Source organism: Lytechinus variegatus, chromosome 13 (assembly GCF_018143015.1).
Source record: "Lytechinus variegatus isolate NC3 chromosome 13, Lvar_3.0, whole genome shotgun sequence".
Taxonomy (NCBI): Eukaryota; Metazoa; Echinodermata; class Echinoidea; order Temnopleuroida; family Toxopneustidae; genus Lytechinus; species Lytechinus variegatus.
The window spans coordinates 10,738,654-11,027,011 of record NC_054752.1 but is presented as its reverse complement, the minus strand read 5'-3'; the positions used below and the strand labels follow the sequence as shown (position 1 = coordinate 11,027,011).

Sequence of the window (288,358 nt, the reverse complement as noted above, 5' to 3'; positions counted from 1 at the left end):
ATTGTGTCTATTTTAACCATAATTGTTCGGCTATCCAAATGTGAATGTGCAACCAATTTGAATTTTTATCAATGTAAACTTCATGTAATTCAAGCCTTTGGGTTGCCATATATTGTTGCTGTTGTAATACATACCATTTTACTTCTATCAATACTTTATAGTTTGGGATGTGTTCATCAAATCATAACTATAAAGAAATAAGCGATCCACATTCTAAGGTAGATACTTCAGAGATTTCATTGATATAAATGTACATCTTTATGCTATTCTTTCGTTCGTTATTTGGTTTCCATGATTTCACTATTAATATTAATTCATTGAATGCTTGAGCGTCTACACTGTTGAAAAACCCGTGATTTTACAGAAAATAAACAAAAGATTTTGCAGAAAGCAATAACAGAATCATTCTGTAAATTCATAAAACAGGAATTTTTCTGCAATTTAACATAACAGGTCTGTTAAAAAAAAGGGGAAAAGGGTGTTTTATTCAAGGAAATTTGTAAGATTCCATACACCAAATACCAAATTCCTGTAAGATTACGCAATTCAATAAGATTACAGATGATCTCGAGACTCTGCTGCAGGAACTTCTTTTATTTTAAGGATAAATTTTCTAACAGTGTAGGCAGCCCAGTTAAAGCCGTGGTAATAATAGCAGGGCCCGCTGAAAGAACACTTTTCGGAACTGAAGTGGCTACCCTTGGTAAATATACCGCTATTACTATTATCATTACTATCTATATAGTCATGTCCCGATGAACATATCCCCACACAACACTACACGGCACTGCACTACAAATCGGACGCATCCGAGAATGAATCAACAATTGCACGCCAGGCTTCGCGATCTGACATGAGATTTGGTAAATCATGTAACAAATTATTTGTGTCCCTACATATGCAATCAACAAAATTGAAAGGTCTCCGTCCTCTCGTTTTCTGTGAGAGGCGCATCAACAAAAGTACATTCCTTTTCGCCACGGAAACAGTGACCAGCAAATCTCATACTAGTTTAATTACCGCGGCGGAGATAGAAGGTGGATGCGGAAGATCTTCATGAATTTCATCCTATGTTATGTGTTCTCCCAACTAATATTTTGTACCTCATTAAATTCATAACTCATAGAACTGCACCTCGTACATGTAACCTAGATCATGATCCGTCACATGCTTTTTAAATGTCTTCTCTGAAATTCATCCGTCAATACTTCTCTAATTGACTACAAATGAACACAAATCTGCATCCTAATTGCCATAATCGGGACTTCTCTCTCCGCAACGCGCAACGAATTCAGAAACACAGTAAATGTATTGAAAACGCCTGTCAACAAAAATGAGAGATCATTGTCGAAAATGAATAGAAACAGCAGTTTCGTAATAAGTTTTGGAACTGGCAAAAAAATGGAAGATATGTCGTTTGCAGGGCAAACCTGCACTTTTCATTCACCAATTATGGACGAAGACGTCTCGGTTGTTCCATGTCATAAAGCGCGTTTGACATAGAATGATCTAGAATTCGTCGCGCGTTGTGGAGCAAAAACGCCCTAGTAGCAACACGCAGCACCGTGCATCCCTCATGAAAAGTGCGCTTATGCATTTTTTTTTCATTGTTTCCACCTGTTTCACCTCAATTGTGCAATTTGTATCTTTCCTGAACTTTAACCTTTTAACCTAAATGTAGTATGAAGCTTTTTCGAGCAACACCTTCAACCACTCTCTTGAGTAAATATCTTGATTTGTTTAATCTGGACATAATTATATTGTTATTTCCACTCAATTTCAATTCGTCGGGTATTTCGGCAGATTTCTATCTTTTCAACAATGTACACACAGAAAAAAAGTGCAATTTTGCACCCTTCAAATACAAGACTGGGACCTCTTTTAAGGTTCAACTTCGCGCCCTAAGACGCTCTTAGCACCCTTTCGCGGTGCAGATGTGTACCCATTGGGGAAAGTGCAAATTTCTTTTTGCCGCAAAGATGCACCTCAAAAGGAGTAAAGTCGGTACCGTTATCATTTAAGGTGCAAGAACAACATTCGAGACGTTACTAAACTTATATTTCAGCACCAATAAACGATGGTTCTTTTCTTTATTACTTTCTGTTACATAATATCCTTCTATTCGACAGTTCCAAATTTTATCATTTGGGTGAGTATACAGCCTACATGTTAATACACACGATAAACCGTATACACACACAGATCTAATCACACGCACACAGACACACTTTACGCATTTGACACACGCACACGTGTATTTTCCATACGAGGGCATAAATATGCATGGGATAAACCTGTCCCTTGTGAAACATTCCGTGCCAAAATCTGGTTACCATTCAACATACAGACGGATGGGGAACAGGAAAGTGAGAAGATAGCGAACAAACTCAACATCATGAGAAGATAGGGGCTAACGGCCTACTTCAGGAATGACAGGCGACGTGAGCTTTGGGTGGTAATAAGTACAACTGACAATGCCAAGATTAGATCTGTTATACATAGAATTTTCAATAAACTCCCTATTCCCTCTCGCGTATTTCTCACCCTCTCTATCTCTCTCTTTATGTTGTTGATATACATGTATATATATATATATATATATATATAGTACGTGCGCGGGTAATTGCAGTGTTCATGAGGGAGTGTGTGTGCGTATTTATCTTACCATCCTCTATCTCCCCCTCATCAATGTGTCTTCTCAATGTTGTTGTTTCTTAATAAATACACATACCTATATGGCATCCACTTGCTCAAACCCTCTCTCTCTCTCTCTCACACACACACACACACAAAGGCAGCATACGTACACACACTCGCACGCACAAACACACGTGTTTTGGGGGGTCCTTTCATAACCACTTCTTCTTGTTCCGCATTGATACGCTCACGCTGCGTTTCTCAAGAGCTTTCACTTTTCCCGCTTATTTTTTTTTCAAGGCATTCTTGCCATTCGTCCTTCGTCGTTCCCGTTTTGTTAAGAATTCTGAAAGCCTACTAGTTGATCTTCACATCACAACTGATAAAGTCAACAAACAGACTGCCAGTCCCTTGAGAAATCAACTACTAACCAAATACAACTGAAATTGGACGGACCTCGAGATGAATAAACAAATATGTTTGTTTATCATCAGGTTTGGGGTTTTTTTTAAAAACAAATCAGCCTATAAATGTTTGACATAAGGCGCATTGAAGCAATTTCGATTTCACTGTTCGTGTGATAATGCATGCTATGAGCTTTGCTGACGCTAGCTAAAACCATGACAAGGGGCAAAGAGATAATAAAGCAACGATTGCGATGAACTAATAATTTTAGAGAAAATACAAGTCGATTTTCGTGAAAAAATCTCATTTACGTTATATTGAACATAATATTGACGCATAAATCTAAAACAGCGTCATAAAACATTTTCCTCGTTTCTGGATAGGCAAACTTTTTTCACGCTTATACATGTATGAACTATCTAATGCATTTGTATCCTAACGAGTTTATTCAGATGAGGTAAATATTAATTCCAAAGAATGAGACATATCTCAACACCGGGATATGCATTTAAGTGTTTTCAAAGGTTAATTACAATCATCGTAAGATCTAGAACAACAGCGAACAAATTCATTCATAATGAAACACTAAAACAAAACATACAATCCCTTTGACGTGTTTGAAAGGGGGCAAGTATAGATGGAAACTTGAAGAAACCTTCCAATTTAGGAATCAGTCCGTGACGTCATCAGCGCATATTGAGATGCGTGGAGGATCGCCTTTCTAAGACGTGATGCGTTTGAATTGGGCAGGCAAATACTGATTTTGGTTTAACATTACGTAAAATAAACAGCGTCTTCAATAAGTCACGCAAAACCTGCTAGCATTTCCACTTAACTTTTTTAAGAGCGTGTTTAGTAAAGGGGAATGGGTGAGGAGAGGCGAGGGATTGCTAGCTATATCGGCAGCACTGCAGCTTTTTGCACGCTACACCATTGCTTAAACCAGATCAAGCTATGCAAAGATGAACTTCATACAATATTTGTGCATGCAAAAGAATTCCGATTTGCGATGAACTATGATAAGAGTTTGCTTAATTCTACACAAGATATGGGCATGAAATCGCATCTAGGTTTAAGAGCAGAACAGTAGAGTAAAGTAAATATCTAATTTCTTGTTTCTGCTTTTTAATTCAATCATTAATGGGACCCAAAATTTGGGAAGATTGGTAAACATTGATTGCACATTTGAGGTTTATTTTAAAATGAGCTAAATCCACTACCGGGTAATTAAAAAATGGCCGATTTTACTACTTTACATAAAGTTATGCATTTAGATGTTTAGGTACATGTTGTGGATACAAGTTCACACCATCTGTGCAAAAAAATTTTGATGAAGACAACATAATTTTACTATATTTTATGATCCTTCAATATTGAAAAGTTACCGTCCTTACAATAAATGATTTGTTTTATAATATCAATGGATAGAGTATTTAGACATCCTAGACATAGTGAAACTCCCTAATGCCTTAAGACCTAATGACATTGAGAGAAAAGCAAGAAAATCAACTAATCTATCAACTCGAGTCCAATCAAATGGGATTTACTGCAACAGATAGCTGCAAATATCAACATACATCATCTTACCCTAAGTCAATAATCTCTCGCTCTTCCTTTCCCGATATCACTCCTATACTATGTCTTTCACTCCTCTCCCCTCTCCCCCCCCCCCCTCATTCTCTCTCTCTCTCTTCAATCTTCCTTTCCTCTCTTTACCACCCTCTCCCAATGTGATCCTCTCTCTCTTCGGCTCTCTCACTCTCTCTCTCTCCCTGTATCTTTATCCTACTTTATGCACATATTTCTGCATCTATAGGTAAATTCATAAATTTCCCCGACGCTTTGAATAAAGGAATATAAAACAATAAAAATGAAAGCGAAGGGCAACCGTTGACGCCAAAATATAACATTACGCTCAAACGTGAGGCCTTCTTGAAACTGAAAATTATCCCTCGTTGCGGTAAGAAAAAAGTTTGAGAAAGGAACATATTCCTGAAGATGTATGGAGCTCTGAGTTTAATCAGCTTTTGTTTTGTTTCTTTACCGCGGTTGGATGGAAGACGATAACTTCTTTTGACAAGCTCAACTTTCATTTCGGCGACTTGGTATCAAGTATCAGATTAGAATTATACCTGAGGCGAAAAGAAATAATCTTTTTGCCTCGCAATATATTTCGTGCCGTCAACTGTCATAAAAGGTAATAAGGAAAATGTTCTCCTGGATGAAAAAATGCTGACATGGAGTGTCTGGAGAAAGGTCAGGGAAGGAAACATTGAATTGTTCTATTTCAAGGTCATGGTTATATCATATAGCATCGTGCCCATTTCGTCTAGGATATGATTAATATACGAGTAAACACCCCAAAAAAATCAATAGAAAAACGCAGCCGATCTTAGTGAGAGAGACAATAGTTTTGTTAAGAATTAACATTAACTATGTTTAAAAGAGAAGTTCATCCTGAAAAAAAGCATTGCGAAAATAGCAGAAAAAAAGCATGAGTAAAATATTGCTATGCGAGTTCATTGCATAAGAACATTCCAAAATGTCTTGGTATTTGTTAGATGTACAAAGATAGCCAATAGAGACTGTTACACAATAGAGACTGCTAGCAGCAGTGGAAAAAAGGAGAATAGGATTAGCTATTTTGTTTACATTGTTAATTTCACTGAGGTTTTATATATATATATATATATATATATATATATATATATATATATATATATAATATATATATATATATAGTATTAAACTGCTCCAGAAAAAGGGAATGTTCTTTTTAAAGATAATCATAGAAGCTTTCAGAATAGTGGAAATATATATATTTATAAACTCCTCAAGAAAAGTTTGGAAATCTGTGTTTGTCCATTAATTTCTCCCAACTCCCAATTTTACACAATGAATATTTTACATCATTTAAAAGATCATTTAATTTACTTTAAAATGATACCATGCTTGTTATGATCATGCCATCACGAAAAGAGCAGGATTCAAAAGTGTTGGATGAGGTCTGAATTGAAAAGCTGCAAAACGAGCAGAAATAGTCATGATGGGTCAATACAGAACATGATTCTTTTGTCCATGTTTGTCTGTGTCAATAGAGATGAATATCCATTCAAATCAAGCCCCTGCTTCTGTAGTGATGGTACTGTGAGATAACATGGTTTGAGTCGTGGTTTGAAATACCCATGCATGTTTGTTTGTTATGTTTTGCTTGTGCAGAGGTGTGTTTGATTCCATGTTCATGTTGATGTTAAGGTGCAAGAAAACAATTAAAAGAAACCGCTGAGAAACTCACTCATCACAACTGAATAAAGAGCAGTGACTTTCAATATTGTGTCATTTTGCAACTTTTGAATTTTGACCTTGCCCCCACATTTCAAGGCACTGCACCTCCGTGTGAACCATAATCATATCATGTAGGGTATCATTTTTAAGAGAATTAAATGTTCTATTCATTGCTATTAATTACACAATGATATTTACTAAAACCGAGGAGGGATTATCGATCAAAGTCAGATTCCAAATTATTTTGAGGAGTTTATATAAGCTGGCAGTTTCTTAATCATCAGATCAGACCTCAGAGTTTCACACAAGACTTTATGTCAGAGCATAGTTTGTTTCCAACTGGTATACAACATTTGTCTTCTGCGGAATTATTTGTACGCCATCAATGAACTGTTTGTAGTAGGAATTGTAGGAATTCTCAGTTCTCATCTAGATCATCAAGCTGTTTGAATGAACGCTTTTCAGCCCATGGGTTGCTGAAATTGACTGTTAATTATCAACTTCGTCTTCACGGACATTTCAACTCGTTGCAGTGACTCAAGATTATTATCCATCGTGTTTCAACATCACATTTGTGTACTAATCAGTACTGACACTTCAAGAGATGTAAGATGTTTGATTTTGTTTAGTTTATTTTGTGTAAATATTTAAAAAAAAAAATGGTTTTTACTGTACCCTCAGAATATTAATAGACAAAGCATTTCACACCCGTTCCTAAAACAAAATATATATATATAAATCATCACGAACCAAAAGCATATGGGGCAGCTGCTCGTTTATGACGTCACAAATCCAAAACTTTAAATCCTAATAACTTTCTTAATGTTTAATGGATTTTCCCCAAACGTTCACCAATATATTTCATTTTTTCTGCTATTTGTACAGGAAACTTTTATTCAGTGTGAGCTTCCCCTTAAAGGTTTACTTTTTAGGGTTGGTCTTATTACCAATTACCCCTAACACCCCACCACACACACACAAACACACACATACCCAACAAACTATGACTTGATAGAAATAAATCAAACATGGATTTTGATTTCTGATCTTTTGTACCTGACTAAATATATTCTTATAAAATAACTAGTAAAATTAGAATATTTCATTGACGATTTTACATTAAATTTGATTTTGATCCAGTGATATTTACATTAATAACCCTTTAAAAAAGCTTTATGATTATTTAGAAAAAATTCTCATAGAAAAAAAATTAAGTTCCTGCAGAGGTGTAACAGGTGTAATCTTACATGTATTTTGTAAAATTGGTATTTGGTATTGTGAAATATTACAATTTTCCTGTTACAATCTTATTTGAAAGGTTTGTTCTAACAATTTAAGTGATGATAATATTGTTTTATTTTCCTCTTTTTTGTAAAACCTGTCTTTTATCATTATATTATAATACATTTTCTGTTTTTTCTCTAAAAGTAAAGCAGCTTAAGGTCGACTGTATTGTAACATCGTTCAAACCGTTTTTAAAATCTGGAATTGGGGGTAACATCTTTCTTCCCCTGGGTCTGGATATGTCCATGCACGCATTCCCGCCATGCTTTCCCATCTTTCTTTGTTTCGTAATTTTTTCCATGATTTAATACACGAAATGACGTTTTTAAAACATTTTCTATATGTAGCCCTTATGTTTCTGATAAAAAAGGAATATTTTATTTTTCATGTATCTTTACCGCACAATATTAACTTGATAATTCATAACTATTTATTATAAAATGAGTGATATAAATATAATTTTTGTCTTCAAGGATAATTTTGTTTTCCTTAACGACTCATTGAATAGCGAATTTAATGAATTCCTGGAGTCGAAATTATTCAATTACATATAGCACATAGTCATGATAGTAGTCGACCATGAAAAGTATATGGCTTTGTATTGAGAAGTGTATGATATGTTAGGATGTTTCCTTGACAATTCAGTGACATTACGTCCTCCTCTTTTCCCTACTCTTTGAAAGTTATATTTAGACAGGCTGGTTCATTCATTAGAGAACCAAAGTTATTCTTTACCTAAAAGAGAATAAATCATAAAGTACATAGCTTTCATTTGCAAATCGCTCTGGCAGTATGGTAAGATCATTGCGTAAGTGTATTAGAATTCAGCGAATTCCTTTTTGATTGATGTTCATTTGATCTTATGTTCATTAATTGATTTCAATACAAAACTAATTCAGCAAAAAAAATGGTTTACTTCAGTAAGATTGCACTCTCCCTATCTTCTCCCTTTTAAGTGTGTACCTACGATGTTATTTAAGGGACTATGTACTTCAAACATATTTTGTATATGCTTAGTTCCTACTATATATTATTATCGATATAGCATAATATTCTGTCATTTTTTTTTGTTATGCTAAAACAAGCAAACACACAAACATCATCTGCCGATATTAACTCAACAAATACACGTTTCCTTCTAACTCGATATTGTGCAGTATACCACTTTTGTGAGTACGATTAACAGCAATGACGTGACAACCTCGGAATGATGTTATTAATTTAAAAATTTAAGATGAGCAACTGTCACAAGGATAACTTGACAAACACATAAGTTTGCTATATATCAAGGTCAGAAAAGCAGGTTAAATTCTCAAGATGAATTAAAATTACAAGGTGGCAATCAGGCATGCACAGGCTCTGCTCATTAGCACACCATCCTTGAAGCTCATTATGAACTATTCTCTTCAAACCAAGTATCATTGAAAACCTATGTTATAATTCAATTGATAGTGTACCAAGGATGAACCAGGATTTTGTTGATTGACAGCTTAAAACAAATCAACGGTCATTTAGATATCAGAAGCACAATGAGAATGGAGAGTGTCTATAAATTATTTATCCGCAAAAGTTGGCAAAATCAAATTATATGATGATCATGAAATATTGCTAAGAGATTGAACATTGTAAGCATATGTAAATTTATACGATATATTAGCTAGATAGATAGCTAGATAGATAGATAGATAGATATGTACGTAGATAGATAGAGATAGATAGATAGATATGTACGTAGATAGATAGATAGATAGATAGATAAATAGATACCTACATGCATACATACACACACATACACACCCTCACACATACACCCATACATACACACATGCACACATAAATACATAAATAGTTTTAAAATTAAAAAAAAAAGTGTAGGGAGATGCAAACGATAGATAATAAAGGGGAATTGATACTGGTATTCAAACGCTAGTATAAGGCTAGACGAAGAAAAAAGTGCATAGGAGTGGGAGAGAAGGGGGTCAAACTGGGAATATCCAACGGTGTGACTGACAAATTCAATTTGAAAATTAAATGTAGCAACGAAAGCCATTCGAACCATTGATAATCAGAGTGGTCCGAAGGAAAATACAATAACAATCACGTCTAGTCCTCTGGCGTGATTACTCCGGTCCCAACAAGGAGCTTCAAGCTCCTTGTCCCAATGAAGACTTGTTAGAATAATATATCTAAGAGTAACATAATGTCCCCAAATCAAAGGGGGTATTATTTCCTAGTTATATATAGATTTCTATAATAGCAATGCCTGAAACGAAATGTAATTTCAAGAGATTAATCACTTCTCCGTACACTTTGAAATATTTTACAGGTTGAAATTATTTTTTTTAATAAGAGGATTTAGAGTTCATTAGGCTCGACGCTATTTGGTCCACTTTCTCTCACAACGAGGATACGGGGTGTTAAGTAGAGGCTCTTTTGGTTGCGTATAGTACAGAGATTTCTTTTAATACAGAGTAGGGGTTAGACCTAATTTTCATATGGGGTGACGAGGGGGAACACCCGTTTCACTTATTGCCTATATCCCCAACCAAAAAAAATAAGCCGTTGTAACTGTAAAACCTTACTTGCCTTATATTTTGCTGTCCCATTTACAAAATCAGTAACAGATTACACAATTTAATATGACATAATTATGTGAAGCAGCTTCGCCCTACATTCAGAGCTGATGGAAATGCTGTTGTTGCTGTTATTGTTGTCTTAGCTTATACGGCGCGTGTCATTCAGTAGTGAATATTTGCGCCAAAATTTTGAGATTTACCGTATTCTATACTCAAGGACTCAACTGCTATTTTTTTAACATTTGGGGGCCAAAGACTTCTTTGCTGTTCAAGGGCACGAAGGGCATTTGGCAATACATTTACTCTGTTCTTGAATCAGTCATACGTCAAGGAGCAAAGACTCCTTACCTACAGACAACCAAAAACAATCGGCATGGATAGTGCAGCGTATGCATCGTAGGGCCGATGACGGAAGGGTCCTCAGTCAACGGTTCAGCAAAGCGGCGACACGTCTTCAGTGAGTGCCTACTTCGTATACACGCAGATGCATGAAATGCATGGTTAGATCAAGTCGAAAGTGACAGCATCAGCTCATTCCAAGACACATTGAACTCTAAGCACTTGCTAATGCACTTCCTCCTCTCCAAAGTTCAGTAAGGAAAACAAAGTTGCCACATACCCACGAACAAAAAGTCACGTGAACGAAACGATTTGATAGACATTGAAACAAGGTGAGGAAGGTCACTGAACCTTGAATGAATGAATGACAGATTATTCGAAGAAAATAAAGGACAAAGTACACACCCTTACCTAATTTTGATCGTTCGCTATTAAAAAAAAATAATGGGTCAACATATCTGATGTAGTGGTGAGTATGTCTTCGACAACGTTTTCAAAATTACCCATATCATTAGACTAGTAGAATCTGAGGCTCAGAATCTACCAAGCATTTTGATTGATTCCGACCATTACTTTTTGTCGGACACATTTTACATTACTGATTGGTCATTTAAGACCAATATGAGCTGAATAACACGAATAAATAAGCAAGATTAATCCAATAAATATCATCCATATTGATATAAATCACCGAGGCAGTGTAATGATTATCAGTTCTTCTTGTGAAAACAGCGGGTAATTTGTCATCGAAAATGATAACCGTTCCCTTTTCCTTGTCTTCTTCTTTTCACAAGGTTCACCGGGTATAATCACAGGGTAAAAGAAAGGACTATTGAAGCACAACGACCTACTCCCTGGAGCTAAATGAGCACAATTATGATTAATAACCATATTTATCGCACATTACTTTCGTCTCGAAAGACAGGTAAAGGTGTTAATTTTATCTTTGTGTAAAATCGTTACCTCTTGATAATGGATGTACGATTACAAATGCCGATTACCAATTAAAACGAGTGCTTAAAATTTTCAACATTTCATTTTAATTTTCAATGTTTAATCTTCTATGAATTAAAGGGATAATCCACGCTGATAATAATATGACCAAACAAATATAGAGAGAGAAAAAAAGTCACACGACAGATGAAACTTTGATTAATATCGTACAAGCAATAACAAAGTTATGTTATTTTTAATGATTTGCATTTTCGCAGAAACAATTTTATCAATGTCTTCATGAACATTTAATGACCAAACTGACGATTTCATATCCCCACTTTTCTTATGTATTTTAAAACAATGATGAAATAAAGTGTATCTTTTGGAAATATAATTGCGATTGTTCCAATTTGCCCTTCAAGAAGTAAATCAACTTGATTGACAACTGATTCAATGCTTTAGATATTCAGTACTGCAATTTATTTGATTATGAGGGAGACATATCATACAGACATATATGAAAATATGAAATACTTTGATTTCATGTTATACCGCATGAAAGGGAAGAGGGGATCTGACATCATCACCCAAACCAATGAACATATAAGACGATGTGCATATAACTGTTTTCCCAAAATATTACTTAGCTTTAGAATTTAATGACTTTCTTATTTATCATCAAATTTCGTTGACATGATAGCATTTTGCCTGGTGAATTTTACCCTACTGGTATTTATTTAGATGTGATTATTTTCAGTCCGAAGTACCCTCTTAAAGCATTGTTGGTTTTTTTTATGTACTGCAAAGTACATTGTAAACAGCATTGTATAAAAAAAGTGTAGAACAGCGTTTTTACTGCATTAGATTTTTATTCTGACAATTGATTACATCCTATTCTGTCTTTATTCTGCTGTTATATATAAGAATTGTAGAAGCAATTACATTAATTTATTTAGTCATTTCCTCTTTAAGAATATTCATAGCATATAATGATTAAGAATATTCCAGAATGTCTCAGTAAAGATTTAATATGCATGCTTTTTAATGAGATAGAATAATATTTATATCTAGAAAGTACTAAGATAGACAATAGACTGCTAGTGGCAGTTAAAAGAACAAGAGGATTAGCTATGTTGTTTGAAATTGTTAAATTCACTGAGGCCATTCAAAAGTCTTCTAAAATTAGCCTGCTCTAGAAATTTGCAGAACGTTCTTTATAAAGACAATACTTGAAGCTTCCAGAATAGCTAATAATTTGTATATAAGATTGCAGTTTCTTCAAGGACATCATCATAACAGATCAGAACTCAGAGTTTCAAGCCAGACTTTATGTCAGAGCATAGTTTATTTCCAACTGGAATGCAACATTATCTTCTGTGGAATTATTTGCACGCCATCAGTGAACTGTTTGCAGTTACTTTGAGAGAGAAATTCTCAGTTCTCATCGAGATCATCAAGCTGTTTTAATCAACGCTTTTCAACCCAAGGATTGCTGAAATTGACTGTAAATCATCATCATCAACATCGTCTTCACAGTCATTTCAACTCGTTACAGTGACTCTTGTTATTAATCGTGTTTCAACATGAAGTTCATCATCACCATCATTGTGAACTTTAATTAATGGAATCTTCACAAACTTATTTTGATTTTATTGGGATTTATATCATAACATTAAATTGCACATCCAAATTTTTCAAGACATGTAAGATCATTGTTAATTTTTTGTTTTGTTGAATTATCTATTTCCTGTAATCAAAGGAAAGGAAATCAAATTTAAAACTAAATTTTCATTGTTATTTCGTTTCTTGTAACAGAATTTGAAACAGCATTGGTGATCTGACTACATTTTTACACAGAATTCAATAATATATTTACTTTATCTGATCATGCTGATCTATGATAAAAGAGAAAATAGGGAGATGTACATTATCAGTTCGCGTATTGAATATCATGACATGAATAAAGCCGGTTCTGAGGAACAATAAATAACACAAGAATAATTCTCGTTATTATCCATAAAATTTTTCCCGTTTGCTTGTTTGTTTCATTCAAACTCTATCATTTTCAACTCTGATTAATCCTTAAAGATTCTGCCATGACTTTTCTATTTTGCCAGGTATTCATGAAGTACAGAATGAAACAAGTTTATTATCAAGATTCAAAAGAATCAGTTCCGATATACATACACTCTTAAAATTTAGAGCAACATACTGTCCACACAACAATTGGTTGAAAATTTTATCCAGCTCTGGGTAGCTTTTAACCAAAACAGCGTAGTTTTTACCCAAATCACACATTTTTGCTTTTAAAGTATCCAAAATTGGAAAACGTTTAAACCAATTCTTGTGTGGACAGTATGTTGCCCAAATTTTTAAGAGTGTACGATAGGTTAGGTGTACGATGATTATCGTGTTTTATAATAAATTTATCCTTCGTACGATTAAGATCAATAATTACGAAGAAAAATGCATAGGAAACATATTCTATCATAATGAAAATTAATATGTGGTCAAAATAACTCAAAACAAAACCTGACGATAAAACCACAAGACGCCCTACAAGGAAGTTCTAATTTTAAATATTTTAGAATGTGTCGTGTAGTAATATTCCCAGGTACAACAAGAACGTAGATTCGTATTAAAAAAGGAAATCTGGTAAATTGCTGAGGCCCGTTCTAATGTTGTTTTTGGCGGGGGGGGGTTATTGAGGCCGGACCGATGTTCCCCATAAATTCTAGCCCTAAAGATTCTTTGCAAACTGCAATAGAATCTTGCATGTACGACAATTGCCTTAAAAAATCGATACATTTTTAGTGTTTGGTACGATAATTAAACCTTGGCAAAGCTGATTTATTTCTTCATGTTTGCGAGTTCAAAAAGTTCACAATGAAGTACATTATGTATAATACTTACGTGGTTTGAGCCATATCTGTTGGGAAGGAAGAAAAACTTGCTCCCACGAAATCATCCAGTGAGTTGCGAGCTAGAACATGTAGAACTAAAGGATATTTCTCGAGGTGTGAGGCTTGGTACCCAGGCCTTAGGTTCCCAAAGTGATTTTAGAGGTCACTATTGGATGATTTCCTTCGCATTATCTGGGAACAGTGTCGATATGAGTACAAAATTAATTTTTGTTGATTCCGATATTTCTACTCAGTCTACTATTCAAATATCGACAACACTGCCTTTTACGGCTACACGAAGAACTGCAAAACTTGACGAAAGCAACGAATCTGAAATGATTTCGCCTCCAGCCCAACAAATTGTCATTATTTACGAGTGAGAGCTGTATTGATCGTCGAGGCAGCTAGCAGAAATTATATTGTTGCCCGCGGAGGACGAAAGCTTTCCTACCGGTACAAATTTCATTTTACTCTTCTCACCTTGGAAGAAATACATTTTGACTGTCTTGGGAAAAGCTGAGGGGAGCGGCATGGTAATGAATTGCCCCCTAAGCTTCCCCTGGTACGTTTCGGTTAGGAGGAGATTTTCTTCATTTTCAATAATTTCATGTTCTTGAAAGCAGTGGAATTAGATTGATGCAAAGAAAGATCCGCCTCGTTTACTTTCCTCAACCAAGGAACGGGATTACAATCCAAGACCACTGAGAATGGTGGTTTGGGGAGCGGTTAGGGGTGGGGATCATTTTAGCCGTGAGCACAATCCAAAAACAAGGGAATCTGGTTTGTGTCAGCCCGGCATCCTTTGCTCTTGGTTCGCACTCCAAAGTGAAACTCGACCCCTCGTCCTATGAAGGATTCGGTGTTATGTTATTCGCCACCAGGCGCTCTCACTTAAAGACGAGATGCTCTCCAAAGTACCCGTATCCATCCGCCGAAGTCATGAATTTTCATGCATACACAGCTCAGTGTTCGGAATGTAAAATGACAGGATTTCATTTCAACGGGAGTGCTGACATCAGAAAATGCTTAATGTGCTCAAGCAAATAAACTGAATAGGGTGAAAGCTTTTTTTTTTGCATTTTTGGACCCCCGTGTTTGCCTTGGAACGTTCACTCCTTATAATCATTTTGGAATAGAAAAGCTACTATAAATAGATCGAATGAAATGAAGTTGTGTTTTTGTGGTTGCTTTTTTAATAGAATAAAAAGCCGACTGGAAATGTTCATTCCCTAAAATCATTTTGGTAAAGTCAGAATCTACTAAAAGATAAATTATACTTTTAAGTTACCTTCTTTTGATGGACCTGATGGAATGAATAGATTTCAATTCCTATTTTAAGACACAAAATCTATGAAAAGAATACACAATTTTATTCATTGGGGACAGATTTTACTAACTTTTCATGCCCTTCCCCCTTAAAATATAGGTGTTTCAGACCAAATTTAGGCCGACTTATCCATGTTGCCAATTTCAACCCCTCAATAGGTATTTCAAAGACGAAAGATAAAAATTGACAGGTCGGTTATTATTTTTGTATTTGGTGGAATAACACCGAAATCGTTATCTTTTTGATGCGAGAAATCATGACCCAGATACAACATAGAATCAATAACATCGACCGTTTTAATCCTTACTTGACAAAAAGGCGGAAAGAATATTCGTTTAGAAAGCGCAAGCATCGTTCTAAAAGAAACATTTTGGCTTTGCACGATAAACATATTTTCTTTCAACAGTCAAAGCAACATGGAGATTGTAATATTGCTGAAACGCCAGAAATGTGAAGAAAATGATATATATTATTTATTTTTTATTGATCATTCATCAATCCGAAAATTAAATAAAGTACAAATTGTCAAAATTATTCCTGGCATTGACAGAGCAATACAAAAACGATAGGATGATGTTCGAAAAAAGTATTCATAATTATATAATTTCATTCGATCGAGTTTATATGTGGTGCGTGTGTGGTTTGCGTATGTGTGTGTGTGTGTGTGTGAGTGTGAGGGTGCGCGCATGTGAGTGTGAACTTGATTATGATCTAGTTCGCGAGGGTACGTGTATTTGATTCAAAATAAATATTTAAGAAAGAAGAGGGTGGGTGTGAGTGTGGGGGCATGTAAGGGGTGTGGGTGGGTGGGTGGGTGCGTTTTCAGTGTTGGATTGTCAGTTTGAAAAATTGGATGTGACCAGAACAGAATTACTAATGCACGTCTTAATAAAGAATCTTTCCCCGGTTTCATTAAGTATTTCCTTAGAGCTCAAACCCTGCGTAGATTTATCATTAGATTTGGCGCTTAAAAAGTAGAATGATGTATCGATACTGTGCACTGAATACGTCATGGAAAGTGAAACAAAGGAGACATCCCCTCGAATCTACCATATCAGGTTTTTTTTTTTTTCAATTTTATCGAACATTATTGCAATCAAACAAATGCAATCATCATTTGAATAAGGCAATTACACTTGATGTCCCAATTATTTTCCAAACAATAACTCATGTCACGAAAAGAAATTGGAAGACGAACGGATATGAACATGTCAGATGTAATGGATATAAAGGTCTAAAGATTAGTCCGAGCACTCACTGGGTCGGTATTATAATTAAACACAGAAAGATCGATCTCTTATTAAGAAAAAAAACAAACAGTTCAATGTATCATTCAATTAGTGATTTAACCTCTTGTCATGATAAAAATGATTTACTGACGCAAGGCATGTATTTCATTCAGAATGTTCCTTTTCACCATGTTCATCTCCTCCCCCCCCCCCCCCCCTCTTTCTCTCTCTCTATCTCTGTCTTTCTCTTTCATTCTGTTTTCTCTCTCTCTGTCTCTTTTTGTCTTTCTTTTTCCCATCTCTCTTTATCTTTCCCTCTCTATATATTTACTAGGACTAAAGTCCTCATGTGATTGTATATCAATCCTTAGACGAAGGTCTATACATGCTTATGTGGAGGAAAATTGCATGGGCCAGTCTTTTCTTTCCTATCTAATTGATTGTCAATCGCCCAATCAGACAAGTAGGTCAAAAAAGATTGTTTGCCATAGCAACTGATATTAAAATTGGAATTAAATTGAGCGTCCATTTTCTACTACTTCCCTTCGATATTTAGGAATAGAAAATGAAAACGATGGCAGAATTATACGGGATCTATTCGAGTGTTAAAACATACCGTGATCAGTGGCTGTGATAAATCTAAATTGATGATAATCTACAAAACGCTATCGAAACGATCATAATTATTTCGAATTGTTATACTACACTGGTGATTATTTCACTAGCATAAGATTCGTTTACCAAGCATGGGGTTGTCTGACATTTATTTTATACGCACTTAATGTATATTCTACCGTATAGTTTTTTTTTAATATTGGTCAATGCAATGTGTAGTGTTTTATTCAAGGGAAAATGAACTCCATGCATCTCTAGCTGAAGTGCGTATTTTGGAACAGGCGCATGAGTGTTTCGATAGTCTGGATACACATGCACTTCCTTAAAAAAAATCTGTGTTTTGAAGTTTGGGTGAAAAAGGGGTATTGATTACAATTCCATCTTCATTCAAAACATGAAATTTTTAAGACAGTAAATTAAGTTTTTAGGTAGATATTGCGTGATGACGTTTATAAAAAAAAAATAGCAATAAAATCATGTATCATAATATTGAAAATATTTTGAGAAAAAAAGGCTTTTTCGTCAAACTGATAAGCCTTGGGTAAGAAGTAGTTCGAGTAATTATTAGAGAGCTTTCTCTCCGTGACACACGACGGATTCAAGAACACGGTCAATGTACTAAAAATGCCCGTCAAAAGACATATAACATTTGGAAGGACTTTGACGAAAATTGGTGAACCAGAACAGCAGTTTCTTCTCAGTTTCGAAACTGCCAAAAGTGCGAGTGTATGTTGTTTATTCAGAGTACAGAACAAAGCTGGTGCTTTGATTCATCCTATTTTTGACAGACTTCTTGGTTGTTCTTTGTCATTAAAGGTAAAATTGCAATAGATTTTCTGTGTTCTTGATTTCTTGAGTTTCGAACGCACATCCTAATCTTACAAATAAGATATACCCTATTGAAATATAATAATAATTACCGAAACAAGTACAAATTCAGTCCAATCCAATCAAAATTCATTTTGATTTAGCGCCTTTTTCATTAGTTTACAAAGCGCTGCGCACACACTGTCCATGTTTTTGGCCAATAAAACAAATAAACACCTCAGAATGGTTAGCTTAGTCCATGCCATTCATTGTCCTTTTTAGCGAAATAGATGGGATTGAATGACTTTCTTGAACAAGTCAACAGAGGATGCTGGGAGAGCTTTAAAGTAACGGGAAAATAAGGTTTAAAGTTCGTAGTTCACCCATTCATTAGATGTTCGTACTTTGCAATCTCGATGAAACTTTCCAGCAGTCGGAAAAATAGTCAGATATGTCAATTTCTTTTCATTTTTATTTGTTGATGGTCAAATTATCATTACCTAGAACTTGCTCTGACTACTTAATGCTGGTGTGAGGCAGGTAACCGATGATATCTGTACGGACCCAGAAGGAATAGCCTATAGATGGATGAGTACTCGTTCGAAGAGAGGGGATATAAGCAGAAAAGCTGCAGACGCCACAGAACGGTTTTGTTAGTGGGGGCTGACCATGTAAAAAAAATACGATCTTATGGTCATTTTTACTTTTTTGTACAGGTTTTGGAAAAAGCATGGGGATGAAGCGCCCCCCCCCCCCGGTTTCAAGGCCCCTGAGCTGGGTGAATTGGCAATCTCTTTGCTGATCCGATGTTTTCCTAATATAGGTCTACATAGTATGGAAGCTTAAAAGTGCCACCGAGATGTTGAGATAATTATCTCGGGAAGTCGACATCTTGATAGCAAAATATAAGATGACGAGATCCTGGATCTCATCATGTTGACATCTTTTAGAAGAGATGATGAGATGATGAGATCCTGGATCTCATCATGTCAACATCTTTTAGAAGAGATGTTGAGATGACGAGATCCTGGATCTCATCATGTCGACATCTTTTAGAAGAGATGATGAGATGACAAGATCCTGGATCTCATCATGTCAACATCTTTTAGAACAGATGATGAGATGACAAGATCCCGGATCTCATCATGTCAACATCTTTTAGAAGAGATGTTGAGATGACAAGATCCCGGATCTCATTATGTTGACATCTTGTAGAAAAGATGATGAGATGATGAGATGATCTTGTCATCTCAACATCTCTTCTTAAGATGTTGACATGATGAGATCCAGGATCTTGTCATCTCATCATCTCTTCTACAAGATGTCAACATGATGAGATCCAGGATCTTGTCATCTCATCATCTCTTCTACAAGATGTCAACATGATGAGATCCGGGATCTTGTCATCTCATCATCTCTTCCAAAAGATGTCAACATGATGAGATCCAGGATCTTGTCATCTCATCATCTCTTCTAAAAGATGTCAACATGATGAGATCCGGGATCTTGTCATCTCAACATCTCTTCTAAAAGATGTTGACATGATGAGATCCGGGATCTTGTCATCTCATCATCTCTTCTAAAAGATGTCGACATGATGAGATCCAGGATCTCGTCATCTTATCTTTTGCTATCAAGATGTCGACTTCCCGAGATAATTATCTCAACATCTCGGTGGCACTTTTAAGCTTCCATAACATAGTATGCGAAGAGTAATTAATATGAGAACGGAAAACGAGCCTGAAAACACAGAAACTGGTTTGCATTTTAATCAAAAGGTGAAGTTCCAAATAAGTATAGAACTTAACCTTGCTGCGCTGTCAGTCAGCGAGGTACAAAATTAAATCTAGCCCCTGTGGACTTAAATTGTAGTTCCCTTCAGTTTGTACCGTCAAAGCAATGGCAATTGCCCTCGAGCTAGAAGGCACTTGGCTTCTGGTCCTGATGGTGATAAAGATGATTGCAGTGTAAAAAAAACTGAAGTGCTAATTTAGCACTTACAGTGCTTGTATAATGACTGCACAACGAGTGCTGGTTCTCTAGTTTAAATTTAAACTAGAAAATCAGCACTCGTAGTGCAGTCACTACACAAGCACTGTACTGTGAGTGCCAGATTAGCACATCACTTTTTACAGTGTGGGGCACTGGGCGACTACCGTATTATGGACTAGCTGATGAGATCAATAGCATCAATGATGATGGCAAATTTCCGATTGACCCGCACAAATCAATGCCAATTGCGCAAAGAAACCTGGCGCAGTGAAATGCCGCCATAGAAACCTCATCCTCACCTGCAATATGCAGACCAACTTCACAATCTTGCGAGTTCTACTTCATCAAAGGAAGAAGGCGTATTTTTTTATAATGATGATATTACATGAAATTTGTATGGCGCACTTTCCATCTTGATTAGATAATCAAGGCGTTTCAGAGCAGAACAACAAAATATTTTTACAAATAGAACATGTCTGAACAATAAGTCAATGTCTATCAAAAAGCACTCTTAAAAGACAAGTCCACCCCAACAAAAATTTTATTTGAATAAAAAGAGAAAAATCCAACAAACATAATACAAACATAAGAAAAAGTTGTGACATTTTAAAGTTAGTTCCCCTTAATTTCACAAAACAGTTATATGCACATCCTGGTCGGTATGCAAATGAAGAGACTGATGACGTCATCCACTTACTATTTCTTTTGTATTTTATTATGTGAAATATTCTAATTTTCTCCTTATTGGCAAGTGAAACAACGATCAATCCCCCCCTGAACATGTGGATTAACATCGTTAAATACTATATGGTTCGGTCAGCTGGGTCCTTATTGTCAAATCTGTTGAAAAAATGAAATGTTGTATAATTCAAACAATAAAAAAATCAAAATGCCATAACTTTCTTATTTTACATCCGAATTTGAAGAAATTTTCAGCGTTATGCTGGTTTGATTGTTTCTTTATTTATTCAAATCAACATTTTTCTTGGATGGGCTTGACCTTTAAACAGGTATGTTTTCAGGTTTCCCTTGAAGGTAGTCGCTGAAGTCTAGTTTTTCAAACACTGTGAAAGAGAAATTCACAGGTTAGGCGCTGCATGAGGAAAGGCCCGTTTCCCACATGATTTCTAGCATCTGGAATTTTTAAGATTAGATGATGAGGATTGTTAGGTTCTTAAAACTTGGCAATTATGCATCAAAGAATTATTGTAACTGGGTAAGTACCATTAACTTTATATAAAAAAGAAGGATTTTAAAGACTATGCGTTCCTTCAGGAGCAACCAGTGAAGAGTTTTCAATATAGGGGTGATGTGGCTGAACTTGCTTAGGTAGAGTTACAATACGCACGGCTGCATTTTGCAACCTATGCAATTTCCCAAGTTGAGAATCTGGTAAGTTGTAAAAGAGGCAATTAACAAAATCGAAGTGTGAAGAAATGAGTGTACCAATTTCACTGTTGCTGAGCGAGTGAGATATTTTCTTATGAAGCCAATATTGCGCAATTGATAACAAACTGATCTGCAAATGCTTGTTGTCTGGTTGGACATGGACATGTGAGAATCAAAAATAACTCCAAGATTGCGACATGACTTTAAAAAGGGTATGTCATTTCCTGAGATAGAAATGAAATCAATGATGAATTTGTTAAGTTGAAACTTTTGAGCCAAAAACTCACATTCACTATGGTTTAAAAGTAACGAGTTTGACTTCGGCCAAGTATCAATGTCCATTGTGCATCTTTCAAGATTACATCCAGGGCTTGTGTTGCACTAGTTTGATCGGGTAAAAATTAAACAAAAATCTGAATATCGTCTGCAGATAAATGATAGTGAACAGAGTGACGTTTATAAATAATCTATGATCTTCTGATTACTATATCAGAAATTACTGGAGCGAAAGTAGAGGCACAATCCTTTAGAAAAAAATTGAAGGGATCGGATCTAATGGGCAAGATTTTGGAATCGAGGCAGTTTACGAAGAAGATGAAGGACGTCATCTGCAGAGATATGTTAAAAAAAATATCCAGCTTTGAAGTGGTGACAGGTTCAAGTTTCGGATAAAGAATACTAGGACACAAGCTATGACGAATATTCTGAACTTTCATACCCAAATAATCAATAAATGATTCAGCCATTGTTATACGCTTAGGTAGAGGAGAGGATTAATTGCGGTTCAAAAGTCTGTTGGCAACATTGAAGAGTTTCTTGTTGTCTATTCCAGTCTTCGACGAGATTGGTGTGATAAGACCGTTTAGCCCTGGAAACAAGATAGTTCACTTGATCTCGTTAACGCAAAACTGCTTGCGATCCACCTAAAGGTTTCCATTCTTTAATACGTAATCTCCTCTCAAGTCTCCGTCGCTCTTTCTTTGCAGCAGGTATTGCAGAGTTGTTCCAGGGACTGGACTGATGGGATTTTACTACTCCGCCTTGCTGGTGCATGTGAATCTAGCAGCTTGATGAGTGCCGAGTTATATTGGCTGACAGCATCATCGATATTGTCAGTAGCTGAAGATATGTTGATACCAGGATCACTATTGGCAAAATTAGTCCTGTCGATGCCCTTGGTGTTCCAGGATGATAGAGCTGTATCAGTATGTTTGGGTTTCCTGAACCGGAGCAGAAAGGTGACAGCATAATGACACGTACACGAGATCAAAACCGTCGTTCAGAGTTCCGAACAAGAACCGGGTCTAGAATGTGGCCCTGATCGTGCGTAGATGTAGTCTTCAAGTGACAGTCCATGGCCGTTGACAAGATTATTTGACCTTTGAGTGTATTGTGACAAGATATTATCTAAATGTATTCAGATCTCCAACAATTACAGGAGGAGATGCTTTATACAATTTATCATCTAACAAATCAGAATATTCATTAATGAACATCGAAAAAGAACGATAACCTGGCGGTCTATAAAAACCAACAATTCAAAGCTAGTGATATTAGAAACAATTGCTGACAAAGATTCGAAACTTGCAAAGCAATCTGACTTATCAATGACCTTCGACAGATTGTTCCTATACAAACACTCTACACCACCTCCACGTCTGGATATTCTGGGAATGTGTATAAACTTGAAACCTGGGGGACTGAGATCTGAAACTACATAGTTGACTTATTTCGAAGTCAGCGCGCATTCATTGAAATACATCTAAGATAACTGTTAGGTTTATCACAGCTTCTGGTACCCCTATGTGTCTTCGGCTTCCGCCCGATCCCTAGGGACGAAATCCTCATCCAAGCATTGGTATTTTCCTCATGCCATTTCTCAGAACACTTCATAGTATTACATGAGTGAAGAAATTCGTTTTTATATCGAAAATTAACTTCTGACGTGGAAGAGGAAAAGGCAACAGAAGGGTCTGCATTCGGATTTATTTCCCCACAAATAAGCAACTTGACATGGTGAGTTGATATATACACAACAAAAAAAGTAAGTCCCCCCTAAATCAAATTGCTGTAACTTTTGAACCGAATTAGTTTGAGATATGATATTTCATAGGTGGTTTTCTGCACTCATTAAGCAAACCCTGAGGAAAAATGAAATCGATCGGTTGAGTCATGCATGAGTAATTAAAGATTGAATTAAAAATGACCATTTTTAAAAGTCACAAGAGTCGTTTTTCAGTTTGTTCAAATACAAAGTTGGGCAAAAGTTGTTTTCAGGTGAATTTTATTGTGTTATGCTGTTTTACTATCCATCATTCAACCACTTCAGACCAGATTTTGAAATGGTATGTTCATGGTTGAGTGAACACAATGTATTGCAGGGGCTGCGGAAGCGGGGGGGGGGCTTCAGCCCCAACTTTTTTCCAAAAGCATGTACAAAAATGTAAAAACGACCACACGATTTTGATTTTTTGCATGATCAGCCCCCCCCCCCCCTCACTTTTGGCCCAGTCTCCCCCCCACTTTGAAAACCGTTCAGCGGCCCCTGAATTGTGACGTATCATCATAGGGGTTTATGGTAGTATCCTCTACAACTTGTTAAATCATGTTAAAATTTGAAAATGTTGGTGGCTTCCCCGATTATAGGCCCCTTCCCCTATTTTAAAATTCTGGATCTACCACTGATTTGTCCATACATTCAACTGATCCTGAGAAATTGTTAGGAAAAGAATACATTTATGCAGTATAAAGAGTATTAATTTCTAAGTTTTCGATTGTGCTCGCTCAACCATGAAAATGTTTAAAATTCGGAATGTATTTGGTGATAGAAATGATGGATGATAAAACAGCAGTCACATTTGAAACCGAATTTGACCCCCAATAATCACTATATTATCCTTTAAAATGCGTCTGTGATATTGAAAATACCAATTTTCCCACTTTGATGCGTGCTCACTCATCCATAAATAAACGAATCGATTTAATTTTTGCACAGAATTTTGCCCATAGGTTGATAAACATTACTGCCAAACGACATTGCTAAAGACAGCCTTGAAAAAAAGTTCCACCATATTGAATAAGGGGTTACTTATTCGTAAACATATGCACCCATAATGTACACAAGTCTATGAGAGAGGAAGTCCAAATTTTGAAATGAGGGTTTGTTTCATGGACGGTTTTTGTTACTTTTGCCAACAGTTATTTCATGAAACTTCGCACATTGCTTCAGAGTAACACTATCCAAAAGGTGCGCACACCAAAATAAACATTCGATGCAGCACAGAGTGGGGCCAAGGCCTTGAACTTTCTTCTCATTTGCATAATTTTCGAGTATTGTGTGCTCACTGATGCGTTAAACATCGGGATTTTCACAAAAATTAAATCAAATGAACTATGCAAGGAGGTTTGTGACAGATATCCATAGTTACAAATTGCATTTTTTCCAATAACGTAAAAAAGAGCTAATCACATTCCACATGTTCATTCAAGCGTGAATGTTTAGTTAAACGCCTTTGAATCATTGAAGCATGTTAATTGATCATGAACACAACGAAAAAGTTCAGAAAAGATCATTTTCAGTTACCAAAATGAAACAATACTTGCCTATGATATTTGAAAATCGTATTTTTTGTTTTCAATAAATGTTCATTGAACCGTGAAACGATGAATACTGTTGAAGAAACTCTTCCCCAAAATAACTGTCATCATATTCAATCATTTTATTGATAGAAACCTGTAAAATATCCAATTATAGCAAATTCGGACTGGTGTTTATTCAACCGTGAAATTTAGCCAAAAAAGTTGTATCGTCTTTTAGAAAGTACCTTTTATAAGCCTTCTGACTATTTTTCATGATGAGAATGTGGAATTAGTTCCAACAAAATGGAATGAAAGTCATGATATTTTGCTTGTGACTTTTGAAAAGTGACATTTTTGCCTTCTGACGGTGCTCACTGAAGCATGACGTAAAATACGTCCATAACATTTACTCAGAGGGTAGCTTATAAAATTACCTACACGCTCATGTAAAAAAATATATTAAAAACTCCAATTGGTTTGGAAATTATTGATGTTTGTTTAAGGGGGGACTTACTTTTTTTGTTGTGTATAGAATGGGACTACCGATATACTCTCCCTTTGATTGTACACACACATAGCTGCTTTGCTGCTGAGCCAAGTAGCTGACTCCTGTGCAACAATGAGAGTGTGATACTGACAGCCGAGTGCTATTAGTACACAAAAGAAACACAACAAATAAAATGTAATTCAGCTTCAATGTCAACATTTTGACAGCTAGCTAGTGAGAGTGAACTACACACACAATGTGTTTATACAAAAGACAACTTTGAATGCGAGGGTAAACTACACATACACACAGTATCAATGGCAACTTTGAATGTGAGAGTGAAGTACACACATAGAGTCTATACAAAAGAAACGCAATAAATTCAATATCATTCACTATCAATAGCAACTTTGAGAGTGAACAACACACACAACTTATACATGGTTAAGGCAAAGCAAAAATCAGAAGAATTAGAAATAGCGATTGTGTCCTGTAGCCAGCTGTATGTGCAGAATTGCTTATGGGAAAGCAGTAAGACATTTTGTGTGTGGCATTTGATAAAGTAGGACAACCAGTAGTTACAGACTGATTAGACTGGAAAGAATTTAATGTTATCGGTATAATCTACATTCTGCTACAAACAGAGTTGGGTGATTACATCTTTTTAAAGGGAGTCCCACAAGGATGCCCCATGTCCCTCTCTCTTTTTAAATCTTGATGAACGATTATACTCCACGTGAGAGGATCAAGGAGCTGGGCATCATCCATCCGTCATGCCTCCTCGTGCTCCAAAGTGCGCCCAGTTCTGTAAGTATTTGAAGGCTGTAGCCCCTAAATTCATGATTTTAGACTATGAATTAGGAAGACTGGAATGTTGTGTAGTTTTAATTTTGGAAAGGATGCTAAGAGTTACTATAAGTTAAAGCCCATCCCCTCACCGTATAGAGGACAGGAAGATAGGAAACTGCTACTTATTTTATCTTGTATTAGAAATGGAGAATAGCGCTATCTGGAAAATCGAAGGAAAGAAAGGTAAGTACAATGATGTATAGAGGGTTAGCTTAAAGCTTCTCTTAAGTTGTTCGTTATTCAGAGATTAGTTGTTTTCAAAAAGTAAGAATTCATTGTAGAAAAAATGAATTATTATCGTCGGCAGTGTTCATTTTTAAGTTAAAAGTTTAAAAGAAAACATTTTCAGGCGATGAACACTGGATGAAAATATCTGTAGGTCGCGAGCAATCTTGGTTTTAAGCTTCTGTTATGCTAAATTTTCAAGATGGGTTCAAACAAAATGATGGCATAATTCAAAGAAGTTTATTGACATCATTAACCGTCAAATTCGAAGTAAATAACAGAAACGAAAAAACGAAATGACCAACTCTCAATAAAGTTAGAATCTTGATATTCACCATGTTCATAGTGTTAGAATGTTTGTCAAATACATTTCAAATTGTTGAACTTAAGCTGTTGATTTTAAAAAGTCACCAATGTCGCAAGACAATCGACAGAGAGAATACATCTCGTTAGATTTGCTTAGAAACTTAAAACAGCTTATTCTTACATCTGCATAAAATGACACATAATGAAGACAATTATGTTCACTTCTATGGAAACACAACCTACTTCTTCAATAATATATGTTCAATCTATTTTTCCTTTTTAATGAAAACTAGAGCGTTTAATTTCAAACGTGTTCCGGTCTTTTTTCGAAGAATATTACCTAGAAATAGATCAATTTTCTAACCTAGTAACCTAGTTTATGAAACCATTTCCCCCTCTCCTTCATCTGCTAGTGCAGGTTGATTCTACTCTTTGATCAATATTTTAGCGTTCAAGATCCAACAAAAGAATATATCAAAAAGAGATTTCTAATGCCGAAAATGATTTGTTTTTCTCCAACACCACTGCAAGTCAACAATATGCCTTATTTCTTTCATAAAAAAGAATTTAGGTCTATTTCAAGATTTTACAAACAACACCTATAGCAATGCATAGCTATTTGTGTAATATGTATGTACATTTTATGTGTGTATATATATATATATATATATATATATATATATATATATATATATATATATATATATATATATATATATTCCACAAGCCATTGCTTTGATACAGTACACGTATGGGAGAAAGTATGCAAATGTGTGAAGTTATAAACGTACAGCTTTGGTAACTCTTTTTATTTAAATACTGTGTGACAGAAATGGATGAAGAGAACAAAGGTAGGCGTAGCTTAAATTAAGGTTCCCCAGAGCTATCCACCCTTTTGGAAAAATTGGTGATGCCGAAAATATGTCTCTGCCGGGAATCGAACCCGGGCCCCCAGCTTTGAATTAAGCTACGCCCACCTTTGTTCTCTTCATCCATTTCTGTCACACAATATTTAAATAAAAAGAGTTGCCAAAGCTGTAGTACGTGTATAACTTCACACATTTGCATACTTTCTCCCATACGTGTACTTTATCAAAGCAACGGCTTTGATTCAGCTGAGGCATGGCGGCTTGTCATTGTTCAAAACTCAACTTCACCCGACAAAAGGAAATTATAATTGGTATGGTGTCGAAAATCTTTCTATCTGACGGTCAATCGGATCGGGGTCGCCTTAGATACTAACCCGTTTCTGTGGTCTAGTGGTTAAGGCACCGGCGTTCAAAGCAGGGCCCCGGGTTCGATTCCCGGCAGAGACATTTTTTCGGCATCACCAATTTTTCCAAAAGGGTAGAGAGCTCTGGGGAACCTTGATTTAAGCTACGCCTATCTTTGTTCTCTTCATCCATTTCTTTCACACAATATATATATAATTATACATTTTATCTTTTGTTATAATGATGGCCTTCGTTTTTGTTTTTCCCCTTCATTCTATTTTTTTATTTATTGTCTTGGTGACGTGCCCCACAAAATTTGATTTCGTACATTCTTTGTCTACATGCTCAATGAATAAAGCAGTAATGAGTTAATCTCTGGCTCTTAAACCAGATTAAGATCCTAAATATAGAGTTCAGCCCTGGCAGATGGATTATGATCAAAGACATACCATGTTCTCTGCAAATGAACGATTAATGTTCAAAGCGAACTGCATGCTTCTATCTTTGTTCAAAGTTTTCTCCCGATTGAATCCGAAAATATCATCTTATTTTTATGAATAGATGTGAAAGTGGAAGGAGAAATAACGGTTAATTAAAAGTTTTGGATATATCACACGTTTCATTGAATCTCTCGCAGAGAGCGTAGAAGTATTCTTATCGTTCTCTATATATTTTTATTATTATTTGGTATTATCTATATTAATATGTTATAATGCAAAGCTAAATGAATTTGGTATGAGACGGCTTTAAGAAAATATCGTGTTGACTGAAGATTGATCTAAATACCAACCGAGATCAAGGGAGTAACAAAAACCGTCGACGATTCCAATCTCATTTCTAGAAAACCACGACACTTATCAAATTGCGGTCCCTATTGTTCGATTAGTGTCAGACGAACTTCATAGAATTAATGTCTGGATTTGAAAAGAGATACCGCTTTTCCGAGATGAGGGGAGTGATGCTGACAATCTGAACTAGAAAAGCGAAGATGTTAAATTAGCGTTTTTAAGCAGAAATGTCTACGACAAAGATTAAACAGATAGAGGAGACCCAAGGACAATTAGAGAAAAAGTTAAACTTCATATTGGCGACGGAAATTCAAAATACAAATGGAAGACAAGGTTTTAAAAAAGCAAATGAAACAAACATCTGTATATTTGACATTGACTGTCACTGTAATGCAGTTTGCAGTAATGCAGTTCCGCTATACATCCTTTGAAAATCATTTAGTGATTTAGCTTTCATTGGCTTTTAGCTGCTGATATCAAGCTATTAGACACAATCAGTCAAAAATGAGGAGTAGCTTTGTGAATTAAAATGTAGCGCTGAAGAAGCTCTCTGAGTTTTAGTGAAATTGTAAAGTATATCTGTCACAATTTATCCTATAACATGTCCGTTAGTTTGTTACCACATAAAGCTTTGTCGATTATTACAGATGCTTTCTTTTTATATGATCAAAACTAAAGCTTAAATTCACATATATTAATATATTTCATGTTTAACTACAATATAATCCCAATGTATTCTAAATTTGGGTACTAGGCCCTGTTAAATACATGATATTTAAGAAAATTGGGATCTGAAATTCGCCTTGAATGTAAATTATCATTTTATGTGCTGCACTTTAATAAGCTGCTCGTTTAGAAGTTAAATACCACGGTGACTTCTAAATGACTTCATAAAACATTTCTTGATCATTATAGTTAAGAATAGGCCCAGTATTCCCTTGCAGATAGAGTTGCGCTTAAACGATATAGACATACAGATAAACAACACAATAATAACCGCCAGTGTTAGATGTTAGAACCACGCTATCCATCGGTTTGGAAAGCGGGTTATTCGTTTTCCCAACATTCGAATATTCCGGATGTCCGTATAGTCTCATAAGTCCGAAGACACGTTTATTCGAAGATTGGTTAGGTCAAACATTCTATTCCGAAAGTTCGTTTACAGAAAACCAAAGATTTGATAGTCTGAATATAAAATAACTTCCATATTAGCTAGCGTTCATGGGATTGAAGTACAGAGTAAACGTACTGTAAAATACCCGTCATGACAAAGGCCAAAAAGAAGTCCTTGTCGAAAATTGGCAAATTAAAACGGCAGTTTAGTCATCTTTTCTGGACAAACGACATTTTGTATATTTTTCCACAGCTTTGAAACTTAGGACGAAATTGCTCTCCCGGTCCGCCAATGTCCGACAAAGACTTTTCGGTAGTTCTTCGTCAGTTGACAGGCATTTTACAACATATTAACTATCGCTGTTCAAAATTCCATATTTATTATATTTGCATCTACGAACATCATTCATTTTTGGGGACCGACAAACATTCGGAATAAGGCTTTTTATTTTTATTTTAATTGTCAGATTAAAGAACTTTCCGGATAACGCAAGAAATGATCGAATTATCGAACTCTTGGCCCATTTTCGGACGAACACTGCCAAAATAAACCCATTGCTAGAAGTTGCAATTTGCGTGATTCGGAATTTCAAGCGTATACCGGCGCACAGTGGGCCAGGAGAGAGCAAAAGTGCGCCAAAACTGGTTTTTGGTCATGTAACAAATTTTGTTTTTTTCATGTTCTAAGCAAAGATAAGAACCTGTAGGATGTCTCCATACAATATTTCTCCATGAAATTGATTATTAGTTGCCCATTTTATTCAATATTACCGGAAAAATGACCCTTTACGGCTACCGCATGTAAAAAAATGACACGTTTTAGATATTTCACTGTTTCAACAAAACGGATAGCTTAATTTATTTCTAATTCACGGTTCTTTGTGATGAATGATTGCTTTAAGTGATCAAAAATTTTCAAGATAAAATGATGATCCCTTCAGAGGTAATTTTGGACGAAACCATTTGACAATGGGGGGTTTTAGCAATTTTTTTTTTTCAGAGCATTTCTTTTACAAATTGCTGCCGATTGCTGCGCTATAAATACCATGACGGTCTTTGTTATAGTTCATGCTTTACAATGATACCAAATTTAGCTGCAGATACGTGCATTTTCTGGAGATATATCCAATTTTCCAACCACATGTTCGCCGTATTTATCACAAAAAGTCGTTCCAAGTTAGTGTCCCATTATGCGCGTGCCAAACGTTGCGGCCGTGTCCAAACTCCCCGCTCCCTTCGGGACCGTATAAGACCGTATCTCTGTGAAACTCACCGTCGCGTGGTGGGAGAGAGAGAGAGAGAGAGGGGGGGGGTGTCTGGCTCAGGTGTCTGGTTCTTTAGACTGGTATCTTCCTAGAATATTTTCGTTAAACATACGTTAAGACAAGCTGTCATTTCCACTTCCACTAACTATATAGTAATACATGTAAAACAACTTCATTTTGATGTCAAACTGTTCCATCCCGTGTTGCATATATGCTGTCATTCTGAGAAGATTAATTCTTAAGGTAAGATTCCCGGGTAAGATTATTAATTTGTTTTGTTGTTCATAAACCAAGTCCTACTGTATATCGCTATCATAAAGCAAGTCCTACTGTATATCGCTATAACACACATGACTAGGGATGTGATTGGTTTCACTCAGTTTTCTGCCAAAAAATGAAAATGACAGATACGTGGGATCATTACATGTATTTATCCCCCCCCCCAAAAAAAAAAAAAAAAAAAATGAAGGGTTTGTAACTTCACATACACGTATGAATTCGTTTATCTCTTGGCTCATTCTAAATTTGCTATAAATTATTGTTAAAATCAATCAAGAAGGAAGTGCATATTATCATTTCAAGGATTGATTGGTCTATGACTCTTATTGACTTTATATGTATTCCACAGACTAATGGTAACAAGTGACATTGTGATTAGTAGCAAATTTTTAAGAGTACAACAAGCACAGCCTCTTCCTCCTGATGTTCAAAGTACATGTATGCTAAAAGATCCTCTCACCAAAGACATAATGGTTGTTGAGATAACAGAGAGAGACTCTGTTTCGGAATAACTTTGTATACGCTGTTCTTGGTGAAATATATAGGTAGGCCTTGTACCGATCAACCTGCAGAGGACCCGGCCTCTATTATTTATCATTGGGATAATTATTTTAAAGATTTCACTGTCCAATACTGGCATCAATCCATTTTAATTCATGTAGGTGTGGTTAATCATTGTACCCATTGAATAAAAATACCCCTTTGCATTTTTTTACAATTTCACTTTGAATTTTACAATTCCGGATTCATGGTAGGGCGCCCTCTTTAACCCTAAATAGACTGGGCTATTTCGACGCCTAAGAAGACGGGGGGGCTGATTCAGCCCCCCCCCCCTTATTTTTTTTTTTTTTTTTTTTTTTTTTTTTTAAACAAGTGCACACCTAGTTACCAATAATGCATACAGCATTTCCATTTATTTGAAAGCAGGATAAAAGCGCATACATTCGTAATTCCGAAGCTTCGTAATTCCGAAGGTTCGGTTATTCCGAAGGTTCGTATTTCCGAAGGTTCGTAATTCCGAAGGTTCGTAATTCCGAAGGTTCGTCAATCCGAAAACGAAATAAGGTTCGTAATTCCGAAGGTTCGTTAATCCGAAAACGAAATAAGGTTCGTAATTCCGAAGGTTCGTTAATCCGAAAACGAAATAAGGTTCGTAATTCCGAAGGTTCGTTAATCCGAAAACAAAATAAGGTTCGTAATTCCGAAGGTTCGTTAATCCGAAAACGAAATAAGGTTCGTAATTCCGAAGGTTCGTTAATTCGAAAACGAAATAAGGTTCGTTAATCCGAAAACGAAATAAGGTTCGTTAATCCGAAAATTAAATAAGGTTCGTATTTCCGAAAATGAAAATAATTCATTTTGGTAACAAAAACGATGTTGTCATTACAAGATTACACGATATTATGCAATGATAGTAATAACGGTCGATGATGTGTGTTGGGGCCAAATCATGTATTTCATTAAGAATGGCGCCCTGATCAAGCATAGGCTAATTTTGATTTTATCTGAGCAATTGCTGCCTATAAGCAAATGGTTTAATTAAAGATGCAGGGGATCAAGTGTGTTGGAAGCGTGCCAGCAACCTCTAGATAATAGGATTTGTATTGGAGGGGATGTCATTTTTAATAACAGCTTCTGCTGGTAATAAACATAAAAATGATGCTAATAATGATCCTTGTGAGATGTTGAAAGCGCGAATCGCAAGCTGAAACTAGTAGACATTTCATGTAACAAGACGTGAAGTGAGCATTCGGAGCATTTTTTGTAATCGTGAGATGTGTATCTTTCTAAAGAATTAATGCGAGGGCGAGTTGTAATTTGTTTATATACTGACCTGGGGCCCGTTGCATGAAACTTTTTACCTGAGAAAACTCAGGTTGTTTTTACAGGAGTTTTTGCCCTGTGCTAAAGTAATTGGCGGAAATCAGACTAACCTTACTTTTCAGTTTTTACCAGAGTTTTCTCAGGTAAAAAGTTTTATGCAACAGGCTTCAGAAAGTAATCTTTTAAGGACTGCATTTAGTGACTCATGAATAGAATATATATCTCACGAACTAAATAATGAGAGCGCGAACCGCAAGCTTAAAATTTGTGATATTCCAACCTGAAAACTGGACATTTCATACTTCTTTTTTGTAACCAGGAATATAATGAGTTCCTCAATAAACAATACTTGATGCGAGCGAGAAACGTGAGCCAATTTTTTTCCGATTTTCCAACCTGAAAACTGGACATTCTATAGCATTCTTGGAAAAAAAAATAATAGCTGGGAGAATAGTTTTCAGAACTGAAGTGGCTTCCCTGGGTTAATGATAGCTACAGTTGAGGCCGAAAGTTTGCATACACCCAGGAAATTCAAAGAAAAGTTGACACTTGCCAAACATCATAAAATGTACTGTATCTTATGAAATATTTGTGCTATCATGACGAATTTGATATCGAACAAATGAGTATGTCATACCCCTTCATCACATTGCTTTGTAATCAGGAGCTGAAAAATATTTGAGTGTAATTCCCCCCCCCCCCAAATCTTCATATTTTAGACAAATCAAAAATCAAAACTTAACAAAAACATTTCACATTTGTGCTAGTTACTTCTCAACACAAACATTTCAGATTACATTTTTTGTTCAGTGGTGACATATCATGATAGAAAAAGTAATATAAATCATAGATTTGACATTGATGCATTTCTATGAAACGATATTCGAAAATATAAAAACAAACAATAGAATATACATTTGGCACAAATATTACTTTCTTTCTTCATGAAATTCTACCTGAAATTGACTTAAATGCCAGCAGCATCTCAATCATGTAAAAGAGCTTAATATGCTCTTTTATTTAAAACCAAATTTGGCATGGTAGTATTTATATTTCTGAAGATATAGTAATTTTAAGATGTTTGGCAAGCGAACAGATTTCACTGAATTCCATGGGTGTATGCAAACTTTCGGCCTCAACTGTATATCAATATCATCATTCTAGGCCCACATGAAATTTCCAAAAGTTTGAGCACGTGATTCGCTAGCAACATCTCACAAGGATGCCCTTTTAACAGTATTGACCAAAAAGGTGAATTTTACATCTTCAGATTTGACTTTTTCCCCCAAACCGCTTGCTCTCTACGCTCGCAGAAATGAAACGTAAATATATAACTTTAGCATGTTTAGTGATCACTTAAAAAATTGTGCTCAATTTAGTTACTACAAAAACACACAACCTCTTTACACAGATGATAATCTAATGGTGAAAATATCCGTTTGCACCAAATTGCCCCTATTGGCCCCCTTTTTTTTACTTTGCCCCCCCCCCAAAAAAAAAATACGTTCCGCCGCCATTGGCTAAAACACGCATCGTCTTCATGGCTAACTGCAAAAAGTTCTTAAAATGTCCCCTTTAGATCAGGTCAGAGCTTATATAATTATTTAAAAATTCTGTTCGCGCTTCTTGCTAGCAGTTATTATCTAAATTTAGTTACATAGGCATCTCGCTTTGAAGATCACAAACATATTGCCCATCATATTAACAAAAATATAGCTCGCGCTCGCATTATTTAAAAAGGGTTTATCATGTTATTACATATTTACTTTATTTTATAAGGATAAAGCTAATTATTGACTGTTAGGACTACCCTTTCAAAGAAACAAACAAAAATCAACTTTAAACTGCCGATCAAGGAAAATATGGCTAAAAAAAATTCCCCCACCCCCTCTATTTGACGAAAGTTGGATCCGCCGGGAGGGAGGCAAGGGGCATCAAAAATGGAATAAAAAACAGGGGAATTAATATTTTCCAAAATGGGAAAGTTCCTTTTTCAAAAATAAATATGCCGTTTTTCATGTTTTTTTCGAAATAAAATACTCTTTTTAAAGTATACAAGTTAAGTTAAGTTTTCAGGCTGGAATATTGAAAAATTTCAGCTTGCGCTTCGCACTCTCATTCGATTGGTGAAATATGCATCCTAAAGAGGTCACTAAATGCTTTCTTTAACAGGTTCCTTTTCTGGTCAGTATGTTTAAGCTCGCGTTTTGCGCTCGTGTTAATTCTTTAGTTAGATGCACATCTTTTTAATGACAGCAGAAATCTGCTCGGATTTTTAAAAACTAATTTTCATTTTTTATTGAAATAACCTAAAGTTTAGCTTGTGATTCATGCTCGCAACACCTCGCAATAATGCCATTTTAAGAATAACTGACCACAAAAAACGTTATACAACTTCACCTTTGAATTTGTTTTACCAAGCCGCTCGCTCATTATACTCTCTCCCGAAAAATAAAACCTAAATATACATTTTGCCATAATAAGAAGTCACTTCAAAAAAGTTATTCTCTACTTAATCACTATCAAACAGACAATGACTTCAAGCAGATGATAATCTTAAGGTGAAAATATCACCACAGTCCCAATTTTGACGTATGAGTTTCATTTTTTGGCTTTACCCCCAACGAAAATTCGTTCGGCCGCCCTTGCCTTCCCATCCTCATATGATAATTGAACGGCAACAGTGTCCCCCGCCCCCCTCCCCTTGCCTCTGCCTCTGCTTTCCCGGTTTTCATTTTTCGGATTAACGAACCTTATTTTGTTTTCGGATTAACGAACCTCATATGTTTTCGGATTAACGAACCTTATTTCGTTTTCGGATTAACGAACCTTCGGAAAAACGAACCTTATTTTGTTTTCGGATTAACGAACCTTATTTCGTTTTCGGATTAACGAACCTTCGGAAAAACGAACCTTATTTCGTTTTCGGATCAACGAACCTTCGGAATAACGAACCTTATTTCGTTTTCGGATTAACGAACCTTCGGAACAACGAACCCTATTTTGTTTTCGGATTAACGAACCTTCGGAACAACGAACCTTATTTCGTTTTCGGATTAACGAACCTTCGGAACAACGAACCTTATTTCGTTTTCGGATTATCGAACCTTCGGAATAACGAATCGTCGGAATTACGCCACAAATGTTCGGATTAACGAACCCTTTTTCGTTTTCGGATTAACGAACATCGAGGTATAGGCAATTTACGTGTTTCGGAATTACGAACCTTCGGAATAAAGAACCTTCGGAATTACGAAGCTTCGGAATTACGAAGTGTAACCGATAAAAGAGCATTGTAGATCAACTGCCTTGCTCACGGGAATAGGTGCCGCGGCCGGGGATCGAACCCCGGTCTTTCTATGTATATAATAAGGCGCCTTAGACCACTCGGCCACGGCACCTCCACATGATCTCTCCACATGATCTCGGCCGTCGATCGCGTGATCGCGACGAAAATTGGCACACGCATTACCCTTGGCATTACCTACAAAACTATAACATCAAATTCTTCAAAAAATCTCATGTCTCATTAATGATGCTAATGCGTAAAACCATAAGTTTGCTCTAATTAATAAAATAATGCCCCTGAATTGCTTATTTTTGTTTCACATACTTCAGATAGGCACCTGATCAAATTTATTTTTAAAAAATTTCAACATCACATTTATTTTCTTATGTTTTCTATTGTTGTCTTAATTTCTTATGTATTTCTTTGTTTTTCGATTTTTTGTTTTTTTATTTTTTTTTCAATGTAAATTGTCAGGGGCTTAATTAATTGATTTTAAGCAGTAAAAGGAAAAATAATGATACATTCATGAATTTTGGCTGAAAACACTATTTGCATTGGATTTGTACACAAATTCACGTTTTTGAGTAATTTGGGGTCTGCATGCACTTACAAAATGTTGCGTAATTTCGGAATCGAGTACCCGGGGGTCACAATTTTGGTCTCAAAAGTTGCCCGAGACTTGAAAGTAAAAAGTCAGTGAGCGACGCGGTCAAAAAATTTTGCGCGGCGGATTTATCGCGAAAAATGTCGAGGGGGGGCTGAATCAGCCCCCAGTCTTTTTAGGGTTAAGCGATACTCAAGTCACAAATTGAATTGTTTGTACCCCGAGCACAGACTTTTTTTGTTTGTTTGCCTGTTTATGTGTTTGCTGTTTGCTAATATGCTTCCTTATTGCTGAAATTTCTCTAAAACTAGTTTCTGAAAATTTGAAAATTATTGTAGAATTAGAAACATGTAATTTCTTCTCAAATGTTAACAGCCAATCAGAAAACAGTATTTTAATGACGTCATCAATATTTGAAAATACTTTTATTGAATTCTACGGGTGAAATTACCCCTATCTACCAAATTTAATCGTATAAATATGTGAAGAGGGGTTTTGTCGCACTTTGGGTTCATTCTGGCCAACTGTATAGCGGCGTTGCTCTGAAAGTCACCTTATACCCTCACAGGCCGCTAGAAAAATATTTTTGAACATCAACTTCACCTGGAAAGTAAATACACAGTGAGAGCAACTTCCGTTTTGTAGCCCCTTTTGTCCTTATAATTATAGCCGTTTATAGCCATTTTATGGCCCTTTTTGAACAAAAAACGGCTATAAAACTGTGCGTTTTCATTCACTTCGCACAGCTTTGCGCATGCCGGTAGGTTTCCAACGAACCAAAAAAAATGAAATTGATGCGCTTGCCCTATAATGATGATCGAAAGCATAGAGTGATAACCGTACATCACGTTTTCGTTGCATCAATGCCCCATGACATCTTCACATAAAACATTCACAGCATGACACCTCGTTCTAACACGATTAAGTGTATTGTGTCGAAAAGACTTGCCTTCGTTGACACCACTGATGCTAAAAACCAAACGGGTAATGGCACTGCTCGTAATTCTGAGGGGTCATTGATAATGCATGCATCATGGTAAGGAAATAAAGCAATTCATCTTCGGGAATGGATCCCGGGGGTAGAATAGGGCAATATGCCCCTCCCTACACCTCACATACGCACACATAAGTCCCAATGTGCCAACCCTGTGCTCCCATATGTCCTAGCTCCCACAGAGAAGCATTAGATCCAAGTGTTGACTTCGCGAAACCTATGTTAGACCATCATTTAAAAGGGCAAATGCATTCATGGGTGACATCGTTTCCAAAGTTGATTAATAGCTGTCTGTGACCGAGAGTGCATTTCATGAAAGGACATGTCAGACGTTTTATCCCACAGGTCCCATTTTATCCGAAATTTACCATGGATACAGTGCTTCCCAGCCAATCAAAATCAAGGTAAGATGTCAGATCTGACAACTTGTCGGACAAAAATGTTGATGAAACGCCCCCCTGATGTTATGTCCAGTATCATGGTCTGACATCCATGATTTTCTTTTGAACTTTTTGGGGGGATTTACATAACGAAACAAAAGGATGAGGATTTTAGATAAGACTTTCAGAATTTCTGGGTTCGTTATCTCTTGTTGCATTTGTCGTTTCGTGCAAACTACAACTACAAACTACTACTTCCGTGCTGCATAAATACTTATATGCATGGTACTAATGAAACTCGAATAGAATGTAGTAATGGAATATCATGACTCAGAATACATCCATTTGCCTTAATATCATAATTTGCAGGAAAAAAATCATCTTCAAATGATTATGCATTTCATATCATGCACTGAGGTTGAACACTAAAAGTGCGAAGAATTTTGAGATAATTATCAGGAAATCTTTACGGAGCCTTCCTAATTAACATGGCTCTGGGAAGCTGGGAGTGCTGAAGCACCCAGAAGGTTTTTTTCTGTGGGTGTTGCCAATATCATAAACCATAGGCAGCAACCCCTGGGAAATAGGTTGGTGTGCTCAAATTACTGAAAGAATTTTGACCGAAATCACCTTAATTTGGGAGCCAAAACTTTTTTTTTTTGCTTTTTTTTCTAGAGCAGCACCCCTTCCCCATAAATCTTTCCCAGGTCCCTGCTAAAATGAAGATGACTGCACCTCTATCATAACGCCAGTAAAACCATCTCACCGCTGCCTCTTACTAAGTATGGAGACACTTACACAGAGTAAAGCATACAGTATCCATTTCATGTAAAACATCAGAGAATACTTCATTCAATTGTATTTGAACACTCCCTTGTGTCACGTCAAAATCTAATAAGAATAGAAACTATTTACACCATCATCTTATCAAATAATACATCTTTGGCAGAGCCAAATCAGACTCCTGCACAGACTTTTTGTTCTGCTAATAAAACAACCATTTCTTTAAAATAATGGTGGAAAAGGCGATTCAATATCGCGTACGAATGTTTGAGCTTACCATATGTTGTCAATTAAAGGTATACTGTATATCAACATACAAGGTGCTATGTCAATTTTTTCTTGAATGTCTACATAAATAACTGTTTTCACAATTCATAATTCAAATCGAGCATTCCATGGTTGAATAAGCATTTCTATTATGCGGGGGGATGACGAATACCACAATTTATTCATCACGAAAGATACATCCCCCGATTTAATATCCTATTTATAACTACTCCGTCCTTTTTTTATAGAATTCTGAGACTTTAATTCAGGAACATTTCAAGTAATATCGAGTCAGAGGAAGGTTAGCCAGACAGCGGGGAAGATTGTCTGCCCCGAGGGAAGGAGTAACGTCATGGGTAGGAGAGGCGTAGAGGTGGATATGTTATATAAAATATCTAATATTTTGTATCTATTACAGTTAAACATCTCCCACTACGGGAAACGGGAGATGCATAGGTGGGACTAATTTCAAGTCTGCCGTTCTCTCTACCTCTCTCTCGTTCTCTTCTTTCTCCCTCAATTTCTACTTCTCCGTCGCTCTCCGACTCTCTCTTTCGACCCTGTCACACCTGATGAAGGTATCCAGAACGAACAAATATTCGCTTTGCAGTCGGTTTATTTTTAACATTGTTTCTGCTACTTTGTTATCAATTATGGGCACTGGCGCATAGGCTTGGACAGTGCCCAAGTTATGTCCAAGTTTTATGAACTAGACCAACATACTTTGAAAGTTATGATGGTAATTCAACAAATACCCCCAATTCGGCCAAAGTTCATTGACACTAAATGACCTTTGAACTTGATCATGTGACCTGAAACTTGCACAGGATGTTAAAGTGATACTTGATTAACCTTATGTCTAAGTTTCATGAACTAGGTCCATATAGTTTTTAAGTTATGATGACATTTCAAAAACTTAACCTTAGGTTAAGATTACTGACCATAAATGACCTTTGACCTTGGTCATGTGACATGAAACTCGGGCAGGATGTTCAGTAATTCTTGATTAACCTTTTGATTAAGTTTAATGAAATAATACTTTTTAAGTTATGCTGTCATTTCAAAAACTTAACCTTCGGTTAAGATTTGGTATTGACGCCGCCGCCGTCGGAAAATGCAGGTGAGACAAAAATGAAAAGGGGATGCTCAATTAAAATCGATCACCAGAGTGAACGAAGGAAAAAAATAGCTTATCAGATAAAAGTATAGTTTCACCTGACAATTAAGATGAAAGTATAATTTTGGACATAATGATACACTATGGCGAACATTGAACATTTCTGTAAAGCTTTCAAAAAGCGGTTAGCGCAAAAATTGTGATTTTTAGCCATTGTCGACGGTGACAAACAAAAACTGATTTTGCTATACATTTCTCATATGCATGATATTGGAGGCATATTGGGTCAAAAAAACAAAGCAGATACCTTGTTACCTTGTATCAACAACTTTGCTCCCCGAATGAACAATTTAGGTTTTTGTGTCAACTGGATCTGATGACATGAAATGGAACCATTTAATATAAAAGAAATTTCAGACATCTCCACACCATTTTTGTTTATTTATTAAAGGGGGTTTACATGAATACTTTATTTCATACTAGTTGTTTCTCCAAACTTTTCCTAGTCATGACAACGAAAAGCATGAAAAATCAAGCCTAAGTAATTTCATTCACTCTAAAAACACATAGTAAAATTTGAGCAATTGTTGGGTAAAAAGGGAACAAGCATATTGAGCAATATGCATGTTTAAAAGGGTAAAACCTACAAAATAATTATCATCTTTTTTACTCAACCAACATGCATGTTCCCATTTTATCCAATATTGTGTAAACGTTTGTTAGAGTGTGCGAATCACTGCTACATTTAAAGCAGATATAATCACAGTGGTCTGTGTAAGAGGACAATGACACTCCAGAGAATGTTTTCGAACAAGGAAAGAAAAATGAATCTCTTCAAATCAATATGAGCTAGGTCCAAAAGCTGTTTATGATAAACGTCTATTTTTTTTTTAATATGACTATTTCCAATTTTATCGCAAATCATTTTCACTATAAACTGTATCGATTAAAAGTAATAACTGTTCACTCTAGCGGAAGAGTTTTCTACAATTATATATCATCAATCGCTTCGAGAGACCCTTAGCAATGTATAAATGTGGAAAAGCTTCGGATATTGCAAGATACATCGTTTATTAATTTTATTTCGAAGGGTAAACTCCTGATACACACTGTATATTCAAACATATTCAAGGAGAAGCGTGGCGTACAAGGAATTGTAGTCATTGTTTCTATTTACAAACGAAGGTGTTTGTGACAATGAACGACAAACAGCTGCCGTAAATGGTTAGAAATTGTGTGACTTCACCCTGGCGTGGATTCAGCAGGATTAGACACAATAGATTCGAGAAGCTTGCTATTGTGAAAGAAAACATTGGCCCCCGGGATAGTGTTGCGTAATTCAACCTGACCAGATCCACCGGTTGCAAACCATTGACCGTTCGATTTCCAGGGGTCCGTAACACAAAGTTTAGCGATTAAATGTACTTTTGATTTTCATTATCAATTGTACATTGTAGTGAATGTAATCAATTGTTTAAAAAAAATAAATAATTTCCATGATGACTAAATGGACCTCTCGGAAGAACATATCAATAATAATTAATAATTATACTTGCTTATATAGCGCTTAATGCTTACTTTGTCAGAAGTCTCTAAGCGCTCTACAGTATATGCAGCATAATTATATCAACATATAAATGGCTTTGAATAGAATGATCCATCCGTATCTTTTCTAGTATTTAGTCTTATATCTTGTAAACGTATTTTGTTGTGATTTTTACACGGCAAACAAAGCCCAAAAAAACCATTGCCAAGTTTTGTGTTACGGGCCGGCCCCTGGTCTTCGTGATTCATCTGCTGGATTATGTTTTCAAACTATTGGGCAAAGATTCTAATCCGGTATTAATTTGGGTTTTTTTTCTTCACAAATAAGTGCTAGTTCATAATACCTAAAATTAAAGTACCCAGGATCTTGATAAAAAGGCATGTTATTAGCCATCACTTTGCAGACGCTTTCTATAACGCTGATAAACTTTTGTCAAATGCACTTCATAACATTGAAGTGATTGCTTAACATTGGTTTGACTTTTAAAAAATCTGAGCTAGAAGGTCACACTTGTCACCTGTGTCTGTGATATGTTACAAAAATGAAGCCCAGACAAAATTGCGTTCAAAAATAATTATTTAGTGCTTCAAAAATTGAAATATAAGGTGACCGGAAACACCATCTTAATTTCATCCCATACACTTATGTGTACTATTTAGGTGTCTATAAGACGCCTATTTACAAAATCGGGGTTTGCCTTGCATGTAGTTTTAGCTTTTCATTCTCAATAATGGTTGTTTTCAGGGTTTATTAGTTCTAATACATGCACTTGTACACATGTTTCATCTTGGTTTGAGAATCTTTTAAATCGGCTGCTCACAAAGTTAAACAATACCTTTAACAAAGCAGCTTTTGTCAAAAATCGGTCAATCAAAATAGCAATGTCGTCCTCGACTGCGGACAAAAGACCATTTTCCGGCTCTCACTGTCCATCAACTTTCAACAATGACCTCTAATCTGTCCATTGTGATTTATTGGACATTTTCAATAGATTCTCGTTGTTCCAAAAGCGAGTGCGAAGAGAATGCTAAAATACGTTGTTATATAGGCTCTACAGACGACCATGAGGATTTTGCTACCAGACGAAATTATAATGTAGTTTGTGAATCGCAATGGGTGAATAGTAACAAAGTACTTACCCGATTCGAAGAACAGCTCCTTTTTGGTGAACGAATGGGTTTCTGAAACAGCTAATTGATGGCAAATTCCTCCAGCTCAAAAGATAACATCAACTTGCTTATTCTTAATCTGTGTGTCGTTAGTGTAAATGGATGAACGTTGCTCAACCAACACGTTAACCCGCAAAAAAATGTCTGGGTTTTTAGGTTCGACATTAATGACCAGTGGTAAAAGAAGAATCGAGAATAAAATATATTTTCATTTTAATATCTTTGATAGTCACATGACATCTCTATTGGTTGAAGTCGCTGTGATTGGTTATCCGTAGCAAGGCAAATGACTCCGATGCTTACTGGATTAAACGTCAGCCTCGAACCCTCCTCCCTCTCCTCCCTCTCGCCCTCTCCTCGTCATTGTCTGACCACAAACTTAAGCTTGATTGTTATCCCGCTCAAAAGGTATCATCTCAGCTAGCATCCTCCTTTGCACATTATCGAGAAGGGTAAAAAAGGTCTGAAAAAAATTAGTCATAATATCTTGAATATACGGCACGAGATTATGTAGAAAAGGCGGATTGAATATACCGGAGGTGGCGTGAGAAAAAGGATTTCTCTTCTCTCCTCAGTTTGGCGCGCTTTCTTGCAAGAGTGGTGAGTGGTGATAATGAGAGGGCGGGAAAACCTGGTTGACGGGAGGGAAACGAGTTCGCCCAAAATGACTAATTTAAATGCTGTCCTCTTGAGACGAAACTCGTTACATGTTAAAGGTCCCTCGTGGAACTGAATATTTCGCTTGATTTATGAAAGGAACTTCATTGTCATCTGTATGTACATGTAGATAGTCAAGAAGCTCGAAAAAAGAAATGCATCAGCTTATACCTTTCACCATTCTGTGTTTGTCAAAATGTAAAAAAAATCTATTCCATATTTGTAAACATCGCTTTTGTGCTCTGTAAATAGAAATGCTAAAAACAACACATCGACAACCAGCGTCTATAGCTCCCCCAATAGTTGTAAGGTTACTAGATCATACCCTTGTTTACTTGAACTGATAGCGTATTTAAAGAGCTCCCGAAATGTGTTTATTTTAGATATTAAATTCAATTTCAATTTATTTGGCAAAGCACAAACAATAAGTTACAAAGTATAAAGACAGATACATGAATTATGATTTAGCCAGGACCACTTGAAAGCAGCATACATTTGCTCATATTTGAGGCCCTTAAATGACAATTAAGAAATGCAATGAAATACAAAAAACCATATTAACATTACTTTTTTAAGGATTAGCTAAAGGCCTACACATAATACCTTTGAAAAAGGCACATACACCCTTACACCAGCAATCACACATTGCAACAAAAGGAAAGTGAGAAAGAGAGATAGAAAAAAGAATACAGAACGGAATGTAGGAATCATAGTGAGAAAAAAGAAGATTAGATGAAGAAAAGGGAAAGAAAAGAAAGGAAAGAATGAAAGAGGAGTCTACTCAGCCAAGGAAGACAGTTTGTCGAAAATTAATCTTTTCAGGAATATTCTGAGAATTTCGTCTCGTACAACTGTATAATACATGTATCCCACAGCGTCATAATTGCCCCCCCCCCTTAAAAAATAATAATAACTAGATAGATATATATATATATATATATAAATAGATGAATAAATAATGATAATACAATAATAATGATAATAATAGCAACAATAAAAATAATGATAACAATAGCAAAATAAAGAAAGAAAATACCCTGGCGCCGCTTGGTGTGCATTTGTATTCTAATAAAGGCATATGATTTCTCTTCTCGACAATAGCAGACATTTAACTCCAAAATACAGAGTCTTTCAATTCAATATAAAATTTACTACTTTAAAGAGCTTAGAAAAAGTACAAGGAAAATATTGGTGAATATTTGATGAATTTCCCTCGAAGAAAGTTTGAATTTTTAGATGTGTGATGATATATGCAAACGGTTCCCCTATCTAATTTGATTGTCCACAATGTTGGAATTTGTTTTGCTCTCATGAAATATAAATAGATTTCACGAATTCCATATTTTTTTCAATTAAACATTTTTTTATTATTTTCCTCATTTAGAGGTACTTTATGTACTTTATTCTTCATATTCCTTTCTCATTTTAACAATTTCTTTCGAGGCACAGTGCATCTACAGTTACAAAACAAGTTACATACAGTATAAACATGCAGTAGACATGAACTATTTAATTTAAAATGTAATAAAGATGAAATTTCTCTATCGGGTTAAATCTCTTTGAACTAAAAACATGATCAATAAAATTATTTTCCCTATACAGAAGGGGTATTAAATAATATGTCTGGTGAAATATACCCCTCATAAATAAGATCAAATTCATTTAATAGAAAATTACATTTTGGGGGGAATTCATATCATACGACATATGGAGGAGCTCCACGTCTGTGACGTCACAAAATCAAAATTTGAAGGATCCATAACTCAGTTAATCTTTCTTGACGGATTGTGACGGTATCATGATGGATGCGAATATGACGTCTTCGTAAGCACTAAGACTGGAAGTTGGTTTGTGTTTATGCGAGAGTAGTCAACTCACATAGAAGGAACCAGTGACCCACAAGGAGTTTGTTACTCTACAATTACAACTATAAACATCCAACCCGGGGTGGTAAAAAAAACGATTTTTAAAGAAATTGTGGTTTTGAAAACTTGGTCGATGGTCAATCGCAGGGGCAAACGTATTTAGGGTATTTTTTCCGGCTTTCTTTTTTAAGACGAGCCAAACATGATTGGGGTATGTTTTTCCCCGAGGCTTTCTCTCGGGGCTTTGTTCGAGTTCTTTCGATTGAACGGGCCTGGGAAACGGGAAATCGCTCGTGAAATTTGTCACCTCTCTTTCCACGCGCGTGATAGGCGTGGAAATTGGTCACCAGTGCAGTCGCTGCAAACAATCTTGCACATGTATACATGTAGTCCAGGATAGAAGAGGCGTAACCTTGTTTTTTTATATATACAATATTTTTTGATGGTTTCTTGTCAATTCGAGGGTAGTGATTACGAATCTGAATGATGCCACTCGTGTAACCTTGAGCATTTTCCGTAAATTGGCAAAATCCAATATGGCCGCCAAAATATGCAAATTACCCATACAAATCCTAAAATTGTCCTCACATTAGCTATGAAATGCATGGAATTGTGTGGCAGGAGTGAGATACTCCCTGAAAAAAAATTTTGACAAAATATTTATTTTCCTCATATTTAAAATGGCCGCCATAGTCCATTGTATACTATATTATGTACAATATAAATAGGGAAAACTAGCTTTCACAAAAGTGAGCACTAAACCGCAAAGAAATCGCGATGTATGAACGAAGTGATATATGCAAATCATTATTACTAAAGAGATATATCATTTATTATATCATAAATGGGAAGATTTCTGTATTTTTATATCTAAAATGGCCGCCACTGGCCCAAACAGTATTACGTACAATGGCAATGGGGGCCAAAAAATTCACAAGAGTGATCACTAAAATGCATATTATTAAGATTAAACGAGTGGAATACTGACTAAAAACATAATTGTTAACGAAATATATTATTAATATGCCATGTATGTGATGAATGTTGTATTTAGATATTCAAAATGGCTGCCAAAGGCCCTAAAAGCATTATGCACAATGAGAAAGAGGGGCAAAAAAATCACAAGAGTGATCACAAAAATGCATGTATATGTGATAAATTAATGGGATACTGTTTATTTCCCAAAAGTCATACAAATTATAAATTAAGGAGCCTTACCTTTAGCATGTTTAGGGGATCAAAACTGTGGAACTCACTTCCAGAAAATATAAAAAATATAGATAACATAAATATATTTAAGAAAAGCATAATTGCACATTTCAGATCATCCCTTTTCTTTTTAAGTATCCTGGATCTCGGGGGGGGGGGAGGTTTCCGTAGGTTCGTAACCCCGGTTATTATTATTTTTTTTCATATATATAATTTCGTTATTACTTTACCTCTATGTGATTTATTTTCATTGCAAAATTTCGTTTATCGTACTTCTTCGATTTAAGTCATTTGCCTTATTTTTGTGCTATTCATATTGTAACTGAATCTTCATTGTTATTGTTGTTTTTTTATTGTTATGTTATTTTTATGCATTTTCTCTACCTTTGTTTATCATCAAATAATTTGTTTATATATGTTGTTTCATATGATTTTTACCTTTGCACGGACTCACAGAAGAACAGCCAGTAGGCTGAAGTGGGTATGCCGTGATTAAATAAATAAATGAATGAATAAAACACATATTTTCTAACGAAATATATCATTCAGGTTTAAAGTTTGTGTTAAATACTGTATTTTTATTTTCAAAATGGCCGCCAGAGACATTAACAGTGTTATGCACAATGCAAAGTGGGAAACCAATAATAGCACCATAAATGCAATTATTAGTGATCTATGAGTAAAATATTGTCTGAAAGCATGATTTCTATTTAGAGATATCATTTATTCTGCCAGTTAGGTGATAAATACTGTTATTGGAAAATCAAAATGGCCGCTACAGGCACAATGCACAATGTGAATGGGAACAAATTATTTCATCAGAATTTGGCTTTGCTTGGCCAAATGGTGATGAATGAGTGAAATATCGTCTGAAAACATGATTTATAACAAAATATATCATCTCTTATGTAATTTATGTGATAAATACTGCATTTCAACATACAAAATGGCTGCCATATGCCCTTTTTGTGAACATTATTTGTCTACACTCAAATTGTATATTATACGATAAGGGCTTATGTTGGCCATTTTCATTTTAAAAATGCAGTGTTTATCACCTTAAATACACAACATTATGATATATCTCGTTAGAAACCATGGTGTTAGACAATATTTCACACTTGCATCAGAATTCACAATTATAGGCAATATTTAGAGTCAAACAAAGCCAAATTCTGTCAAAATTATATGTATAATGTTACAATGTACATAATACTTTTAGGACCTATGGCAGCCATTTTGGATTTCAAAGTACAGCATTCTTAACCTCCACAATCAATATGTGATGTATTTAGTTAGAAATCATGTTTAAGACAATATCTTTGCTCGTATATCACAGTCATATGCATTTCATGATTCTCACTCTTGTGAAAATTAGTTTCTCCATTCGCATTGTACATGATAAATATAGGGATTATGGCGGCCATTTTGAATGTCAAAATACAGCATTTATCACATAAATTACACAAAATATCATATATTTTGTTATAAATCATGTTTTCAGTCGATATTTCACTCATACATCCCCAATTGGAGAAGCATAGCCAAATTATGCTGAAATAATTTGTTCCCATTCACATTGTGCATAATATCGTAGGGCCTGTAGCGGCCATTTTGACTTTCCAATAACAGTATCTATCACCTATCTGGCATAATAAATGATATCTCTTAATAGAAATTATGCTTTCAGACAATATTTTACTCATAGATCACTAATACCTGCATTTATGGTGCTCACTCCTGTGAATATTCGTTTCCCACTTTGCATTGTGCATAACACTGTTAATGTCTCTGGCGGCCATTTTGAAAGTAAAAATACAGTATTTAACACAAACTTTAAACCTGAATGATATATTTCGTTAGAAAATACGTTTTTAAACAGTTTCCCATGAATTTATCACATATATAATATGCATTTTAGTGATCACTTTTGTGATTTTTTTGCCCCTCTTTCTCATTGTGCATAATGCTTTTAGGGCCTTTGGCAGCCATTTGGAATATCTAAATACAACATTCATAACATACATGGTATATTAATAATATATTTCGTTAACAATTATGTTTTTAGTCAGTATTCCACTCGTTTAATCTTAATAATATGCATTTTAGTGATCACTCTTGTGATTTTTTTGCCCCTCTTTCTCATTGTGCATAATGCTTTTAGGGCCTTTGGCAGCCATTTTGAATATTTAAATACAACATTCATAACATACATGGCATATTAATAATATATTTCGTTAACAATTATGTTTTTAGTCAGTATTCCACTCGTTTAATCTTAATAATATGCATTTTAGTGATCACTCTTGTGAATTTTTTGGCCCCCATTGCCATTGTACGTAATACTGTTTGGGCCAGTGGCGGCCATTTTAGACATCAAATACAGAAATGTTTCCATTTATGACATAATAAATGATATATATCTCGTTAGTAATGATGATTTGCATATATTACTTCGTTCATATATCGCGATTTTTTGCGGTTTAGTGCTCATTTTTGTAAAAATTTGTTTTCCCTATTCATATTGTACATAATAGAGTATACAATGGACTATGGCGGCCATTTTGAATATCAGGAAAATAAATATTTTGTCAAAAATTATTTTCTCAGAGTGTATTTTACTCCTGCCACACGCTTCCATGCATTTCATAGCCAATGTGCGGACAATTTTAGGATTTTTATGGGTAATTTGCATATTTTGGCGGCCATATTGGATTTTGCCAATTTGCGGAAAATGCTCAAGGTTACACGAGTGGCATCATCCAGATTCGTAATCAGCACCCTCGAATTGAGAAGAAACCATCAAAAAATATTGTATATATAAAAAAACAAGGTTTGGTCAAGTTTCTATGGGGCCTATCCTGGACTAATGGTCCTGGTTTGATTTTGATGCAGCCAGATATTCGCCAATTGATAGGATTTGTGTCGAGATTGCAGAGGAAAAGTACCGACTAATATACAGATATTGACTGAGTGGGGTGTGTAATAAAAACATTCTTTGGTCCGCCGGATTTATATTTTCCGAGGGCAAATATGATCATGAGGGAAAATGTTAAGCCTTCAGGCGCCGGGTCCAAAGTGTTTTTTTTACATATCCCATCATTCAATATATGTTATATTAGATAGCCGTTAATGATGAAGATAAAGTTGGGACGAGATCTAGGTCTAAGATGCGCGCAGGATGTTGTTTATGATATGCAGTGATTGATGGAACTGGTTTAGATTTAAGTAACGTTAGTCTAACGCAGTGAATGACCCATTGACTCTTTTCTAATCATTTCAAGTTTGTTTGGGCTTAGATCTAACTTAGATCTAAGTTAGAGTCCGGTCCAGGTGCAGGACCTAAGGCAGACTGAGAATGCATGTTAGACCATGATCAGGTGGAAATTCCGATCAACTTAATTGGGGATGATATAAAACATGACTAGGTCTACAGGTCTAGATCTAGAGTTCTATGTCAGACTAACTTAGGTTGCGGCTGTAGATCTAGATTTACTGTTGGTGTTTCAGGACCAATTCTAACTAATGACTCGTTAGCGCTACATCTAAATTTAACTCACGTTGTCGAACGACGTTATCAAGACTTAACGTTGTCGTTAGATTTCTCTACCTTTTAGACTCTCGCCCTATAGTCTGGATCTACGATTAAATCTAGGCCTAGATCAAGGCTTAACACGTTAAAAAGTTAGATCTTGATCTATACCTAACAAATATAGATATTATAATGTTAGGCCTAGATCGAGACCTAAATGTAGATCTACGTACCCGATTTTATCGTCCAAAGGCTGATCTTATTCATTGCTCATCAGACATCACCACAAATCTCTGACGTTAGGCCAAATTCAAAACTAAAAGTTTTAAACTTAGCTATAAACATTAGCTGTGCTAAAAAAAAAAGTTGGCTCCACTCACCAATACACAGGCTGAGACCTATCTAGAAATCGTTGAATATATCCCGAAAATTTCAGAAATGACGGTTAATCCTGTCAAATGTAGGCTCCATTTTAGTAATGAAGAAGGCCTAACGTTAGATCTAACGTTAAACCTAACTTGAAGTACGCTCCAAGCTCCTAGGTCGACGTCGCGACCTCACATAAATTCCGCGATCCGGTTCGAAAATTAATTGATGCAAATTGATATTGAGTGTCGATCGATTGCAAACAATCTCTACTTTAGTCCCACATATTTTATTTCCATGTTGTTAGTAACGTCTAATCCACAAGAGGGCCTCATACACGTAAAAAATGTATTCATGGACCGGTTGGTCAATATATATTCCTTGAAGGTGGACAAGCTGGGAAAATACATTGATTTCGATCACATCACGTAACGTGCTATGGACCAATCGCACTTGGCTATCTGTCTTGGCTATAGAACAAACATTTCCTTAATTGATCCTCAGCAGGCGTTGATTCGAGTTGCTCGGATTGTGGAACTAGGCCGTGGGCCGAACGATCAAGAGTGTTTTAGTTTGTTTCTTTTGCTTCGGTTGACCTTGAGGTATTTTTGATATATTGAAAAAAAAATACATTGATTAGAAAATGGCTTGTTCCCGGAGTAAACTCGCTGCAGTTAGCAAAATATGTAAATTAGTACTCCGGTCAATCGTCATGCTGCCTAGTTATTGTACGAGCCGCACATTTAGACATGCATGCGCACAAAGATGCGCACTGCAATTGTACAGCGGGGAAATGCAAGCGCTATGTACAGCTGAACTTCGAGTCGATTTGGTCATTATTAAACATTATTACCTGGGGTGCATTTCATGAAAGGACTTGTCGGACGTTTTATCCGACAAGTCCCATTTTATCCGACAGTTACCATAGGAACAGTGCCTCTCAGCCAATCAAAATCATGGAAAGATGTCAGATCTGACAACTTGTCGGATGAAAATATTGATGAAACGCTCCCCTGAATGAGGCATTTTGGAGACATGATATAAACGCGTATTTTGTCTGTCTAACTGATTAACTCAACATAAACTACGTCACAATGGCTCGGTCAGCGATCACCTGGGGGGCGTTTCATGAAAGGACTTGTCAGACAGTTTATCCGACAAGTACCAGTTTATCCGACAGTTACCATAGGAACAGTGCCTCTCAGCCAATCAGAATTAAGGATAGATGTCAGATCTGACAACTTGTCGGATGAAAATATTGATGAAACGCTCCCCAGAATGACGAGTGAGAATAATATTCGTACACCCCTCCTACCCGAAAAGAGTTATTTTCCTACTGCACCTACGTACAATAATTAGCGGTCCATAATATCCGTATTCCGAGCTCATCAATCCCCAGCGCATTTGTGGATGCGTATAAAGAGATACGCTTCATAACGATCCGCGCACCAACAATATACGTCATAATAAAGACGACGCTGGATCCGAGCGATTGTAAGTACGTCACAATGGTAAAGTGCAGAATTGACACTAGAGGCTTGACCAAGGTAAGTCCAACAATTTGGTTATATAATCTATCAATATGTTAATTTAATGTACCAGAAAGAGGTTACAGGTAATAATAATAATATTGACTGGCGTTACTTTCGGGAGATTCCAAAAATATTTCACTCACTAGACCCATATTGCCCTCGTCTTCGACTCGGGGCAAAATGAGACTAGTTTGGGAAATATATTTGGTATCTCCCTCAAGGCCAGTCAGTATTATATAAGTATTATTATTTCTAATCTCATAACGTATCCCTGGAAATCTCTTTGGACGCCAATCACCTACCTTTAGCTGTAAATCATTGCAATATATGAATATTCAATAATAACATCCTCTAATTTACCGAAACAGTCGAGAAAATTGTAGATTCGCGTGTCGGACTGAAACTGAATATACAAGCAAAAAAAAATAGCGTTACCAATCGAGCTGTAGGCCTATACACATATCGTTCATAGTCCGCTGTGCTGCGGGTCTGTATTTATATGCATCATGATGAAAATATGTATTTATGAACTTTTTTAACCACAACAAACACCAAAAACTGACATATAGACTAGTCTTTATAGAATTCTGGTATGGTAGCATAACATATCGCCGTGGACTAATTTTGAGAAATATATGTACAAAAAAAGATATAAAAGATTGAAATGAATCAGATGAGTATTTTGTAAGTCAAAGAAGCATGAAAAAAAAAACGGAATATGTGCAAATTTCAAAATGGTAATTTGATATATCGATTGTGATCAAAGGCTAAAGGACAATTCCACCCCAACAAAAACTTGATTTGAATCAAAAGAGAAAATTCAACAAGCATAACGCTGAAAATTTTATCAAAATCGGATGTAAAATAAGAAATTTATGACATTTTAAATTTTCGCTTCATTTCACAAAACAGTGATATGCACATCTCGGTCGGTATGCGAATGAGGGAACTGATGACATTACTCACTATTTCTTTTGTATTTTATTATGTGAAATATGAAATATTTCTATTTTCTTGTCATTGTCATGGGAAATGAAGTTTCATTCCTCCCTGAACACATGGAATTCCATTATTTTAACATGTTGTGCTTCAGGCAAGGAGGTCCTAATCATCAAATTCGTAAAAATTGAAATATTGTATAATTCAAACAATAAAAAACAAAAGAAATAGTGAGTGAGTGACGTCATCAACTCCCTCATTTGGATGTAACTGGCTCGTTCATATAACTATTTTGTTAAAAATAAGCGAAAGTTTGAAATGTCATAACTTTCTTATTTTACATCCGATTTTGATGAAATTTTCAGCATTGTGCTTGTCTGATTTTTTGCTATTGATTCAAATCAACATTTTTCTGAGGTGGACTTGACCTTTAAGCAGGGCCGTCACCAGCTTTTTTCTAGGGGGGGGTGCTTTTTATGAAAAAAAACCACAAAAACACAAAAAACAACGTATTAACTCAATTTCATGCAGTTATATAGCCCGCCGGCCAGAATGGATATAGAAAGTACATACTGGTCAACATGCCTATTGTTCCTCAATGCAGTTTCGGTGTCTGTGTGTCTTTTTTTTTTTTTTTTTTATTATTATTTTTGTTCTGAAGGGGGGTGCGTTCGCACCCTCCGCACCCCCCCCCCCCTGGCGACGGCCCTGCCTTTAAGTAACATTGATTTGTGGTTTTCTTTGAGGCTATTTTTTTTTTGACCAAATTTTCAAAGAGAAGAAAGAAAATAAATCTAATTACAATATTTTTTAAGGACATTGTTGTTTTGGGATGAATATGGGAGTTTCGTTTCAATAATGCTGCTGTCCCTTCGAAAAAATATGGAATTGCAGTGATTACCACACAAGAAGTTTAAAAATGCAGATTTGTCTGATTCAATTTCGCTTGAAATGACTATAATCCGTTTTAAATTATTTGGTAGTTTTTCGTCAAAACAACATTTTAATGTGATGGGATTCCCTTCTAATTTTCATTGAGAAAACAATGGACAGTTTAACGAATTTATTGTGTTTGTGATATTTGAAAGAATTAAATGATTACAGTTTTGAAGTCTTTCAAAAAAGAAGATAAGATAAGCCAATTCAAACAGTCTTGTAAATCTTCACTTGATATTGTTTATGGGGAAAATCTTTTCTAGGTCATGGGAATATAATACCTGAAATTAGAACGATAACAAACTAATCAGTCATTATTCATAATCCTGTTTGCTAAAATAAGAGGAGAATTCATAAATATTAAGTCTCCCTTCGGGGCGATCGGCAGGGGGAAAGTAAAGGAAATGGTTATCAAGATTTAAAGGGTTTTAACATCTTCGTATCAATGGCGTGTTTATGGTGCCGTCTCGAAAGAAATGCCTGTAGAAATTCAAATATCTAATTAAAAATACCCGTAGATAAATATTCTCGCACCGTGAATAAGTCTCCCTAAAAGGCTACATGCACATTTGCTCTGCGTTTCTTAAATAACGTGATATTGTGTCATAAATCTGGGTCGTTTACTGAATTCGAACGAGTATTATTGTAAAATGAACTTCCATGCAATAGAATATCCGCGTTTTCTTTTCTTTTTCATCGAAAGCATCATAGTATACTCATACAAGTCCAAATGAAAAAAAGAGATTTGGAAAACATGGCCCGAACATTTCAGGATACATTATGACCCCAAGCCAAGCGATTAGAAAAAAGAATCAGTGCTAATCAAAATAACCTTAACGAATGATAGCCTTGTAAACCGAATCAATCGAAAATAACGCGAACTCGTTTTCCCGGCTCGTTTTCGTTCGATAAGCAATGATGTATCGATCCCTGGTTCGAAACGAGAACAAAATGGTAGAGGGGTGGTTTGGCGTCGTGGTGGGTTTTTTTTTCCTTATAAAGCGACAACCGCTTGGTACAAACATTACTGACAACTGCATTGATATCAAAAGTCTCTGAAACCTGATCAAACTCTTTCATTTAACCAAGTTTTGCCCTCTTATATGAGAATCGAAGGTCATTTTCATTTCATATTGCACGCGAAATCTCCATTATACCAAGGATCTGATAAATAAGTGGAATTAAAGTAACAATCAATGTTGAATAATGATTGATTCTAATTTTCATCCACAAGCAAATTTGAAGGATTGAAATTGCTTTAATAACAGGGGCTTATACCAATACCGGTATTTTTTATCTTCAGTTTAACTTAAATCATGGTCTAAAATCTAGGCTATTATGGAAGACTATGTGTCAGACATTTTGTTTCAAACTGTTTGCCTCTGGTGAGTGTGTGATTTATTGTATGGTTTAATTGTGAAGAAGACAAAATTGTATTCATTGGCTCAAGATAATTTGCAATGCTTTGATTGCCAGCAACTTTGGTGGATTAACATATAGAATACGGTTGAAGCTAAACCAGAGTTTAGAATATTTATCTCGACAATTATTTCAGAAGCAAATCAGTGGTGCAATCAACGGTTGGCAGGTTGGCATTCAGTGAAAAAAAATCGACTGAATAATCCGCATCATAAATTACAATCATTGTGTTTAGCCAAACGCTTTGGTAAAGAGTGTCTGATTTGATTGTAATTTTAACAAATTATTTCTTAAAACTTATTAAAATTTGAATTTAATTTGAAGGGGTTTTTTTTAGTAGTACTTATTTTATAACGAAGCAGTGCCCGCGGAACGGTTTTGGAAGTGGGGAGGGGGCTAGCTATGCAGATAAACCCAATCAAATGGTACTTTGCTTTTTCTACTTTTTGTTTCTCGGACAAGGGAACTTAGGGAGCCAGTATCCCCCCCCCCCTTCCTCCTCCTCCCAAACCCGCTCTCTCTAGCAAGACTTTGCACCGTTTACATTCCCTTTCCATGATAGTGTTCCGATTCGTCGTAAAATTATTCTGTTCTCGTATCATTGAAATTGTGGATATAAACTTGCATATGCAGGTGACAAAGTTGTCTGCGATGCTTTGCTTTACATCGATCACCTTTTCGTCAACGGCCTTCAAGTGTTTTACTATTTGCTCTGTAGAAGTACAGTCCTGGGAATTCAAGTTGGCTGTTGTGAGCAATGAATCGAAATTCCACGTTCATAAAGATCATGATAATCTAGGCTAATAGAATGATATCAGATTTTCCCCTGCTGTCCTGTTTTTGCCATATTCTCGAATCCAATATTATGACAGGCGGATTATTCAGATTATTGCTTGCTTTTAACAACTTTGTAAATGCCATAATTTCATAATTCAATTCGCTCGCTGAATATATTAGCTCTGTGGGATAAAGAATCTGTAAAAAAAAAATACTAAACGAGGTCTGTAAAGTTAAAGACGCCACTTTTCAGTATAAAATTGTACAAAATTCATCAAAGATTACATAGGGCAGTCAGCAGGGGCGTAGTAGCGGGGGGGGATGGGGGATGCATCCCCCCAGAATTTTAGGTGGGGGATGGTGTGTACAATCACCCCCCCCCCCCAGGTTTCTGTGGGGGAAGAAGCAAAACTATACGGTAATAAAGCAATGAATGCTAGTTAAAATCAATCAATAATAATAGCAGTAATAATCATAACGAACAGCTATGACCGTAAAATTAATTTCTTGATATAAAATAAATGCTTTCGGAACAGGGGCGTAGATAGCGGGGGGATGGGGGATGCATCCCCCCCCCAGAATTTTAGGTGGGGGGATGGTGTGTACAATCATCCCCCCAGGTTTCTGTGGGGGAAGAAGCAAAACTATACAGTAATAAAGCAATGAATGCTAGTTAAAATCAATCAATAATAATAGCATGTACTGATTATTGAATCGTTCAAGAGAATAGGAACTTAGCAAGTATGTTCCTTTCGAGCGTGTTACCTGATACTGCCATATGAAGCATTAGTATGCCTGTTTTTCCTTCATGTTGGGCATTATAATCCTTTACTGTTAAGGACTGTTTTGCATAACTATATTGGGTGAAAATAAACGTCTTCCAGTTTCAAGAAGAAGTAAGTCGAGGCGCAATGTATTTTGGAATTACTTATACCAGTGATTTCTGTACGTGCACAGTCTTCTAGGTTTGAAGGTTATAAACTGTTACATTTCCTTACCTATGTTTTTATCATAATCATCATAACAAGGTACATAATAAGAAATGAATCGAAATTATAACAAGTTACTATCTATACAGTTTACTTCCGACAACCCGGTGAGGTTTATTTCATTTCCATACTTAATTCAATCAAGCCTTTGTAATCATGGTAATTTTAAACAGAGTGTGCTTATCATTTTAGTGTCCGCATATCTGCACGTGGATAAGAAATATAATGTTGAGCTTTTTTTATTTTACCCCTATTACTATAATTGTAATTGATATTTTTTTAGTTATTTGGCTGTTTATTTGTTTATTCCTTTAGTTGTTGATTCATTCGTTTGATCATTAACAATATCGCTACTTTTAAAAGAGTATACTACTATACTAGTAAAATAAGGAATACTAGTTATTCTAGATCATGTTTAGCAGGACTGTCATGACCAAGATGATAACTAGACATCCGACAAATGACATTTCTCTTATGATCATCTTTACTCATTGTAATTAATCAAACAAAAGATTACTGCCATGGAAACTGTGCAAGGAAGTTTGTTTATTACTGGATGCCCTGTTTATTGCTGAAAGCAAAGTGATTAAAAAACACACGAGATAATCCATGAGGCAGATCGTGTTATTTTGTTATCTTTAACTCGTCTGCTTTGGCCCATGATATTTTGTTTTTATCGAGTACGTTATCTCCTCCATTCTTTACATTTATATATTAATTATACATATATATATATATATATATATATATATATATATATATATATATATAAAAAGTATGACCCAGCTAGGGATCATCCCCCCCCCCCCCCCCCAGGTCTAAGGACCTGTCTACGCCACTGGCAGTCAGATTAAAAGGTCAGTGTTCTCGAGACTCTGCTGCCGAGATTTTTGTTATTTCAAGGAAATTTTTCATAACAGTGTTGAAGCATAATCTAAAAGTGATATATTATTACCCTTTGAATGTAGGAGTAGCATATCACAGAAACAGTGATGTGTGATTCGAGTCCGTTTATGCCGGATTCGGTCTCGGACTCGAAGGTTCATGACTCGGTCTCGAACTCAGGGCCCGTGACTCGATGACTCGGCGACGAGATCGCGTTATTTTGGCGCTAAAGCACGCAGTTTCCATACTCCGAAATTTCCCCAAAATTTCACAAAATATAATTATAAGCTTATTTTCAAACACCACTCACACGAATTTCAACCAACGGAGTCAGTCATGTCAGTACAGACGTTTAGTAGTCCAATGCCGATGCCAATGCTCATGCGCAGTTTATGTTACGCGTGATATAATAACAGGAAATATTCAGGGGGAATTGTCTTTTTGTCCCGGGAGGAAATTTTATAGTCCATTACCATGATTACTTGTTTATCTCTTGACTGCAAAAATATGACTTAGGATTCATGATCTACGACACATTCAGGATACATTTGAATTAGTGCTATATGAAGGTCATGCGAGGTCATGCCCACTGCCTTTGATATGCTATAATATTGAACATATCTGATGAATATCAAATTTAGTAAGCACCTTAAAGGATGGTAACATATTTCAGTATTTTGTTAATGTGTCAAGACTCTGTTACAAAAAATGTATTATTTAGTTTCTTTGAAGACAAGCTGGTACTCTGGTACTGATTGTGGTAACTCAAGGAGCAATTTCTTTGAAACCTAAATCTCTGGTACATTTCATGTGATATGTGTATCTGAATTTCATTTTAATTACTATTATTATCATTATTATTATTGTTAGTAGTAGTAGTAGTAGTAGTAGTAGTAGTAGTAGTAGTAGTAGTAGTAGTAGTAGTAGTAGTAGTAGTAGTAGTAGTAGTAGTAGTAGTAGTAGTAGTAGTAGTAGTAGTAGTAGTAGTAGTAGTAGTAGTAGTAGTAGTAGTATTGTTGTTGTTGTTGTTATTTATTATCATTTATTTGGTCATAAAAACATTAGAATGTAATTACAAAAATACAATTGGAAATTGAAAGATTAAATATAGATAAGTAGAAATGAAAGAAAGAAGAAAAGAGTAAGAAAATGATTTTCCATGGGCAAGGGCTCGCAAAAGTAAAATTCAGTACTATTGCCCAGATGCATGCGAGCCCTCATAGAAAAACCATTGAGAGAGTATTGCACATTCCGGTATATAAAATTACGCATTATCAAAATTCAAATAGACACATTCAATAGACATTATTGACAAGTATGTATGCCAGGCAAGATAAAAGAAATAAAGAGGGGTTTGGGGAAAAATTTGAACACCCATGCCGGACTGACTAAAGAATGTGTAATGCTTGATATAACATTTTACGAAAATAACTTAAATTTGTGTAAGGTACTAGAGCCTGAAAAACAACAGGAGGAATGCACTAGACAACAGCAAGAGCATGTCTCTACATTCCTATTAATGACATTCTAAAATACCTTCAGTGAAGATTTGGAGAATTTCGTTTACGGAAAAGGGGGTGCTGAGAAATAAGTGGAAACTTAATCTTGGCATGTTTCTCAGGACTTTCTTAATAAACGATAGACATGTAGTCATATATTTTCGTCTAATGATTTTTTTTTATATAATATATACATAATTAAGTACAGATATTTTGAATGAGAAACTTTTGTTTCTGATTCATGACCGTCCTCCCCCCCACCCATTCCGAAATTTTGAAGAATAGAAGTACTGAAAATTTTCACAAATTACACCAGAAGTGTGCATGAAATCCTTTAATTTCACATTACAAAATGCAAAATCACCCCAATGGCAAGCCCGGTCGCTTCGTTTCCTCGTTATTTGTTGTTGTCTGTTTTTTTCCGAAAAAAGTTAACGCGTCTTGCCCCCCCCCCCAGCAAAAATTTTAAACATTTTGCGTATGAGCGTGTTCTGATTGATTATTAATACTTTTAAACATGTGCCGGACTCGGTCTCGTACACATCACCGCCCAGAAAGGGTGGAAAGGGGAGAAAGAAAAAGGAGAGTCCATGATTGTTTCAACAATCATAGATTTTAATATACCAAACAATAGTAAACACGAGAGGGGGTGTTAGGGGAAGATGTGGATAGGTAGAAATCATGGTAGTAGTAGTGCATAGTAGTAGTAGTAGTGGTAGTAGTAGTAGAAGTAGTAGAAGTAGTAGTAGTAGTAGTAGTAGTAGTAGTAGTAGTAGTAGTAGTAGTAGTAGTAGTGTATAGTAGTAGTAGTAGTAGTAGTAGTAGTATTAGTAGTAGTAGTAGTAGTAGTAGTAGTAGTAGAAGTAGTAGTAGTAGTAGTAGTAGTAGTAGTAGTAGTAGTAGTAGTAGTAGAAGTATAGTAGTAGTAGTAGTAGTAGTAGTAGTAGTAGTAGTAGTAGTATAGTAGTAGTAGTAGTAGTAGTAGTAGTAGTAGTAGTAGTAGTAGTAGTAGTAGTAGTAGTAGTAGTAGTAGTAGTAGTAGTAGTAGTAGTAGTAGTAGTAGTAGTAGTAGTAGTAGTAGTAGTAGAAGTAGTAGTAGTAGAAGTATAGTAGTAGTAGTAGTAGTAGTAGTAGTAGTAGTAATAGTAGTAGTAGTAGTAGTAGTAGTAGTAGTAGTAGTAGTAGTAGTAATAATAGTAGTAGTAGTAGTAGTAGTAGTAGTAGTAGTAGTAGTAGTAGTAGTAGTAGTAGTAGAAGTATAGTAGTAGTAGTAGTAGTAGTAGTAGTAGTAGTAGTAGTAGTAGTAGTAGTAGTAGTAGTAGTAGTAGTAGTAGTAGTAGTAGTAGTAGTAGTAGTAGTAGTAGTAGTAGTAGTAGTAGTAGTAGTAGTAGTAGAAGTAGTAGTAGTAGAAGTATAGTAGTAGTAGTAGTAGTAGTAGTAGTAGTAGTAGTAGTAGTAGTAGTAGTAGTAGTAATAGTAGTAGTAGTAGTAGTAGTAGTAGTAGTAGTAATAATAGTAGTAGTAGTAGTAGTAGTAGTAGTAGTAGTAGTAGTAGTAGTAGTAGAAGTAGTAGTAGTAGTAGTAGTAGTAGTAGTAGTAGTAGTAGTAGAAGTAGTAGTAGTAGTAGTAGTAGTAGAAGTAGTAGTAGTAGTAGTAGTAGTAGTAGTAGTAGTAGTAGTAGTAGTAGTAGTAGTAGAAGTAGTAGTAGTAGTAGTAGTAGGAGTAGTAGTAGTAGTAGTAGTAGTAGTAGTAGTAGTAGTAGTAATAGTAGTAGTAGTAGTAGTTGAATACGATGGCGCTCTTCAATGGTGTCGTTTTCATCGCAGATTCGATATTCTTCTAAATACATAATCTCTCAGGCAAAATTACTGCGCCATGCACGTGCTAGAAATCAATTCTGCATTCGAAATTTAAATGCATCGCCCTGTTTGCATAAATTGCAGAGAATTATACAGAGGGCATTATGCATGTCTGTATAGCGACACGTCATCTAAGTTACCAACCAACTGAAATACATGTAGATGGAGACTTCATAGTTATTTCTTTGTAGGATTATCCGAAAGATTTTTTTCGACACCCATCCCCAATCAACATGAAGAAGGATTATCCGGATAGTTCTTGAGGCTGTGATTGCTTGGGTTAGGCAAAATGCTAATGATAATAATCTCCAATTTTCAACATCACTCATTCCTGAAGAGTAAGGCTAGATATTCAATGTGCTTTTATTCTAATAAGGATGATATAGCATATAGTTGCAATTTTTTATATTAGTATTCGTATGATTTAGAACCTTGCACAGTAAGCTGCTCCTTGTCTATATTTTTGCATCAAATTTTATGACGTTATTTTTTTTCCAAAATGAAGTCTCAGAACTTTTCGCATTTACTTGGAGGAAACTCTTTATAACACACCTGTTTCTTTGACAATGCAAGTCAAATTACAATGGAGAGCTGAGAGGCTTTTATCGAAAATTGATGGACCGGGACAGCATCGAATCTCTTGACTCTGGACAACGACATATTTCTATTTATTCTTCCTCGGAAAATATTCGGATGATCTCCTGTTTCCGGTCCACCAACTTTCGACGAAAGCCTCTCAGCTCTCCATTGTGATTTAATTGCATTTTCAAAGGAATCGATGAGTTGGAGAGAGTTTCCCGTAGTAAAAACGAAAACGCCCAATTGATAGAGTTACAAGACCTGAACGTCTCCTTTTATGATTTTCTCCCTTCCCCTTTCTCCATCCCACCCCATCCCCCTCCTCTTTTTCATCATTGTTTTCACAACTTGAAGGGGGCCGTTGCCCCCGCCCTACACCGTCATGTATCACCGCCTTTGACCTTGTCAGGTTTAATGCGTAGTTTCAAGAGATGATAGGTCTTACACCACTTCCTCTCGAATAATAAATAGGAGACATTCTGTGGTGATTGGATACTCTGTGTCACAGTTCGGATGTACCAAGCATGGGGTGCCTCAAGGCTCAGCTGTCGGACCTCTCGCTTTTTCAGTCTATACTGATCCTCTTCAAGATGTCATCACTCATCATAACATAAGCTGCATGGTGATACGCAAAATATACATCATCCTAAAAACAGTAAGCGGCAAGATGCTACTACCAGTCTACAGAGATATGCCCAAGATTTGATTATTATTTTGGTCAACTTATACAGGACTGAAACTAATTTGTAAACAAAAAAGTGTAATACATCATGTCACTAGTAAATTTAAAAATAGTAGAAGATAGTAGGAATAGAACTTGATACACTCATAATAAATGATTGTGTAGATACCGCAAAAAATGATGGTGTACAACTAGATAGAAAACTAAATACGATAGCTCAAATAAACAATGTATGTAAAACTAGTTCGTTTGCCTTGTATAACACGAAATATGTTCTTAGTAGACTTATAAAATAGCAACGATTGCGCACTCGAATCTTTTAAGAACCTTGCATTTTAATGATTTCAAAACTCCGTCGAAGATAGCTGGAGGGAAGAACAAAATTGGGTTACAACTGAAAATTGTTATTTATCTAATCCTTATGATTTACATGGTAACATTAAAAAATATATAGCAGAAATGGTATTCACATTTCAATAATCACTGACATGACATGTTCATGCATCTCTTTCAATAAGTTTTTTCTTCTTCTAAAGCACAAAGAGACGTGATATTATCACTGTGTTATGCGCTATTATAAGCAATGTCTATTTTTAGAAGTAGTAGTAGTAGTAGTAGTAATATCATTATCATTATTATTTTTATTATTATTATTACTATAATAATAGTAGTAGTAGTAGTAGTAGTAGTAACAATAGTAGTATCATTATTATTATCATCATCATAACAGTATATTTACCAAGGTTAGCCACTTCATTTCCGAAAACTATTCTCCCAGCGGGCCCTGCTATTATTATTACCCGGCTATAAAGTTAGGCTACCTATTCGGTGCCAAAAGCATTTTGAGAAATTACTTCCCGCCAGTACCTATCTACTCACCTGGGTCGAGTGCAGCATACTGTGGATGAATTCCTTGCTGAAGGAAATTGCGCCATGGCCGGGATGTGAACCCACGACCCGCTGTTCCAAAGTCTGGAGAATAATCCACTGTGCCAGCGTCGTGATATTATTTATATCATTATCTTAAGTAGTAGAAGTATCATGTTTATTTCTATCATTCACGATTCGATCATAAATATATACTTAGGAGACTTATAAAATAGCAAAGCTTTCGCACTCAAATCTTTCAAGAGCTTTACTCTTTATTGATGTCAAAAGCCCGTCGAAGATAGCTGAATGGAAGACGAAAAATTTGTTTTACATGATACGATTAAAAATGATATGCCAGAAATAGTATTCATGTTCCTTTTTATATAGGGGAAGGCGAGGTAAGTTGTGACACTTTTTGCATTTTGCATGTTATAATTGATATGTCTAATGATATTGTAAAAATAAGTACCCAGCCTTTAGATTTGATTCTCGGGAAATATTTTTCACCTATAGGCCTATAAGACTTTCTACCTCCAAACTGAAAGACATTGTGACCTTTGAAAAAAACGATGTCAAATCGCTCAACTTGCCCCATCTATGGGGTAGATTGTGCCACCTCCTGGGGATAAGTTGAGCAACAAAACCTATGTACAAAATGTATGCGGGAAGAGCCATCATGTCAATTTTTCATTTAAAGTCTTTCCACTTGCTAATTCTTCATAAATACTAATATCCTCTAAAAGTAAATGTATTGTCATGTGAATTTGCTTACTGCCTAATGGCTTTTTAAGGGTTTTTTTTTAATTATTGTACTAGTACATTACCACAAGAATTACTATGGCTCAACTTGCCCCATATTGGCTGGCTCACATTACCCCACTCCGAACTTAATGCGACATTTCTTATGTATCCATCATCTAAAAGACTATGACAAGAATGAGAATTCATACCTGGACTAACAATGTTCTTATTTCTTTATTATATTCAAAGACGTGTGTGGGTAAAAGCACTTATATATTTCACACTCTTTTTTTACTTTTATTGCTGAGATTTGTATTTTTCTCTTTAAAAAAACTACTGTTTGTTTCAAAGTTGAAGAAATATGGTGGGGTTAAGGGTTACATAGTAGGTCATCAATACATGACACCAGCACAATGTTTGACTCATTCGTTATTGGCCTGGGGGTGGTGGCTCAACTTGCCCCTGTGCTTAACTTACCCCGCCTTCCGCTACTTATCACTGATATGTCAATTAGCTCAGCTAGTATGTCAATTAGTCCAGCTAGTTCAGTAAGTTTCAACTGATAGAAGTTCTAGTTATACACATGTATGTTGTTGTTGTTGAATATGATGGCGCTCTTCAATCTCTCCAGATTATATGCGCCAGTCGCTTTCGTAAGTAGGACGTCGTCGGCAAAGGCGATCCATACGACGTCAAACAATTGGTGACGATTATATGACGTATTAATATAGATTAGTCACCCAACCACCTATGATATTAGTAGGTCCTACCAAATTAAAAATCTTCGAGGAATAAACATTTTAATACAAATAGAGAAATTAAATATCGCGAGTGCTAAATGATTGTTCGTGAAAAGTGCACAACAGCTAACCAATCGGCTACTACGGCTACTAGCATGACTAGGCTACTAGCATGACTAGTTATACATATTTAGATAATTTCTTAAAATCTTCGTTGAATAACAATTCAATTGTGACATCACATACCATTTCTCGTCCTTCTTGTTATTTTGTTTCGTCTTTTCTTATTAATAAGAAATATCAATCCTTCTTTCATGTCTAATGTTTGAAGAAAAGGACACACACCTAACTCTCAAAACGGTTAGTGGAATATATAAAACATATCACCCGTATCAGACATCTGAGCTGGTCATTTACAAAACCCTATTGCCCTAGATCTAGAGTCATAAATATCGGGAAGGGATAGGTATATTATTTGTATTTTCCTCGGTCTCAATGCGCATATTTACTTTGCATGCAGAGACGACGCAAAATATACCTTTATATTAGATAGCCAAGATAGATAGCCAAGACAGATAGCCAAGCGCGATTGGTCAATTGCGCGTCACGTGATATGATCGAAATCCGTGTATTTTCCCAGCCGGTCCACCTTCGATGAATATATTGACCAACCGGTCCGTGAATATATTTTTCTACGTGTATGGCGCCCTCTTGTGGATTAGATGTTACCAACTAAACGGAAATAAAATATGTGAGACTGAAGTATCTGAACTGGACTCTAACTTAGATCTAGGGCTAGGCCTAAAACTAACTTGATTTGATTAGGGATTTGAAAAGGACCGTTCACTGCATTAGGGTAGTAGTAGACTAAAGTTACATTTAGATCTATACCAGTTCCATCAATCACTGTGACTATCGTAAACAACAGGCTGCACGCATCGTTAGGCCATTTTTATGTACATCATTAAAGGCTATCTAATATAACAGATATTGACTGATGGGATGTGTAAAAAAACATTCTTTGGACCGCCTTAAAGATTAATTTTTCCCTCGTGATCATATCTTATATCATATAAATATAACCCTTCGGGAAAATATAAATCCGGCGGTCCAAAGAATGTTTATATTACACACCCCATTAGTCAATATCTGTATAGTATTTTCCCTGGTCTCACATCCGGGCATTGACAATGACATATATTCCCGTGTCACCCATAGAGTGGGTATTGGAGAAACAATCATATAAATGTACAAAATCTTGAATAGTATTTCATCAAGTAATTTACAACTCATTTAGAGTACATTTAGAAAATAAAAATAAAAATAATACAAGTTTTAGCATTAAAAATAATTTTATGATTACATTTAAAATATTACCTTGAAGCTTCGAAAATATAATCTAAGTTTATATATGATTAAAAAAAGGTAAATCATATAGTAACGACATTATCGCCTCGTTGGATATTAAACCACAACCTTTAAACAAGCTCAAAATTTTGTATTTCGAGCGTGTCAAAGTTTAGAGAATTTGATAATAAGGCCTACAGATGAGATAATGGATAAATTAAAGATTAAAAACCCAGGTAATTAACATTATAATTAGCATAAACATTTGTTTAATATAAGGCAAGTTATGGCATCAGCATATGATTGGCTGTTATACCACTTTTCAATTACAGCTCAAAATATTGAATTTAGAGCATAACTTATTTAGAAACGAAGCATAATTTTCTTGCAAAATTTTGCAAGGTTGGAACGGATATCTGGTTTTTCACAGCTAAATTCTGTTTCTGTTTCTGTTTGTGGTAACTCCCGTAGGAACTCGACAGGACAGCGTTATTTGCTGGTAAACGCCAAGCTGGTATATAACCAATTACCTTGGAAACATTTTACGTCTAGGTTAATCAGTCATAGTGGCTGACGTAATAGACGACAGATATCACTCTTGGGCCTTTTTATCAAAGTGGAGACAATAGCAGAGTTGGGATTCGAACTCACAACCTTGCGATTATGAGTCCAATGCTCTAACACGACCCGTTCATTCTCATTTTGAGAGTCTTCGGTCGATCAGTGTAATATGTTTTAAGATGAAACTTTCTTTCTTTAGCAAAAGAAGGACAAACGAATATATAGTGAAATTCATCACCAATTGATGGAAGGTTGCATAATGTACAAATCCTCATGTTTCTTTGACGGTTTTCATATCTTCCTGAGGTAATAGGAAGTCGATGATTTCCACAACGAAATCTACAAAAAGTGATTCTATCTTTTTTATTCATATTAATGAGGTAACTTTCTAGACGAAGATTTTCTTTGAATATTCTGTAGTCAATACACTGAGAGTTTTCGTTTATGAACGTTAACCAATTTTGAAACTATGAGTCCTTTACTCGTAGATCTACAGCTTGCTTTACCCAATTTCTGCTCGAGGAATCAGAAATGTCAAATAAATTCGTCATACCCAATCTATCAAGAGTTTGCTTTATCTTTGTTAACCAGCTTGTCTGATATATACCTTGATCAGAAAGTATCTTTACAATCTCATAAATCATACCAGACATTTTTGTTTTACTACTGTGAACTAATCCACACCAAAAGTTTATCATTCTATTCTCAATATGTTTATCTAATTTGAATCTTCCAAGTTCGCCTAAAGCCATGCAGTTTGCCGTTGATTTATTAACTTTACGAATCTGCTTGCAAAATTTCATGTGAAACACTTCTAAATCTCTAATCACATCAGAACCCCATATTTCTGACCCATAGAGGAGTATTCGTAAAACAAGTTGATCAAATAACTCAATTTGGATATCCACTGGTAAAATGATAAATCTTATTCAACATGCTATACATTGCTCTTCTTGCTTGATTCAGTTGTTTAGCTTGAGCTTTCCGAAATGAATTATTATAATTGAAGGTAATTCCAAGATATACATAGTCATCTACTACTTCAAGAGCGTGGTTATAAAATGTAAATGAACCAGTTTTTCTCACTTTGCCACGGGAGAATATAACAGTTTTCGTCTTGTCTACATTCACATTTAAATACCATCTTTTACAATAATTTGATACTGCATTGAGTGCACATTGAAGTTCTTGTTCAGATTTGGCAAGGACAATGGTATCATCTGCATATAGTAATGTAAATTACTTCATGTACACATCAATTCCATGATCTAGTAATGATGACTGAAGCTTCTCAGGTAAGACATCAAGACCATCATAGCGTTCACTGATATATTCTTTGAAATAATTTATGAACATAGTAAATAATAATGGTGATAAATTTTCTCCTTGACGTACTCCGATATTACAGTCGAATAGGCTTGATTTTTCACCATCTTTGATAACACACGATTTAGCTTGTGTGTACATATTTTTAACCACTTTGAAAAAGTTTCCATTTATATCACTTGAAAGTAATTTGTTCCAAAGTGATGTCCTATCAACAATATCAAACGCCTTACGATAATCGATGAACGCACAATATACCCTTTCTCTGCCAAACAGGTATAATTCAAGTAACGAATGTAAAGTAAAAATGTGATCTAGCGTTGAATGATTATTCCTAAACCCAGCTTGTTCATTTCCAATCTTTTCACAGTCTTCTAAATATAAATTCAGTCGATGATTTAAAACAGCTGTGAATAGTTTACCCAGACAACTCAATAAAGTGATACCTCTATAATTGTTTGGATCATCCGGTTTCCCTTTCTTCTTGTAAATTGGCCGTATTAAACCAATAGTCCAATCTGTTGGTACAATTCAACTTTCAAACACAGCATTGAATAATTCAAGAATAAAATGAAGCAGAGAATTAGTTGAGTTCTTCAAAAATTCATTCGGTAGCAAATCTTCACCATGCGCCTTACCGGTTTTTAATTTTTTCAACTGAGTGATTACCTCATCTCTGTCAATTGGTCTATTTAAAACTGGATTACTTGTTGGCGATTGAATGATTATTTCACTATTTCTTTCTTTGTGATATTGATTCAAGTTTCTGAAATGTTCACAAAATGCTTCAACGTACAAGATGAATTGATAAGTTTCCAATATTCATGAGGTTGTTTCTTTTTCAAACCTCTTAGCTCTTGGTGCAGATTATAATAAAATTCTGATTTGGCATTTTTTATCGCTTTCTTATACATGCGTTTCTTTTCTTCAAGTTTTTCAGTAAGGTTAATAATTTTGTTTTTTCTTTTGATTTTTTTTCATACCGAAATATTCATTTCTTAGTTTAAAACATGTATCGGTAAACCAAGGTTTAGATCTCCTCTCTAATTTTTCCGTTGATTTTTTATGATTTGATTTGCAACCACTTTTCATCATACCACTCTTTTCTGCTGCATCATAATACAATTTTTTAAAGACGATTAACAAGTTCATCAATTGAATGTTGCGTAAAATCTCTTTTTTCTTTATCTTTAATATCGCGCAATAACATACTAACGCACTCATCACCTATGTTTTTTGTAAAGTCTGTGGCAGATTCAGGATCCCATTTAATTCTTACCGTTTGTGTTGGTGGTGCATTATGTTTAGATAAGCTTTTCATTTGGTACGCATTTTCTTTAATACACACGGTAAGAATAATGGCATTATGTTTATCTGACAAAAAAGAATCAAATGTATCCACCATAAAGTCCCTATAATTGCAGAATAAGGAAGGTGATGAAATGCAGTAATCAACGGTGCTTGTATTAGCACATGTGAAATCTCCATCCTTATCTATGCCTATTCTTCCATTCACAATAATCAAGCGAAAACTTTTACAGAGCTCCACAAGACGATTTCCGTGATTATTAATTGTTTTATCTTTATTTTTTCTTTCTTGATCTATGTTTAACATTTCTAGATCACTAGTATGTAAAATTTCATCACTACCATCGATCAAATGATGGAAATTAGATTCATGAATTCCAGTTTCAATTACTTCACGCATATTACCTATTCTTGCATTAAAATCTCCTAACAAACAGATCGGTAAATCGTAGGTGTTGTTGAACATAACAAGATCAGATGATAGATCATCAAACATTGACTCTTGAAAATATTTTGAGTTTTCTGGTGGAATGTACACTGCTCCAAGTATAAAAGAATATCCAAATGCTCTTTTGTCTATTTTTAGCCACAGTACTGTTTCTGATAAAATGTTTTTAACCACAGTCACATAGTCGAAAAGACTCTTCCTGATTAAAATTCCTATTCCATGTGCTTTACGTAGGGTAGTATTTTTATGTTCTTTACTAATATATTAATATCCGTTAGGAACAAGTGATTCAGAAATATCATCTGCCCTAGTTTCGCCTAAACATATAATATCAAAATTCGAGATATATTTCTCAAGAATACCATCAGATAATTTTTTTCGGAGACCACAAACATTTAAACTCATTAATTTACCATCAGTCCTCGTTTCTTTTTTTGCTTTGCCCTCATCCTATTGTTGAATAAATAGCCCAGATTCTTTCATCTTCCTCTCACTCCATCCGATGTTGAACAAGTCGTCAGGAGTGTCGATGACTTTCCTCGTTCCATCCGTCATCAGGCACGTTACCTTTCCATCGACAGTCCAAACTCTCCTGATGGCATCGTCTTGTCGTAGCACCCGTACCAGCTTCACTCTGAATTTCGTCAGATCCTCAGTGATGATAGATTTCAGCATCCTTCTTTTCCTTGAGTAGCTTCTTGGCCCTCATCACCTCCACCTTCTTCTCTCTTCGCACCAACTTTGCGATGATGGGCCTAGGTTTCCCAGCTTTCTTTGGGGCAGGGACACGATGGCTGACTGAGATGTCCTCACGCTGGAGTTGCACCCTAATCTCCTTGGCAACGTTAAGTACCAGCTGGCTGGTGTCCTCCTTCTCTTGTTCCGGGATACCGTACAGCTTGATGTTTTCCCTCCTGGTATACTGCTCAAGTTTATCCACTTGGAAACGATTGAGCTGCACATCCTTCTGCAAGGCTGCATGGGGGCGTGGGCTGCACCTCTACAGGTTGCTTGATGTTCTCCATCACGACTCTCATCGCCGCGGTCACTGCTGTGCTGACAGCTTCAACAAGCATAGGTTGAATTGCTTGAATAACCTTTGCAACGATATCCTCTACACGAAGATCTGGTGCAGCTCCGGTTCTGCTAGGAGATCCTTTGGTAATCATTGCATATGAAACAGCAGATGATACTTCCGAGTTCAGAGACGTTTTCATGTCAATTTCGTCATCAAGAGGGGCAAATCTCCCAGAGGTACCCATGGTAATCTCTTACGCAACAATAAACTATTGTGACGTAGGCTTATCTATCTTTCGTAACTAGTATGCAGTGCTCACTGATGTGATGCGCGTGTCTATTGCGTTTCACCAAAGACCTTATAATATATTACTAGACCGAAAGCTGCGCGCGCGTTCAACACAAAACAAATCAGATTAGGCTCCGCCTACCGCGATCATTTGAAGACAAAAATAAGCCCCCATTGACATTCATGAGCGTAAATATATTCATAATCCACCCTTTTAATTGGCTAAGAGCGTCATTAATACGCAATTTCCCCGATTCTTTGTCATCGATACTAGTGGTATCGTGTTACAGAATTAATTATTCATTTGACCTCATTACGTCATCTAATTTATTCATTCTGAAACTTTTCTTTCCACACAAAAAAGGACCTACGAACACTCCGGTGAGTACGTATAAACTGATATAACCACATGAATTCAGTGGACTATTTACAAATTTCACACTGTATTTTGTGATCATAGGTTATTTCTCTACCAAATTAGAGACTTTGCTATCATTCTTCTGTTAAAGGAAAGCAGAATTTGGTCTTTGAAATTGAAGTTAGATTGTCATCGTCTGTTAAGGCCCTTAACCGCAAATTGCACCTAAACCGCAAATCGCCGCCTAAGCTTGTAGAAAAAAAGTATTTTTGAAACGAAGGACCTTGGATGAGTGGTTTCACTCCCCTGGTAACATTTAGTATTAAAGTTTGAAAATTTTTGAAAATAAGCTACTATTACTACTACTACTACCACTACTACTACTACTACTCCTACTCCTACTACTACTACTACTACTACTACTACTACTACTACTACTACTACTCCTACTACTACTCCTACTACTACTACTACTACTAAAACTACTACTACTACTACTCTTACTGCTACTACTACTACTCTTACTGCTACTACTACTTCTACTACTGCTACTCCTACTACTACTACTACTCTTACTGCTACTACTACTTCTACTATACTGCTACTCCTACTACTACTACTACTACTACTCCTACTCCTACTACTACTCCTACTATACTACTACTAAAACTACTACTACTACTCCTACTCCTACTCCTACTACTACTACTACTACTAAAACTACTACTACTACTACTACTACTACTACTACTACTACTACTACTACTACTACTACTACTACAGGTGGATGCGATGGTGACGCATACAAATCCCAAATAGCAAGATGAAGTGATGTCGGTTGCTTGGCAACGTGATGCGAAACGTAGCAAACTGTTCGAAAGTCAGCAATTAACTTCAATTTTGATGAAAAAAAATATCATACCATGCATGCAGTTCAAGAGCTCAGATATCTTTCCAGTTCAAAGTTAAATGAAGGACGGAAGACAAAAGTAACTAGTCCTGAGGAGCCGAGAATCGTGTCTCCGACCCACCCTCAAGAAACCTCGAGGAGAGCAATTAAGTTAGAAAAATCCGCCTGAAGTGCCGATTGCCTCCGAGATTTCTAGAGCGTGATCTTCGACAGTCTAACTGTATTAAGTGATGAAAAAAAAAACAAAAACTTTAAATTTCCGGAGCAACCAAAGAACACGTCCTCCCTCCTCAAGGACCTCCCTCTTTGAAGAGGGATGCGTATAAAGAGACACGCTTCATAGGATCTGCGCACCAACAATATACGTCATAATAAAGACATCACTGGATCCAAGCGCTTGCAAGTACGTCATAATGGTAAAGTGCAGAGCCTAGACCCTTATATTAACAAGACACAATATAACTATTTCAAAAAAGAAATATATCACCATTATCACGATTTATGCTTTAGATATCTGATTTGGATGATAATAAAAAATATTGACTGGCTCTTCTTTCGGGGAACATCAAATATATTGCCCTTAAAAGACCCATATTGCCCTCGTCTAAAGACTCGGGCCAATATGATTCTTTTGCGGCAATATATTTGATGTTCCCCTCAAGGCCAGTCAATATTATATAAGTAGTTCCCGTGTATAATCGGGATTAATTAACAATTGTTTTAGATTCGGGTCATTCATCTTAAGTTTATTAAACATGATGCGTCTCTCCTTTACATATTTTGAACAAAATAAAATATAATGTTCAGTAGTCTCAAATAAATATCACACCTCACAGAGGCCTAAGAGTGCTGTTTAATTTGAAACATATAATATTTTAATTTGCACTTACCTATTGTGATTTGATGAAGGAGGCATTCCTCTTTCCGAGAAAAACTTTTTCTATTAGCCTGCTTAAAGACATTATCATGAATAGCATATAAATAGCATATGTAGGTTTAGTTGGATTTTGTTCATCAAAGATGGCGCTGTTCATTGCTATTCCCAGTACACACTTTATGTTATTTTTGAGAAAAAAAAGCTACAAGAAAGACAATTATTCAAGGCAGTCACGGCAATCATAGCACAACGGTATAAGGAAACCTATATTGGTACAATTTTACGATCTACTTTCAGATTTACATGCTTTCTCACTTACTCATCTTGCTTACTTGTACTCGCTCACTAACTTACATGTACCTACCTACTTTATTAATACTTACTGAGGCCTATTTATTCACTAAGAAGTATTAATGCATTGCTTAAATACTTTCTACTTGCTTACTTATTCAACTCTTACTTACATACTTACTTATTTATTTATTTACTTGCTTATTTACTTAGTTACTTACTTACTTTCTTTCTTACTCACTCACTTACTTACTTACTTAGTCATTTACTCATTAAACATGTTTTATAAGTATTATTTTACTTAGATTTGCATTAATTACTTACATGTACTCAAATGGACTTTACGTTGACTGACCCGCATCCCGGTCCAGAGACGCATTCCGGATACCCACCCTCTATATCCGTCACTGAGCTGAAGCCTGTAAAAGTTGAAGCTGGTTGATTCGTAGGTTGAACGATAGGTTACAGTGTTTGAACAAGAGAGGGCAAATGCTTTTTTGTTTACACGGCCATATTAATGCATCATTTTGTATCAGGAATTGGGGAAGAGTCTTTGCTTAATGATTATTCTTATTTTCCAACTTTTGGCACCGACGATGCTCCTTTTATCAGAATAAACGTTCAATCGTTTTTATTAATTGATAATTATTGTGCTTAACAGAGGCCCGTATTCCAAAATCCGGTTCAATTTAGGCCATGGCCTTCTCGATCTTAAAGTTATTTGAAGCAAACAAAATCAAAAATTGGGATACGTTGATCTTTTTCCCATCTTTACTCGGTACGGCCCCTTCTACATGTTTTCATGATGAATAAAACTATGCCAGCAATATTATTATTGCCAGTCGGATATGAATGATTTGAGTGTCAAAAAGAATTGAACTCGAGGTGGATATGTGCACTATACAAATCCCCTATATTATTATTACTATCTCCAGATATTTGTGTTACCATGGAAGATTAGTATACGCACAAAACAACGTAGACTGACATTTATCTCCCTCTTTGGGTATACACTTTGCTCCATGGATAGAGTAATGCAATATGTAAGGATAGTCATTAGCCTTATGGGCGATTCCATTCGTGTCGTACGGCACATTTTGACAACAATTTCTAGTTTCCTAGCCATATGCTTGAGCAATAAGTTTTTTTTTTTATCAATGATAAAGCTATAGTGGGTAGTCATGTGAAAAACTATTATACCAATACAAACAAATATGATTATGGGTAAATTATCGGTGTAAAATGTTGTGTGTCGTACGCGACGCAGAAATGTCCCGTAATATAAGACACGTAACATTTTAAGCTCTAATTCACATATGGACAACATATTTTTTTTGGTTGTCAGTTCTGTTGCATGTCTACCCAGTAGTACTTCAATATTACCACAAAGCAAATTGAAGTTCTTCGTTCGTTTTGACAGCAGGTTGAAAAATGTGAAAATGGCTGATTTTTCTAGCATGGAATCGCCCTAATTTTTTCACTGGAATCATCATTCAGATTACGATTTTCTTTACCGTGTGAAAGGGCGGGTAATGTAACGGGGTACTCGTAAACTCACTAGCACGTGACCGTCGCATCGTTATCATCTGAATAACATTCTCTTCAAACTTTTGTCGACTTTGATCCTAATTGTCACCGTTGATCATGGACCTGGGAAGCGGGGGTGCTGGGGGTGCTAAAGCACCCTCAAGATCTTCCCAGGGGGTGCTGCGTGTATTATTTTCCATGATAGGCTGGAATTCTGGTTGGTGTGTCACACAAGAGAAATGTGTGGAAAATGACCAACATCTTGTGTTGAAAGTCTTTTTCTTTTTTTTTTTGGTTGGGGGGCTTATCAAATTTCTTGGCACCAAAACGACCTTCATTTTGTAGTGAAACCTTTTTTGCTTGTCAAATTTACATAGGCGGATCAAGGGGGCCCGAGAGGCCCGGGACCCCCTATTGGCGGAGCAGAAAAAAAGGAAGAAAGGCATTTAAGAAAAAGACAAAGAAGGGAAAATAGAGGAGAAAATAAGAGGATTAAGAGGAGCAAATGAAATATGGTGAGGGGAAATTAAAAAATATAATAAAAACCTATCATGTCACAATATAAAGTTTTCGCTCGCGCTTCGCGTTCGCATGTTTGATGAGATAGGCCTGCATGAGGTTCTTCTTCGATAGGCTGATATGGAGCTCAAGATATAAAGTTTGAAGTTTGAAGTTCGCGTTATTTGATTTGTTAGGTACCTATATTCTCTTCGTGTATTCCATAAAGTTCTCAAAATATCCCTTAATTTTCAGGTTCGATTGTCAAATCCAATCAGCCAGCGCTGCGCGCTCGCAATTTGATTGGTGAGTAATGTATACCTTAATAATTTCCTCTGTAATAATAAGCAATTCTATAACCAACTCCTTAAAATCCCCTTTTCATGACATCGCTATTTGCGCTCTCATTAATTTGTTAAAAATATATTAACCCATGCATCCTATTCATAATTACGAAAGTAATTGAAATGTCCAGTTATCAGGGATTAATATCCACAAACTTCGAGCCATCATCGGGCTTATTAGATTAATAAATACAAAAATAACATTTTCATGAATTCCTAATAATTAGATTGTCCTTTTTTCAGAATGTAATATTTCGCTCTTAGGAAAAAGAATAGAAAAAAATTCATCTGATGACAAAATGTCCTAAGAATGTCCAGGTCTTAGATCAAAATAAAAATGATAAAAATGTCCGCTTGTGCTTTGCGCTCACATCTTTTATTAGGAGCGATCCATAATATCCACTTCACAATTTTCCAATACATAGTGCTAGAATTAGTGCTTAAATTTACTCTTTTTTTAGGTAGGAATATCAAATTTCAGCTGGTGCTTTGCGATCACATTATTGATTTTCATAATAAAAAATGCCCAGATACTATAGGTATAAATCTTAAACACACGCACGCATGTTTATTGATATACACAGCTTGTTCTTTATTTAAAACATTTCTGCTCGCGCTTCGCGCTCACAATGATTTAGGATACCCAACTACCCTTTCTTTTCATGACTTACAAAACATGAATGAGTGACCCGTTTTTAGGTCTAATTCTCATTTTCTTTCCACTCACGCTTCGTGCTCGCATTGTTTAGTTACACGCTTATCATGCCCTTGATTTTAATATGGCTTATAAGATTACCGTATAATAAAGCAAAGAAGTTTTTGTTACGAAAAAACAAACAGAAATCATCTCGAGTGGCTAATCGGGGAAAATATGGATGAACCCCCCCCCCCCGACCTTCCTCTGTAAAAGTGCAGAAAATCAAATTTATATTCAAAGTAAAATTTCAAATTAGCCAAAATTAGCAATAAATGGAACAATGAAAAGACTATAGCCTCTGAAATCATGACTGATGCCATGCATTACATATACTTTTTGTGATTTGTGGATAATTCTATTAATTAAAAAAAGATCCCAAAGTCTCGACTATTATGCCAATCATTTTAACAACAGAAAACTTTGACAACAACTCTAAATATTTTTTCGCAAAACTACAATTCATTAGATAATAAATTACTATGAAAGTTAGTTGATCTCAAATGACCTTTGAACTTGATCATGTGGCTTGAAACACAGGCAAAGTGACCAGGGACAGGGGCGGATCCAGGATTTTCCGAAAGGAGGGGGGCAAATTTTTGGGAGGAAAATTTTGACAAGCCCCCCAAAAAAGGTTTTCAACCACAAATTAGGGATATTTCGTACCCGAAAAAATTTGACAACGTAAGAAAAGGTCTTCAATTTCAAAAGGGGAGGGGCACATCTCGGTTTCAATGGTATTTTTACATTACAAATTTTAATTTTAATAGGATACCCAACTACCTATTCTTACTTCTTACAAAACATGAATACAGTGACCCATTTTTAGGTCTAACTCTATTTTTTCCGCTCGCGCTTCGTGCTCGCGCATTGTTTAATTATACGCTTATCCTGCCCCCCCCCCCTCTGGATCCGCGCCTGACCAGGGATACTCGATTACCAACGGTCCAAGTTTTATGAATAGATCAATTTACTTCGAAAGTTGCGGGCATTTCAAAAATTCAACCTTGGTAAAATTTTTAGTGTTGATATTTCCTCATAGTCAAAGTTCATTGACCTATTACCTCTGATCTTCATCCCTTGACCTGAAATTCACGCAAAGTTTTCAGTGATACTTGTTTACCGTTTTGTCACTGTTTCATGAGAAGGGGCCATATACATTTTCAAGTAATGATAACGTTTAATCATAAATGTTGATGCCCCAAAATGGCCAAAATCCATCGACCCTAAATGACCTTGAACCTTAAAATTGTTCAAGATTAAAGTAGCTAGTTCTACACTCACTGTTTTATTGACGTTGTGTGAGAATGATTCAATACAATAAAAAATTGTGTGCGAAAGGGTAAAGTGTCATGCAGGCGCGCCGGAACACTTTCAGTTTTGGGGGGGGCAAAATCCCGAAGAGGGCACAATATTTTTGACAGCGTGAGATACCGAAGCGATCGAGCGGGAGAGGGCGTTGGAAACCCCCCCCCCCCCGGTAAGGACTTTGTGTAAAAATGGAGTTTAAAAGTTACGTTTCTAAGAGAATTCAAAAATAAATTTCTTGAAATTTAAACACAGAATTCACTACGAAAGACTATACTAGGTGTTTATGAGAGCCTATGAAATGTACGCGCAAAACGATCGCTTAATTCGGAATGTGGTTTTCGTGTCTGATCAATTAAATTACGTAATACGCTTGTATTGACTCAAAATACCAGAAATTACATTTTTCATGCAATATCCTTTCAGAAATATTTATTTATGTACATTTACACACACGGACGACGCGAGAGAGCACAATTATCATAAGTTTCATGGAGTGTATTAAGCAGAAGAAGCGTAACAACAGAAACAAAACACATTCTAATGAATGTCTTTTTAAATTCAGAATGTCATACTGTTCTGACGTGGCAGACGACGATAAGCGCTTAAATCCCCATTCTATTTCAATAATTTCTGACCTCAGCATTGGAGAGAGTCCCTGACTATCCATGCATAGGCAAAACGTTTCATATTTTGTAACTGGAGGAAAAAGAAATATGACCTGCTTAATTATTGTCTAACAATTTAAAACTTTTCTGAAAATTTAAAACATTACTCGATTTATGTGTTTCCTTTGGCATGTTTTGTATGGCTGGGAAGCACTTTTGGATGACCCCTTCAAAATCTTCTTTTTTCTTAACATATTTTCTGGGGAAAATGTGACCATAACTAGGAAATGATGAATATCAAATTCCAGGAAATATTCATTTGTAAATAATCATGAACTAACAAACTACGGCAGTTCATAATGTACATTATGTAACATTATTTAGAAGAAAACAATTACATTCCAACAGCGGATGTGGTTGACGGTACACCATGTGGAGTTTTCGAAAAAAAAAAAAGTGGATAGAGGAAGAAGTGAAATTGATAGGAGGAAGTAGACAGTTGATAGTCTAGTAATTTTTTGTTCAAACGAGCGTAGTCCTGATAAAGACAATAAACCAGAAAAGGTTGAAGAAGAGGTTTGATTAGTTGATAGATGGGTACTCCTGCTCTGCACTCCATTCGCCGACTCAAGCTAGCATCTTCTCATTTATCCAATAAGCAACTACTCAATCCTCTACAAGTCTTTAAACTTTTCGGTTTTACAGCTATTTTCAGATTCCATATGTTGCTCGAGTAACTAGCGTTCACGCGCCTCGGTGATATCGGGTCCGGGGAGCGTTTCATGAAAGGACTTGTAGGACGTTTTATCCGACAAGTCCTGTTTTATCCGACAGTTACTATGGTAACAATGCTTCTCAACCAATCAGAATACAGGAAAGTTGTCAGATCTTACAACTTGTCGGACGAAAATATTGATGAAACACCACCCCGTTCTGAGCGTTTCTGGGCGACCGCGCGTTTGTTAGCCGACACAGCCAGCATGCAATTTTTTTAGTCTGGAATGTATTCATTAATAGGCCGCCATTCCACAGAAAGGAGACAATTGAAAGACCACTGAAAGACTTAAAATTGGTGAGGTCTTACAGCGGTTTTCAAGATCAATGAAATTTTTCATCTCTGTGGAATGGCTCAGAAAGACCCCTCAAACAGTCAAAGAACTCTGAAAGACTGATGGATATTTCTTGTCGTACTGGTCTTAGACTAGTCCTCTCGACAATGCTCGAGATCTTTCAATGGTTTTTCAGTGATCTTTTATGCAATAAGTGATCTTTCAGAATTCTTTCCATGGACTTTGCCTGGTCTTTCAATGATCTTTCAACAATCTCTCATGAGTCTATGATCTCCGCAAAATCTTGAGAGACTGCCTAAAGATCAATGAAAGACTATGAAGACCTTTGAAAGTTCATCGAAAGACCGCTGAAAGACTGCTGAAAGACCACTAAAAGACAATTTTCCTGTAAAACTGTTTTGAACCGTTTCAAAAAGTTTTGGAGCCCATGAAGACCACGAAGACCACTGAAAGATTGGTCAGGACTCGTGTAAGACATCAAAGACCATTGTAGGTTCATTGAGAGACCTCTGAAAGATCAACCAAAATTCATGGTCTTTCAAAGGTCAACCAGCGGTCTTGTTCTCTGTGGAATGGGGGTTTAAAAAAGTAAACGTTATCACACTGTAATAAGATAGAAAAGGGGCTTATCAAAGGTATGTTTCACAGAGGGACATGTTCGTCAAAAGACGCAAGGCTTAAGATGTGTAATTGCCCCGTCAGGGGCGAAATTTTTTCATTTTTGACAAAAGAAATGACAATTCTTAGGCAGAAAAGTGCCTTCATCGTTTAACTTTGTCCTTAAAAAATATAATTTTTCTACTTTTAGGGGGCACATTGGGGGGGCAAAATCTCGTTTTGCCCCCAAAAAATTTTCTTTGGGGCAAGTGCCCCCCCCCTGCCCCCCCCCCCCCCGCTTCCGGCGCCCTTGGTGTCATGACAGCATAGACACGTATGAATGACGCCGAGAAAGGCCTCTAAAGTTTACGTAAAGTAAATATCAAAAGCAATTGTAAATATTGGCGTGTTTGGTTGCGGCAGGGATATGAAGTGAGATGGTTGCAGGGATATAAAGTGAGAGAGGGTGTAAGTGTGTGTGTGTGACATAGAGGGTGTGTATGTATGTATATGTGTATGTATATGTATGTATATGTGTATGTATAAGAATGATGAATTTTAAGTTGTTCATAAAGACCCAACGTCTAATGTGGCTGAAACGTCTATTATACGGGGAACGCAATGCTGGGTGGAAATTGTATTTTGATTTCTGTTTTAGATCACTTGGTGGGAGATTGCTATTTCTATGCGATTTTGATTTTTGCAAATTAACACAGACAATGCCACAATTTTATTCTAAAATGCTGAAGGCTTGGCAAGATATGAGAAAATATCGATATACAAAAGAGGAAGTAAATCTGATTATATTTGATAATAAGAATATATGTGTAAGAGGTAAACTGATTTTTGACATTGATCTTTATAATAAGGGAATATACACTGTAGATCATATTTTTGATAACGGGGTTGTGAGACCTGCGGCTTATTTTCAAAATCTTGGGGTAACTACAGATGAACTGCTCCATGTTATTGATATAGTACATGCTATTCCAACTACTTGGAAAAATGCCTATAGCTCTATTAAATTTATAAAGATTGACGATGAGAACTTCAATGTTAATTTGAATATCAGTAAGCTGGAAACTACTTTTGAGGTGATAAAATCAAAAACGATATATAATTGTTTTGTTGAAAATTTACGGGAAACGTATAATTTAACATTGAAAGAAAAAAAACATTAATTTGAATTTTACAGATGTTGAAATGTGTAATAGGTTTGCCCAAACCAGGAGCATAACTTTGATTAGGAAACAAAGAGAATTCCCGTTCTTACTTTTACACGGGGCGATTTATACCAAAGAACAGTTATTGGGATTCGGGTATGTTAAAGACAGTTTATGCTCTTTTTGTGGCAGGGAAACCGAATCATACATGCATATTTTACATTATGACGAGGTGAAATATATTAATATATAAATGTTGCTCCAAGTGACACTTTTCCTAAATACGTGTATTTACATCCATACGTGCATACGGGGAAGTAATATGATACCGCGTATCAACGCGCAGTTGAGTTCATGCATATAGTGAAAGCGTTGTATAAATGGACATATTATTATTATTTTATTTTAATTACATTATATGTTCATAGCTTAGTCTCGAAATTTCTAACTATTTTACATTCTTAAATTTTACATTTCACAATGCGCCAAACATCTATCCCTTCTCGCATTTATTGCAGAGCGCCTAGAGACTTCATATTGTGATTAGGCGCTATACTTTATAAGCCGGATAGATTATAAGATGGTATAGGGCCATTTCCAAATGATACATTTGGATAAAATGAAATTTTGTTTGTGAGGGTGTGGGAGTGTGTGTGATGTTGTATTGATCACTTTTTTTTACATCCTTTCTTCTGGCTTTCTTTCTTTTACTTCGCCCCTTTGTATCACTGGGAACTATTTATTTACCAGTCTACACTCTTCAGAGCTACATTGACTTCATGACAGTCACGAGAATCATTATCCCCATTTGAAGTTTGAACGAAGAAATATATTTAACACCTTAATATTAATGAATATTTCAATGACAAATATTTGAGAAAAATTATAGATATTGAACATTATCCAAGTCCAAACACAACAAAACAATTATATGCCACTTTTCGTGGTTACATGATTAATCTCAATTTATCGACAAATGTCATAATATTATTTGTATGAAACCTAGATAGACTGGTTGTTTGATACCGATCATTCAGCCCATTTTACAATGACGTCATGAACTGTGCAATTTTGTCCATTGCACGCGCGCACCTAGACTGCAGTAAAACAACTCGCGGTTGCAGTGCGCATGTATGTACATGACAATCAACAGACCGAGCTCGCACTGCGCATGAACATAATTATTTTGCATCAAATTTATAGATTTCATATGAAAAGGAATACATTTTAGGTGTCATAAAAATAAATTAATGAATATTATTATGATTTGTGCAAAGCCAATGGACAGAATACTTCGTTCGGATGATGGATCGTTTCATCTTTCACCTCATGAAGTATTCTGTCCATTGCACTCATAAACATTCATTATTTGTATAGTATTGCATTACATTAAGACATAGGAAGCATGCGGAGGACTCAAATTTGAAATTCATATTTCAAAAATGGTTTATTAGAACATTCCTCGCAGCCGAAGGGTGAATAAAAACATATGTACAATTTACAATATCAGAATGGTACAAACATGAAATCATATAAATGGAAAACAATTGCTTTTCATTATATTACAAGGAAGTAAATTGTTGAAAATTGTTTGGCCTCCTAAAGATTGCACGCCTATTTGTATACAAATGGCAATAGCTTCAAAAATATTCACGCTATCGATTCAAATGGATACTTTTGTAAAGTCAATTTTATAAGGATTCACATTAACAATTGCATTAAAATGAGATGGGGGTAAACTGCCTACATTTTAGGAGTGGAAGTATTTGGCTTTTCAGGAACTCCGATATACTTTTTCCAGACATCCATGATTTTTATTTCTTCTCTTTGCCAAGACATTTAAATACCCATCATATTTGTATTGCTTATGGAATTCCCTTATCTCTTTAAAGAGGATTTGACCATTATTTTCATCTTGGTAAGTTTGATATGCAAATTTACGTTATTTTAAATGTTCAAAGCAGAAAATTTTATTTGAATTTCTAATAAGTCATAATTCATAAAAGTTCCATGATCTTTATAGAGATGTAGTATTATATACGTTATATTTAGCTTTATAACGAGACTTTAATCATAGGCATAGCCCCTTAAAAATCGAAGTTATACTTGTACTAGCAATACAACAATCCCATAGAGTCGCATGTAATGTATACCGCTTCCACCATCCCTCAACTACCTCCGTTTAAACTATCCACCCTTATACAGCTTATATTCAGCTTTCAAATGACACTAGTTTCATAACAATACGTCTCCATTCGGTGGAAAATCACATCCTGTTCAAGACTTTTTGTGCCGTTTTTCTTTTTGTTAAGATTTTAGGGTTTTCGAGTATTGTGAAGAATTGTATTATTATACCTCTTAACTCAAATTTGAAAATAAGACCAAAATTAAGTCTCTAGTCCAAATATATTCATGTATAAAATATGAAACGTGTCTTCACATAGCCTTTGTGTTTACCGCTCCCCTCCCCGCCTCTCCCAAATCAATCAACGTCACCATTTTTGTATTTTATCAATTGCCGTGTCGCTAATTCAAGTCCTCTTGCGCTCAGTTGACAAAGTATATGATCGACTTTAAATAGGCACATTTTTGATGGCAATATCTTTCTGTTCAACTGAGATATCGTATGTTAAACTAAGAGGGATGGTCCGGGCTGAAAATTTCTATATCTTAATACATAGAGTAGAATTCAATGAGCAAAATGCTAAAAATTTCATCAAAATCGGATAACAAATAATAAAGTTATTGAAGTTTAAAGTTAAGCAATATTTTGTGAAAACAGTTGTCATGAATATGCATTAGGTGGGCTTATGATGTCACATCTCCACTTTCTGTTTTCTTTATGTTATTAAATAAAATCATAATTTTTTCATTATTTCATACTTGTGTGAATAATATTTCTCCCTTATAATGAAATAAGATGCAACAATAAATATCTAATGCACTAAATCAGTTGTCAATCCAGTTTTTCTAGTTCTTGGAGGAAAAATTTTGAATAAACCTAATTTCATATAATAAAGTACAAAAGAACAAGTGGAGATGTGACATCATCAGCCCACCTAATGAATATACATGACAACTATTTTCACAAAATATTGCTAAATTTTAAAATTCAATAACTTTGTTATCCGATTTTGATGAAATTTTTTGAATTTTGCTCAGTGAATTCTACTATATTTATTAAGTTATACATCCTTTCAGCCCGGACTATCCCTTTAATAAAAATTGGAAAGGCGTAGCAGAAACACCATTTCGCTGGGCGAGTTCTAAACGCATTGTCCTATAAACACTTCACGGTTAATGACTAATCCAATGCAAAGCAATCGAGCCTATTTTTCTTCTTAGCGTTATGTCTGCAATCGTTTTCCATGTCTAGACACAACAAAGATACAGTAGACAATTATGATAAAAACTGTATTTCGCGGTTCAATCATTAATCCAGTAATATCGTGTATTCATATTCTCAATTCATCACCAAATTTAATAATGTACAGAGTGAGTCAGAAAAAAGTTCCATCAGCTTGAAGCTGGCTTGTCTGAAACAGAAAGATCAATCAATTTTTGTCTCGCCCAACAGAGGTAAAGGCGAGACTTAGGGATCCAAATGTCACCCGCTCGTTGTCCGTCCGTCGTCCGTCTGTCAAAATCTAATAACATATTTCCACAACCGTAAATCGCTTTTAAACCAAACTTGGATAGTAGATGGACTTGGGGACCTGCATCTTATGCTGCAGTCGGAGGTCACATGGTTTAAAGATCAAAGGTCATTTTCAGGACAAGGTTAAACTTTACATGTAAGACTCTCTTATGACACCTAGCTCCGCAACCGTAAGTCACTTTTCAACCAAACTTGGATGGTAGATGGACTAGGGCAACCTGCATGTTAGGCTGCAGTCAGAGGTCACATGGTAAGGTCAAAGGTCATTTTCAGATCAACGCTAAAGTTTACATGCAAGATTTTCTTATGACACCTATCTCCGCAACCGTAAGTCACTTTTCAACCAAACTTGGATGGTAGATGGACTTGGGGGACCTGCATGCTAGGCTGCAGTCAAAGGTCACATGGTAAGGTCAAAGGTCGAAGGTCACATGGTAAGGTAGAAAGGACATTTTCATGTCAACACTAAAGTTTACATGCAAGACTCTCTTATGACACCTAGCTCCGCAACCGTAAGTCACTTTTCAACCAAACTTGGATGGTAGATGGATTGGGGGACCTGCATCTTGTGCTGCAGTCGGAGGTCACATGATAAGTTCAAAGGTCATTTTCAGGTCAACGTTAAAGTTTACATGCAAGACTCTCGTATGAGACCTGACTCCGCAACCGGAAGTTGCTTTGACTTGGATTGCAGCTATACTTAGGCGACCTGCATGATATGCTGCAGTTGGAGGTCACATGGTAAGGTCAAAGGTCATCTTCAGGTCAACGTAATTTACGTGAAAGGCTTTTATGACAAGTGTTATTCCATCCCAGTCATTTCACAATGGAGTTTCGATACAATTCTGTTGCGTGCCCTCGCAAATCACGATATATTTCTGGCTATTTTCATAAGTGGGCGAGACACAAAATCGCTTTTACCTTGTTTGATATGTCCTGATTCTCTCTGCAAACCTTGATACCATTTTTATGTGGATCTTTGCATGCTTGACTGACAGTCTCTAGAAGGTCGTAGAATCTCGATTGAGCCAAGCTGCTGGGGAAAGAATGAAACAAAGTGTGAAAAATATAATTGCGTGCACACAGAAAGACATATACCCGTCATTCTCACAAATAACGCATCACCTCTTTTCCACACACATATGCACCCACACCCCACCGGCACCCACATACACGCTTCCTAAACACTTGCTAAACACTTCGTAAAGCAGTGTTTGTATTTCCCCATTCCCAATTCCCCATACCATATGTGGAGCGTTGTGGCCCAGTAGATTAGTCTCCGGACTTTGAAACGGAGGGTCGTGGGTTAGTATCCCAGCCATGGTGTTATTTCCTTCGGCAAGACATTTATCCACATTGTGCTGCTCTCCACTAAGGTGAGGTGAATGGGTACCCAGAATGATGTATTCTTTGAACGCTTTAGCTCCTATTATATTAATATGGCGTTTTAGCTACAGCCGGGGTATTAATGATTATACCAAGTATCAAAGCGCAGTTGAGTATTATGCACATAGTACCTGCGCTATGTAAATGGACAGATTATTATTTTTTAAATTGGTCATGTCCTTCGTTGATCAACAATGAGCATGTGTCCTATTGTGTATACAGTGCGTCCCACAAAAAACGAAACCGAGATTTATCGAGGATTTATCATAATTTTATCCAGTGGCGTACTGTGGGTCACGGCATTGGGGGGCCACCAGCAAAAATTTTGAGTCACTTAGTGAGCGCGCGAAGTGCGCTCAGTTGCTAGGTATGCTGACCTAATATAGACATTTTAAGGACGTCACTGATCACATAATGCGAGCGCGAAGCGCGAGCTGAAAATTTTTTATATTCAGTCCTAAAAAGGGACATTTTTAAAAACAATGCGAGCGCGAAGCGCGAGCTGAATTTTTTGTATATATATATATATATATATATATATATATATATATATATATATATATATATTGACCCCAAACAGACATTTTAAGGACTATATTTTAGGAATATATTAAGAGTATACATATCTCACTATAGTAATCTCATGCGAGTTCCAAGCACTTGCTGATTTTGTTAGAATTATATGCATCCAAACACATAAAGCACTTGTAATCATTGTAATCGTGATTAACATGCACATCTCACAAGTCAAACATTGCGAGCGCGAAGCGCGAGCTGAAAAATTAAGAAATTCACACCTGAAGAGGGGCGTCCTAAGGCTTGTTTGTAGGAATTCATGTAGACCATGCGTATTTTACTACACTCTAAAAAATGAAGTGCTAATTCAGCTCTTAAAGAGTGTGTATAGTGACTGCACTTCATTTTTAGAGTGTAACCAAATGATGCGAGCGCAAGCTGAAATTGTTGATATTCAGATCATAAAAGACATTTCAAGGATTGATTTTAGGATATCATGAAGAGCAGACATATCTCACTAATCCACTAATGCGGACGTAAGCACGGGCGGAAAATATATTATATTAAGACCTTAAAATGATATGTCACTACATAAAACAATAATAATTCGAAGTGCGAGGAAATATATTTGGTGTATATTGACTTGAAAACGGGAGGTTTAGGTACAACAGGATTATATATCTCGTTAAACAGACAATGCGAGTACCAGGAACAGTGAAAACATAGGCCCTGAGCAAATTATGTTTCATAAAGTTTTATATTTTTTTAATTATTATGTATAATAACATAACATATTTATGATATAATGTAACAGAATTATCAATAATTTCTTCCTCTCCACTTCGTTTCTTTCACTTTCTCCCTCTTTTTCCCCCTTTTTTTTGGGGGGCAGCCGATTGGGGGGACGTGCCCCTCATGCCCCCCGTAGTTACGCCACTGACTTAATCACAAATACAATAGACAAATGACCTACCATCATGACCATTGTAAAGCTTAGAATCTCCTCTTTCGTGAAATTACTCAGATTATTCATCATTCACACATGAGTGAGCAAAAACAGTTTGAAGAGGGGAGACCAAAAAGTCACTTGGCGGGCTGTATCTGGGTATCAAAAAGAAAACCACATTTTTAAAAAGATCTATATCCGCTCTTTAGTTTGCTGCCTCAATTACAGAAAATGGTCAAGAAATAAAACAAAGTCTGGTTATTTGAAATAAGTCTTGAATTTCAATATTTTCATTAAAGAAAGAAGTTTTTGAAAATTGGAGTTGTCCTATTGGTATTTTTCAAGAATTATCCTTTTCATGTTGATTGCGAAACTGATACCGTGGATGAGTCAATTACGGCACACGACAACTTGTCTAATAACGTAGATAATAGTTTTTTTATTTATGATAAAGGATTATCAATATCCCGTCCAAACGTCAGAAGTTTACCAAACAAAAAGGAAGAAATCGAATATTTTATGAGTAAAAATTCATTCGATTTATTCACAATATCTGAGACATGGGTTGACGATACATTTACCTCAAATATTTTAGACATTCCAGGTCACAGTTTTGAAAGGAGAGGTCGTAATATCCACGGTGGTGGAGTTGGATGTTACATAAAAAATAATGTAGAATATGTTTGAAGACATGATTTTGAAAAAGACGATTTGGAAATTATGTGGTTTGAAATAAAAATTCGACATCGACTTCCATTTTGCCTATGTTTCGTATATCGTAAACCGGATTGTTCTTTATCACTCTTTGAAGTTTGGATCAAGTATTTTCTTTTACAAATAATTTCATTTTTCTAGGTGATCTTAACTCCAACATGTTAACCAAAATAGCCTTTCAGAAAAGGTCTATGAACTCATTTCCACCTTTCAATTAACCCATCTTATACAAGAGCAAACAAGAATAACTCCTTGTAGCAGATATAAGTATTTCCGAAACAAAGTGAATATAAACAAGAAGTTGAAAAGGGAAATTTTTATCGCAACAAAATCCTAAAATGTCAAAACAAAATACAACATTCTTGAAAAGTACTGAAAAACTTGTTGCCCAAGAACCAGCATTCAGTCCATTGTGGAAGAGCCGTGGTGTAGTGGTTCAGACTCTCGCCTTGTAAATAGAGGGTCGTGTGTTCGAATCGCACCGCGGTCTAACGTCCTTTGGCAAGGCGTAAATCCACACTTTGCCACTCTCGACCCAGGTGCTAAAATGGGTACCCGGTAGGATGCGAAAGATATTGTATGTTTGATTTGGCCAGCGCCATAATATGGCTGCGGTGAATGCAATTAGTAATGATCCCCAGGGAGTAGAAATTGTGCACTTTTCGAGCGGGATTGAAATGGAGGCGCGATAGCTCAGTCGGTAGAGCGGGGGATTCGTATTCCGGTGACCCGGGTTCGAGTCCCATTTGGTGCGCTAGTGCCCTTTGGTAAGGCATGAATCCTCTGTACCAGGTCCTTCGGAGAGGACCTTAAGCCGTCGGTCCTCTGGTTGCTTGCTTACAAGCATTCATGCTTTCTTAGCAATCAGGTAAAAAATCACTATCACTATCACTAAATGAATCCAATGATCGGGGTAATAATATGCTGAAACGCACTTTGAGCCATTTTGGGGAAAGCGCTCTATAGAAATTGGATATTAATCCTAATATAAATACTGGAACTCACACGACATCTGACAAGCAAGAAATCGCAGTCATTCAACGAATTTCTTGTTAATGTTGGTAAAAGGCATTACCCTCCCGACAATCAAAATTTTAATTCAATGACTACATTATCAAAAGTCGAAAAAAAAATAAGTTAAAAAATATAGACCCGGAATTTGTAATGAAGGAACTTAGGAAAATTGATGTAAAGAAAGCTGTTGGTCTGAATCATTTACATCCAGGATTATTGAAAATCGCCGCCCCTTTTATGGCTGAACCACTCTCAATAATATTTAACAAATCTCAGGATGCGTCCCAAGTGATTTCAAAAGAGCAAAGATTATCCCAGTACCGTAGAGTGGTTAGTCAAGTTACATCGGCAATTATAGACCGATCTCACTATTGTCATGTCTGTCAAAATACTTGAAAAGGTGCATGTCCAACTTTATCCACAAGAATGCAAGCTGCTGTCACAGCGCCAATCGGGTTTTCGCCCCAAACATTCAACCGCAACTGGTTTAATCGTAATAACTGACTACCTGTAAAATAATATTGATTGTGGCTTAATGACAGGTGCAATGTTCCTTGATCAGACAATCTGGATATCTAACGAAATATTGTTATCAAAATGCCATATTACGGTACAACATCGTTCGAATTAGACTGGTTTTAATCATACCTAACAGATAAATAGCAATGTGTCTCATTTCAAGGCGTCCAGAGTGACTTTTTACAGATCTATTAAGGTGTGCCGCAAGGGTCAATTTTGGGCCCCCTTATTTTTTGCTTATTTCTAAATGATATTTGTGACTTGAAATTTAGTAATCAAGATTGCACTTTACGCTGACTACACGGCTCTGTTTTTAAAGGAAATTATTCAAAACACACTCAGAAAAAATTACAAAAAATTAATAATAAATAATTTGGAAATAAATGCAAAGAAACCAAAGTGATGGTTTTGGGGACGAAACATAAAACTAAGAATCTAAGAATGAATATCTTTCACGGAAGATAATACCTTGATAATGTTTCTGATATCAAATATTTAGGGGTAACCCCTGACCAAAGTCTAAATTGCACACCGCACATCTTTAATCTAACTAATACGACCAACCGGGCTACTGCATGCATTAGAAGGATTAATTGTTACTTGAATCGACACCTTTACCATGCTCTTGTTCTCCCACATAGATTATTGTTCGGTTGTTTGGGGTAAGTGTAAAAAGAAAGATTTGCTAAAATTACAGAGGACACAAAACAGATATGCAAGATTAGTCCTCAGTCCTACCACAAAGGATATCCTTTTAAACAATTTTCAATGGCAAAGTATTGAAACTCGAATAAACTACCACAACTTTATTTTCGTATTTAAAATACTCAATAATCTAGCCCCACGTTATTTAGAATCGTTTGCCTGTAAACGTCCACTCTTCTATGTTACTCGTCATTCCACCTTAAATCCTCTATTCCGAAACCTAGGACAGAATTTAAAAAAACGATATTTGTCTTACATCGCTCTAAATATCTATAATCTACCGACTCATACATGTCGTATATACGCACTGCAACTTCATTCCTAATGTTTAAAAAATCAAATCAGGCCCATCTCTCTATCGTTTTAACGCATGCACTGTTCCTATTTATAAGTTCTTTTGCCATGAGGTTAATTTATTTTGTTTTTGTTTTTATGTTATCGTGACGTGTTTTTCTTGTTGTTTTATGTATTTGTGATTCATCTTTTGTTTGTTTCATATTACTATTTTTTATTTTTCCTTGTATACTATCTGCTTTATGCCCTTTTATATTAATAGTTTTCTTGTATTTTAAGTCACCAATTGTATAAATTGTTTATTAAGTTTATTTAGTTTGATTTTAGTCACGTGTTTTTTTAAGTAATTTCCTTTATTTCTATATTCTTCTTTGTCTCTAAACTATCTTTCGATTTCAATCTAGGTTTTTAATTTTTGTTTCGATTCACTAATAGTTGATGCAATTTAACGTATATAATTATATACTTTTTTGTTACTTAAGATTTATATTTATTTTTTTATCTCTGACAATTGTAAGCGTTGTGATACTTTTTGTGTATAGCGCATATAAATAACCGTTATTATTACTATTATTATTATTTGTTTAACGTGATAGCATTGATATGTCATGTAATTTTTATTGTGTAGTGTATTTTACTGTATTTCATTTATTTTGTAAATATTTCTATGTCTACAGTGCTCTTTTGTAAAGCAGGTCTTTGGGCTCTGAAAGGACTACCCTGTTTTTAAATAAAACCTGTGTAATACCTAAATCACAAATAGCTTTATTCTGATTGCAACTAACAAAAACTGCTGTAAGTTTTCTTTTATACCACGTTCTGTTGTTGACTGGAACAACTTGCCAAACTCAATCAAATCAATTCTCGACAAAGACAAATTCAAAGTATCAATCCAGAAGTACTTAAACCAAAATCAGTACTAAGCGTCGCCTCTCACCTCCGCGTAACGACCATTAGCGCACCCTAACCCTGCCCGTTTGTCCCCTTTTAGGGGAGTTGGGCAGTATCCTGGAAGTGAGTAATAATGAATTAATAAATAAAATACGGTTAGCGTTCAAACTCCCTCGACACGCCGTTTTGTTTATGATCAGCGATCATCAGCCATGCATTAAAGCTTGTGTATAGTTTTGGTAAATCCACCAAAATGCACCTATCACTATTCCAATTCATTGCTAGCTAATATGAATGGATAACAGTTATGATGTGGAGGATATGAAATGAAAATGTGTTTTACAGGATAAATTTTGCGATTTTACATGGAAATTTAACTTGATCGGGTCACCCGATCAAATTAAAAATATCTGTGTGTTTTTGTCTTTCAATTAAATCCTATTCCAAATCATGGAATGGGCTGAAACTTTCAAGATATGTTCTTTGTCTGTAACTTTTGGATATCTAATCACTAAATTTATAAGATAAGTGCTTGAATGCCCATTTTTTTAATTTAAAACAAGCATCGCCAAGAGAGGGCGCTATATATCCAAGAATTAAATATTTGAAATTTCTCAGAGAAGTGCAGTTGGAAAAATATCTTACGGTCTCTACGCTTCAGTAAGACTGTCATATTAGATGATATTCGATTATCAATCACATTATTGACCTCTTTTGTTAACCGTGCGATAGCTTCTGTGGGAAACCGGTGAAAACACGTTTATTTAATGATATTATGGAAATATAAGCATTGTTTTTTTACTTCTTAACCATTTTCTGTGATTAAAATATCAAATAAAAGATCAGATATTGAACTTTTTAGGCATGTGGTTTTCTTTTTGAAATTCAAATATCCCCCGCCAAATGATTTGTTGGTATCCTTTCTTCAAATTGTTTTTGCTCACTCATGCGTGAATGAGGAATAATCTAAGTAATATCAGATGAAAGAAGAGATTCTAAGCGTACATTAATAGGTCGTCTATTCGTAATAGGTTCATGATTGTATTTATGATTAAGTAATGATAAATAATCGCTAAATCTCGGTTTCTGTTTGGGGGGACGCACTATACACATTAAAAATGGTTTGCGTGATGGTGGATGTGCGGGAGCGGTGATGGTTCCATGAGCCTAATTACAACAGGACTGGCGAAAGATATTCGTTCGACCCAACCCATTCGATTTTTTTTTTAAATTTGATATTGCTGATTGACAAAAGTGTATGAATATAATTTTAACTATAACACTGATTCTAGAAGTGGGAACTACTGAACTTCCTACGCCCAAATTAGGAAGATATAAAGTGACTTTGGAACTCTTTTTTAATGACGGAAGAATGAGGGCTATTTTACTGTTTTAGTTGATAAATTTAACACTGATTCTGAGGAGGGGAAGCACATAAATGACTTTGGAACTCTTTTTTTAAATGACGGAAGAATGAGGGCTATTTTACTGTTTCAGTTGATAAATTTAACACTGATTCTGAGGAGGGGGAGCACATATGTGCTCTTCTAGTTTTCTTCCTTAGACCTGTTTGATACTTCGGTCATCATGTAATTGTGCTACATATTTTATATATGTCTCTTGGAGACTTTTGGAAAACTTTTTGTAACTTGATCATGAATGGACTTTGATTATTTTCCTGATTTTGTCTGGAGATACTTTGTGTGATTCATCTAGCACTGTGCTTACTGTTGTCCCACCCATAGTACTTTCTAGGAGTATAATGTGATTCACTTTCACATTCAGGTCACTTTCCTCTTCTGTGTTTCTTTCGAGCGCTACCTTCTCAAACTCTCTCTTATTGCTGCCACCTGTCAACAATCTGTCAGCCAGCCAGGGCTCTGTCCATCGATCACTACTGGTCTCACTTCAGCGCAGTCTTTGTATTGTCTTATTACATCCATGACATTTTTTATATTGGAATTTTCTGTATATCTGCTGCTGTCTCTTCGTCATCATGGAGCTGATCCGTTTCCAGTCGCGTGGAGGAGTATCTAGGAGGAATAGGACAGACGGAACGATAGATGACAGCTGGAGGGTGGAGGTCTGGCTGCCAGGGGTGCCTATGGACCTACTAGAGATCGAGGCTGAACTAGAGAGACTCCATGACTGAAGAATAGAATTTTTTGCAGTATTGTAGTTTGTAGCATCGTAGTTAAGTTTACGTTTTTAATCGAGTTTCTTTTATCCACGTTTGTCTTTGTATTTTGTTTCTTTTGTTAAACACTGTTTGTTGGTGTGGGACTACACTGAGATGAATGTATTGGTACTTTATTTCTTAATTTCTATAATATGTTCTCATAATGTCAACACAATTTCTCAGTATGTTAGTCTTCCAGCGATAAAGCGTTTGAAATATTTCCGTTCGCCTATTTTGTACTATCATAACCCTGTAGCAACCTTTCAAGCCGAATTATGTCAACCTAGTAACCATTTTCGTTATCTTTTGTTATTATCTGGGGATGTGGAAACAAATCCTGGTCCAAATTATAAATTTCCATGTAGAAAATGTCAAAAGCCTGTGAAGAAAAGCCAAACTGGCCTCCTGTGTTCTACTTGTAATAAGTGGCACCATTCCAAATGTGAAGTCATAAGTGACCAGGAGTACACAAGATTATATTACAACCCTAGTGAATGTTGGACTTGTTTAACATGCTCCTTACCGCCTTTTTGTGATTCCTTATTTTTGCACCCCATTCAAACAGATGATGGTCATACCGAACCGCTTTTGCCTCCCACTGAACATGTAAATAATACCCCACCTTTTGATAAAACAACAGTGTATGAGTCCTTTGAAGAAAAGTTTGAAACAAAAGGGTTGCATTTCATTCATTTAAACGTGAGATCAATATTGAATAAAATATCCGAATTTCGGCTTCTTTTTTCTAAACGTAAAATAGCTATTATTACCATCACTGAAACATGGTTAAACTCATCTGTAAATGGTGAAGAAGTATGTATAGATGGATACTGTATATTACGTAAAGATCGTGAATGTGGGCTAGGAGGTGATGTTTGTCTGTACATAAGAAACGACATTGCATTTAATATAAGAGAAGACTTGACTTCAAGAAATATTGAATCATTGTGGATCAATATCATATTGCCTCGGACAAAGCCCATTACACTGGGTGCTCTTTACAGACCCCCTAAAGATAATAATTTCATTGAATTACTCTCTGACACTATAGATAAATTTAAAAAAGATGAGGAAATTATAGTCTTAGGGGACATGAATATTTGCCTTTCGAAAAAGTCTCCTTTATCCCAGAAATATGAGAATATACTTAATCTAAGTGGTTTAAGCCAACTTGTAAAGCTGCCCACACGTACAACTCGGACATCTTCCTCCCTGATAGATCACATATTATGTTGTAAAGTAGAGCATATTAGTCAAAGTGGTGTTATTGACCTAGTTATAAGCGATCATTTATTAATTTATTGTTCAAGAAAGATTGTTAGGCCCGTATTTGGGCACCACAGAACTGTATCCATCAGGAGATTAAAAGGTTATAATGTAGACGATTTCAACTTAAATTTATCCCGATCAGACTGGTCCAAGGTAACTGAATGTAACGATGTAAATATGGCTTGGGCAAATTTCAAATCTATGTTCTTATCAATTATAGATATGAGCGCACCTATGAAAGAGGTAAGAATCAAGAAATCAACTGAAAAATGGATGAACCATGAAATTATTGTTTTAATTAAAGAGAGAAATGTAGCTTATAAAAATATGAAAAGGAATCTTGGTAATTTAGACCTTGAAAGAAAATATAAAGTTTTAAGGAATTTAGTACAAAGGAAGGTAAGAAGTGCCAAAAACAAATACTTTCAAGAACAAATTGAAGAAAACAAACATGACTAGAAAATTGTGGAAGAATTTGAAAGGTTTAGGTCTAAAAAGTAAAAGGAAATCTGACCAAAAAACGGTTATTAATGCGCAAGGTGAATTAAGTCATGATAAGGCTAAAATTGCAAATGAGTTTAATCGTTACTTTACGACTGTGGCAGACAAGCTAGTTTGTAAATTACCAGTAAATACCAACAAATTACATGCAGAAAGTGACCAATTTCAAAAGTTTTATGAGGAAAAGGGTATTTCAAAAAGTAGTTTTCATTTTTCCCCTGTTACAGAAAAATTTGTTTTAGACGAACTAAATAGGTTGAAAATATCAAAAAGTACTGGTCTAGATATGATACCTGCAAGATTTCTAAAAGATGGGGCAAGAAAGTTGTACAAACCTTTAAATTATGTTATTAATTTATCTCTTATGTCTTCTACCTTTCCTGATATGAAATTTGCAAAAGTTACCCCGCTACATAAAAAGAAAGATAAAACTGACGTTAGTAATTATAGGCCTATAAGTGTATTAAGTGTAGTGTCGAAAATCTTGGAAAAATCTGTTCATGCTCAAGTGGAGAAATACTTTCAAGAAACCAATCTAATATATAAATTTCGGTCCGGCTTTCGTAACGGATATTCCACTGAAACTTGTTTAATACATTTAACAGATTTTATCAGGAACGAAAGTTCACATGGGCGCATGGTTGGAATGGTTCTCCTAGACTTACAAAAAGCCTTTGATACTGTAAATCATAACATACTTTTGAAGAAATTAGAAGTGATGGGTTTAGACTCTCTGCATGTGTGACATGGTTTAGATCATATTTATCTAACCGTGATCAAGAAGTTACCATGCAGACGGTTCTTTCTGATTCACTGCCTATAAATGCGGAGTCCCTCAAGGAAGCATTTTAGGCCCCATTCTTTTTATGTCTTACATCAATGATATGTGTACTTGTATTAAAGAATCTAAATTAATGTTATATGCTGATGATAGTGTCTTGCTATATTCGGATACAAATCCCAAGATAAATGATAAAAAAATCAGTGCAGATTTGGCAAATTGCATTGAATGGATGTCTGACAACAAGCTTAGTTTACATGTTGGGAAAACAGAAAGCATTTTATTTTGTTCGAAACGAAAGTTAAGATATACGCACGATTTCAAGGTTTCATATAATAATCAGGTAATTGACAGAAAAGATTCAGTGAAATATTTGGGAATTAATTTAACAAGTAACCTATCATGGACGGGTTTGGTAGACTCAATCGTCAAAAAGGCAAATTCGCGCTTGAAATTTATGTATAGATATCAAACCTGTTTGAATATGAAGTCTAGACGTATTTTATGCTTTGCTTTAATACAATGTCTAGTCGACTATGCTAATGCGGCTTGGTACGGTAGCCTGGGTGTTACGGATAAGAAAAAACTAAGAATAATCCAAAATAAAATTGTGAGATACATAAATGTTTTAGGACCAACAGCACATGTCGGATGTAATGAACTTGAAAGGGCAGGATTACTTCATGTAGATCACAGATCACAACAATTAGTATTACACAACGTGCATAAAATATTTTATTCGGATACATTAGATCATTATATAGCAAATAATTTCACCCGTGTATCAAATATCCATAGGTACGGTACTCGAAATAGTAATTTTAATTTTGTAGTGCCAAAACGTGAAGGACCTATTGGGAACACTTTTTATTTTAATGGCATCCAATCTAGGAATGCTCTTCCCAATAAAGTAAAAGCAGTTAAAATATTTTCTCATTTTAAGAGTGCATTAAACAAGCACCTAAAACTGGAAGCTACTCGGGAGCAATATTACCATTAAAAATCACACATTTTGTACAGTTCGTTTTTACTATTGTAGATAATGTATACATTAGGGTATGTTAAAATATAATCTTGTTTCACATATTAGGAGGATTGTTGTTTGCTTCAGATGTTTGCATATTATTTGACTGATGGATATGTATGTATGTATTTTATTTTTTTTTTTTACCATATTCCAGTTTTGTTACATTGCTGGTTACAATATGTTAATGTTTTATACTAACTATAGGACCCCATTGGAAATAAGCCTTTCGGCTTTCATGGGCTATCCTGTCAAGGTATTCTTCAATTTCATTGTATTCTCTCGTAATATTCTTGACGAATAAAATCAATCAAATCAATCAATCATTTGATCCCATCATAGTTATCTTCATAAATGGCGATTTATTTTTAAAATGAGCTGGCTACGATACCCTTCTCTGGTCAGATATTTTTTTTTATTATGTGTTTTATTGGTATTCAAAATCACATATAATCACAATATTTACAGGTAATTGGAAATGATTTGAAATAGTTCAAAAGCAGTAAAATCACAAAACAAAGATTAGAAAAAATAAAAAAAAAATAAATAAAAAAGGTGACATAAATCAAAATAAAACATTGGACGATACAGTTTACTCTATAGGGAATACACATCGAGATGAATGTACATGTATAATCATTTGTAGCATATTACTGTGTGCATTGTACAAGTCTCAATTTCAGATACAAAAACAAATAGAATGGAAAAGGGGGAACTACCTGTATCTAAAATAAAAATCATATATCAAATCGCCACTTCTTAAAGTGTACAGTGAGTTTGTTTCTTTTCTTGGCTAGGTGATGCTCAATTTCCTTTTGTTTCTTCACAAAACTTTTAAATAAATCCACATTTGGTAAGGTGTTCTTGAATTTACAAATATAAATATAATATTTAGCCAATAATAAAAGGTAAGTAACAAATCTATCCGTTGATACACCAAACAATTTTTGAAAATTAGTGAGATTGAAATCTGAAATATGTTTTTTTATCGTAGTCAATAGATGATTCCAAATTGGGGTAACATTATCACAGTCACAGAACAAATGAATTATTGATTCCTCTTCATTATCACAAAATGTACAGTTTGGTAAATCTCTCCTTTTGATTTTATACAGAAATGCATTTAGAGCTATAGTATTATGAAAAATCTTAAAGTAAAAGGAACGGAGTTTAGTATCAATAGTACAAAAGAAATTGGCTTTATGTACCTTTTCCAACAAAGTGGGTACAGGGATTGATAGGCATTCATTCCAGTAGTTGTACCGTCTATCTGGAAGATATTGCACATTAAAAATCTTATAGGCATAACAAGGTACTTTTTTTGCAGTAATCAGTTTAGTAGTTAAAATATCATGAACGTGTACATTAGTCAAAACTGTTCTATTAAACCACTCCAATGGAATATTTTTCATTAAAAAATTGTATTTTCTCCTATCAGACACAGGGATATCAAAATCTAAAATAAGTTCTTCAAACAGTTTATGTCCAGGATGAGGTGGATTCAATAAGTCTGAAATTACAACAACATTTTTCTCATGCCAAGATTCATAATAGAAGTATTTTTTGGATTTTGATCGAATTAATCTATTAAACCATAAAAATTGGCAATGCCCCATCTCAGAAAATTTACAATGAAATGATTCTATAGAAGCATATTCTCTGAAATAATACCATGAACGAAGCGAATCTGCAATTTGGGAATTACTTAAAGATTGTAAAACAGTTTCTGGGGCATATGATTTCCACAAAATACTAGGATCACTATGAAATTTTTCTAGAGCTGAGATTTCAATTGATTTCCAAACAGACTCAAAATTATCATCAAGTAGGTATTTGACCCATGTCATTTTTTCGGATAGAGTAAGCGAATAAGGATCAATCATCTTTAGTCCACACTGAGTATAATCATTACACATAAATCATCTCTTGACCCTATCTTTACCACCACTCCAAATAAATTTAAAGAACAGACTATTAAGTTCCTTAAAAAATGACTGTGGTATCTTTATACTGAGAACAGAAAAAAGATATAACAATTGAGGGAGGGTAAGAGATTTGATTACACATATCTTACCAATCAACGAAAGATTTCTCATTCGCCAGCAATTTATTGATTGGGTCATTCTTTTTAATTTTTCTTTGTAGTTCAAATCAAATATCAACCCCAAATTCATAGAAAAGTTGACACCTAAAGATTTAAAACTTGTTGATTTCCATGTAATTCCATGATTACTTAACGGAAAATCTTGACAACCTCTCTTGGAACCAATCAAAATTGCTTCTGTTTTAGTTAAATTCAATTTACAACCAGAAATTTTACCAAACTTATTCAAAATATCAAACAATATGTTAAATGAATCTCTAGCCCCGTCTACAAAACAAACCGAATCATCTGATCTTACTACTCTCTTTTCAGTGTTTTCGACAAATGGCTCCATCTTATCTGTCAGAGTACTTGTAAAATATGAACCTGTTCGAAATCTTGGATCACTTTATAAGGATTTATATAACGTACCGATTGTTAAAACAAAGTTTTATGGTGAACGGGTATTTGCGCATGCTACGCCGGAACTCTGGAATAGCATCCCACAAAATTTAAGGCAAGTTGACACAATTGGGCAATTTAAAACTGCATTGAAAACATATTTATTTAATTGTAAAGAATATTAACAAAGCATTACCAGCAGCTTACCCCTCATCTTTCTTTTTCTTCTAAAGCGCATTGAGACCTTTGTAAGGTGTAATGCGCTATACAAAAGCTGTTCTATTATTATTATCTGCAAATAATGATATTTTACCTCTTGATTCTTGACCTTAATACCTTTAACCTGATTATTCTGTCGAAAAGAAATAGCCAATATCTCAATAACTAGTAGGAACAGGTGAGGAGAGATAGGGCACCCCTGAAATATACCTCTTTGCATTGAGATGCGATCAGTCAAGGAACCATTATTCAAAACATATGTCTGTCTGTTTGAATACAGAGTTTTTATCCAGTCAATAAACTTAGAACCAAAATTAAAATGTTTTAAAGTTCGGAAAAGGAAGTTATGATTAACACTATCAAAAGCTTTTTCAATATCAAGTAATATTACTGCTCCAGGAATGTCATTTGTCTGTGTATTTTCAATGATATCAAAAATTAAACGCACATTGTTGCTAATATTTCTGCCCCTTAAAAAACAGACTGATCTGGATGAATGAGATCATGCATAAAACAAGTAATGCGATTGGCAAAACATTTGGCTAGTATGTTATAATCAGCAGTCAAAAGCGTTATAGGTCGATAATTTCTAACAAACAGAGGGTCTTTATCTTTCTTTGGGAGAAGTGTTATAATTCCATTCCTCTGAGAAATTGATAACACACCATTTGAAGGGAATAATTGTATGAATCCAATAGTAAATCACTAATATCAGCCCAAAATACTATGTAAAATTCAATAGGATGGTCATCAAATCCTGGGGTTTTATTCATCTTCATAGATTTAATAACATCAAAAATTTCATTTTTGGTTAAAGGATTTTCTAAGCTATGTTTTGCATTATCAGAAAGCTTGGGGATATCAAAACTATCAAAAAAAGGCTTCATTTAGGTCATCATTTTCTGTTTCTCTGTCATGGTTAGAATACAGGTTTGAATAGAATGCACAAATTTCTTCAAAAATATTATCAGGGTCTGAAACAATATTGCCTTGGGCATTCTGAACTCTAGTAATAGTTTTTTTCGCCAAGATCTATTTTCTAAATTACAAAAATATTTTGATTTTTTTCCCCTTCCTCTAACCATCTAACCCTTGACCTTGTGATAAGACCTTTAGTTTCAAATTCATAGATTTTATTCAACTTGTCTTCCAAGTTTTCAAGTTTTAATAATTCAGAATTGTTAGATGAGGTATTATTACCTAATTGTGACCTTAATTTATCAATCTCATCCAGTAAATGAATCTTTTCTTTCTTTCACTCCTTTTTCTCCCTGGCACAGTACTCAATACAGTTACCAGTTAAAGTACATTTGAGGGAGTCCCATAGTGTGTTTGGATTGCATTCTGAATCGTTATGAATGTGTTTAAAATCCCAGATACTATCCTTTATCAAATGAATAAAGTCAGAATCATTGTGTAAGTAAGAACAGTTAAGCTTCCAGTAGCCTCTTCCTCTGATTGGTTGATTATCAGTAAACTGGATAAAAACAACAGAATGGTCTGACTGAATTCCTGGAAGAATTTTGGATTTAACACAATTTTGCAAAAAATTACTAGAGACTAGAATATAATCAAGCCTTGATAGAACCTGGGGTGTTTTTTGATGTCTTGTGTACTGTCTCAATGCTGGATGATAATGTCTCCAAACATCAACTATCATATTCATCAATAATAATAGATAGCATTTCACTTGCCTTAGTATTAGAATGTTTTTGTCTTGTACCTTGGTAGTCTAGGGGGCCAATCACTGCATTAAAATCTCCACCAATAATCAGAGAGGAGTTGTCAAATTTATCTAATTCTGCAAAAACTTTTAGTACAAAATCAGGATCATCATTATTTGGGGCATATATATTCACCAAAGTGACTGGAACATCATTTAATTTACAATTTAAGATCAAAAATCTACCATCAGGGTCGTAAAAACAGAAAATACTCTGACTGAAATTGATTTTCTTATAAGAATGGCCACACCTCTACTATTAGAGGAAAAACTAGTAAACCATGCAGATTCACCCCGTTGGGATTTCCAAAAAACTTCATCCGTTTTGTTAGAATGTGTTTCTTGTAAAAATATCATATCATTGTTAAAGGTAAATGCCAGTTTTGGTAACGATATCAAAATGAGTTCGTACAAAATCCAATGAAATGACCACCAAAGTGTCTGTTTGTATAAGTAAAGAATATGTGCCAAAGGATTCGGGAAGAAATTGTGTAATTGCTGAGAAATTAGCAAATAAGCACAGGATTCGGGTCAAGCGTAGGGCTCGACATTCAAAGCAATAATAATACACTGCCCCACGTGCGCTTATCTGTGTTGGTGATCTTTAGTGTAAATATTTTTCAGCGTAGATTTCAAGATTTCACAAAGTTCAGTTTATGTGACTGTACCAGATCTAGATCATCGATGATATACTGACAATTAAGCCTGGTTTTAAAGACTTTCTCATGAAATCAGTGTTTACTGCAACTACTGGTATTTCTCTTTAAGGTTTCTCATGTAGTGGAAATTTTTCTTTCGTTTTGTATAATCCTGCATTCCCCGACAATTAAAGGAGCTAAGTTTGATCAACATATTAGGTTTTGTTCTAAACTTTGATTGAATAGATGGTCAGATATGGAATGTCAGATATATATCCTATCCAATGGTAGTAAATATACGACCCTCTACTTTCACGTTAATTTTTTATGAATTTTTCATAAGTGCCATTTTAACGCACAAGTCTATGGGAAATGTTTTACGCGCGTGACGCCTGATGTGTTGTGTGGGGTGCGTGTGTATGTTGGGATGGAGATGTGTAAGGGTGTGTTTGTATCCGTGTGTGGGAAATGACGTGTATATGTCATGCGTGCCAACAATTATTACTCTTTCACATTTTATATCATCCTGCACCCAACAACTTGGCGAAACTTGCAATCTACCACCTTCTAGAGATTGTCTCGTAGTCAGTCATGAATGCAATGATCCACATGAAAATTGTGCCAAAATATGTGGGGAGAACAATTCTATTAGAACATAAGAAATCATTGATTAAATGTTCATCAGACAAGATCAAACTGTATGGGACTTTCTGTTATGACACACTCTGCACATGTCAGTCTATGCTCTGCATCACGTAAATGCTTGGGTGTCGGGGCCCGGCCTCCTGAGATGGTTCAATGACAACTGCTACGCAAAATGAGACAATGCTCCGCCGATGTAATAATAATAACAATAGTAACTATGATAATAATGTGACTTATAAAGCGCCAAATCCACTCTGTATAGTGCTCAAGGTGCATAAGAAGCTAAGAATTAAATATAGTCTAGTCAATCTAGCCAGAATAGGGGGATGGCCCGCCACTAATTGCAAAACTTGATTTTCCACTGCAGTGCTTTCCAAGAAGGTCCCCTTAACAACATACTAAAAGTCCCCAAAAGATCCAAGCAGTGGAAATTTATGAAATTTGCATATTATGCAAATTAGCCATAAAAAGCTAGAAAAATAAGGAAAATAGTCCAAAGATTACAAATGAAGTGTCTAAAACAATTTAATTTGAGCGAAAAGTAATGATAAATAACTGTATTCAATGTTTTTATTCAAAAGCGCCAACAAATCTACCTAATTTGCATATTATGCAAATAAGCATCCTTATGTAGAAAAAATGTCAAGATATTGTATTTGTTCTCATATAGACTGCTTGAAAACATTTCATTTGTGTAGACATTTATATGCTACTATCACTAAGCATGAGAATTCATCACGATGCCTGAAAATTAATTTGCATATTATGCAAATTAGCCATTAAAAATAGAAAATAAGGAACATAATCCACAGATTATAAATTAAATGTCAAAAGCAAGTAATTTGAACAAAATTTTAATAATGAATAAATAAGTACAATGTTTTTATTTCAAAATAGCTAGCAAATCTGCCTCATTTGTATATTATGCAAATAAGTATCCATATATGGAAAATGTCAAGAAATTTCGATTTTCTCACATTGACTGTTGTTCAAATTATTATGCTGCTATCACTAAGCATGCATATTTATCCTAATACTATTTGTATTTAAGGGAAATTACTGGAAATGTGCTCTTCACGTCCTAAAGCCATGTTGTTAGTCTAACAAGATGATGGGATTGGCAAGAACAAAGCACGGTATTTGAAATTGATGAGTAGTTTGTTAGAGCTGACATCCCTTTCTTATGGATGGGAACGACAGAAGGGAGGCCAAGAAAAGCAAACTTATGGCAGGTGAGATCTAATGAGTAGTCTCATGAAGAAGTGTAACAGAGATTCCATCTGGCCTAGTAGCTTCATGCAGATTGTTTTCTTTAACAATTTCTTCAGTAGTTTGGCTACACCCGCTAGACTAAAAAATATGTTTTCTGGCCATGTCTGGGTCAGAAGGGGGTTCCAGGACTTGCAGAGCAGCGTCATCATCATCATGATCAGTGGTAAATACTAGGACTAAAAAACCTGTTGTCTTCCAAAGTAGTCATATAGCGCATGATATTAAGGGCTTCCAACATGCTAGTTGTTACAGCCTGGATCATTGCCGATCCGGTCAACAAATTGTGTATTATAGGCTTGTCTACAAACAATTCTATGGTCCTCTTTAATGCATTGTAGCAATTCTGAGTTTCCCCTTACTGATGCTTTAAGAGCACAACATCCGCAAGCCTTCCTATAAAACTTTTCTTCCGACACAACTTATGTCCAGTGTCTCATTGAGGCAACTTGTGTCGGAAGAAGACAAGGGCAATTGTTTGGTTCTTGTCAAAGTCCTCTTGATTGACATTCAATCTCCTATGCTCGACTTGTCGGATTTCAGTACAGAGAGTTGTATGATTGTCCAAAGTACATCTGCATGACACTATGAAAGTCAGCATTCCTCCAGAGAAACATCCGTAGTCGTACCATAATTTCTGAAAGGTTTATTCCTCTGTATACCCTCACAGTATACCAATGAGTAACACAAAGTGGCAAACAAATCCTGGAATGGGTAGACACTGTTTAATCAATGTTGGATGGTATTTGATGATGATGTTAAAGGTGTTCCGTTATGTTGTGTCCTCTTGTTGGAAAGGCAATAATCTGGCTTAGTCCTTCATCTGTTAACGTCTACTTGGTTGTTCATTGTCTCACTGAGGAATTTCCATTTGCCATAAATATTAGGAAATTGATATTATTTGCATACGATTTGCTTAGAAACTGTAGCTACAATATCTGGAGATCGTTGCCATCCTTAGGAGATTCATCAAAGAGGAAAGAACAGAAAATGGATGCTTCATCCTGAAGCAGCAACTGGATTCAGGAAGAACGTCTAATTATGATTCCTGTATCTGGGAAAGATGTCTATATACACTTTAAGCCTTTATCATGACTTTATGAATGGCTTTCATGTCACTCGTATTGGCAAATACTTATTGGTACTCTTATAAACCATGCCCAGAGACCTCGTGATTCAAGCAAGTATTCATATTTACCACCAAGATAAGTGGTGTGCTACAAGGACCAAATATTCGAAGCTAACGAGCTTTTATTTGTACTGGGTGTGACATCTTGTACTGATCACTTGACAATCAAGGAGCATGCCTAGCGTGGACTATACTAGCAAGAAACGCAAAGACTCTACCAAGTCAAGGGGAGAGCAAGACTTGGATAGAAAATATGAAGCATTCAAACAGTGGGACCCATGTAGAACTGACTCATCATTGCACAATATGAGGGGGGTTTCTAATCCGGTGGTAACTGCTCATGAAAAAAGTTAATATCAACCAAGCAAGATCATCAAGTTTACACATAATCTACGTGGAATTTTAGAGGAAAATATCACAAGCTTTCTTGATTATTTATAACATGCCGGATGCTTATTTGCATAATATGTACATTCCACTTCATATATTAAGCTGATAATTAATGTACTAGGCATTCTTAGTAATCATATATTGATCTAGATCCACAGAGGGGAGACCTTTGAAGGACCTTTCAAAGACCAAAAATTGGCAAGGTCTTATACAGCAGTCTCCAAGATCACTGAAATTTGTCATCTCTGTGGAATGGCTGAGAAAGACCCCTCCAAAAACTCTGAAAGACACCTGTCCTATAGAGATCTTTCAATGGTCTTCCAGAGATGGTTATGCATCAAGCGATCCTTCAGAATTCTTTCCATAGACTTTGCCTGGTCTTTCAATTATCTTTCGATGATCTTTCAATGATCTCTCATGAGTCATACAATAATCTCTGAAAAAATCTCTCGAGACCGCCGAAAGATCAATGAAAGACGGTTCATTGAAAGACCACTGAAAGACCATCAAAAAATAATTTTCCTTTAAGACCGCTGAAAGACAGTTTTGAACCATTTCAAAAAGTTTTGGGACTCGCGAGGACCTCAAAGACCATTAAAAGATCTATCCGGAATCGTGAAAGACATCAGAGATCTTTAAAAGTTCGTTGAAAGACCCTTGAAAGATCTAGCAAGTTTTATGGTCTCACAGCAGTCTTTCAGAGGTCTTGCTCTCTGCGGAATGAGGGTTTAACTGTTTGTGTGAGAAAATAAAAATTTCTGGGTTGTTATTTTCATACAAGGATGCTCATAATTATATATGTACAAGATATAGATTTATTTACAGTTTTTTTATTTGAAGAATTATTAAATTTTTAAAGATGATCATGAGCTTATGTTCAATTCATATTGTTTCCACACTTTATTTCCAAATTTTTGATTATTTTCCTCATTTGCAAATTTTTATGGCTAATTTGCAGAAAATGCAAATTTTGTGATTTTACTATGCTTGTCTATTTAATGACTTTTAATATGGTCATGATGGTGTTAACTTCCTGTAAGGCATTGCCATATTCAAATTTCAATAGATAATCTACTTGCATTTTTAGAGGAATGTATCACCAGTGTTTTTTTTTCATATTTATTACATGTTAGATACTTATTTGCATAATATGCAAATGACACTACAGACACTAAGCTTTGAAGACCGCCTTTTTCAGATCTAATTTTCAGTTCTCTAGATACTCTGAATGGCAAAATTTCCATTCCAAAGCCGCCCGCTCTCAAAAACCCCCGTTACGAAACATTTGATTCATTTTCATTAGCGGCGGAAGCCAAAAAATTTAGGGGGTGTCCACCTAAAATTTTGGGATGGACACAGGTAAAAAATTGGACAAGCGCCCCCAAAAGAGGTTATCAACCTAAATTTTAGGAGGGGCTAACCAAAAAAATTTGACAAGCAAAAAAAAAATAAAAAAAAAAAAAAAAAAAAAAAGGTTATCAAAAAAAAATTTAGGGGGGGACCATACCCCACCTAAAATTTAGGGGGGACACGCCCCCCCCCCATCCCCCCTCCCCCGCCGCCTATGTTCATTTTTACCCCTGCCAAACTTGTCCAGCGCGCGAGCACCGCATGCGAGAGCTGCACGCAACTCCCGCCGCTACCAGCTCCATGCACCGCTAGCGCTCACATTTACATGCCCAGCGGTAGCGTGCAGTGCACCGGACCCACTGTACCGCGATACATCGCCGGTATATATTTAGTTCCTAAGACTCCATATTTTACCCTTTTTACCCTGGGCAAAAGTCAGTGTGTATATTGATAACAATAATAATTAAACAAAACTTTTAATATGTTAGGTATTGGTTTAATCCTTTTATGGCTTGTTTCAAGGAATAAAATTATCTGCTTGAGTGAATCTGGCAATGCGTTCCACATATCAGGTCCATGATGTCCTGGTGTTTTACAAATAGTGCCCCGGGATTATTTAAGTAAATATTATTGCATGTTCTTGTTTGATATGAGTGTAAATTGCTATTGTATGAAAATAATTCCGTGAATACATGTCATAATTATACTTTGGCCATATGTGCGCTCTGAACGAGAAGTAAAATCAATATTAAAAGCTTCATCTAAGTGTATGACGCAGGGCATATATCTGGATTAATTAAAGTGGCCGAAGAGGAGCTGAAAGATGTTGGATAGGGCGAAATACCCTAGGGATCGCTTGGCAAAAAGCGAAATATGTTAGCAGCGAAAATTTGGAAAGGGATCGAGGATATTGGAAAGCGCCGACAATTCTATCTAGGCTAATTTCTTTCTGTATCTTAGCCGTTAAGATATCCTTCGGCTTCCCTGAAGATGTCAGATTCCGCGAAGAAGCTGAATGCCGGCGGCCGATAAGACCAATGAAAACCCAAATCCAAAACCAGAAATACGTTTCGCGGCAACCTTGCGCTTGCTGGTGTACTCATTCAGAAAAGGAAGCATGCTTTTTTTCAATTAATCGGCGTTGTTTGGGCAGGTCCCCTGCTTCCTTCCGAGTAGTGGATTTGGTGCAAAAGTTGGCAACATGCCATGATGCGCGCGGCACAGTTTCTGCATTTATGCAATAAACGTCAGGAGATGCGGCTGGATGAACCGGTGTCATTCAAAACAAAACTGAGCAGGGGGGTCGGCGGCTGCATGGTGGAGAGCTTCGGCCCATACTGCTGCGAGTGGTGCGTGCGGCTAGCTTCACACGCGTACGGCAGAAATGGCTGGCTTCATCCGGAGGCGGCGGAAGACGGGACGATAAAAAGAAACCCATGGTAGCGATTGTGAGTCATAACTCGAAATCAATATGCTTAAGATCCAAGGGACTGATGATCTGAGCCCTACAAAGGCTAAATTGCTCGTCGTGTACGGCCCATAACGGGGGGGCACTTCCATTGACGAGTGGATACCATGCGCGACCAAGGGGTCTCGAAAAGCACCCTAAACACGTATTATCCATATTCTGAAAATGCACCCCTTAACAAGTATTGGCGTCTCAAACCCTACCCTTAACAAGTATTGAAAACAAAACGATACTCTTGGCAAGAAATCCCTGAAATGAACCCCTAAACAAGTACAGCGATATATTGTCACGTACGGGTCCGTCGGTCGACGGTTTTACCTTTACACACCATTTGGTTTTGTACGGCCCCACCTTCCACAACTCGCGCAAATCGGACTCTAAACACGTAGTGTTGGGGCAAAAAGGACATCCTCTATCAAACATTTTAATTTTGTTTTATCATCCCCGAAAATTTTACCCTAAACACTTAGCTTCCCTAGCAAAATAGATACCCTTTTTTCATTATTTTGTTGTTTTTTGATACCCTTATCACGTTACGTACGTACCGTGCCCTGTATCGTATCACGTAAAAATCCTTTTTACGTGATTTTTTGGTCGCGCATGGTATCCACTCGTCAGTGTAAGTCGCCTCCCCCGCCCCCTCTCCGGGGCGCGCGTTTCCGTTTTACACCCTGGCGAAGGCATTTTCCGGAAAAGTAGCCAAAAAGCGACTAGTGAAGAGTCTACACACGTCGCTGGTTGCATGCAGCGTGCGACACAGGCGAGTCCACCACCGCATGTTACTGATCAGAGCACAGAGTTCCTCGGCACTTCATGTACAGAGAGAGCGGCAGTCAGGAGTGAAATCCGAACATGCTTTTGCAGTCGCGTTGTTTATGATAGTTTTTTTTCTAAAAATAAATTATTAACTAAATGAATAGAATGACAGACAAAATCAAAATAAACAGATACTTATAATGGAAAGACAAATTGAAGTTTGATGGATTGATACACTTAGAAGCTGCCGAAAGATAGATATAGAAGACTGATAAATAGATAGAGACAAGATAGACAGATAGATAGATAGAAATAGAGAGGGAGAGAGAGAGAGAGGTGGATAGATAGAGAGAGAGAGAAAGAGGGAGAGATGGATAGATAGAGAGAGGGGGAGAGACAGAGAGGTCGATATATAGAGGGAGAGGGGGAGAGAGAGAAAGGGAGAGAGAAGGATAGATAGATAGAGAGAGATAGAGAATTTGAGAGACAGATAGATGTTAGATAGCCTGATAGAAAGATAAAGAATGAGAGAGACAGAGAAGATAGACAAATTAACAGATAGATAGATACATAGATAGATATATAGATAGAGAGAAATAGAGAAAGACAGACAGATGGATAGATAGAGATAGATAGATGAGAGATAGATAGATGTTAGATAGATAAAGAGGGAGAGAGACAAGAATATTAACAAATTAACAGATAGATAAGTTAAAAAAATAGATAGAGAGAATAAGAGAAAGACAGACAGATGGATAGATAGATAGATAGAGAGAGATATTAAATAGATAATTAAAGAATGAGAGAGACAGAGAAGATTATTAACAAATTAACAGATAGATAGATACTCTAGTTAAAAAAATAGATAAATAGATAGAGAGACAATAATAGAGAAAGACAGACAGATGGATAGATAGATGGATAGAGAGATAGATAGATGTCAGATAGATCAAGAATGAGAGAGTAGAGCGACAAATTAACAGATAGATACTGTAGTTACATAGGTAGGTAGAGAGAGAGAAATAGAGAAAGACAGACAGATGGATGGATAGATAGAGAGAGATAGAGAATTTGAGATAGATAAATGTTAGATAAAGAATGAGAGAGACAGAGAAGATTATTAGATAGATAGATACTGCAGTTACATAGATAGATATAGAATTTGAGAGATAGATATATAGACAGATAGAGAGAAAGACAGACATCAGCAAATCGGCAAAGGCAAATGATCTAGGCAAACATGCATTCGGTGCGGACTTTGGATCGCGCGCCCAGCTGATAATGTAAACAAACGTAGACGTAGACTCTTCACTAGTCGCTTTTTAGCTACTTTTCCGGAAAATGCCTTCGCCAGGGTGTAAAACGGAAACGCGCCTCCGGGGCCCATACTTATGTATGGAATTCACAATATCCTCGATATCAACAATTTCCCAGCCGACTGCTGGCTGAAGCCAGTGGATACCATGAGCGAATGTGGGGTCTCAAAAAGCACCCTTAATACATATTTTCCATATTCTGAAAATGCACCCCTTGACAAGCATTGGCGTGTGAAACCCTATCCTTAACATATTGGAAACAAAACGATACTATTGGCAAGTATTCCCTGAATTGAACCCCTAAACTAGTACAGCGATATTTCAATTATGTTGCGGACGTCGGTCGTCGGTTTTACCTTTACCTATATCATTGGGTGCAGTCCCGCCTCCTACACCTCGCACAAATCATACTCTAAACACGTAGTGTTGACTCTTGGGGCAAAGAGTTATCCTTTATAAAACATTTTAGTCTTAAATATACCCTCGAATATTTGACCCTAAACACGTAGCTTTCCTAGCGAAAATACATACCACTTTTTCATTATTCATTTTTTTTATTATTGCGTTTTGACACCCTTATTACGTTCCGTACGTAACGTGCCCTATCTTGAAAAAGAGCATGGTATCCACTCGTCAATATAAGTGACCCCCCCCCCGCGGGGGGTTGAAGCTCTAGATAAATCAACGAGAATACCAGAAAAGCTGAGTTCAACTGCCTATTATTATCACCGGGGGCTTCTTTGTTACCGCGAAACTACTGTAGCCGCCGTAGATATAGGCTGGACGATAAAGCGTCATCTACTTGAGCACCATCCCCTTTTCAGCAACAGACCTAGCTCAACGTATTCGCCGACCCCAACTTTGTTCCTTGAACCCAACGGGAACGTAAATATATACAATACAGCTCAGCATAGCCGGTTGTGAAGGAGGCTTGACATGGTTGACGCCGGAAGCATTAAGGGGTGCTTAGCAGATGGGGATCCTGAGGGCGGGGATCCCGGGATCCTGGGCTTCTGGAAGAGGACTATAATTTACGGTCTGAGCCAAAACCATGAGTGGCAATTGGAGAGGTCACTTCCAAGAGCCGCTCCAATAACAGACTCACCGTTTGTATTGTTTGATTCGCCTCAAGAGATGTCTTCGAGTGACCGAGGTGATCTGTAGATGCATTTCCGATGCCAGTTCTCCGTTCGCGACAAGGCTCTGCACACTTGGACGCCTTTTGGGTTCACTGTTTGACTTTAGGCATTTCATCAATAGCTTCCGAAGATTTCAGTTAAGAAGGCAAAAGCCAGTAATTAAGCAAAGACGTACAATTCCAACACTTACATTATCACAGTCGATTCAATGACCTACTACCCTAAAGGAGATTGATGTACCGTTGTATATCGTTCAAAAGATAAACTGTAACACCGGGCAGTAACGATGCTGACGACGTTATTGACAGCCGGGCGGTGCGTTCTTAAGAAGCTGACACCAGCAGCCTATATATGCGGCCGCACAATTTAAACGAAGAAACATCGAGTGAACTGTCGAAAAGGAGGCAATTTAACGTTTACGCTAAGTAAATAAGAGTACAGTGTAAAGCGACCGGTGTGAAATAGACTCCAAAACGTACAAAGCATCCAAAAGGAGATTATAATTGTAATGATGAAAAAATGAAATTAAAGTGAATCGTACGTGCAAGATTAACATACAAACTCATAAATCGAACAAAAGCAAAATGATACAACCCGATACTCCTAACACCACGTAGAAACGTAGTAAGGATGCAGGGAAATTTCCAACTACGACCTTGGTGTCTACACTTTCGATATCCGTTTTCCTGAAAGATATTTTGCTAAGTCATTAATACAGGCGTAAGCATATTCATCTGATGCTTTTGTGTGCCTATCACAATTGCGTGAACTAGAGTGTTTTCTTTGAATTCAAGGGAGTTGGGCAAGCTATTGCTCTTAGTTTATTTATTTCTCTAATAAAACAGAAAGTGGTTTGGGGGAAGCAAATGGCGTAACTGTTTTACCACTTAAAAGTGGATCATCGATTTAGTGTAGAAACAAAATTAAACGAATATCCATACTTTCCATCACAGAGCTATATTTTGTTATCACATTAAGAGAAATCTCCTTAAGAAATATCTTTCAAGGATTATTCAAGTAAAAGGCACACTGTTAAAAGAACCCTGATTTTACAGAAAAAAGGAGAATATTTTGCAGAAAGCAATAGCAGAATCATTCTGTAAATTCATAATACAGGAATTTTTCTCCAATTTAAGAGAAAAGGTCTGTTTAAAAAGGGGGAGAGGGTGTTTTATTTAAGGAAATCTGCAAGGTTCCATACACCAAATATCAATTTCCAATAAGTTTACGCAATCTGGTAGGATTTTTCTTGAGACTCTGCTGGAGGAACTTCTTTTATCTTAAGAATAATTTTTCTAACAGTGCAGAGAGTACCCTTTAAGTTACAATGACGTTGAAGTAACTCTGGTAAATAAATTCCGGGTCATTTCAAAAGTTTCGAAACATCTGAAACAGTGGCGAACCTAGGATTTTCCACCGGGGGGCAAAACCGTCCGCCGAAAAAAATGACAAGCAAAAAAAAGTCTTCAATCGTACAAAAAAAAATGAAAAGCAAAAAAAATGTCTTCAAGCTCGTCAGGGGGGCAAAATAGGTTTTCAAGCTCGTCAGGGGGGGGGCAGGGATACGTCATTTGCATGGGCTGTGACTCGTCAGGGGCAGCACTTAATATTTAACTTATAAGTAGTAGAGCTAGCATACATACATGTACTTACAATCCATTTGCATACAATACATTCATGACTCTACGTAAATATTGTTTCGACAACAACGCAAATAAAGCATTAAATATTGGTTTCCACACATCATCAATACATAAATGCTGTTGTGCACACGTCACATATACACACACACACACATTTACATATATATATATATATATCAATGTTTAACGTATTAAAAGCAGTAAGGGTAATATTGGTTATAAAGTAAATATATACAATTCCATTTACAAACAATAAATTTAGAATTCTACATAGATATAAATATTGCTTCGACAACATGGCAAATAAAGGATTAAATACTGTTTTGCACACGTCACCTATATGTACATGTATATCATGTATATGGGATGCCAGCTCATCGTAGTTTGTGTAATCCAATCAGAAAAGAGGAGCGCTTAGCCTGAAATTATCTAGTCTAGATCTGATCGTTGGTGGTTATTTGTTGGGGAAACCCTACACACCAATGCCATATGGTATACACCTCTACTCCTATTTGCACCGAACAAATAACTAATAACGTTCACATCTAGACTAGAAATCGCCATGATCGAAATTCACAATCGACATTGAAACCTCAAGCAAAAAGAAATTAAATCACGCAAAATATTTTTTGCCAAACAGCTGCGAACAGGTTTTCCGTTTCGCATGCTTTCACCATTAGACTTTGAATTTTTTATTCCAGCATATTGATGAGGTCATTACCTTGATCTACACAAACCGTAAAATATATAGTATCGGCCTATACTATTTGAGATTTCAATCGATTTGTCAGCCAAACAAACGTCGGGATTCATCTCTCGAGAAAAAGGTCCATTATTAGTGACATTCTAGAGACAGGAGGAGTGATCTGTTTTTCCTTCCTTATTATTAAGCATCATTTTACAAGTGAGTATTACTTATATTGATGATAATGATCGTGAATGGGAAAAGATAAAGATAGATGGTCAAAAAAATTGAAAAATTAAGGAAGAAAAAATATTAATGGCCCAGCATGGGAAGCAGGCCCGAGAGCAGGAGTACTGGAGGTGTCTGAAGCACCCCTTGGAAGATGGTTGGTAGTGCTACGTGACAAAATAATGTAAATATTTTACTCAAGTCACCTTCATTTTGGATCCAAAAACTTTTCTATGGGGAGGGGGGCTTGTCAGTCATTTTTGTTAAGCATCCCCTTCTTTCGTAATCCTTCCCAGGCCCCAGGGGGACAGGAGTGACAGCTTATATCAGAGAAGGGATAAGATGGTACAGAGACCAGGAAAACAATGAAATTTGAAGTAAAGTCATAAAATTCCGACAAAACGGTTCTGTTGTGCAATACTATAGTCCTGATTTGCATAATAAAAAAATCATATTTCGCCAACAATATATACAAGGGTACAGCCACTGCTGCGTGATAATAGTCTGTCTATGACAAAAAAAATTGTCTCTTTATTAAAGAATTGTGAAAAATCGCCTGGGTAATAGTTTGAAGAATTTTGAAGATGTTATAAAAGGATTGTCTCTTTAAGAATTGTGAAAAAACCTGAGTAATATTTTTAAGAATTTTGAAGATGTTATTAAAAAGATTTTCTCTTTAAAGGACAGGTGCACCCCATGCCCAACAAGAAGTTGATTTGAATAAAAAGAGAAAAATCCAACAAGCATATAGCACTGAAAGTTTCATCAAAATCGCATGTAATATAAGAAAATTATTACATGTTAAAGTTTCGATTAATTTCACAAAACAGTTATAGGCACATCCTGGCTGGTATGCAAATGAGGAGACTATGACGTCATCCACTCACTATTTCTTTTGTATTTTATTTTATGAAACATACTAATTTTCTCCTCATTGTCAAGTGATATAATCATTAATTCCTCCCTGAACATGTGGAATTAGTATTGTTTAATACTATATGGTTCGGTCAAGTTGGTCCTTATTGTCCAATCTATAAAAAAAAGAAATATTGTATAATTCAAACAATAAAAAACAAAAGAATTAGTTAGTGATGGACATCATCGACTGACTCACCTAATTGTTCATATCACTGTTTTGTGAAAAATAAGCGAAACTTTAAAATGTCATTACTTTCTTATTTTACATCCGAATTTGATATAATTTTCAGCACTATGCCAATTTGATTTTTCTCTATTTATTCAAGTCACCATTTTCCTGGGTGAACTTGACTTTTAAGACTTTTGAAAAAGAATTTTAAAGAAGATGTATAAAAATATTGTTTCTTTAAGAATTGTGAAAAAACACTAGGGTAATATTTTGAAGAAAAAAATCGAAGGATACGTTATAAAAAGATTGTCTCTTTAAGAATTGTGAAGAACACCTGGGTAATATTTTGAAGGAGATGTTAGAAACAGATTGTCTCTAAGAATTTTGGAAAAAAAAACCTAGGTAGTATTTTGAAGAATTTTGAAGAAGTTGTTTTAAAATTATTGACTTTTTAATTATTGTGAAAAAACGCCAGGGTAATATTTTGAAGAATTTTTAAGAAGATGCTATAAAAAGATTGTCTTTTTGAGAATTGTGAAAAAACGCCAGGGTATTATTTTGAAGAATTTTTAAGAAGATGTTATAAAAAGATTGTCGTTTTAAGAATTGTGAAAAACACCTGGGTAATATCTTGAAGGATTTTAAGATGATATTATACAGAGGTTATCTTTTTGAGAATTGTGAAAAAACACCTAAGTAATATTTCGAAGATCTTATAAAAGATTTTCTCTTTAAGAAATCTGAAAAAAACCTGGGTGAGAACATTATCAACATGATCATTCAACGATAGTTTCAGAAGCATTGATTCTATCGTGTGAGTAAAAAAATAACTCCTCACAAATCCCCAAATTTAAGGAAAATCATGTCATAAACACATATATAGCCGGATAAAATAATTTCTCCCAAATAATTTGATATCATATTTATGTGATATGTCTTGGATATTCAGTACTACAGGTATTCTTTGCAGTGACGTACCCTTTGATTTGCCCCAAAGTAGGGCATGACTGCGATTATTGAATCTTGCAAAGAGCTGCGATTGATCCGATCTATCACAACTATGGATGACCAGCAATGCCACAATCTAAAATGCATATTTTTTCAAAATATATTTTTAGATATGATGTATATCCATACATTCATCATTCTCTCGAAGATTCAGTGTGATTCTATTTGTTTACTCGGGAGATAATCTAAATTTCCCGTAGAAAAAAATGGAATGGATGGATTTCCATACAGTTAAGAGTGACTGGATCAATCGTAAGTCTTTGTAAGACGGGCCCCTGATGTCAATGGTGTCATAATCCTACAAGGGTTGCAGTAAAATCGATTGCAAACCACTGTCAATAATTCACATTAGATTTTTCTAATTAAACATTTTTTAGTATCATTTCACAAAGTAATTTCATTCAAAAGGGGTTTGCAAATAAGTATTAGGACTCAGACATCTTTCAGCTGTCATTGGCATCTGGAATCAATTCATTGCAGTCATGCCTTTTCTTTGGCGCAAATCGAACTTTATATCAAAAAAAAAAAAAAAAAATATATATATATATATATATATATATATATATATATATATATATATATATATATATATATATATATATATACATATATATATACATGTATATGTATATATACATGTATATACCTCCTTCTCATCCAAGCGTTAACGCATATCACATTTTGGTAAAAGGGCAATTCAGATCAAGGTAGTTGAAAATTGATTTTTTTTTTCTTATCAAAATGAAGGAAAACATACCAGGATGAGTTTATTGTTATTTACAGTCTTATGTCGAAGTCAAATTTAACTACCAACATGCACTTACATTACTAAATTATGTGAACGGTTTCCAAATTATAAAATGTCTGATAGAAAACAATATCAGCTGAATGATTGATGGGTGTAGATTAGCCAAGGGCTAGTTATATCCCCCTATGTCCTAACCTAAGAAAAGCTTTGCGCTGGCTAGATTTACAGTAAAAATCCTCCTGATGTTTACTTTGGCTAAATTTTCAAAGCTACTATCACATTAGTAGAATTTAATTTCAAAATTGATTTGAAGGGCCATTTTTCTGGCTTGCTTCGCTCGTTGACGACTTTTGCAAATGTTTCCACATTTGCTATTTCGTTTATTATCCGCAACTGCGTTGAAGTTAACTTCAACGCAGTTGCGGATACTAAACGAAGTAGCAAATGTGGAAAAGTAAATTAATTGTGTTGTGTATGTACCCGCGATTTGATAAAACAGTGGCCATCTGCAATGTTTAAAAAATATCATGGGGTTCCGCGTGCTCTGCCCCAGACCAGTGGCGGCACCAAGGGGGGGAGGCAGGGGATCATTTGCCCCAGTGAGTTGGCCATACCCCCGAAATTTTGAAAAATAAAAAAAATCTAGTGAATGTTGTCATAAGCATCCTACTAAAGCTGCAATTGCTTCAAAACAGCTGTTTCGTTCTTTAAACTTTTTCTCATCCATTCACTGTAAGCTCTCAACAATATTTGGCACTTTCTTTTAGGTCATTACATAAAATTCAAAATGTCGCTCGCAGTAACTGTTGACTTAGATGAGCAAATTATCTGTTCACATGGGGCTTAAAAATCAAATGTCAAGTCAATATGTTCTTACGATTAGAGTTTTTATTATTCGTTACAGCGAGATACCCATCCTGCGTATTCATAATTTTCATATTTCGTCTCGCGCTACGCGCTCACATCAATTGTTTAATTTTATAGCCATCCAGTTCATGATTACAAAAAGTGCTAAGAACGTCCGATTATCATCTCAGGATATCAGAATTGTTTAGCTCGGGCTTCGCGCTCGCATTATATATTTGGCGAGATATCATCTTCATGACCCAATACAAACAGCTAGTCCTTTACAGGTCCCTTTTCAAGTCAATCGGGTCTATATAAAAAAATGTGTCCTCCCCCCCATGTTATTTTGCCTCTCCCGAGGTGAAGAGTCCCGGTGCAACCATTGCCCCGGACCCGATTCGCATAGCACTGGCCCCAAAAAGTTCTACAACCGAGAACGAAAAAGGAAATATGAAAGAAAAGGAAAGGAAAGGAGGATGTAAGATATGATGTTATCTTTTGAATACCATGTCAATATTGATATCAAAGTAAGATTCTCATGAATTGCTTGGGACTTACATTATCACGCATTGAGCTTCGCCCTAATGCTCCGGGCACAATAAAACAATCCTGTTCATACCATATGATCAGGATTTTTTTGGCTATAATTGCCCCCAACCCCCCCCCCCCCCTGGCCACCGACCCCTGTTACGACTGGTGATCCTTTCTTGTGGTAAGGGTATACAATAATATGTTCATTGGTGATGGTTCAACTCGTAAGAAAAGTTCACCAGTCGTTCTTAAAGTCGCTCTTAACTTACGAATAGCTTTATGAAACGGCCCCTGGTCTCTTTTCAACGACGTTTATAAAGGGCTTTCACAAATTCTCGTTCAATCTTTTACGATCAATTGGACTCACAATGTAATGTTGCACACAATCCCAACGGTTGTAGACAGTCGCACCACCAACTGTGAAAGGGGCTTAAAGGACAAGTCCACCCAACAAAAAACTTGATTTGAATAAAAAGAGAAAATTTCAACAAGCATAACACTGAAAATTTCATCATAATCGGATGTAAAATAAGAAAGTTTTGACATTTCAAAATTTCGCTACATTTCACAAAAACAGTTATATGAACGAGCCAGCTACATCCAAATGAGAGAGTCGATGATGTCATTCACTCATTTCTTTTGTTTTTTATTATTTGAAATATGAAATATTTTGATTTTCTCGTCATTGTCATGTGAAATGAAGTTTCATTCCTCCCTGAACACGTGGAATTCCATTATTTTAACATTTTGTGCTTCAGGCAAGGAGGTCCTAATCGTCAAATTCGTAAAAATTGTATAATTCAAACAATAAAAAACAAAAGAAATAGTGAGTGAGTGACATCATCAACTCTCTCATTTGGATGCAACTGGCTCATCCATATAACTATTTTGTTAAAAATAAGCGAAACTTTGAAATGTCATATTTCTTATTATTCTTATATATTCTTCTTCATTTCTTATTTTACATCCGATTTTGATGAAATCTTCAGCATTGTGCCTGTCTGATTTTTCTCTAATGATTCAAATCAACATTTTTCTGAGGTGGACTTGACCTTTAAACACACATCACGATCATTTCCTAGCCTGATTACGTGTTTCTATATTTAACTCTGGCGACAATTGCCCCCTGGTCTGGAAATCGTCGTTGATAAAACTTTGTTTGTACGACCTATATCCTCATGTACTTCGTCATGAACAAACAGATATACATATAAATTAAACATACCTACTTTGAATATTCAAATGCGGGATACTTGAACCATCAACTCGTGACATGAATTTTCCCGCCATTTTTTTTACGTTTGGGGTAATGGACATCATTTGCTTTTACTCCATTTTATAGTTTAATTGCACAGTAAAAACGCATTCTACAGATTTTATACCATGCTATATATATATATATATATATATATATATATATATATTTATTTATTTATTTATACATATATATACATAAAATCGTAATTTTTCCATTATTTCATACTTGTGTGAATAATATGTCTCCTTTATAATGAAATAAGTTGCAGCAATAAATATATAATGCACTAAATCAGTAGTCAATCCAATTTTTCTAGTTCTTGGAGGAAAATTTATTCTTTTTCCTGATGACACCAATATTCTATGTAGTGATGAAAATTTTAACGACTTAAAGAAAACTATGAACGATGAATTACAATACGTCTCACAATGATTTAATTGTAATAAGTTGTCACTTAACACATCGAAGTCCAGTTTCATTTATTTTAGTTACAAGCAAAGTTTTATTACAGATGACTCATCAAATAATTTAATCATCAAAATGAATAATGTTGTCATAAAACGTGTGCAATCTACAAATTTCCTAGGGGTTGTTATTGACCAACATTTAACATGGAACGAACATATACGAGTCATATCAAATAGAATATCAAGGAATATTGGTGTCATCAGCAAACTGCGCCATTTCTTGCCACAGTATATTTTGATTTTACTGTATAACTCGAAGATTTTGCCTTATTTAATGTATTGTAACACTGTCTGGGCGAACACATATCCCACCAGGCTCATTGGGTTGCTCAAATTACAAAAGAAGATTGTTAGAATATGTTGCATGTCTGATTTTAATGCTCCCTCAAAACCACTGTTTAAAAAAATTAATTTCCTGAATGTATATCAATTGAATCAATATTGTGTAGCTTTAATGGTTTTTAAACATAAAATAAAGTGCCGTATGATCTTGCCTCAATGATCAAAAGTAAAATATTGATGCACAGTTATAACACTAGAAATCCTGAAAATTATTATGTTGAAGAATGTAAAAATGCAGCATCTTCCTTTTCTTTTAAATTCAAAGGACCTTGCATTTGGAATTGTCTTCCCCGTAACATCAAACAAATCTCATACTTAAATTCTTTTAAATCCAAGCTGAAAAACTTTCTCTTCAACCATCAAACATCTTAATTTAATTTATCCCATCATATTTCCTAATTATTATATGTTTATTTTATCAGTACAAGTCTTGAATTTTATATTTTACTGTCCATAGGGACTGCCTCGACAGAACATTTGCTTTGCTCTTTTGCAGTTTCCCATTTCATGTTCATTTTTTATACATGTACTGTAATTATCCTTATACAGTCTTAGCCCTTTTCTAAAATCTTTCTTGCATCTTGCTATGTGTCTTTGTTTCCTTGTTTTTTTTTAATGTATTTTTGATGTTTTCTTGTATATGCTCAATGTATTTTAATGGACGTGAATAAATAAATTAAAAAAAAAATAAAAATAAAAAATTTAAATAAACCTAATTTCATGTAATAAAATACAAAAGAACAAATGGGGATGTGACATCATCAGCCCACCTAATGAATACTCATGACGACTGTTTTCACAAAATATTGCTAAACTTTAAAATTCAATAATTTTGTTATCCGATTTTGATTAAATTTTCAGCATTTGGTTAGTAAATTCTAATTTGTTTATGAAGCTATAAATACTTTCAGCCGGGACCATCCCTTTAAGCAATTGTTATCTAACCCCGATTACATACGTGAATTATTATGTTTTATACATACATGTATGCCTTGCCTTTTCCATGAGCAATTATCTCAAGCGTCGTTTACTTTGTCAACATTGGATTGCTATCTGGCGAAAGCACAAGTAATTTATGACAGTCTGTAATATTTATAGGATCAACATGATTAATGTACTCATGGGCGTAGATCGGTATTTACATTTATGAAGGGGATGATCCAAAAAAATGTTTTTCGTTAAGGATTTCTTTTTCTCAGTTTCAGTATAGGGAAGAATGTCATAGGAATAATGAGTCTAAAATTTTCAGGGGCAGACATGGCGTAAGTGAAATTATAAAAAGCTGCGATCGAGCGAAGCGAGCACGAACTTTTACCTCTCAGTTACAAAAATCTTATTTTGCGATAGATTTTGATATATATTTTTCAAAGATACTTATTTAACATGGTGGCCTGTGAGGAATTTTTGCAGACTTGCCGCTCGTTTTGGGAAAAATTACAAAAAAAAAAGTAAAAAGGGATTTTACTAAAAAGGAGGGGGATTTTGGTCCAAAAAAAATGACAGCCCAATTCAAAAAAAAAAAATTGCTCCAAAATGAATGTGATTTTGCTCCAATTTTTTGTTTTGGCATACCAAGCTCATTTATAGGGGGCGTCGCTTATGGTGTATAACCATGATAACATACGCAGCTTGTAGACAAAGGTCAAATCAGTCATTTTCAACACTGATTGTAACACAAGTTCCTCTTCAATTCCTCGGTATGCTTGTAGATATCGCGTCTGATAAAATGCAATAAAAATTACCTTTGGCAATCATGCAGATATTAAATGTTACATGATCCCCGACATTTTACAACCCGAGCCAGAGAACATGTTGGTTGAATGAGTTTCAATCAGCTTTTAAGGACTTGTACAATATCAATGCATGCAGTGTGAATGTCGTTCTGTTCGCCATGACGCCAAATCACTCCTCATTTCATTCTTGTTTCGAACCCACGCAACAGTTAAGTAACTCTCAACTACAAGCCATCTAGTTTTGGCCGATAATCCTTTCATTAGCTTTTCAACTACTTTCCTAAGCACTTAATATATAATTTGTGATAGGCGCATTGGGGATATTGTATTAAAAAAATCTACTTATTTTACTTTTAATGTTAATGCTGTATTGTGGAGCGTTGTGGCCCAGTGGATTAGTCTCCGGACTTTGAAACAGGGGGTTGTGGGTTCGAATCCCAGCCATGGCGTAATTTCCTTCAGCAAGATTTTATCCACATTGTGCTGCACTCAACCCAGGTGAGGTGAATGGGTACCTGGCAGGAATTTATTCCTTGAAATGCGTGTGCGCTGTAATCATAGTAATTACGGCAGCCAAGCTACAGCTGGGGTAATAATATCCAAGTCCTTTGGAAGCGCATAGAGACATTATTCATAATTGTGATATGCGCTATACAAGAACTGTTTATTATTATTATTATTATGTCATTAAAATGTTTCAAACGAAACCACTTGACAAAAATTAAGATATTTCGAACCTAAATGCGGATAAGCTATTGCATATTTGCCTATTTTAAGCTTACTACCGTTGGTAATACCTCAGTCACGGCGGCCTTACGGCGGGTCGAAACAGCCGTTTTATTCATTTTCATTCAAACCACCTACGTAGCTATTAGTACAAAAAGGTTAGAAGGGCTGTTTTCGACTTAAACGAAAATCCAATTTTGTGATAGATTTTGACATAAAATTCAGAAAATGATGTCATATTTCACACTTCCCTTTTTCCGTTTCTTTACTTTTCTCGTAAACACATAAACCGGGTCCTCGTCAGGTGAAAGGGCCATAGAACACGGTGAAGAGGCACTGGTTCGACAAAGGGCACTTACAACATGTACAAGAAGGCATCAAGGTACATGTACTTGCTCACACGTTAAACTTTCTCAGGTGAAAGGGGCACAGAAAGCCTTCGCGAGGAACATTTTTTTTTGGTTACAGCTTGACACTTATACGAGAAGGGGCACTTGGTAACACCTTAAACGGGATTTCCTCAGATGAAATTTAGGGGCACAGTACACATTCGTGAGGGGGGCATTTTTATTGCGTAAAAAGGGCACTGTTTCAGGGCTTCAAAATTGGAGGGGCACTGTACTCCCCCCCCCCCCCCCAGGATCGCCGCCACCCACTAGGCAGCTGCTGGTTGATTAATCAAACAACAGGTTTATCGCCTTTGAACAAGAGAGGGCGAATGCTATTTTCTTCGCATGGCCAAATTGCATCCTTTTCAAGAGACTCCACCATGTCCACGTAATCGTTTCACGTTTTGACATTAAGGCCTTTGTTTGTTTGTTTGTTTGTTTGTTTGTTTTTCGTTTTGTTTTTTTTTCATCCGACTAAACTTTCAAATAATTCTATAATCCTACTAAGCATGAAGGCCCGTAGTCTAAAATGCCGTTTGAAGTAGGGCATGGTCTAATTGTGTGTTCAAAATATGGGAAGTCATACATTTTAAGAAGAATATTAACTATACTTACTTATAATACAGCACAGAACACTTCTTTATCAGAAGTATCTAAGCGCTCTACAGTAGGCCTCATGGATTTAAAACCTAAAAAATTAATTCAGATAATGCAAAGGAAAGTAACTGTTTGTTTGTTTGTTAGTTAATTTGTTTGTTTGTTGTTTTTTGGGGGGGTGTTGCACCCACAAATGTAATAACGCCCACAAATGTATTATCTCTTACCCACAAATGTAATAACGCCCACAAATAACACTTTACCCACAAATGTAATAATTTCACCCACAAATGTGATAATGCACTTTACCCACAAATGTAATAATTTTTGATCGCCCATAAATGTAATAATGACTTTACCCACAAATGTAATAAATTGGAAGGGATTTTTGGCGAATCCGTTCTAAACTAAAATCCTATAGTAATAGTAATGCGTTCATAAAGCACAAAGTGCAAAGTCTTTTTACCAGACCCGGTTAATTCAAAAATTATAATGCAAGTCCAAAGTCTTTTTGTCAGACCTGGAGCCCGTTTCATAAAGCTGTTCATAAGTTACGCGCTAAATCATCGCCAATGAACATACAATATGCCACAAGAAAGGATCACCAGTCGTTCTTAAAGTCGCTCTTAACTTACGAACAGCTTTATGAAACACCTACCTGGGCTCCGTAACACAAAGGTTTGCGATGAATTGCAAATATGAGAGAAGCGCACTGATTGGTTCCTAGTCAGAATTTCAAACCAAATGCGCGTGTAACGTTTATATTGATTGGTCAGTTCATTTAGCGATTGATCGCTAATCTTTGTGTTACGGAGCCCAGGTTGTTAAAAAAAATATAATATATGACCAAAGTCTTTTTTCCAAACACAGTTAATTCAAAAATTATAATATTATTCCAGTCTTTTTTCCAGACCCGGTTAATTCAAAAATTATAACGCAAGTCAAAAGTCTTTTTTTTCAGACTTGTTTTTTTTTTATTATAATATAAGTACAAAGTATTTTTTCCAGACCCAGTTGTTTGAAAAATTATAATATTAAATCCAAAGTCTTTTTTCCAGACCCAGTTTTTTCAAAAATCTTAATATAAGTCCAAAGCCTTTTTCCAGACCCGGTTATTTCAAAAATTATAATATAAGTCCAAACTAAGATATAATAATGATATTCCAGTGGTAAAAAATGAGAATCGAGCTAAGTCTTTTCTCCAGACCCAGTTAATTAAAACTGGTGGAATTAATGATTGATGTTGTTTCAACTTACACGTCGTATACTGTGTGTATATGCGCTAAGAGTAATGTGTGTGTGTGTGTGTATTTTAGTTTTGTCAGACGTGTATCAATCAGATATGATTATTTACGTCTGGGACCGACCTTTAACGTCACCATCCGAAAGACGTGACCAGGGCTCGAACCTCTGCATCATTTTGTAACTTCCCACAGCTTGGATTACAGGCGCACGCCACAACGCCCAGTAAATTGAGAACAAGTGTAGTCTTTTGTTCCAGACCCAGTCACTTAAAACTAAAAACTAAACCCTATAGCGATGCGTTCTTAGAGCACAAAAATGCAAAGTCTTTTTTTCCATACCCGGATAAGTAAACAATTACAATATTAGTCCGAAGTCATTTTTCCAGACCTGGCAGTTAAAAAAATTATAAGATATGTCTAAAGTCTTTTCCTGACCCGGTTGTTTCAAAAATTTTAATGTAAGTCCATTCTAAGATACGATAATGATATTCCAGTTGAATACAATTGAGAATCGAGCTTAGTCTTTTCTCCAGACCCAGTTAATTAAAACTGGTGGAATTAATGTCTTTGTTGTTGTTTCAACTTATACGGCGTATTCTGTGAATAAATTATATGCGCTAAGAGTAAATTGAGAATCAAGCTTTGTCTTTTCTACAGACCCGGTTACTAAAAACTAAACCCTACAGCAATGCGTTCAAAAGCACAAAACTCCAAGTATTTTTTTTTTCCAGACCCGGTTGTTTTAAAAACTTTAATATAATTCCAAAGTCTTTTTCCAGAAACATTTATTAAAAAAAATAATATAAATCCATTCTAAGATACGATAATGATATTCCAGTGGAATAAGAATGAGAATCGAGCTTAGTCTTTTCTCCAGACCCAGTTAATTAAAACTGGTGGAATTAATGTCTTTGTTGTTGTTTCAACTTATACGGCGTATACTGTGAATATATGCGCTAAGAGTAAATTGAGAATCAAGCTTAGTTTTTTCTCCAGACCCGGTTACTTAAAACTAAAAACTAAACCCTATAGCAATGCCTTCATATAGCACAAAAGTTCAAGTCTTTTTCCAGACCCGGTTGTTTAAAAAAAAATTAATATAAGTCCAAAGTCTTTTTCCAGACCCGTTTATTTAAAAAAAAATTAATAATAATTCTAAGATACGATAATGATATTCCAGTGGAGTAAAAATGAGAATCGAGCTTAGTCTTTTCTCCAGACCCAGTTAATTAAAACAAGTGGAACTAATGTCTTTGTTGTTATTTCAACTTATACGGCGTATATTGTGAATATATGCGCTAAGGGTAAATTGAGAATCAAGCGTTCTCTTTCCTCCAGACCCGGCTATTCAAAAAATGAATTGAAAAACTTTAAATCTAAGACCAGTTTTCCAAAGTTTCACCCAGTAAAAAAATATGTCTTTACCTCACACCCAGTTTTTTTTTTAATAATACTACGACCAGGGGCGGAAATTTCTCCCAAAAGGTAGGAGGACAAAGGGTCTGGAAAATTTGACAAGCAAAACAAAAAGGTTATCACCCGAAAGTAAGGTCATCTCGTCCTAAAATACATGTTTTATGTCGATTTTTAAATGATTAATTTCTTACCATCATAAAATACCAGAAATAGTAGGGGGACATTTGATAGTGTGTCCCCCTACTATTTTGAGTTCCTGGGATTTCCGCCCATGACTACGACCCCTACAAAACATTGTAATAATGCATGGGTAAAGCAAACATCCTTTCTCCAGATTTTATTATTTTAAAAAATAAAATAGTTTTTACAAATATTCTAAAACGAATACCCAATTATCTAATTACTGTGGAATAACATGAAGACCGATTGTCGAAGATTGAATTTCCTCCAGACACAATTATTTCAAAAATAAAAAGTCAATAAAACCCAACCCCAAACAACGAATCTGAGAACCAACAATCCTCCAAATTTATTTTAAAGACCATGCATGTATAAAAACACATGTTTAGAGCGCTGTCTTTATTCCAGACCAAGTACACTCTAAAAAATGAAGTGCTAATTCAGCTCTTAACCCTAAATAGACTGGGCTATTTCGATGCCTAAGAAGACTGGGGGCTGATTCGGCCGTCGATCGCGCGATCGCGACGAAACTTGGCACGCGCGTTACCCAAGGCATAATCTACAAAACTGTACAAGATCAAATTCTGCGAAAAATCTCATTGCTAATTAATTATGCTTATTTATGCGTAAAATCAAAAGTTTGCTTTAAGTAACAAAATAATGCCCCTAGAATGCTAATTTTTGGTACACAAACACTCTATATGAATCTGATCAAATGTAATAAAAAAAATCAAAATTATATTTATTTTCTTATGTATTTTATTGTTTTCTAAATTTCTTATGTATTCTAAATTTCTTATGTATTTCTTTGTTTTTCGACTTTCTGTTTTTTATTGTTTTTTCAATGGAAATTTTCGGGGACTTTATTTGGACCATAAATGAGATGGAATTATTTGATTTCAATCAATAAAAGGAAAAATAATGAAACATTTATGAATTTTGGCTAAAAACTCTATTTGCATTGGATTTGTACACAAATTTAAGTTTTTGTGCAATTTTGGGTCTGCATGCACTTACGAAATGTTGCGTAATTTTTGAAACGCTTACCCGGGGGTCGCAAATTTTGTCTCAAAAGTTGCGCGAGACTTGAATGCAAAAATTCAGCGAGCGACGCGGTTAAAAAAATTTGCACGGCGGACTTATCACAAAAAATGTCGAGGGGGGCTGAATCAGCCCCCCCCCCAGTCTTTTTAGGGTTAAAGAGCGTGTATAGTGACTGCACTTCGGAGTGCTGATTTGTCTAGTTCAAATTTGAACGAGAAAAATCAGCACTCCGAAGTGCAGTCACTATACACGCTCTTTAAGAGCTGAATTAGCACTTCATTTTTAGAGTGTAATTTAAAAATGATTTTAACAATCTTAAAAATAAAAGACTTTGTCATATTCTTATTCTTGTGGAATAACACGAGTATTATGCTTAGTATTTCGTCTAGACCCGATTATTTAAAAGATAAACAAATATTGAAAAAAAGTCACAGCTAAGACCAATCTTCAAAATTAAACCCAATTAAAATGTTTGGGCTGAGAGTGTTGTCTTTACCCCTCACGCAGTTCTCTTAAAAATACAAATTTAGCGAAACATTAATCTTAAAACTTAGACCCCAGCATCTTCCAAACTATAAAACCCTTGTGATAACCCATACTTAATTTGACCAGACCACACTCTAAAAAATGAAGTGCTAGTTTAGCTCTTACTATAGTCACTATACGCTCTCTTTAAGAGCTAAATTACCACTTCATTTTTTAGAGTGCAGTTTATTAAAAAAAACAGAACAAACAAAAAACATTTAACCCTCTTCCAGCCTACACTCTAAAAAATGAAGTGCTAATTCAGCTCTTAAATAAAGAGCGTGTATAGTGACTGCACTTCGGAGTGCTGATTTTTCTCGTTCAAATTTGAACTAGACAAATCAGCACTCCGAAGTGCAGTCACTATACACGTTCTTTAAGAGCTGAATTAGCACTTCATTTTTTAGAGTGTAACATCCTGTAATAAATGATGTAATTTAACATTCACTTTTTCTTCCAAGCAAAGAAATTTATAATAAAAAACATCAAAACTTATAGCCCGGGGAGCATTTCATGAAAGGAGTTGTCTGACGTTTTATCAGACACTTACCATGGCAATTGCCTCTTAACCAATCAACATCAAGAACATTTGTCAGATCTGACAACTTGTCGGACATAAATGTTGATGAAATACTCCCCCAATCATCTTATTTATGTTGAACAGGTACAAGAATATGATTGAGTCTTAATTATGAGGATTTCATTTATCTTAATTTTGAAAATGACAAGGTCTGGAATAAAGAAAACTCTCTAAACTTTACTTATTGAAGGTTCTGAGTTAGAAGGATAGTTGGGCCTTAGATTCTGTTATTCTTTTTTAATGATTTTGATTATTTTGAAATAATTGGGTGTGGAGGAAAGACTACACCATATTTCCATATTATTCAATGTTGATAAGATTGCAGGGTCTTTGTTTTGTTGTTGTTGTGTTTTAAATGACTTTTATAACTGGGCCTTGAGGAAAGAGTAGACTATATTTTCATGTTTTTCAACAGAAAGAGTATCGTGGGGCTTTGTTTGCTTTTTTTTATTATTACTAATTTATTATTATTGTTCATCATTCTATTGAAAGATCTGGGTCTGGAGGAAAGACTACCCTATATTTCCATGTTATTCAACATAATTAGGATCGTGGGTCTTTGTTTGCTTTTTTTAATTATTACTAATTTATTATTATCATTATTCATTTGTTATTTGAAAAATCTGGGTCTTGAGGAAAGACTACGCTATATTTTCACGTCTTTCGGATGGTGACGTTAAAGGTCTGTCCCAGACGTAAATAATCATACCTGATTGATACACGTCTGACAAAACTCAAATACACACAGTTATTCAACATAAATAGGATCGTGGACAGGGTGACCAGATTTCACAAAATGAAATACGGGACAATTGACAAACGAAGATCAACAAAGAAGCCCACACAAAGTGTTAGACTTGTGAAAAAATATAAAGAATTGGAAGGGAAGATGAACGAAAGAATGAAGGAGAGAAAGAAAACAGATGATTGAGAAGGAAAGGAAATAAAGGAAAACAGAAAAAATAATAGAAAGTTAGAATAAAAGAAGGATGAAAGAAATAATAAAATAGATTTAAAAAAAAGGTTTCCGTCATTTATTGAAATGAATATAGAAAGAAAGAATAAAAGAAAGAAAGAAAGAAAGAAAGAAAGAAAAAGAATGGAAGTGAAGATGAATAAATTTCTGAAAGACAAAATAAAGGAGAGAATCAAAGGGGAAAAAAGGTAAGAAAAAGAAGGACGAAAGAAATGAAGGAAATAAACATGTTTCCTTCATTCTTTTAAAGAAAGAAGAAAACTGGAAGGAAGATAGGAAGGAAGGAAGGGAGGAAGGAAGGAAGGGAAAGAAAGAATAAGGGATAAAATAAAGAAAGTAAGAAAGAGTGGAAGGGAAGAATGAAGGGAGGAGAGAACGAAAAAAAGAGAAAATAATGGAAGGAGAGAAAGAACGAAGAGAAACAGGAGACGAAGAGAGAAGGAAGCCAAGGTAATTATAAATATAAGGAAAGAAAGAATGAAGGATATAAAAAAGGATATTTGATAATGAAGGAAAGTAAGAGAAGGAAGGAAAGAAAGAAAAATGAACAGAGAGAGAGAGAAAAGAAAATGTCTATGAAAGAAAGATAGGAAATAAAGATAGATGGAACAAAAAAGAGCAAGCAGAAAGGATAGGGTATATATAAAAGAAAGAAAAAGGGAAAAGTTCGAACTTCAAGTAAACAAAAAAATCCAATCATCTAATAAAAATCATAATTTTATTTGGTGTTTTTTTAAATGTACTTTTAAAATTAAAAAATAAAATGTTTTAGAAATGAATAAAATTTAAAAATGAAACATATTGTCAAACTTAAAAATTAGATGAAACATCGCGGCATCATGCACACCAATACTCAAAACAAAAGCTGAAACAACTAGATCTATGAAGAGTCAATATTAAACTTGTTCCTCCGATTACATCTCCAAATCATTAATCTGAGAATCCATAGTATAATTATAAGAATTTCCCGCCGATTTTGTGATTATTTTGGTGGAAAACTGTTTATCATGTGAGATTGTTTGCACCATTGAGAATTTGCTTCGATCCTACTAGACAGGAATAACCGTCGTTTCTGGGGATTTATTCAACAATTTCTGACATTTTACTGTAATCCCCATATGTATGGTGAGTGGAGCCAACGCAGTTCAGCGGAACAACCAAAATACAGAGACTGAAGCTTTATGGTCTACGATCCTACATGCCTAGCTAGTATAGCCTGCCACACACAGGCAGGAGGCAGTTCGTTTGCAATGTATTGGGCTAGCAAGAAATCACCGCAGAACTTGCAAAAGTTTACAGTTCATTTATCGATTTCATTGTTGTTCCTGCTTCGTCAGCTGTCGGTTATTTAATGAAAATTCGTCACTTTTAAATGTATCAACTACATTTTGTCCAATATTCTGAAATACGGGACAAATAGGCGTCCCGGGAAGGGTTTGTCGGGACGCCGGGACACAGGAGCAAAATACGGGACGTCTGGTCACCCTGATCGTGGATCTCTGTTTGCTCTATTTATCATTACTACTTTATTATTAGTATTATTCATTTGTTATTTGAAAGATCTGGGTCTGGATGAAAGACTACGCTATATTTTCAGTATATTTAACATTAATAAGAGAGTTGGGGTCTTTGTTACGTTTCGACCAGTTTTAATTTACTGGATCTGGAGAAAAGACTAAGCTCGATTCTCATTTTTATTCCACTAGAATATCATTATCGTATCTTGGTTTGAACTTATATAATAATTTTTTAAACAACCGGGTCGGAAAAAAGACTTTGGATGCATATTATAATTCTTGAAACGACCGGGTCTGGAAGAAAGACTTTGGACTTGCATTATAATTTTTTAATTAACTGGGTCTAGAAAAAAAGACTTTGGGCGTATATTATAATGTTTGAATTAACCGGGTCTGGAAAAAAGACTTTGGGCGTATATTATAATTTTTTGATCAACTGGGTCTGGAAAAAAGACTTTGGACGTATAATTTTTGAAAAAAGCGGTTCTGGAAAAAGACTTTGAACTTATATTACAATTTCTGAAACAACCGGGTCTGAAAAAGACTTCCGACTTGCATTATAATTTTTGAATTAACTGAGTCTGGAAAAAAAGACTTTGGACAAATATTATAATTTTTTAACAACCGGGTCTGGAAAAAGACTTTGGACTCGTACTATGTTTTATTAACTGGGTTTGGAAAAAAGACTTTGGATGTATATCATAATTCTTGAAACGACCGGGTCTGGAAGAAAGACTTTGGACTTATGTTATAATTTTTGAAATAACTGGGTCTGAAAAAAAGACTTTGGACTTGCATTTTAATTTTTGAATTAACCGGGTCTGGAATAAAGACTTTGGACGCATATTATAATTTTTTAATTAACCGGGTCTGGAAAAAGACTTTGGACGCATATTATAATTTTTGAAACAGCCGGGTCTGAAAAAAAGACTTTGGACTTACATTATAATTTTTGTAACGATCGGGTCTGAAAAAAGACATTGGACTTGCATCATAATTTTTTAATTAACCGAGTCTGGAAAAAAGACTTTGGGCGTATATTATAATGTTTGAATTAACCGGGTCTGGAAAAAAAACTTTGGGCGTATATTATAATATTTGAATTAACCGGGTCTGAAAAAAGACTTTTGAATTGCATTATAATTTTTTAATTAACCGGGTCTGAGAACGGATTCGCCAAAAATCCCTTCAAACTTATTACATTTGTGGGCGATCAAAAGTTATTACATTTGTGGGTAAAGTGCATTATTACATTTGTGCCTGAAATTATTACATTTGTCGGGGTAAAGTGTTATTACATTTGTGGGCGTTATTACATTTGTGGGTAAAGTGTTATTACATTTGTGGGCGTTATTACATTTTTGGGCGATTATTACATTTGTGGGTGTAACAGGGGGGCTTGTGAAATCTTCGACGTTGGTTTATTCAATATAATGAAAATGGCCTACCACGGGTAGCCTTATACTGACCAAGCAGCTAGTCTCCACCCCCATACAAAATGTTACGAACATGTGAGAGAGAGAGTAGCGACCGAGCGAATTAAAATCACCTTAATACTTGAGAATTTTTCATTTACATGTTCAAATGGCCTGATGCGTTTTATAGATGTATATGAGGGCATTTAACGATATGGGGGGCATACTCGAGGGAGAAAGATTGATGTGTTTAACGCACGGCTAAAACTTCTGACCGATGAGAGAGGTGTTCATCTCTTTACGAAGGCGGTATCATCAAACTTGCAAATAACATCATACGCCACCTTCAACGGAACTCGGCGCAATTATGTTTTTTTTCTCCCCAGATCATCGGCGAAGCAACCATCAACGGAAAGCAAGAATCTTCCTCCGGGACCGGATCACCTCCCTAAACACAGTGAGGCGACTACTGAACCCCAACCAGAAGATAATTAATTTGAAATACAACCAATAACTTGAAACAATCCATTTTTTTCCTTTACTGCAGGTACAGAATTTGTTTTTGTTTTTTTAAGAAGATTATGGTCAGAGTTGAATCTAGCTTTTTCCAAGGGGAAGGGATTGACCGACAAATTTGACAAGCAAAAAAAAAATAAATGAAAGGTTTCACCACTACAAAATGAAGGTCACTTTGGCACCGAGAAATGTTTTACTTGGCATCCCAACGGGGGGGGGGGTAATCCCCACAGCCCCCCCCCCCCCGTAGATGTACCACTGGGTGTAAGAAATAATTCCAATCCTTGTTTATTGATGAAGCATAAGTTAAATTGCTCCAATGTACGTATATGTGATGATCTTTGTACCTCTTTTTCTTGGAGAAATTAAATTAATTTTTCTTTGAGAACAATTATTAAGAGTGAACACTACGGCCCATATTCAGAAGTCGGGTTTAACTTATACTCAGGTTTAAAGCTGTAGTTTAAGTATGGGAAGCACAAAGTATCGAAATTTGTATTAACTTGTATGTTTCTTATGTTTACTGTGCTCTTTCCTGATTCATCGATGGTGAAGGCAATCATCTATTTATACTTCCTAGACAATTATGAATGATTTGATAACCAAATGAGATGAAGTATGATATCTCTACTGTAAGTGATTTATGTGACAATTGGCTTCCCATACTTAAACCACAACTTTAAACCTGAGTTTAAGTTAAACCCGACATCAGAATACGGGCCTATATCTCACAGATTAAGTCTAACTCGAATGATTACAAAAGTATGTGGAAATGTATACGTGTTGCGCTCGCAAGTTTTACTACATTTATACAAATCATTTATTTTATCTTAAATATTCCACATACTTAAGAATCTTGTTATAGGATTGGTCAGAAGTCGGTCACGTGATTCCCTATCATTCATCACTCACAGTGATGTACCTTTTTTGTTTCGCTGATCCTTTTCAGCCCATCACTGCGTCATAACGCGCAGTTTGAGTATAAGCGTGAATTTTGGAATTTTGCCACTGGATTTGGGGGGTCCTTCGGTCCATCATCACCCATGCAATCACCTGCAGTGACGATCGCTCAAGATGGGCGCGCGCGGTCTCAATTGATTTTTTTTTTTTCCAAAGGAAGCCTTGATTTAAAAAAATAATAAAATATCATAGGCCCGTATTCTGAACTCATATTTAAAGGTTAAGTCCACCTCAGAAAAATGTTGATTTGAATCAATAGAGAAAAATCAGACAAGCACAATGCTGAAGATTTCATCAAAATCGGATGTAAAATAAGAAAGTTATGACATTTCAAAGTTTCGCTTATTTTTAACATAATTATGAACGAGCCAGTTACATCCAAATGAGAGAGTCGATGATGTCACTCACTCACTATTTCTTTTGTTTTTTATTGTTTGATGTATGAAATATTTTGATTTTCTCGTCATTGTCATGTGAAATGAAGTTTCATTCCTCCCTGACCACGTGGAATTCCATTATTTTAACATTTTATGCTTCAGGCAAGGAGGTTCTAATCAATAAAAAACAAAAGAAATAGTGAGTGAGTGACATCATCGACTCTATCATTTGGATGTAACTGGCTCGTTCATATAACTATTTTGTTAAAAATAAGCGAAGCTTTGAAATGTCATAACTTTCTTATTTTACATCCGATTTTGATGAAATTTTTAGTGTTATGCTTGTTGAATTTTTCTCTTTTTATTCAAATCAAGTTTTTGTTGGGGTGGACTTGTCCTTTAAATTAAACCCTGGTTTAAAGTTGTGGTTTAAGACTAAGGAGAGCCAATAGGGGCACAAATCCTTAACAGTACACATCCAATTTTATTAACTCATTCGACACTCAAATTGTTCATAATTGTCTGGAATTGATAACTGAAGGATTTTTCTTCATTATGAACATGATGAAAGCAAAAGGAAACAAATTAATAAACATAAACATCAAGCGTTAATTATTTTGTTTGATTTATGAATAGATTTCCAAAAAGTGCTCGTCATTGTCTCAATATCAACATTTTCAGCTCGCGCTGCGCGCTCGCATTATTTGATTTGTCGTGTATTCTCTTGTATTCCATAGAGTTCTCAAAATATCCCTTAATTTTCAGGTATGATTGTCAAAACCTATCAGCCAGCGCTGCGCGCTCGCATTTTGATAGGCGAGTAATATAACATACCTCAATAATTTCCTCTATATAGGCCTAATGATAAAACTTAAAAGACAATTCTAAAACAAACTACTTCAAGGTCAAGTCCACCCCAGAAAAATGTTGGTCTGAATAAATAGAGAAAAATCAAACCGGCATAACATTGAAAACTCTATCAAAATCGGATGTAAAATAAGATGTTATGACATTTTGAGGTTTCCTATTTTTCACTAAGCAGGGATGCACAACTCAGTGACATACAAATGAAACTGATGATGATGTCCCTCACTCACTATTTTGTTTCTTATTGTTTGAATTATTCAATATTTCACTTTTTAAAGATTTGACAATAAGGACCAACTTGACTGAACCATATAGTATTAAGTAATGTTGATTCCACATTTACAGAGAGGAATTAATCGTTGTTTCACTTGGTAATCAGGAGAAAAATAGAATATTTCATTTTCCATATAATAAAGTACAAAAGAAATAGTGCGTGGATGACACCATCGGTCTACTCATTTGCATATATACCGACCAGGATGTGCAAATGACTGTTTTGTGAAAATTAAGCGAAACTTTAAGATGTCATAACTTTCTTATTTTGCATCCGATATTGATGAAATTTTCAGTGTCGTGCTTGTTGGAATTTTCTCTTTTTATTCAAATCAACTTTGTGTTGGGGTGGACTTGTCCTTTAAAATCCAGTTTTCATGACATCGCGATATAAACTCTCATTTGTTAAAAATTATATTAACCCCTGCATCCTATTAATAATTTCAAAAGTGCTTAAAATATCAAGTTTTTAGGAAATATTATCGAAAATTTTCGAGCTGTCATCAGGCTTATTAGATTAGTAAATACAAAAAAAACAATTTCATGAATTCCTGATAATTAAATTGTCTTTTTTTTTAGAATATATGTAGCGCTTAGGAAGGAAGAGGAATTGGAAGTTAGTCATCATTTTCATATGGTGAAAAAATGTCTTTAGAACGTCCAGTTCCCATATAGGTCAAAATAAAATGATAAAAGTATCAGCTTGCGCGCATGCTCACATCATTTATTAAGAGCGATCCATAATATCCACTTCAAGATTTTCCTACACAGTGCTTGCATTAGTGCTTAAATTGACCCCTTTTCAGCTATAGGAATGTCAAAATATTTTCAGCTCGCGCTTCTTGATCACATTATTGATTTTCATGATAAAAAATATATTTTTCAGGTTGGAAAGTCTTAAATTCTCAGCTCGCGCTTCGCGTTCTTTTTATTTGATTATTGAATATGCATGCATCGCTTTATGGCTAACTACAAAAGGTCCTCAACAGGTTCCTTTTTGATCATTTATAATTATACGGACTTTGTTCAGGACCACAAACATTGCCCAGAATGTTATTTCAGGACAAGATACATGCCGGAAGTTTCTATTTAAAAAAAAATGGCTTGAGCTTCGCGCCTGCAGTAGCCGCTTATGGCTTATGAGATGACTAAACTTTAAAGCAAAGAAGTGACTGTTACAAAGAAACAAACAAAAATCATCTTTTTCGCCGGATATAATTACATTTGTAATGCAATTTGACCTTTATGACATTTAATGACTGTCCAGTGGTTTGCATTTCATTGTTCATTAGCTTTAATTAACTTGATACCAAACATGTCATGTTTATTTCGTAAAATATGAAAGTCATATATCAAGAGGTATGTAAAAAAGTGGGCGTGGCATATGGCGTCAATTAAAATAAAATGCCAAAGGGTGCCCAAGTGGTAGACACCCTACTCTACAATTTGCATGATTACATCTTCGTGTGTGTGATGATATTGATGTATGAGTCAGAGAGCCAAAGAGAAGAGCCGGTGATCGTGCGTGTTTCCGTGGTATGAAGCACGGAAATTGGGGACGGAAATAAAAGGGCTGCGGCCGCGGCCGGCTAAAGGTGCGGCCGTCGGTGCACGTACGCACAGTACAGGTAGATGTGGGTATAGTGATGAAACCAGTACTGTCTGTAGTGTAGCACCAGCAGTGACTTCTGAATCGGTGAAACGTATCGGTAAGCATTTTTTTACATACAATTTTACGAAAGGTCGGCGCAAAACATATCTACATATTGAAAGTATGTCAATCACATGAAAAAGTTTATCATGTGATTTACGTTAACTTATGTAACGCGTAATTGACTTTTTTTTATGAAACTCGCGCTCGCAGGCTCGAATTCGAACACTGTTGAGTGTTGTTCATCACCGTCATGTCTCATGACGGTACATTGTGCTGGAGTTATCTTCTTCTGTATCCTTCTTCCGCTGTATCGGAGATCCGCAGTTTGATACTTAAAGGACAAGTCCACCCCAACAAAAACTTGATTTGAATAAATAGAGAAAAATTCAACAAGCATAACACTGAAAATTTCATCAAAATCGGATGTAAAATAAGAAAGTTATGGCATTTTGATTTTAAAGTTTCGCTTATTTTCAACAAAATAGTTGTATGAACGAGCCAGCTACATCCAAATGAGAGAATTGATGACATCACTCACTCACCATTTCTTTTGTATTTTATTATATGAAATATGAAATATTTTTATTTTCTCGACATTGTCATGTGAAATGAAGTTTCATTCCTCCCTGAACACGTGGAATTCCATTATTCAACATTTTGTGCTTCAGGCAGTGAGGTCCTATTAATCAGAGGCGTCGATCCTGGGGGGGCAGGGGGGGCGATCGCCCCACCAATGAAAATATTGGGGGGCAAACATCATTTTGCCCCCCCCCCCAATAATTCCGGATATGGCAAAAAAAAAAGATTGTAATATTCAGCAAGCGAGAATGAGATAAACAACTCGTTCTTTATTTAAAATCGTGCTAAAAATTCCCGCTTTTCTGATTGAAATATAAAAATTTTCAGCTCGCGCTTCGCGCTCGCATCATTTATGTAACAAAAACCTTTACTTTTCATGATAAAATAGGTGAATGCAAATGTCCTGTTTTCACTTTAAAGCCTCAAAAGACCTGCTTCGATTTTCAATCATCTTTTCTTGGATATATATCTTGTTCTTTATCAAAAACGTCCAGTAAACTGTCATTTTTTTCAGATCGAAAAATAAAAATTTTCAGCTCGCGCTGCGCGCTCGCATCTATTCTTTTAGATACCAATTTTAATCATTGGTACCAAAAATGCTTAGAATATCAAGCTTTCAGGTCAGAATATAATTTTTTTTTTAGCTCACTCTCGGCACTCGTACTATCTGTGTAGTGATGTATCCTCATCATGAGTTACTACAAACAGTTCTAAACAGGCACGCTTTTCCTGCCAGCATAGTAAAAAAATCAGCTTGCGCTTCGCGCTCGCATTAATTTATTGTTGAGGTACGTGACTGTGTCTCATAAGTCATATATATGGTCATGCGTCATGAGGTCGCCCCCTTTTGCGTTACATGGTGATTTTTGCTTTCGCGACGCACTTTCAACTTTAAAAACATTTATCTGACAAAGTATACACCCTATGATAGCAAAAGTATACATTTTCTGAAAGGAAATTGCACAAGGAATCCAAATCTGCACTCAAAAATAGCATTAGGTGTAAGGCAATAGTTTTAAATGGACTTGAATAGGGAAATTCTGATATTTTTTTTAATCTCATGGTTTTTGTCATAAAATTTTGTGTAGTACCCCTATGACAAAAATAATGCTATATTATGACAGAACACATTCAGACCTTTCTAACCATATATAATTGTGTAGGGTTCATGTTCAATTAATGATCTGAAAATTGACCCCGACTTTAGCCCAAAAAAATCATGCGTTTCAGGAATCATATACTATATATCAGGTGTTATAATGCTTGCAATACCAACATTTGTTGGGTTTTCTTTGACTTGTACATGTATGATGTATCAGAATTTATAAGTTATTAACATTTTAAAATGAATTGAAGGTACATGTAGGTACATAAACAATTCAAAGAAAAAGTAACAATTGAAATGTAAGTTACACAATTTGCTTAATACCGAGGCTCTTATTACAATGATCTGCCAAGTGATGATGACATGCAAGAGACAATGTCTATAGGTTCAGGAGTAAAGACTGAAACAACTTTGCAGATGCTGTATGTACAAACATACATCAATTTATATGACTACTGCAGCTTCATGAAAGAAGTTTCTAAAGTGCAATTGCATGCATTATATCCACATAGTCTGTGTTTGATAGTTTAAAGCCATGGCAGGTTTTGATGAGTTCAAAGCCAAAATATAGTATGCAGTCCTTTGGTATGATAACATTTGAGGTAGGTTATGTCCATTTGACCATTTCACACAGACACTTATTGTTTAATGTCAGTGTGTGTATTTAGTGAAATATGTATACATGAATGTGTAATAAGACATCAGTGAAGATGTACAAACTTGGTGCTTTTAAGAAAATAATGCTAAACTTTCTAAAATTCATAACACATTTTCTGGATGTTTGAAGGTCATTGACCTTTGTCAGTTAATAATTTGGATGATTTGCCTTAATACTGAGTGTTTTTTTTTGTAATTGATGCAAGTTTAGTGCTAACAATAACTGTCATTCAAATATGTGTCAATCTGGAAAAAATGTCAAAATTAAGACATTGCAAATTTATCAGATTTTTATGTTTCAACCTAATCACACAGGTCTATGACATGGAAAAACATACTTTTCAATCATTAGACAGTAAAGTAGAGTATGTTAGCTTCAATTTGATACCAAGTTTGTAGGTTTAGGCCAAGTTTTGACAAAAATATTGATGCTTTCCCCAAAATTACACCAAAAATTGCGTTTTCCCATTGACTTTGTACAGGCGGCGCCGCTTCCGGGAGCGCCGCTTCCGGCAGCGCCGCTTCCGGCACCACCCCTCATCACCTCTGGTGTCCTGACTTTTGAGAGCTATAACTCAAGTTCTAAAAAGTCTACAGCAATGAAACTTTCCAGGCTATTGCATTAATAATTCAGCTTTAAAATGATACTAAATTTGTTGGAATAGCCTCTATGGTTTTGAAAATAATTAAGAATTACTATAGCACGAAGCGAAAATGTGTAACAGCACCACCCTTTTTGGGGGGCGAGCTCATGACGCATGACCATATATATATATATGTGTGTGTGTGTGTGTGTGTGTGTGGGGGGTGCGTGTGTGTACATATATATTATACATATATATTATACATATATGTATATATGTGTGTGCGTGTGTATGTGTGAGTGTCTTGTACGATCCAGCGCCTGTGGAACGTTAATGATTTTGCCCCCCCAATCTGAAAAATGGATCGACGCCCCTGCTATTAATCATCAAATTCGTAAAAATTGAAATATTGTATAATTCAAACAATAAAAATCAAAAGAAATAGTGAGTGAGTGACGTCATCGACTCTCTCATTTAGATATAACTGGCTCGTTCATATAACAATTTTTTTTTAAATAAGCAAAACTTTGAAATGTCATAACTTTCTTATTTTACATCCGATTTGATGAAATTTTCAGCTTTGTGCTTGTCTGATTTTTCTCTATTGATTTAAATAAACAATTTTTTGAGGTGGACTTGACCTTTAAGTTATCGACCAATAGCGCCCGACCAATAAGGATTTAGAAGATAGCGGACTATTTTGTGTACCGTGTCTACAAAAGCACGAACTGAAATTGAAATTATCATGATTATATTAAAAGATATCGGTATGAGGAGTAAACAATTATCTATAATCTGAAAAGAATATCTGGGCTTTGAGAAAACGCCAATCACTGTTCCCAATATATGTCATTCGATATGTTTTATTTCGATCAAAGAAAAAGATTAATTTTGGCGGGATTTTGCGATTTTCGCCTATTTCCTGGAATGGGTCGTAGATTCAATCGTAAACAATAAGAGTTAGACCGAGTGTTCCAGCATGGCCCTACGGCAGGTGAAAGGGGAATATCTGGGCTTTGAGAAAAACGCCAATCACTGTTCCCAATATATGTCATTCGATATGTTTTATTTCGATCAAAGAAAAAGATTAATTTTGGCGGGATTTTGCGATTTTCGCCTATTTCCTGGAATGGGTCGTAGATTCAATCGTAAACAATAAGAGTTAGACCGAGTGTTCCAGCATGGGACCTACGGCAGGTGAAAGGGGAATATCTGGGCTTTGAGAAAACGCCAATCACTGTTCCCAATATATGTCATTCGATATGTTTTATTTCGATCAAAGAAAAAGATTAATTTTGGCGGGATTTTGCGATTTTCGCCTATTTCCTGGAATGGGTTGTAGATTCAATCGTAAACAATAAGAGTTAGACCGAGTGTTCCAGCATGGGACCTACGGCAGGTGAAAGGGGAATATCTGGGCTTTGAGAAAACGCCAATCACTGTTCCCAATATATGTCATTCGATATATTTCCGCCAATTTTTAGTATTTGGCCGAAGATTCGAGTTATTCACTATTAAACATCCTCTGAGGAGGTCATGCCATTTATCACCTCAAACGGTTAGGTATCAGTGATAATTATTCCGCAAGTAAAATAGTTCCAAGAGCATTCTTATTTTTTCCCTCATTTTTACAAATTTAATTGAAATGATTGCCCATCCTGTTGAATCAGTGACAATCGCCGAATCATATGGATGCATTTCGTCAATTTGGTATATTGAATTAATAAAACTGGAAATGGGTTGGGTCGAATGAATATCCTTTGCATTTCTTTTGTAATGAGTTTCGTATTTCCAGTTTTATTCTGGCACAATATTACTGTGCAACAATTTTTTTTTATAACCATTAAGATAATATTTCACGTTGACATCGGGCGTTGACACTGTCATAATCGCTTTTAGAATTTTATTTTAATTTCCTTTATATTTTCATATAAAAAATAATGATGCAATGATAAAGAAAAACACTTTTATATGGGTTTCATCAAATTCCAGTCTGTGTTTTATTGTTCGTCATTGGGGGGGGGGGGGGGTGATCGAGGCCATTTAACCACATACAGTACATGTATATGATTCAAATATTTACTTATCGGGGCGTGTTTTGAAACCAAAATCAAGATTAGGTTCAAAAGAAAATAATGTAGACAAACCATAGAGACGCACGTAAATGCTTATCCTCCCCTCTCTCCCTCTGACTGTCATGTAACTTTATTCTGCACAAACTTCCTGTTGAACGTAGTCTCCTCATTGTTACACATCCATAATGATTAAGATTAACAGGTAGAATTCGGGTAGTTGAATAATGTTAAGAAAGTCATGCTTTATTTCTAGCCCCATTATATCACATACAATCCTTCAATCCTACATCCTAATCTATATCGCAAGGGAGAAATGCAATTTCCCTTTTGTTTGCACCATTTCGGAGACGCAATACTCATTTTTTCCAGTCGCTATTTTCATTCTTATTGGTCGAACGCTAGTGGTCAACAGTTTCAACGAGCGTTACGGTAGTGACTGATGATCTTCCCCGACACTCTACCACTCGAAAGGGTTCAAATTGCATGCCACAGTGAACGGAAAAAAATTATTAAAAAGGGCAAGGCATGACGCATTGCAACTCTCTACTTCCACTATTTTTTTGGAGAATACTGGGGTGGTATTCTGAGATACATGAATATTTATCTCGGTAAAAATCAGTGAGATACCATACGGTACCCTTGAACATGTTGAATTACTTTCCGATTCCGGATTGGCATATACCGATGGTTTTTTTCAGTGAGATACCATACGGTACCCTTGAACATGTTGAATTACTTTCCGATTCCGGATTGGCATATACCGATGGTTTTTTACCTGACTGCTCACTGAGTGTGAGTGCTAAGAAAGCACAAATGCGGCAGCAAGCAATTTAAAAAAAATTTTAAAACGTCCTCGAAACAGACTGCTGCCAGTCTACTTCAAATATACTTGCTCGTCTTTACAGCAATTTGTTTTTAAAATATGACAATACTCGTCTTTTTTCCGAAGTGATTTATAGCGATTCAACTCGAGTATCATTTCAAAGACATTAGTCAGAAAATTCTTATTCCTGATTGTACAATAAATATATCATTTTTCTTCATTTCCATGTCAACATTTGGAGTTGATTCACCTAGAAATTCTGATGAAATCAATGTAGCAGAGATAAAATAGCCCCTACCCTCTTTTAATTTTTTTTTTCTTCGAAGTAACATGGTTGCAAACACATCATCCGCGTTATAATGGTAAAATACTCGATTGGTAAGCCTATGCAGACACTGCTCAGTCGCGTATTGATCATCTTCATCTATACATATAGATAGGGCATGGCAACGGAATTGCAAGATAAAATTTCAAATTTTATCTGAGAGATAAACTGTCATATATCAGAATACTAATTTCATTTTAAGAAATGAAATATTTTAATGATAAAATGACCTCAAAATACCACCCTTGGTGAAATACTTCCATGGGATTGCACAAAAAAAGTTACTTTGACGAAATCTAAAATCTAATCATGTTGCAGTTTACTTAATACCGATCAATATATAGTCCCTTTTTTTCTTCTTCGGATTTTGGTGACTTCTTAGCACTCTGTTCCAAACAAAGTTATAACGTTACACAATATCTTTTCTTGATCTTGACGTCGCTTCCTGTAAAATCGTGACAACTGACAATATCATTTTTTTTTTATTCTTATCAAAGACACAAGGGAATGACTAGGCACCTGCAAGAGTCTAGACTATTTTACATGCAAATCGTCACACAAAGCATCATGTGAAGTCTGTGAAGAGTCCCATCTTTTCATTGTAACTTTATAGAATAGACTTTGGTGGGCCGTATTATTGACAAACGAACAAAGCTCGTTTAATTCCAGGTACGCAGGGTCGCAGTCAATTTTTTTCTTCTTTTTTTAGAAAAATTAGATCTAAATAGTAGATCTAGACCCCTAATGTTAGTCACCATTTTGAATTATTTGCAAAAAAGTTATCATTAACAACGATAATCTTTAATTACATTTTTAAAGGTATTTCATTTATTGGTGCCCATATTAAATAAAATAATAATCATAAAAATAAGGCATTCAAAGAATTTAGACACAGTTATAAAATTACCGAGGAACTGAATTAAGGTTGTGAAATTTATTAGCGCCACCATTGGGCTTCCTTTTATTTTCTTTAGAAGGAACATGCGAAGTCACTTTCCAGGTCGAGATAAGTGAATTTGCTCTTTTTTATGATTTTGATTCATGAATTTAGAACAAAAATCATGATTGTATGGCTACTCACCAGAGCCCTGGTAAGTAGTGAGGAGTTTTAGTAAAATATTTCTTCTAGGTAATGAAGCGACGTTTGCGGACTACATACATACGTAGAAATCCAGGGCCAAATGTTCGATGTGCGAAGTTAGTATAACATACTATTACCTCGCACTTGTGTTGGTGACACTCTGCTAGCTCCTCCCTGTTCTCCTTGGTAGCTAATTCAGTTTCACTTGCTTGGTGCTCTGTTGCTGGACCGAGCTGAGATGAGCGGAGCTGAGTTTGACCTACCTAGATACCAGTGTAGGTCACCCATGGGAATGGGATCATCTCATATGCCGTGCACTTGAAACAAAGATACTACAAGGGGAAGATTGGATACTTGATTTAGGCGATTTTTGGACATGCTCAATTTCGCTTATGAGGAAGGGCGCCCAACAGCGTTGAGTAGATCTAGATCTAGGTACCCTAAATAGTACACTAATACTAACCTGGCACTGGTGCGAGTGCACATCGGCACACGGCTGTGTATAAAAGTGGAAAATGAGAGAATTTGGGAGAGGGCACAAGGGTGACACATGTTGGATACTTATGGATGCAGGCTTAGACTCCGTATTCAGCTCCAAATTCTGTCTCTTTAAGTTAGCCAGATCGTGTCCTGGTGGGTCAGCATCAAACTTGAACTTCACTGGTTCACATCTCCAATACTTAAATCCAGTCATTCTCAAAGCTGTGGACACTTGGTGCATTTACTAATTCATTACAAGGTTTCCTCAATCTTATGTAAAAAGAATTCTTATTTCTTAAGTACGTTTCTCAGTTACTGACCTCGGAATGTACAATTTTTTATCATTACCTTTGATCTCCTTGGCCATATAATGTAAGATGTTTTGGTTATTTTTGTTCGTAAAGAAAGAGCTCTTCTTTATAGTGGCCCTTCTTTGTACATTTTCTAGTTCTTGAAGGTTTCTTTATAAAAGTATGGACTCCATACTGCATGAGCATACTGCGGTCTAATTAATGCTTTGTATAGGAGTAAAAAGTTCTCCTTTTGTGAAGATAAACAAATGTTCTTAGATTCATTAGCCTATTGACTTTCTTTTACTGAAAGTGCTGGTCAAAACTAAGCTTCGTGTTAACTATCACTCTTAAATTTTCACTAGTTTCAACTTGTGATGGATTATGTGAGGCATTATCATGTGTCATTGTATAGTCATTAAATTTATCTTTCTTTTTTAATACCAAAATTTGAAAGTACACAACATTTATTCGGGTGGAACTTTGATGGCCACTTTTCAGACCATGAAACAAGACAATAGTCTGCTTGTTCTAACTCGGTATCATTGTCATTTTTTACATGCTAGTATATCTTGGTATCACGCAAATAAATAAACAGTACTTGAAATCTGATCTGGCAGATAATGAATGTACATTATAAAAAGTGCTCAGGGCTCCGAGGACACTCGCTTGTGGTATTCTACTGGTTACATCAGCCCAGTCAGAGAACACACCACAAACACGGTGCTGTCAACCGAAGAGAAATGAAATAATTCTACCTTTTTCTTTGCCAAAAACCTCTATTTCTATATGTATATTCATCCCTAATTTTTAGATTACAAATTTGAAGGAAAAAATACTTAAAATGTAAAATTCATCTAGATCTACATGTAGATCCAGGCATTTCCCTCATGTTTTGTATAGTATGCAACCAAAAATGGCGATACACAAAGGCTGGCAAGGTCTATATTCAACTCTGTGGGGCGCTCTCTGTGACTATGACTAGATCTATGTTTTCTTCCAGAGCTGTTTGGCACATATTTAAATACCTTACACAAACACTTTGGTGGTAATTTAATTGGATTCTGTTCGAACTCATTTTGAGATCATTACCACAATTAATGGTATTTATTCAAGTTGAAGTTAAGATTTTACCCATATATTGGAGGGGCTCAAAGAAAATCCTACTTCAATAATTAAACCTACTCAACAAAATAAAAACTGAGGGTCAAGGGCACATTATTTTTTTTTTAATTTGATAATTCTGCTGTTGTACGATTTGTGTGGACAAACCAAGGTGGATGTACATGCTTTTTACTCCACCTGTACAAACTTTGTTATACTGCAACAAATAATTAGTTTTCAATTTGATTTCCTTTTTTATTACAGGAAATAGATCAATCATACACTACACGAAACAAAATTAATGATCTTACATCTATCTCTTATTGTGATTTTCCTCTGCTGGCAGGCTCTATTTAAAGCAGTCTATAATGTCCATCTTTGTACATTCCAGAAATTAAAAAAAAGAAAAAATACTCAGCCTCATTAAATTGGCATGCCTAACAAAGCTTTACTGAGACATTCTGGAATATTCTTAATCATCATATGCTATGAATATCCTCAAAGAGGATATAACTAAGTAAATGAATTGCTTGTACAATTCTTATGTATAACGACTTCAACTCGTGAACTTCAAAATGACACCATATGGGTCTCAGCCAATAGTCCTGAAGGCACAATTCAACATATGCATATTTTTATTTTTGTTACTGTCATTACAGAAAACTCAAAAGTATGAGAGGCTTCTAACCAGAACTAAAAACAATATTTTAAGACTTCTTTATCATAGGGCAATTACACAACAAATGCAAGAATGATGAACATTTTGACACCAGTTGGCAAAAACAATATTTTATATGCATGATGGGACAGAAAAAGGGAACCATGTTATTTTGTAATATAGTTTAATGTAAATTTTTGCAAGGTTCCAAAACTTCCAATCTACAGTGTATGTCTGACCTTGTATTTTCCTTCATATGACCTTGTCTTTTCCTTCATATCTAACAGTGATAAAATATTAATCAAAATCGGTACTGCCTCGTCCCCCAATTTTTCTTTATTTACTTAAATTCACTTGAATTCGGGATTGGTCATTGCATTCCGTCCCATTGTGCGACTGGTCAGAAAAAATGTCAAAACCAAATGGTTTTGGTTGAGAAATTTTAGCTGTACTTCGTAATCCGCTAATAATGTGTTCAGTACCCTGTATGTAATTAACCAAAACTTCTGCTAACATCTTTAATAGCTTGTCTTGATACTTGACTGAGCGATGTAATTATATAAAAGAAACAATGTTTACTGAAAAGATCCATCAAACTGAAGTCTTTATACACGTTGGCCCTATGTAGGCAGGGATAAGCATCTGAGTCATACATGTACGTAGTTTAGGTCAGGTTCATAAAATTTGATTACGTGCATTGAGTCATGCAAAGGGCCTACAGTGTAGCTACTGAATAATACTTGATGTACAATGAAACTTGCATTTATAGGTTTTAGAAACTACAATTATACAATCATAACAGCACGTACAGGGTGGACTAATTTTAGCAGCCTACTGTACCTATTTAATATAGCGGGTCGTGTGGTCCAGTGGTTAGAGCATTGGACTCATAATCGCAAGGTTGTGAGTTCGAATCCCAACTCTACCATTGTCTCCACTTTGATAAAAAGGCCCGAGAGTGATATCTGTCGTCTATAACGTCAGCCACTATGACTGATTAACATAGATGTTTAATGTTTCATAGGTAATTGGTTATATACCAGCTTGGCGTTTACCAGCAAAATGCTGTCCTGCCAAGTTCCTACGGGAGTTACCACAAACAGAAACAGAAATATGCAATGATGACTGATCTATACCTACATGTACATGTATATGAGCGTAGATACTTACAAACTATTTCATTCCATTCATTGCCACACTGTGTTTAAAAGAATTTGTATGGCATGCTATGTGTGAAGATATTTGTGACAATTGCATTACTCATAACTCATTTACTTTACCACCCCCCCCCCCTTCTTTATTATGGGCAGGTCCAAGCTATTTGACTTGTGACGAGCGGGACATTTAGAGACTTTAAAGTTGTGTAACATAAGAAATGAATACTCAACAGAGAATCTTTTATGGAATTTGGAAGGCCAGTCGTGCCCTCTTTATTCATAAAAAAAATTGGCGATCTACAATTCGTATGGGACGTATGGGACCAGACGAAAGCTGATTTTTTAAAAAAAAAAGGTTGTCATTAAAACTCTGTGAATTGGAATAAGCTGGAAATCTCTCATTATCATGTTTTCATCTTGTATCTAATCAAGTTTCATTAGCCATGAATGAAATGATAGAACTCATTGGTGTTATTATGTAATAGCTCAGAATGTAAACAACCGCGCTGTGACGTACGAGACATTTGTCTATGTGTAAAACAAATGGGGAAAGTGAAATTTCATCAAAATTTATAATTAACTTGATGCAAATCAAACTAAGTTAAGTTTTACATGGATTTATCATGATTGATATATATATTTCTTTAATAGCATACACTGAAACAAAACATAAACACTTTACGGCCTTATAAATATTATGAAAGATGTCTTGCAAATAATTCCGTGTGTTAAACAAATGGGGAAAGTGAAATTTCATCAAAGTTTATAATTAACTGGATGTAAACCAAAGTAGTTTTACATGGATTATTATGATTTGTATTTCTATTATATTATATAATTAAACAAAACATAAAAAACTTTATGACCTTATAATTATGCAAGATTTAATGAATAACTTAACTCAAGGCTCCACATTAACTTTTTTTGGTGGCCCGTTAGTAAAGTTTGGTGGCCCGAAAAATATAAAGAAAAACATTGATTAAAAATGAATGAAACACATTTCTGAAATATTAATTCTGCAGCCACTAACACTAAGTTACTTCCACTTTGTACATCTTTTATGTAAATCTTGTTTGCTGATTTTTACTTTGCTTATTGATTTGTGGTAATATATAAATTGTTCTATCATTGTGAATATGAAATGATTGAAAGATAACAAAAGAATTGTATTGTTCCCAGGTGTTATATACTATGTATATTATAATATTATAGCAGGAGAAAATCACAGAAAAATATGCTGCAAGATTAGAACAATGCATAAAAGGGGGAAACAAAAATTTTTAGAATTGTATATTAAAAAAAAGAAAACAAAAATTATAAAATAAATAAGTGAAATACAACAAAGAAAAGAAAATGAAGAAAGAAAAAAAAACAGAAAAAAATTAGAGAAAAAAACAAAAGAAAATGAAAGAAAAATGAATAAGACACAATTAATAAAAAATGGGAAAATTATTATTATTCAGTAGAAACATATTCTTTAATCAGGCATATTCAATGGGAAGGGGTATAAATGGTTTAATCACTATAAAAAAAAATGAAAGAAAAAAATAAGAAAACGGCAAAAGTTATATCTGGAAAAAACAGTGAGAAAAGTCCTTCCCTGTATATTTGACAAAATGATGGAAAATTCACATTTCATATCAATGAAATGCCCTCCCAAAGTATTTACTTCCTTAAGAGTGGTTTAAGAAGTCATTTATAAACAAGAAAGAAAGAAGCTGTCTGTTTATTTTTGGCTAGAAACGACACAGCTTCGTAAGAAACCAAATATCAACATACATACAAATGCACATGTGGGACTGTGATGTACTCACCTATGAGTTTTATGTGTATTAATGCATTTGGAAATTGGTCTTTTTGAGTCAAAAGAGAGGTCATAATTCCTCTTTTTAATGCTTGCAAATAATCAGGATTTAGTAATATGGACTGTAGAACGGCATTTCATTGGTGTGAAATGTGACTTTGACGTTAGAATTTCATAGTTCTGTGGAAGATTTCTTAGCAGTAACATTTCGTATCGCAGCTCCCTGAGTCTGAATAGTCTGCTAGCGCACAGCTAGCTGAAGTGGTTTCATGAATGCAAGCTCACGCACGCCAGACGGCCGGCGCAGCAGGCTGAATATATACTGTATGCTGTAGTGGTAGGCCTCCATGCTGTCATGACTATGCAATCTTGGTGTGTGTATTTGTGTGTAGATTAACAAAAAGGGCGCATGACGAATTGGCTTGCAAGTTGATAAATGCATGCAAAATTGGGAGAAAAATTGCGCTACTTTGAAAATTATTGGTTGCCCGATTCGGGCCACCAAAACTTAACATTTTTTCAATAATGGTTGCCCGAGGTGAATTTCTGGTGGCCCGGTGAATTTCTGGTGGCCGTGGGCCACCGCTAATGTCGAGCCTGGACTTAACTAATCAATAATAATTAATGTTATTTATTACAAATCGTAACTTTATTATCAGCCTTTTACCAATATTCAACCACTGATATAATATTTATCTCAATTTACATTATCTTTGCTCCTTTTTAAAAAATAACCCTAATTAAAATTACATAGAAATCCTATGGTGTGTCCCGTACGTCACACATTTGTCCCATATGTCACAAAGCTTAATTAGCTGATATAATTAAAAATGAAATTAATTCAGTAAATTCACTTTAATTTTGGGAAATTAGAACTCTCAAAAGTGTGAAGAAATCTGCTCAACTTTTTCTTAATTAGAATCTAAAAAACATATATGCTAAATTGTGACATATGGGACACTGCCTGTTGGACACCAAATAATTAACCTACTCAATTAATTTTCAAAATCATTTTTGTCTCTAATGTTTGCATGAGATTAATAGCGCAACAAGTCCCCACTGAAATATTTTCAAATATATAATTTGCATTATCTGCAGATCAAAAAATGTGATGTCCCGTACATCACGCTAATTAATGATTTCTTGGAATCATGACTGTGGCATTCATTAACTTAGCGTTTTCAGAAGAAAAAAAATTGGCCAAAAAACTTCAGAATGTAAGCTTTAAAATGACATACAATGTCAATATGTTAGATTTAGGCAAAGATTTAATTTCGGCTTCAGAGGGGACAATAGCTTGGACTTGCCCTTATTGACATCATGGTAATTTACTGTAATGACAATTAATCATGGAGTAGTAACTCCACAAACAATATCCAGTCCTATAAGCCAGTTCACTGTTTTTAGCTGATGATCAACTTTTCTCAAATGATCTTTGCGATTTTTCATTAGATTTTACTAGGATGAGCACAAACATTTTCAAATGAAGATGTAGCATAAGATTTCCCGGCAAAGCATTCAAATTCTAAGAATGAAAGGCATTGTATAGAGCAGGTGACTAGAATAGTACATGATACATCAGGGGTAAAGTTTTTTTTTTTAATATGTTTGTTTTATTGTCTGCTCCTGGCACATTTGACTATAGTTTGGGCTACTGTCAGTGTCAAATACCAGTGATTAAGAAGACTTTGTTACTCTTCAGCTTGGATGTGATGAATAATCATCAAATCACAAATGCCTATGTCAGTGAATTTGAAAACCAACTTCATGGTTTATCTAAAATGACCTTTTACTGCTTGTGCGCAGTTTACAGCCGTGAACAGGCTTATTTCAAGTCCATCCTTGCAACAACTTGAGGTAATTGAGATATATTCATGTAGCTCAGTCGGTAGAGCGGGGATTCATATTCCGGTGACCCGGGTTTGATTCCCACTTGGTGCGCTAGTGCCCTTTGGTAAGGCATTAATCCTCAGTACCAGGTCCTTCGGAGAGGACCTTAAGCCTTCAGACATCAGGTTGCTTGCTTACAAGCATTCATGCTTTCTTAGCAATCATGTATAAAATCACTACCACCACCACCATCAAACAAAGGAAAGTTTAAGTGGTGGTTAAGTGGAGCGTTGTGGCCCAGTATATTAGTCTTCTGACGTTGAAACAGTGGGTCTTGGGTTCGAATCCCAGCCGTGGCGTAATTTCCTTCAGCAAGAAATTCATGCACATTGTGCTGCACTCAACCCAGGTGAGATGAATGGGTACCCGGCAGGATCAATCCCTTGAATGCATATCACTTAAAGGCAGCTTGCGCAAAAACCGGGGTAATAATAATACAATGCGCCTCAGAATATTTTTTAACTCCTTTTTAAAATCTACTGTACAGTATGTCCTTGTTTAAAGGGATCGTTTAACTTTGTAAGCAGGTGATTTAAAAAATTCTCAAACTGAGACGAAACATGTGTATGAGTGCCTGTATTTGTCCTCAAAAACCCTGAAACAGACTTCAATATAGGATGAAAAACTCTAATTTAGATACAAGTAGCAATTTATTAGCTTGATTTTGAGAACCGTCTAGTAGACAGGCTCAGCTTATGACCAGTTTTCTCCAATTCAAAAAGTCCGTTGGCTATGTTGACTGCCTTCTGCTGTGTGTATCTCCTATACACACGCTATTAGCTGCACTGTACATTCAGTGTATACCTTGTATACACTGTATGTAGGTCATGCTGTGTTCATCTGTGTTGTGTTGCACAGATTCGCTCTCTACACATAGTCATTGAAACCAACTCCCAATTATTTTCAAACTTTGGTTTACATCTCCAAGGTTTTAAAATTGATCCTGTATATATAATACTTTGAAACTTTTGGGATGGTATTTTTACACTATAAGCCTAATGTTTAGCCCATTTTCAAGAACCAAAATGAGAATTTTTTAAATCAGAACAAAGTGAAATGATCACTTTAAACCTGAATACATGTATGCATGAAGTGAAATCACCATGTGTTTCCTTTAATAGGTCTAATGTCAATGGATTTTTTTCTGATATATAAAAATACATGTAGTTCATCATTAATCATTTTTGTATATTCCATGCAGCTGATAAGAGGGCCATTACCCCATCAATGTTAATAATTATTCAGTGTTGCAAAGTCAACACTGCTACTATATGAATATTGAATTGCGTAATGCTGGCGGGAGTGCCAGAGGCGTCCCTCTTGTTTTTAACTTGTTCCATCAAAATGATATGCATTGTGTACACACCTGTACAAATTGTATGCACCTGTTAAGGTACTTGAGAATGTAAAAATTGTGTGCACATATGTAATCTATTAAAAAGGCAAATGTTCCGAGGACGCAACAGGACCAGGGGGCCGTTTCATAAGGCCGTTCGTATAAAGTTAAGAGCGACGTTAAAAACGACTGGTGATCCTTTCTTGCGGTAAATGGTATACACAAAAACATTCATTGGCGAGGATTTTGCGCGTAAGAAGAGGATCACCAGTCGTTCTTAAGCTTTATGAAACACCCACCTGTACTTCATGTATTTTCTTTTCATTAGTGAAAAAATCAAAAGAGCAACGGGTTTCCAAGGTAAAGACTTCCAATGAAAGGACAATTACACAATCAACAAAAAGAGTGAAAATAGTTTTGTTTAGGTTTTGTAACTGTGGCAATAGACATATTTATTTGCATGAAGGGACATAAAAAGGGGAACTTCTGATATTTTGTAACATGTGACACATGCAAATTCTAGCAAAGTTCCAATCCAATTAAATTAACCCTTTAGCCTTGATTTATACATGTAATTGTCAAAGGCTTTTGATAATGGTGACACAACATTTGCTCCAGTCTTCATATCTCAGAGGGCATACATGTAGGGTTAGGCGTTAGGAGCATAATAGTCGTTTTGGTTCAGAATAATGTAAAGATTAGGATTTAGGTTTATTTATGTTTTGGAGGTATTGTTGTGCTTGGCTTATAGGGTGTACATGTAACTTGCAGATTTTACCTAGGTGCAATTGTCGCCAGAGCAAATGTCATGGGACCTTAATAACACTCGAATCATTTCTAACTACATGTCAGTTGGTGCCACGCAGCAGGATAAAATGCAGTGGGACAGGAAAAGTGTACTGTGAACAATATGAATGGGAATTAAATGACATTAATAATCAACTATTTCAATATTCTCCTGGATATTATTTATAATTTATTATCCATTGTTTTTACCTTGATGTAAAGGTAATACATTTAAAATTGTAATTCATTGAAATTGTTTATAAGGATTTATTAAATTTTGGTTAAGTTGCACATGTTTTTCTTGATTTTCTTCTGCATTATTCCCTAAATTTACATTTTTTTCTTTTGTATTCATTCATTTCAGCTTGTGAAGCGAGAAAGGTGCTTCGTGGCCCATGTTTGCTCGTCTTCCGTGTGGAACTCATTAGATCAAATTGTTGAAAGGTACAGTAACAATAGATACATAGATCGAATGCGACTAGCCACTCCAAAACCAACAATACATGTAGGTCACCCGAGAAGGTTCTCTGTAAATAGCCAAAATAGTAAATTGGTGTTCAAAAGTGAGAAAAAGAAAATAAGCATACTGAAATCTTGTAATTAATGTATTCCTCTAGTTGACAAAATTTAAGTCGTACTAGTAAATGATTTAATAGGTATAAGATATCTTATAACATCAGGGACCCGTTGCATAAATCTTTTGCCATATAAAAAAAATCTGGCAAATAAACAAAAACTCTGGCAAACAAAATTATGTCATTTCAACTTATACATTAAAAAATGTTGGCAGTTTTTTCTTGCTATAGTCTTTTCATAGCAAAAGTTTTATGCAACGGGTCCCAGTGTAAAAAAGTGGACTGCATGGAAGTATCTCGATGATCGCACAGTATATACATATCTCATGTTTGACTGAACCAAAACTACAAACCTTGTTTCTTATTTTCTTAATTCCTCTGAATTTCTTCTACTTCAGTCCAATACATGTACATGTACTTGTGTGTTTATGATTTGTCGATCAAATTAACCAATCTTGATGCTTTAGGACGTGCTTTTTCAAGCTCTTCAAAAGCTTCCAATTTCATTTCGGGCAACTTATTGTTGGTTTCGGGGTGGCTGGTCACAAATATATAATTTCTGTTGTTCCTGTGGATACGATATCTAGAGACTGTACAAGACATTTTCGTATAAAGCTTTGCCATTGATCAAACTTATTATGTATGTGTACAATGCCTCACTTTGGTGAGACAGCTGAGACGGGTCAACTTTCTTGACGGAGATGCAAATACATCATCCCTAATATTATTCATTATGTATAGGTCAGTCTGCATTTGCATCAAGGCGGTTCACATGCCTGTAAGATGGAGCAGGAACAAGTAACTGTTCTGAAGCTGTCTCCTCACGAAACCCAAGGTCTTCGGGATGGCGTCAACCTCATCAATCGTTCCGAGAATGAGAAATATGTAATCTTCAAGGAGCCAGGGAGCGATGAATTCAAGGCGTGTCGTAACAAGTGCAAACATCAAGGAGGGACGTTCATCAAGGATATTGAAGATGCAGACGGATGGTAAGACTATCAGAATAAGTAATTTTTCTCATTTTGTATCATATATGTATATTATAGAGGGTTACAAAATTCAAGAAACATTCATTATTTCGATGATGATAATGATGATGATGATGATGATGGTGATGATGGTGATTACGGTGATGATGATGGTGAGTATGATGGTAGTGGTGATGGAGACGACAATGATGATAATGATGATGGCGATGATGGTGATGCGACGATGATGATGTAATGATGATGATGGTGATGACGACGATGATGGTGGCGACGATGATGATGGTGATGATGATGACGATGATGATGATGGTAATGATGATGTGATGATGATGATCATGATGATTTTGCTTTTGCTTTCAAAAATTCTGTCTTATTTTTAATAGACAAATAATCCTTAATATTTTCGCTCACTTCCAAGGCATTGTACAGCACAAAAAGCAAATATTTCTATTCGTACAATGGTACAATATTCCGCATTCGGTGAAAGATAGACACTATTCAACCTGGCCATTGAATAGAGTTTTCTTTCACCTCATGCGAAATCTCTACCATCACATTCATGCTGAATTGCCTGTTGCATATTTCTATCCATGTACATGTAGCAAATGTTTCTAGCCTTTGCGTACTGTAATTCAAGGTTTTTTTAGGTTAATTTGTTAATTAACTTGATTTGTATACAATTTTGTACATGTATGTAGCTTGTAGGTTATACTACAAAAGAAGTTGCTAGGCTAGCACAATGAGCATCATACATGTACATGTATGTTAGGTGTGGGGACACTATTGTTTGTTTATTATTATGATAAATGAATCTCAGCTATTATTTTGTTTCCTCGCAGTGTGATAAAATGTACCAAACATGGTTGGAAGCTGGATACCAAAACGATGCGTTACACAAATCCACCTGACAGCTTCAGGCAAGAACAGCTAGGTAAGTGAACATTGGACCTGTCTCCCGTCTCTTGAAGAAGTTTCTTGGTTGTTTGTTTGTATTATTTATTTCCATAAAGAATTAAATACATAATTTACCAAATTGTATAAATCATATATAAAATATGGAGGATGGCCCATTTCAGCAGTATTTACGAAATATCACTGTTCTTCCATGGGGTCTTGGTATAAGGATTCATTCTCCTGATCTCGCAAGATCAACAATATCGAAATTTAATATTTCAATATTTTAGTTCCATACAAAATTAATGTATTATCCTCATGTACTAATAGACTTGATAATGTGATACTCATGGACTAATGAACATGGAATGAGAATCATTCCTATTCAGTATACATGTAGAAGATTAATTAAAATTTATTATTTATGACCTTTTTTCAAAGTGTCATTTTACCCTAACTATGGCGTTGAGGGATTACATTGTTGTTTTAGCTCATTGAATTAGGCAATTTATGCAACAATGGCAATATGGTTGAAATGGAGTTCAATGGGAAATCAATTGATGTGCACGCCGTCTCTGCCTTCCATCCACACATTCACACAAACAAAAGATAAGAATCTGAAGTTAATTCCGTAAGCTTCAGTGCACATAGATTTTGCTGGAAATGTTGGCTAATAATTTGATTGCCTTTCAGCTTATCCTTTCATAATGGTCATATACATGTAGCACTGTAGAAATAGGTTTATGACGAAACTGACGATAAGAGTTATACAATGAGAAGCATACATGGCTTAAATAAATACAATAATTCATGTACATACACTTTACATAGAACTGTGTTCAATATATAAAGCCATCAGCCCGTACTCTGAAGTCGGGTTTAACTTAGACCATGGTCTATTAAACTCTGTGCTAAAAATATGGGAAGCCAAACGTTTCAAAATTTTGTTTACAGTGAATCATGTTTACTGTGCTCTTTACTACTTCTTTAATGGTGAAGACAACTGTCATACCTATCCTTCCCTGGCAGTTAATGTTTAGGGAGTCAAATGCGCTGATACATTGAACCTCTACTGCTATAGATTTATGTAATAACTGTCTTTCCATACATGTAGTTAAACCACATCTTAAAACTAGAGTTTAAATTAAACGCAACTTCAGAATACGGGCCATTTAATCACTCTTGAACTTTTCCAGGAGTGCCCCCCCATCCATCCTTATTATGGTCCATTGTCATGTACATGTAGATTATACTGCAGCATTCTGAAACTGAAAATGCACCTTTCTTACAACCCATGTAATAAAAGACTATACTTTATAATCTATTATATAATTCCTTTTTCACAACTCATTAGAAAAGGGAAGTTCACCCTGATTGTTTCATTACATGGACAAGTGAGAGAAACATATTTACACTGTATGAATAACATGCACTTAATGGGCACGTCGTGGTCTAGTGGTTCTGACTCTCACCTTTCAAACAGAGGGTCGTGGGTTCGAATCCTAGCCATGGCGTGTTTTCCTTCAGCAAGAAATTTATCCACACTGTGCTGCACTCGACCCAGGTGAGGTGAGTGGGTACCCAGCAGGATTAATTCCTTGCATGCACTGAGCGCCGGTGATGGTAGCTCGAGCTAAAGCCGGGGTAATAATAGCAGCGCTTTGTATTCTCAGGCAAAAGGCGCTTAAAAAACAGCTATTATTGTTATTATTCTTATAATAAATCTAACATTGATATTATTATTAGAGTAGGTTTGACTTTAAGTGATCAAAGAATTATGGTCTTTAATTTTTCAATTTTAGGATGTTTCCTTTAATTAGAGCACTCCCTTTTTGATATACATTAAACTCCATAGAAAGCCATGCTCTAAAGAACTAAAAGGACTACTGTAATATGCATTCAATAATTACCCTCATACTCATTCTTTCAAGCACACTAATGTGCAAAAATGTTTTCAGACATTTTGAACCATAACTGTTAACTTGTTAATGAATACATTTTTTTTTGCGCTAAATGATGGTTTTCAGGTGCAGTTTTTCCATGACATTTTCTCTGGCGATAATTTCTCCTCTTGAAATTCCACACAAACCCTATTTGCAAGCCTAACCCTAATCCTACATCTTCGACGAAATTAAGCCCAAAGCGTTTGTGGCAGGAGCAAATGTTGTGTCACCAGTTTTTACAAAACATGTACATTTATCACAGACAAATGTAACAAATGGGCCATTATGCTGGCCACAGCTAGGATTTTGTTTCAGATCAAATCAGTGGTAATCTTTACCTTTACATAAGACTGACTTTCATTTTTATATTGATCACCAAGAAAGTGACAGTTTAAACTTTAAAGGACAACCTGGCCACCTGCCAAGAATAGTTTCAAGGACAATTCGGTCAACAGACAATCCGGCAGACAATCCAATTGGCAGGTTTTCAGTAGCTTTGATTACTAATTGTAGCTTTGATTATCATAACATGTTTTGTGAAATGATATCCTGTTTATTCACATTGATGTTCAGTATCTGAAGTTGATGAGGATGGGAGTATGTCACTGATTGAACTCAAGCCCCCACAGCCATGGGAGACAGACAGCAGAGACCGGCTTCCTCTACAGGTCGGAGAAGTCAAGGTAAAATTGCTTTCCTGTTTTTACATGTGGCTTCAGTTTGAAAAAAAAAACATGTGAAAATATGTGTGTACATATGCCAGTTTCACCCCTCCCCCCACATGTGTAACAAGATTTTTTTGTTGTGTGTGTGTATGTGTGGCAGGTTACTGCCCCCGCCCCCATGTCTATGAAAATAATGTATGTGCATATGGCAGACCATCCTACCTGTTTTAACAGGATGTCAAAAATTGATATGATTAATGTGTTTACATGTGGCAGTTTCCCCCCCCCCCCCCATTTTTTCACTTTTATTTTCAATGAAGATCATAATAGTATAGAATGTTATTTGGATTTGGATTTGCCTTTGCAAATGTCAGCATGTACTTTAGCACACTTCTCGCAAAAGGCACTAAATTCCTTCCTTAATCAAATGTGATCAATGTACAAGAAATCTGTATAGTCCATCATTTTGTACCATGAAACAATTGAAACCATCCTTGTATCGGGTTTTAACTACAAATGTTGTTCCAGATAGCATGTGAAACTGTCCTCCGCATCATAAAAGTATAACGTCCAGATGAATAGATTCATGTTTTTTCTACCGTAATTTGTACTTTCTTCCAGAATGAATCAAAATGAAGTATCCTTTTCCTTTAAAGTTTGCATTTATTTTTACTTTCTACAATCTGTGACCTTTGACCTGCTGCAGGTCACCTACTTCACCCATGCGTGCATGGAGCTGAATCTCGGGGGCACCATCATGTTCACCGACCCCTGGCTGACCGGCCCAGCGTTTGCAAGGGGATGGTGGTTGCTCCACGAACCTCCAGCCAACTGGCTTGATCGACTGGCCAAAGCAGATTTCATCTACATAAGCCATGTGCATTCCGATCATTTAAGGTAGGATATTAAAAAAAGAAAAGGTTGGGATATTTTCATTCTATGAATCAAAAGTCAGGTCCATATGTGAGTTGAGGTGAATAAATAGCCTACAAATACATAAAGTAGGCCTAGTATTTTAAAGCAAAGGCATGGGGATTGTTTTTAAATTTTGATTTATGATTTTTTTTTCAAATATTATTGTTCATTATTACTTTCATGAAATTGAAAAGATTGAAAGAATGAAATTTCACAAGTCCACATGGCCACAATCTGGTATGATGATCTTTTTGGTTGTTCTTGTGTTTTTCTTTGGTTGGTTTTTATTTTTTAGGGGGGGGTTCTAAGTTCAGGATATGAAGATCAAAGAGAAACATACCAGAATTATAAATGACCCTAGTTAGTAACCAATGTTTACTTTAAAATAAATTGTAGTTGAAAGATATTTTGAGAATTCAACTTTGATGTTTATTCTCACAGATCAGCTTTCAGTTCTACCTTAGCCAAAGTCCATTATAATTTATATAGTTCGTAATTTTTGCTGACCCTATCATTTAAGATGGAAAGAATAAATCAAGTATGTATTAAATAAGAGTTCCTTTTTGGAGGAAAAAATCTTATTATGGTATTTAATGGTCACACTTTTCGGATTGTGTGTCAGTCAATTTATATTAATTATATTTGTGTGATAAATTGATCTGGACTTTGAATTAATTCATTTTGAACTATTGACATGCTTGTTATATGTGTTGACCCTATTATTTGAAATGGAAAAAAAAAACCTTTTTGCGAAAAATCCGCTGCACATAAGATCTTTACTCTGCCACTTGCTGACTATAAATTACTTTCAAGTTTATTATAAGGGCAGGCCGTCTTTTTGCTGAATTTGTTTGTCTAGGTGTCTCATTTATCTCCTGTCATAGATTACATGTTGACAGTTGAGAAAAAGTGGGCTAAACTAAAGAAAAAAAAGAAGGAAAAACTTGTCTATTTGAGAAGTTACAGTATGATTGATTATTTCCTATCAAAGAAATCTATCATGATCATAGTGACATGTCCATGATAAATTTAATAATAATCGCATTCAGATCTTATTTGGTGCATTAGTAGTTGCTTTTTTTGTCCTTGAAATGTATGTGCACTAAATCCAAGTCCTTTGGAAGCGCAAAGAGACATTATATTATCATAATATGGTATGCACTATCCAATAATTATTATATTTTTTTTAATATCATGGGCAGATACAGGATTTTCCAAAGGGGGGGGGGCGCATTTCCCTTAAGAAAAATTTGACAAGCAAATAAAAAATTAAAAAAAACAAGATATTCACTTAGAAAGGTAGGGGGACACTTCTGTTTTAACGGCATTTTTACATTAAAAATCGTAAATGTTCCTTTCAAGGGGGGGGGGGGCACTGTCCAACTGTACTCCCTTCCCTGGATCCGCCAGTGATTATTACCATCATCATCATTGTTATTAATAGTAGTAGTAGTAGTAGTAGTAGTAGTAGTATTAGTAGTAGTAGTAGTAATAATAGTAGTAGTTGTAGTAGTAGTAGTAGTAGTAGTAGTAGTAGTAGTAGTAGTGAAGTAGTAGTAGTAGTAGTAGTAGTAGTAGTAGTAGTAGTAGTAGTAGTAGTAGTAGTAGTAGTAGTAGTAGTAGTAGTAGTAGTAGTAGTAGTAGTAGTAGTAGTAGTAGTAGTAGTAGTAGTAGTAGTAGTAGTAGTAGTAGTAGTAGTAGTAGTAGTAGTAGTAGTAGTAGTAGTAGTAGTAGTAGTAGTAGTAGTAGTAGTAGTAGTAGTAGTAGTAGTAGAAGTAGAAGTAGTAGTAGTAGTAGTATTATAAGTAATATCATTATCTTCATTATTATTATCATTATTATTATTATTATCTTTGTTATTATTGTTGTTGTTGTTGTTATAATTATCATCATTATAGGCAATAGGAGGTTGAGGGAGGACTTTGTTGTGTTCAAAATCTGTAGATGTAACCTTATCTCAAAATCTCCCCCAAAGCGTCTTGCGTCCTTCTGTTACAAACATTTCAACCAATGTCATTCTCATTGCAGTTACCCGACTCTGGAGCTGCTATCAGCAAGGAATCCCGACATTCCTATCTATGTTGGGGACACATCCATGCCTGTTTTCTGTAAACTAAAACAGAGCGGAGTCAAGCTCAACAATATCAACGTACTCAAGTTTGGCAAGTGGCATGAGGTAAAGAAAAATAAATCCTGGGGGGTGTTTCCCAAACATTTAAGTATGACTTAGGTTGCACTTAAATGCCAACTTGTATCTGGAATGCAACGTGCGATCTTATTTATTAATACGCAGCAGTACGCGTCCTCTTTACATGATCTGACCAATGCGGTCATGCCTTTTATACCTCGCGGAACTAGGCATTAATGAGTGCGACTCTAAGATATACTTAAATCTTTGTGAAACACCCCCTGCTTCAGGTTTTACAGTGGGAAAGTTGCTCTGTAATCTAATCTTTTCTTTTAAATGACCCTCAATATCTACATGTATTTTGATAGATAGTGACACGACATTTGCTCCTGTGAAGATTGCCGCAGGCTTTTTTTTTTTTCTAAGTTGTAGGGTTACATATGTAGGTTTACGGTGGTAATAGGGTTTTACAATGTATGTTTAATAGGTTCAGGGGGTAGGTTTGGGTTGAAGGCAAGGTATTAAAAGAGTTAAATTCAGGTTTGAAGGTAGTCATTTGATTAGTGTATGGATTTTATAACGGAGCTATTGTCGCAGGAGCAAATGACATGGCATCTAATCTGTATCTATTTGTGGGACTGGTCCTTTATTTAAGTGAAAATTTGATTTTCTGGTTTCATGCTCATAAATACAGGGTTCCCGGCCAATCAGAGAAATCAAGGGAAATTATTTTACTGTTTTCCTGTCAGGGAAAAATCAGGGAATTTGATTTTGAAAATACCTCAAATCAGGGGCCAATGCCTCAAATGACGAAAAAAATAGGGAATTTTGATCAGCCCAAAAGCCAGAAGCATGGTAGTCAGTCAGACTCTCCTATATTTTGTCGCATATATCAAAACAATTTCGATTGAATGACTGGTTATTTTGGTACTAATTAGTTTTACATTATTGTGTTTATACTGAAAATACATGTAATTCACTGCAACAACTTTAATAGAAAACATGTGAAACTGGGAATGGGTCTAAATAATTATCAGGGAATTTTTAACCTTCATCAAGGAAAAATCAGGGAATTCTGTTTTCTTGAAAAGCTGGGAACACCTTAAAAAACAATAGCATTCAGTAGTAATTGTCTGTTTCATCTTATTAAAGTTCATGAAAAGAGCAATGGACATACATGTAGCAATTAGCAGTTTCAGTTCATGTATGGGGACATAATATGTAAGAGATGGTATGCTATAGATATTTGGCTTACTTAAAGCAGATACTTACCAGCAATTTGTTAGCACCACCTCAAGTCCTAAGCTACTCTAATCAGGCCATGTTGCTAACCCATAATGCAACATTCTGAACAGTTTAGTAATCAAGGCCCACTTGAATGATAACATACTAATGATCACATCAATACATTTTGATGTATTGATTATAACAAGTAGCAAATCAAGTACCTTGAGGGGAAAAAAAAACATTTCAATCTCTCTTTACAAATGGAACTACATACTAATTTGTGCTCTAAATAGTTATACCGGTATTTCAAATCTCTGAATATCAATGAGAGAATACGCACAATGTCGGGTCAGTTCACTTCCACCCTTATGAGATCTAGTACCCCCCTCCTGAATAGCAATGAGATAACACGCACAATGTCTGGTCAGTTCACTCCCACCCCCCTCCAGAATATCAATGAGAGAACACGCACAATGTCTGGTCAGTACACTCCCCCCCCTTCCCTCCTGAATATCAATGAGAGAACACACACTATGTCGGGTCAGTTCACTCCTGCCCCCCTCCAGAATATCAATGAGAGAACACGCACAATGTCGGGTCAGTTCACTCCCACCCCCCCACCCCCTCCTGAATATCAATGAGAGAACACGCACAATGTCGGGTCAGTTCACTCCCCCCCTCCTGAATATCAATGAGAGAACACGCACAATGTCGGGTCAGTTCACTCCTGCCCCCCTCCTGAATATCAATGAGAGAACACGCACAATGTCGGGTCAGTTCACTCCCCTCCCATCCCAAAATGTCTGGGTCAGTTCTCCCAGCCCCCCCCCCCCCCCTCCAGAATATCAATGAGAGAACACGCACAATGTCTGCTCAGTACACTCCCCCCCCCCCTTCCCACCTGAATATCAGTGAGAGAACACACACTATGTCGGGTCAGTTCACTCCTGCCCCCCTCCAGAATATCAATGAGAGAACACGCACAATGTCGGGTCAGTTCACTCCCACCCCCCACCCCCTCCTGAATATCAATAAGAGAACACTCCCAATGTGGGTCAGATCACTCTGCCCCCTCCTGAATATCAATGAGAGAACACGCACAATGTCGGGTCAGTTCACTCCCCTCCCATCCCAAAATGTCTGCTCAGTTTACTCCCGCCCCCCCCCTCCAGAATATCAATGAGAGAACACGCACATTGTCGGGTCAGTTTACTCCCCCCCCCCCCTCCTGAATATCAATGAGAGAACACGCACAATGTCTGGTCAGTTCACTCCCCTCCCATCCCTCCTGAATATCAATGAGAGAACATGCACAATGTCTGGTCAGTTCACTCCCCTCCCATCCCTCCTGAATATCAATGAGAGAACATGCACAATGTCTGGTCAGTTCACTCCCCTCCCATCCCTCCTGAATATCAATGAGAGAACATGCACAATGTCGGGTCAGTTCACTCCCCCCCCCCCCCCTCCTGAATATCAATGAGAGAACATGCACAATGTCGGGTCAGTTCACTCCCCTCCCATCCCTCCTGAATATCAATGAGAGAACATGCACAATGTCGGGTCAGTTCACTCCCCCCCATCCCTCCTGAATATCAATGAGAGAACATGCACAATGTCTGGTCAGTTCACTCCCCTCCCATCCCTCCTGAATATCAATGAGAGAACATGCACAATGTCGGGTCAGTTCACTCCCCTCCCATCCCTCCTGAATATCAATGAGAGAACATGCACAATGTCTGGTCAGTTCACTCCCGGCCCCCCCCCTCCAGGATATCAATGAGAGAACACGCACATTGTCGGGTCAGTTCACTCCCCCCCCCCCTCCTGAATATCAATGAGAGAACATGCACAATGCCGGGTCAGTTCACTCCCCCCCCCTCCAGAATATCAATGAGAGAACATGCACAATGTCTGGTCAGTTCACTCCCCTCCCATCCCTCCTGAATATCAATGAGAGAACATGCACAATGTCGGGTCAGTTCACTCCCCTCCCATCCTCCTGAATATCAATAAGAGAAAACACTCCCAATGTCGGGTCAGTTCACTCCTGCCCCCTCCTGAATATCAATGAGAGAACACGCACAATGTCGGGTCAGTTCACCCCCCCCCCCCACATTCCTGAATATCAATGAGAGAACACGCACATTTCGGGTCAGTTCTCTCCCCCCCCCTTTAAAGGGGAAGTTCACCCTTATAAAACATTTGTTGTAAAAATAGTACAAAAAATATTGCTGAAGGATTGAGAAATATCCATCAAAGAATAAAAAAGTTATAAGAATTTTGATTGATATTTAATTTTTGAGGTCATACATGTATGCAAGCAGCAGCTTTGCTACATATCATGTGCTGAATAATCGGAAACGTAATTTTCTCAGAAAATTCAAAGTGGATTTTATTCTACCTTCAGTATATCAATAGACAAATCATTTCACACCTGTTTCTATAAAGAAAAAAATAAGTCATCAGGAAACATGAAAACTTAATGCACTTTACATTACATTACAGATGGGGTAGCTGCTCGTTTATGACATCACAAATCCTAAATTTGAAATTCTAATAAATTTCTTTATCTTTAATGGATTTTCCTCAAACCTTCACCGATATTTTGTATTATTTTCTCTGCTAATTTTACAACAAAGTTTTTTTCAGGGTGAACTTCCCCTTTTGCTAATTGAATTAGATATTGTATTTTTTATGATACAGTATAATAAGGGCACTGAGCTTTGAATCAGCTCTACAGTATGTATAGAAAAAAGTAAAAACTTTTTTTTTTCCAAAATTAAAATTTTGCTGTGCCTAAACTCATCTTTCGCATTCCTAAAGTACTCAAAATGAAATGATTATAAAAGGTGATAAATTGTTATTACGGTTGTACCTACATGTACATGTAACCTCACCCTATAACCTTGATAAAATGTAATTCAGTAAGAATGATTAAATAGTTTCAGACAAGTCAATATTAAGTCCTCTATAAGATTGGTTCATAGTTTTGAAGAAAAAAATTGTATTTTAATAGTCCTCTATATTAGTAGGTACTATAGTAGTGCATTTTGCTATCCTATTGTCAATGTGTGTAGTTAAAGCAAATGTCAGTAAACAAAAAATTGATCACTCTGTTAGTCTGTTTGCCCAGTGTCAACAATATTTCAAAAGTGCAAATATGATTTTACAGGATTCTGGTGTGTTTACTGTAATCATCAAAAGTGGGTAATTTGTTGTCCAACTGGAGATATGATTGATTTGTTTGATTTGGTCACCGGGTCAAGTGTGCATTGTGGTCTGCTGGTTGTGACTTGCGCCTTTGAAAAGAGGTCGTGGGTTCAAATCCCAGCCATGGTGTAATTTTCTTCAGCAATGAATGATTCCAGGTTGTGCTGCTCTTAACCAGGTGAGGTGAATTGGTACCTGGCGTGTCGACTTCAGAAATATTAAAAGAATGTTGTTTCTCAACAAGTTTAGTATTGGCCTTCAGACTCTTGCCACTCAGACCACAGGCTTGGCAGCACATTATAGCTTAAATTTGGACAATTTACATGTAAATATTGGTACAGACATCTTACATGTACACGTAAGAAGGAAAATGGAAAAAAAAAATAAATAGGATATTGAAGTTCAAACTGTGCACATTTGTTGGTTATCAATTTGTGTATAACACTTTGTATTTTTTTCTCCAAATTGCCTTTAATACTGGTATTGATTATGAAATTTAATATTCATTACATTTAGATCAACAAGGATACTCGTTTTATGATCATGATGGATGGTGTTCATCCTGATATGGATACGTGCATTCTTATTGACTACAAAGGTAAATAATTTCCATTCTGCCTTCATTGTCTTTCTTCTTTGTCTTCTTCTTCTCCTCCTCCTTCTTCTTCTTTTTCTTCTTCTTCTACTTCTTCTTCTGCTTCTTCTTCTACTTCTTCTTCTTCTACTTCTTCTTCTTCTTCTTTTTCTTCTACTTCTTCTTCTTCTGCTTCTTCTACTTCTTCTTCTACTTCTTTTTTTCTTCTATTTTCTTTCTTTCTTCTTTTTTCTTCTTCTTCTTTGTTCTTTCTTACTTCCTTCTTTCTTTTTTTCCTTTCATCTTTCTTTCTTGTTCTTATTCTTTCCTATACTCTTTTGTGTTCTTTTTTTCATTATTCTCCCCCCCCCCCTCCCTATTCATGTTTTTTTCTTATATTTTTTTTTCTACTTCTATATTATTCTTCTTTATTTGTCTTCTTTTTTCCTTTGTGTTCATCTATATTAAATTTGTACTCCTTGCTTTTCTTCTGCATATTCATGTTTCCCCACTTTCACTTTAAAAAATTATCTTTCATTTTTTAAGTCCATCTCATGTTTCTGTTTTCTACACTCCCACCCATCTCGCACATTCTAACTATTGAAATAGACTTTTCTCATATTTCATCTCTCCTCTACTCCCAGTTTATCTCTGCACTTTTTCTTGTCTCTCCACTAATCCTTTTAATTGTTCTCCTTTATTGTTATAACACACCTCTCCTAGTAATAACTTTTGGTTTATTAAGAAAACCCAGCTCTTAAATTTGTTCCCATTCCAGTCTTCTTTGAGAGAACAATGCTGATCTCTTCATACTTGTTTCAAGTTCACATGAATGGTATATGTAATCAAAATAAATATCCACTCAATTCAATGTTTACTCAACAAACAAAACACTTGACAAGAATTAGTGTACCTATACCTTTTGAAAATACTTGATGAAAAAAATTCTTGGCACGTGCAATTGAAACCCAAATATAGGTCGACAAACTGAATTATGTATTGATTCTGCATGCGATGCTGGCACACAACTACCGGTATTTGCCACCATTAATTGTACCAGTACATATAATCTATTGTGCTTACACTCTTGCACTCCTAATGTTTATTGAGTGGTTACATATACCATTGATAGTAAACTCATTGATGATTTATCATGCTTCAGTAGGCATTGTGTACCTTTCAGTACAGTGCATCCCACAAAAAAAAGGAAAACTGGGATTCCCAGTTATATTTTTCAACATAGCAAAGTTTTTCATTTAATATATCATCATCAAATTTAGCTTTTCTTCTTCAATTTGATACCAAATATGATGTGAATAGCTCACGCATGGAATGTCACAACCAATTGCGCAGAAAAATGCGTCGAGATTTGTTAACAACAGTTAAAGAGAAATGCCAGTAGTTGCAGTAAACACTGATTTCATGAGAAAGTCTGTAAAACCAGGCTTAATTGTCAGAATATCATTGAGGATCTAGATCTGGTACACTTACATAAGCTGAACTTTGTGAAATCTTGAAATCTACGCTGAAAAATGTTCACACTGAAGATCACAAACACAGATAGGCACACGTGGGACAGTGTATTAATATTGCTGGAATAAAGACCCGACGGAAGTGACCGAATCCGCACTTATTTTGCTTATTTCTCAGCAATTACACAATTTCTTCCATAATCCTTTGGCACATATTTTTTATTCATACAAACAGGCACTTGGGTGGTCATTATATTAAATTCTGTAAAAAGTCATTTTGAGATCGTTACCAAAACTGGAATTTATCTTTAAGGATGCAATGACCTTGCATAAGGAAGGGATGGTCATATTCTTTGAAAGTTTCTTTCACTAATCTGTATTATAATGAGAGGGGATGATGATTCACAATGTGAGTTTCTCTGCAAATCGTTTCTAACACGCCTCGGTATTTATTGGTTTTACTCGGCAATGCATGATCAATTAACAATTAGTGTTTGGTCTCAAAACATGGAAGAGATTTCATTCTTATTTGTTTATCACATGCCTCAGTATTTTAATGATTTAAATCCACAATGCATAATCAATTCACTTAAGTGTTTGGTCTCAAATCAAGGAAAATATTTCATTTTTATTATGTGTAAAATTTATGATCTAAATGTATTCAATGGTTGTGATATCTCATTCTTAAGACCGTTTTTTTTTATGGGACACACTGTATATCCTAAGTGTGAGGAGGTAAACAATCGATCACAACCATTGTGTTAATACAAATGTATTCAGACACGACTCTGACACATATTAGGACTATTGTCCAGTGTTGTGATAATATTTTGCATTGATGGAGGCAAGGTTTCGAGGTCTCAGGTGTCATAGCACACAATGAAGTATGATTCATCTTCCACAAGCATTCACAATGTCAGTGTGTCTTTGGTGTGGGATTAAATGAAGTGTACTTGAATTTTTTGAGAACCCTTTAATGAGGTGAAGTGCCCTATTAAAAAAAAAAGATACAATGATACAATTAGGTCTATTTGGTCTGCATGTAGTAAAGTTTTTTTTTTTGAGTTGGCTTAATTGTCACCAAATCATGGTAGATCTACATGTAGAGCTGCTTAACCCTTAACTGGGGGGGGTCAATTTCAACCCCCCCCCCTTGACGAATTTCATCACCACGCCGTTGTGCAAAATTTGTTGACCGTAACGCTTGCTGACTTTTCACTTTGAAGTATTGCACATCTTTTAAAACCAAATTTAAGATGCCCGGGTACGGGTGTCCATAAATAGGCATGTCAGACCCAAAATTGCTTTTAAAAAACGTGATTACGTGTACAAAGTCAATGCAAATTGTGTTTTGCAACCGAAAATCATTAATGTACGATTATTTCTACTTTTGTTGGTTTAAATAGATTTATTTCATGGTATTTATGATTGCAAAGGGGTCCTTGACAAAGCTAATTGGAAAAAACAATAAAAGACAAAAGCTAAAAAAACAATGGAATACATAATGATTTAAAAAGCAATGAAATATGGAAATTAATTATGTTATGGCAATTTTTTTTAGATATTTGTTAGAAACCAAATTTAGGGCGAATTTCATACGCTTACCGGTATTTGCATACTTAATTAATGAAATATATATAAACAAATTTCTCGAAAATTTTTCTATACAGTCTTGTAATTTGCATCTGGCTCTATGCACATGCAAATTTTTGCGGTGATCGTGCAATTAGCAGCCTAGATCTGAAGGGTGGGGTCAAATTGACCTCCGACCCCCTCCCCCCCACCTCCCCCTCCGTTATATATTGGTCTGAAATAGCCCAGTTAAAAGGGGGTTAATATACTTCAATCCAACTGTGAAATAATGAAGTGTCGGCCGAAAAATGACTAAACCAAAGAACACCACCACGGATATAGGCACATGTGGGACAGTGTATTATTATTGCTTGGAAAAAGACCCTACATGTACATATGTTTGGAATACCATGCTTGTGTTTTCCAATTTCTCAGCAATTACACCTTATCTACCAGAAACATTTGGCACATTTTTTTTAATACATATGAACAAATCAGATGTCATTTCATTTGATTACATGTATGTTCAAGCTCCTTATCAAATAATTTACTGCAACTTGCATGTATATTCATATCTTACTATAAACCTTTATTATCAATCCTGTAGGCCATCTTATTCTGAATACAGTAGACTGCACCAATCCTAATGGGGGCCGCTTACCTGTAAACGTTGACATCATGCTGAGTGACTTTGCCGGCGGTGCTTCAGGCTTTCCTATGAACTTCTTTGGTGGAAAGTACACAGGTAAGTCGTTGAGGTGACGTAACGTTTTCTCCGGCGACAGTTGCTTCGGGCTTCATTTCGCCAGAGATATAGGGCCCCGGGGAGGGGGTGGCGGGGCACTCAGTATATAATGTAGTGGGTATGTGCCGCGGAGGGGACCCCAATTTTTACACTCAAATTTCCGTTCCAAGGAAAAGCATTTTTATCTTATTGAGAAAAGAACAAAGAGAGCCTTTCCAAAGCATAGCATTTTCTTCTTATTGAGGAAAAAGTAGAAGAAAATCCGCTCCAAGGCTTCGCATATTTTCCGTTACGCCGTTCATGCGGTATTGATCTGCTACAATGAAAAGCGGCCGTAATTTTCAGGTCAACGTTAAAGTTTACATGCAAGACTCTCTTATGACACCTAACTCCGCAACCGTAGGTCGCTTTTCAACCAAACTTGGATGGTAGATGGACTTTGGGGACCTGCATGATATGCTGCAGTCGGAGGTCACATCGTAAGGTCAAAGGTCATTTTCAGGTCAACGTTAAAGTTTACATGCAAGACTCTCTTATGACACCTAACTCCGCAACTGTAAGTGACTTTTCAACCAAACTTGGATGGTAGATGGACTTGGGGGACCTGCATGTTAGGCTGCAGTCGGAGGTCACATGGTAAGGTCAAAGGTCATTTTCAGGTCAACGTTAAAGTTTACATGCAAGACTCTCTTATGACACCTAACTCCGCAACTGTAAGTGACTTTTCAACCAAACTTGGATGGTAGATGGACTTGGGGGACCTGCATGTTAGGCTGCAGTCGGAGGTCACATGGTAAGGTCAAAGGTCATTTTCAGGTCAACGTTAAAGTTTACATGGAAGACTTATGACACCTAACTCTGCAACCGTTAGTCACTTTTCAACCAAACTTGGATGGTAGATGGACTTGGGGGACCTGCATGTTATGCTGCAGTCGGAGGTCACACAATAAGGTCAAAGGTCATTTTCAGGTCAACCTTACCCAACTCCACAACCGTAAGGTGCTTTTCAACCAAACTTGGATGGTAGATGGACTTGGGGACCTGCTAATTATGCTGCAGTCGGAGGTCACACAATAAGGTCAAAGGTCATTTTCAGGTCAACCTTACCTAACTCCGCAACCGTAAGGTGCTTTTCAACCATACTTGGATGGTAAATGGACTTGGGGGACCTGCATGTTATGCTGCAGTCGGAGGTCACATGATAAGGTCAAAGGTCATTTTCAGGTCAACATTAAAATTTACGTGCAAGCCTCTTGTTATTCCATCCCAGTCATATTACAATGAAGTTTTGATACAATTCTGTTGCATGCTCTCGCGAATCACGATATTTCTGGATATTTTCATATGTGGGCGAGACACAAAATCGCTTTTGCCTTGTTCATAGTCAGTCAGATCTGAAAACTTGTCACACATTAGGGACCCGTCTTACAAGATTGATCCAATCAACTTCGACTATATGGAAATCCATCATTGTTATCATTTTTTCTGCATGAAATTTGCACAATGTCATTTGTAAACAAAGCGGAAGCACATTGAATTGTCAAGACCAGATTAATGTTTAAGTTTGCATCATATCTAGCAAACTTTTACTATCATTATTGTTGAAACAGCTATAATTCTTTGTCCATTATTTATCCCATTGTATTTGTGGTTTGCAAGTGTGATATTTTACTAAAAGACTGTGTATTAAGAAACTGCAGAATCACAAGGAAACAATGGTCAATGGTGATGGTACGTGTGCAATAAAGCTTGCTGCGGCCCTCTTGAGCATCTTTTGACTTCTCTGATAATGGAAAAAGTTTGAATGTGGAATTAGAGTTTGAGTTCTAAATCATAGTTTTCTCTGTATGAGAATTCCCTCTATCTGCAAGGCTGGCAAGTCTCCCTGAATGTCAGGGCTACTTCCTGAAAATTGACTGATTTGTTTGTGTGAAAAACTGCAGATTTTCAACATCTCCCTGATTCATACATCGGTTTCTCTCATTAGATTGTGTGTAATCAAGGAAGATAGTTCTCCCTTCTTCCACAGTAAATTCTTCCTCAAATGAGAATATCATAGTTGGTAGTTCTGTAACTGCCTTGTGTTGATATAAATTATTCTTATCTTTACTTTATCTACTTGATTGAAAGCTCATGTTTGTATATTTGACAGTTTGAAACCGCACTTGACGTTTATCATTCAATATTTGCCTATTGTGACCACAGAGGAATGGAAGGAGCAGTTCATAAAGAGAGAGCGTAACAAACTTCTATACTACAAGACTCAGGTAGTACGGGATGTCAATCCAACCGTCTACTGTCCCTTTGCTGGCTACTTTGTGGAGGCACATCCTTCAGATGGGTAAGAATAGTCTACAAATTCTACTTTTAAAGGGTCTTTCCTTTCTAGCTTTCTAGCTTTCCAGGAACTGACTTGTCATTATATATGTCGCAGAGGCAAGCAACTTTTATTTCGTTGTATGTCAACAATCATCTGCGGATCGATCAAATTCTTTTGAAAAGACGTTAAACCAAAGTTATTATGATGTCAAATTGCTTGATTTAGGACATCATAATAAAGGGATGAACGTGCATTGATTTTGATAGCACAATTTTGGAACACGTCTTTGGACTTTAAACTTACAATACACAGTAGTAGCATTAGTAGTGTGATTTGTCTCACCTTGACTGAGCACTAAAGCTTTGTCTCTTCATATCTATAAAAATAAGACTTTCATCTCTCCTCTTTTCCTGGGGGCGGTGTGGATAGCTTGGGACTGTCTGTGATGTCATGAGTTCGTCCACACAGCTCCAGACTTAAACTTGTAAAAAGTTTTTCAGAGTAGTAATATCTTTTTTGTTTTTTGTGTTTCAGCAGCTTTAGTGCCTACAGGTTTGTTTGTTTTTTAATGTCTGTCACCGTCTCTCCCACTCTTTTGGCTCTCACGTTACTAGTAATCCTCAAGTCATGTGAAATTTATGTTTATCATGCTTGTGAATGTCTAATCGCATATGATTGCTGAGCAGAAAAGAAAAAAATAGACTAAAATCAAGAGTGTCCAATGAATTTTGATTTTTTTCCCCAGGTTTCCACATGTGCATGTTAAAGGAGGTGACAAGAGACAACCCTTTGATGCATCATTTTCAAGCTGTTTTTTCAATTTCTAAAGTATCATCATTGGTATGCCAATAAAGCCTTTAAAGTGGCTATTGGTTGCTTGATATGTAAATTTTTTATGTTAGAACTCAGCGACTTATCAGTTTTACATATACATAGAGCGTCAGGACAGGCAATCATTTGAAGCACCCTTTTCTCGCAGATTTAGACTATTCAATATTGTCTTGTAGCTGGATCTGTGATGAAGAAGATTGTGAGTACCGTTATTCTAGAATTCATTGGTTTATTAACTTAAAAATTTTTGTTTTGTTTGTTTTCAGGATGGTTCTAAGGTGTGACATTCTGTTCTGCTTTACTTTGTTGTTGTTGTTAGTATTATGTTAGTTTATTGTTACTTATGTTGAAACTGATTCTTTGAGTTTTATTCCTACTTGCATATTCATTCCTAGGTACTTGCCGCATCCATACCACATACTAATGTTGTTTTGATGACCCAATTTATTTTGTGTTTGAACAAGCTTCCTTCTTTTAGTTTAAGCCCCACCATCATTCATTTCCTTTCAACTACATGTATGTTATTATTATGATGTAAGTGCCAACTCTAATTGCATTATATTTCATGTTGTTTTGTTGATGTTGCATTGGTTATTTAAATTTTTCTTATTTCCTTGTCTGTGTATGATTTTGTTCTGATCATTTTCTTGTCCTTTCAATGAATTGGAATAATCACTGCTTTTCTTTCAAACCTTATTTAAACATAACAGTATTTCTTGAATCTCAATATAGTTCTTCTGATTGACACTTATTCTTCCCAGCACTGGGGATTTATTGTTCAGATAAATATTTCTTAAAAGGGTGCTCCAGGCTGAAAATAATAGGATTTGAAGCAGATACAGAAAAATCAGATAAACAAAACGCTGAAAATTTGATCGAAATAGGACAAGGAATAACAAAGTTATGACATTTTGAATATTTGCTTTATTTCGGTGAAACAGTTCTGTGCATGTCTTCATGAATATTCAATGAGCAAACTGACGATGCCTTACCTCCACTTGTTCTTTTGCATATTGTTATGTGATATTTTTCTCCCCCAAGAACTAAAAAAAATTTGATTATCAATTGATAGTAAATCAGATATTTATTGCAGCAACTTATATCATTATATGGTAGACCTATCATTCACATTTGTTTTAAAAAAAATGAAATAATTTTGGATTCATGTAATTAAATAAGAAAGAGAAAGTGGGGATGTGACATCATCAGCCCATGAAATGAATATTCATGACAATGTGCATATAAATGATTTGCAAAAATATTGCTGAAGTTTAAATTCAATGAACTTTGTGATTTGTTATCAGATTTCGATTAAATTTTCACCATTTTGCTCTGTGAATTTTACTCTTTTTGTTGAGTTAGATGTTAGATATTGTCTGGAGAATCAATTTAAGATTTTCAATTCTGACTCACAGCTCATGCTATCTTCGATGTCTTTAATAATCGTTTTGTTATCGTTCGCAAATTTCTCTAGCAAAATTGATTCAACATCTTGTGGCAAAAAGGAAGACCATCAATCAATTGAACACTTGCAATTAATTGCCAAACTTATGATTGATTTTTATGACCGAAAAATTGACTTGCAATTGATTGCAAGTTTCCCAATTAAAAAAAAAAAATGATTGACCCCACAAGCATTTAGCCGTGAGTCAGAATTGACAAATTAGATAATAATCAACTGAACAAGCTTCATGTTCTTGTATTGTGCAATGCATGAACTGAACAAAAAGAGCTTCTAATAGGAAGTTTGTGGTACATTCTGGTGATATATTCATCTACGTCGAGGCATGGAACATTGTTGCAATTGATTTTGGAGAGCTTTCCGTTCCTACAGACATCTTTCTGTCATAACTTCTACACATTTAGAAGGTTGTACCTGCCATGAATAGGTTTAGCTATAGCAAGCATCATTGGAGATGGAGATACATCAAACGCTTTTCTTTGAAACCATGTTTAACCCTATCTAGGCCGGGGTATTTTGGGAGTTCCTATGGCCGGGGGGGGGGCCTCCCAGGCCCCCCTAAGATCTCAGCCATCAACCGCGCGACCGCGCCGAAAATTGGCACGCGGGTTTCCTGGGACATAATCAACAAGATTGTATAGTAATTTATTTCAGGCGAATCGCTATTAAGTGATTATGCTAATTTATGCGTAATTAGTATGCGAAATCATACTTTTTCCTCTATCTCCCTCAATAAAGCTCCAAATGTACTAATTTTGGGTAGAGAAACTCTTTGTGGTGTCCTTAGCAAGTGTACATGAAAAAAATTGTGATATCAAATCATTTTCTTATGTATTATATTGTTTTTTGCAATTATGTATTTCCTTGTTTTTTGGACCTTTTGTTTTTTCAATGAAATTTGTTGGGGACTCATCTGTGATCTTAAAAAGCAGAAAATAAATACATCTAGACTAGCAAAACTAAAAATGATCATACATTTATGAATTTTGGTTGAAAACACAATTTGCATTGACTTTGTACACGAAATCACGTTTTTGAGCAATTTTTGGTCTGACATGCACTCACATAATGTTGCGTAATTTCGGAACCACGTACCCGGGTGACGCAAAATTGGTCTCAAAATTTGCGCAAGACTTGAAAGTAAAAAGTCAGCGAGCGGCGCTTTCAAAAAATTTCACACAGCGAAAATATTGCGCGATTTGTTGAGGGGGGGCCTCCGACGCCCCCCCGGCCTAGATAGGGTTAATGGTGTAAAGATAAAATATGTTTGGTTTATTATAAGTGATAATAATAATTCTTATTCACCCTGGCTAGCCACACTTCAGCTCTAATAAACTGTTTTCCCAGCTGGTCATGTGTATATGCCTCCTCATTTTTTTTCTCACAGATTGTACTTTGTAGACAAAAGATTCCTGCCTAGCTACAGAATTACCAGCCATTTACAAAGGAAAATTTGCTTATTTAATAACTACCTTTTGGGGTATTTCATGGAGCTGTTCATAAGTTATTTATAGCAACTTTATGAATGACCGGTGATCCTTTCTTAGTCACCCAATCAACATCAATGGAAATTTGATGTGCATATTAAAAAGATTATTTACCAGTCATTCATAAGATCGCTTGTAACTTACGAACAGCTGTATGTAAAGACCGCTCGGTCACTTGCTCACTTCTGCAGAGGCAAGTTAAAATATAGGTTTCAATATTTCTTGCATTGTGATGTGAAAAGTCCACTGGGCACATGTAGTTGCAGCCACAAGTGAAATATACTCAGTCCATTGCATTTTGACTCATGTTGAGATGAATGTCGTGTGAAATGATTAGCTTTAGTCGCATAAACTTTTCTCTTAATGGTACAGGAAAACCTCACAATAGATTATTTTGACATTGATGGTACTGTATGAATGTATTTTATTATCCTTATCTTATCATCAATATATTCCATCATTATTATTATGATTATTATTTTATACTATTTTCAGCTACATCCGAGAGACCAATACGAAGAATGACGCAGCGACACTCAATGGTCTGATTAACAAGTATTCACCGGAGATCAAGACATGGACACCTAAACCCGGTGCTGTCCTGGACCTACAGAAGGCCATCCAAGGAGACAGGTATGATCTAGTACTTTTTGATCTATTCTGGTGTAGTATGCTTTCTTTGTATTATCTTCTTTTGCCAAATACATTATAATGATGATATTGATAGTAATAGTGATAGTAATAATAAAGACAGAACATTAGTAATAAGAATATTAAGGATGATGATGATGATGATGAAGATGGTGATGATGATGATGATGATGAAGATGATGATGATGATGATGATGATGATGATGATGATGATGATGATGATGATGATGGTGATGATGATGATGATGAAGAAGAAGATGATGGTGATGATGATGACAATGATGATGACGATGATGAAGATATTAAAAGATAATAATTACAATGAAAATAATGAAAATTTTAAAGCAATAATGAAAATTTTAAAGCAATCATTTAAATAGATATTCAAGGTTGTTAAAGATAAAGATAAGAAGAGGAAGAAGAAGCAGGAGGGGGTGAATGGGAATATTATACCTATTCTTCATTGGATAAACAGTCTAATACAAAAATTCTCTGTTGATTTGGATTAGTTCTTATGTGAAGGCAATCATTTCAATGTCAAAATTTTTTATACCACAAATGTAGTTAAATTGCATACTAAATTGATAGCATATGGTACCTGCATTTAGAAGGCAAATTCGGTACATGATATTTTTCATGGGGAAAAAACCTTGGTTTTCTCCTTTCCATTTGTCTCCGGGGGACTAGCACCTGGCTAGAGTTCATAACCTTAGGCTTAGGAGAATAATTACCATTGAAAAATGGTGCAAACAGGAAAGCTTGATCCACATAAATGAACAAAAGATCAGTGGTTTCTCTCAACTCAGAAATATTCAGCGCACAAAGAGTCAACTGAACTCGAACGCACGTTAGGTAGCTGGTCATAGGGTTCCTTCTACATGTATACACAGGGTCAATTTACCTCCTTTCGTGGCCCACTTAATAGTACATGCACTCGGGCAGTAGTGTGGGGACACAGTGATAGATGGCCTTCCACGTAATAAATCTCTGCTGAACTTCGATGTACGGACATTTAGGCCATTATAAATTCCTCCACATACATTTTAGATGTGTATGTGACTCAGCTCTTAAAGGGAACGGTCAGACTTTTAAGTGACGTCTTTTGCATGGATATGATGTATGTATGGCTAGTCCTCATCCACTTCCATTCATATATTTTCTTCAAGTAATGATTCCTATCATTATTTGATATTATTCAGCAAAGGAACCTTTCTTGAACAATCTTTTTTCTTTCTTAAAGAATGAACAGAAAGCAAAATCAAACAAGGCAAAATCGAAGCTAAAGTGAAGAAAAAGTGCAAGGAATTCAAAGCTTTTTCTTTCTTTTTTTTACCCTGTTATATTTTTTTGATTTCCGATACAAGCATTATTTTTAAAAAAAAAGTTGTTTAGTTTTCTTTCCTTTTTTTCTCACACAAAGTATATTTCCTTTTCTACACTTTCTGCTCCAAATATCTCGTAAACAGTTATGAACCAAAAGCAGAATCAAACAAAGCGAAACAATGTGATATACATACACTGTGCAGCTAATGCTAGTAGTGATTTCCCAATTCAATTGACTGGTAATCTTAGGTTTACCGTAATATCTGATAACTGATCAGAGCTTTTAATTACATGTACTTGCATTTTTTTCTTCACTTTAGCTTCCATTTTGCCTTGATTGATTTTGCACTCTGTTCATTCTTTCAGTTGAGCAGCATTTTTAGATTGTATAATACTGAAAAGCTTTTCAATCTTTTTATTCAGTTTGACATTCTTCTAACATGAATACTATCATGTAACCGTCATGTAACTTGTCATGTATCTCATTGTGTTCATGTACACTTTTTTTTCTATATATACCCAAATTATTTTAACTGAGATTACAAATAACTCAGCATGGTCCTTAAGTCAAAACCATTGTAAATTTCAAAGGCTATATTCAATTCATTTATTTTCTCTTTCAATCTTTTTACATTTTCAATGATAGTTCAATATACATATTTACAAAATATAACATATAAATCATTTCTATAATACAATAATAATCGAAATGAAATCGAAAGAGAATGAGACCAACTAAAAAGCAGAGCTTGTAGGGTGAAGGCCCCCTTTCATAAGTACATTTTATAAATAAAAAAATAAGATAAAATAAAGAAATAAACAATACATATATAATGAATAAAAAATAAACAAAAATAAAAATAAATAAATGAAAATAAATGAATCAGTATACTCTGTATACAGAAATCATAAAACGATTAAACATATTTACCAAGAGAAATTAACAAACACATTTATATTATTTTATCCCTTATTTCTATCTAACCTTTCTTTTCCCTTGATCTGATTCAGTGATTACATCCAGGATCCACCAGCAGGAACCAAGGTCTTCAAGGATAGGTGAGGTCATTTCTTCTTTTCTTTTTTCGATTTCTAGAAAATATTCAATATTGCACAGATATGTTGCAGTTTCATATCCATGACTTTGTGTAGATAATGTAGTCATGGGCTTGTCCCTTAAATTGTTGGTGAATGAAGTAGTAAGCAAGAGGCCACCAGGCTTCATCTGGCGCAGTTGAGAACACCAATAGTTGATGCAATTTAATGTATACAATTCTATACTTTTTTGTTACGTAAGATTTATATTTATATTTTATTTCTGACAATTGTAAGCGCTGTGATACTTTTTGTGTATAGCGCATATAAATAACTGTTATTATTATTATAGTGTTTTCACTGCAGTGGTAGCTACACTTGTTATGGTTTTTATACCGGTAATCACACACCAGGGCTCGTAACACATAGCTTAGCAATGATCGTGAAACTTTTTCTATGATTGATTCCATTGACTACAATGTACAATCAGTCATGAAAATCAAGCATACGATTAATCGCTAACCTTTTGTTATCAGTCCCAAATGTGTATTTAGAACTTGATGTACATGTACATGTATGCATAGGAGATACATATTAAAAGAAAAACTATTCCATATTTTCGTTATCCTGTTATAGTTGGGAGTTTGAGAAATATGTCAATGGTGTGAACGAGTCGATCGAGCATGAGATCTTTGCCTACCCTGAATGGATCAAGGAGTACTACAAGTGGGCTCACTTCCACAGCTATAACCTGGTAGTCAGGGTGAGTCTAATCTCGATTCTGCATCTGTTTTGTTCATCATAATATTTATCCGTATTTTAATCTCTCATTCCTCGTTCATGAGCAAAAGTACAGGCCCATTACTCTACAAAGGTAACTTATCAGTCCATTCTTAGTCCTGAAAGATTGACGCTAAGTCACTTCAAGTGCATTTCCTACACGGAAATTAGTACATGGGACTGTACTGTGTATTCTAGTGTTGTGAAATCACTAGGTGTCGATCTTTCAGGACCAAGACGGGACTGATAATTTATCTTTTTTATTTTCAGCAATTGAGATTAAACCACTTTTCAAGAATATTGACTTTGGAATAACATTTCATATAAATTTTCATATTCGGAATGTGAATTTTACCAGTATAATAGCAAATGAGAGCAAGTTGTTTTGTCTCCTGTTTCAACTTTCCAGATCAACTATTTCCCAACTCGATCAGAGTAAGGTACAGGTACAGTACGATACATGCGTCGCTTGCTTTGACTATTTGATCTTTTCCATGTTTTAGAATTCTATTTCTACGCTCATTCCTTCATTTCTTACGCATTTTTGTCTCACCTGCATAGCAGAGTGAGACTGTAGGTGCCGCTTTTCCAACGGCGATGGCGGCAGCATCTTCAACATTGAAATCTTAAGCAAGGTCAAGTTTTGAAATGTCATCATAACTTAGAAAGAATATGGACCTAGTTCATGACACTTGGAAATAAGGGTAATCAAGTATTACTGAACATCTTGCCAGAGTTTCGGGTCACATGACCAAGGTCAAAGGTCATTTAGGGTCAATGAACTTAGACCATGTTTAGGGAATCAATATCGAAATCTTAACCAAGGGTAAGTGGTGAATTATCATAACTTAGAAAGTAATGGGCCTAGTGAATGAAACTTGGACATAAGGGTAATCAAGTACTACTGAACATCTTGCCTGAGTTTCGGGTCACATGACTAAGGTCAGAGGTCATTTGGGGTCAATGAACTTTGGCCATGTTGGGGGTATTTGTAGAATTGTTGTCATAACTTTGAAATTTTATGGATCTAGTTCATAAAACTTGGGCATAAGAGCAACCATGTATCCCTGAATATCTTGTGCACATTTCAGGTCACATGACCAAGGTCAAAGGTCATTTAAGGTCAATGAGCTTTGGCCTTGTTAGGGGTATTTGTTGAATTGGCATCATAACATAGAAAGTTTATTGATCTAGTTTATGAAACATAGACAAAAGGGTAATCAAGTATGAATGATTGTTTTGCACACGTCCTAGGTCACATGATCATAGTCAATGGTCATGTTGGGTCAGTGGACATAGTATTTTATTATCATATGAATGTTTTCTTTGTGAATAATTATTCAATAGCTGTTTTCAAAGTCAGCTCTGCTGCTATATCAAATCGCTTTATGCAGGCAAGACTGTCAGAGGCATTGCACTTGTTTATATTAATATGGCCTTTCAGAAGGTGAAAATTTATTTCAATTATGAGAAAGAATTTAAGTCTTGTTTGTTTTCTTGAATTGAATAGAAAACGATCATTACGACTGATTACAATTACGATCGATTACAGCAATACTTATTCAACCACACTTTTACACCAAGTTTAGCTTCAAATGTCCTCTCATTTTATAAAGAAAAAAAATTAATTAATGTTCATGCAAATTTTGAAATTGATATCACTTTAATCAAAGATGAGGCCAAAGCTTTTGTAATTGATTTTAGAAATATTTTGTGTGGAATTCTTATTATGCACAATCACTAACCAATAAAAATGATTTTGTACTTAAATTTCTGGAGTCCCTTCAAAGTTAGATGATGTTCAATATTACTTGGTAAAATTAATGTGCATGGAATTTTTATGCCAAATCACCAAACCAAGCCTTTTTGTTTGGTTTGGTTCGGTTCAGTCCGGTCCGGTCCGGTCCGGAAGTACCAAGTTCGGTAGCTTCCTTCGGTTGGGCAGTTTGGCTCCTGCACTAGGAGTAGGGCACCCAAAACTTTCAAAGATCGCTTCACGAATAATGGTAGTGTCATCTCCTATGCTAAGACTAGTTTAGGGAGGCAGAGCATTCTTGAAAACCACGTCGCGAGGTGGTTTAATGGTTTGGAAGATTGCTTCCAAGACTGCTTCGAGTGCTCCTGTTAACCCATGGACCCTATGGTGAACCTAACCAGACCAGGCTTTTTGGGGTGTTAAAAAGCTGGGGAGGGGTGAATCAAACCCCCTCCCCCCCTTGAGATCTCGGCTGCTGATCACGTGAATGCTGTGAAAATTGGCATAATAGTAATGTGGGATGTAATCTACAAGGCTGTTTGGTAAATTTTTCCAAAATAATTTTTCCATGAATTAATTATGCTGATTTATATGTGAATCATATTCTTTGCTCTAATTCACTAAATAAGCTCCTAGAATGCTGATTGATTTTTTTTGCGTAAATAGTCCTTATACATTGCTAACAAATTACAAATGAAAAAAATCCAGGTTTGAAAATGATTTTTTTTAATTGTTTTATGAATTTCTTATGTATCACTTAGGGTTTTTTTTTCCCCAAAATTTATAGCAGAACCGTTTTGAAGCACAATTCTGCTAAAATGAATTAATTTCAGCTGATGAAATTAAAAAATAATCAAATCGTTATGAAAAAGATGAGAAAATTCAATCTACATGTACATTGACTATGTACACAAAATCACGTTTTGGAGCAATTTTGGGTCTGACATGCACTTACGTAATGTTGCGTAATTTTTCAACCGCATACCCGGGCAACGTAAATTTGGTCTCAAAAGATGCGCAAGACTTCAAAGTAAAAAGACAGTGAGCATCTCGGTCAAAAAAATTCGCACAGCAGAATGGTCGTGGAATATTTTTTGTGGGGGTAAATCGATCCCCCCCTTGGCGGTTTTAGGGATAACACATTGAACTAGTTTCCATTAAACTTGTTTCCAGAAAACTAGTTTAAGGACTGTAGTGAGAATGGGGTCTCTTACATTATCTTTATTTTCTCCTATTCCTCATTCATAAGTGCAAATTGTTCATTATTGTGTGTAGCCCCATAAAGCTTTGCTTTGGTGGATGGTCGGTCCATAATCTTGTTACGCTCTCCTTTCTGACTCTTAAATTTGATTTCAATTTGTTTGCAAAGCTCTTGCTGATGTTTGTTCTGATACCAGCTTCAAATGTTTGCATTGTACATGTTCATGCGTGCTTGACTGGATAGAGTTTTTCCGATCAATATTTATGATTATGATAATTATGAGGATGAATATTTTGGGGGTCTGACTAAATATTAATGATGGCTGTGGTTGTGATGGTGGTGATGATGATTATGATGATGATGATGGGAGATGATGATGATGATGGTGATGATGATGATGATATAGATGATGATGATGATGATGATGATGATGATGGTGATGGTGATGTGATGGGGATGATGATGATGATGATGGTGGTGATGATAATGAAGATGGTGGTGGTGATGATGATGGTGATGGTGATGATTGTGATGGTGCAGGTGGTGGTGGTGGTGGTGATGATGATGATGATGATGATGATGATGGTGGCATTTGTGGTATTCATGATGATCATGATCATGATGATGGTAGTGAAGATGATGATGATGCTGATGATGATGATGGTGATGATGATGAAGATTATCATGATAGCGGTGATGGTGGTGGTGATGATGATGATGATGATGATAATGATGGTTAGGATGATTATGATGATAATGATGATAATGATGATAGCGGTGATGGTGGTGGTGGTGGTGGTAGATATATATTTATTTTCTAATAAATCCATTGTATTCCCCCTCCCCTCTTTATCGTAATCTTCCTCCCTGTTCCATTCACAGATGATAGAGACAGATGATGACTTCAAGGAGATAGAAGGAGGGTACAACTTCCTGATTGATTTCAATGGTTTAGAACCTGAATTTCCCACCGAGAGACCAAGCAGAGAGCATAATTACCTTGAGGTTTGTGAAATTGAAACTAAAATCACATTTACCATAAATTTAAACCTTATGCCTCGTTCCCACTGCCTTGCAATCCATTATAAATGCCACATTTAGCCTTTCGTAACCTATCGTGAAAATTTTGGGACCATTCAATTTTTTTTCTTTTGATCAATACAATTGCCACGACTGATATGATATCATCTGATATGATCACAATTGTTACTTCGTGATCAAGACCACCGTTTTAATGTGGCACAAATCGTGAGAGTGGGAACTTGGTTATTATGGGCTGAATTCATTGCTGACTCTGATACATGTATGTTTAACTCATGTGCACTCTTTACTTCTTTGATCATGGTCTGAAATTAAAGATTGAAAATGAGAACTTGACATGATTATATTCAGAGTGTTATTCTTTATGTTATACATTCATATGTGTTTTTGTTTTTAACTAATTCTTGTTCTTTAGCACTTTAGAACACAATGTTCTTTTTGCATGCACATGTGATATTGTATAATGTCAGCTGTAATTACAGCACTCATAACATTTATGTGTTAACACAGCATTTAGGATGGAGTTTAAATTTTCTTTTCTGATTTCCAATTCCTTGATTACATGTATATAATGCATAATATAGGATTAAAACACAATATTAATGCGTAACATGCAGATAAAGGTAGGCAAGCACATGCTAAACACTCTGAACAGACCTGTTTAATCTTTAGATTTTCCCAGATTGACTGTATTTTTGCTTTCATTTTCACAATTTTTTCTTGCATATTCTTTCTATGAAGTTTGAATTCCTCCCAAATTCCTTGACATGTTATTCTGTTTTCTATATCATGGATCACTGGGAACTTACCAATTAGGCTACGTTAAACCAAAATTTTATGGTCTGGAATAATGTCTTCCTTTTTATCCCAGATCAAGAACAGGATAGGAGTGCACAGACAGACTGTACTGAAAGGGCTCTTCTGGGATGACCTATATATAGGATTCAATAACCAGATCTCAAGGAATCCGGATACATTCCATTATCTGTAAGACATGTAGATGATGATATGAGGATGGGTGGGTGGATGGATGGATGGATGGATGGATGGATGGATGGATGGATGGATGGATAGATAGATAGATAGATGGAGAGAGATAGGATGGGTGTATGGATGAATGGATGGAGGAGTATGCATTAGATAAGTAGTTAAAGAGAAGGGTGCAAAAATGAAAGGAAGGAATACTACACTTAAGTTCATAGAAAATGAGAGACTTGTTCCTACAACATAACACAATCACCCTCTACATAGACAATTAGAGATTTGCATATTTTTGGTGATCAAATTTTTTCAAATAGCCATAACTTTGTTCCTTGTATGAATTTTTCTTCCGTTTCATTGGGGTTTTTTTCTTTCTTTTATTTGCTTACTCACAAGCCATTTTATTACTAGGGTTAAGTTCCCCTTAAGTATCGTTTCCCCAAACTATTCTCCACATATAGGTTCTGGAATCACATGCAGATCTTACTGCCATTCGAGCCTCCTAATTGGGATGAATTCCTGGCCAAGATGAAAGCAAACAACAGTCCAAGGAAGGACGTCTGGAAACCATCTCATTCCCAGAAAGCAAATGGTAAGATACACAGCTTGATAATTAATTATTAGAGTACATGTACTTTCCTACTAAGGTACCATAAGGTGTGGTCTAATAAGGATTTTCTAATGCCCGGTTGACACTTGCACGCTTTGTGGTTCCCGCATAGTTTGCGCATGGGCACGCACTCAAGCGGGCCAATGCGCGAGCTATGCGTTCCAGCTTGCGGATAGGTGCGTGGCAGTGCTTGAAATGCGTGCCAAAATTTTTTCAACATGTTGAAAATTGTGGCACGCATTACAAATTCGTGAACTATGCGCAACCTAGCTGTGCCACTGCGTGGCATTGAAATAGAAATTTCATTGCGCAAAGAATAGTAGGCACACTGCTGGGGTAGTGGCACGCAGTTCACGATTAGTTCACGACAGGGTCGTGCATACTTTACTCATAGGTCAAGCATACTTCACGCATAGTTCACAAATGATATGCGTAAAATTGTGAGTGCAGACCACGTGATAAGTATGAGTCGTCCTAGTCAACAAACGCAGAGGGTGTCAACACAAGAACGTTGAATATTTAAATTTGCGCTAGATACGTCACAGAATAGGGTGTCGAGAATATTTGCTGAAAGCACGTCGGGACATTGCGTGAACTATGCGCAAACACTGCGTGAAATATGCGCAAACATGTCGGGACATTGCATGAACTGATATAGCCAAGTCGTGCCATAAAGTGTCCCGCACTGGCACGCATCAATGCGGAGCAATGCGTGCAAGTGTCAACCGGGCATAAGCTGTACATTTTTATTCCTATCAGGTTCATGTAGATTGAGGTGCAGTAGAGCTTTACAATATGCATTTTCTTTTTCTTTATTTTTTTCTAACGTTACCATCATCCAATGAAGAGAGCAGTAGTTTGTGACTGCATGAATTATGATTTTGTTTCTTGGGAGGAGAGTATGGGCCAGATTTGTATTTGCCATGAGTTTTTGTACAGCAAGCATGAATGAATATAGCTGTTTCTATTTAGAAGGGAGAATGTCTTTGTTTTTTACTCTTTATTAAACTTCATCTTCTTTTCCTTTTTCTATTTCTTTCTACATCCCCTTTATACTTGTATTTTCTCCATTTCTTCTCTGTTTCCTCTCCTCTTTCAACCTCCTTTGAATCTCTTTGTCACTTGCCTCTTGATTATTCTCTTTCTTCCACCCACCAACGTAAACCTCCTTCCCTCTGTCACCATCTCCACCGCGTTTTTATTCCCCAAACCACTGTCTATATTCCCTTGTCTTTCCTCCCCCCCCCCTCCTCAACTCTCTGTATTCTGTTTGTGCCTCTTTTTGTCTGTGTTTCTTTCTCTCTCTTTCTCTCACACACACACACCTCTCTTTCTCTCTCTGCTCTGTCCTTCCCTCCATTCAGGCAATCACAATGTATACGCCGGAGGAGACAACGGACACGCCACCACGCTGAACGGCAAGCACGAGCCGCTCAAGAACGGAGGCCACGGCACCGCCAAACCCTCCGGAGGTAACAAAGGCGACCTCATGTCGTGGCTGGTCCCCGTCGGAGTAGCAGCTGTAGCCGCTGGCATAGTACTCTGGAGGATGAAATAGAGGATGGGGGAGCAGCGAAATGACGCGGCTCGGCTGTTGATCGATCGAATCTTCCCAGTGGATTTCATACTGTTAGTCATACGTGTATTCTATGGGCAATTCTGTAGAAGAATCAACCTTTTTGTACATCTGTCCCCCTTACTTCACTTCGTAAACTGATCTAAGTCATGATCATTTGAGAACATTACAGACTGTCACAAGAACCAGAAATCAAAGACAGAAGATTTCAAAAAGGTTTCCCAAACAAAGGATCGGACGTACATATTTTATAGAATTGCCCCTATGTTCTTATTCCATCCAGTGATGCCAGACAAGGCACTTTAGGTGCATAGAAGAATTAACTATTGAATGATAGCTTGTGTATATCACAGGGGCCGCGGAACCGGGGGGAGGCTTCAGGCCCCCCCCCCCCCCCACTTTTTTCCAAAACCCTGTACAAAAACATAAAAATGACCACATTATTGTGATTTTTAGCATGCCGTCAGCCCCCCCCCCCTCACTTTGAAAACCGTTCCGCGGCCCCTGTATCATAAAAGATAATGCAGCTTTATTGTATATGTATAGTCATAGAAGGAGCAAACAAAAACAGAATCTTGTCCGTGCTTATCTCTGATCTTCGTCCACCATTTTCGTCTTGCTTTTGCAATATTTATTCAGAGTCAAATATTTGTAGATAGTCTCTGAAACCTTTGAATGGATTCACTTTTTTCTCAAAAAAGGCAATTGCTTATCTTTTTTGTGTTATTTATTTAGAATAGTCTTAACCAGTACTCGGGATGTTTGTTACAGCAGCCTATTACACAGGACTATTTAAGCTATTTATGTCACATCTATCAATATTCTTCTGTAAGATTTTAATATATTTGTCAGTTTTGGACATATTTCATTTTGTGAAATCATATAAAATGAAATGTGAAACAAAAACATTTCAGAAAATCTGTGCAACTGTGATTGATCAACCTAATGTTTGGGATGTGTTCATTTTTTTTATCAATCATTTTGCTCAAGTGATATTTTAAAGGATCATATATCATAGCAACAGTATTCTATTCAAATGAAATTAAGTGTGCTAAATCATGTTAATCAAAAATTCAATTTGTCATTACTGGTAAACTTACGTGATATTTATCTGAATTGGACTTCAATCAAGTTTACTATCATGGTTTTTTTTTTTGCTTTGTTTTGGTTTTTTTTTGCTAAATCATGGGATATGATTTTGAAAAGTACACAGAATGATGAATAGTGGGTGTTGCAGAATCACATTCACTTTAAATGACAATAATTGTGTCAATTTTGGGAATATCTGTATTTTATACATTTTTTTTTGATTTGGCCCAATCATGTGATGTTCTAATTAATGATGTATTAGATTCATAAATGGAATTGTTAATATATTATGATGGTGTACATTATAAGCATTGTTGTAAATTTGTAGCAGATTACCATGACGATTTGACTCGACAATCCTTTTTCATACATATTTGCTGGACTTAATGATTATATTTTTATAAGTTACTGAATACAGGGATTTGGTTTGTTTTTGTTCACTTTTTTTCTTTTTTTTTAGTTGAAAATAGATCAATGCTTTGAATGAAGTATCTATGAATTGAATATTTTTTTAAGGTTTATAGTACTTAATGGAGATCATGTTATGAATATATATTTGTGTAGTGATTACATTTATTGATAAATACAAGGTAGTTACAGTTTTTAATATTTCAAACTAATGGGTGTTTTTTGCCTATTGAATTATTTATTTGAAATATGTTTGGTCATATTGTCATGAGATATTGGCTGTGAACTCAAACAAATCTGTGCCCCGTCTTACAAAGAGTTGTGATTGATCGGGGGCGTTTCATGAAAGGACTTGTCAGACGTTTTATCCGACAAGTCCCATTTTATCTGACAGTTACCATAGAAACAGTACCTCTCAGCCAATCAACGTCAGAGAGAAAGATGTCAGATCTGACAACTTGTCGGATGAAAATGTTGATGAAACGCTCCCCAGATCGATCGCAACTATGGACGGCCAGCAATGTCAACATCTATTATGCATGTTTGTTCAAAATATTTTCTAGCTGTGATGTATATTCATCATTGTCTTTGTTTACAAAGGACATTGTGCACATTTTCTGTTGAAAAAATTATGACACAGATGGATTTCCATAGAGTTACGATTGATTGGATCAATTGTAACTCTTTGTAAGATGGGCCCTGGTGAGATAGTGACTACTACATGTTTATGCACCTGAATGTTAGTTTGGATCTGGGGCCTGTGTCATAAAGCCTGTTATAATAACAAAACATAGTGACCTGTATTATGAAATATGGTTTAACTTATTCACAATAACAGTTTAAAGCTACTAAAAATTGTCCAATCCGATAGTCATCTCAGGGCTCCACACAAACCCTTTTTTTCTACTGGTCCTAATTTACTTACCTTTACTGGATCAAACCTAGAATTTACTGGTCCCCCAAAATAAATAAAAATATTTAAAAAACTTGATTTTATTTTGCTGTCTGTTATTGCTTATTTTTACCCCCCCCCAAAAAAAAAAAATGTACACACACTCTACCTATTTCATGAAAGCCGTTTTTACATGTAATCTTACTGGTCATTTCGGACCAGTAAATCCGGCTTTTTCTGAAAAGCCATTTTTACGGGTCTAGGGCCATCGGACCAGTGCCAGGGTCGTGAGGAGGTTATCTGATTTTAAACTTGTTACAGGAATTTTGCATTTATTATAACAAGTCTTTATGAAAGAAGGCACTGTTGAAATCCTCCCATTTCTGCATCTACAAATGCTATTGTGAAAGATGCCAAGCAGAAATCATTCTTGGCATTGGTTGCTTTAAGGTTTCCCCCTTCTGCTTCAACAAAACAAAGAAGGGAGGGGGGTCAAGGAAAGTTGATAGATCCATATGAATTGTTGCGATACCTTGATGTCATGTTTGCCATGTACATGTATATACATGTATAAAGGTAGATTGTTAGATACATGTAGATGATAAGAATGATAATACTTATTACTTATATGGCACTTTTCTCATAAGACCCAAAGCGCTTGCAATGAAAATAAATAAAAGAAATTGTGTAATACTAAAACTATAAAACTACAAAGTACGCAAGAGATGGATTTTTAATACCTTTCTGAAAATTGCTATTGACGGAGACCATCTTCAAATCATTCTAGTATTTTGAAGCAGATGTAGTAAAGTCTACCACCGGCTAATGTACATGTACGAGTTCATGAATATGATGCTAGATTCTTGGTGCTCACTGCAAAAATTTAACCACTAGTGGACCTTATGCATATGACGTCACAATCTCACAGCGCCCTCCATCAGAGGATATAGCAATATATGAATCGGGGTTGTCAGAGATGCGCCAGCTGCAAATCACCAATTCATGCGAGGCAATGGCTTTGGCCTCTAAAATGGCGGCGTGATGACGTCTATACATATAGGTCTATACATGTATATCATCGATTGGTGTCTGCTTGTCTTCAAAACAGTACGAGAATAGATGCAATAACATTGTACATAATCACATTCATGTACATATACGCGCGCAGGACAAAATATAGGTGCAAGAAATAGAGCGATATTAACCATGATTGGTCAAACGTCTTCATATCATGTGTATTGAATACATACATTGTAAGGTACTACTACTACTGAAAGATGAATCTATGTTTTATTTAAGTGCTCTTAGCTATTGTATATTTGCTCTTCACCAGTGTATACTCCTGTATTGACCAATCTGTCAATTTGCATAGAAATTTCAACTTTTCCATTGTTTACTCAACGTAAATATATCGGTGCCAGAGGGGGGGGATGATGTCAAAGTTTACAAATTTGTGTCAATGAACTAATTTTGTGTGTGTGGTTGCATGTGATGGTGTACAAGTAGGTTTAGTTTTAATAGGTGTTTTTCTTTTAATTGGCCTAGATTTTGGCAATCTGGATTTGATTCTCCCTTGTTGGTGTGGATGTCTAGCTTTGTATGTTAGTAGTCTATTTATTGCCTTCTTAAAAGGAATTTATTTTAAGAGACCAACATGACACGCTTTTCTGGATTCCGGATTATTTGACTGAATCGTATTAGTAATATCACATACCTGTATAAAAGGATTCTGACTTTGATTATGAACGAAATTACAAACTTAGTAATATCATAAGTATAATCATTGCTTGGGAGCTGAAGATTGTGTAAAATTACAGGCCAAAGTCAAAGGCATATATCTAGTCTAAGGCAACTATGGATCACATCAAGCAACAAGATATCGAAAATTTGTGTGTGTTTTTTCAGTTTTTCCTAGTATATCAAGCGACATAAAGCTCATGTATTTATTTGTTGTGTTGTTGCCATTAATTGGAGTAATTACTATATAGGGGACTGATTTCCCTTATTTTGATTATAAATAACGCAATTCAAATTTATGACATTTTAGCACATTAAAACCTTGAGGTAGATGAACACAAAGAATGGACCAAAAACGATCACCCTTCTAATCGGTGGACTGTTGAACTCTGTTGTTTATTTGTACAGGTTCACCAGTGGCTAGTTGGCAATGGGTTGATTACACCATATCAAAAGAGAATAATAACTTGTTTTTAATTTCATTTCAATATATTTCTTCATTAAAGCATGAGGGAATGAAATTACAAGAAACATGCAATTCATGTATCAACAACATTTGGGCCCTTTTGGTTTCCCATAAGTTATAGCACAGAGTTAGACCATGGTTAAGTCAAATGTGGAGGAGCCGTGGTGTAGTGGTTCTGACTCTCGCCTTGTAAACAGAGGGTCGTGTGTTCGAATCCCACCTCGGTCTGGCGTCCTTTGGCAAGGAGTTAATCCACGCTTTGCCACTCTCGACCCAGGTGCTAAATGGGTACCCGGTAGGATGTGAAAGTCATTGTAGCTTGTCCAGTACTGTATGCGCCTCACAGGCGACTGACTGGAATACTCCCCAGGGAGTGGAGGATGTGCACACATTGTGGGAATGACTAGTTGAATCCGATGACCGGGGTTGATAATATATCTGTAAAGCACTAAGACATGTCGTTCCAATGTATTAAGCGCTATATAAAAGCGGATTATTATTTTCGAACTGACATAGATTGAACAAAGAAATTATTTTATTTTGAAAAAAAAGGAAAGCAAATTTACAAGGCAACAATAGTCAAAACTGACTAGTTTGCCAATTCAAAATAACAACATATTATAAATTGAATTTTAGAATGTGGTCCTACATGTTTGGTATGTAAACAAATTAGTAGAAAAGAATGTTGTGTCGAGGAGATTTTAGATAAACAGGTGGCGTGTGACTCGGTTATGACTTCAAATGTTGCAAATTGCAACAAAGTTTATTGTTCAATATTGGACAATGAAATCATACACCAAACCTTGTACTTACTAATACTTGAATTTTTTTTTATCAATCATGAAATGAAATTTTATCGATGACAATGAGCTGTATTATATACATGTATTTATATAACGGTTCCCTTCTCTTTTCAATCATGTTGTCGCTGTGTTTGATGTGCCATAATTTAATTCATATGTAACCACCGAGTAATAAAACATCTTATTTGAATCCATTTTAATGAGTTTATTTCGTAATGTTTTCTCTGGGAGTAAAATGTATGGTTTGAAACCAATGTGGCTTTTACTAAAAAAAAATAAAGGCTTGCTATCATCCAAAATTGCATAATGGTGTCCTTAACATAAATTTGAATCTAAAATAAAAAGATAATTTTCATTCACATTTTCAGAAAATAAGCAAATGTGATTTGTTCCACAATCAGATCGTGGACCAGTCCATAATAATAATATTTGGACCTTTCTGAAATTCTTCTCTGCCTTCAAGATTGAAAACTCATAATTTTAAATTACCATGACTCGTGTATTTTACAAAAAAGAGGTTAAAATTGAAAAAAAAAATATGGGGTTGATGACCTGGGAATTTGAAGATCATTTTGTGAAATGCCAACTTGAAAGTGAAAGATATTTCTCATCCTACAAGACTCAATTCACCAGTACATGTATCTATTTTCAAAACACATTTTGCACTCGACCACTCAAAAAGCATTGTTCAGTTAGATGCAGAAGAGTTCAACATCTTTCATTGGTGACATGTTGAGATACATGTACCTGTAAATGACGATCACAACAATAAGTGTACATTATCTGCTTCATGGCCCATCTTACAAAGAGTTGCAATTGAACCTCTCAACCACAACTTGGTGGTGTAACAGGCAGGGGGGGCATGAATGTGGAAGCGTCGTGGTGTTGCGGTTCTGACTCTCGCCTTGTAATCAGAGGGTCGTGTGTTTGAATCCCACCATGGCCTAGCGGCTTTGGCAAGGCGTTCATCCACACTTTGCCACTCCAATCGGGTGTTAAATGGGTACCTGGTAGGATGTGAAAGCCTACAGTGTACATGTAGTATGTCTAGAGTCTTGGAACTCTTGTTGGAATGCTCCCCAGGCAGTGGAGAAGGTGCATACATTGTATGCGGGCATGCAAGGATCTGATGACGGGGTAAAAATATGTAAAGCGCTTAGAGACGTCATACCGATGTATTAAGCGCTATATAAATGCGGAATATCATTACATGTATATACATCATGGGCCTGTTTCATAAAGGACTTGCAACTGTTGTAACTTCGCCATTATGGCAACTGCCATGGAGACCTTGATTATGATTGGGTGCTGAGCCTGGGCAGACATACACATCTTATGTCGACATTGCTGGCCGCTTCCATAGTTGTGGCAGGGGGTGGCAAGAGCCAAAAATTTCCTGGTCATATGGTATGAACAGTCAGTGGCATAATGAGGCAAAAACTTTGAGGGGGTCAGTTTTTTAATTGCAAGCGAAGCAAAAAAAATCCACATTTTTATTACAAAAATTGACAATTCAGTGTGCTCCTCTTTGTTTATTGTGCAAATTTATTAAAAGTTATGACATCTATGGATATCCATAATATAATTTGATTAGATCAATCATAACTCTGTGTAAGATGGGGCCAAGGTCTCAAATGTAGTAGTAGTCAAAGGTTACACGGACAAACTTGTGACATCATAGCGATATCACTATGATGTCATGACTTGTATTATTTGACGCGTAATGATTTTATTACAATATGAGTGAGGTCGATGGTGTTTTGAGAAGGGTGCTTGAGTTTGAGGTGGCTGATCAGACTAAGAGGGGAAGGGGGTGACCAATGAAGACATGGTCCAAGAAGCAAGTTATGAGAAGAGTAGGAGGGTTGCATTGCAGGAGGGTGGTCAAAGGAGAAGGGGTGACAGAAGAAGCAAGTGATAGAGGAGAGTAGGAGGGTTAGGTTGAGGAAGGAGGATGGTCAATACTAACCGGTCAAATGGGAAGGGGTGACTGAAGAAGACATGGAAGAAGCAAGTGGTGGAAGAGAGTTGGGTTGAGGGAGGATGGTCAAAGGGGAAGGGGTGGCCTAAGGAGACATGGAAGATCAAGCGGTGGATGAGTACGAGGCTTGGGTAGAGGGGGAGGATGGTCAAAGGGGAAGGGGTGACCGAAGAGGACATGGAAGAAGCAAGTGGTGGAGGAGGGTTGGGTTGAGGGTAGAGGATAAGAAGGGGGTTACCGAAGAAGACATGAAAGAAGCAAGTGGTGGAGGAGAGTAAGAGGGTTGGTTTAAGCGAGGAAGATGCACTGAATAGAGGGAAGGGGTGGGGTGATATCTGTGACAACAAGGTGAATATACGGCCATCTGCATAGTTAGGGACTTACTAAACCAGATTTAAAACCTGGATTACTACCACGACATGTTGCCAATATTTGTCACACCATTTCCACACAAACCTTTACAAATGACATGAAATGAAAAACCCATTGAATTACAAGTCTTTAATTTATTTAAAAGGACGCAAAACTACTTGGAATGCTATACAATAATTATGTACAAGTAAATGACAATTTACATCATATTACATTAAAAGGGAGTGACACAATTATGTCAATTCAGTTGTGCAATAAAATTCATGACATTTGTACAAGTACACGATTCAAGAACAATACTGAATATCAATTAAGTGATCAATTAAACGAACTTGTCTCCATGGCGACTTATTGTTGGTTTTGGGGTGATGGGTCGTATTCGTACTTCGACCACATCATACTTTCTCCATGGCAAGGATTTTCAGCAAAGTGCATTATTTTAATCAATTGAATATTGATCATCGGACAGGTACCCCAAATTTTAAATATAGAAAACATCAACTACAATATAGAGTACTCAAGAGCAGACACCCCCCCCCCCCCTCCCTCCGATATATAAAAAAATATCAGGTATTTTCAAATACAATATGGTGGGAAATTGCACTAAAATTTTGAATACTACTTAACATTAACATTTCTTGTACATGTACATACATTTCATGTACTGTTTTTCAACTACACCGATACACAAATATAGGCTTCAGTTTGTTCTGTTTCATAAATGAATATACAGTAATACTTCAAAAAATGTTTAATTGTTAAATCTTGTGCAATTCAGCATTTTTTCCACAAATCTAAAAGCATCTTTAGTAAACCAAAATTGAATTGAATTGAATGATCATCTCCACTTTTCATTTTAATTCCACTGTCAAAATTAACGCAAGAGGAGCATTTGTAATAGCGAGAGCCAATCTGATAAATGTACCAACACCTGACCTGCATGAGCCTTTTTTCTTTCTCAATTTAGATTTATTTTATTTTAATTCCACTGTCAAAGGTAACACAGAAGGAGCATTTTGTAATAGCAAAGGCCAATCTGATCAATATAACAACACTTGACCTGAATGAACCTTTTTCTTTGCACAGAGTATATATACAATCTTGGCCGAGATCACAGTCAATATGATATCCATTCAAACATGTTTATCCACAATAAACATTGAAACTGACACCCATTGTTGACAGTGCATGATGAAATCAACGTTATTGTTTACATACTTGTGTCAATAGGCAATCCGTGACTATTTCACACTCATTTAGGTGCTCGTGGCAGACGATCGATGACACTTGAATTCAGTGGCAGGTATTTGTGTGGGTTTTGTGACAGAATAAGTCAATGACCTTCAGATATACAGTATGGGATCCATTCAGAAGATCTGAATCCCACACGCGTCCTGTCTCACTCTCCCTCTCTCCCTCATTCTTTTTCTCTCTCCCCCTCTCTTTCCTCTTCTGCCTCTCTCCTTCTCACTCTTTCTTTCTCTCTCCCCTTCATTTTCTCAAACTGTCTCTTAGGTGTTTTCTCCTCACTCTCTTCTCACTCGTACTTGTAGATGTGTCTCTTAAATGATCCTCTATAAAGTATTTTACTATCTATCTCATTTTACTTCTTTGCTTTCCGTTCCATACTCCCCCTTTTTTTCTTCTCTCTTCCTTTCCACCCCTTCCCCCCACCACCATCTCTCTCTCTTCTCCCTCCTTCCTCTTCTTCTATCTCCTCTTCTTCTTTCTCCTTCTCCTTCTTCCTCCTCTTCCTCCTCCTCCTTCTTCTTTTACCCCTATCTCTCCCTCATTACATCTGCTTCTCTCCCCTTCCCCTGTATTTCTCTCTTGAGCCAGCATTTATTTTTCTCTCACTCTACCCCCCCCCCCCTTCTCTCTCCCCCTCTCACTCTCATTCCTCTTTTTTATAGATTAACGTCAATGGATATTTTTCTTTTCTTCATTGTTACCTTCTATAATTTCATCACATTCTCTTCTTTCCACCATCCCATCATCATCATTCATCCTTTGTGACTAGTTAACGGGGAAGTTCACCCTGCATATTGTCGAAGTTCCATCAAAGAACTAAAAAAGTTTTTGGAATTTCAATTATTGATTTTGACATCGTGGGCAAGCAGCTTTACTACATATTGTATGGAAAAAATCAATGAAATATCATTTTCTCAGAAAACTGAAAATGTTTTTTTTTTCAGAAAACAATATAAGTCATTACGAACCATTAAAAAATTGAAATTTATGCATTTTATATTACATAACATATGGGGCACCTGCTCATTTATGACATCACATTTCATAAACTTAAAATTCTCCTTTTTTTAATCTGTAATGGATTTTCATTACTCCTTCACTAATATTTTTTATCATTTTTTTCTGCTAAACTTTTCTTCAGGGTAAACTTCACCTTTAGCTAATCTTTCTTCACTTATTCCATCCATCACATGATTCACATCATCATACTTGCTTAATTCAGCCCTTGGCCTTATGTACATTTATTAAACCATTATTTAATCAAATTGAATTGAATTGAACATACTAAAAGTCTCATTATATTCATCATTCCATCTAAAATGCACTGAAAATTGTCAAAAATTTCTATCTCATCCTTTTGCAATATCTTGTCTTATTTTCCCCTTTCTTCCTCAAACGGGTCAATGTTGATGGTAAGCACAATGAATGTCACTGAGGTTTTTGTAGTGGTTGAAATATCATTGTCAGACACCATAATAATTATAATAAGAGGCATTTATACGTTGCAATCTATCTAGAAATAATCTATTCTGAAGCTAATTGGTATTATTATTACTACCCAGGCTTTAGCTCAAGCTGCCTTGCAGTGCTCAGTGGCTTCAAGGAATTAATCCTGCCGCGTTCCCATTCATCTCACCTGGGTTGAGTGCAGCACAATGTGGGTAAATTACTTGCTGAAGGAAAACGTGCCATGAATGGGGATTCAAATCCACGTCCCTCTGATTGACAGACAAGAGTCGCTACCACTAGACCCCGATGCCGATGCCCCCACCATGCGACAGGAAATAAGGGGGACTAAAACTTGTTGGTTTTCAGGGCCTTAACATTGAATATAGTACTCAAAACGTTTTCTGTATCAGTGCGAAATTAGTACCGGAGGAGTAGATGTGATGTTGTATTCAGTGCTGGGCAGAAAGTTGAGGAGTAAAAGTTTCTGATTATGCTCAATCAACTTCATCAACTCCATCCGTTTATCTTCCATCTCCTCATTCCATCACATGCATTTCCTCTTCCTTCATTCCATCCCGGGCACTTTCCATTTGTTTTTCCTCCCTTCTTCGTACATCTTCTTTAGCTCTGCCTCCCATTCTTTCTCTCCCTCCATCTCCTCCCTCAGGTTCAGGTATTTCTTGTAGAGCCTGAGGGCGGTGTAGGCGTCCTCGATGCTGTCGTGGGTCTCTGATTGGATCGTTGTTCCTGGAGAGTGAGAACAAATTCCCATATAATCAATTACTAATGTTCAGTTTCTGTTACAAGTGGCAGAAAGAGTTGTGTTCAAACACAAGCTCAAAAATCAAGCACAAAATCCCAATTGCACACTTTTGAATGGTAACAAAAAAATTGGAATTGCAATTGGTCTTTTGAATTGGGTTTGATTGGACCGTTGTTCCTAGAAAGTGTAAACACATTTCCATACAGTCAATTGATGCATCAACAAAAATGATTTTTATAAGTTGCGGAAAGAGTTGTGTTCAAAACACAAGTCCAAGAGTCAAGCACAAATCCCAAATATATGCTTCTGATTAGAAAATACTGGAGCTGCGTTTGATCTTTGGAATTGGGTTTGATTGGATAGTTGCTCGTGGAAAGTGTAAACACATTTCCATACAGTCGATTGAAGTATTAACAAAAATAACTTTCACAACTTGTGAAAAGTGTTGTGTTAAACACAAGTCCAAAAGTCAAGCACGAATCCAAAACACGCACTTTTGAGTGGTCGAAAATGGAGTTGCAATTGATCATTGGAATTGGGTTTGATTTGATCGTTGCTCCTGAACAGTGGAAACACACCCCCAAAATTAGTCTGCAAGCTCAGACTCATATTTGAAATGTTAACTAATAACAGGTCTAGAGTAAAGACTAGACTCCGAAGACTCTGTGTCACAATAAGCAAGATTTTCACTCACTGGGGACAAGTCTGTACAGACCCTCTGTAGAGCCAGCCACAGTACACTGTGAAGCTAGTCTCACCACTTCAGACAGTGCATTATTCACTAGATGGGAATTGCGAAAACCAAGGGTCTGTGTCTGCAGACTACCCCCATATAGTCAAATAATAAGTCATTTGTATCTTATGAACAGCTTTATGAAACACCCCCCCCCCAAGCACACCACACAATTCGATTCCGATTCAATTAGGGAAAACTCCATGCTATCATCCTGTCTCTGACTGGATCGTTATTCTTGGATAGTGGAAGCACATCCCATATAGTCAATTGATAACAATAGCGCACACACCACATAATTTGTTTCCGGTAATTGCAAGTAGCATTTGACATGAATGTTCCAACTTCCAACATTAAAAAATCTTATCAATAATAGTTCAAAAATAGTGGTATGAATGATAAAAGAAATTTCAGGCAATTGCAAGTTCCCCTGTGGGAATAAAAGCAAAATATTTCACTTTCAATTCCAAATCATAGTGAAACCACAGGAATCTTGTTGAAATTTGTAGTCGATTTGAACTTCAATTTGACCACAAGTCATGGAGTATAGCAGAGTTTTTATTTTAGTTTTCCTCACTTTATTCCAAACTTCAACTATGATAATACTCATTGCAGGTTATGGTTTGTTAAAAAAATGGGGCGTAGTGGGATTGCAAAGTTATGTGTGTCACTTGTATTTCAAATGAAATGCATCACTTAAGTTTGAAAATATCTAATTGACGGAAAGCACAAAGGATTTTTTTGTTCTGCCAATAGATGGCAGCATTCCATTTAACCAAGCAGGTCAGTTTTAATCAATAACATTGTTCAATGATGGTACCAGTAAAAACAATAATGAAAAGTCTTTAAAGTGATGATCAAGGCTCATCATTATCATTATGAACACAAACATCAGTGACAAAACACTTGCTCCTGCAACGATTGTTACAAGTTTTATTTCATCTAACATGTAGGGATAGGGTTAGGGTTGCAATTATGTTAGGTTTAACCCTAAATAGACTGGGCTATTTAATAATAATAATGGTGGCTACTTATATAGCGCACAGGTCCACCTTTCGGTGCTCATGGCGCTTCAAGAAAAATAAACAGAAAACACAACAGCAATAGAAAACAAACAAGAATAGAATTTGAATTCTCCTGAATAAACACAATATTAAACTGTTAATGGGAGATTAAATAAGTTTTTAACTGGGACTTGAATGTTTCTGTTGATGAAATTTGGCGTAATTGGATAGGCAGTTGATTCCATAGCTTTGGTCCTATAACAGAGAATGCATGGTCCCCCCATTTGTGTTTTGTTCTGGGTGTCTGGAGCAATAGAGCATCAGATGATGAGCGAAGACTACGTGAAGGCTGATATTTTGAGATAGAGCTGCTGAGATATGTGGGGAAGAGAGAATAAATTGAATGATGTATTAGTAAAAGAATTTTGAAGGTGATTCTTTTACCAACAGGCAGCCAATGTAAGGACTGGAGGATTGGTGAGATGGAGTCATACTTTTTAGTGTAAGTTAGGAGACGCCTAAGAAGACTGAGGGGGGGCTGAATCAGCCCCTCCCCTGTCTTATCAGGGTTAAAGTTAGGTTTAGGATATAGTATATTACATCCAGAGTTGAATTAGACATTCGATGTGGAATTTACAGCGGAGCAATGGTCGCCGGAGCAAATATTATGGAACCCAAACATTAAGATCAGAAAATACAATCATAGTTTTTTATCTGTTTTTGAGAAAAAAAATAGACAAATTAAATTTTCATTCTAACATAATATGTAAACGAATCTGGAGAGAGGAGTGTACAATTAGAAACTACTCACCAAGGAAATACCATGCAAGGAATTTAAGAGAGACTATTCTCTGCTTGGGTAGATTGTACAATGCCGCTGTATCCACTATCTGACGATGATCAACCTGATGTGCAATATGACAAAAAAAAGAAATACATGTATATGGTTGCTTTAATTTCTTTGGTAATACCTATACAAAGCCAGTGGCAGATCAAGCCAGGTTGAACACAATACCATGTTAGGAACCATATCGTTTTTGCACGAAGTATCATTTTGTTCCAAAATCAGTGCTAATTCAACATTCATATCTAAAGAGTATTCATTCGAATAATCTGAATATCGATCGTTTTCTTTTCTGTTGTATTTTTGTGTTTCTTCGTGCAGTTACTCAACCATCGCTTATCACCTTCTCTTTGACTCTCCCAATCTCTCTCAACACCTTACAAAATTTAATCTGGCCCATATTCTGATAGACAGGCGATGGTCTAAAATTATGGAAAGCCAAAATGTCAAATTTTAGTTAACATTGTGTAATTCTTATGTGCACAGTGCTCTTTCGTCATGCTACAATGAGGAAAACTGATTCAGTTATTATCTCCAGGCAATGACTTGAGTAAGAGATGAGCTTGTAAATTAAACCTGGGGCCCGTCTCACAAAGAGTTGCGATTGATGAAATCAATTACATGTACCACTATGGAAAGCCAGCTACGTCAACATCTAAAATACACATTTATTCAAAATATTTCCTAGATATGATGTATTTTCATAATTCACTGTTTTCTTGACAACTCAGTATGCTTCTCTTTGTTTTTAAAGGACATTGAGCAAGTTTTCCAAAGAAATAATTATGACATTGATGGATTTCCATATACTTGAAATTGATCGGATCGATCGTACTTCTTTGTAAGACAGGGCCTGGTACTGCTAAAGATTAGTCTCACAATTGAGACTATTCCATACTAAAACCGCAACGTTACACAAGAGATAAAACTAACTCCAAGTTCAGAATACGGGCCACTGTAACTCAATAAAAGACACACTGTAGTGCGACTCACCAAAAGATTGATGACCCTGAAATCTTTCCGCAGTCCATGACCGACAAAGATGGCACCCATGTCCAAGAGGTAGCGTAGCTTGAGATACGTTGCCTTCAAGGTGGTGAGGTGCTTGGATGATATCGTTGCATCCAGATCACCTGGTTTGATACCTGAGAAGCGGGTTAGATAGTCCACAACCTGCAAACAAGAGATACAAGATCATTAGGTTAACTGAAACGAACCTAAACGTAAAAAGGCTTGGTCTTACTGCACTTACGGATGCAAAGAGGATGTAAAATGGAAAAGAATCTTGCTATCCGTGTAAAAACGTTATGTATCTGTTGTGTACTCTTTGCATACATGTTTCATACACTCTATATCCATCGAGCATCCGTCCACTGTGATTTCATTGTTCACACATTTTGTCCATTGTCTGGAGCGGATGAAAACGGATGGAGCCACCCCGAAATTTTGCTTGTCCGCTGTATCCGTTGTGAATACGTTTTGTATCCGTCGGCCAGTGGGACCAGGCCTTTAGATTATAGAGGTCTCAAGAAAGCAATTACTGCTCTATAGTATTCATATTACATTACATGGACAAATAAAGTGAGATCAACAACTCCCACACAACAAAGGTGATATCTGGGTTTTTCCATATTGTGGCTTGATATTATATTAGACACTTCTCATGTTCCTGGGGCCTCTTTCCCTCAAGCTGTTTCACAAAAAGGCTGGAAACTAATGGGCAAATTGTAAGCTGTATGGTTCTCATGACACTCAAAGAGAAACAGATATCTAGCCAGAAATATGTTACCACTGGATGTGATCTGGGGCCTGTCTTACAAAGAGTTGTGATTGATCCGATCAATCGTAACTATGGAAAGCCAGCAAAGTCAACATATGAAATGCATGTTTACTTAAAAATTTGTCTACATATGAATGTTTATCCATAACTTCTTTGATTACTTGACAATTTGGTGTATGCTCCTTTGTTACAAAGGGCTTTTCGCAAATTTCCTGTAGAAAAAATTATGACACAGGTTGATTTCCATAGAGTTACGATTGATTGGATCAATCGTAACTCTTTGTAAGACAGGACCCAGATCACTACAGAGAGTTCCAACTGCTCTTTATCCCTCACCTGCTCTTGTGTGGAGATGTAGTCATCGATAAAGGGCTCCCCCTCCAGGTCGCCTTTTCCTCTAACGCATGTTATCCTAGCCACGGACATCTGACTGGGTTTGATTGTAGAGCGTGTGCCATCGCTTCGGATCTCGGCCTCTTCCTGGAGGTAAAACACGAGCAATTAAATTTGAGGGATGAACAATAACAAGACTTTGATAAGGCAACTTCCCATGACTTCAAAATATATAATGTAATTCTTAACATCACCACTATCATCACTATCACTAGCGCCCCAACCGCCACCACCATCATCCTCATCATTATCATCGTCACCATCATCATTGTCATCACCATCATCACAAACATCATCATCATCACCGTCATCACCACCATCATCATCATCATCGTCATCATCAACACTGTTATTATAATCATGATCGTCATCATCACCACTATCATCTTCATCATCACCATCATCATCATCATCACCATCATCATCATCACAATCATCACCATCTTCATCATCACCACCATCATCATCATCTCATCATCACCATCATCACCACCACCCCAACCACCATCATTACCCCCATCATCTTCATCATCATCACAAAAATATCAGTGACTGCTAACTTCACACTGAACAAAATACAGTACAGTCAGCGATAACTTTAGAATAACCATTCTACCTGATTAAGGGAGACAAACTCTGCATCCAGGCCAACTAGGAACCCTTCACCGATGACCTCATCTTGAGCAAGGGGTGTGAACGTCATGTGAGGCTTGAACCCTGAAGCCTTTGAGATCCCGCTAGGCTGTAGACAACTGTCTATGATAGGGTTGGTAACTGCAAAGTATACAAAAACATATAAAGATATGTAAAACATTAAATATAACATTAACTTTAAATTGTGTTATTATGCTTTCAAGGGGAAATTAAAATTTCATAAAAAACTATTCAGAAAGAAAACAGAGCAACTAAAGATATAAGCTGAGTAAAATTTGTTAAAATTGATCAACAATAATTGGCTTTCATATAAAACTTAATGTCTTCTAGAAGAATGAGAAAGGTACATTCATATCTACATTGGGGTTGCATATAATTGAACATTATTCTGTAGGTTTTGTGTAACATAGAGACTCGAGTGGGGTATATCCCATACAAGTATTTTTAATGGATATGAAAGAAATTTGAGAGTAACATATGTTTAATTGTGGAGTTCCTGCATACTAACATCTTAGCTACTAAATAAGAATTAACACAACTGACTTCTCTGTGATCACGAGCAGTTTTAATGTATATACATGTATATGGAAAATTTCAGATCATTGGTTACTCATGTTAATTTCATAATGGAATAAGGAAGCCATCTTACTTGTGATGTCATAATGGCTCGTTGCATCGTTCCTCATGTAGTACAGCACACAGGGGACCTTCCAGTCCAAGTTGAATTGAGTAGCATCAAACTTATCAATAGGTTGGATGGAGAAGTCATTGAAGATATACCATTGCATGTGAGTTACACCCTGGGTAAAAAGGACAAAAATATGCATTTGTCTATCAAAAAAAAAAGGAGAGGGATAAATGCACTGTACACTACAAATAGTTAGCTTTATAATTTGAATCAGTAATAAGTCTAATTAATACTGAACTTGATGTACAAATATTGCAACTTAGTTTAAGTTATTGAAGCGCCATGAGCACCGAAATGTGGACCTGTGCGCTATATAAGTAGCCATCATTATCATTATTATTATTGTTAAAGCTATAAATAACATTGATTGGGGCTAACTTTGATAAGCATTTTGCCCTAGTTAGCTCCAATCAATACCAATGTTTTTTATTTGTATGTGCATTGTTAAAAGTAAATGTACTTGACAATGAGATCCGGTTATAAATTTATTTTAAAAATTTAAGTTATTCATATTTCATGCCAAGATTGAATGAGCTTCATCACCATCGAAATATCTACATCACTTAATGCCATAAAAAAATCACTATCAACAACATCATCACCATCAATACCAACATCATTTATTGCCACTGTCGTCATCATTATCATCATTATAGTCATCATCTTTATCGTGATCATCATGATCATCATCGTCATCATCATCATCACCACAAGCTCCATCATCATCAACATCATCATAACCATCACATTAATCACCACCACTATCATCCTTTGTCGTCTCCATCGTCATCGTCATCATCATCGTTGTCATCGTCACCACCATCTGTATGCAGCAGTAGAAGACATTAGGACTGAACTTTTGTACCCAAGTTCCACCTTAAAAGTGCAAGACATGCCACGTAAATTGATCAACTCTGAACCTTAACATACCTCTTTCCTCTTATGGTAGGTCTTGCCGACGTTGATATGAGCAACAAGGTTGCCCCCTGACCTGGGGTCACGGATATGACCTACGCTGGCATGAAGGTAGTAGGTCACGTAGCCATCATCATCGATATCATCTACACGATCTCCCTGGTGGATTGAATCAATCAAAGCAACTTATTGAGATTAAAGATAAATTCCAGTTTTGGTAAAGATCTCAAAATGGCTTTTTACAGAATCTAATATAATGACCACCCAAGTGTCTGTTTGTATGAATAGAAAATATGTGCCAAAGGATTCTGGAAGAATTTGTGTAATTGCTGAGAAATCAGCAAAATAAGCGTGGATTCGGTCACTTCCGTCGGGTCTTTATTCCAGCAATAATAATATACTGTCCCACGTGTGCCTATCTGTGTTGGTGATCTTCAGTGTGAACATTTTTCAGCGTAGATTTCAAGATTTCACAAAGTTCAGTTTATGTAACTGTACCAGATCTAGATCCTCGATGATATACTGACAATTAAGCCTGGTTTTACATACTTTCTCATAAAATCAGTGTTGACTGCAACTACTGGCATTTCTCTTTAAGAACGAAAATCTTGAGGCAGATCATGGCAGCAATAGATCAAGAATGAAAATGTAAGTGAGACTGACGACTCATTATGTGGTGACGCTAAAATTATTCTGTCTTTCAAATACTGTAATTTTCTAACATACACGTAATTAGGGTGGTGTCAATTAACTAGCATTGAAACTAAATTCAAGACATTTTGACATTAATCTTAAGTTAAAAAATGAAAGGGGAAACAAAACTTGCTTTGATTTCTTTTTCAATTTCTAATGTGCCACCCTAACATACAAAATGATCTCCTGTAGTGATCCACACCTACTTGGTTTCGGAAGAGATTAAACATCAACTTTATTTTGATAAATTCAATGTAAGTGTTAAATAAATGTTATATCACTCATAAAGTGATGTATTGCCCATCTCAACAAACAGTAAATAAACATACCTCTGGCTTGAGTTCCTTGATTTCAACCTTGCGATCTTGAGAGAGTCTAACCTTGATGTACAGAGGTAACCAAGACGTCATCTCGACTTCTGCTCTGCTACAGGTACACGTAAACAACACCAAAGGAAAAGAGAAATGTTCATACTTTTGCTCTGCTACAAGTGTACAATTGTGCTTAGAAGTAAATGAACCCCACCACAAAATGCACTCCTTCATGCTAAGTGTTGAGTGTAGACAACAACACTGCAATGTTCGGCAAGCCCAGAGAAACAAACTTTGTTGAATGTACTATTTTACCACCACCTGACTTCACAATTAAACATCTCAAACATGGCAGAACTTCTACATCTTTAAACATCTTCATTTTCTGGTGGGATTCACTACCTTTTGACCACCAATGTACACTATACCAGCACAACAGTACACAGTAATCCTCAAAAATTATGTGCATATAATTGTACAAAGGCTAATAACATAAAATACTTAATACTCAACCATAATTTTCCTGGAGATTATGCTACATACATGTATGACGACTTCCCAGATATTCTATAGGATGCTTTATGTAATGTATCTCATGCTTGTGTTGCAATTTTTCTTATCACTACCTCGCTGCAAAACAGCTTGCTGGCAACTATGTAGAGTCATGTATATACATGATTTTAATCATGAAAAAAATGAAGTCAAACAGACCATGAACCCTGGCTTTAACTCGGTAAGCCTTTACAGATCACATTAAAGGACAAGTCCACCCAAACAAAAACTTGATTTGAATAAAAAGAGAAAAACTCAACAAGCAGAACACTGAAAATTTCATCAAAATCACATGTAAAATAAGAAAGTTATGACATTTTAAAGTTTTGCTTCATTTCACAAAAAACAGTTATATGAACGAGCCAGTTACATCCAAATGAGAGATTCGATGATGTCACTCACTCACTATTTCTTTTGTTTTTTATTGTTTGAAATATGAAATATTTTTATTTTCTCGTCATTGTCATGTGAAATGAAGTTTCATTCCTCCCTGAACATGTGGAATTCCATTATTTTAACATTTTGTGCTTCAGGCAAGGAGGTCCTAATCATCAAATTCGTAAAAATTGAAATATTGTATAATTCAAACAATAAAAAACAAAAGAAATACTAGTAGTGAGTGGGTGACATCATCGACTCTCTCATTTGGATGTAACTGGCTCGTTCATATAACTATTTTGTTAAAAATAAGCGAAACTTTGAAATGTCATAACTTTCTTATTTTACATCCGATTTTGATGAAATCTTCAGCATTGTGCTTGTCTGATTTTTCTCTATTGATTCAAATCAACATTTTTCTGACGTGGACTTCATCTTTAAGTATTTCAAGAATAATTCCTGACAGGTACCCACTTATCTCATCCGGGATGAGTGCAGCTTAATAAATGCATTATAAGAAAGTAAAACAAAAAAATTAATACGATAATTGATGTAGACTTACTCTGCACTTGGGGTGTCGTGCCTGAATCTACAATCCGCCCTTGTACAGTTTAATCCATAACGACAGGCCTTCACTTGACTCTGTGCTGTCTCTTTCTGGTGGTCGTAATTTACTCCACATAACTATGATAAAAACATACATTTAACAATATCATCAATAATCATAATGATAATAATAACCATAATGGTAAACAATTATAATGAATAATAATGATGATTATTGTAATAACAAAAATTATAACAATTATAACGATTTTAATAATAATAGTTTAATAATATACATTTATATAGCCTATTTATACATCATTACATGCAATCTACATGTATCTAGAAATATTCTATTCCAAGGCACACTACTAATATCAAGAATATACTAATTATATACACCATGTGCACAAGGGGAGATTTTTCTTTTTTACTAAATTTTATTGCACTTGCCTGATGCCCAACACGGTACTCAATCTTTTATTCTGTCCCGGCCAAAGATAAGATTTTAGGAAAACTGGTGAAACTTGTTTTCATATTTCTCACGCTCAGGACAAGTCATTGAGTCATGCCAGATGAAGATTGTCTACCCAGACACTTCATAAAAGGAGATCCCAACAAAAAATCTGGAGGTTTAGTCTTGTCAACTACATGTAGAACTTTGTTTAGTCTATGGTTAAACCCAGATTCAATTCATTAGAACACCATCCCCTGATTTCATTCTAAGCTTTAACAAGAGTGTCGCTCGGGCGAGCACATAATACGCCCGCCTGTAACGCGGAAAATGGAGTTATTGGTCAAGCAAGAAAAGTGAAAGGTGGCATCTTGACCTTTGACCTTTTGACCTAAAATCAATAGGCTTCCTGGGATCCATACTAGTATCATACAAACCAAATTATATGAGCTTAGGTTGAGTTAAACTAAAGTTATATCCAAGCCAAGGTTAAGTCAAACTGAAGTTATCGCATTACAAAGAAAACTTATTGGACAGACAGACAGATGGACAAACAGACACCGAGCGTGATACCATAATACGTCATATCTAGGACGGGCATATGATAAAAAGACATTTCTCCACTCACCTGTTCTTGTTTCCTCCAGAAGTTCTCATCCGACTGAGTTTCTAGATTACAGTTGATTGTGATGACGTCCGGCAGTCTCTTGTAGCTCCGGATTTGCATCTGGTTCAAAAGACACAAATAAAAAATACTTTGTCACTTTGTCAAGCTTCAACCTGGAAAGAAATCTCTAGAAATGCCATGAGGGGAAATAGAGAAACATGTTTTCAAGGTTTCTTTGATTTCATTTATTTGTAAGGAGATGCCCGGGTTCTCCACCATGTTATACAGTGTTGGTTCTTGCTCTTTTACTTTCAACAAGCATAAATAAGACAAAGCAGGATAAACAGTGCATCCCAGAAAAAACGAAACCAAGATTAAGCGATGATTTATCATAACTTTATCACAAATACAATAGACAAATGACCTACCATTGTAAAGCTTAGGGTCTCCTCTTTCATCTGAAATTACTTAGATTATTTCTCATTCACGCATGAGTGAGCAAAAAAAATTGAAGAGGGGATACCAAAAAGTCATTTGGCGGGCTGTATCTGGGTTTCAAAAAGAAAACCACATTTTTAAAAAGTTCATTATCTGCACTTTAATTTGATACCTCAATTACAGAAAATGGTAAAGAAAAAACAAAGTTCTGGTTATTTGAAATAAGGCTTGAATTCCAATAAGTACATTTTCTGACTTATGATTTTCATTACAGATTGAGCATAGCGATCTTAACCAAATAAGAATAATGCAGAAAATTTGTTAATCAATTACGATAGCGACGACTTACGGATGGTTGGTAGCGTTGGCAGTCGTCACACCAGGCCTGTGTAGACTGCTCTATGTTCATACTGCACTGTAATACTGATACAAAGCTCTGCTCCTTCACCTCCTTTCCCTGGGCAGCTAAAATTAGAAGACAAATATTGATTATTTTATAGTCCCAAATAGAAAAGTATAATAGTATTATAAATACGCAACATTTTATATAGTGTTTAAATAATGTTCCTAAGCACTGCATACCATTATCCAAGTTTAAGCATGGCTACCCTGATTGAGCACTCAAGCATTCAAAGAATATCTTCCTACCAGGTATCCAAACTACACCTGGGTGGAGAGTGGCAAATGTAGACAGATGCCTTGCCAAAGAACGAGAGTGTTGTGAGTGGGATTCAAACCCCAGACTCATCAAATCAAATCTCATAAAGTAAAAAAAAATAAAAATTGAACTTCATTATCGGTCACGTCTATATTCATCTTCACCTCTAGCGATAGCTTCCTGGTGAGTGAGCATGACAACCAAGGTGGGTGACTCTCAAACGATTTCTCTGCTGAATACTCGACATTATAGTTTACCAACTCACAAAAAAGAAAAAAATGACTTGTTCATCAGTCACACAATTATTCATCTTTACAGCAGGCAAAGTTTCCTGGAAAGCAAGTATGGCCACCATGGTTGACACCTCCCTGCCCGTTTCCTTGCTACATAACACACTACTCAGTGTACCAATTCACAAAATCATTAAAACAAATTGACCCTATCATCAGCAGGGGTGTGAGTGGTCACAAAAAAAAAAATTGAAAAAAGCTGAAGAGTGTTGAAAAAGAAAGACCTCTCATACTTTTTGCACAGAGGAAAGCAAAAAGTAAGCTGAAATTAAGCTGAAAATCAAAACAAAAAAATCTGAACTCTCACACCCCTGCATCAGTCACACAATAGTTCATCTTTACCTGCATGCAACGATAGCTTCCCGGTAATACCATGGTCACATTTGTTCTACGGCGGCCGTACGGCGAGTCGAAAACAGCAGTTTTATTCATTTCACTAAAACCACCAATATGTAGCTGGTACAAACAAAATGTTAAAATCGCCGTACAGCCGCCTTAGAGTAAATGTGACCAAGGTATAAGCAAGTACCAGAACCAAGATGGTTGACACTTTGTGAATACCAGATAGTGCAGTTTACCAATTCAAAAAGTCATAAAAACAAATTTGACTTGTTTATCACAGTAGATGCCTGTCTGCCGATGAAAATGAACTCATCATTACCTGCGGCGATAGCTTCCGGGTAGGTGAGGGTGACGACCATGGTGGACGCCTCTCGGACCGTCTCCTTGCTGCACACCTTGCAGGCGTTGGTGTTATCGACCTTCGCTTCAAACAGACGGGAGACCCTTTCTCCAAGGTGAGCTAATGGTTTCTCCTTCTTGACCTCGGTCTCTTCCTCATCATCCTCATCAGTGGCTGGATCAGATGTTTCCTAGGGGTGTTTCACAAAGATTTAAGTGTGACTTAGGGGGTGTTGCAAGAAAATATTTGTGATCGATTGCAAAATTTCAAATTCATTTTTAGAAATGATGGATCAATTTTAAATGAAGCAAATGAATTTCTATCTGTTCATGCAAGAAGCAGACCCTCAATCAGTTGCAAATTTGCAATGAAATACATGATTTTCAATTAATTTGGGGAACTGAAATTGACTTGCAATCAATTGCAAGTTTCTTGCAACACCCCATTAGTGTCGTACTAAAATTCCCAGTTGCATACGCGGCATAAAAAGCATCATCACATTGGTTAAATTATTGTAAAAGAGGACACACAGTTCTGCATATATATTAATCAATAAGAATGCGCATTAAATATCAGACATTTCCTAGTGGACTTAATTCAATTGAATTCATTTCAATTCATTCATGTCCACCTCGAGATAAAAACATTTCATACATTCATATAATTATACAAACACATAAGATTAATACAAATATCTTTGGTGGGAGTATCATTAAAAAAAAAACACACAAATGGCTTGTTGAAAATAATCCTCACAATCATGCAAAACAAAAACTGGATAAAACATTAAAATATTATTGCAAAATCCAAAAATATATATAGAAAGAAGGAAGGGAATCTATAAAAACTTGAAAATACATTTCATGTATCAATCAGAAGATGGGAAAATAAGTTAAAGGAAGTTAGAGGCGTGTCAATAAAGTTGGAAGAGCGGCGATTTCAGATTCTGGTGACCCTAGTTTGATTCCCACTTGGTGTGCTAGTGCCCTTCGGTAAGGCATTTATCCTCATTACCAGGCGCCTCCTAAAGGACCATAAGCCATTCGTCCTTTGGTTGCTTGATTACAAGCATTCATGTTTTCTTAGCAATCAGGTAAAGAATTACCACCTGTGTGGGGATACTTGCAGTGTGGGTGTGTCTTGTGTACTACAAAGGTGATGGTCATGAGATCACGGGAGCGTTTCATGAAAGGACTTTATCCGACAAGTCTTGTTTTATCAGACACTTTCCATAGTAACAGTACCTTTCAACCAATCAGAATCAGGGAAAGTTTTCAGATCTCACACAATTTGTCGGACAAAAAATTTCAAGAGATCTGAGATATAACTTGGGGCATGACCATTAAGGCCTCAAAGACAATTATAATCATAGAAAAAGTGGTGTTACACCAAGTACATTTTGGAAGAAGTCAATATAGCCTAACTGAAAACTAGACAAAATGGTAATTGGTCTAAATGGCAATTTTTGAGCTGAAAAGAGGACAACTTTAGAAGATACACTGTAGGATCTAGATTTACCTGCAGGATCTGGGCTAACACGAATCTGTTCCAGCTCTGGATAAGACGAGGGAAGTTGGCCTTGCCCGTCGACTCCTCAGCATCAGCAAGAAGAAGCTCCAGAGCAGACACCTCTGGAATGGTGCGGAATGCTCTTAAGAAATTACTCGCCTGGTCAAGACGGTTATGAAAATAATGAAAGATTGCATTGTAATAAAATATTAAATATATACCTGATAACACTAAGTCCCAGTAATATATATTTAAAAAAATAACATCAATTCTTCAAGTAAGTAAAAATTGAAATCTTTGGTAAACAATGTACAAAACAAAACAAAAATTATCTATTGTCAATATTAATAATATAGAATTGGGAAAAAAAAAGTATGAGAAAAGCACAATTGGGCAATAAGCACATTCAAGGCTGTAAACTGTGCATGAGCAGTAAAGGTCATTTGAGATAAACTATGAAGGTGGTTTTCAAATGCACTGATATATGCATTTGTGAACTGATGATTATTCACGTACATGTATTCGTTTTAAAAATATTCTTCCCAAATATTAGAGCTCACATGTACACATTTTATGGAACTGCCCAATTTTGTGGGGTTATCAAAGCTTTATGCTGCATGCTACTGGTATTTGTTTACATCATGCATTTTTTTTTAATATGTGACTTCAAATTTTTATGGCCATAAAGGGAGCGCATCCAAACCTTTAAAGGACTGGTAACCATTCACGATTAAGTGTCATTTCATCAAAATAACGACCCTGCACCACTCAAATACACAGACATTAATCCACCTATCGCTGGTACAAGGTTTTAAGAAACAGGTTCACAATTTCTGTCCATGCTGTGGAAGCTTGCGAGAGGTCTTTCCTACCTGGCACGTCTGTCCCTTTGACAAGTCAAACATATAGAAGAGGAAACTCATTTCACAGGCCAAGCAGAACTCCTTGCAGCACGTATGGGTTTCCAGTGCACAGCGAAGGGGCTCCACAAAGTATAATACCTGTGATGAAATAAAATATATCAAAAGTTGAAAAAAAAGGATTTGAACAAAATCATAAAAATAATAAAATAGCCAGTATCTACCCTGGGGAGTCATCATCATCATCCGTTAAAGTACAGTCCACCAGGTTGGTGTATCATCGTACTTGTAGAATTGTGCAGGAATATGTACACTGCTGTGGAAGATCTATTCTATGTGCGGTTAAAAAGAATCAGTGCAGTCTTAGCCAATTGGATTATCGGCACCTCAGCCTTGAAGCTGGCTACTGAAGTGCAGTTAACTGTAATTGCAGGGAGAATATTCCACAGTCTAATGGCATCAGGAATAAAAGTTTTCTGATAAGTAACAGTGCGAGCATGTGGGACATGTATTATGTTTATGTTTGTTTCATAGTCTCAAGCTATGTTACAAGTGAAAAATCCACTCAAGTGTTTGAATGAGAAAAGGGGGAAACCATGTGCAGTGGTCTGGTGTGATTCAGTACCCTTTTCGGCTCCCGGGCACAGGCAACATCAAACAAATACTAATTACTATATTTCATATGTCCAAAACTCGGCTACACAGGATATAAATTACCTACATGTACTATAAAATTATTCTTTACCGAATGATTTCATACAAAATAAATAACCATCTGAGCTTACTTTGTAGCATAGAGTTGCAGTAAAGGCATCTGGAATGTAAGATAGCTTGAAGCTTGGCGATTGATTATGGGGCTAATTTCTATGATTGAATGTATTGATTATTCCATATGATCAATTACAGAGTTCAGCTCCCACAATCAAACACTAAGCTTCATGTAACGGGGCCCATAACTTTCTTGTAGCATAGAGTTGCATTGGGCATTTGGAATGTAAGGTTGCACAAAGCTAATAGATTGATTATGGTGCTTATTTCTATGATTGATTGCATTTATTATTACATTACATTAATCATATAACTCAGCTCAAAAAAATCAATTGCTAAGCTTTTTGTTAGAGGGCCCATAACAATGCTTGTAGCATAGAGTTGCATTGGGCATTTAGAATTGTTTGGGCATTTAGAATTTTCTTTGTATTGCAATGTAAATTATCTTAATATTTTTTTTTCATGGACCCCATGGAAGAACAGAGTAATTTATGTCAATAACTCTGAAATGGGCAATCCTTTCGATTATTATTTTATTCATTTCATCTTTTCATTTGCAATTCATATTTATTTCTATTACTGCCATTTATGTTATGTATTTGTGTTATATATAATATCTATGTATTGTGTTTTTAATAATCGGAGAATAAATAAACAAACAAACACACACAATGCTTATAGACTGATTGTGGGACTCACTTTTATGATTGAATGCATTTACTATTGCAAGTGAATAATCATAGAAATCATTCCCCATGACCAATTGCTTAGCTTCAGGTTAGAGGTGGGGGTTTCATAAAACTAATGTAAGTTAAGAACAACTTAACAGCAACATTTTTACTCATTTCTAAGTTAACCTTTCTTGTTTTTTTTCTTTTATGTTTTGCTCTCTTCTAAGTGCCTTGAGCATTTAATCGAAACGGAAAAGACGCTTTATAAATCATATGTATCATAATTATTATTATTAACTTTAAGAATGACTTGTGAACCTTTCTCATGCACTGAATAATCACCAATGAATATTTAATGGTGAATATTTTCTCATGCACTAAATAATCACTAATGAATATTTAATGGTGAATATTTTCTCATGCACTAAATAATCACTAATGAATATTTAATGGTGAACATCATTTACCACACTGCACCGGGTTTCCCCCTTTTCTCACTTGAAAACTTTGAGTGGATTTTTCAAATGTAACTTAGCTTGAGAATATGTTACATGTGAAAAATCCAGTTGATTCGGTCATTCTTAAAGTTGTTCTTAACTTACGAACAGCTTTATGAAACGGTCCCCCCGGGCCCATAACTTACTTGTAGCATAGAGTTGCAGTAGGCATTTGGAATGTGGGGCTCAAGGCCAGCAAAGTTTGTCCGGTTGTAATGTCTGAAGTCAAAGTCATCGATGCCCAGCTTGGAATACTTGATCTCTACTTTCCTGTAAGGCTTGGGAACCATGAACATCAATGGGTCCTCCGCTGAGAAACAAAATAAAAAAAAAAAAATTTTAATGTTCCATCATTCTGATACTGATACAATCCTAGGATTAATGCCAAAGGCCCAGATTCTTAAATCTGGTTTAATTAACTTAATCTACCCCCCCCCCATGCCTTCCAGTCATTTAGGCCCGTATTCTGAAGTCTGGTTTTTAACTTAGACCATGGTCTCACTCTATGCTAAACTTATGGGAAGCCAAATGTGTCAAAATTTCATTTGCATTGAATGCTTCACATGTTTACTGTGTTTTTTACTAATTCTTTAATGGTGAAGACAATTGTCATACTTATCCTTCCTGGGCAGTTAATAATGTTTTGGGAGTCAAATGAGCTGATACATTGAACGTCTACTGTTACAGATTTATTCAACAACTGGATTTCCATAGTTAAACCACAACTTAAAACCAGAGTTTAAATTAAACCCAACTTCAGAATACAGGCCTTAGGGTTAAAGAAACGGGCAGTTCTATACAGTTGTTTGTAAGTGACACACAACTTCTTGTGTTGAATGATTGATATATCCTTGCATTTTCCAACTTGCACAAACTATTTTAGCACATATTCCTACGGTTCATAAAGGTATACATAACTTACAAACTGCTTATGAACACCCCTCCCCTACCCCCCCCCCTCTCCCTTCCCCTGGGCCTTAGAAATATTCCACTTACATCTACCAGAGGGACTCTCCGGTACTATATCTTTGCCCGTCTTCTTGCTCCCTCCTGTGACGTCCTTGTAAGCTACCTGGTTCCTCCTCCTTCCCCCGGTATTTGGAGCGTAGCCGATGAACTGGACCAGCTTCATGCTGCGAAGGATCTCCGAATCAATGGGCGGGGGTTGCCTGCAGGATGTGAGAATAATAATGATTAGGCCAGGGACTAATACCTTTTTTGCAGAGCCCCCAACCTTTAAAGATAAATACCTGGTGGGTGTTTCATAAAGCTGTTCGTAAGATAAGAACGACTTTAAGAACGACTGGTGATCCTTTCTTTTGGTAAATGGTATACACCATAGGCGATGGTTTAGCGCGTAAGAAAGGATCGCCAGTCGTTCTTAAAGTCGTTCTTATCTTACGAACAGCTTTATGAAACGGCCACCAGTTGTGGTAACGATCTGAAAATGAGTTCGAAGAGAATCCAATAGAATTACCACCCAAGTGTTTGTATGTATGAATAAAAAATACATGCCAAGTGGCTCTGGAAGAAAAAGCGTAATTGCTGAGAAATGAGCAAAATAAGCACGGAATTCCATCAAATGTCGGGTATTTTTCCAAGCAATATTAATACACTGTCCCACATATGCTTTCCTGTGTTAGTGATCATCAGAATAATTGGTTTTCAGCTAAAATTTCTTGATTTCACAAAGATAACTTTAATTCAATGTACCAGTTCTAGATCTGTGACACTATTGTGGCTTGAATTAAAGACGTTGTCATGAAATAATTGTTTGCTGCAACGACTGACTTTTACTTTTAAAAGTAAAAAGTAGTAAACGTGCCAAGCGGTACTATTAATTTCTTTGAAGAGGTTATATACGTGTACATGTATATAGAACAGATTCACAACGTTCATAAATGCCAAATCTGTCAACCATGTATGATTGGTGTCAGGTATATTTATCCAGGGTGCTACATCATGTAGGCCTACATTACTTTTGTGAAGCACTAGTTTACCTCATCAGTCAAGTAAATTTTACAACTGTGCAATGTATTACTATGTGTGTATTAAATGTGTACATACATATTCAGGATTCCCATAGAAATTTGAAGCAGAATTCCATGACTTTTCCATGAGGAATCACTTTCTACCAGTAGGGGAAGGTGGGGTAAGTTGTGACACTTATTGCATTTTGCATGTTAGAATTAATATGACTAGTAATATTGCAGAAATAAGTACCTTGCCTTTAAATTTGATTCTTGGGAAATCTTTTTCACCTATATATAACTTTCTACCCCCACACTGAAAATCATCGTGACCTTTGAAAAAAAACAATGTCAAATGGCTCAACTTGCCCCATCTGTGGGGTAAGTTGTGCCACCGTCTGGGGTAAGTTGAGCCACAAAAACTATGTACAAAATGTATGCGGGAAGAGCCAGGATGTCAATTTTTCATTTAAAGTATTTTCACTTGCTAATTCTCTATAAATACTAACATCTTCTAAAAGTAAAAGATCTGTCATGTGAATTAGCTCCTTTCTGCCTGCATATCAATGGCTTTTTACATTTTTCATTTTTTTTTATACATCAACATTAGAAATACCATGGCTCAACTTGCCCCATGTTGATTTGGCTTCAATTACCCCAGTCCAAACTTATTGCGATATTTTCACATCCACAAATTTCTTATGCATTCATCATGTAAAAGGCTATGACAAGAATGAGAATCCATACCTGGAATAACAATATTGTTCTTATTTCTATAATATATTTGAACTTGTGTGGGTAAAAAACACTTATCTATTTTACACCCTTTTTTACTTCTTAGGCTGAAATTTGTATATTTCCCTCTAAAAAATTACTTTTTGTTTCAAAATTGAAAACAAAGTGGTGGGTTAAAGGTTATTTAACGGGTCATCAATATATAACACCATCACGATGTCTGACTCATTCTTAGATTGGGGGTGGTGGCTCAACTTGCTCCTATGCTCCACTTACCCCGCCTTCCCCTAAGTATTAACCTCACCTTTGTTGAGTCTGTCTGAACATTGTGGAACAATTTCTTGCTGAAAGACATTAGGCCATGACTGGGATATTATATACTCCTCATAATATGTTGAAAATATTACTTAAACTGGCTACTGACACAAGGTTGTAGAACTGCAAGCAGGTGAGGGGAATCCCCTTCCCTGCTTAGGGGAATTCCCTTATCATTACCTCATGTTAACTCTACATAAGTCAGCAGGCCAGTCTGATAGAAGTGGTTCCTCTTCACAGTAAGGCATGGGGATGGTAGAGAAATATGCCAGATCATCACTGAATGGTATAGGGTGCATGGGTACAACCTACATGTACATGAAAACAGGATAAGAAAAGACAGGAAAAAAATGAGAGAATGTAAAATCTAATAAAAGTGTGATGGAAAATGAGGAAAGAAGAATGTGGTCTGCTGTGCAAACCATTTACATGTAGCTGAGATATGGGGTCTGAATACGTATCCTACAGTGACTTGCAAACAAAACCCTTTTACTCAGCAAGTTTTATACAGTTGAGGACAGAAGTTTACATACAACCAGGAAATTCACAGAAAAGTTGACACTTGCCAAACATCCTAAAATTTACTGTATCTTATAAAACATTTGTTCTATCATGAAAAAAAATTTGATATCAAACAAAGAAGACAGTATGTCATGCCCCTTCATCACGCTGCTTTGTCATCAGGAGCTGAAAAATATATAGGTGTCATTTTTTCCCAAAAAATCTTCATATTTTAGACAAATTAAGAATAAAAACTTGACAAAAACATTTCATATTTGTACTAGTGAGTTCTCAACACAAACATTTCAGATTACCCTTTTTTGTTCAGTGGTGACATATCATGATAGAAAATGTAATATAAATCATAGATTTGATATTTATATATATTTCTACGAAACGATGTTTGAAAATATATTAAAACAATAGAATACATTTGGCACAAATATTAATTTTTTTCTTCAAAGGAAATTCCACCTGAAATATACTTTAATCGTAACAGTATTCCGGTCACGTGAAAAAGCTTAATATGCTCTTTCATTTGTCACCAATTTGTCATGGTAGGATTTATTTCTGAAGACATAGTAAATTTTACGATGTTTGGCAAGTGAACAAATTTCACTGAATTCCATGGGTGTATGAAAACTTTTGGCCTCAACTGTACATGCTAGTCTTGCATGAAGACCCACTTGTTGATCAAAGTTTCAATCTGGATCTGCGCCTGGAGACCTAGAAGAACGGAGGTGAAGGAAGAATGGATGGGAAAGAAAAGTGAAGAAAAGGAAAGAGAACAACTTACATGTAGATGAAAGAAGGAAAATTCGTATTTCCAATCATATTCCCAGCAAAACATCTGTTCCTTTCGCACAAGAAAAATATAGCGCAATCCACTTTCAATAAATCAACAAACACATAATTCTGGGATGTTAGAACCATGACTTTCCTGTGAGATTATTGATTGGTCATGTATAAGAGCCCTAAAAATTTCAGAAAATTCAGTTTTTCCATCACACAAATAAGGATCATTGAAACTTCTTCTGTCCTATTGAACATGTTTAAAAGGACAATATATAGGATTACTTACTGGCTCGGCAAACTCAGTTTCAGTGGAGAAGTTATTAAATGTGACCTCCTCATTACTGCTTGACCATAAATGACAACAACCTACAGGTATACAATAAAAAAACATTAACAAAGAGTTTATATATCAAAAAATGATATCTTATGGCTAGATGTGATAGTGCACTTGTTTGGAATTAAAGTCTATCTTTAGTTTTAAGTAAATCCTCCCCCCCCCCTCAAAAAAAAAAATGTGCATATCATTATTTCAAATTCCTTTCTAGATCATGTTAATGCTTGGGCCACAAAACGGTTGTGGTGCAAGGGATATAAACTAAAAATGTGTTTCATTGGATAAATTTACCAGTCTAACATCAAAATATAATGTAATCGGGTGCCTGGTCAAAATAGAATATCTCCATATTTCTGTCTTGTTTGTATTATGTACATTCTCAAACATGGAATGGGATGAAATTGCAGGATATAATCTTTGGGAGTAGATTTCTGATATACATTTGCCAAATATTTTTAAAGTAAGAGCTCATCCACTTTGTGAGAAATTCTCCATGAAAAGTTAACGACAAAGTGCCTTCAATACAAATAAAAAATTTTAAAAAGACAAACAACTGATAAAACTAACCTCCAGAGTCACCAAACACCAAACAGCTACTGTTGCTGGAGACATCAAAGTCCATGACCATATCCCCCGCAATGTTGACCTGATACAAGAGCATCATGTCAGGGGTCACCAGACCACCAGGGTCAAGGATCTGAAACTGACCACTCTGGAGAAAGAATAGTAATAATAATAACAAAAACAACAACAATAATAATAATGATATACTATAGTAATTTAGTGCTTAAAGATAAACTCTAGTACTGGTATCAAGAGAAATTAAATTGTTCACAGAATTGAACAAAGCTTACACATATTTCAAGCAAGTTGAGCGCCTCTGGCAATCTCACCTGCATTACTCGATTCAATATAGCAGCAGTGCTCACTTTGAAAACTACTATAAAATAATTCACAAAAAACACCATTCGTATAATGATACAATACTATGTTCATTGACCCTAAATGACATTTGACCTCAATCATGTGACCTAAGAATTGTCAGTGATACTTGATTACCCTACGTCCACAATTCTTAAACTATATCCATAAACTTTGAAAGTTATGACTGCAATTTAATAATTACCTCCAACATGGCCAAAGTTCATTGACCTTAATGACTTTTGACCTTGGTCATGTGACCTGAAACTTGCATAGGATGTTCAGTGATACTTGATTACTCTATGTCCAAGTTTTATGAATCAGATCCATAAACTTTCAAAGTTATCATGGTAATTCAACAAATACCCCCAACTTGGCCAAAGTTCATTGACCCTAAATGACATTTGACCTTGGTCATGTGACTTAAACTCAGGTAGAATGCTCAGTAATATTTGATTACTCTTATGGCCAAGTTTCATGATGACATTTCAAAAACTTAACCTTAGGTTGAGATTTTGATATAGACTCCCCAACATGGTCGAAGTTCATTGACCCTAAATGACCTTTGACCTTGGTCATGTGACCTGAAACTAAGGCAGGAGGTTCAGTAATACTTGATCTTCCTTTTGTCCAAGTTTAATGAACTAGGTCCATATACCTTCTAAGTTATGCTGTCATTTCAAAAACTTAACCTTCGGTTAAGATTTGGTGCTGACGCCACCGTCGGAAAAGCGGCGCCTTTGGTCTCACTCTGCTTCGCAGGTGAGACAATAAAAACTTAGAGGTGAGCTATTTATAACGTGATTGGTATCATTTTGTAAAACCTACATTAAGATAGGCAGAAATGCCTTGACATCAAGACCTACACCAACTTTTAACTTGCAATGCCTCATGGTTCCTTCACGTGATACAAAAAGAATGCATTACTCACACTCATTAGTTTCCTTAAAATTGTATATGAATAAGACAACAAAATGTACTAGAGTGAATGACATTATTAATTTGCTAAGATACTGAACGGAATTTTGTCCAGAATCTATTCAACCCAACTGTAAATATTATCAATTTCAAGAACACAAATTTTGCAAAGCAAACAAAAACTAAATAGATAGTTTGCTAAATATTTCATTTTTTTTAAGTACCTGATCCAAGATGATGATCCTGTTTGAGTAGGTAGCCATGCAACGCAGGAAGATGGGTTCTATTGGAACATGAAGAGGAGCCATGGGTCGCATGGTTCGAAGGTCAAAGACCATTAGGAATCTATCAACACTCAGCGTTCCTAACCTAAAGAAAGACAGGAGAGAGCAGAGCAGAGTATTTACAAGATACAAGTAGGTTCTATTGGATCATGGGCTGCATAGTTCTAAGGTCAAAGAACTTTAGGAACCTATCAACACTCAGAGTTCCTAACCTACATGTAAAGAAAGACAGGACAGAGCAGAGCATGTACAAGATACAAGTACCGGTAGGTTCTATTGGATCATGGGTCGCATGGTTCGAAGGTCAAAGACCATTAGGAATCGATCAACGCTCAGCGTTCCTAACCTAAAGAAAGTACAGAGCAGAGCATTTACAAGATACAAGTAGGTTCTATTGGATCATGGGCATAGTTCTAAGGTCAAAGACCATTAGGAATCTATCAACGCTCAGCGTTCCTAACCTAAAGAAAGACACGACAGAGCAGAGCAGAGTATTTACAAGATACAAGTAGGTTCTATTGGATCATGGGTCACATGGTTCGAAGGTCAAAGACCATTAGGAACCTATCAACGCTCAGGGTTCCTAACCTAAAGAAAGACAGAACAGAGTAGAGTATGTACAAGATACAAGTAGTTATTATTGGATCATGGGCTGCATAGTTCTAAGGTCAAAGACCATTAGGAACCTATCAACACTCAGTGTTCCTAACCTAAAGAAAGACAGAACAGAGTAGAGTATGTACAAGATACAAGTAGTTATTATTGGATCATGGGCTGCAGAGTTCTAAGGTCAAAGACCATTAGGAACCTATCAACACTCAGTGTTCCTAACCTAAAGAAAGACAGAACAGAGTAGAGTATGTACAAGATACATAAACAAGTAGTTATTATTGGAGAATGGGCTGCAGAGTTCTAAGGTCAAAGACCAATAGGAACCTATCAACACTCAGTGTTCCTAACCTAAAGAAAGACAGAACAGAGTAGAATATGTACAAGATACAAGTAGTTATTATTGGAGAATGGGCTGCAGAGTTCTAAGGTCAAAGACCAATAGGAACCTATCAACACTCAGTGTTCCTAACCTAAAGAAAGACAGAACAGAGTAGAATATGTACAAGATACAAGTAGTTATTATTGGAGAATGGGCTGCAGAGTTCTAAGGTCAAAGACCAATAGGAACCTATCAACACTCAGTGTTCCTAACCTAAAGAAAGACAGAACAGAGTAGAATATGTACAAGATACAAGTAGTTATTATTGGATCATGGGCTGCAGAGTTCTAAGGTCAAAGACCAATAGGAACCTATCAACACTCAGTGTTCCTAACCTAAAGAAAGACAGAACAGAGTAGAATATGTACAAGATACAAGTAGTTATTATTGGATCATGGGCTGCAGAGTTCTAAGGTCAAAGACCAATAGGAACCTATCAACACTCAGTGTTCCTAACCTAAAGAAAGACAGAACAGAGTAGAATATGTACAAGATACAAGTAGTTATTATTGGATCATGGGCTGCATAGTTCTAAGGTCAAAGACCAATAGGAACCTATCAACACTCAGTGTTCCTAACCTAAAGAAAGACAGAACAGAGTAGAATATGTACAAGATACAAGTAGTTATTATTGGATCATGGGCTGCATAGTTCTAAGGTCAAAGACCAATAGGAACCTATCAACACTCAGTGTTCCTAACCTAAAGAAAGACAGAACAGAGTAGAATATGTACAAGATACAAGTAGTTATTATTGGATCATGGGCTGCAGAGTTCTAAGGTCAAAGACCAATAGGAACCTATCAACACTCAGCATTCCTAACCTAAAGAAAGACAGAACAGAGTAGAATATGTACAAGATACAAGTAGTTATTATTGGAGAATGGGCTGCAGAGTTCTAAGGTCAAAGACCAATAGGAACCTATCAACACTCAGTGTTCCTAACCTAAAGAAAGACAGAACAGAGTAGAATATGTACAAGATACAAGTAGTTATTATTGGAGAATGGGCTGCAGAGTTCTAAGGTCAAAGACCAATAGGAACCTATCAACACTCAGTGTTCCTAACCTAAAGAAAGACAGAACAGAGTAGAATATGTACAAGATACAAGTAGTTATTATTGGATCATGGGCTGCAGAGTTCTAAGGTCAAAGACCAATAGGAACCTATCAACACTCAGTGTTCCTAACCTAAAGAAAGACAGAACAGAGTAGAATATGTACAAGATACAAGTAGTTATTATTGGATCATGGGCTGCAGAGTTCTAAGGTCAAAGACCAATAGGAACCTATCAACACTCAGTGTTCCTAACCTAAAGAAAGACAGAACAGAGTAGAATATGTACAAGATACAAGTAGTTATTATTGGATCATGGGCTGCAGAGTTCTAAGGTCAAAGACCAATAGGAACCTATCAACACTCAGTGTTCCTAACCTAAAGAAAGACAGAACAGAGTAGAATATGTACAAGATACAAGTAGTTATTATTGGATCATGGGCTGCAGAGTTCTAAGGTCAAAGACCAATAGGAACCTATCAACACTCAGTGTTCCTAACCTAAAGAAAGACAGAACAGAGTAGAATATGTACAAGATACAAGTAGTTATTATTGGATCATGGGCTGCAGAGTTCTAAGGTCAAAGACCAATAGGAACCTATCAACACTCAGTGTTCCTAACCTAAAGAAAGACAGAACAGAGTAGAATATGTACAAGATACAAGTAGTTATTATTGGATCATGGGCTGCAGAGTTCTAAGGTCAAAGACCATTAGGAACCTATCAACACTCAGTGTTCCTAACCTAAAGAAAGACAGAACAGAGTAGAATATGTACAAGATACAAGTAGGTTATTATTGGATCATGGGCTGCATAGTTCTAAGGTCAAAGACCATTAGGAACCTATCAACACTCAGTGTTCCTAACCTAAAGAAAGACAGAACAGAGTAGAGTATGTACAAGATACAAGTAGTTATTATTGGATCATGGGCTGCAGAGTTCTAAGGTCAAAGACCATTAGGAACCTATCAACACTCAGTGTTCCTAACCTAAAGAAAGACAGAACAGAGTAGAGTATGTACAAGATACAAGTAGTTATTATTGGATCATGGGCTGCAGAGTTCTAAGGTCAAAGACCATTAGGAACCTATCAACACTCAGTGTTCCTAACCTAAAGAAAGACAGAACAGAGTAGAGTATGTACAAGATACATAAACAAGTAGGTTCTAATGGATCATGGGCTGCATAGTTCAGAGGTCCATAGTTCAAAAGACCATTAGGAACCTATCAACACTCAGTGTTCCTAACCTGAGGACAGACAATACACAACAGGGTGAGTGTAAGATGATTTTTATTGGAATATGAAGAAGAGCCATACGTTGAATGTTCGAAGATCAAAAACCATTAACACTTGGATTTTCTACCACAAAGAAGGACAAGACACAAGAATGACCAGTGTTGTAGTGCCTTGATGCTCGGCCTTGGCCTTAAGGCGCCTTAAGGCCTACTTTTTCAAAGCCTTGGCCTTGAGAGGGCCTTGGCCTTGGCCTTGAGGATTTTGAGCCTTGAAATTTCAAGGCATTTTGTAGTTTGTACTTTTATTTGCTTTTATAAAAGTAAGTATAAAAATGTTTTAATTGTTCTGTATATCTAATGACACAAATGGTCAATACTACCAGTCAGCAGTAGTAGCAGCTGTAGTAGTAATTTTCTAGCAGAGCCATCATTATCAAGAATTATCATCACATAATTATATAACAAAGAGAAGTGATGAAAATCGATTTATTGGTAATATCATGACTAATGATGATAATGACAATATCAATAATAATGATAATAATGATTATGATAAAGATTATAGTGATTTTATGACAGGAATAATTGTAACAGATCCGACTGCAATTTCGACAACAATTTTCAGACTTTAAAAATAGCTAACTCTAAAGAATGATAACAAGGTTGATTTCTATTCCATTAGGATTTTCCTTGTATTATTTTCTTTGACCAACAAGAATGTTTTTTAAGTCTTAATGATTATCTGAAAAGATTTGGTAAACTTGAACACAATCTTCAATTTTGTCATTTCCAAATAGGATATGTCAATGGCATGATGAGCCAAAATTTTGAGGGGCTAAGCATGGCATCTAGAGCAAAATTTCTGCCCCCAAAAAAGTTGAAAGCGAGCACAATTTTTCACCCTTATACTATTAGAAAAGCTAATTTTGTGATATATTGTGACAATATGTTCAGAAAATGATATCAATTTCCTTTTATATGTTTATTCTTGGTGGTGGAACTTCTTGTCTCGCTCTTTTCTTGGGGGGGGGGTCCTGTTATTTTTTAAACAGGCGAGAAAGAGGAATGGGAAGAGAGATAGAGAGGAGAAGGGGGCTGGTTTGGCAGAAAATACTGCAAAATCAGTTAATATGTTGATTGGCAGTACATCTAATTGAATTGTTTATATTTTGTTTTGGGTCTAGTGTCTCAGATTGACAAAACAAAATAATAAAGAAAAGCTACTTATTTTTAATCATATGGTTTGACAGTGAATTTCATTTCACTAGTTTCAAGGAAATAAACAAACAAAACTGACAAGATTCCTAAAAATGACTCGTTTTCAGGTCAGCATTTGAACATTTCAACTTGCGCTTTGTGCTCTCTTGCCCCCCCCCCCCCGAAAAATTTTCTGTAGGAAAATGCCTGTTTTCCAAAATCAAAATTACTTTTTTTTTTCCAAATCAAATATGCCATTTTTCAAAAAGAAATGATTTTTTTTTAGCAAACATGATACATTTTAGGTTACAAAATCACAAAATTTTTGGATTGCGCTCGCATAAATTATTGTTAAGTAAGGTTCTCTTTCTGTTCCCGTTCACACACAAAAAACGCTAAGAATGTCCAGTTTTCAGGTTGGAATTATCAAATTTGTAAATTTTGGAGCTCGCGCTTAGCGCTCGCATAATTTGATTGGTGAAATAAGTATCCTATTTATGAGTCACTGAATGTAGTCAAGAACAGCTTCCTTTCTGGTCAGTTAAAATTTCAGCTCATGCCCAGTTCTTTAGTAAGATGCACACCTTTTTCATAACAGCTCAAAATATTTCATTTTCATTTCTTATTACACGAAATGTCCAGAAGTTTGAGCTTGTGATTTGTGCTGGCAACATCTCGCAAGGCTGCCCTTTTAACAGTGATTATCGCAATAATTGACCAAAAATCGAGTTTTACAACTTCAGAATTGATTTGTTTTTTCAAAACCGCTTGCTCGCTATGCTTTCTTGCAGAAAAGTAAAGCCTAAGTCAAAATATCTGTCCTATCAATTAGAAATCACCTAAAAAGGCTTTGCTGAACTGAAATTCTACAAAACACACAACTTCTTCATGCAGTTGTTAATCTCATTTGAAAATATCTGTTTGCACTAAATGCTATTTTTTTAGCTTTGACCCCTCCCCCAAACAAAAATATGTTCTGCCTCCCCTGTCTCAGGGAGTAGAGAAAGACATATGTTGAGATTGGTCATGCCAGGATCAGATCACCTTGGTAATAATAATCATTGCAATGTAAATCGCCTAGAAAAATAATGTATTAAATGAACAAAGGTAACTATATCATTATTTTAATAACATAATATCTAAATCTATCATGAAATTATTTTCATTTATGTACAAGGGTCAAAATTTTCACTCGCTCACACCTTTTATACACTTTGTCTTGTGCGTCATGTCTGCCGCCTAAGAATTGTTGTCTCATTGTTACATATATTGAAAGTTTGAAAATGCCTTGGCCTTGGCCTTAGCCTTGAGGTTTTCAGGCCTTGGCCTTGGGTTTCCATGCCTTGGCCTCAGCCTTGTGTATTGAAGCCTTGGCCTTGGGTATTAAAGCCTTGGCCTTGGCCTTGGAGGTTTGAGCCTTGACTACAACACTGAGAATGACCACAAGATGAAGAGGGGCCGTGGGTGGAATGGCTCAAAGGTCAAAGACTATTAGGAATCTGTAAATATTTGTGATTTCTCCCACAAAGAAAAGCAAGACACAACAGGACTGAGTATAAGATGGTTCTATTGGAATATTAAGATGGGCTGTGGGTAATATTGTTTGGAGGTAAAGATCATTAGGAATCTATAAACACTTGGGATTTCTACCATAAAGAAAAGCAAGACACAACAAGACTGAGTATAAGATAGTTCTATTGGAACATTAAGATGGGCTGTGGGTAATATTGTTTGAAGGTAAAGACCATTAGGAATCTATAAACACTTGGGATTTCTACCATAAAGAAAGGCAAGACACAACAGGAATGAGTATAAGATTGTTCTATTGGAACATTAAGATGGGCTGTGGGTAATATTGTTTGAAGGTCGAAGACCATAGGAACCTACACTCAGGCTTCCTACCCTAGGCAAAGACAAGAAAAACAGAGCTTTTGCATGCTTCTGTTAACATAATTTTGCAATTCATCATTTACGATAATGCAAATAAGATTTCTGTAGTTGTATTCCTGTTATTATTTAACTCAAATTAGATGAATCAATTCTAAGTCATACATAAAAATTGATCGGAAAATAAGTAGTATTTGGTGGCAATATGAATATTGATTTTTTCAAAGTCTTTATTCAATATTTCTCCACAAATCATGTAAAATGCATGTAATACATTACAAATAATATATTATACATTTATAGAAAACAAAATTTGAATAAACTTGATGTGCCTTGATCCTTCTAGATCTACAACAAACTAATTTTGTTGCATAATATTGATATTTCTAACTTGTTTGTACACTAATTCCTACAAATTTTATACTCTATTAGCAGTGACCGTGTTCTATTTTTGTAATGTGATACCAAAAGAAGCACAAGATTTGTTAGAAAAACTGTGTCACTATACATATATCGCACTCATGAATTCTGGGTACCAGTAGGGGGTAAAAATTATCCTCCAGTTGGTTTAAGGTGTACGTACCTTTCTCCAAAACCACAAGTGATGAGCTGATTCCCTATGACATCGAAATCAGAGAGTGCACCTCGATGGGCTTCTAATGTGTGCTCAATCTTCATGGTTGCTGGATCTCTTAGCTGAACCTATATCGTGAATACGCATTAAGAAAATACATAAAGAACATATCAGCTATTTTACTTTCAATCTATATTACTAGAAGAGTAAAAATCTTCAGGAGTAAAGGAGGAAAATTCATCATTTTTTCTTTCTTTTTTCAATTTTTCAATTCAATTCAATTCATTTATTCAATCATTTACCACTCCACAAAGTTCCTTTCTTCAAAATCAACACAATATAAAGGAATAATCAACACAATTTATGTCACAAAACTGATACAGACCAGATACAGGAATCAAGGGATTGTAATATCACCGATAAAGGATAACAAGCTTTCAAAGTGTAACAAAATTGCTTAGCAATTAATTGTCACAAATAGAAAGTAGAGTAAGAACTGACAACCTTTTCATAAGTTTATTTATTTTTAGATTTGTTTTATACATATTTACATGCATTTTTCCTTAAAGGGATGGTCCGGGCTGAAAGTATTTATAGCTTAATAAATAGTGTAGAATTCACTGAGCAAAATGCCGAAAATTTCATCAAGATCAGATAACAAATGACAAAGTTATTTAATTTTAAAGTTTGGCAATATTTTGTGAAAATAGTCGTCATGTATATTCATTAGGTGGGCTGATGATGTCACATCTCCACTTGTTCTTTTGTATTTTATTATATGAAATTAGGTTTATTCAAATTTTTTCCTCCAAGAACTAGAAAAATTGCACTGACAACTAATTTAGTGCATTAGATATTTATTGTTGCAACTTATTTCATTATAAGGGAGACATATCATTCACACAAGTATTAAATAATGAAAAAATTATGATTTTATGTAATAACATAAGAAAACAGAAAATGGAGATGTGACATCATCAGCCCATCTAATGAATATTCATGACGACTGTTTTCACAAAATTTTGCTGAACTTTAAACTTCAATAACTATCATTTATTAATTATCCGATTTTGATGAAATTTTCAGCATTTTGCTCAGTGAATTCTACTCTATGTATTATGATTAAATATTTTCAGTCTGGACCATCCCTTTAATATGATAATAAAATATCTTACGTGTCCCGTTGGTTCCCCACAGCAGATGAACCTCTGATCGGGTCTCATGATGGCCACGCCCACTTTATCGGTAGGGTGGGTGACCGTTTGAACCCCTGACCCCAGGTCAACCTCCACCAGCCGATCCTGATGACCACCCAGAAGAAGACGGGTGTCACTCAGTACCAGCATGCTCTGCATGTTCTGAAAGTCATCACTCCTGTTAAATGGAAATCATTGCACATTTTCATCATCAGTTTGAACAGTACAAATATAATAATATATAGCATTGATGAGGCACCGATTTATCCAGTTTCCTATTCAATGGCTCATTATATATTACCCCGGCTGTAGCTCCAGCTGCTAAGGCGCTTGGTGCATTCAACAAATTAATCCTGCTGGGTACCCATTCACCTCACCTGGGTTCAGTGCAGCACAATGTGGATAAAATTCTTGCTGAAAACATGCCGTGGCTGAGATTCGAACCCACGCCCCTCTCATTGAAAGACGAGATTCGTAACCACTAGACCACTACTCCCCCACAATATACATATATATTTACATGTACAGTATACAATGTTTCAACATGAATTTCAGTAAATATCCAAGGCTCGACTTTAGCAGTGGCCCAGAGGTCCAGGGCAACCTAAATTGAGAGTCGGGCCACCAAAATTCTGTGAAAGCCCACATTTGGTGGCCCGGTCGGGTTCCCAAAGTTTTGATAAACTGTAATGTTTTCTATTGTTTTAGGGCCACCAAACATGATTTGCGGACCACCAAAAATATGAAATTGATAATTTTGGTGGACCGATCGGGCCAACCAAGAAAAAAAGTTAGTATGGAGCCTTGAAATATCGAATCGTGTGCATCCTTCATGTGATTGCATATGGAACGAGTTCAATCTAAGCCACAAGAAGATATGTCAGTTGTCTTTAAAGGTCAAGTCCACCTCAGAAAAATGATGATTAGAATCAATAGAGAAAAATCAGACAAGCACAATGCTGAAAATTTGATCAAAATCGGATGTAAAATAAGAAAGTTATGACATTTCAAAGTTTCGCTTATTTTTAACAAAATAGTTATGTGAACGAGCCAGTTACATCCAAATGAGAGAGTCGATGATGTCGCTCACTCACTATTTCTTTTGTTTTTTATTGTTTGAATTATACAATATTTCAATTTTTACGAATTTGACGATTAGTACCTCCTTGCCTGAACCACAAAATGTTAAAATAATGGAATTCCACGTGTTCAGGGAGGAATGAAACTTCATTTCACATGACAATGACGAGAAAATAAAGATATTTCATATAATAAAATACAAAAGAAATAGTGATGTCATCAGTTCCTACATTTTCATACTGACCGAGATGTGAATATAACTGTTTTGTGAAATGAAGCGAAAATAACTTTCTCATTTTACGTCAAATTTTGATGAATTTTTCAGTGTTATGCTTGTTGAATTTCCCTCTTTTTATTCAAATCAAGTTTTTGTTGGAGTGGACCTGTCCTTTAATGACTAATAATTGAAAACAAAAACAAGTGGAACGCCTCAAGCTGTCTCGCTGGAATAACTAAGTTCGATATAGTACATGAAGCAGTGTTGAATTTCTGATAAACAAATGTCCACTGTACATACATTTTTGTCCAAGTCTCATGAAATATGATCTTGCTCTTGCAATATTACGACGACCTTGGGTCAAGATGTTGACCCTGACAACCCCATCACTTCTGGACAGGCACCGAATAGTGCTGCCTATGTCTCATTTCTGCAAAGTAATTGTTCAACAAACACCCATTTTTTATAATCAAATTTCTTCTGGACCAGTATTAAGCTTGGTAATGATCTTAGAACAAATTTCTACGACTGAATGCATTGACCACAATGTATCTTGTCAATCACAAAAATCAAACCTACGATCGATCACTAAACTTTGTGTTACAGGACCCTGGACTTACTTGCAATCAAACACTCTCATGCCTTGCCTGGCATTGCAGCGAAGGCCGTTGCTGTAGAGTGAAAGAACACCGCCAGGGAAGGTGGATATGTCTCGGATGGGGTTGGTCGGGTGTACCTGGAATGATGTGTACTTTTGCATCTGGGAGCCGTAGTATGATGTCACATGACCCTTGGGGTAAATGACAAATGGATGATTGTTAAGTATTTTAGAATGGAGGAGATATGAAGTTATGCAGGGCACAGTAGGATAACATAAGAAGCTAAGGTGACTACCCAGGGTCTAAAAGACATCATCGTCATAATAATGATTTTATCATAATCATCATCGTCGATGAACATTCTCAACACCATCCTCATAATCATTCTCATCATCATCATTATCATCATCATCACCACCATCATCATCATTATCATCATCATTGCTCATTCGTCATCATCGTCCTCCTCCTCATCACCATCATCATCATTAGCTTTAGAAACAATTGCTATCTTCACTCACCCCTTGGTTTCCGACCCAGACGAGTTCTTCTTGCGTATCAGCCATGATGGTGGAGACCCCAAACCTGTCGCCCCCGTCCATCATCACACTCCGGAGCTCCTGGTACATCCCACTGTTCCCCATGTGAAGTTGACTGTGACTCCCTGATGGAAGAACGAAAGGAAAGGGTGGATACCCACTATCACAACTGTGGACAGGACTCTCATTTAACCTGGGCCTGAGGTTCTCACCACCATCGTCGAGGCTGTGGACGTTCTTAAAACATTAATGCAGATCAAGCCAGGAATCCTCCATACCAGGACATGGATTTCAACCTCGACCATAAAGAACATGACCTCTTCTGTTTGAACTCAAGATTATTGGAGTCCATAAATGAAAGAATTCTTTGAGGAAAATCTCAGCTTAAAGTCCTACAGATGTATTCTAGTTTGAAAGTTATGCATTTCGCAAAATATTCACTGAAACACTGGAAATGCATATTCTTTCTATTTAATTATAACAGAGATATTTTCATTTTATAAGATGCATGTATTAAATATGAATTTCAAAGCTCTAACCTGACACCAAAAAAGAATGAAAGAAAGGGCATAAATCAACCCAGGGCAATGGCATTGGTTGCCATATCGACTGGCCTCTGTGCCCCTGAGACTTGGAATATTTTCTTTGCCTTTTTATTTTTCCCATTTGTGCTGCAATCAGTATTGAAATGTGCCCGGTAGAAAAGGTGCTGGTCATATAAATATTTAATTTCACGAAGGAAAAGTGAAAAAAATGAAAGAGATATCGCATTTTCCCCTCGAGAACTTCATCTTCATTGTTTTGTCATTCAACTACCGTGACCTTACCATTCACGTAGTCCTCCACGACGGGTGGGCCACCATGATCCTCTGGTCCATAGCCCCCTTCTACCATCATCGGTGGGCGGACACCACCAAGAGTGTGGTATTCATTGGTATAATCATGGGCTGGTCCATACTCCAGCTCGCCAGGGGGAGGGAACGCCATTCTGTCAGTTAAGAGGTAGAGTGGAGATGGAGTAGAGATGGATGGAAGAAAAAGGAAGGAAAAGGTAAGAGATATAAATAAACAGGAAGGAAAGAGGAGGAAGATAAGGTGAAGAAAAAAATGTGGAGGAGGAAGGGGTAAGAGATAAAAGAACAAGAACAGGAAGAAAAAAGGATGAAGAGAAGGTGAAGATTAGAAGATGAAATAAGGAGTGAAAAGAAAAGGGAATTATAGAACATAACAAGGGAATACGGAAAAAAAGGCAGGAAAAAGAAGGAAAATAAAGAATGGGAAGAAAGATGAATTGTGTATAGAAATATTTATTATAAGCTTACTAAATTGTATGCAATAATGGTCGCAATCAGAAAAAAGTCCTTATGGCCAAGGGCCCTGGGAGGAGGGGGGGGGCTACTCAAATAACAATACCGAGATGTGCCCCACCAAATTCGAAAGTAGGCTCGGTGGTCTGGCACTAAATCTTGGTTTTGAAATGGGGGTCTCGATCTTAAATGGCTCCTGGTTAAACGATTGGTATTCAAACTATGCAATGCTCTAGAACTGACTCATAAAAAAATTGGGGTTTCCGTAACTCACCATGAGAGCTGCTATGGCAGCGCACTTGAACAAGTAACCAAAAATTTTAGGGTCTACTTAATTAGAATATCATATCAAAAGGGTTTTTTTCTGGCTCGCTTCGCTCTTTGGCAAATTTTAACATTTTTTTCAAATCTAATGTCACCCGTGATTTGATAAAAAAAGTGGCCTTCTGTAAGGTTTAAATTAGATAAAGTAATATCCAGAGGTCTCAGGACCCCAAGCAAAATGCGGCAGCTAACAGGGGTATGGCCCATCACACCAAAATGTTCTGCAACCAAGAATAAAAAAGAAAAGGAGGAAAGGAAAAAATGGAAGATAATTGTCAAAATCTATCTCAAAGTTAGATTCTCATGAAAACTCTTTTTCTCACTCGCTTTGCTCACTCGGGACTTACATTACTTAACTTTTATTTTCCACATGCGGCATATGCTGTGCCCCCTCTTAATATCCACTACGTCCCTGCTCAGACTTGTCTACATTGATTTTGATTTAAGCATCATTATAAAATTATAAGTTAAAAAGAACGCCTTGAAAAGTTGAATAAAGGCCAATAAGCCTAGAGACTCGCGAGCCTCTCGTGACAAATCGCTCTGGATTTGCATTTACACAAACCCATTGCAACAGCTGTTGTGAAAGTTGGCCAGATCTTAGGGGATGAAATCAAGAAAACAACCAGTGATTACCGATTTTACATTACAATTTAATAGACTAAAATAAAAAGAAAAAGTTAGACATAAAATTTATGTCTAACTTTTTATTTTTATTTTTATGATAAATTTAGGCCGTAAATTACAGGACTTGGCTGGCATTTAAAGGCCAAACCCACATCCGTTTGGACTCAGCAATTTAACACGAATATGAATAGGCGTGTTGCCTAGACTGAGAGGCTAAAAGATTAGATTAGTAACACTCCTAGTACCAATGAGGTCCAAACATTAACATGTATGGACCTCATAGGCGACATTACCCAAAAATATGGGTTAGACAATGCTGTTCTGATTTCCAACCCAAGACTTTGGTAAATGTACGCCTTAATACAAATTGGAGTTAAGTGATATGACTTTCATTTGGTGGGGAGACATTAAAAGTATTAATTAAGTAGTTCAAATTAAAATAGATTATCATTAAACTTACATTTCAGGCCCTTTTTGTTGATTTTCGGTGAGCGTTCCACACAGCTGTGACGAGTGATCAACTCCGAAGTGATATGCGAACTGGTCAGCTGATCGGTCAGGTGATCGGTAGATTATCTTTTTGTCAGACGTTCATAATTTATGTAAAGCGTATCAATCTTCAGTATCTTGATTCCAAAGTATCAGTATTGCAGATAAATGTCATTATTGATTGGAATCAGTGGCGGATCGGGGGGGTGGGGGTGAGCATTTCTGGCGGATCGGGGGGGTGGGGGTGAGCATTTCTGCCCGATCCCCCTATTGAGATTTGTAGTAAATATTTTGGAATTAAATACGTTGTTCATACTAGTTATGCGACCCCTCCCTTATGATGATCACAGCATTATTTGTAATGGGGATATTTCGTTCATAATTATTCTTGTCTCTTCTTTCTCTTTTTTAGCCTTTTTTTGCTTGTTAAAACCTTTTTTCCTTTTTTTTTGGGGGGGGGGCTCGCCAAATTTTACGTGGGTCAAAATTACCTTCATTTTTTTAGTGACAATCTTTTTTTCATTTGTCCAGTTCTACGCGAGACAAAATTACCTTCGATCATTATTATAGTTAAAAACTTTTTTTTATTTTTTTATTTTTTTTTTTTGGGGGGGGAGGTTGCCAAATATCACGCGAACGTTTTTCAGCTTTTACTGTTTTATTCGACTTATAATCAAATATTAAATGGGGCTTACCACAGTTTTTTTTTAAGTCAATTCATAAGAATATTCCTCCTCGGGATTTGAGCTTTCTTTCATGAAATATCAATTTTTTTCATGATTACCAAAAATACTTAAAATTTTTTATCGGTGTATGCCTATAAAGCTTTAGCTCATGCGTTGCGCCTGCCATATTTTAATGCTGATCAACTTTATGCTTTTAATGAATTCCTAAAAACAATAAATTCTCAGATCATCAATTTTGTCGCAATCGAATAATTCGATTGCGTCTCTCTATCAGTTTTGAATATTCATAAAAAATATCAGCTCGTGCTTTTTGCTCATAATATTTTGATTAGTAAATTCTTCTCTTATATAATCGAGTCGGATAGATAGATAACTAGAGAGAGAGAGAGTTGGGGGGGGGGTCCCTCAGCTACTTGTCCTCGCTTATTTGTTATTATTTGTTATTATGCTCATGTTGTGAGAGCTTTGTGTTTTCACATTTTTTTTCTTTTTCAACCTTTTTATTGTCTCGGAGCTTCCCTCTATTTCTTTACACTATATAATGTAGTCCTTTTTACCTCATTGTTTCAATCATTGGCGGCGGAAGCCCCAAATTTTAGGAGGGGACAACCTAAAAAAATTTGACAAGCAAAAAAAAAAGGCTCTCAACCCAAACATTTTAGGGGGGACGTAGGAAAATAAATTGACAAGCAAAAAAAAAAAAAAGGTCAACAACAAATTTAGGGGGAACGTCCCCGCTTCCGCCGCCTATGGTTTCAATTCTTTTTTTGTTCTCATTTCAATGAAAACATCATTATTAAACTGACGTAGAAGACTTTATTACGAAATTTTGACATTGTTTTGTTTCATTTGTTTGGCTTTCTTTTTTTCTTCTCCTCATCTTCTTTTTCTTCTTACTTTTTCCCTTTCCTTATTTTCTCTTCAGTATTTCATTCAGGTATCCGCCAATTTATACAACACCAAGCATATAGAGGCGGATAATCAGTGAGGGAGCATGACGGTGTGCCGCTCTAAAAAAAAAGGAGGAATATTGGAAGAAAAAAAAAGAAGAAGGGATGGGGAAAAAATAAAGAAAAAAAAAAGATGATGATGGCAATGACGATGATGAAAATTATCTTGGTGATGATGATGGTTGTGGTGACGGTTGTGGTGATGATGATGGTGATGCTAATGATAGTGGTGATGATGATGATGACGAGATGTAATTTTGTTATTTTGTCTTTGAAAAAATTAAGTAGTGCAAAGTTGAATTCATTTAAAGTTTATTATGAAAATAGCAGAAAAAAAATTGGTATGCGTTCGAGGAAAATCCATCCCCCACCAATCTTTTTCAAAGGTAAGATTTTTTTTTTGCCCGGGGGGGGGGGGCCACTTCCATTCACGAGTGGATACCATGCGCGACCATGGGGTCTCGAAAAGCACCCTAAACACGTAATTTCCATATTCTGAAAATGCACCCCTTAACAAGTATTGGCGTGTGAAACCCTACCCTTAACAAGTATTGGAAACAAAACGATACTCTTGGCAAATATTCCCTGAAATGAACCCCTAAACAAGTACAGGAATGTTTTATTGTTACGGGTCCTTCGGTCGTCGGCTTTACCTTATTTGGTTTAGTACGACCCCACCTTCTACACCTCGCGCAAATCGGACTCTAAACACGAAGTGTTGGAGCAAAAAGGACATCCTTTATAAAACATTTTGATTTTGTTTTATCATCCCCGCAAATTAGACCCTAAACACGACGGTTTTCCTAGCGAATTAATAGATACCCTTTTTTCGTTATTTTTGTGTTTTTGACACCCTTATCACGTTACGTAGGTAACGTGCCCTATCGTGAAAAGGACATCCTTTTTACGTTTTTTTTTGGTCGCGCATGGTATCCACTCGTCAATGTAAGTGGCCCCCCCCCCCCCCGGGTTTTTTTGTGACGGCGTAGGCCTTTGCAAGCAGCTATTATTATGGTAAAAAAGTAAATGAAATGTCAAGAAATACATGATAATGATTTTTATGGTACATTTTAGTAGGCCTATATCAATTCATACTTGTTATCAAAAAGAAAAAAGTGGGTCGTTACGGACCATTAAAAATGGGAAATTTGGGCATTTTATATTTAGGATAGAGCAACTGCTCGTTATAGACGTCACAATAAATCAAGCATTCTAAATTCTATCAACTCCATTTTTTGTCAAATAACACCTTCATCGATATTTTGAAATGATTTTTCTCATATTTTCATCATCTTTTTATCAGGGTGAAATTCCCCTTTAATTTACAAAACAGATTCGCAAACAATATCAAGACTAGTGGGAGGCAAGGGTGGAAATCTAAGGTAGGGGACCAGGGGCTGGAAAACAGGCAAAAAAAAAACAAAAACAAACTAACAAAAAAAAAACAAAAAGGAAGGTTTATCACCCCCAAAAGAAGGTCGTCTCGTCCAAAATACATGTTTTACTTCGATTTAAATGATGTAGGCCTATTTCTTTCCATCATATATAAAAGAACAAAAATAGTAGGGGGACATTTGATAATGTGCCCCTACTATTTTGGGTTAGGGGGAAGTGTCCCCCTGGGATTTGCGCCCATGTGGGTGGGGGGTGTTGCACCTCCTTTCGGAATCATTATGGAACAGTGTGAATAGTCGCTGTGATTTCGATCTCATACCTATAAAAAAAATAGAACAGAAGAACGCCTTGACCACAGGCCAAAATGCCTAACAATTTTTCCGCGGCATTAGCGACTCTCGTAAGGGGCGCTCCATTTATAAATAAAGTTGCATGTGTAGCTGTCTATGGCAACAGAATCTATCGCAGAATTGAAGCCAGAAGCGTGGGAATTTTTAAGAAAATTCAAGAAAAGAACCGGTGAGTACCGATTTAACAGTACTAATCTAATTAGTTACATGTATTGAATTATAAGAATATTCAATTTTTCGTGAAACAAAGCTTAGTTCTAAGCTAGGGCGGCCCAAATGCGCGTGAGTGGAGTCCCAGTTTCTTAACACGGGTAAGTATTAGTCTTGAGGACGCAATGATGATGATTTTTTTAGATATGTCTTACATTTCTTCATCATTGACGTCTTGACACTCTCTCCATAATGCCTTCAGCGAACGACCAAAACAAAGATGGATTTCCCCCAAAATCCATCTTTTTAAACCGAAATGACTAGAATTTTGTTAATTTTATTAATTCTTACACCTTCCTACGCCTAATGCGTAGGAAGGTTTTAAATATTACTTTAAAAAATGTAAAAAAATGAAGATTTCTTACCCAACTGATGCCGCGTAGACCTCTCGTTCCACATGTAAACAACGGAAATACAATAGCGTCGACCCTTGAACCGCTTATGTATGACGTACTTCCGGAAAGCAATGCCGTCTTAACGAACAATTTAGAGATAAAAAATCTTATTTAACAAATATCAAAATTATTTTGTGATCATAAATAATTTATATATATTTATATGAATTATTTGTGTCAATGATGAAGAAATGTAAGACATATCTAAAAAAATCATCATCATTGCGTCCTCAAGACTAGGTAAGTATTGCGTTGTCGCCTAGAGTGATTAGTAAACACTATCATGACTGCTGCGTTTCATCAAAACAAACAGATATCTTAACGTGTGGGTCTACATTCGAAAATTAGATCCACCATACTTTTCCTTTCGACAAATTTCTCAAAGCATTTCTGCTATAAATAACAAATAATATGGCTCACCCTTAGTGAGAAGAGGTTTAATAAGAGTTTGATGTCCTCAAAATCGGCTCCTCCAGGCTTTCAAACGGGCAGCTCAGTAGTCTCGACTCTGACCAGGCTTGTTCGACTTCGAACTCTCACCTCAGTCTCACTTAAGCATATCCGAAATAACACGCACTAACCTGACGCGCTCGATCGCTCTCGATCTCGTCCGTCCATGCAAAAACAGTATCCGAAAAGGATCATTAGTGGGTAGGGGAAGGCGGGGTAAGTTGAGCATAGAGGGGCAAGTTGAGCCACCACCCCCAGGTCAATAATGAATGAGACAGGCATTATGGTGGTGTCATGTATTGATGACCCTTAACCCCATCACATTGTTTTCAACTTTGAAACAAAAAGTACTTTTCTAGAGGGGAAAAATACAAATTTCAGCCAAAAAAGTAAAAAAAATAAAAAAAGGTGTGAAATAGATCATTGCTTTTTACAAACACACGTCTTAGAATGTAATATAGAAATAAGAACAATACTGTTAGTCCAGATATAGATTTTCATTCTTGTCATGGTCTTTTACAAGATGGATGCATAAAAATGTGTGGATGTGAAAATATTGCCTGATGTTCGGAATGAATTGAGCCAACCTCCATTAAGTTGAGCCATGGTAATTCTTATGGTAATGTATAATAAGAAAAACAAACAAATCTTAAAAAGTCATTGATATGCAGGCAGAAAGGAGCAAATTCACATGACAGCTCTTTTACTTATAGAGGATGTTAGTATTTAAAGCGAAATAGCAAGTGAAAAGACTTTAGATTAAACAAAAATTGTTCATAGTTTGTGTGGCTCAATTTACCCCAGAGGGAGGCACAACTTACCCCATATATGGGGCAAGTTGAGCCACTTGACATCGTTTTTTTTTTCCAAGGTCACATTGACTTTAAGTGTGGGGGTAGAAGGTTATATAATATAGGTGAAAAATATTTCCCAAGAATCAAATTTAAAGGCAAGGTATTTATTTTTACAATGTTATTGGTCATATCAATTCCAACATGCAAACTGCAAAAGTGTCACAACTTACCCCTGCCTTCCCCTACGGTGGATCGGAGGAGGGGGCGAGGGGTCGTTGGCAGATGTAGACAAAGATAAATTAGGTTAGATGGATGGAAGATAAAATCAAAGTAGGGTTTTGGTTTTTAAAATTCGTCTACCTTTACCTGAATTGTTTCAGGAATTCACGAATTAAGCAAACAGTTTATTCCCTTGGACCCGGGCCTTGGACCGATGAACAGGCATCGTTGGATAAAAGTAAAGTAAAGAATTGGCCCATGGGAAAAGTCTGCTCTCTGCGTGAGATCGAGATTCAGTACTCATGGATTAGAGGAATCGTTTAACGTTAGAAGGTAAAACGTTAATTATATTCCCACATAAAGACCACAAGTATTGTTCTAAGTCTAGAGAATCAATAATGATAGTGAACAGGCCAGGACAGGGCTCTTGGAACGAAGTTTTGACTCGGGGGATGCTGATTCAAATTTGAAAAGCAAAGTGCCTCAACAACTTCCAATAAGTATCCCTTTTAATAGTGCCTCCATAAATTTCAAGAGTGCCCCCATCACTTCCAATATAGTGCCCCACCACGTTCAATATTGCCCTATCACTTTCAATAGTGCCCCGATCATTCTCACTAGAGCCCTATCACTTTCAATACTGCCCTATGATTACTTTCAGTAACGCCCCGTTATTTTAGAAGTGCCCCGGTCACTCTCAAAAATGCCATTATCACTTTAAGTAGTGCCCCCATCGCTTTAATTAGTGCCCCCACCAAGATAGTGCCCCCAACACTTTCGGTAGTGCTCCCTTTTAAGCAATTATTTCAATGCGTCTTATTGCTTTTCTATGGATAGCCATCATTATCTTCGAAATCCTCTTACTTTAACATTTTATTTTTTCTCTCCGAAGAGTCATGGCAGTGCCATTTTCTCCCGGGGGGGCCACTTACATTGACGAGTGGATACCATGCGCGACCAAAAAAACACGTAAAAAGGATGTCTTTTTCACGATAGGGCACGTTACGTACGTAACGTGATAAGGGTGTCAAAAACACAAAAATAATGAAAAAAGGGTATCTATTTCGCTAGGAAAATTACGTGTTTAGGGTCGAATTTGCGGGGATGATAAAACAAAATTAAATGTTTTATAAAGGATGTCCTTTTTGCCCCAACACTACGTGTTTAGAGTCCGATTTGCGCGAGGTGTAGAAGGTGGGGTCGTACTAAACCAAAAAAAGGTAAAGCCGACGACCGAAGGACCCGTGACTATAAAACTTTCCTGTACTTGTTTAGGGGTTCATTTCAGGGAATATTTGCCAAGAGTATCGTTTTGTTTCCAATACTTGTTAAGGGTAGGGTTTCACACGCCAATACTTGTTAAGGGGTGCATTTTCAGAATATGGAAATTACGTGTTTAGGGTGCTTTTCGAGACCCCATGGTCGCGCATGGTATCCACTCGTGAATGGAAGTGGCCCCCCCGGGCATTTTCTCTAGTTTCCTCAAAACTTTGATTTGTTGCTTCATCCCATTCTCGTTTTGCTCCGGATGATGTATGCAATTTTAATGTTTTCTGTGATGATATCAGGCTTTGAGAAAGTATAATGGAATTATTTATCCAAGGTTGGTCTGGCAAGTACTATTTTTCCCGAGGGGCGAAGTATATTAGTTTTGCCAGTCCAAACGAGGATTAATAATTCCCACTATGCTTTTCTGTTCCAAACATTAAAAAGTAACACCGATGAAGCTAGGCAATCCAAATCTAACTTCGAAATGTGGTATACTAAGTATAAACTTGCCATTATTGCGTTATAAATATTGGCATTACCCATCATACACCTCGCCTTTGTTTACAAACAATGACCGACGTAGACGGAATGCGCATAAATGCGCATGATAATTTCCGGTACGCGACATGAGCGGCACGCGTTTAGTTTTGAGATGTCGTTGATAATCTGTCGTCACAATAGCGCACTGTTTGATGACGCAACAATCGATAACACATCTAGTATAGAGGCATTATGATATCGTGACATCATAGGAGGTGCCGTGTTCGAGTGGTCTATGGCGCCTGGCTATATATTATACATGGAAAGTCCGGGTTGTGATGAGCTCACATGATCTCTATTCGATACCCGAAACGGGTGTCGCCCCCTCCCTCTATTTCCTCCGCAAAATAAGAAAAAAATATCTATGAGAAGAAAATAAGGATTCAACATCATTTAAATTCATACTAACCATACCGCCCTCTCTCAACACAAGTCACATCGATTCCTTTCATCCGTCCATCAGTCTATATCTTTAAGTTGTATAATCATAGGCTGATCCAGGGGTGCCCCCTCCCCCCCCCCCCCTCACCCGTTGGCGGAGCAAAAAAAAGGGGGAAGAAAAAAAAGAAAAAGAAGGAGGAAAAGGGAAGAGCGAAATAAGAGGAGGGAGACGAGTGAATAAAATAAGGTCTGGGGAAGACTTGGAAAATGATTTGAAAATATATATTTCATGTCACGACCAAGAAAATGAGGAGAAAAGTAAAAGGGATAAGTGTAAAATATAGGCCGATATTTTTTTTTAAATGTTGTGTCAAAATCTATCACATACTTTGATTATTGTAATAAAATGTCAAAATTTTTGCTTGATCGCTTGGCTCGCTTGCAACTTCTTATTGATTTTATGCAATATCGAGCCCCTCAAAGTTTTTGGCTCATTATGCCACTGAGACAACCCCTTCAAAGAAACAGACAAAAATCGACTTTGAGCAGCCGATCAGGGAAAATGTGGGTGAACAAATCAGTTCGCCCCCCCCCCCCCCCCCTATTGGCACGAGCTGGATCGGCCCCTGAATCTGTTTGGCATATGTTTGATTTCAGGCGTCTGCGAAATTTCAAATTAAAATCATGTTTTTCTTTGTCGGTTTTGGGGGGGGGTTTATAATGGCAAGCCATTCAAAAAATTCATTTTAACTATATTTTGTAATTCCTAAAAGCCAGAAATGGGTAAGAAGAAATGAAGATGATGCCGCATAAACAAAATACAAAACAAACAATCTTAGATGGCCATTTGCCTACCAGAATATGCTTCTTCTCTTTTACAAGTTATCAAAAAATATAAATCGTACCAAGCATACATAAACTTGTATCAAAATGGGATGTGAAAGGACCCCCCCCCCCCCCTGAAAAAAGGGTATACTGAATTCACTGTCTACGGTAGATAACGGGGATGTCGTATTTCTGTGTGATGCGATGGTCGCGCGCCGCGATTGCGGCGCCATTCGAGTCGTACAATTATGTACGTACGTACGGTGCGTGTACGTATTGCATTTTGCATTTGTTGAGCGACACAGCAGCTACCAAAACAAACGATGAACCTTTGTCTTCCACGCAAAAATCAAGTGCTTTCCCTTAAAAAACGTTGATGTATGTACTCGTTCATGTGGCATTCGGAAACTTTGCACCGTAAATCGTCGGGAGATCAACATTCCATAAACTTTCAGGACCGGGAAAAGGGTGAAATTTGACGTCAAAATAAGCACGCATGAAATTCTTCAACATGAGTTCAACACCGAGCGCCAAGCCGGCCGTAGCGGCCACTCCCGCGCTCTACTTGCTGTATCGGCTGCACGAATTCAAGCAGAGGTGTAAAGAAAGGACATCGGTCAGTATACCCCCGAAAGAGAGGCAAATTACAGAGAGAGATCTACAAATTTTGAATAGAAAAATAGTGAGTACCGGTATAGATATAGATTATTTATATGGTGATTTCCATTCATGTTTATTTTGTTTTATTGTTCTTTAATGTTGATTGCTAGTTTGCTACTGAACTGTTTTTGATCCACGCCCACTCCTGTCTCTGCTACAGAAAAGAATGTATGGTACCGGTAGTGGATCGTCGCATACATTCGTAATTCCGAAGCTTCGTTATTCCGAAGGTTCGTATTTCTGAAGGTTCGTTAGTCCGAAAACGAAGTGAGGTTCTTTAATCCGAAAATGAAATGAGTTCGTAATTCCGAACTTTCGTTAGTCCGAAAACGAAATGATTAATGACAATAATGAACCTTATTTCGTTTCGGACTAGCAAAACTTCAGAACAACGAACCTTATTTCGTTTTCGGATTAACGAACCATCAGATTAGGCCAAGTAAAAAAAGAAAGTAGTTGATCGTCCTCGCGCGCATCTATTTTGGCCGCCGCATGAAAATTTTTGATATTTACTATTTTCAAAAATTGGCTAAAAAAAAAAAAAAAAATTGTGATGTTCCTTTTTTGATGTTCCCTTCTTCATTTCAGCATCAATTTTCTTGATATTTACTATTTTTATGGCTGCTGGATAGCGAAAAAAATCACAAAATTGGCGAGCCATTTGCTCTCATGTGCTTTGGGATCTCTCTCGCAACTCAAAAACAATTGCAAAGTCCGATATCGCCGTAACTGCAAGAAAGAAAAAATATCTGATTTGATTTTCTATTGGAATTTTGAAGATACCATCATAAATTAGCAAGAAAAAAAAGTTTGCAAACTCGGGAAAGATCACGGATTTCTTCATTTTTAGTGCATTTTCGGGGACCCTGCTTCCTGAATCTGAACTAATCCGTCGCATGCTTTGGAAATATGGTGCAGAAAAATCAATTTTAATGACGTAAATTTGTATTTCGGCAGGTTTTTTGGTGAGTGATAGCACCTGTACTTCGATGTGTGTTACGGTGATTGACTGTGCTTGTGACTCTGTTGGGTGAAAGCATGTGTGCTGGGATGATGACTGTGCTGGCGCAACGTGTGAATTTGTGAAATGAATTGAATTTTCTGGCGAGATTTCTAACGTCAGCAGGGAGTGCATTGAATATTCAACAAAACAATTTCAAGTGGGTTATTCATTATCAAGATCAAAAATCATTAATGGGATTCCAAGAAGTACCGATTCTGTTCAAATTTGATAAATTTTATTCTTCCTTGAGCTATTCAATTTGATAGAAAATTGTAAAAAATAGTTATATGTATTCACTGGCAGTTACAAACATGAAATATTAAACATGTGAACAATTAACTCAATCATCATTTAACATTTGATATCAATTAAGAAATGAATAAAAATTGAACAGATTTAAACAACATGTAAATGAATATACAAGCAGCTGGAAAACTGCGATGCGAAACCATGCCCAGAAAAGAGATTGGCTCTGGAAAACTAAACATTGCTCCATGGTAATAAAAATGACCCTCCCCATGCATTTTTTACCTTTACATATATATTAATATAGAATTATGTTTAAATCATTCACTTGACATGAACATTCTGTTTTACAACAATACAGTACCGGTATACATCGCTATAAATTATACATCAATAGATTTTTATCGCATAATACATTTTCCACAGATTTCCAATCAATTGTATGTACCGGTATATTATGCATATATATATATATATACACACATTTCTACTCATTTATTATTAATATTGAGCATGCATCGATCACATAATTTGAGCTTGACATGGCCTGACAACCATTTGAATAAAAAATAGCAAAAAAAATGGTAAATAGTAAAGACCTCCCTCATCACTGATGTCAAAAAACGGGCCGAGAAAATGCCTCCTTGTTTTTAAAAAAAATAGTAAGATAGCAAATAGTAAGGACCTCCCTCATCACCGCTCTCAAAAAACCCGGACGATCAACTACTTTCTTTTTTTACTTGGCCTTATTGAACCTTATTTTGTTTTCAGATTATCGGACCTTCGGAATAACGCCACAAATGTTCGGATTAACGAACCCTTTTACGTTTTCAGATTAACGAACATCGAGGTATAGGCAATTTCGTGTTTCAGAATTATGAAGTGTAACCCGGGGATCGTATTCAGTCATATCTTATCAAACGCAACATTTCTATAAAGTTCATCAAACCATAAATACCTACAAATTATTGTGAAAATTTTTCCAAAATCATTTTTCTTTTTTATATGATTTATCAGCTTCCAATTGTACCCCTCTTCGCATGTGAATACTAAATGTGAAATACAGTATTTTGGTCACTTGAAAATGGTATCGTATTACCGAACGTGTTTTCTGTGGGAAAATTTGAGAAAGAAAACAAATTCACCAATGAGCTATATTTCTTTTTATTTGAGAATATAAAATTTGAAAATGTGTTATTTTACTATTTTTCATCATATTTCTATTCAAGTTCCCTTTGTAAGGATGAACATTGCAAAGTTTTGAGCGTACATGTATGAATTATTTTCTGACGTGTATGATGCGCACGTTCAGTAATAAAAAGACCGGTTGGCAATACAATCACTCACTCTACAATGTCAAAATATGAGTTGAAGTCAGTAATGGGACCGTATTAGGTCTACTTGTTTACATGTAATATGTGTTGATTTTATTCACGTAGAGTATGTACATGTACCACGGATAACGGCAAGTACATGTATTGCTCTGCATGTCGGATGCAGATGGCTCTTTGAAATTACATAGACATGGATGGATTCTTTGATGAATTTTCTCCGGGTCAATATTTTTCACAAAAAATATAATTTAACCAACTTTATTACAGGGTGAACTTGCCTGCATGTACATGTATTAACAAACTATTTCCTCTATACCTAAGTTGTGACACAATGTTTACATGGGAAGTACATCCTAACAAGTACTGGATTTGTTAATGCTGAAAATTTCACTTCAGGATGTCAATTAATAAAGTTTATTGCATTTGAAATTTTATTTAAAATATTCCTTTTTTTCAAGAAAATAGTTATGTGAGATGTAGCCTACATGTACATGTATGATGTCACTCACAAAATACATCCAGTCTTGATGAAATAGTCAGTGTTGAGTCAATTTTTTGTTAAGTCTTTGATTCAATTTCAAATAAGAAGGCTTTGCAGTCACTGGATACTTTGTATCCGATATCGTCAAGTCTTTGTAACTAAAATACATTATTCAGTTGGTAGACTCCTCATGCAGCAAACCTCAATCTGATGTACAGACAGCCTCAGCCTGTACACCTGCAATACATGAACTTACATGTGTAAAGCTTAACCTGGTTCTAATTCAAAAGTTTTTGTCAAATTCAAAATAGAAGATCAAATACAAATTTTAAAATGCATTATAAATGAGGAACATGTAATTGAGAATATGGGGCAGACAGCCGGCCAGTATATGGTACATGTAAAGTAGGCCAATTCAACCCTTTGAAAATCTTTGAGGTAATGCAAATGTAGGGACAGTGATTTTCCGCGATCGCGGAAAACGGACGGAATACACGGAAAAGGCCTTTTGAAACGGAAAGTGGCATTTCAAACGGAAAATCACGGAAAACATATTTTCCCTCAAAATACACAGAATAGCAACAGAAATTACTCCAAAATAACAACAAAATGAGAATATTAAATGGCCACAAAACCCCAGAAAACACGATTTCACTTCACTACAATCATGACAATTCACACATCGTGATTTCTCTCGACATCAGCACACTCAATAGTACACCGCGCGCCCGTACCCGGCCGGCCGGCCGGTTGAGCTTCACATCGCTTCATATAGCTCAACTGCATGGTTGTGTGTTGCTGCCCTCTACGTTTGAAGATCTGATGATAACGATGTCCAAAAAACCCCAAAATTATTGATGAAATTTAATTTCACCGTAAAATAATGCTAATTATGTGAAAGGTGAGGATGTATGCATGCTAATATAAATGTTTTTGAAAAATTATTAAATGCACCTGCATAGATCCGATTAGAACGGATTCTATTGTGTTGTTGGTACAGTAGCAGATACAAATTTTGGCCAGTGCGAGTGTACATGATTTTGCTTTTCAATGTGTAAACGGAATTGTCACTTTATGTGTGTACAAAGTATATGGGGAAACAGAATTTCCGTTTTTTGACATGCTGAAATGGAATTTGAGATTTTCTGAAACGGAAAAGGCCATTTTTTGAAACGGAAAATCACTGTCCCTACAAATGACTAGAATTATAACAAGATCTCGAATTGTTCATGGTTTTATGTCTATATTCAATTTACAAATGTACATGTTCCTTCAATGATAATGCTTGCTATTTACTTTGTTTCAATCGTTGAATAGCTCTGGGGTGGTATTCTGAGGTCATTTTATCTTTAAAATATTTTATTTTATCTCTTAAAATGAAATTGGTATTCTGAGATGAGATTTATCTCTCTGATAAAATTTTAGATTTTATCTTGCGTATAAATTTGATCTTGCGTATCTGCAGATGATACGCAAAAGAACAATGCCTGCGTACACATACCCATCGCGTATCTGGCCGTTGCAACGCAGATGATGTGCTGCGCCCATGTTACTTTGAAAAAAATAAAAATAAACTTAAAAGAGGGTAGAGGCTATTTTATCTCTGCGACGTTTATTTCACCAATATTTCTAGGTGAATTAACCCCAAATGGTGACATAAAATGAAGAAAAATTATATATTTATTGAGAATAACACCTTAACGTTGTTCCTGTACAATCAGAGAGTATTTCATAAAACTTTTCTTGACTAATATTGTCTTTGAAATGATGCTTGAAAGGTTGCGATAAAAACTTCGAAAAACGATGAGAGTATTGTCCTTTTTGTTAAAAAGAAATCTCGGTAAAGACGCGTAAGCGTATAGTGCAAGCGTATTTGAAGTCAATAAACTGACGCAATCTCACCCCTTTGCCACACCTCCTGGCGGAATGGATTTTAATTGGTTGAGTGATATGAGAGAGCTATAAAAGCGCGTTTCTAATTGGATATTGATTAAAAAATAGGTGTGTCTTACAGAGATAAAATGGTTCTCAGAATACCAATTTGGAGAGATTTTAAGGGTATTTTATCTCACTGATTTTAACGGAGATAAAATATTTTATCTGAGATAAAATGGATCTCAGAATACCACCCCTGGTTTGTTCTGATGTACATGTGCAAGTTTTTTTCTGGAATTTACATGTACATATATCATATCATGAAACATTGTGTATGTGATTTATGGAAAGAAAATGAAAAAGTGACACTGAAACTATTAAATATAGCATGCATTGTTTTATAAAATAGGTTAGTGTTTGCAGCTTATTTTGATATCATGCAAACTACATACATGTACATGTATGACTTTGAACCTGTACATGCATGTTTACATGTTCAACCCTTTTTTGTGCATTTTACCAGGCAAAATTTTTATTCATATTTTAGGGGAGCCTACTTTTCCCAGCTTTCCAACTGAAACTGAAAGATTGGAAAAGGATTAACATTGCAGTGAATGGGAATTTTCCAGCACTCTTTTTTTTTTGTATTCAAAGATCTTAATTTTTTAAGAGCGCGATCGGGTCGGCGTTCCTACCGCGTGCCTAAAAAAAATTAAGGAGAACAAAAAATTGCACTCCTAAAAAAAAACCTTCACAAAAAATTGCTGAAATTTTACATTTTCCCTTTTATTTTCCCTTTTATATTCATGAAATAGGCATCTGTTTTCTTGAAATTATTTTGATTTTTTGGAAACTACTAAAAAATGAAGAATATTCACCTCTTGCCCCGAGTCTGATTTGAGTTTAAACTTGGTAATTGACCCAGGCCTAGATTCACCACAGATCAATTGATAGCTTCATAGCTATTGCATTTTAAGGAAAAACTTTCTTGAAAAAATTTGAAGAAAAATCTACCATTTATAATACATGTGTACATGTATTGTATTGAATTGATTTGATCTCCTCAATGCAATACAATACAATACATGTACACATGTATTGAATTGATTTGATCTCCTCAAGTCAAGGAGAACGATTCTGAGGAGCTCAATTGAGCACCTCGAAAAAATAGGGAGAGTGATTTTATATTGAAATCCGCAAAATTATAAACGTGAAGGACTGCTAATGAATATTTAGACATGCCTAGAACTGTTTCACCAGAATAATGCAAATCTTTAAAAGTCAGTATTAAACTTTGTTATTTGTTATCCGATTTTGATCAAATTTTCAGCATTTTGCTTTGTGAATTTTACTCTATTTATTGAGATATAAATATCTCCAGCCTGGACTATCCCTTTAAAACTGATGAGATTTTGTTCAGAATGCAACCATATACATACAGTACAAAGTGTAGTGTGCAGCATTATTTATCTCTGCGACATAATAAGTGTGCTTGCTGACTATGTAAATACACTATGTGTATGCTGCCATTCACTGATAAAAGCAAGCAACTCTGGAATGTGAGGAAAACATGTCATTTTAAATGTTGGAAATACAAGTAACGTTGCAAGTACTTGAAATGTGGGGGATTTGCAACTCCAATTCTTTTAGCATCACGGAGAGCATACAGAAAATATCCCAAATAAAAAATGTCAATTACCAGGTATGAAAAAAAATTAGAGTTCTTTCTTTTTATCAGTGGATGGCGTTATGTGGTAGCTTGTTGCAGGAGACGCTCTCCCAACTGCAAACTAAGTAGCTCTGACAAATGCTAAATGAACCATGGCTTCAACCATGCGCATCAACCATAATGGCCAGCCGTTACAGTAAGGGAGAAACGCTGTATGATAGATACACACCATGTCACTGTACTTGTAACAGCACGGACATAATGTGCAATAATAGGCTTGTTTAATTTATATGGTAATTCATTTGTGCCGTCTCATCATCGTTCCCTTCTGGTAATGGCCAGGGTTAATGTGACCCGTGAGGATGTGCTTCACACAGCCCTGGAAATTGCCAGGATGGCTCCGACTTTGTACGAAGACAAATTACTCACTCCGAGAACCTGTACAGTGATCCCGTCCATTCTGAGCCAGAGTGAGTGGCTTCAAATCAATTTACTTTGTAATTATAATGCGCTCTTTAGTTTGTATGAACACTTCCAGTTCAATGTCCAATCCACATTTTGCAGATATTGGCATGGGAGGTTGCATCATATTTTGTGGTGATTGTTTGGGAATACAACTCAGGAAGCATGCATGGCAATTTTTTTCCGGGGGGGGGAGGTTAGTCAAGACACGTTAACATTTTTATAAACTCGAAAGCGAGGGAGCGAAGTGACCAGGTTTTATCATGGGGGTATTTTTGCATTGAAATTGAGGGATTAATTTCCACCTGTTGGTGAATTTTGTGAATATTTTCAGCAAAAAAAAATTGTGTGAGTTTTCAGAATTAATGATTATAATTGTAGATTGTCCATGATTAAAATGAAGGCATAACATTAAAAAAAATCAAATCTAAGGATCATTTTCAGAAGTCCCAATGATATTGCATTGTTGATTTTGGGCAAAAAATATAATCTTTGTGAAATTATGAACAACTTTGTACACATGTAAAGTATGTATGTATATAGGTACACGTACCCTGCATTCTGTACATGTACTGTAGTATTACAAAAAAGTAGATCAATGAAAATATTTTTATTTGGGAAAATACTGTATGAACATGAGCACTATGAAACCTTTACATTCATAACTACATGTACAGGTGTACTTTAATTTTGGATAATTTACTTCTAATTGCAAGACTAAATTCAAACTTGTACAGCGTGCTGCAAGGAAATGAGCGAGGGACATAATGATTTATTACAATGTATACATGCCAAACATTGTACTGTAGGTTGCCTTTAGTTTCATATGAAACAAAGAAGTGCCTCCCTAGTCCTACTTTGTATATTATTACGATTGATGAATGGCCATGTTCTTTTCTCCTCCCTTGCCAATTTATATCTGGTGCAGTTCTAGTGGCAGAAAGCAGAAGAACTTCCAAATGGAGACCGTTTGCCTAATTGAATTGAGGTCTTAAGTGCATGAAGCCATGAGGTGTAATCTAGGAGATTGGGGGGATGGCTCGCGCTAGACGTGTTTGAACTACAAATAGAAAGCCCGGTGAAGAAATGTATCCTCTATTCCGCTAATGGTAGAGGTAGACCTGTTATGAAAATATATTGATTTTGGACGGCTTGTCCAATTTGGACTTCCCTCGATGACCTTTTGTTTCGAACGTGATCCGGGAACCGGATCCGCGGGTCTCTGGTCTGCGTTGGCAAATATGTTCAGGATCAGGGAATATTAGTAGGGATGAGCAATCGGCTCGAGATATTGTTGGCCTGTATGCGTCATTTTGTGACGTGAGCATGCCGCAAGGTAGCTTTGGTTACTTCCAAATAAAAAAGTAATGCAGCATCCAACAGACTGATTACTCTTGATGTGCATACATGTGCAATATAGATGCTCCAATTGATCTTGAAATGACTCTACACTTGGTATGAACTGTATGTACATTACAATACATGTTCTTGAAGTATTACATGTATTTAAAAATTATGAAACCAGGTGGGTGTTACATAGAGCCGTTTGTAAGTTACGAGCAACTTTTATACAAACGACTGGTGATATCCTTTCTTGTCATAAATGATACCCCAGACATGCATTGGTGTTGATTTAATTCCAAAGAAAGGGTTTTCAGTCACTCATAAAATCAATCATAAAGTCATTCGTAATCTATGAACAGTTTATGACCCTCACCCCGGCCCCTCAATATGCATGTTCATGTAAGCAATATATAATTGATCATAATGGGGCAGTTTTGTACATGTATGATGCATTGTACACAATAATCAATGCAATCAATCATAGAAACCAGCCCCTTGAACGATCGCCATAAAACTTTGTATCAAGGGGCCGGGAACAACATTGAACATACAGTATGTACACCGTAAAAACTGCGGTGTTAAAACTGAACACCAATTGGTGTTAATAGAGGACCACACCCTAAGGTGTTAAAATTAAACCCTACAGATTAAACATAACACCAAAGAGTGTAAGTGTAACAACAAAAGGTGTTGGAATAACACCTATAGGTGTAAAACTTACACCACCAATTTAATGAATGAATGAACTTTATTGATCCTCCTCGAAAAAGTAACATACACTGTATACATGTAACAAGATACATGTACAATTATATGCTAACGCATATGTCGAAAACGTTAAAAAGCAACAAACATCGATAATTAAAGGAAAGTACATGTAATATAAAGACGAGGAAGACGAGGAGACCTTTGGAAGCCAGGCTTGTTGTACGGTCCCTCAGTATTGAAACAATACATTATTTGTTAGTTTTTACTAAAACTTGATTCTAGCTAAATTGGTTGATAATACTGAAAAAAATAGGTTGCACTAAGGTTATACAGGAATACATATGTGGTTAAAAACTATTTACAGAAAAATAATGGATATGTTGAAAAAAAAGTAGGTATATAAAAAAATAGATAAATAGACAAAAAGATAACTGGTTTGGCCTCTATCATGTACACTGATTAACCCACAGTTTTTGCTGTGTATATACCTGCATATAAGAGTCATAAATGACCCAGCTGTAGAATGCCCCAATCGAGATAGAGGAGTTTATATGCTACCATACTGTACTATGTAATAATAACGGTTATTTATATGCGCTATACACAAAAAGTATCACAGCGCTTACAGTTGTTAGAAATAAAATATAAATGTAAATCTTAAGTAACAAAAAGTATAAAATTATATACATTAAATTGCATCAACTATTGGTGTTCTCAACTTGCTCTAGATAAGTCCTGGTGGCCTCTTGCTTGCTGCTTTGTTCACCAACAATTTAAGGGACAAGCCCAGTCAGCAAATCATTCACAGAAGCTCTAGTACAGCACTTGAGGCCACCAGGCCCCAGATGGGTTTAGCCACATCAAACCAAACTCTGTACTAGATGTAGGCCTGTATTCTGAAATCAGGGTGAACTTACATGTAGACAACACATGAGTCTCAAATGAGCTGACAAAATGCATTTGTACAGTCAGAGATACCTGTCACAATTGGCTGTCCATAGTTAAAATACAACTTTGGATCAGAGATTTAAAGGCCACCGCACACCTTACGACCCGACCTGTCGCCGACTGGCTTGCGACTGAGTGAGGGGAGATGAGTCGCAAGGCAGCCTTAAGCCCCGACACCGCACACCTTGCGATCCGATCTGCGACTCACGCATGCGCTTTTTGCTTTTTGGCATAGCATCTTAGAAATTGCGCTTACTACTGCGTATGCCTTTGTTTCTCATAATACCTGTTAACTCTGCTGTCTGATTGGCTGCAGTTTGGATTGAGCTTGCGATCGAGTCACAAGGATTCGACATGTCAAATCCTTCCGATTTTCCTTGCGACTTGTCTCTGACCGGTCTGCGACTCTGAAGCTGACAAGTGCTGTGACGTCACATCTCCCCTCACTCAGTCGCAAGCCAGTCGCCGACCAGTCGGGTCGTAAGGTGTGCGGTGGCCTTAAAATAAGCCCGAGTTCAGAATACAGACCTATATTTTTAAGTGCTGCATACTAAACTTACTCCTGGTTTATCACTTTAAATAGTATATCAATCATTAACTCATTTTTATGTGATATGGTATTAGTTTTGATGATCATTTTGGTTTTGTCTCTTACCTTTCAGGATAAATTACTTCGTAAACTAGACAAGATTGACACAGCTGAACCTTTGCCTACCAAAGATGAAGAGGTAAGAGGCAATTTTTTTTTTAACATTGAAGAAAAACACTTGCAGGACAAGCAGTATAGATTTTCATGATTTTATCCCTAAACATGAAAGTGGATATATCACTTAAAATATATGATTGTATAATGCTGTTTTTTTTCCAATCGGTCTAATACCAATTCGTCCAAATACCAACTCGTCCACTATCATTTGGTCTACCATCAGTTCGTCCACTTTCCGCATGATATAATTTCCATTTCGTCTTATAACCAGTTGGTCCAATAGCAATTTAGTCCATATACCATTTGGTCTATCAAATTGGACTATTAAAGTGTTCATTGGGTGAAATGAATGAAAATAAAGGGGATATTAGACCAATTGGTGAGGAGACAAAATGGTCATAGACGAACTGGTGATTTGGTGGTTATTGGTTGTTAGGCAAAATGTTGATGGACAGAATGGCATTAGAGTAGACAAGTTGTCAATATTACAATGTACAAGCCAGTCGAGTGAGAGGTTAATGGTGAGCATTAATTCTCACGAAAATCCTAAGTGTTGAATTTGACTGGCTCTCATACACAATAATTCCATGATTACAAAAATTTTACATGACTATAAATGTAATCTCAACATTTTGAAACTTCATAAGGTAAAGTCACAAAGGTTTAATTCATTGTTAGGTTCAATTCAATTGGAACATGTGCATGTACCTGAAATTAGAAAGTAAAATTCCTGAATTATTTTATGATTTCCAGGGGGCCGTTTCATAAAGTTGTTCGTAAGTTAAGAGCGACTTTAAGAACGACTGGTGATCATTTATTGTGGTAAATGGTATATTCATTGGCGATGGTTACGGGCGTAAGAAAGGATCACCAGTCGTTCTTAAAGTCGCTCTTAACTTACGAACAGCTTTATGAAACACCCACCTGGGGTTTTTTTAAGGAGAGGGGAGGGGCTACAAAATTACTTTTAACGTACAGGGTGTACTTAAGGTCAAGTCCACCTCAGGAAAAGGTTGAGTTGAATCAATACAAAAAAATCAGACAAGCATAATGCTGAAAATTTCATCAAAATAGGATGTAAAATAAGAAATTTATGACATTTTTAATAAAGTTCCGCTTATTTTTCACAAAATATGTTTTAGGCACAATTTAGTCACATGCGAATGAGAGAATCAATGATGTCCCTCACTATTCATTTGTTCTTTTTATTGTTTGAATTAAACAGTATTTAAAAAAAATATGTCCAACTTGAATGAAATTTTAAATGTTATGGTAATGGTAATTCCACATGTTCAGGGAGAAATAAAATATTTTTTCACAGGGCAATGAGGGCAAAATAAGAATATTTCATATAATTAAATACAAAAGAAATAGTGAGTGAGTGATGTCATCAGTCTCCTCATTTGCATATTGACAGGATGAGCATGCATGTGTAACTGTTATGTGAAATTAAGCAAAGTTTTAAATTGTCATAAAATTCTTATTTTACATCAGATTTTGATGAAATTTTCAGTGTTATGCTTGTTGGATTTTTCTCTTTTTATTCAAATCAACTTTTTGTTCAGGTGGACTTGTCCTTTAATAATTATAGGATCAATCATTTAGCTTTTTAGCATGTTAGCAATTTATTTCTAGAAATGTATTTTTTTTAAATAGTCTTCATGGATATACCAGAATTGCAGAGTATTAAGTGGCAAAATAAAATGATAAAAATTGATGGTAATAGAGCAATTAAGAGATGTGATTTTTCTTTCTGTGTTCTCCAACATCCACTTGTACAGTGTATGTTAAACCCATGCATGTACGTAATAGTAAACTGCATTTTACCTTTAATGTTATATACTCTCGGTGTTTTGACAATTTTTAAATGAAGTCAAATTTCTGGAAAGTTGTTAGCGTGGAGCACGTATCGGGGTACACATTAAAGAGTTAGTGGCCATTAGGGTACATCAAAACAACACGCCGCCCTCTTTCTGTTCTAAAAAACAAGCCGCTGTCAAGGTTGGATATTAGTGTTAATGTGAGACGCCGTGGCTGTGCTTAATCAAGAGGAAGATATCACAGTGAATATTACAAATTATGCCCCAGGTACTTGTACTCCAAGTATTATGCTAGTCTTGCCAGATACATGTTTATCTATATCCCCTGTTTCGACTTGTCATTATTCCTCCAAAGTGGCAATTATAGTAGGATATGTTTCTTTAAAACATTGACATTTGAACTAATGTTTTTGTTATTCTATTCATTTAGATAAAGCCATAGAGGGAATATTTGTATGAATTACAATTTACATGTAGCAAGGCTACGATACTACTACAACAGGGAAATTTTAGCGTTTTTCCTGTCCCAGTAATTTTTTTCTCATTTCAGACATCACTTTTTTTGCAATTTTGCTTCTGGGAGCATTTTCTTATAAAGCACTATTCTCCTATATACCGTACATGTACTGTACAATATTTACTGTATTATTTACAAATTTCTACTACATGTACATTTACTCTCTGTAAAATATGGTATTTATGATAAATGTTGATGATTATTAATGATAACAATGATGGTGACAAGGATGATGATAATGGCGGCTGTGATGGTGGTTGAGGTGTTGATGATGACGATGATGATGATGATGGTGGTGGTGGTGATGATGATGATGATGATGATGATGATGATAATGATGGTGGTGGTGGTGGTGTTGGAGATGTTGGTGATGATGATGAATGATGATAGTGGTGGTGGTTATTATGATAATTGATAATTATAGAAATGATAAAGATAATATTTGATAATATTAGTATGGGGATGATGATGTCGTGGAATGCCCCTGAACTGTAGATTTTACACTGAAAATGAATTGTTATCTTGTTTTTCATCTTGAAAGTCACCTTGGACCCTTGGTTTGTACACTGGTGGTCAAGTTTCTGAGAATGCATGCTCAAACCGTGTCCAAATATGAATATCCGCCATTACATATGCTGACCATTCCTCTGACATTTTCCCCTGGCAGCAGCCGTGTTTGGAGAGCGTTGTGTTTGGTTTGGTGTAAAACAAACACTCGCACCTGCTCGAGCCTCAAACAATATCACTGCCACGACTCGAGAATACGCAATGAAATATGCTGACTGATATATATATATCTATTGATTTCTACTACTGTCTAGTTCCCTTCCGTGTTGTTTGCAGCTCTCTGTCACAGTACACATTGAAACACGGCACAGCTGTGCTTCCGGAGGGAGCAGCAAACAAAAGACAGAAATATGACAAAACTTTCTCTTTTTAATATTGTTGTTGAAGGTCATCATGCGTTTGTGTAGGCGTGAAATAGCGAAGGAATTTAGAAACAACATCTGGGTATCACAGATTATTGTCTTTATTTATTTTTAAATTTGAATACCGGTACACCCCAATTTGAAAAAAAATATTTGTAGTTTAAAGCTTAAATTCAGAACTGGATAGCTCTTGGATGGCATTCTTGATAGGGGAGACAAGCAAAAGTTGACATTATTTTTTTTTCTCTCTAAACAGAAAATAATATGAGTGCAGATACATGTACACCAACAGACCTCTCTTTTTAATACTCGTTTTTTCAGGTGATAATTTGATTAGCACATTTTTGGTCATTAGAGAAAAACTCTGTTCATTCAGGAATTGGCTACACAAAAGATTTTTGTGTACATGTAGCTGTCAAGTAAATTGCGACTCTGCACTCTAAATTGCAAGGATTTAAAAGAAACCCAGGTGGCCTTTAGCTGGGGACCAATTGTACTCTGGATATAATTTTTTTTTAATCCTAAAAATTTTATTTTCAAATCTGGAGGGATTTGAATTTAAATACTTTGAGATTTAAAAAAAGAATGTTTAGGATTAAAACTAAATCAAGAATTTGATTTGTCCCAAACTTTACACATGTAGTTCACCTGGATTTATCTTAAATCATTGCAATTTAGAGTGTTTTCTCTCTCTTTTTTCCCCTCTTCTTTTCCTCTTTTTTTTTCCTCTCCCCCTCTGTTGCCAAGAAGATATTCGGTCAGTCAAAATTCGGGTGTAACCAAGCAAGCTATAAATTTCTGGCCCTAATGTAAGTGCGGCTGCAAGGACTAGATGTACATGTACATGTAGTTCTAAGTTGACCAATTCTTCTTCCTGTAAAGTACAGACTGCCGTTGGCATATTATCGTATGGAAAGAACACTTTGGCCATCATTTTGGACAGATGTTTTGGCTGGCCTAAAATTTTCTGATACTTAAGCTAAAATTTTGAGTTAGATGGAGGAGGGATAGTAAACAGTCTCTAACATTAAGAAAATATGGCAGTAGAAGCCAACTGGTCCTTTCTGCATGCTTCTTTGAATACACTTTAGGTTGTGTTTTTTAGCAGTTCTTATTAACAGCCCTGCATGTAAACACCAACTCGTGGTGTGAGAAAGAAATATGTGAACGTGGAATACTTCATCCAGAAAATTGGGTTTTGCTCAAAATGGCTGTTCTTTCTTTTAAAAGCTCTTGTATAAGAAGATAATTGGGGTGAAAACTTAATATATATGCACACCTGCACAGCATAATTACTCTTACAAGGAAAGGGGGCCCTCGGGATGTAATGTTTGTAACTCTTTCTGCGCTAGATGCATGCGATGTCCTTTCGTGGGCCGAACTAATTTATTATACCGTACTAAAAGTTTTCTTGTTTCTGAAAAGATGTCGTCTGAATTGATGTTTTTCAGACACTTCTTTCTGAAGCTATGTGAATAATTTATGTTACTCCTTCTTATGTTCAGTTGAGTGAGGCTGCTATATTCAGTGAAAATAATAGAGAAAGGACTTTTATTTATAGAATGTGTTTTCAACAAGTTGGACACACATTATTAGCCTATCAATGTATGGAATACATGTATGGGTACATCACATAGTATTATGCACTCATCACATAGTATTATGCACTCGGCCTTTATAAGCAAAAGAAAATATGAAAAGTATGTTTGAATTGGAGATGTGTAAGATTAAAGATTGAGAAGGTGGATTCATCTTCAAAATGTGGGTGCTTAGTGGTCTAGTGGTTCTGACTTTCGCCTTTCAAACAGAGGGTCGTGGCTTCAAAAGCTGGCCAGGTGAGGTGAATGGGTGCCCGGCAGGATTGATTCCTTGCATGCACTGAGCGCCGGTGATGGTAGCTTGAGCTAGAGCCAAGTAATAATAGCAAGTGCTTTGTATCCTCAGGCAAAAAGCGCTATATAAATCCAGCTATAGTATTATAATAATTAAAATCAAATATAAAAGAATTTGTATGTACCCCCCCCCCAGCTGAATAGAATCTATTTTTTTATGCTACTTTTAATGCTAGATGCACTGGGCTTTAAGAAAAAGGATAGATTATTAAAATTCTCTGTAATAAAATAACTATGTGAGTTTCATATCTTCTCTAGATAGCAGATAATGAAGGGTGATTACAGTATTAACAGTAATTTGATCTTCATTCTCACACCAGAAATTGGAAAGTCCGTCCACATCATTGTTTAAAGAACGGTGATTGATATACCAAGAGTGGCATCACCATATGCATTGGGGGTAGGGGGACATTCCCCCCCCCTCAAGAAATTTTATTTTGAGAACTTATATTTTTTTACTTAAAATTTCCACAAAATTCGCCAAAAGAGTGCAGGAAATCCATCAATATCACTTCAGGAAGTGCAAAAGCGCCCAAATGAGTTTCATCGATAATTTTTACGCATCCTGCCCCCCCCCCCCCCCCCCCCCGAAAAAATCTGTTTGACCATGGAGAGTGAGGAGGATAGGTGCTTTAATGAACGTTGTTTGTGGGAATGACTGATTGAATCCGATGACCGGGGTAATATCAAAATGTGGAGCGATGTGGCCCAGTTGATTAGTCTCCAAACTTTGAAACAGGGTCGTGGGTTCGAATCCCAGCCATGTCTTAATTTTCCTTCAGCAAGAAATTTATCCACATTGTGCTGCACTCAACCCAGGTGAAGGAATGCGTACCCAGCACAATTAATTCCTTGAATGCATATTAAGCGCTGATATGCAGCTCAAGCTAAAGTAATAATAATAATAACGCGCCTCGGAATAGAATATTTCTAGATAGATGGCGCTATATAAATGCCTATAGATTATTATTATTAAATCTGTATGAAACTGCCTAAATACATGTACGTAGCAGATAATGTAGGTCAGGATCTGTTTTACATTTACCATCTCCAGTACCTAGTCAGAATATTCATGAAATAAGAAAAAAAGCATTCTTCAGGATGTACCAAATAATGTGGTTACCATGGCAACACTTTACATTTGTTGCAAATGCCCTCTTGAGCTTGACGAGAGCTCTACAAATTGATTCTTGTGTTGTCCAACCGTGAAGCATACCAGATTATGGTGTTCTGTCATTGCTTTAAATGGAGATAGACAGATAGAGAAAGGGGGAGAGGGAGGGGAGACAGAGATAGAGAGGGAGGGAGACAGAGAGAGAGAAAGGGGAGAGACTGAGATAGAGATAAACAGATCTATAGAAAGGGAGGGAGAGATTTATGATGAAAGGGAAAAGCAGCATGCAAAATAGATAACTTCATCATAAAAGCAATGCTTTTATTATTTTTTTCTTAGTCAAGAAACAAGAAATCGATCAAAATTCACCTAACATTATGATAATGTCCCCCCCCCCATCAAAAAAGCTGGATGATTGGATTTTCTTGGGGGGAAGGTTGCAAGGAAGAGAAAAAGAAATATATTTTTGGAGCAAGAGAGACAGATATGCATGTTCATGTATAGACAGAGAGAGAGAGGCAGAGCGCAATAAGGACAGAGATGTATACATCAAAAGAGGTATGGAGAGAGACAGAGAGAGCACCTTCAAGACATATGTATACATCCATAGAGATATTGAGAGACAGAGCAAGCCAAAGGTATCAAAACTATTAAAAGGCGGTGCTGCGCCAGCCCGAGTTGGCTCAATCTCGGGATTTTAACCCGATCGACCCTCTTCACGATTAATCTCAAAATTCAAGAAACCCCGTCCCCTCCATCGGAATAAGAGCAATTCCTGCTCGAGCGAGGCATTGATGGATTATGGTCTGATGCCGGGAATAAATAATCCCGAGTGCGTCTGACCTGCGAATTAGCGGGATAATTTGTAAAAATTTTGCAAATAATCCCAAGTTGACTTATAATTGCAATCTCGAGATTAATCCTACGAGCTAGCACGATAATTGCGTTTCCATTATTTACAAATAATCTTGAGATTGTTCAGATCGGGATAATTTGCCGGATCAGAAATAGCGCGCTAATTTGAAAACTTGGGCTGGTGCAGACGGCCTTGAAGAGAGAGAGAGAGAGGGAAAGGGGAATTGATCTCATACTGCATTCTTCACATCACTCTCTTGTGCTGGAATGGCCGCATCTTTCATTTAAACGAGTCCCTGATGATATCACACATGCCGGATGCTACAAGAGATTAATTTCTCTATAACCCCATCAACCCCTTTCCGTTCATCATTTTCATTACCTCGTTCCATTCTATTTCACAATGAAACGTGGAATACATACTTGAAGAAATAACAAAGCAGTTACAGTTCATCTACATGTTTGTGCAATACAGTCGAGGCCAAAACTTTACATAAACCCATGATGGAATTTAGTGAAATTTGTTCACTTGCCAAAAATCATAAAATTTTCTATATCTTCAGAAATATAAATACTGCTATGACGAAAGATACAGTAAATTTTGTGATGTTTGGCAAGTGTCAACTTTTCTTTGAATTTCATGGGTGTTTGCAAACTTCTAGCCTCAACTGTATATACAGTTTATTAAAAGAAAACTGTTTTCATTATGTTTAAGCATGGTAGGGTCCATGGTTTAAGTAATAATGATATTTGAGGATATTTATCAAGTGCATTATAATTAGCATGGTTCTCTATGCGCTTTATAAACAAAATATAAATGTACTTGAGACAGTAAAAGTGATTCAATTGTATAAACAAAATATAACATGAAATATCTGTACATGGGTGTAGAGATAAAGCAAGTTTAGGGAAGTGAGTAATCAAGATAATTTTGGGGTTTTATGAAGAAACATGTAGTTATCTTACAAACTTCCCTCCATGGATGGGAAAAGCAATTTAGAGCCCTTAATTAAAACTTAAAAAATAGATCCCTGGGAATCCCCATTTATTGCAATGTTGCAAATATAGGCAGTAAGTTGTGGAAGTAGCCCCTGAACCTAAGGAGGAAATGTTTAGCCTGCTATCCTCCCAGGGCAGATCCCTGATTCGCAAACCCCTCACCGGCAGATCCGTCCCCTACTATGAACAGTGAAAGTGGTTCACCACTCAGATATGAAATTGCTTTCAAGAATCAAGAAAGCATTTTAATCCGAACAGGATGAAAAATAAAGTAATTGTTTCATGTCTATCAACTCTATAATCTTAATAGTTTCATGTTTCAAGTCTATTTTATTGATTCACTATCCAAACTGAAATGGCTACAATCAAAGAAAATTAATAATTTGTACAAATGATCAAACAAAGAGTTACATCGATGACAGAATGTATAAAATTATATAATTCCAAATAATATGAAATATGTAATTCCAAAAACTTAAATCTCTGTAGAGGGGGTTGGGTGATTGCAACCCCCCCCCACCGATGGGTAAATTGCCGATTCGTCCACTGCCAACTCGTCCACACATCACATGGTCTACCTCCATTTAGTCTAATGCCTGTCCATCCATCAACATTTCGTCGAACAAACATTTGGTCCAATTATCACTTTGTCTAATCATCAGTTGGTCTATGACCATTTCGTCTCATAAACCAGTTGGTCTAATATTCATTTTAGTTTCATTCATTTTGCCCAATTAATACTTAGCATAATTAGACCAAATGGTATATGGACTAAATGGTTATTGGACCATCTGGTTATTAGATGAAATGGTGAGGGGACAAAATGGCAATTAGACCATGTGGATATGGGACGAAGTGATGATAGACCAAATGATAGTAGACGAGTTGGGTATTGGACGATTGGCAGTGGACCAAATTAAAATAAACCAATCGATGCATTAAAGGTAAATGCCAGTTTTGGTAACGATATCAAAATGAGTTCGTACAGAATCCAATGAAATGACCACCAAAGTGTCTGTTTGTATAGATAAAACATATGTGCCAACGGATTCTGGAAGAAATTGTAACTGCTGAGAAATCAGCAAATAAGCACAGGTTTCGGGTCAAGCGTCAGGCACGACATTCAATGCAGTAATTACACACTGTCCCACGTGCGCTTTGCTGTGTTGGTGATCTTCATTGTGAAAATTTTTCAGCGTAGATTTCAAGATTTCACAAAGTTCAGTTTAGGTATTACTGTACCAGATCTAGATCCTCGATGATATACTGACAATTAGGCCTTATTTTACAGACTTTCTCGTGAAAGCAGTGTTTACTGCAATTACTGGCATTTCTCTTTAAGTTCAGTTCTGAATTCTGCAATTCCCTTAGGCCTTGTACAAGGACCATATGGTTCCAGCATGGCATTTGGTTAAGTTCCTGGAATCGAGATTAGATGGTATCTTATATCTTTAGGTATCTGGGGGTGTTTCATAAAGCTGTTAGTAAGTTAAGAGGGACTTTAAGAACGACTGGTGAACCTTTCTGAGGTGCTAAATGATCACCAATGAGCATATGGTGAAGATCATTTACCACAAGAAGGATCACCAGTCGTTCTTAACTTACGAACAGCTTTATGAAACGGCCCCCTGGTGTAATACGATTCGCCATCACACTGACCATACCTCGAGGAGTCATCATTAGAGTTTGTAAAGATAATATTAATGGACGGGGGTAATCCGAGAGAATATACCCTTAGGATGTGTGCTAATAACCTTCTCCCGAAGATGAAATTGAAACACTATATACCCGATAGCATCTGGTGTCCGGTAGTGGTCTTTGACCCAGCAGGCGATATCCTTTTAAGACTGCAACATGTAATGGATACTTTTTACCAGCAGGGGTGGTGCTACCAGGGGTGTTAGGCGGGGAACATGCCCGGGCCCCCCCCCCCCACTCCAGGGTCGGAAGGACTGCATGCTTGTTCCCAAAATGTCCCGTAAAGGGGTACTTTTTCACGGACAAGTCCGGCCCGCGAATTGTAATAAAAAGGGTGTTCTTGTATTTTCACCCGGAGATTTCTTTAAAAAAGGGGGTGTTTTCTTTATCTCTCTCTTTGGACTCGTGAGAAAATTTAAAGAGGGTTATAAAAAATCTTGAATAACATAGAAAAATTAATCAAATTCCTGAAATTCCTGCTAGTTTTGAAGGCTCATTCAGGATTATTTCATCTTGAAAAAGTAAAGTACGGACCTTTTGTTGGAATGAGAGCTCACCTGAGATAGGGGGTACATTGAGCAGTTTAATGGATTTAGGGGGGTCTCCAAGGCAGAAAAAGCCCTCGAAAGGGGGGTTCAGAAATTTTGACAGACAGGGGGGTGCTTTCAAAGCAAGGGAACGAGCATAGGCGTACCCTAAATAACACTGAGTGGGGAGGGGGCTGGGGGAACATGTTAGCCCCATGATTTTTCCAAGTGGTCTTAAACATGATACCGGGGGATGGGGTAGGAAGTGAAGGTTAAAAGGAAAAAGAGGACTTCATGGAGTAAAAAAAATGTCTCTTGTACATGTATGTAGGTCCTCTTCTTGCCCTTTTCCTAGAAACCCCAAATGTACTCTGTTGTTGCCCTTGTTTAAAAGCATAGGTTAATTACAAAGGTCTTGTTAAAAAAAAAAACATGCTGAACTTTAAAACAGATTCCATCCTTCAAAACAAAAGTATTGCTAGGTAATCAAGCACTTGCTTGTGTAGCTCCCATGCTCTGGAATAGCTTACCCCTGTAAGTTAGGAAAGCAACATTTGTAAACAACTTTAAATCAAAGCTCAAAACACATCTATATAATCAATAACAAGCATTTTAGGAGTCACATAAAGCGCAGTAGAATATATATACTTTATGAAATAGTTTCTGTGCTCTATAAATTTATATATATAAATTTCTATATTATAATGATCATGTTTGTATACAATGGTAATATTGTTCATTATTGAAGTAAAAATACTGAGGACAAAAAAAAATCAAATTCCCGCGTATGGTTTTAAGATATCTGTGACCAGCAAGCTAATCTCTGGGGAGATTAATATAACACATATTAGATTTTGATAAATAATAATTTCATTCCCCTAGAGAGTTAATGCCCATCAGACTTTTTAGCAGTGAACCTGTGATTATAAATTCCAACTGAGATGTTTTACAACTCGTCAATTAAGTGCTCTGTATATTTATCCTGATTATTCTGTTGATCTGATTCTAGAATCATTTGTAATATGAAATTCCTTCCTTTCATTTTATCTTTTTTATTTCCAGTGTGTGGTATGCCTGACCAGGAAAGCCGTGATATGTACGTACCCCTGCACGCACCGCGTCGTCTGCCGAAAGTGTTTCGTCAAGACGATTCAGATGGCCCTGTCTCAACGCCTCCTGCCGCTACGCTGCGTCGTCTGCCGCTCAAAGGTACAGCACCTTGAGCAGAGCCAGGTAGTTCATCCCCTATAGTGGACATCAAGTCTTAATCCCTGGACATTGATCCTATAGTGGTCATCAAGTCTTAACAATCTCTAAAACTTGACATCAGTGGACATGCAGTCTTTTCAATCCCTGGACATTGGTCCTATAGTGGTCATCAAGTCTTAATCCCTGGACATTGGTCCTATAGTGGTCATCAAGTCTTAACAATCTCTAAAACTTGACAATAGTGGACATACGGACTTATCAATCCCTGGACCTTGGTCCTATAGCGGACGTATGCTTAGACACTAGTGGACACCAAGTCTTAATCCCTGGACATTGATCCTATAGTGGTCATCAAGTCTTAACAATCTCTAAAACTTGACATTAATGGACATGCAGTCTTTTCAATCCCTGGACATTGGTCTTATAGTGGTCAAGTCTTAACAATCCCTAAAGACTTGACATTAGTGGACATGCGATCTTATCAATCCCTGGCCATTGGTCCTATAGTGGTCATCAAGTCTTATCAATCCCTAAAGACTTGACATTAGTGGACATGCGATCTTATCAGTCCTGGACATCGGTCCTGTAGTTGATGTCAAGTCTTAACTATCCTTGGACACTAGAGGACATCAAGTCTTAATTCCTGGACATTGATCCTATAGTGGACATCAAGTCTTAACAATCCCTGTAAGGGATGCCATGTTTCCAGGAGCTACAATGTATTTCCTTACTGTCACTTGTTATAGAGAATTGTACAATTAAACTTAAGTTATTTTTTGAGAATAATCTATTGTTTTCGTACATACTACAGTTTAGGCCAGAAGTTTGCATACGCCCAGTAACTTTAAATAAAAGTTGACACTTGCCAAACATCATTAAATTTACTGTATCTTATAAAATGTTTGTGCTATCATGACAAATTTGATATCGAAGAAATGAGTATGTTGTTCCCCTTCATCACATTGCTTTATCATCAGGAGCTGAAAAGAAAAATATTTAGGTGTCATTTTTCTACAAAAAAATCTTCAAATTTTAGACAAGTTCAAAATAACAACTTGACAAAACATTTCATATTTGTGCTAGTTACTTCTTGACACAAACATTTCAGATTAGACTTTTTTGTTCAGTGGTGACATATCATGATAGCAAATGTAATATAATTCATGATGTTTGAAAATATAATAACAAACATAAAACATTTGGCACGAATATTACTTTTTTCTTCAAAGAAAATTCCACCTGAAATATACTTTAATCCCAACAGCATCCCAATCATGTAAAAAGTGTTTAATACGCTCTTTCATTTGATACCAAATTCCTCATGGTAGTAGAAGATAGAGTAAATTTTACGATGTTTGGCAAGAGAACGTACATGTATTTCACTGAATATTCCATAGGTTATGTAAACTTTTGGCCTCAATTGTATGTAGGGAACCTGAACATAATGAATTCCATGTATTACTGTTAGTGTGTCAGTAGTGAAAAAATAAACACCTAAAATCCACATGTTGCGTACATGCGTAAAGTGAAATTGCATTAATATATAATGTGAAACAATGTAGTTTTCTGTAAACATTATTGCGATACTATGCTCACTCAATACTGGGCATATATGAAAGATAAAAGAAGCCAAAATTTCATGAAGCAATCAGAATTGTGAAATTGATGACGTTCAAACCTGTATTACCTGCAGATCATAATCAATTCAATCTAATTTAATTTAATTCACCAAAGGTGAACATCTATAAAACATGTAGACAGATTGCACTCCATGTTTGCCTGAAGTTATTATGTCAGTTAAGGCGTCGTTATTTTCGAGAAATATGCTTTCTGTTATTTCTAAAACCATGTAGTTTCCTATGTGGAAATCAAGCATATAATCACCCTAAGGTAGTATCAGTGGTTGATAAACACTATCACTGATGAATTCCTTTATAATGTAAATGATTTATAACTCTCTTTCACAGGCATTATTATTTACGATAGCTACATCTATTTCCAAATTTTCGTAGAACTACATGCAGGACATGTTGGTGTTCCCATCAATTTCAGTTAACAGTGATTTTTTGCTTTCTATCACAAAAAATACGTTTAAAATTGTCACTACAATATTGTCAGTAGAGATTATGAATATAAATTTTTAGATATTGCCAGCATTTGAAGATTTCTTTAAAATGTAATATCCATTTGCTTACTTGCTTGAAAGATTCAAAGATATTTTGAATCATTGTACATGTATTGGAATATTCAACATGTTTATTTCACTTCTAACTATGGGATGTGGTAATTTTGGTTACAATATTATATTTCTGATCAATTTTTCCTCTATCAATGTGCCATCCATTTAGAAATTTAGTATTGCTATCTATTTCTTTGCATTATTTCTATGTTATTCTATACTTCACTGAAATAGTTGCAGATATGTATCATTGAAAGAGCTCTATCTCTTGAATGCAAGACAACATTCCGATAATATGCTTATAAAATGTACATTTTTCATTATTTCTATTTCTATGTAGATATATCTACATGTAGATATTAGATTTCAGGAATGTTTCTCTCAAGTGAGTCATTAACATTAATTGATAGATGAAAGAGATATTATTTCAGGGTGATATTACATGTAATTTCATGGTGAAATTAAATGTAATTTCAAAGGAAACTGAGCTATTAAAAGATATTATTTATTTAGTATAATGTTTTAAGAGGACAATTTAATTTATATATGTATGGTTCTTGGCTACATATAAATGGCTGCATGGGCCAACATGATACACACACTCCTAGACTAGGTAAATGTGCAAATTAAAAAAAAAAGTTGCAAAAAAAAATAGATCAATTGGTATATTAAACTCAAACTGCTGTGTACAGTAACCCGATTCAGAGGTATTTGAAATTCAAATAATTCCTTTGTAAAAGCTTGTACATAATTCAGTATTGAAACCTAAACCTAATTTAGTTTCTGTACACTGTAATGTACAAATCAATTGATTGAGTTGGAAAAGGCATGGACCTACATGTAGCAGATCCATGGATAGAGAGGGAGAGAGGGAGAGACCAGCAATCATTTAGATGATATTCTAGACAGTGGTATATACATATATTTAATAGATTTACTGAGTTACAATGTACACATAACAGTAGGTTAGAAACCAAACAGTATATATATAGTACTGCAATAGATGGTGATTATTCCACATGATATAACATTATAATGAGTGCCTTGAGGTACACAAATGAAATTTGCAATACTAACTGTATGAGATGTCTGTGGTGTGTAGCGTACGTATCATTTTTATACCTTGTTGATTTAGGTATATATATATATGTAAGGTGTTTTTCTTGATGTAAGATTAAGTAGCATTTTGTGGTGGTAATATGAAACGGGCATTCGTGGTTTGTGACGTTTTTAGGAGCGAGGATCGGCTTTCATCTCCTTGGTCAGTTGATTGTAAACCCTCAATGCTGGTTTTCTAAATATTAAGTAAGCATGCAGTAGATACATGTACATGCACCTTTTTTCTTTCTCCAACTAAGCACTAGTATATGCATGAAGTTGTTACATGTATCACTGTCCTGCCAGTGCATTATTTGCTTTATTTGACTTTCTAATTTGTGTTTAATGGTAATGATCATACCATTATATTATGTGATCATGGAGTCATCAGCATATGGACGTACATGTACATTGTGAAATGCCGCAGGGAGCATCACCATTGTCTACAGGAGCTCTTTGTTTTATTTAATACATTTTATAGAAAAAATATGTTGAACATAGATTTTGTAGTCTTTCCCTGTGGAACCGACCACTCTTAGCTATTCACACAATTTTTAAAAGAAAATGTCAGGAGGAGGAAGTCGAAATAATCAACTGTGATGACAGAAAGAGAGAGAGAAAAAAGGTCGTTTTATTTTGAAACTCCCCGGTGATGAACTGTAAATGGAAAGTCCGACTTAACCACCTGAGGGGTTTAGATTTGAATGCACTTTAATTGAATCTTGTGTAATTGACTTTTCTGGGTTACTGCTATAAAAAAGCCACTCAAGATGTCTCTCTCTGCCATAAAAAAGTAAGATCTTGATTAAACCCATTATTATATTAACTTTCTTTAGGATTGCGACTAAGTATATGTACTTCACTCCTGATTCCTGAGAAATGGCTGTACTTGAAGAATCTGACATTTTTGTTGAAGATTTGTATCAGAAATTGAAAGTTTTGTTAACAGAAATACACAAATGTCTTTAATACAGTTCGCTCTCTCTATTCAGAACCACAAGAAAAATTTATAATATGTATTCTTTTGTATTTTGTATTTCTCTGATGAGTTGCTTGCTGCATGCATTCAGCTTTTTTTTTTTAAAGTTAGCTTTATTTTAAGGACATAATGTGTTAATGCATTAAACAATCAACTCTAGCTTTGCATGTACCGGTTGTTTAAAGAATCAATGTGTTAAGTTCTTATACTTGACAATTCCTGTTCAATCAAATTTTTAACAAAATGCAAACAAGATAATCAGGTTTTATTTGATACATATCATGAGCAATATTCTTTTTTTCTGTACAGTGGGTATAGAGGATTGTCTCTTTCTTATTAAAACTGTTGTTAATTAGTTCTTCCAATATCTCCATCACATTCATACAGTGTAGCCTGAAAGCTTAATTACATATATTCCAAAATAGTTGTGCAACTCTGGTTTTAGCATGGGATATCTTCCAACTCTGCATAGGTTATATGTAGGCAATATCCGCATGAGCCTTTTACAGTATCATTAAAAGTGTAAATTCACCCTGGTAATAAGTTAGATTTGATAAAAGCAGGAAAAGTAGAGAAAAACATCCATGAAGGCTTGATAAGATCTATCAAAGGATAACAGATATGAATTTTAAATTATTTATGACCAATTCGAGCAGTCTCCCCATGCATCACTATCATGTGATTTAAATTCCATAAACTCCAATTATTTTGATATTATAGAACATGAATATAAATATTTTTCTTCCAGGAGGGGATTCAAAACAATGTTTTTGGTGGCGTATCAACTGCATGAATAAAATCACTTTCAAATTTTCGAGAATATAGTATTTTTCATAATACAACATAATGGTCAAGCTGATTGTCAGTTATGTCACAAAATCAAAAATGTAAAAATTCAAAGCTTTTATTCTCTTTGATTGATTTTCATCAAAAATTCATTTTTTCTGCTTTCAGTAAAAGCAGGACGAATGTCCTCTTAATTCAGTTGCTCCTTCCAAAATAGATCTGTAATTCAAGTTTTCCATGTAATGTAGCTTTGGATATCTCTCAGTATTGTAGGCTGCGTGCTATTTCAAAGCATCAGTGTATTATCCCATGGAAGGAAATAAACAGAACAGGCTTTTCAATGATTCCAACATTATCAAGAGATATTTCCATGCCTAATTTCAAATTGCAGAACCAATTTTGAAGGACGGGATATGTATGTTGAGTTGGGCATAGTGCCACTGCTAATGTCAGTATTGACATAATTTGTTTATGAAATTGTTGATCTGTAATCATCATTACAGAGAATATAATGACTGTGGAGATGGATATAACCCAAGGACAGAATTGATATTCTGCCACACAATATTTCATCTCAATTCAAAATGAGGTTTTAGTGGGGTATTTCTTTTTTTCGTTTTGTGAGGGAACATATTCATCATTTACTTGTACACCTGTCACCGATGTGTGAACCATCTGTTATATTATGTGCATATATTCATATTTGTGTTGGGTAGAATTGATTTAGATTGGTCACCAAGTGTTTATATTGTATAGACAATCAGTATGAAGTCCTCTCTTATATTATGGGTGTTTGGGGCTCTTACGTTGGAATAGATAAGTTGTTTAAATGTCAACTGTTTAGAATGTTTTCCTGTGTTATGAAATCATTTTTCCATGCGGTTTTGTACTATATCCAAGTCCAGTTGTATTTTATTATATTCGGATATGTATAGATATATTACGCTGTTCAAAGTACATATTGAAATACACAATGAATTGAAAGGTTTCGTTTTCATTATTATACCTGTGCCTTTTGGTAATAATGATACGAACAATTCTTATGTTGACGTTGATTCTAGCGACGACGACGATGACGATGATATTAATAATGATGATGGTTATGATGATGATGATGATGATGGTGATGATGATGATAGTGATGATGATGATAGTGATGATGATGATATTGATGATGATGATGATGGTGATTGTGCTTTAGATGATAATGATGTCGATTGTGAGAATATTAATGGGGATGATGACGATGATTGTTGGGATATTGATAACGATGATGATGATAGTGATAATGGTGATCATGATCATAATGAGGAGGATCTTGATGTGTGATGAGGTTGAGGTTGATGATGACGAAGATGATTGTGAGGATATTGATGATAATAGTGATAATAATGATCATAATTATGATGTTAATGATGATAAAGATGGTGGCGGAGATGATGATGATGACGATTATGATGATGTGGATGATGATTGTGAGGATATTGATGACGATAATAGTGATAATGATAATCATAATGTTAATTGTGATGAAGATGGTGGTGGTGATGATGATGGTGATAATGATGATGATGATGATGGTGATGTTGATTGTCAGAATATTGATGACGATGATCATGATGACCATAATGGTGATTCGTGAAATTCTGATTATGAAATTTCCATGTATATGATCATGAGAATGATAAAAATAACCCTGCCCAGGGACGCTAATTCAACTGTTGGCAGATTTTACAGCGGGCCATGCATTGCATATTACACTTTTTCAAATTTTAGAAGTCGAACGTATGGCAAGCCGTTTTATTCCTACTTCTTGATATCAAGAAATAGTTTTGTGTAGTTAAGCAATGGTAATTCTTGATATCAAGAAATCGAATTCTTGATATGAAGAATTTATTTTCTTGATATCAAGAAATGAATTCTTGATATCAAGAAATAGGAATAAATGATAAAACGGCCTGCCATACGAACGCATGACAATAAGTTAAAAGCCCCATTTTGAAGCATTTGGTGTGACTCGGCCGGGGATCGAATCCACCGTGACGACCTCCCGTTCATGAGGCGAGCGTGCTATCGCTGAGCCACCATGCCCGATGATCACTCACGTTATTCATTTGTTGCTCATTAACATCTAAATTATCATTTTAACTAAAACACAATCGAAAATCAATTCAATTTTAATTGATCACTACTGCGGTTCAATTATTAAGCCGCGCTCTATTCACATCTTCATTAGATTTCAATGGAAGAAGAAATGAAATAACTTTCCGTTTCAATTAAAATCTTTATAATTTTCTCATTTTAAAAAAATTTAATATGTTACCGAAACAGAAAAGACTGAAATTACAAACATCCGTGGTTCCTCGGACAAGATGTAAGCTAGCTTTGTGCTTTCCCAACCTAGCAACGAATAATGGAGCAGTCTCGTACAAAAATGCAGTGTTGCCAAACATTTTAATTCATTAGGGTGTTTGTAGTTGAGCTGAATCATTCATGATTGTGTATAGACAAAGCATGACGTAAATTTAATGACTGTATGTTAAAAACAGGTATGACCTAACTATTCTTATCGAAATAGAGTTTTTTTCAAGTTTTCAGCACATTCACGAGTTCTTATACGAGTCAACGCCTCAATGAAATCGTGACGTATTTCTACACTGTAAAATCAAATTAATCCGAAGGACACGGCGGGTTCTTAAACACAAGGTCGTATTACACAGACAGGGAGGAATGATGGTCGAAAGCAGAACATATATTGGATAAAAGTGACGAATATAATATGTCAAAGAAATGAATTAAGTACCCGTCTCTCCCTCTTGTCCTCTCTCTCTCGAGTCACTATCTCTCTGATCTGACCCTATTTATAGGCCTACTCTGTAGAAGTACATGTACTTTGAATTCGAAGGACTTAAAATAAAATCTAGATTGCATGGTGAATATAGTGACCGACCAAATAGTAGAATTAGATTTAAATATAGGCTTTCTATCAGCCCATGATATTTTTGCAAAGGCTGTAGTGCACTGAATGTGAGTTATTCATGGGTGTATGTATAGGGATATACTGTGGTGTCACTTGGGAGTCGGAAAATAGCACAAATTCGCCTCTTCTAGGAGGGAATATTGGATTCCATCACCCCGCCGAGATTTCGTCACAGTCGTTCCTTTGCCACGTAGAATGAGTCATCCGCGAAAGATAGATGCTAGGTCGTACTTTGTTAGGTAATATAAGACACTATATGCCGCAAAACACTGACTCATGTCGATCGAACACGTAGGGAAGGAGAAAGTGATGCTATCTTACTTTATAAGCTTGAAATCTGGGACTCGGTGATACTCAGAAAAGTTGAGAAAAACACTGGGTTAGAATGTATTGCGTCTCATCTAAGAAAAGAAAGGTGACGTATTCTTATACATTAACCAGACCTTTGGAAGCAGTGACTCACTCAAAAGAAGAAAGTTTAGAGTGACACTGAACTTAACATTTTTAAAGAATCGGAAATAAGTTCATATTCAACCGTTTGGGGACATACAGGTTTATAGCATTATATCATTCAACATATCAAATATGATCGAAAATTTTCATGTAATAAGCTATTAAACCGAATGATATTGTCAACACTAAACGTTGAAAATATGTTTGACTTAATTACGCCTTTATTGCTTTCCTGAAGAATATAGGTCTACGGTTTGTTTAAAATTTCCAGATTAATGAAGAGTTATTTAAACGGAGCTGCTGAATTTACAAGTGTGTACATATCGACCGTAATTGGCAATTTAGAAGAAGCGGGTTTCATTGCCTTGGCATAAAAATAAACAAATCATCCTCGAGATATTTCCAAAGAGAATTATATTTTTTGGTTAAACCTGTGACGTACCCAATTGAATTAATTCAATTTAATTGAAATTCAATGCAATTAAATTGACACCAATTGAAAAAAAATAAATAGATATACACCACGCAAGCAATATTGTACTTTAGGTGCCGTCTATATAAAGCAACAAAATAAAAGCGAGCTGTTCGTGCATGTAAAAACTAATCAAAATAAAATTACATTTGTTATCCGTTGTAAATACAATTCATGGGGCCCTCCTGAATTATCATTTATACAGAGATTAACATTGAAAATGTATTTTCTTATTTTTGTATGTTTTCCTTAATTCCATTTTTGTATTGTTCATGTCGAATTTATATGGGAATTGAATAAAATTACGATATAAAAACAGATATTGCGAATAGACAATACTTGGAATCCGTGCAGTTTCATTATAAAACCTGAATTTAGGCCTATATCGGTGAATTTCATTGAGATTTTTAAAACAAGCTGAAACTTTATCATGCAAATATAGTTTTCTCTTGGGTTTTAACTCCAACATTAGCTTGGGCTTAAAATGGATCCAGCTTCAGTCATCTGTCCGGAGAGTTTGGTGAACTATATCCTTTCTTATAAGTAATTTTCTTCTATTTTCCTTTTGTTTTTAACTCTCTTCTCTATATCTCTCTAGATTCAAGAAGATTAAATAATTCATTTCGTTTTCAACAAAATAAAGCAAATTACATGTTTTTGAAAATAAGAACTTCATGTCCAGAAATTCCCATAACACATCCATGACATACAGCCTTTTTATCTATAGCAAGTGATGATGCGATCGTCCATGTTATTAGGCCTATCTTCATTACTTTTTTATCGCCAATTTCATTTTTATCAAGTCAATTTAATTTTCCATCAGTGGGCAAACATAGGCCTAATTACTTCATGATAATAGCATGAACTGACTGATAATGAACAACAAATAGGCCTTTAAAAAACGACAAGCAATAAACCAATTCGGTAGGCTTATCTACATAATGTACAGTTTCACTCACACCTCAGCAAGAAATTTTATCCATAATCAAGCTCAAAAGCGCTTAATTATCTGGTTGATTAGCTCCATCGCTTGGTTTCAACGAGAATTGAATACCTTAATAATGTTGCAATAAACATCGCGCGCGTACCTACGGCCCTGGAAGCCTAGCTCGGTAACATGGTCAGGGAAATCCTATGCAAAATGCATTTTATGTAAAATGTATACAGTACTCCATCGGCCACTTGTGTATACATCCAAGGGGGCTTGGCGTTGGCTTAGCAACCCATCGCGTGACGTCACCGCTCACCATCAATCACTAGGTGACGTAACGTTCATCATGACCATGACGTCATGTAGTTAGTCGGCAAAGTGAACGAGGCTGGCGATCGTCTGCTAACTTGCAAAATATTACGCACATGAGTCCAATCAACTGCAAATCCGCGTCTAATTTATATTTTTTATACTAATAATGGATGTTCATGTGCGTGGTTTAACAAGGTTTTTCGATGATTATCAATTCAAAATCTATTCTTTACCCGATCCTTTATTCTTAAATTTTGTCTTTACTTGTCAAATATCGTCAGTTTACGTCACAAAAGACTTACATCCCACTCGCTACTAGTATTATTGTGATGGTAAATTGAATTCCGTGAAATCCTTGTTCTTACTTCAGGTCAATAATGTTTGAATTAAAAACAACAAAAATCATTATGTCATTGTCAACCTTTTTAAATCCTTCTAGAATCCGCTCTTCATATATATTTCACTTTACATTTGCTTCAGGTTACGTTATTTATAGGCATGTGGGAGTTTCATTGAAGTCATTTACATCTGTTTAATGTTTATGTCTTTCTCTTTCTTCAAAATCTGTGGGTACAGTGCGATGGGGGCGGAGGCCCGGGCCTGGGGGGTGTCTGCTCTATATCTATACATTTTTCATTGTCCCATTTTTGTTATATGGTTCTACGTGACGTGTAAGGAAATTGCCCCTCCCCCTTCATTTTCCTGACACACGCCCACAACGTTTCATATAGGATATTTTGTGTTTCATTAATATTGGTATCAATTTTGCTTTCCACTATGTTTTGGCGATCCAGCCTCACGTATAGATGTGTTTTTTTCAATGACCTTCTTGAAAACCACGCAATTAACTTTATATTAACTCTTATTTCGATGTTACCTTTCGCGGTGTTTATATTTTCCAAATAAAGAATGGATCGAATAAAATGACATATCAGAAGGTAACCGAATTACGTTTCTTCAAAGTTTCTTGTTTTGTTAGGTCACATCCACTGCCGGATCCAGGGGGGGGGCCGGGGGGGGCACAGCCGGCCCGTGACACCCCCCCCCCTTGAGAGGCACAAAATATGCCGTTAAAACACAAATATGCCCCTCCCCTTTTGAGAGTGAGGACATTTGTGTGTGTGTGTTTTGACGAAACGTTCTTAATTTTGGCGGGTGAAACCCCTTTTTTTTTTGCTTGTCAAATATTTGTCGGGAATTGCGCCCTCTCCTATTGGAAAACCCAGGATCCACCCCTGGTCACATTCTTGATGTTACCCCCCACCCCCTTTGTTTATCCCTACTGGAACACAAATCACCTTCACACTGTTCAATTTGGGCATCTCAACAGTGTGAATCACGAATTCACATAGTCGACCGTGTGAACACGCTTTGAACAGTCACACCGTAGAGGTGTCCACAGTGTGAAAATATCTTCTTACTGTTGAAATTGAGCATTTTAACAGTGCGAATAATATTTGTACATAGTCCACCGTATGTGAACACTGTGTTCTTTCCAACTGGGTGCATACACAGCAAAAACTGTGGTGTTAACCGGTGTATACATAGAGGACCACACCAGTTATTTTACACAGGTGTTAAATTGGTGGTGTTAGTTTTACACCTTTGGTTGTTACATTTACACTCTTTGGTGTTATGTTCAATCTTTAGGGTGTAATTTTAACACCTCAGGGTGTGGTCCTCTATTAACACCAATTGGTGTCAGTTTTAACACCACAGTTTACAGTTTAGGGCCTACTATGAATTATATTGGCCTGTCATTGTTTCAAATAGTTAATCGACGAACGCAGAAGGAGGTTACATACTGCAGTTGGTTCAAATGCTATAAACCAGGGGACCATTTCCTAAAACTTGATGTAATAACAAATTTACAACAGCTAAAGGCCTGTTATACAAGATGTGCATTTGTTGATATAACAAGGTTTTATGAAACGGGGACCCAGGTGTAATACACAATTAGATATTCATCAAAAACAAGTGCTTCTTGAATTCATGAAACATGGGGACGGTATTAAATATTTTACACAAACCAATTTTGCATCATCGTAGACTTCTCTCTTTAAATAATGAGGCACAGTTTTCGTTTGTCTATATTCCAATAACAAGGTTTTATGAAACGGGGACCCAGGTGTAATACGCAATTAGATATTCATCAAAAACAAGTGCTTCTTGAAATCATGAAACATGGGAAAGGGATAGAATATCGTAAGTTGCGTCACAAAACCTTTAAATTGTAAGTTTCTGGCGCGTTTTCAACAAACAACCCTTCTTTCTTTCTTTTTTACACAAACCAATTTTGCATCATCGTAGACTTCTCTCTTTAAATAATGAGGCACGGTTTTCGTTTGTCTATATTCCAATATTCTTATGTTTTTAAAGGTAATTTTATTTTTAGCATGTTTTATCGTGTTTTCATTCCCTAATACATACCATGCTGAAAGAAAGCATTATATAGTTCATCGTGTGCTTTAAAAAATACTTTATTTCATCCATCAACAAATAAAAAAAAATGAAATGATCCTCATTGCAACAAATAACTAAAAAGACACATACACGCTGAGATTTCAGGAAACATTCTGCAAAATAAAAACACGAAATTGGTCGGGGACTACCATGGCTCATCGTCTGTTTTCTGTTGTTCCCTCGTTTTGTTTGGTACCTTCCTCCATTTCTCCTGTATTCTTTTCTTATACTGTCGCGTTTTTGTACCTTTTTGGGATCGGGGGGGGGGGGGTGGGGGCTACTCAGTATAATGTATGATACGTATGTGCCGCGGTCTAGACCCCCATTTTCAGCCTAAATTTCCGTTCCAGAGCATCATCAGTTTAGAAAGCCATGGAAATTCGTATTTTTCCCCTGTTCCAGAAACCCTCAAATTTGTGTATCGTGGTTTCGCCCTCTTTCACTGCCGATAGCGCTAGCAACTATAGTACGTTCCGGAGATCCCCATTTTTTTATGTGGTCAGTTCCAGAGCATTGCACTTTTAGCAATCGCTGATCCAAGAGCCGTTCTGGAGAGACCGAGATTTAGTTCCACTACCCCCTATTTTCGACTTTGGTGTGGCAAACAGGTATCGTGTTATAATTTGAAGTAGCCTCCTCCGGGTGTGGGATACGAGATAAGAGTTTGAGAGGGGGAGGGTCTTTGAAATGGGGTGTAATACTCGGGGAGTGACTGTGAAGGGAGGGGTTCATCTATCACTTTGTGTTAAGTTTCTCCCCTTCTTGACTTTTTCATGTCTTCCTTCCCCTTTCCCTTACTACAATATAAAATCTAAAGGAAATATATTTGTTTCTTATAAATAATAGGATGTGTATAGCGCATGTATCCAACTTGCTAGGTGCTCAAGGCGCTCCTATATTTCCCTGGCTAAGCCAGTCTTACCGATTCCGACGCGCACAGGTTTTTTGGCGAAATACTTCCTGCCGGTATCCATTTACCGCACCTGGGTTGAGTGCAGCACATTGTGGGTATTTAAATTTCTTGCTGATGGAAAACACGCCATGGCTTGGAATCTTACACACGTCCTTCAGATTAAAAGACATTTCACCTTTCCCTGTTCTGCGAATCCGGAATCGCCCACTCACTCTATCAACCATTCTTTCTTGAGAGGGCTTGTTACGAGGGGGGGGGGGGGTTAAAATCTCAAGCGAGCAGAGCAAGCAAGAAAATAATTTAACCTTCTTAATGTGAAAATATGATTCTGTGACAGATCACGTCCCAAGTAAATGATTTGACCTTTTTCAAAATGAAAATCTGTTTTTATAAACTGATATCAAGAAAATAAAGGAGTTCATATTTCTCCCTTTTTCTTTTCCATGATTTCTTTGTGATGGAACTTTCGCCCCCTCACCCCTTGGTAAGCCAGGCCCTGTGCTGATTAAAAACAAAATCAACAGTCACGCAATCAATCTAACCAACAGACAGATCAAACAAGTAATTAGTGATTCATTCAATCAAGCAATCAAATGTATAAATAAACACATTCGGGTAATCAACCATTCAACCAAAACAATTAATAGGGAATCCATCCACCATGACTTCAATTTAACTAATAATCAAATGAATAGATGGATGGGATGGATAGAATGAATGGATGGATAGATAGATCAATGGATGGATGAATGAAAGAATGAATTAATGAACCAAGGAAGAAATGAACGAAGGGATGGATGGGTGAATGGATAGATGGATGGGTGAATGAATAGATGGATAGAATGAATGGATGGATGGACGGATAAAATGAATGAATGAATGGATGGATAGATAGGTAGATCAATGGATGGATGAATGAATGAAAGAATGAATTAATGATCGAACCAAGGAACAAAGGGATGGAAGGATGGGTGAATGGATAGATGGTTGGGTGAATGAATAGATGGATTGTATGGATAGAATGAATGGATGGATGGATAGAATGAATGGATGGATGGAATGAATAAATGGTTGGTTGGATCAATGGATGGATGAATGAGTGAATGAATGAAGAAATGAATGAGTGAATGGAGGAATGATTGAATGAAAAAAAACCTATCCATCGACATTGGTAAGTCAATTTACCAAATTTCACTTAATCATCTAAGGAATAACAATGAATCAACCAACTATCAATCAAGCATTCGGGTCGGGTCATGAGTTTAAAACAAACCTACAAATCCATATAACAAAACAGAAACAAATACTTTGAATTGTAATATAAAACAAACACAACGATCCACTAGCATGAGAATTTTCCACTAAAATTCTTTATTATCAAAATGTATGTTCTGTACAATATAAACAATACATGCTTTACACAATATTTTTCTTTTTCTCAAGAACTACATAATTCCATAAAAAACAAATGTGTTGGCACCATAGAATGTGATACATACACAAATTTAGAAGTTATCTTGAAACAACATACAGTATCGCAAAACTATACAATTCATTCGTGTGCATTCAATTGATAGACATTATACTTACATCATCATCAACATGAAATGGATATTTTCTCTCATGAAATTCATGAATCCATCATAGTATAAAAAATCTTCTTTTTCACTAACCAATACCATGAAAAATGTACAATTTCCCATGGAAAAATTATCTAAAACAAGTATATCAGTGATTCTGGCTTACACAATATTCAACCTGGTATAATCAAAGAAGCATTTCATTCTAAATCTATCTACTACACTTTATGACTAACACATTACCCAAGCCTATGTTTGATTCAGTATACATTTATGAAGAAATTCATCGAAGAATGCATCATAAATGTAAGAATCTGAATATATTCCACTCCTCATAAAAGCATATCAGAGACAAAAGATAACACTGAAAATGAGCTACACTCGAGGATCATTATATCTCAGAATAACTTGAAAGGGTTCTTTAATACGTCAACTGGGTATCGTATATATACCGAGAAAATGTCAGGTCCATAATTTGAGAGCGCAAATAGCTGCAGTGATCACTCACATAGAAATAACGAGTCATTTAAAACCAATCTTATCTCAATGCTGAACTTCTTCCTTCCTTGGCATTATAATGGCAAACCAATCATAAAAATGGTTTCATAATGGCAACAAAGTCATAAAATAAAGGCTTGATTCAAGTTTTTTTTAAAGTATTTAAATGTTATAAAAAAAGAGAGAAAATAGGCTTCTACAGTTAGAATTCAATAAAACTACAAAGAATTAAAAAAATTGCTTCAACATTTTAGAACATAGAAAAGTCCCCTTATTCCTGATCTGGAATTCTAAGCAACAAATGTCCAAAATGTAACATTTTATTTTCTGTAAAGTATTGAACTCGCTTCACGGGATTCATGATGTTCCTAAATGTGCATTCTCATTTTTCAAAATTTTATACTATATTTGACAGTATCTCACAAATTAATTCAGTAACTTTGACAATGATTTCAGTTTAAAGGTACTATTCAAACATGAATTGAATTGAAAATATGAATACAGTTAAGGGAACAGAGCAAAAATATTATAGCGTGAAGCCTGCAGGGGGCATGGGGTGAACGCTAGAGGCATGGGGTAATCAGAATTAATCCCCCATGCCGGATGCAGCCAGCATGAACGGTTGTTACTAAGTAATTGCCCCGTTCAGCACGCAGGCAGCATGGGGTCAAAGCCATGCGAAAATCAATTTAATCCCCCATGCCGGATGCAGCCAGCATGGGCCTCTCTACAACCCCATTCAGCACGCAGGCGGCATGGGGTCAGATCATGGCGCATTTTCAAGTTAATCCCATATGCCGGACGCAGCCAGCTTGGACGCCCACTAATAGGTAATTACCCCGTTCAGCGCGCAGTCGGCATGGTGTCAAAGTAAAATGCATTCAAAGCTAATCCCCAATCACGGACGCATCTCCCCTCCCCCCACCCCCGTGTTTACAGTGCTTGTCGGGCAAGTTCATTTCACGCCCATCACATGTCTTTTTACACGACCAACTTAGGCTACACGCCCGATCCCGGGCAGCGGGCCCACTTAACTAGTTCAGTGAGCGGACCACGGCTCGCTTCCAAATAACTAAATAAAAATGTTATGCCGCCCTCATAAGCTCCAAATCGGGAAGTGGGTTGGTATGTTTTTTCCTTCTGTTGTAATACCTTTGCTAAAGATATTGATAAACTCATGGATGGAACTAATACATTCAAACCTGTCCAAAAGCATATTAAAATACATTTTTAACCTAATGGAAATGAATGAATTCAACGTTGACTAAAGTATCCCCCCCCCCGTTGACATTTCTTCCACAAAAAGACGCATGGTATTTCGGGCCTCCTTAAAAGAGAAAGAGGGGGGTGGGGTTGAAGTGACTCCATTTTCCTCCCATTACGTTCTCGCATCTGGCAATCATATGATGTTGTATATAATTGCTCATAAGTGCAAAGGTATTTTCGCTTTATTTTGTTTTGTTATATGTTAATGTGTACAAGTCAGCTCATTGTTCGGGGGGGGGGGGGCTTTAATTGACGACTGGATACCATGCGCAAAAGGGATGTCTTTTTCAAAATCGAGAGTGTCAGAAAACACTGAACTAATGAAAAGAGTATATATTTCTCTATTTCTACACTGTATAATATTCAAATGAATGATATCATGAACATACTACAGACACGTAATAATATTCTCGTCCACTCCTAGCTCTAATTGGTTTTGGAATAAATTACCACTCAGGCTATACCATTCCCGTATGCTTGGCACCATATGAACTCTTATGAGCTGCATCTTCATTCGACAAATTGAAATAATAAATAAATCATTAAAAAAAAACAATCAAAATAGTTAGAATGCATTTTTGTCTCTATCGTTTTAATCGTTTAAAAAAGTATAGAGAAGGCGGAATTGGTAGGAAGTTTCAGTCCTCACCCGCTTCAGCAAACACGTACAAGAAAAAGCTGAAGTCTACATAAATTTGTGATTTTGTTGGCCGGTCTACTCCCTCGATCTCACATTCAACTCAACCCCTCTGTTATAAAAAAAAAACTCAGCGGTCCCTGTTTTTTTTGTTTATTTAAAAAATAAGATATTTTGGTTTTGATGCTAACCAGGGTAAGCGCCCCAAATGTTTGTTTGCAGTAACGGAAAAAAAATGCGTGGGTGTTTTTTTTTCTATATAAAGTGTTTAGTTGCAAAGGGGTTAGGTCCACTTTTGAACATTCCGAGAAAAAACATATTTTATTCTCACTTACTTTTTTTGGGTCGTAACGGGGAAAAAACTGGCCATGATGATTGCTATTCTTATTTTTTTCTACCGCTTTACAAACAGAACATCGGAGAGAGGAGACAAACAAGCAACATTAGAGTGTAGGTCAGAACATTTCCATGGGGGGGGGCTAAGTCAAACAAGAGTAATAATAAAAAGTCATCAGTCCGACAAGGGTCTGAGGACAGAGTTGTGACAAACAAAACGTGTTTGTTTTTTTAAAGTGATATAACCAAACAAATAAAGTCATGTTTTTATTCGTTTAAGTAGATATTCATGGAATTTTAGCAAAAGCGCACTGGTCTATTCCCCCTTTATATCTCTGTCTCTCATTCTCTCTCGTTCTCCGTGACATCTGAGCATTTTTTTTATTCTAGAATTGCCCTAAATGATTCTTTTTTCATCCTTATACTTGTTATCACCCAGGGGAAGCGCTTTTACGCAATATGACTCACTGTCATAAGCACCTGTGTTGTCGGTAAATGAAACAAGGTTTTTTTTTAGATACTGGTTGTTGGTCGAAATAAAAAAAGAGTATTCATAAAAGCTTTTTGTATTGCTAAGTTCGAAAAGCATTCAACAGGTCGTCCTGCCGATAAACACTAATCTTCCTTTTGTTCGGGGCGTTGACCATCTGTATCCTGCTCTTTTCGGAAGGAATTTGTTTGAGTGGCCGCCCAGACATTCTTTTGTTCGGGTAATGCCGATATATCATGTAATACATGGACGTTTCCCTTTTGAAAAGAGCATATGAATGGTGTGCTAAACTGCTTTCTTTTCTCTTTTTTTTTTTCAAAATAATGAGAAGAAGATGGATGATGGGGTCAAAAGTGCACCGAGATCAGCTCAAAGAACTAAGACATTACTCTCGTCACTACAAGATTTTTGTTTTTCTGAAAA

At 36.0% G+C, this 288,358-nt stretch overlaps 2 protein-coding genes and 1 long non-coding RNA gene across 4 annotated transcripts; 2 read left to right on the top strand and 1 right to left on the bottom strand.

Moving 5' to 3' along the window:
* Positions 1-139,125: 139,125 nt before the first annotated feature.
* LOC121426034 (cytidine monophosphate-N-acetylneuraminic acid hydroxylase-like) lies at positions 139,126-190,288 on the top strand. Its single transcript, XM_041622163.1, has 17 exons — positions 139,126-139,230; positions 156,274-156,353; positions 157,226-157,473; positions 158,313-158,404; positions 160,884-160,993; positions 161,682-161,872; positions 163,919-164,066; positions 168,975-169,056; positions 172,684-172,821; positions 175,027-175,162; positions 179,417-179,554; positions 181,907-181,954; positions 182,567-182,693; positions 186,550-186,672; positions 187,580-187,695; positions 188,151-188,281; positions 189,664-190,288. The coding sequence occupies exons 3-17, from the start codon at positions 157,268-157,270 to the stop codon at positions 189,855-189,857; spliced, it is 1,980 nt and encodes a 659-aa protein (XP_041478097.1). The 5' UTR covers positions 139,126-139,230; positions 156,274-156,353; positions 157,226-157,267; the 3' UTR covers positions 189,858-190,288.
* A 10,196-nt stretch (positions 190,289-200,484) lies between these two features.
* Positions 200,485-242,659, bottom strand: LOC121426183 (PAN2-PAN3 deadenylation complex catalytic subunit PAN2-like). Of its 2 annotated transcripts, none has more exons than XM_041622385.1 (26): positions 242,509-242,659; positions 236,183-236,343; positions 235,338-235,480; positions 234,838-235,007; positions 232,900-233,098; positions 231,734-231,852; positions 224,725-224,869; positions 223,229-223,373; positions 222,614-222,693; positions 221,212-221,339; positions 219,008-219,180; positions 218,158-218,321; positions 216,088-216,216; positions 215,225-215,374; positions 213,686-213,896; positions 212,426-212,541; positions 211,660-211,758; positions 210,594-210,715; positions 209,120-209,216; positions 208,113-208,256; positions 207,144-207,294; positions 206,457-206,614; positions 205,784-205,927; positions 204,661-204,840; positions 203,635-203,728; positions 200,485-201,070 (listed from the first exon to the last, which is right to left on the bottom strand). In XM_041622385.1, the coding sequence occupies exons 2-26, from the start codon at positions 236,340-236,342 to the stop codon at positions 200,889-200,891; spliced, it is 3,603 nt and encodes a 1,200-aa protein (XP_041478319.1). In that variant the 5' UTR covers position 236,343; positions 242,509-242,659; the 3' UTR covers positions 200,485-200,888. The 2 variants fall into 2 exon arrangements, with proteins under 2 accessions (XP_041478319.1, XP_041478320.1); XM_041622386.1 differs by having other exon boundaries at positions 209,120-209,213.
* A 4,174-nt stretch (positions 242,660-246,833) lies between these two features.
* On the top strand, positions 246,834-275,582 carry LOC121426039. The gene is made up of 3 exons (XR_005971552.1): positions 246,834-247,248; positions 257,959-258,024; positions 269,416-275,582. It is a non-coding gene; the product is annotated as an uncharacterized LOC121426039 (long non-coding RNA).
* Positions 275,583-288,358: the final 12,776 nt, after the last annotated feature.

Excerpts from the sequence above, each read along its gene's own strand:
- LOC121426034 (XM_041622163.1), top strand. The coding sequence starts at position 157,268 with ATGGAGCAGGAACAAGTAACTGTTCTGAAGCTGTCTCCTCACGAAACC. Across the intron at positions 175,163-179,416 it reads GAGGCACATCCTTCAGATGG|CTACATCCGAGAGACCAATA; the intron begins GTAAGAATAGTC and ends TACTATTTTCAG. Across the intron at positions 179,555-181,906 it reads AAGGCCATCCAAGGAGACAG|TGATTACATCCAGGATCCAC; the intron begins GTATGATCTAGT and ends GATCTGATTCAG.
- LOC121426183 (XM_041622385.1), bottom strand. The coding sequence starts at position 236,342 with ATGGCGTTCCCTCCCCCTGGCGAGCTGGAGTATGGACCAGCCCATGAT. Across the intron at positions 218,322-219,007 it reads GGAGAGTCCCTCTGGTAGAT|CGGAGGACCCATTGATGTTC; the intron begins GTAAGTGGAATA and ends TTTGTTTCTCAG. Across the intron at positions 212,542-213,685 it reads CCCGGAAGCTATCGCCGCAG|CTGCCCAGGGAAAGGAGGTG; the intron begins GTAATGATGAGT and ends TTCTAATTTTAG.